The sequence below is a fragment of the Pholcus phalangioides genome, unplaced genomic scaffold (assembly GCF_987345545.1).
Source record: "Pholcus phalangioides strain wild (caught in Gottingen) unplaced genomic scaffold, Ppha-v1.0 ptg000010l_1, whole genome shotgun sequence".
Lineage (NCBI taxonomy): Eukaryota > Metazoa > Arthropoda > Arachnida > Araneae > Pholcidae > Pholcus > Pholcus phalangioides.
In genome coordinates this window covers 15,351,626-15,639,725 of record NW_028301603.1, presented here as the reverse complement: position 1 = coordinate 15,639,725, position 288,100 = coordinate 15,351,626, and the positions used below count along the sequence as shown (strand labels likewise).

Genomic DNA, 288,100 nt, shown 5'->3' with positions numbered 1-288,100 from the left:
CCTCCCAATCAAGGAGCCGGGACCCAATTCGTAGATTTTTATGGAGGCCCACAGACTGAATATAAATTGGGCTTCCGCTATTGAAAATTTTTCAATGTTGAAGCAGCAAGAAAACATTGAGATCTATCCTTGGAAATAAAACCTTTTACTTTCCCCATGAAAGTATATGTGCAATGTCACGGCCTGGGTACTCCGACCTTGCGTGGTGCGAGCACATAACTCTCGGCATGTCCACCACAAGGGCAGGGCTGACAGGGGCCGGAACGATTCTTACAACTTTTTGATTTTTCACGCTATAAATTAACCACAAAGGGGCCCCCGTGAAAAAGCTGGTTTGGGGACCCGCCAACTATCCCAGCCTAGGGGTTCTGCTACAGGATGATGGTGGGTGCAAGCCTCTCGGTACATGCACATAATTTGGTCCCGATAAGCCAAACGGTTCCGATATTGGAACGGTTCCGATGTTGCATAGAAACAAGCCCTTTTCGAGCATGTGATTTCATATTATAGAATACTGGGGGGGGGGGGTAAACCCCCTCCCTCCTCCTTTTTCTTCACAACATGGCTTGTTTATTTCGTCCCACTTCATCAGCGTGCTATGGAAAGGGACATGTGAAAGCACCTTACTAAAGAAGCGAATTTTATAATGATAAAGCAACAAAAACAGATGTGATTAATCAAGTACCCCCAGAAAACTTGCTCATGGGGGTTCCCCACTAAAATTCGCCCAGACTGGTGAAGGCCCAGACTGGATTTACCTCGGGCAAATTTTACAATGTTAAACAACAAAAATCAATGAGATTCATCCAGGGACACCCGAAACCTGTCAACATTTCCATGGGACCCCAACCTGCCGGCTTGTCGGACACCCCTCTCCCCTATAAAGGACCACGAAAAATTTTCATTTTTATCAATTTTACAACGAATAAAATCCAGGGCCCCACATCCAGTAGCGGGGACCCAATACGCAAATTTTTAGTGGGGGACCCAGACTGGATATATCTCGGGCTTCCACTGTTGCAAATTCTACAATGTTCAACAGAAAAGAATGAGATTCATCCAGGGCCACAAACATGAAACCTGTAAACAAAGGACTCCCGACTTGGAAGATTGTTGGTCATCCCCCGCTGCGAGTGCCATGAAAAATTTTCATTTGTATTCATTTTACCAACGAATAAAATCCAGGGTCCCCAACCAATTACCCGGGACAGCAATTCGCAAACTTTAAGTGGGGGCCCCAGATTGGCTTTATTTCAGGCTACCGATGTTGCAAATTTTACAATGTTATAAAATAAAAATCAATGAGATACATCCAGGGGTGCCCGAATTGGAACATCCCAACGTTTCCATGGGGCCCCGACCTGGAGGCTTGTCGGACATCCCCCCTGTTTGGGGCCACGAAAATTTTTCATTTTTATCAATTCTCCAACGAATAAAATCCAGGGCCCCACAAACAGTAGCTTGGACCCAATACGCAGATTTTTAGTGGGGGACCCAGATTGGGTTTATTCGGGCTTCCGCTGTTGCAAATTCTACAATGTTAAACAACAGAAAAGAATGAGATTCATTCAAGGCCCTCAAAATGAAACCTGTAAATATAGGGCCCCCGACTTGGAAGCTTGTCGGTCATCCCCCGCTGCGAGTGCCATGAAAAATTTTCATTTGTATTCATTTTATCAGCAAATAAAATCCAGGGCCCCCAACAAATTACCCGGGACACCAATTCGCATACTTTTAGTGGGGGACCCAGCCTGGATTTATCTCGGGCTTACGCTGTTGCAAATTCTACAATGTTAAACAACATAAAAGAATGAAATTCAGCCAGGGCCCCCAAAATGAAACCTGTAAACATAGGGGCCCCCGACTTGGAAGATTGTTGGTCATCCCCCGCTGCGAGTGCCATGAAAAATTTTCATTTCTATTCATTTCACCAACGAATAAAATCCAGGGCCCCAACCAATTACCGGGGACCCAATACGCAGATTTTTAGTGGGGGACCCAGATTGGCATTATTTCGGGCTACCGATGTTGCAAATTTTATAATGTTAAAAAATGAAAATCAATGAGATACGTCCAGGGGCCCCTGAATTCGAACCTGCCAACATTTCCATGGCGCCCCGACATGGTGGCTTGTCCGACATCCCCTCCCTCCCACCCGTGAGGGACCAGGAAAATTTTTCATTTTTATCAATTTTACAACGAGTAAAATCCAGGGCCCCACATCCAGTAGCGGGCACCCAATACGCAGATTTTTAGTTGGAGACCTAGACTGGATTTATCTCGGGCTTCCGCTGTTGCAAATTCTGCAATGTTCAACAGAAAAGAATGAGATTCATCCAGGGCCACAAACATGAAACCTGTAAACAAAGGACTCCCGACTTGGAAGATTGTTGGTCATCCCCCGCTGCGAGTGCCATGAAAAATTTTCATTTCTATTCATTTCACCAACGAATAAAATCTAGGGTCCCTAACCAATTACCCGGGACAGCAATTCGCAAACTTTAAGTGGGGGCCCCAGATTGGCTTTATTTCAGGCTACCGATGTTGCAAATTTTACAATGTTATAAAATAAAAATCAATGAGATACATCCAGGGGTGCCCGAATTGGAACATCCCAACGTTTCCATGGGGCCCCGACCTGGAGGCTTGTCGGACATCCCCCCTGTTTGGGGCCACGAAAATTTTTCATTTTTATCAATTCTCCAACGAATAAAATCCAGGGCCCCACAAACAGTGGCTTGGACCCAATACGCAGATTTTTAGTGGGGGACCCAGACTGGGTTTATTCGGGCTTCCGCTGTTGCAAATTCTATAATGTTAAACAACAAGAAAACAACGAGATCCATCAAGGACCCCTGGAAATGAAACCTTTTAATTTCTGCATGAAGGTATACGTGCAATCCCATCCGGTTACCTCGATCCTGTGTGCTTCACTTCGATTTTGTACACTTGTCAAGGGGAGCGCTCACCTTCTCTCCTTTCTTACAACACTGTTTTTTACACTATAAATTAACCACAGACGGACCCCTGAAAAGCTGGTTTAGGGGCTCGCCATCTATTCCAGCCTACATTCCGTACTTCCAAGGGCGTAGCGAGCGCGGGGAGACTTGGGGGTCTGGTCCCCCCCTGAAATGTGAGAAAATGACCGAAAAAAGGGAAAAAGATGGCCAAATCCATTGTTCTGTCACTTTGGTCCCCCCCCCCCCCGAACGAAATTTCTGGCTACGCCCCTGCGTACTTCCGTACACAATCGCGGTCTTTTCTGTTTTTCTGGCTGTTCCGACTTTTTTGCGAAAATGTCCCGGCTCTTCACGCATTTTCAGCGAAGACAACTTCACTTTTAATTCTTACTTTTATTCATCAAATCAATAAATAAAAGTACGTTCCAAACTCAGAATTTATATCACGTCTACAAACAAGAAAAATTATTTCACAATTTTTTCATGTCTTTTTTTATTTTAATTCACTACAATTTGAAGCGGACTTCCTTTCCCGAGATTAGCGACTATGATTTTAGCACGAGTTGGCAAATATGTTTACTTCTAGCATCAATTTTGGCGATAATTGGCAATATTCTGAATTTCTGAGCTTAGTTTACCGTATTTTTCTCGAGCAAATATGGTCAGTCTACTAATGATCACACTTCAACACATAAAGACTCAATAGATGTCACTACCAACAGTCTGAAACAAATATAAGTAAACAAATCGTCATTCTACCAATGCCTATAAGGTGGTTAAAGCCCAATACATAGGCTGACCATATTTTCTCGAGAGAAATACGGGACATTGCGTTTCCAAATACGGGAAAATACGGGACATCGCCAATTTTCGCCAAAAACAACGCCAAAACCAAACAAAGTTGCCAAATATTGTTGAAATTACGGAAAAATCACAAAGGCGGGAAGTGATGCAAATTGCAGTGAATTACAATGTATTCCACGAAAGACAAACTTTCAAGGCAAATGTGGGAGATTAATATTCTCATATATAGTTGTAATTATCGTAAAATAATTTATGAGTTGAACAATAATGTCAATCTTTGACTGCAATAAAGAATAAAAATTCAAGTTGGCTTCGTGTAAAATACGGGAAAAACCGGGACACTTTTGCCAAAAAGTCGGGACGGCCAAAAAAACAGAAAATACCGGGACTGTCCCGGGAAATACGGGACGTATGGTCACCCTACCAATACATTTTCCTCAGCTTATGATGATTTTTTAGCATATAAAGGCTCGCTAGATGTCACTGCAAACAGTTAGTTGTCTGTAACAAATATAAGTAAACAAATCGACATTATACAAAGCCTAATAAATTTAATAAAACATTAAAGTATTATAATGTCGAACCCACTGTTTATTATGCTGCATTGCGTATTGTTATGCATTACGTGTTTTAGCACGTCTTGTGCTGTATTGCTTATTGAAATGTCGTGTTTACTGCCTATTATACAAATACAAATACAACGCCACAACAGGCAAATTGCCCAAAGAGGTGGCTGACTAAAGAACATCATGGATCCCCGATTCATTTTTTTTTTGGAGGCCCTACCTATTACTGCTACACTGCACACATGCAGCCCGCCCACTCAATTTCCCGTATTTATCTCAAAGAAATATGGTCAGCCTAGCCATACTAAACAGCTGCGCCTTAAATTATTTGAATTACACAAGATTTTTTTACAATTTATTTTTGTGGTGATCCTGAAGAAATTTTTTGGGGCCCCTCCGATTCACCAGTTAATGTTTTCAAAATACTGTGTTCGCAATTTTTTTAAATTAATCAATATAAAAGTTTTACATTCCGTCCCTGTGTGACGGACGACTGCAGTGTCGTTTAGTCGCACATTCATATATTTCAATATGTAGGAGAAAAAGGATGGCAGAGCTCCGACCAAAAGAAAACATGTGCTTTCAAGCATATATCATAAATCTCCGAATGAGTACAATATACATACACAATGAATTCTTCATTAGAACTTAAAAATTTCTCGTTTCATATTAGTCATTGAAAATATTCAAACATTACTTTGCTTCAAGGAAACAGTTATTTTCCGGATATTATGCTGAGGTGAGCTCGGAAAGAAAAGTCATCACGTCTCCTCCGGGACTCGAACCCAGGCCCTCTTGCATACCGGGCAAGCATGCTGGGCCTGGTTCGAGTATGCAAGAGGGCCTGGGTTCGAATCCCGGCGGAGACGTGAGGACTTTTCTTTCCGAGCTCACCTCAGCATAATATCCGGAAAATTACTGTTTCCTTGATATCTCTGGCTGAGAAAGAAGCCATCTATATTACTTTGCTTGTTAATCAAATTGACATAACCATGCATATCGACGTGGGCATATATACGAGCATTGCGCACACCTATCTATGTGGTACATACATACAGTGTACACTCAACTTGAACATAGTGAATCACTTCACCAGTTTCATATATATATATGAACCCTTATTTAAGATTAGCTGATTAGTAACAATAAGAAATTTCAACCAATACAAATACAAATACAACGCCACAACAGCCAAAATGCCCAACGAGGTGGCTGATAAAAAGATGCCCATAAAAATATGGGCATCTATTATTATCCAATATTATCTTATATTTTGATCAAAGTGAACATGCCTATGCCCCATGCCTGGGTGAGCATACATGTATTGCGTACACCCATCTATATGACACCATATTGTGCACCTCCTGACATTACTAATTTTATATGCAATGTGTACCTTCAATCCGAATTGGCTTATTAAACACTAGGGTTGTATGCTATATCAGGGGTGTTTAGTCAACTTCTTTCCGTTCGCGGGCCAACATGATGGTCAGCTATAGTGTCGCGGGCCACGTCAGTGGTGCAATTTCGGTGAATAAGCCGCTCCATTATTAATTGAATTAATTAGTTAGTTATTAAATTAATTTCGTCTCTAGAAATAAGAAGTTTGTGAGCAGTTTGTTTATCAAGATATCTGCTGTTGAAACCGAAAAATTATTCAAATAATGATCACAAATTTTATTTTCCCCCAAAACTTATACCTTGTCGCGGGCCGCACAAAATCACGTCATGAACCACCGCATGTGGTTCATGAAGTGCGGCTACCCTCTACGCAGCATCTCTCGAAATACGAATGGGGATTTCTGGCAGTACCTGTCAGTTGACACTAGCTGCCCTCATGCCGGCCCGCGGGGGGTCGTTGTGAAGAGTAAGGCAAGGGAGCATTGTGTGTGTATGTGAAAATGCATGTATGTCAGTCTGAAATTGGGAGCACTGTCTAGTGGGGGACCCACGGTTAATTAATGAATTAATTAACCAGGAATTTTGAATCAAACATGTCTGGACGAGCTCTGTTAGTCATATTACTTATTAATATTTCGGAGGAAAAGTGATCGCTCCTTTGACGTCATCATCTTGCGCCATGGTCGCACCTCATTCGTCGGTTGCGTTCATGTACCTAATTGGACGAAAAATGTCACATGATATGCAATTTTGTAAGTAAAATAAATTAGTTTTAAGGTGAAGAGAAAAGAGGAATAGAATTAGTATTTTTAAAAAGCAAGGAAAAAAGGGAAGAAGAAAAAATTTATTTATTTATTTATTTTTTTTTTATAATTATTTTTCGGAGCCATTTCTGAATTGTTTCAGGAATGCCTCGATTTTTAAGTTTTTATATATTTTTGGAGAAAATGTTCTTGGAAAGATGGGTAAGGGAAATGGAGAAAAAGATAGAAAAAATGCCGGTTGATTAATTCCGGCTGTTATGAGCATTTAATTGCTCGTGGGGTGCTTGCTGCTACTCTGCAAGCTGCTCAGGAATTCTCTAGTGGGCGAGATACTGTCCAGCTTCTTTCCTGAATTCCTGGATTAGTTCACGCTTGTCTTTGCGTGATGTTTTTCTTATTATACTTTTCATGTATAATTGCGCTATTTGGAAGATTTCATTTGCGGGGCTATCACTAGCATCCATCGCGTCAGAGTCCGGGTCCTTTGCCACTAGATCACGTTGGCCTAGTCCGGGTTTCTTGTTGATGATTCCTTCCGCGGGTAGTGCGCTCGTTTCGCCTGTCTTGCTTACGGCATGCGATGGGCTCAGGCTAAGCCGTGGGTGGACGTCGTTCGGTCGGGACTGCTTACTCGCCCCGTCTGTCGCCTTGGGATGGGCCTTGCGTTTCACTTCAGTACTGCGTTGGAAGTCCGTAGATCGGGACTTGTATTTTTCAGCTGATGCACGCTGATCTTCAAGTTCCGTTGGGAGGTCCGTAGAGCTGGCTCGGCCAATCGCATTCTTTTCCTTCGTCTTGTTTTCGTCCAGCGAAATTTTCTTTTTTCGCTCATAGAATTTACGTAGAACGCTTCGTGGGAGAAACGAAGTGTTCGTATAGTTTTTTCGTGATCTTCGAAATTCTTTGGGATTAATGAATTCATCATTTTGTTCTACCGTTGGGGGTGACGCTTGCTCCTGGGATTTTGCACAAAATTTTTTGTAGGCTTCGCAGCCACGAAAGTTGCTCGTGTGACCTTTTCCACAGTTTGAGCATGTCGGGGTGTCGACCCCTTTGATGTTACCGCAACATTTCACGTCATGGTTCCCCGAACAACCCATACATTTCTGCGGTAGCTCGCACTCGTCTCCTCTATGACCCCAGATTTGGCATCGATAACAAATATTAATCGATTTTCGATTGGGGTTCCTGCGATATTTCGTAATCGATATATCGATGAGGAGAAGTTTTTTAAGTTCAAGGATTCGCCTTGATTCTGGGTCGTCCTTCAAATCGACCTTCCAGAGGGGTAGCGGTTTCCCTCTTATTCTTTTCCTCTGTGATTTGAGCTGAGTGACGTCTAGGGGTGAGAATCCTTCTCCGCATAGTTCCTTTGAGATATCCTCTGCTGGGATCGCGGCAGTTAACCCTCGTATAAGGACGCTGAGGGTAGGATCATCTGAGGCTGATCGTCTAGTAATTTTCGCATCACTATTTTCTATGTGACTGAGGATTGTCTCGTAGTCCTTAAGACTGCAGAAGTCCATTTTGAATTCATCCCGCACTATTTTTGTTTTCACTGGGGCACAACATTGTTCTTTTATCATTTGGGAGATACTACGCCACTGACGGTCCGCGCGAGCTACGATGGTGTAAGTGACGCCGTTCGACCCGCTTGTTGCTGGCTGTTCGCTGCCTGGCTCGGGTTCACTTGGTACGGGTACATCCATTTCATCGTTGCTAGCACACGACTGATAAGCCGACGCTAACCCATCTTGTGGTGCGTGGTCCTCCTGGGTGCCGATGATAGCGGTGTGGGGTTCTTTATTGCCGTCTTGGGTACGGGGGGGCTCCGGCTGTTCACTACCGGTTTCCCCGTCGATCGATACCAGTGTGGGCGGGGCTTCATCATCGCTCCTTCCACGCGATTTGTCCGCTGCTGCTGGTTCGCTCGTCGGGGCGGGGCTTCCCTTACCGTCGGCGGCGGTGAAGACCTCATCTTTGGTCTGTTCGCCCACGTCATTTTCCAGTTTTTCCTGGATTTCTCCCGGAGTTGCCGGTTCCTGTATTTGCGGTTGGGTGTTTTCATTACTCTGGGCCTTGCTTCCCTCTTCCGGGGGCTCGGCTGGGCCCGAGTTTGGTGGGGTTCCATCGGGATCCGGCTGGGCTTCAGAATCCGGGACGGGTTTCTTCCGCATAAATATCGGGATCTCGTCCCACTTCTTGGCCCGCTTCCAGATATGTTTGTTTATTTCGTTGTAATAGTCCGTCCAGATGCCCTCGTTTTCCTCTTCGTCAAAGAAGCAATCTGTACCGATGATGATAATTTGTTGCAAGTTCCACCGTAGTGATTGCTTGAACAGCGGCACTTCCGGGTCATCTGGACTTCCCATAATTGTTTTGTAGTCTTCCATGGCTTTCCTTAAAAAATCATCGCCCGTGCAGTAGAACACTTCCGTGTCCGGGCGTCTGTTTCTGGGATGTGACTCGTTCCAGCTGTTGAAGTGGTCCCTGATGGTCCCGAGGTATGCGATGGCAGCCTTGTTCAGGTCAGCGTTACGTGCTTTCCTTCTGCTATAGACCGCTAGCAGCTTGGCCCATTCTGCATTCTCGCTGTCCTCATCAAGAATCACTTCGTGTAAGAAACAGACTGGTTGTGGAGCTAAGTTATTTCTTGGTGCCATGTTATTTCTGGGAATTTTCCAAAGTCGTTTGTGGGAATTAGTTATTTAAGTTATGAATCCCTGCCATATTTCTCGTTCAATGATATCCGACTGAGTACGGATAGGTGTCTAGCTTCATGCCGCTAGGTTAGATCAGTTAGTAAACGATCATCAGAGCACAGAGAAACGTGCTTCTCCTCTCGTGTCTAAAAAGGCGCAGCATCTCTCCACATAGCTAGGAAAACACAAACGCGTAGCATGATTACGTAACACGTTTCTGCGGACGCGAAATTGTCCAATTCGGTTCCCGTGGTGCAAAAAACCTAATCCTAGGTCATACCGCTTTACTTATTGGTGAGTGGACGTGAGTTCACGTTGTACGCGGCACAGAAAACCTGGCTTCGGAAATTTATTTTGTCACTAGATGAGTCATTTCTACTTTTGAAACTAGATGGTAGCATGATCACTCTATATCACTGAGCTATAAGTATTGAAAAGAACTTGTATGTGCACATTGTTGTATATATAAAGTGACCATACGTCTCGTATTTCCCGGGACAGTCCCGGTATTTTCTGTTTTTTTTGGCCGTCCCGACTTTTTGGCAAAAGTGTCCCGGTTTTTCCCGTATTTTACACGAAGCCAACTTGAATTTTTATTCTTTATTCAAGTCAAAGATTGACATTATTTTTCAACTCATAAATTATTTTACGATAATTACAACTATATATGAGAATATTAATCTCCCACATTTGCCTTGAACGTTTGTCTTTCGTGGAATACATTGTAATTCACTGCAATTTGCATCATTTCCCGCCATTGTGATTTTTCCGTAATTTCAACAATATTTGGCAATTTTGTTTGAATTTAGCGTTGTTTTTGGTGAAAATTGGCGATGTCCCGTATTTGGAAACGCAATGTCCCGTATTTCTCTCGAGGAAATATGGTCAGCTTATGTATATATAATGTTTGAAAAAAAAAATATTAAACACTTTTTTTTTCTCTCTAATTTTTATTTCATTTCTTGCATTGAAAGTTCTTTTTTTCAGCAGTTAATTCGCGGAAATATTCACTGATACGAATTTTCGAAGTGGGAGCCTTCACCAAAATGAAAAACACAATATTAGAAATGTATGTTGTTTTTTTATAAAAAAATAGTTCCTCTTAAGTTTTGGAAAAGAAAGGGTATTTCGTGTACGAAAGTAAGTATTCATTTTTATACATTTTTTTGAAGATAAAGAATGCATAATTATTGGCCGAGAAGTGAAAAAAAAAACGGAATGCCCATGTCTCGTATTTGGAATTGCCCCATTGCATTAACATGGTCAGGAAATGTTTTGCCCGGTTCGCTCCAAAAGGGTGATGCGGTCGCGTAGGACGACGGCTCGCGCAGTCCTCACTCCACTTTAAGGCCCGTTTACACGACGCAAGCGCTTTAGTTGGTAACTTAATTTTTAGTTGCCAAGTACGATACAATGTATGCAGACGATAAGGGCCGTTTACACGGCTTTAGTTGGCAAGTGCGCAAGTGCATAAGTGATTTAGTTGGTAAGTGAGATAAGAACGGTTCTATTTTTTCCGGTTAAGTTGACCTATGCGCATGCGCCAGTGGGCGTGACCTGCCGCTCTGGAGGGGTCTTTTTGCTCTCTCACGGAGGGGTTTATTTTGATCTCAAGCGTGAACCTGTTCATACTCCGTCGTCTCCTGAAGTTTCGCTAGAATTCCGCCGAAATATTGGACGGTGAGGTGGCCAGAGGACACAATCTTCAAGTTTATTGAAAAATATCTTCGCCATGAATGTTTGTTGAACTATAGAAATGGAAATTACCTTGTTCAAACAAGCTAAAATTATTCGATGTTGGAAAAGGCTATGGAATATTCTGTCGACGTGATGTCAGGAGTTATATATTTTTGAATCTTCAATTTTTTTTATCTGGTGGGGAGGATTTATATATTAAAAACTGGAGAGGGGGGTTTCGAATATTTCTCTCGTCCAGAACGAATTTGCTGCCATCTGTTGTAAAAATACATGATCAAATATTTCACATAAAGATATCATCTCTATGGATCAAATTAAAAAATAATAATGATTTCGAAAATTTGGAAATAATTTTTGTTTAATGAATTTTTATTATTTAATTTTTAACCCTTAGAATTTCCTACGAATGCCAAGAATCTTCTCCCGTATTTTCGGCTTACATAATTCATAATTATCTCCTCTTTAACATCGATTAAAATATAATATAATCGGTATTTACAACTTAGAGGAGAAATAGAGAAATCTTATATTTCTTTTCGATGATTTACTTAAGTTTATAATATGTTGTGTGTTCTTTTTTCCGCTGTGGCGTCATCTCTCGCCCCCTTGCGTGGGTGGCAGAGGCGAAAAAAGGGGACAAGCGAACTGTTTCCCTTGCGTGACCTACTTCTTGCTCAGTGTGTTGCTCTCGCACAAGTGATATAGTTTCTCCTTTTTTATTGAATAAAATAAATTTATATTCTTTAAAAAAAATGTCATATAATGTGGCTGTAATCACAGTATTCGTAAGTTCTACCTGATCATCTTCATCCATCGTTACGAAAGCTATGAGCTTTAAAAAAAGCACCTCTCTGAATGCCAGATAAATAAAAAATTATTACTATTATACTCCCGCACGTTGTGCGTCTGTCTCTCTCCGTGGATTTGAGTAGACTGAAGCGCGCATGCGCTAACTGCGCTCACCTCCGTAAAAATTATCCAATGAGCGCCTACTTATCACTTATCGTGTGGACAGTTTCAAGAAGAATCGGTAAGTTGAAATTAAGTTACCAACTAAAGCGCTTGCCTCGTGTAAACGGGCCTTTACTTATAGCTCAGTGGCTGTAAGTAGCTTTCCTTATAGCTCAGTGCTCTATATAATCTAACACAGAAAAATTCCACTTCAGCTGTCGTCTGCTTTTTTCCGGTGCTTTGTTTCGGACTTTTCCTTGTGCGCTGAGAAGAATAACTGAACTTGCTATTTCAATTTCCAGTTCAGTTTGTTTGTAGACTCTGTTTGTAAGGCACCTAAGTGAACGACTGACCTGAAATTTATCTAGTCACCGTCAGAGTTATTTTTAATTTCAAAGTCAGATGGAGCACCATTACAATATGAATCAGACTGCTACTGCGTTCTTTATTTCCTTAAATATAAGGTTCCTATTTCTCCTCCAAAGCCGGGTTTTCCTAGGAGTATAATTTCTGCGCCTTGTGCAGCGTGAAAACGCTGATTGGTTAAAAACCGGAAATTCAAGTTTTTTCACCAATCAGCGTATTTACGCCGCGCGCTGTAGAAACATGCTCCTAGAAAACCCGGCTTCAGGTCTCATTATGTCGACGATAGTGAATGGCGTGAATCGTTCTGCCTGACACGCTGTCCACTCACCAATAAGAAAAGTGGCATGACTGTTTTCCTACAGAGCATAATACGCCTCACGAAAGCGCTTTACGTGAAGCGTCATTGGCTGACTGCTTTTGGAAGAGTCAAATGCGTCGTTCGCCGCGCGTTCCTCCCCATCTCTTCAATTTTGTTGTGCTTTCTCCCCAACCCCTTACCCTTTTAAGCCGGGTTTTTCCTAGGTATATGCATGTGGCGCTGGGTGATTCACGTTGCACGCGAAACAGAAAACCTTCTTCTAGCCGCGTGAAAAGAACTGTATAATTTCGCGTTGGCAGCAACGTGTTTAATCCCGCTAAGCGTGTTTTCCTAGCAGGGCGCATCCGATCAGGGCGGCTATATTATAGTATATGGCCTTTGCATCAGCTACTCTGTGTCGTCTGCATGCTCCGGTTTGAAGGGCAAGAAAACACACACGAGTGAAAGAACATTGGCAAAACGCACGGTGCACGACACGTTTGACTCCTCCAGAAGCAGTCGGCCAATCACGCCCGACGTAAATCGCTTTCGTGGGGCGTATTATGCTCTGTAGGAAAACAGTCGTATTGCTTTTCTTGTGGGGGAGTGGACGGTCACATTGCGCGCGGCACGGGAAACCTGCTCCTATGAAAACCTGGCTTAAGCGCCCGCCGCGATATATAATGACGTCACATGAAAGTCAAGCTGATTGAGAAGTACAAGTGAGAAAAAACTAGCAACCGCATCATCATCCGACTGGCGATGGTGAGTTGTTTTCACAGGCTTCCCGATCGATAGGCGATGGTACCTCATTTTAATTTGGTGAAATAGTTTTCCTCGTTGAGATCGAGCAGAATATTGAAGACAACCGGTGACGTCGGACCGACTTTCTCTTTTGCCTCTTGCGTACCGAGCCGAAGTCATGGCGGGAATAAAAGGTATACCCCCCACTTTGTTTTAAAACCATTCATAACAAGAAACAATTTTTATTCACGAATTTATTCGTGGCTCGTTTAAAAGTGTTATTTATTGGTTTCATGTATTAATATTTGTGCGGTGTTCGTAAAAAAGTAGTAATGAAGGTGTTTACAAACAAATAAATTCGTGGTTCACTATTGAAGCAGTCAGTTTATTCCCAATATACAGCATACACTTTTTGTCGCCAAGTTCTCGATTACACCAAAAACAGCGATATGTCGTCAACGCCATCCTCTATGGCGCATGTTTTTTAAACTGAGTGGGCTCAACGTTTAAGGAAGTGCCGGACACTTCATTGGTTTGAAAACTTGTTGCTGGCCACTCTGTTGGTTTGAAAACTTGTCGCTGGCCACTCTGTTGGTTTGAAAACTTGTCGCTGGCCACTCTGTTGGTTTGCAAACTGGTTGTGGCCACTCTATTGGTTTGAAAACGTGTCACTGGCTACTTCAGTAGTCATTGAGCTGCAAGTCACATCACTAATCTGTAAATGTGCCTTAGATCACTTATGTTATCTGGAACTGTGATGCGGGAAACTTGATTGCTCGGGAACTATGCTGCAGGTCACTCGAATGAACTGTAAATATGTGGCAGGTGATACATTAGGTACCATTTACACGCTTTAAGTGATTCAGTGGTGAACTAAATTTAAAGTTGTCAAGTACTTTAAAATGTATGCAGGCAATAAAGGCTGTTTACATGCCGTTTAGTTGGTAAGTCTGGGGGCAACACTATTTTTGAAATTTATATCAGTGCGTCAAGTAACATATAAAGGGTCACCAAGTCTCAGAAAAATTATTTCTGATCGTTTTTTGTTGAAGGACATGGGGGGGGGGGGTATTATATAACTGAGAATGTTTTTTCTATTACGTTGATTAAATGATAGTGCATTTATATCATTAATTATATAATATTCAAATAATAGCCTTTTAAGATTTTTTTTCGTACCAGTCATTTGGGATGTCGACAATGGTGTTGGTTAGGTATATTGCCGACTTAGGGTTAGACATTTCGGAAAATAACTGAAGTCTTTTCTGGAGTTTTTTGTCCTGCATTTAAAAAAAAAATAATTCAATTCCCAATTTATCAATGTCAGAAAAACATAAAGAAAAAAAAAGAATAGTGAAACCTTAACACACATTGTGTATTCATTTTTTTTAAATATTTATAAATTATGTTCATGAAATGTGTGCAGTTTTTCTAATGTTATTTTTATCTTTTTCTCTTTTCATGTATTTTGTATCTTCTATGTTCTTATCATCTGCAGCGTGAGTACCAACAAGGTTTTGTTATGATTAAAATTTCACTTGATCACCTTTTTAATTTCATATACATGTTGCTTCTTATGGCATCTAATTTCCCATGCAGTGAACTCAATATCCACAATCTAAGATTCATCGCATTTGCACCACCTGTCTGTCTAATAAGTGTTTAGCATCTGATGCAGGCCTATATATAACAGGTCTCCTTTACACGGTTGATGTGATGCTTTGTTGGGATTGGTATTGCTGGGGCTGTAAGGGACCCCAACTAGAGAGAAAGAGTGCAGCACTGGGGAAGATGCTCAATAATAACGCTTTCCATTCATTCATTATCACAGAGGGTCACATTGAAATTTATGCTTACAAGGTGTCAAATGTCTAGTCGCTGCAATGGTAGCTGCTGGTGATTTGACTCGCCATGGAGGGTGTGGTAGGGCAGGTCAATAAGACACACTCCTACTGTACCAATGTTCAGAGGTATCACAAGTTTGATACCTGTCAGTTCCTTTCACAACACGCAAGTACATAAGCTATACAGGCTCAATAATGGCAACAAGATGACACCAAAAGCAGATTTTGTGTGAAGCCTAACTGACATGAGACGTGGCCAGTCTTCAAGCTTTTGTCTATATATAGAGATATGAGCTGAAACTGCGCCACCATCATCCTGTTTCATGGTCCGCTCATTGTTGTAAACTGAGCATGTGGTGTTAATGTTATGGCTCTTGGGTGTATTAATTACTAGGTTTACTTCTGCAAGAAAATTTTATTGACTTTGAATGATGAGTAACCTATACAAATGCTTCTTTTACAGTTTGGTCAGCTTGGCATTTTCTGGCTCTGTAGGAATGACTCTCCTTGTTTTAGGGTGTGCCCTACCGCAGTACGAGTAAGTGTATGAGTTTTTTCTTTGAATTCAAGCAAATCTTAAATTCCAATTGTTTTATTTTAATAGAAAAAATATGTTCATGAAGGAGAGACTTTTTTCTGAGTGTTATACTGTGGTGAACTCGGAAAGAAAAGTCAACAGCCGTCTGCCAGGACGTGAACCTTGGCCATCTTGTACACGGATAGCATGCTTGCCCAGATTACAAGACGACCAGGGTTCAAGTCCCGGCAGAAAAGCATTGACTTTCAGAGTTCTCCTTGGCATGACATCCAGAAAAGTAAGAAAAATAAAAAATTACTCTGCCAGATACAAAAAACTGCAAACAATTCGTTGAAAACTTTAATACAGATTTTATGAATCGAAACTCAGTGATCTTTCCAATATTGGAGCTTCTCCAAACTGTGACAGCAATGCATCGATATCTTCAAATATCTTCAATGCATAATATCTGAACTAAATGAATACAAAGTAACAGTAAAAATGATAAAAATCATAGTTGATTATCATAATGACTTGTTACTATACCTAATAAATACTTCACTAATCGAAGGAATTTTCTATCCCAAACTCCAAGTATCTATTGTGTATCAAATTTTTAAAAAAGGTAATAAAACCTTCTAGCAAACTATAGACCTGTTTCAGCACTCCCGGTTTTTTCAAAAATAGTTGAGAAAAGTATGAAAACAAAATTGAATAATTATTTCATATGTATGAACTTCGCTAAGAATCAATATGGTTTTCAAATGGGGAAAAGCACTGAAATGGCTATCGTATTTGTAATGTAGATCTAACTCTGTTATTATATAAGATGAGAGTTGGAATCCATGGTGAACTTTTGCGGTGGTTAGAGACGTACTGTTATAGACCAATGCAGGCAGTCCAAATCGAAAATGAAAAAAGTAATTCCCTTGAAATAAAAAAAAGAATACCTCTCAAGGAACAATACTGTCCCACTTTTTTTTCTGATATATATATAAATGAATTATGCCTTTTAAAATTGCATGGTAGAGTAGTATCTTTCGTAGGTGACACTGTATTAAATTTTAAAGATAGAAATATTTCTCATTTGATAACTGAAGATCACCTTTAATGTCATGTTAATAACAGATTAACATGTGGCTAGCAAAAAATAAATTACTTCCAAACGTAGAAAAAACAAAATTTATGTGTCTAAAACTTTAAGGTATGAAATCAGAAACTCCAATATCACTAAGATTGCGTGTTTGTGAATACCCTGCTCAAAGTTGTTCGTGCAGTCACATAGAAAGAGTAAGAGAATATACCTATTTAGTTATACAATATGATAAGAAAACAAATTGCAACTTCATATAGATTAAAAAACAAAAGTCTGGAACCCCTTAAAACAATTTTTCATGCTTGAATCCAATCAAGAGTAACTCCTGCTATTGCAATGTGGGGAGGTGCCTACCACGATAATATCAAGAACTTAATTGATATCTATAATTGCTTAAAATGAGATATTTAATAATCCAAATCTACTAAAATCAGAAATTTTAATAAATGTAAATTTATGTGTATAAAATAATAATTTTCATGACTAAAAACCATAATTTATTTCTCAAAAATAATGATAGAACCTCAGATAGATACAATTTCTTCTATTCAACTCCAAAAACAAATAAATACCTTGTTCGAAAAACTATAAATTACCTAGAATCAACCATTTGTAACAAATTCGGGAAAAACAATTATCAGACCTTAGAATAAACATCTCAAGGGAGTAATTTTTATATTTTTAAACTCTATAATGAATTTTAAAACTTTTATTAAAAATTTAAATAGTTTAACCAAGGCAAAATTTGAAACACTTTTATGAAAGAACAAAAAACAAAATCAAGATCATGTTATTTATTGTATATAGAAAACTTTTTAAGCTGTAGGACGGACCAAGTGGGTACCTAACAGCTGCACAGTGCATGTATTGTTTTGTTATGTTGTCTTGCATTTGTATTGTATTTTTATTTTTGTATTTCATGGTACAATGTCTGTTGTGTTGTTAAATAAAATTAAGTATTTCCTTCATATATTGTGATGAGAAAAATTGTCTCATTTTTGCTCTTCCATTTCAGTCATTAGCACTTTCTATTTTTGAACTCTATGCATAGAAATCTGTATGCAATATGAAAAAATCGAGAACTTGCTCATATTATCTACTTAAAATGTTGTACCATTTTGAATATTCTAAGATGATTTTGACTTTCAGCAACTGGTATCCATTCTTTGTCATCATATTCTACATCCTCTCACCTCTTCCAACTCTACTATCAAGGCGATTTCGAGATGACATGGGCACAAGCAATGCCTGCTATGAAGTTGCCATATTCATAACAACAGGCATAATCATTTCAGCTTTCGGGCTCCCCATTGTCTTGGCACAGGCTCCGAAGGCAGATCCAGTTGTGAGTATACATATTTACTTCTCCATGATTTTTTTTGGTAAATATTTTTTGTTATTTGAGGAAGTTTAGGGCAAAGCGCAGTCGTTGGTACATTTCCCAACACTCGATATTTACATCATTTAAGTTGTATTACTAAATGCTGAATTAGAAGATTTGCTATCTGCGAGTTAATGCTTTTCAATGATTGCAGCATGTATCGCTTTTCAATGCTGCAATCATTGAAAAGCAACTAAAATGCTCAGTTTCATTTTCAAAAAAGTCTCTTTTCATTCTCCTGAACTCATTCTTCCCCCTTTTCCAAGGCTTAAGCTGGGTTTTCCTAGGAGCAGGTTTCCTGTGCCGCGCGCAACGTGATTCGCCCAGCGCGACACGCCTTTGACCTTTGAAAACCAAACACACCCCGCTTCCCATCTCATTGAGATATCAAAGCGTTCCTGGAGGATGGGTGTGTCTGGAAATTTTATTAAATATCTTCAGAATAATAAATAAAATATTACATATAGATTGCACATATAAATTCACTTATAATCAATGTTCGTCAATGGACTTATCATAATATACTGATGAAGGGATTTAAGCGCGACACGCCGTCCACTCACGAGTAAGAAAAGCAGCATGCCTGTTTTCTTACAGAGCACAATACGGCTCACAACAGCGCTGTATGTTGGGCGTTATTGGCTGACTCCTTCTGGAGGAGTCAAATGCGTCGATCGCCGAGGTTTTGCCGATATTCTCTTCACTCTTGTGTGTCTTCTTTCCCTACCCTTCAAACCGGAGCATGCAGACAGAGTAGCTGATGCCAAAGCCATATACTTTATATAGCCGCCCTGATCTGATGCGTCACGCTAAGAAAACATAAACGCGTAGCGTAATCATGTAACACGTTCCTGTCGGCGCGAAAGTCTAATTCAGTTCACGCTGCGCAACAAACCTATTCCTAGGAAAACCCGCTTTAGTTCGTCCTGGAATATGCTGTAAGGTTTTGGAGACCATACCCACTGAGGGATATAGGCTTGGTTAAAGGGATGCGGAGAAGAGCTACGCATGTCCTTGTGTTGGCACACAGGGCTTGTGTTATGAAGAAAGACTTTATTTTTTGAATATGTTTACACTAGAAGAATGCAGGGGAATAGGATATGATCGAAGTGTTCAAAATTTTTATTGGGATGTATAGGACGAACCACGAGCTATTAATACACTGTCGATTGAGTGCTTTTACAAGGGGACATCAGTATCGATTGGTAAGGGACAATCCTAGGTTATGGTGTCGCAGGGAATTTTTCTCTAATAGGGTTTATTAATAAATGGAATAGCTTTTCCTTGGGGGTGATAAATTCTAACACAATTGAGACGTTTAAACATAAATATGATAAACATATTGGGGTAAATCGAGAAGCTCATTTGATCATTATCATTTTTTGTCGCACCACGGTCATTTTCTGGACACTAGGGCTAATTAGACTGGACCTACAATTTATTGCCAATTCCGAACGGCGGGCTTGTTTTTTTTTAATACTCATCGAGAGATTGGTGCGCTAACCCGTCGATGGGGGGCTCCCTGCCGTAGCTATTTTTTTGCTGTGGTCAAGTCGCCGTTTTTTGTTGTACCCCTGTGTCAGGAAAGTTTTCTGACCAGGACGAACCGGGTATCAAACTCGCGACACCTCTAAACACCCTTTGGTACTTTGGGTGAGTATCTTATCGACTGTGCTACCGCGCCTGAAATCGAGAAGCTATCCATATTTAGAATAAGACAACCATAAACATTTTTTATGAGCATTGTATAATATTTTATCATGTATATATAGTTTTCAATTTTTATGATTGCATTTTATAATTGGGTTGCTGTATTTTTTAAATATATGACATCCATATTTGTCATGGGTATTTTTTTCTCAACCACCTCAGGTATTTTGCCTGTTGTGGCCTTGTATTTGTATTTAAAAAAAATCTTCCATCAGAGTGCAAATAATGGCTCCTGAAGCCTAATATGTTTCAATTTTATGTTTCAATTCTACATTTAGAATTTATGCAATTGATCACATTTATTGTCGTAAATTTGACAATAACAATATTTACTAAATTTGTTTTTTCCCCCTCCCCAATATATACAGATTTTATGGGGAGCTTGTGGATTGGTTCTTGCTGGCAACGTCGTTGTATTCCTCACCATTTTGGGCTTCTTTCTCGCTTTTGACAACGACGATGTTGACTATAGCATGTGGTGATGCAGACATGCTCACGAACAGTGATGTTATCTCCAAATACTAGTGTGGTTCTTGCTGCTTTTCAGTTTGCTGGATCAGATCAGGTGTAAAGTAAAGGCAGGCTTACATATGAGTGTGTGTGGGTGTGGTTTGCGATTGTAGTGACAGAAGCCAAGAAATATACGAAAACTCTCAGAAGTTAACAGCAAAATGCTCATGAAAAGTAACATTGGCAAAATGATCTATATATTTTTCTTTTTATTTGTATATTAAATATACAATACAGTATCTGAGATATGAAATTATTTTTCATCATGAGCACACTTGCATCTCCTCTTTAATTTTAGGGACTAAAACTACCATAATTTCACTCTCCGTTGCATTTCAGAAACAAAAACAGTATTAAGAATGTATTTCATAAGCATAGATCTTTGTTTTTGAAAGGAATTTTTTTACCTAACGTATCAATAACATTAAGCCTAATTGTGCTTTTTCTTTTCTGGTATACCATTCTATTTCGAGCATGAAATTAAAGATATTTAAATGTTTTTTTTTCTGCAGTATTGCTAGTAAATGTTTTCAAACATAAATTTAGGGGAAAAAATGCCATGACATGTTTGGGTCAGCTATCGATTGCCAATGGCAACTTCTCAACATGGCATCTAATAGGTAGAGGTATTTTGCTTCTGAAGATCAAATCATCTTTGTTTAGATTCACACGTTAACTTGAGTCACTACTCTTACATGATTCTTTTCCCGCCTGTCGAGCAGCATGCTACAAAGTACTATGCCATTTTATTTTCTGGATATTATGCTGAGATGAACTAGGGAAGAAAAGTCATCTTGTCTCCACCGGGACTCGAACCCAGGCCCTCTTGTATACCGGGCAAGCATGCTACCATCTACACCACAGGAGACACGACCCTACCTTCCTTATTTCAGGCACTGGGGTGTGAGCCCTCTCTGAACCGTCCCACCTGGGGGCGAATTCCTGAAGTTAAGAGAGGCTACTAGTGTCTCTACTTCATTGCCTCATGCCACAGTGCATGAAATAAGGAAGGCAGGGTCGTGTCTCCAGTGGTGTATATGGTAACATGCTTGCCCGGTAAGCAAGAGGGCCTTTGTTCGAGTCCCGGCGGGGACAAGATGACTTTTCTTTCCTAGCTAATCTCAGCATAATATCCACAAAATAAAACGTTTCCTTGGTACCTACCATGCTTTAGATCTACCATTAATATAGCAATGATGACAACGATGAAAACTATTGTGAGCGAGTAGTCTGACGTGGTAGTAAGGTATTACTTAAGCCTTCTGTTGAAACTTTTATATATGCTGCTACCGTTTCTGTGGAGTGATTCAAATGCAAAGATTTTAACAGCTGGCTGATGCGAGATTAATTCAGGAAAGAAAATTCAACAGCCTCTGTTGGGAATCAAACCACCATCCTCTTGCAATCTGGGCGAGTACACTAGACCACTTTGTAACCAGATGTCAACTTATCTGATCTCACTTTCCCCCTATTAAAAGCTAGTAGAGAATGTTCGTAGCATGTCGTTACATGTGTGCTGTTAGCTATGTTAGGTCTGAGTGTCCATGTGTGGTCCCATTCAGCATATATATAAGCTCTATATAAGGAGAGAGGATGGTAGTTTGATTTCCCACAAACGAAGTTGAATTTTCTTTCCCGAATTCACCTTCCCATCAGCCAACTGTTATAAATGTTGCATGAATAGTGGGGAGTGACATCATTTTTAGGTGATTCATATTCAGATAGTAATGTTCCAGGATGAAAGTCTCTTGGAACCCTTGGCAAAGATAGAGATTCTACAACCTTTTTGCATAATAAACTTTCATTTTGCTTTGTTCTGATTTTAAAATGTAACTATATTACTTTGAAATGCTTGTTCACAAGTCCTTTCTTCTGTCAATTATTGTGCATGCGTATGTAGGGGAAAAAGAGGACAAACAGTTTGCTCTATGATGCAAACAACATTGTCTGATTTTGATCCATGATAATGTCACAGCTATTAAAATACCAACCCTTGTATATACATATTTATTTCTCTTTTATAATGGTTCATGTAAAATAAATAATACATTTTGGGTTTATAATTATCAATAGTGTTCTCTTCTATGTTGCTGCTACTTTTGTAAATGTGCTGATATATGATCTCAAAAAAATCAACTGACTTCTTAATTGAATCTCTCCAAACAATAACACATAGTATGTAAATTTTTTAAGCTTACTGGGCAGCAGCGATCCACAATTATGTTAGGTTTTCAATATAATCATATCCTGTACATTTTGGTATTTGTTGATTTGTGGTTACTCTATTTGTTTCTGCCGTCGGCACAGCTAGTCTGCCAGCTTGTTTTTATGTAGAGTACTTGTTTTGTTTTTGCTTGTTTTACTCCGCCTGTCTATAACCGTTGTATTGTCAAATGATTAACAAATTTACACATTTCTTTTTTCTTGCAGCCGTATTTATGTAATACTCCATCGTAATGTAATACACTTTTTTTTCAGTATTCGTTCAAGCGGAAAAAAAAATCTTTAATGTAACATGAGACTGTTCTATTTGTAGTTCCAGTTCCTTTGTATTCGATAACGAAAACATGAAAGTGAAAAAAATAATAAACTGTTGTAATTTTAAACTTTTCTGATTTTAAATTGGATGGTTCTTATAGGTTGTTACTGTGCAAAAAAATCCAAAGATTTACGAATCAAGTGTAATTCTCCAAAAATTAGAAACAGACACGAGCGCTAATGGACAAGATTGCTGGTACCTTGCAGGTTTGTTTCTCGTTTAATGAACCCACTCAGAAATTTTTCCCCTACAATTCATTGTTAGAAAACTCAACAACAGAAATTTGTCGCTAGTCAGTGAGACTTTATGAATGAACAAGTGACTTATGGTTGAATATGAGAGAAAATAAAAGTGGGCGAGTTGCCAAAAAAAAGTATGCATTTTAATGAGTGACCAAGTGAATGACAGTATTTATGACTCAATAGGTGAGTGACTCGCTCACTCATCAATCCTCTCTCACTATATCACAGTTATAGTTGCCAATTCCCCTAGATTTTTTGAGAAATTCTAGAATTTCTACTCCATTTCCTGGACATATATCTTCTAAATTTTGACCATAATTGTAAAAAAAATTCCTTCCAAAGAATTCACCCAGAAAAAAAGACTTGCTATTGTTTTTTGTATCTTAAATGACGTCACAAACATAATGAAAATTGTAACTATTGCAGCAAATCGAAACAATCGTTCCCAACTTCAAGGCGCGGATGCGAGCCGATCTCTCCGTTAAAAAGTCTCGCCACAGAGAGCAACAGGCCTACAACGTTACAAATATTCAATTATTAAACTTACCTCACAATCTGAAATATAGATGGCAGCACTGAAATATCATACACAACGCTAACTACACACTCAGACTGTTAGGTGCACTCACTTTGTTCCAGACTCTGCCATGAAGCTGGGCTGGAAGAGATCTCGGCAATGGGATAAGTCCGCTGGCGGAGACCCTGGCATTCATTCATTCAGCAAATCGTAACAAATATTTCATTTTCGATGGGGGGGATAGACACAAAATTCACCAAACAACCAGCACCAATTCTGGCTTTTGACATCTAAAATTGGAGAGATAAGATCTGCTTTGACCATGGGTCTTGTTTTGGAATCAGTGGTGGATTTGTTGTTCGTGAGGTTTGATTTGAGAGTAGTATGCGCAGTGCTAATCTGCAGTGGCTTGCATGATGCGTTTTTGCAGAGGGAAACATCCCTACAATTTTACTTTTATTTATGAAAATCCCTATATTGTTTTTCAAAAATCTTTTATATTTATTTTTGTACATTATTTGGAGCTTTTCATGGAAAAGCTCTCTAATTGTCATTGTACAAAGTTGCTAGCTATGCTGCTTTGTCAGTGGATTTTTCTGGTGGCGAATTGTTGATGAATTTTCCACACGCACACAAGAAAGAGGTTGCAACCCTGGTTGCTAAGGACTGGATCCTTGATAAATGTGGGCGGGGAGGATGATGGCAATTGAACTTTTATACATCATTTTCTGAAATTCTTGGTATTGAAAATGCTATATACTGCTCCTATGCCATCACTCGTAAGAATACTTTTTTTACTATAAATTTATCCAGAAATCAGTTTAATAGGTAGAAAGGGTTTGGCTTCTAGATGTCACCACTAGGAAAAAAAATGGTTGAAAGTTGAGTAATTGGCTAAATAAAACCACAAAAAGCCTCTATTCTTTTTTCAGCTGCGATCCAAAACCAGCAAGATCAGCTTCGCCACCTACAGGACTATGCGTTTCTGAAATTAGTGATGCAATAAGTGGATTTATATAACTGGATGTTTATGACCCATTTCAGAAGTCCCTATGAATAAAATTTAGGTCGTGACTAATGGCTCGAGAACCTGTGGCAGTTTGTGGAGTTAGCCTTGAATTATATTCAAGGCCAACTCCACAGAGAAGTGTACTAGTCTCTGCTGGGAATCAGACCCAGTCCTTTTGCAATCCAAGCATGCCATCCTTTGCATACAAGCATGCTATGCCACGAGAGACAACCATTTCTTCCTTATTTACGCTTTGTAATTTGTAGTGTGACACACTAAACTGAAGGCATAGTAGTCCCCCTTTCCTAAACTTAAGCAAATGGCCCCCTCTACTTCAGCACCTCTGCTACAAAGGATTGCAAGATGACTGGGTTAAATTCCCAGCCAAGGCTAATAGACTTTTCACTTTTCCTTCTGAGTTCATCTCTACATAATATCCAGATAAGTTGTTCCTTCATACGATTGGGATAAGAAAAAAAAATTCAAAAATCTCCATCTCACTAATGGATAGATCATTTAGTTAGTAACACAAACAATGCAATTGTAACAAACTTTAAAATGTGCACCAGTCTTTATTATGACATCAACAGCGACATGTTTCACATTATCTTTCGCAAGAAAAAAATTCATGCAAAAGCGGGTCATGAACAACATTACATGGTTACATCCATCACCTAACAATCAAAGTATCTGAAAAAAAAACTGGTTTAGATTCAACAGCTAATAAATTGCAGATTGTTACTCCATGCCTCATGAAAACAAATGTTTGTTCAGTCATTATATAAAAAAACTGGAGAAACACAGCATAATGACACCACTCGCATCAATAACCATTCTCGTTAATTCAGCACTTGAATTTCACTATCTGATCATCAGTTAAACCCAGACAACCCCCTTTAAATTTAGCAGAGCTGAAGAGTGACTGGCTGTTCCTCGTGGCGCATGAACTTGGCCCTTTAGCTTCCCCACAACAGCACCATAATATGAGGTTATGAATAGCTTTGCTGTGCCTACACTATGGCAAGCATTTTGGTGAGGGAATGTTTCAATGTTCATTAGTCCCTTTCAGCCCGCCACCGTTTTCCTTGGAATGGGTGTACCGCTATTTTACAAGCTTGCTTACACACACAGCCCTGATTTGAGTCGCTGTAGTAATCGAGTGATCATAGTGACTGACTCACATTATTACAAGGACCCAGGTTTGAATGCCACCTGCACCCCAGTGGCTGGAGTCGGTTTTCTATGGTTCTCAACTTTGAGGCGTGTATGCGAGTCTCTTCCTGTTGCCACAGAGAGCAACAGGCTACAATGGTACAAATACTTAGTTGTTACGGTAGACTAACTTCACTTCTGAAATATAGATGGCAGCACTGAAAAAAGCAGACACACAATAAACATACTTAGACTATCGGGTAGGCACAGGTTCCAGACTCTGCCACAAAGCTGGAAGAGATCTCAGCAACTGGATAGGTCCTGGTTAGCAGAGTTCTGGTGTTCATTCATTCAGACCTGATTTGAACCCTACTGAACATACTTGGGATTTAAAAGGCCTAAATCTGTGTCACAGAACTAATCTATTTCACCAAACACCATACAACCTCTGGCCATATGGTTATATTACAATTTACTGCCATAAATGAGATGGGTTAGAAATGAAGGCACTGTCTATCGGTGATCACCCACAGCTTGTTAGGGAAAATATAACCTCCCTTGGGTTTGAACCTGGGACAGCGACAGCAACCTTCACGGTGGTAGACGAGTATCATGTCACTTGGGCTACACAGAACTAGTCTAGACTTTTCTTGCTGAGTATATGTGGTTGACTAATCTGGCACATATCAGACCAGGGTTATGACGGATCACTGGAAGATAGTTTGTAAAATCAAACGTCAATTGTATACACCACCAATACACGAGATGACACTCTTTTCATCTTCTATGCTTGGAGTAAGGCCGCCCCCTCAAAAAATGTTGGATTGAAGGATGAGGTTCAACTAGCGCTGCATGGCTGGTTGGATTGTAGTGAGTATTACAATGAAATTAAAAATTTTAAACAAAAATTTCAAAATACAACAGATATATCAGTATCTAAAGCTATAAGGGTGTTGATGTGAGCAATATTACTATGAACTTTTATACATGCTAACCAGGATGTAGCTAATCGATTGAAAATTGAGGTGCCAGCAAAACGCCACAGGTGCCAAGTCTGTCCGAAATATTGTAGTCTGACTAGTGTGGGGTCTATTTCCCCTGCTAGCATCTTCAATTCAGCTATCGTACATAAGAAAATATATTAGGTGCAAATTTTTTTAGTTGCCATGCCGAAATAATATTTGTCAAGCCTTTGTCTTCATGAGTAAAGAATGAAAAAAAATATATACAGAAAATATATAATATAGCAATACAAAAAAATTATCGAACATTTCGTAAAAAAAATGTCTTGGAATGTTTATCAATGTATAGTAGTACCTCAAATGACAAGCGCCTTCACTAGCGGGCAAAAATTTGATTTACACAACAATTTGATAGCTTTAAAATAGACTACTATGATAATTATTGAGCGAGTTATTAATACATTCAGATGAATTGACAAGGTTTCCATAATCGTGTATTGGATACTATATGAATTGAGATTACATGGTACGACAAAACAGTTTTGTTGGGGGCAGATGGAAGTAAAGTTGTCACTTGCTTCCTACAAAATTGTCAAAGACAAGTAAAGTTGTAAATTTACAGCCAAAATATTTGTTCCACAATATCATAAAAGTCTCGGAAAATGATGGCCACTTTACTACCAGATGTGCCCTGCTCCATAGCTGATTTAGATACGAGTGTTCCTGAAGAACGAGTATTGCAAGCCGAAATGTAATTCACCAAAAAAAAAAACTATGACAGATATGCAAGATGAATATATTTATATATGACGAAGGTTTATACAATTTATGTCATGGAAATAATCTTAATTCCCGATTTCTAAAATTCAACTAACCCTTGAAAGTAAGAGCAAAAATGGGTCATTTCATAAAAAAATTGGGGCAGCCAAAATTACAAGAATATCCTGTAGAATATGTCATGTATTTTACAGGATATATATTCTACATCAGAAGTTTCTCAACCTTACAGACACGGCAGGCCAAATTGAAACTTTCCATGAAGTCTGCGGGCTACCAACTCAAGTAAATTTGTGACAGCTTAATAGAAGAGGGGGGCGGGGCCATAGGACCCCAAACGAAAAAGGGGGAAAAAATAATTGAAGACTTCTTATATATTCTTTTTCTAAATAAAATCCGAAAATTTCCATTAATTCTAGAATTACTCGTTTTTCAATGTTTTTAGCCATTTTCTGAAAATGATTGGCAGGTTACGCCAAAAAGCTCCAATGGCCAGATGTGGCTTGCGAGCCATGCATCAAATACCCCCTGATCCAGTGTTCACCAATACGCATAGCTAGATGTGTGATTCATACATCTAAACTCAATTTTACTCCGCATTTTGTTGAGGAGTGAAAATACTCTTTCACACACAAAATGTTACATACTTTTTTTTCTATTCAATACTTGGGAAAAAAAAAACTCTTTTTAACAAAATACTCTTTAAAATTTTAGAGGGAAGTGAAATTACTCTTCTAAAAATATACTTTTGGATAACACTGGCCTGCAAGCAGTAGAAATACTGCATATCTGACCTGCGGGTCTGTAAAGGTTGTGTGTACCCCTTACTCTGACCAACATACCTCAATTTTGTCTCCGTTACATCTCAGAGTTAATGTTTATAGATCAGGACTGGACAAATCATAGGTGGCCATGATGATTAAAAATTTAGTATTGGCTTTTGAAATTTTATTTTCTTTGGATAGTTACTGAATTGCGCGCCGAGAGCAGCGCAAAATGTTTGGAATTTATATCGGCACATCTGCCAACATGAAAGAGGGTCACCATGTCCTGAAAAAGTCAAAAGAAGCATTATTTTGGACCATTTTCTCTGCTTAAAGAAATTTTTGGTACCTAGTTTTTATTGAGATTTATCCAGTCCTGGTATATATGTGACCAAGAAATTTGTGAGATCTTCAGAAGAAGATTTGTGAATATATCACTCGTGCTCCTTCGAGAAGTGATGGTAAGAATGGTGAAACTTCTTGTATAGACCACAAAAGACTTTTGAGCGATTTGCCTTTCAAAACCAGTTGAAAAGGTAATTTTCCAGTTCCGCAGGTGTGAGACTGATTATTACCACCATGATAAAAAATGTATTTTCACAATTTATTACTTCACTCTACCATCTGCTGTACATCTTGAACCTTCGAATTAGGAACAGGGTTTTGCTACACCATTGTATATATCAACCTTGAGGTACCACCATTATATTTGTATATATTACGGCCAAAGTCTGAAATTAGCTGGTTTGTGAAGTGGCAGATGTCTGGATTTCAGGCTTTTGCCAGCCAGTTTGCAAAGTGGCTGCAGATCACTGGTGAAAGTCTGAAAAAAAGATATGATTTGGGGGTCAACGGTCCCTAGCTATGGCAACTCATATTGAAATCTTCAGGATGTGGCAACCATTTTTGTTTCAAAATTTCACAGAAAATATATATTATATGGCTTTTTCTATTTTTTCTCTCTCTCTCGTCACATGAAGATACATGTATAGCCATATCACACATTTTTTGGTGATGAAAAAAAAGATTTGGCACCTACCAGACCATTTTACATCAAACTTTGGCCAGGGATCTTCAGACATTTCATGAAGGTTGGCCAAAGCTTGAAAATCAGATTTTAGCCAATTGCCCGCACTTCAGACTTTGGCCATAACATATACATGTTATAAAAACAAATAGCAAAATCATTCCTTTTATTTAAATGCCTTAAACTATGACTAGATCAAATTTCCTTTTAAAAGAGTGAGCAGATAAATAGAAGCGCAAGACACACATTAGTCTGCTTTTAAATTTACAAAACCCATGGTTTCAAAACTTATAAAAAATGAAAATAATTGAACTTTTAATACTATTTTGTCAGAAAATTCCACAGGACTGGTTACTTCCAATCTACGGTATTCAAATGCCAACATTGAAATAGTGTGACATTTCCGCATTAGTTTGAAAAAAAAAAAAAAATTGATATAAATCAATCTGGAGATTCAAAATGTTGGATTTGTTAAGCACAGCCTTTCTTATTGAGGAAGAAAACGGTGCTTGACAAATCAAAAAGAAATTTTTAGGAGCCTGTCAAATTTTCCAAGAAAAAATCTTGAGAACAACACCAAGAAAAATTTACTTACAAATTTTCTGGTGCCCGTGAGAAGGGAGGCAAGTTAAGCCTCTGAGAAAATAATGAAATTCTACCTTCTCCCCTCCCTTTAAGTCAATATTAGAGCTTGAAAAATAGAAAAAAATCTAGGCGGCATTTTCTTTTGTTCAAGCATACATTCACGTATAAAATCTTTTTCGATACCAATATATATATATACAAATTCTTAGTTACAACGGTCACAGGACCTGTTCCTTCCTATACAGTCATCTTGGAGGCATGTGCCCATAAAATATAGATGGCCGCTGATTTGTGGGCCTTTGGTACATACCCTAGGCAAGAAACAGGACCTGGCTATAGCACCTTAGATTTGTCAAGCCCTGATCAATAATTCAGTTGGCACTAAAGAATGCTGTCCCATGGGGACACAAGCATTCCCCCCATTAGTTCCACACATAGTTTCTCTTCTCTCCCCAGCTGAAGAGACTACATTGACAACACATACCTATCAAATTAATTTATAGGAGCCCAACCTCGACACTTTTCTGACAAAGTTTGAATACATGTAAAGAAAATAATGGGTACTTATGTATCATGTCACAGATATTCCTGTTAGTGCAGAACCCACCAAACTTGCAAAGTGTGGTTTAAAGCATATGCGGTATATACTCAATGCTGCCACATAGTCAAGTTTAGGTTCAATCACACTCAAAACCGATAGTTAATGTCTCAACATAGTCAAAAGGATGCAGGGTCTAATGAGCTTGTGGCACGGAGGGGGGGAGAGATCAGTGCCTTGCCGAACCATCATGACAAAATAAAACAGCAGTGCATTACTCATCTATTACCGGCACTAAATCACATTGTTTGACAATTTTAAAAATGGACAACGGGAAAAATACATGATACACAATAAACATGCTCAGAGAATGATAAATTTCAGGCACCAGGTATACAACTAGAAAATCCCCCACCCTGCGATTGCTAAACTGAAAACTACAGATAAAATTTTGACATCTCAACAGTTTGTTTGTAAACATAGGAAAAGGAATATCGTTTGTAGCCTAAATCTTTTTCTTTGATTTGTCAAGCTCTGATTGTGCTTAACAACATACTTGAAAGCAGTTGAGATTCTGTGCAAAAACTATTGAAACTTAGTCTACAAACAATTCAATTCAGCATAACTGTTAGATAGTTTTTTAAAATTATGAATCCATGGAAGAATCTAGCCGCAATACACTCACAACTTTTTCCCTGTACAAAATAATATATCACAATAGTATTGTAAAAAAAATGGTTCATCGGAATATACGAGAACTATACAACTAGAATTTTTTGTTTAATAAACACTGAATATTCATATTTGTTAATATTGTGAAAAGTTCGTTTTTACTCGGAAGAATGTAGCTTAATCTTTCTTATCTTTGTCATCAGCGTTGTCCCCAGCATAATATTCTGTAACTCTTTTTTTGTCAACTGGATAAAGCCAGCGTTGATACAGATAAATGGCAAACACAATATCATCCCTGAAACATGCGATCCGATGAGCAGTCGGCATACTGATGATGAACGCGAAAAGGTCATCCACGATGGTGTTGAAAGCCTTGTACATGAAAACTTTCCAAGGCAAGTGCGCCACAGACTTCAGTTTGTAGTTGATGAACAGCTGCGGCATCATGAATATGAATCCGAATGCGTAGACGCCATTAACGACGCTCTCGAGAAACCAGGAGAACCAACTGACGTGTTTGACAAAAAACAGGGAATATGCGGCGTACATGATGCAGCAAGGACCGATGAGCCACATCAAGTACTTCATGCCCTGAGAGTCGTACTCATCAGATTTTTTCTCTTCCTCGGTCACGGCTCCAAATTCGAATTTGGGGCGCCAACCCAGCCAACAAACCTTTAGCTTCAGAGCCTTTGAAACCTTCCAGATCTCTATGATCACAGACACTCCATGCGGCACTAGAACGAGCAGGCTGGTATGCTGGTCTTTGAGATAGACAAAAACAATGCCCTGACTGATGCAGCGCCAGACCAAACTGCGAAACGACAGACCAACGATAGTCTTGCGGTGCCTCCAGAAGCTTATATCATTCTTGAATGCTAGGGCGTCAAACAGCAAGTGAAACCCAGAGACAACAAACGTCAAAAAGAGGAGATATATATGCGTGTCAAAGAAAATGGATCTGACATCGTCCATCTCCTTGTCTGAGAACCCGACTGCTTGAAACATCTGCAATGAATGCTCCAATATTAGAATCAGTCGCATCTTGCCAAGTGGAACTGGGACGTATGATATCTTGAGTGGCATCACAGGGGTAGATCTATTCACTTCGAGGAAGTCTTTCTCCAGGACACCGAAGTGATCTATGTGCAGTATCGGTAAATAGTTCCCTCTCTTGTTGTACCTGAAATGAGGCGCCATCTCCTGGGGCACTTGATAGAGCCGTATTGATTCGGACATGCAATGGACCAGCATGTGCGGTATCCAGTGGATGACCAGTTTCTCATCGGTTAGTCCTCGAGCCTTCGAACGGCCATCATCTTCACCGCTGGATCCCTTCGCATCCAAGAGGTTTATCGCTTCTGTCTTGGGAACAAGGTGCTTGGTCAGTGGAGCTGAACTCATAGACGTCATTTCCGTTTTGAATTGCACAGGTGAATGGAGATTTCCCCTACCGTCGGTGGGCTTGACGAAAACGTGGAGGTGCAGCGAACCGTTGTTCATGGTAGCCTTCGGTACGGTCACGTTGAGATCTATATCGAAGGGTCGAGATATATCGACGTCATCCGCCGACCAAACATTCGTCAACAAGTGCACGACGTCCTTGGAGCCGCTGGCGACGAACACGGACATCTGGAAACGCGTCGATTCCGACCAAGATGGCTTGATGCATTTCTTCTCCGACAGAGGGCACCGACTGGGATTGTAGATCTTGTAAATGTTCCACACAGAATTTACGATGTACGCTATGAAAACTACGCTCAATGTGGTGCTGAGAGACGGGAGACTCAAAAATGAAGAACGTTTTTTCTTAGGAGGAAGTACTGGCGCCTGATTGCCATCCATGTTCAGAATATCCTATTTACTATGCAGAATTCACTATTACCAACACAACTATCACACCCGAATGTAAACTTAAGTAGTTGTAGTAGTATTTCTATAATGATCGATTTTATGTCTAAAAACTCATGAGGAATTTCTCTTTATATCTCCTTATCTCTCTTGTAATTTGATATTTTGAGCTTTTCCATGTTTTGTAAACTAATTATTTTCTTGAACAAGTGGTTTTTTTTTCCATTTAGTAAGTTCCAGCAGGACATGATTCAACTCCACTTATATATATTTCTATATAGTGTGGTGTTCTTCATGGAGGAATGAATAACAGGAGGTGACATCAGGAACGAAAATTGAAGCCGTTGTGGCAACCCTATGGGCTGACGAGTAAGCCCAAACAAACAGCTCTTTTCCCTATACTTAACATGTGTTTTGCCGGATCGAATTCTCTTAAAATATTAATAACTAAATAAATTTAAGCACCATGACTGTTTAATGCGTCTTCAGGTAATCTACATGATCCCATAAAGGAGAGAGATAAAACTTTATCCTTGTATAAGGGGTATTTATATTTTTAATTTATTTTTGAAAGGGGAAGATCATTTTTCACTCTCAACTCGTCATAAGTTTTTAGTTCAGTGCCTTCAATTCATTTTAAAAATTCGATGTATGACATTAATATCTATGGAAATATGATTAATTAAAATAATATGAAGCTGCAATAAAATGCAATTTCATAATTTTTTTCTTTTAACTGTTTGTTTTGCCTTTTTGTTTCGTTCATCATTATCATAGATCCGGGACATTTCGAAAGTGTTTGAGGCCCGTGGGCGCTCGTCTTAAGGTTTACATGAAGAATTTTGATTTCTGAAGCAATCCTGAGGTGCTCGAGCACCTTCTGACAGGGCCGTAGCTAGGCTTTTTGGCACCCGGGGCAAACAGCATTTTGCCGCCCCCGTGCCTCAAACATGGGCGGAGATACGGGGGGGGGGGGCAAAGGTGGAGTCGACTGATCTAATGTATATATGAGCTGACATCATCATCATCATCGTGCCCCCCCCCCAGCAATAATGACCTTGCCCCCCCCAGACTTTCAAGTCAATCTCCGCCTATGGCCTCAAAGTACTGGAAGTGCTCGAGCGTCCTCCGCCACTGTGTATTTATGGTTTTGCTGCCTGTAGGCTGTACAAATTTCGCCACCCTTCTTCCGTTCCACTCTCATATTCTTGAATACGTATTACTGGAAATATATGCCACCCATCCGAACTTTCCGCTATGTAGATGTATTGAGAAAAAAATATTAAAAAATAAAAAACTTTTTTTTACGAGCGATAAGTCATCTCTCTCTGGCCTATAGTGTTTATAAAAATAATCTGGGCTTTTTTTTTCCCTCTTCATTTTGTACCAATTACTTTGCTTTTAAAGTGGTACGTGTACGAAAATTTGACAAAAAAGTTTCGAATTGAATTCTAAATTGAAATCTAAAATTGTGTCTGTGTTCGTCGAGTTTTTGCCTGGAATGGAGAAATATTTCTACAATATTTTAATATAAACAGCTGAAAAGCGTTATATATGCTAATGTTTTGCATATATAATATGTTTTTCGCAAAAAAAGGCAGATTTTTTTTCAAACACCGCTTGTTCAAGTGTCTTTAAACATTGTATTTCTCTCAGCACTGAGGTATTACATGTTTTGGCATAATTTTTTTAAAATTAAAATGCCAAGAAGAAATTTTGTGGCACAAGATATGGGTAAATTTTGGTTATTTTTGCAAAAGGTTCCATGTTATTGAAGTTAATATTCGAAAACAAGTAACAACTAAAATTGTAAAAGCTCTCGTTCAATTGTATAAATATATCCAAAGAATTTGAGAAAAAAAAATCGAGTTCCTAAAGTGAATAGTAAATTTTTAAATGATTTTTAAAAATGGGGATGTTTCTCATAGGAAAGCATGGGAAGCCACGGTTTGTTTGGGCTTACTTGGTCCCTTTAATAGAGCGATCACTGGCTTCATCTGGCAACCCAGATTCCCCATGCTTTCTCAACGGAGGCGCTGGTCGCGTCACCTCCTGTTATTCATTCCTCCATGGGTGTTCTTGCATAACTTAACAACTTTGTGTACTCAGTGATGCTAGCCAAAAGCTGTATAATTAATATTGTAATCAGTGGTTTTATTTTTTTTTTGGTAAAAAATTTGGAGATGATCTATAGCCAAGGTTTCTAGAATATATAAGGTTAAGTATTAGCAAGCGCGCGCTTCAGAATGAAACTGGTTTTGACGTCACCCGATTCCTCACGTGACCCACTCAAACGGGAGCATAATGTAAAATTGTTGGTTTTTCATGAATTTTTTCGCATAGTCTTTACGCTCAAAACTTCATCAGTTTTTTTGAGCGAATGCCACAAAAACCACTTATTGTCAAGATATTTTTTTTTAATTTTTAAAAAATTTATTTGATTTTTAATGAATTTTTTTCCCAACTCATGCATGCAATGTTAAGTCAATGGAAGCAGCTTCTCTCTTCCACGAGAGGGAAATTCTTGAAACCATGAGAGGGAAATTATCAGGAACGCATTTTTAGGGAGAAAAAAAAACATACAGGGAAAGAAAAATATTAGATACATTTGAAAGTGTTTAATAGTTTTGGTTGAATTAAAAAAAAATTCTTGGTAATAACAGTTATTATTAATTATTAATTACTAGTTATTTATTATTAATTATTATCATTATTTTGAACTCGCCCACACCTGAACTTGTTTAAACAGTTATAATGTAGTGAAATTGATTCCCAAACAGGATGCCACGGAACCGTGGGTAAGGGCCAATAACAAGAGGAAGGGGTTTTCGTTCGTTTTTTAACTGCATCAAAAAAAGTAATCGCGCTCTTTTCTAGTGCAGTCTTAACGCATGGGCCCACCCGGACACGGCCTGGGGGTCTCACGCAGAGGTGGCCCACATGATAATGAGATATCGTTCGAGATTAAGCATGCAAATTGGTAAGCAATCACGGGGCCGCAAGGAGGGGGAAGCAGTGATGTCTGGTGCCCTGGACGCTGAACCAGAAGGGGTGCAAATTTCAACCTTTAACCATAGGGGGAGATTGACTTGGAAGTCTGGGGGGGGGGGGGGGCACGATGATGCCAATTCATATATACATTAGATCAGTCGGCTCTACCTTTGACGCTGGGGGGGGGGGGCATGCCCCCACGCATCCCCCAGTAGCACAACGATATAGTACAATATTTGGACCATATCGTTATATATCGAAATGTCAGAGGAATATCAGATATCATAACTATGATATAGAACGATCTCGTCTTATATGGTGCAAATTATTTATGATGTTAATTGATCAAATGTTTAATTTTTCAGCCGAATATGTATTTGATTCCATGTGAATAATCTCTACTTTGAAGGACAACAACTTGGGACAATAAATTATTTTAATATAGTTTGAAAAACATAGATCTATATCGTGCACCTGACAAAGATCTATATCAGATTCTCGATATAGACCTGATATAGATCTATCAAAGACGACATAGCTCTATATCCTGAGCATGACATACATCTATATCGTGAACCTGACAAAGATATATATCAGATACACAATATGCTGATATATCACCATATTGTGTGCCTATAAATAAAAATATTGCCTTGAAATAAAAATTTGGAGGAAATTTAAAGTCGAGTGTACAATTCTTTGTTTGAATTGAAATTAAAAACGTTTGAATTTTTCATATGAAATTTTGATTTTAATAGGATTAATTATGTTGATATATCAAAATCATTTCGTCAGTTATAATTGAATCCTTACTGTGTATGTTTTACATCGTAGATGTTGGTATTTTAGAAGGAGCGAGAACTTATCCACCAGTGGCTTTAATTGCCACTTTATAATTGCACATATTTTTTAATTTAAAAAAATTGCTTTTGTTTTTGTTGTATGTGTGTTTTTCTTAAAATTATTTATTTTTTTCCTTTGATGTTTTCATTTCTTACCATACTTTGAGAATTTTAACTCTTTTGTGATGCATATTTTTTATTCTGTATTTTTTGTTTCATTAGCATATAAATTAATAGTTTTAAATAAATAATATACTACACAATACATTAATTTGTTTCTTGTGTTTTTTGTATTATATATAATTTCTTCAATTATAATATAATTTTTCTATTATCTGCCTCAAAATGATAAATATGTCTCACAATTTCTATTTTGTAATCTTCTATTTGTAATACATGAAAATGAATGAAGTAAAAAAAAGATTACTTGTAATTTAATGTTATAATAAGAAACTATAACCAGTGCTGTTGTGGTGCGTTGGTAAGATACGGGGTAAGAGATGGGAAGAATTCAGGGTACATGGGTTCAAATCCACCCACCTCCAAGTAATTGCACTCCCCCCCCGAAAGAGCGCCATCTATCGTCCAAAATTTGAAGTACTTGAATATATCACATTCACGATATAGATCTATTTATCTCCGACTATGCCTTTTTTAGCCAGAACGATATCGTGGCCCGATATAGATCTATATTGAAAACTGAAATTTTACGATATAGATCTATATCTTTGTGCTACTTGGGTCTCCTCCCATGCCTTTAACCTCTCATTCAATATTAAAAGGAGGCACTAAAATGCGTGCTTGTCCCGACTGACCAATCATCTAGTTGCGGCACTGTGTAACCATTTCTAGTTAGGTAGGGAGGTCTTAAAAAATCAATTTTTCCGGAGACAGTGAGACGGGGGGGCTGTGATTCCCGAATGGTGAGCCACATCATCTTGAGATGCCATTGCTATTTGTACCGCAAATATTCTGATATTCTGCTGATACTTTTATTGAAAATTGTCTTATTACTACACATAGGCGTACGCAATATTTTCTCAAGGGCTGGGGTCGGGGTTTCATTTTTTTTCTGATGGGGGTGGGAGGCCCGTCATTTCAATATTTTCTGGGGGGGGGGGGGACAAAGAACTTATACTCAATATATGTATACACATATATCTCTTGTAGTGCATTTTTTGAAGAACCCTGCTTTATAATACGTTTGGTTAAACCTAGAGTGCACAACTTCCGGTCCCTCATGGCCGAAATTAGGCAGCTGCAAAACTTGAAATTTTATTGAATCCATTGATGAAAAATATGTCGATTTATTAAAAGACACACACATATGGTAGTGAATCTGCAGCACCCCACATCCTTGGATGGGGACCTTAATTTTTGAAAGGACCCCCAGACTAAGATTTTTATCCGGCTTTCTTGGTTGAAATTCAAGAAAATTTATATTTTTATATATTTATATAAACATAAAGGCCGGTTTACACGCACCGTTTTGTCGTCCGTTTTGGGGGGGACCAAACCGGTCTGAAAATCGTGTCATTTTTTGGGGGTGTCTACACGCAACGATTTTTCAACCGTTTTATCTTGCGATCCAGCTTGTGACTGTTGATGGATGTCCACAATGGAAGACGCGCTCTTGCTATTCACTCTTTACCAATTACATCAGTTGCAGAAGAGCAGGAAGAAAAATAAAAGAAATCGCAGGTCAGAGACATAATTTACTATATTAAAGAATCGATGAAGTGGAGGGAACATAATATAAAATCAAAATACAAAAAAAAAAAAAAAAAGAAACGAACTATTCACAAAAAACGAAAGTTACCCAACAAAAAAATGTTGGCGCACTGCCATGGGTGGAGATACGCCTGGGGGGGATACACCCCCCCCCCAGCCTCAAAATTGAAGTCGACAGATATAATGTATATGCGTATATATGAATTGACATTATCATCATGCCCCTTCCCCCCAGACTTCCAAGTCTATCTCCGCCTATGCGCAGGGCAAGAAAAATACGTACAACTGAGGTCGGTAAAAGGCAAAAAGTGCCCTGAAATATGTCTTCTGATACGTGGATTTTATAGACTCCTTTGAATGAAGTCTATAAAGCCTATAATACCATTTCAACTTTCGGGGGTCACCGAGAGATGTGCAAAAAGTTTGACCGTTTTCTTCGTAATTGTTTACTTAATCCGAGGTGCCCTCGGTCCGATCCTCCTCGAATTATCGAGAGACTGCCGTAACTCTCTACTTGAGTTAAAATACCACTTTCAGAAGTTTCTCGATAAGCAAAATGGATTATGGCGTGCAAAACATTTCGTACTACCCTCAGCCCGAAATTCCGTATCTACATAAAAAAAGTTTTAGGTGCCAATACTGATCAAAAAATGTTTTTGACCAGTTCAGCAATTGCAGATCGCAAAGTTATAATTAAAAAAAGTACTTTATTTATACAGCCAAACACGGTTAAAATGATATCGAAGATTCTGCGAAATTTTTTTGGTGCAAACGATTCGTCCTTAGTAGAGCCCGGAAGTTCAGGCAAAATGCCACATAAATGTTTTTTTTTTACTTATTTTTAAACTTTTCCGGTAAAAATGCCTTTTTTGAAATTGTCGTGCCATAAATGCCTATTTTACCAGTTTTAAGTTTATTAGTGAATTTCAGAGGCATAATCTGTAAAACTTGAATATTACGGGCATTGAAAACTTCAAAAAAAAATCGCTCTTTTTAAAATTTCACAAATCTCAGTATTACTTATCGTCAGAAAGCCGCCTTCCCCAGCCCCATTTAGACGCAACTAAGTGATCTGAGAGATTGGTGTTGGCATGTATTAATTTTGCTTTGACCGGATGATATTAGCCGTGAATGATTTTGTTTCAGATGAACGCAGTCCGTGTTAGAAAAGCGGAGGAAAGTTAGAAATTTGTTTCTCCTCACAGGCTTCATATGTCTCGCTCAGGCATTCGACTGCGTTGTATGAGTATAGTGGCTTGAAGTAGTCTTGTATACGTAGTAATATAAAAATATTTTTTTCTTTTTACAAAAATAGAACACGATAGCCATGTTTCAACTATAGAAATGATAATGATTATTCAAAATGATACGACAAATAAACGAGAATAAACTCGAGATAGCTCCACAGATCATTATCCCTACCGACCCCGCGTCTGGTAATCGTGGCCCTGGAATTAGTAACCTAATCCTGACGGTCTAGTAACATTTTATTTTTGACTTGAAATCCATTTAACTTAAATAATAATGCAGTTATTATACATTGTAATTAAAATAATAGACGGATTAAGTACAATCGATTTTTCAGCTATTTTTTGGGCCCTTAGTTTTTAGTTATTTATAGTTTTTTTTTCCATTAAAATTATGTCTTTTTTTGTGCCTATTTTATTCATTTTTAGTGCCTTTTTGCCTGCCTATTTCGACCATCTTTAGTGCCTAAACTTCCGGGCTTTAGTCATTACAAGCGAGGCTGACGTACTTATTTTTTGGATCAAAAATGTAATCAGATGAAATCAAATATAATGTAAATAAAGTGTTCATTGACCATAATTGATCTAGAACAGTACGGTGAATTGGGATCATAAATACGAGGCATCACCAATTTTTGCTAAAAATATAACCGATTGTAGGTAGAATTATCGAAAATTGGGGAATTTTCTTAAAAAGACATGCCATAAAAACAAAAGAAAGAGTGACAAAAAAATGAATCGTTGTAACCGAGGGCGTTGAATTTCTTCGACGTTGTAAGCAACGTTCATGAAAATTCTTCTGTATGGGAATTAGTCATTCCGCCAAGAATTGTTGTTATAGAAAAATTGTCATTAAAACCGCGATCGTTATAAATAGGTCTGACTGGGAAAAATAAATTCAGAAAATTAAAATAAAATACAGGGGATCCCGCTTATAACGTTTCAAAAAACCGCCATGAGAAAACGTTGTAAGCGGGAAAACGCTTTTAACGGGAAATCTTAATGAGAATCACCTAGACCCCCCCCCCCCAAAATTATTTGCATCAAGCGCGAAAACGTTATAAATGGGGACGTTATGACCGGGATCGACTGTACACGAAAATTCATTCGATAAAAAAAAAGGGTTCGAGGAGGGAAAAACTGACGACAAAATGGAAATGCGTTTACACGCACCCTTTTATCGTAGGATTTCACGGAAACTATTGCTCGGCCACCAGATTTTTTGACGCGACCTTGAACCACTTGACCTTCGATTTTTTCCGTCTACACGACACCATCTTATCGCAGACACTCCCTCTTTTCCCCAAAACGGACGACAAAACGGTGCGTGTAAACCGGCCTTAAGACCGATAACTAAAGCCCCTACAGCCCGGTCTGCCTTTCCCATAAATTGGCCATGCCTTAACACTGTGATGAGCCCTCGGTGCAAGGGACTCACCCTATCAGACTTAAAGCGCCAGTTATCCCGATTCAAAATCTTATTTCACAGTATTAGACATCAGGGTCGCAACTAGATGCTTGGTCAGCCGGGGCAAGCATGCATTTTGACGCCCTCTCATAATGTTGAAGGAGAGATTAAAGAGTGAAATTTGCACCCCCTCTAGCACAGCGCCCGGGGCACAAGACCCACCTGCACCCCCTCCCCCAGTTGCAGCCCTGTTAGACATTATATTGTTTTACATATTTCTCGTGAACGCGAAGCTTTGTAACCACCTGCACTGCCCATACCCAGTCTGCCCATGCGCTAGAACGGCCCTACTTACTGGGGCGTCCTCCTCGGAAATATTTTTTACGGATCCAAATTCGAAGACCCTCCCAAGCCCCTGAAAGAAATTTCGGTGGATTTATAGAGCAAAAATTAGTTAACCTCTGGGCCCAACCCCTATCACCAGGACCGCAAAACTGTTCTTGCCGCTGAATGACTAAATCCGGTCCTGCCCCCGGGCCATAGGCACTGGAACTTGGGGTTGAGGCAGTTCGACCCCTCCCTAATAAATTTTACGAGGGGGCTGAGCACCCTCCCCATAATTAATAAATATACAATGCAACAACCACTGCCCCACCCGCATAAGGGCTAGAGTCCGGTATATGTGGGACTACCAGTCCCCCACCCATAGTGGTGGGATGACAAGAGATTCCATGCGGCTCGCGAAAAAGTGTTGTTAAGAAAGTACCTAGTGCTTACAACACGATAATTGTATCAGAGAGAGTTTGTGGCCAGCAGCTAAAAAGTACACGCCTGGGATCACGTATGCGAAATCGAATTATATTATATAATGCACTAATGATTGTGCTGCAGTAGTAACTATGCAGAAATTATTCGAGCATCAATTAAACATTTTGAAATTAATTTTATCCCTGTTTTCATTGTCATATGGCCCGCAAACCTAAGACTTTGAACATCTATGTCGGGGCCCAAATCAGACATGGGGGTTATCCGTGACTTGGATCAAAGACGTTTTGTTAATCAGTGAACGCATGTTGTTTAAATGTTGGAGCTAGCGGGCAGGGCCGTAAACGGAAGGGGAATGGGTGGGTCTGGTGCTCCGGATCCTGGGCTAAATTTTATCCTCTAACCTTTCTTTCGACATTACAAGGGGACACCAAAATACTTGCTTGCTCCGACTGACCGAGCATCTATTTGCGGTCCTGTCCCAGGGCAAATGCTTCACTTCCCCATGCGGAAATCAGGCCCTGTTTCAACAAGTTCAACAAGTAATGTGGGCAGAGCCGCAACCGATGCTTGGTCAGCCAAGCAAGTACATATTCTGGCGCTCCCTTGTAATCAGGGTCGCGACTAGGGGGGGGGGGGAAAGAAAGCAATTGGGTCTCGTGCCCAGGGCATGCCCCCACAAGGGGTGGGCTGGCAAGGCTCCAGCCCTGGGGAGCCGGGACGATTTTCATTATTTTTTGTATTTCACGCTATAAATCCATCATAAAAGGGCCCGTGAAAGTCTGGTCGGGGGACCCGCAAAAGATTCCAGCCTAGGGGCCCCACTCCAGGATGTGGGGGCCATGGCCCAGGGCGCTGGACCAGAGGGGGAGCAAATTTTATTCCCAAACCTCTCCTTCAATATTACAAGGGGGCGCTAAAATGCTCACTTGCCCTGGGTGACCAAGCATCTAGTTGCGGCCCTGCTTGTAATGTTGATTGAAGGAGAGGTGAAAGGGTGACATTTGCCCCCTCCCCAGACTAAACCAGACGCCAGTTGCGGCTCTGAATGTAAGGCCGAGTTATAAGAAAAAGATGAAAATTTATTCCAATTAATACATTCCCACTGAACGTTGAACATCAAAAGGCCATAATTTATAGGGAAAATGTTTTCCCCCATTCTGATAATTCCCTTTCCGTTTCCCTTTTCGATTTTACAAACGTGCATACTTCCCCTTGATTTAACATTGCATACATGGGTCGAAAAAAAATCTGTCAAAACTATAAAAACTTTCAAAAAAATAAAAAAAATACAATTTGATAATCAGCGGTATTTGTGGCATCTACTCTGAAAAAATGATAGAGTTTTATGAATTAGAACTATGCAAAAAAAATTATCAAAAAACCGTAATTTTATACTCAGTGTTCCAACGGGAGAAGGTCGCGTGAGGAATCGGGTGACGTCACATGATTTTTCGAAAAGAGTAGCTAGAAAACCGGTTTTACAGCACCCCCCACCTGATCTATAGCCACTGAGCTATAAGTAAACTTTACTTGTAGCTCAGTGTCTGTAGCCATGGATATTCTAGTTAAGACGCCTTCATATATATGTATTAAGGAATTCTAGTCACAGAAACACTACTTTTGATCATCAGCACCACGCATGCGCAAATGCAACACCACGACTTGCTTATATTTTTTGCGCATGCGCTTTACTTGATTTATTACTTTTATTACCACGAGCACCACATGGGATTATTATTGCTCTATCGATCCTGTTGATCGACGATTGGCTGTTGATGATGCAACAAAAATGAATAGATTACCCACTGAAAGCAATTTGGTGAAAAAACTGGCAGTGCATGGTTGCGTCAAAATTTCATTTTGTTCATACGCTGATCTTTCCGCCATTTCCTCCCTTTTTGCGCTTTTTTTTTTTTTTATCGAGGATTTAATTTTTTGGTAATTATGTCGTTCTTGCAAGAAGTGAACAGTGAACACTTCAGCAGTGTTCAGAGTGTGCTCAATAATCTAGCACCGAAACAGTAAAAATTTTCTGGTGATGATGTGGTTCTTGTCATTGCAATAGAATTTTTTTCATTCAGTTCAGCCCAAACTGGAGCACACCAAAACTGGAGAGAGATTTTCCATAATTGGTGTTGGTAATGCCATCTACAAATTTATAAGAAACTATTGCGGTGATTATTATCTGTCAGTCAAGAAAGCAGAAATTTCCATTCGGTTCAATTTCGTTCCGTTCAAGTACAGCCCACAAACTGAAAAATGAGTCCAGTCTTTTCTTAATGCCGGGTCTTCCTAGGAGCAGGTTTCCTGTGCCTCGCGCAACGTGATTCGCCCAGCGCGACACGCCGTCCACTCACAAATAAGAAAAGCAGCATGACTGGTTTCACACAGAGCGCAATACGCCTCACGACAGCGTTTTACGTCGAGCGTTATTGGCCGACTGCTTCTGGAGGAGTCAAATGCGTCGTGCGCCGCGGTTTTGCCAATTTTCTCTTCACTTGTGTTTTCTTTCCCTTCCCTTCAAACCGGAGCAATGCGGACGACACAGTAGCTGATGCCAAGGCCTTGTACTATAATATAGCCTCCCTGATCTGATGGAACTCAAGGAAAATACAAACGAGTAGCGGGATTACGTAACACGTTTCTGCCGGCGCACAATGGTCTAATTCGGTTCACGGGGCGCCAAAAATTTATTCCTAGGAAAAAAAAAAAACTCGGCTTTAACACTACCTCAAAAAAAGCAGGTGAGAGCTGAAGACGGAATTTTCTCTCGCATGCTATTGGTGCTGCCATCTAACCCCGAAATTAGAGACTCCTCTTGCAGCACTGAGCTATAAAAGTAAACTTACATAGCTCAGTGTCTTGCAGTGGCGGTAATGTTTCCTCAAGGTCATACAAACAAAGCCCATGAACTGAGCTAGGTATTTTTTTTAAGGCAGCGCTTCCAAAAGAAAGAACTTTGCAAGGAAAATTTTGACCCTCCAACCTTTCCCTGAAAGAAGACATTAACATTATTTGTTTAAACTATGATCATACAAATTATGAAATTGATCAAAAGTTTTGATGGTTGCAGAAAATGACGTCATAATTTGACACAATTTGATCATCATCACCATCACTACAACCTTATTGTAAACAGATCTGGCAACAAGTCTCTCGTGTTGTGTTTACAAATTTTTTTGACCACCCAAATTTTCCCTATGGGTTACGACACCACGTAATAATTTCCATTTATTTTTTAATTATTCAACATTGTTGCTTTGATTTTCATTGATCCAAGACATTTTTCAAAGATTGCGATAATTTACTTAAAATAGATAAAATGTGACACTTAAATCTCCGGACTTGCGCATTGATTGAGATCTAATTTCACAAATGTTGGTTATGTTTCTTTTTTATTTAGGTTATAATTTTATAAGCTATTTAAGTTGAAACTTGGTATCTTGACAGCATCATAGGGGGCCTCGAGTAACCTGAGGTTCCGGGCCCCCCTTTGCTGGCTTAAAGCAGCAGTTTACAAATACAGCCAATTTGAAAATTTACTCTAGAAAAATGGTAGAGCTCATTATTCTGATGCCCCGGGTACTAGAGGCCCACGGGTCGTGAACGGGTAAAATCATGCTTTAATATGGTCTGGGTTTAAAGCATATTGAGATAATTGTGGGTGCATCTATTGTAAATGTAAAAAAGGAACATCAAATAGGGTGCTGGGGGAAAAAAGAAGTTAGGCTAACCACTACAGCTTGAAAACTTGCGCATCAAAGTTTTTGAGTGAAACTACAAGTAAAACTAAGCATTTTCCACATACATAACTTTCATGAGTGCTGCATGTTTTCGAAAATTTTTTTTGAAATTATAGTAAAGGTCAAAAGTTGAAAAAGAACAAGCATGGTTCTTCTGTCGTCCACAGAAAGAAATTAGAATTTTTTCTCGTGTTGGTCTAACAGTTTTTTTGATCAGTCATGCGCTGTGAAATCAATGTCTTTTTCCTGAAAGATTGAAGATGCTAAACACAATATAATTATTGGATATTAAAGTTTGCTCTTAGAAAAAAAAAAAAAGGGGTCTGATCATGAAATATGGCGAGAAGAATCAAAAGATTGAAGACTGTTGGTTACCATTTCATAATTGCGCCAGATAGTCATGGACTGTAAGCTTTTGCACAAAAAGGTCTATTTACATAATCATTCGTTAAGAAAAACATGATTATTTACAGTTTTGACGTGAAAAGAAAAATTCTCTTGCCTTGTGCAAGTCGAACAGTACATAATGTGTTAGAAAAACAATCCGAATGTCCAGTATTCAAAAATAAAGTGCAAACTTTCCCTTATAAAACAGCACAGACAAAAGCGAGTGCAGGTTGTAGAAAAACATGTACCATGTGTACTTGTGTATAAGCTGAGTAATTTTTTTTGAAAAATTTGTACCTTAATTTGGGTGGTCTGCTTATATATACGGGTCAGTTTTTGAGAAGAAAATATCCCAGCATAATTTACCAAATCCTATAGCTACATGGGTTCCGCATGACTAGCTTGAAGATGCCCAACATTATTGGAGAATTTTAGACGTAGCGTTACTAAATCATTAGAGTAATTTTTATAGCTATAGATGTTAGTAATCTTTCTTTCCTTAAACCAGTCATGACTCCAGTCTATCACCATGTGTGGGCATTTGACTACCGATTGAGTTGTGCCATATGTGTAAGTCTTAGCTTACACTTTCAGCCTTTCTTCTTAAAGTCGGCTTATAGTTAACATTCTGAGTGTGTATCTAGTGTTGTGTCTGAGTTTTCAGTGCTGCCATCTACATCTAAAATCAGAGTGAAACATAGTTGTAGGCCTGTTACTTTCTATGGCGAGACTTTTGAACTAAGAGATTGGATCACATTCGTGCCTTGAAGTTGGGAACCACAGAAAACCAACTTCAGCCAACCACCGCTGTAGCGACAGTGAGGTATTGAACCTGTGTCCTCGTTATGCGAGTCTGTCACTCGACCACCACAGCAACTATGCTACTAATCAGTAGAGTGATTTATGTAGCTATGCTCAAATTCCCACATAACCGATGATGTTAAAGCCAAACCAAAAAAAAAAATCAAAAATGTTGTTGGCTTTGATACCTGGTGGATCAATTTAAGAGTCTTTTGAAAGATTATTTAAGGAATTTATGGGCCAAATGGATGAGAATTATTTTACTGGTGCAGCTTACACGCCATAGGGGTGCCAAAACTGTTCCACATGGGTAATAATAATTAACGATAAAATAATTCTTCTGAATTCATCATCGTCCATTCCCATCCCATTCTGAAACTACAGTTGATCCACTAATGACTGACTCATAAAGATTTGTACATTTTCATCTTCATACCCTTATTCTGTAGAACTTGGCTTACTCTTGTTGTGTGGATCTCACCCAGACACAGCCTGAGGACTTCATGACAATTTGATGTCTACAATTTGCAAGAGTTAGCATGTAAATTGGTAGGCAGGTATTTTTAGCTAGGTAGAGGGGCCTCAGAAAAATCAGTTTGCCCAAGGGCCCTATGATGCTGTTAAGAAGGCCCAAGCTTACTTTATGGAAATTGCACGAAACACCTCATCCAAATACTCAGCATTGATGTGATCTATTTTTTGAAATGTATTAATTTTTCTGAATTTGTGCATTCCGTTTGATGAAGGTCTTCAACTATACAATCAATCAAAAATTCTAAAATTTTTCGCCAGACTCTTAGTGATGAAAACAAATTGTGCATAAAAAAAACCATTTCGATAACTTTTTGTGGTGCCCCTTTTTTCCTGGTGTCCCAATCACGTGCTTATTTTGTGTAATGGTTAATCCGGCCCTGTTTGGACCCTTCTCTCGTAAGAAGGGGCTTTTTGAAATTTGACTCCTACAGGGTGGTCATAAGAGGGTTCAAAGGTTATATATAGAGAAATCAGTCTCAGGAGCCAAAACTGCTGAAAAATAAATATGGACTTGGGTCAATACTTTAATTTTATCATGTTAGCACCAAGTAAGAAGGTTTTTTTTTAAAAAATTCGATCCATGAGGGTCATAAAAAGGATTCAAAGGCAATATAGAAAAATCATGCCGAGTCGGAACTGCTGAAGCTGTACTTATGAAATTTAGTCAGTTTTAGTTTGTAATGTAGAGACTCACTAAAAAAGATATCTCAAAATTCAACATCTAAGGGGGTCATATGGGGGGGGGGGGGGCTGGGCTTTCAAAGGTTATATGGCACAATCATCGCTGAGTCCAAACAGCAGAAGCTATAAATATGATATTATTAGTTAGTATTATATTTTATAATATAGAGCAGCGGTTCTCAACATCTGACTCGCGGAGCCCTTTTCAGCATATAATTTGTATGGCGGAGCCCTTTTTTGTACATATTTTTTATGGCAGAACATTGTAGGCCTCTTTTATTTACTTATCTATCAAATTTACTGATTCATTTTATTTTCTTCGAGTCGCTGCGGAGCCCCTGGGAGGTGTACACAGAGCCCTTGGGGCTCTGCCGAGCACTGGTTGAGAACCGCTGATATAGAGAATCACTACGGTAAGATTTCTGAAAATTTAACTCCAACGGGGTTCAAATGTAATATGGAGGAAATCATTGTAGAAAAATTTTCTGATTACCAAATCCACATGAGCGAAGCCAAGGGTTACAGTTAGTGTAAAGAATAAATGAACATTTAACATGGCAATAGCAAACAATAAACATTTAACATTTCTGAATGGCACGCCAGTGAAGGCATCACTTTACAATCACCACTAGCATTACCACGCAACAAAAGAGTTATCCCATCTTTCATAGGCTTATATCCGGGCAATGCCTTTTCCTCTTGTTTAATGAACGTCCTCTTGGCATTTTCTTCCAACAGAGGCCAATATTCATCACAGTAGAAGACTTGTTAGCGGATGAATCCTTCAGCCTCTACGTAATCTATCTGAATTCAGACATAAAAACTCTTCGGTCCCAGACTTTTTTGAACTGGCACTTTTGCAGTGCCCTGTGTATGCCAGTGCACCTCTTGAATTTTTCAAACTAGCCTCTGCTGTACGAAGGTTTTTAACAACTGGCTGATGCAAAAATATGTTTTGGAAAGAGAAAATTCAACTGCCCCTCCAAGGAATCGAACCCATGTCCTTTCACTTTTCAGGGGAATGACATAGATTTCTCTTTTCAAAATATATCTTTGCATCAGCCAGCTGTGAAAAACCTTCGTATGGATAGCGGAGAGTGGGATCATCCTCGGATAGCCTCTTCTGGCCTTAAAATCACAGTACACTAGCACTTGTCTCAGGCATTTTCTTAATGAGATCAGTATACAAGAGTCTGGCCTTTTCACATATGATGGTCTCAGAAACAGATTGATCCAAATTAATAATAACTGTTCGACATCTTCAACTGCTTGCGATCTCGGTTACGTTAACACATTCACATCTTTTGCTGCATTAGCTTCCTTTTTCGCCACAATGAAACTTATCATGGATGGCGTCTTTCCGTACATGCAGCTGATTTTAGTAATCTTAATACCACTCTCATATTTTTCAATGATTCCCTCCTTCAACTCGATTGTGTTACTGCCCGTCTTCAAAGGGCTGTTGGCTCTGGAAACTTTTTTTGATCCCATGAATTGTTTGGCTAGACATGCGGGGGAGATGCTCATACAATGAGAAACAATACCACGTGAGCAGGAGAACAAAACTGAACAACGGGGTCACGTGAGCACGCTGACAAAATTCGAGGCAACCAAACAAAAACAGGGACAAATTTTTCACTGAAAAAATCAATGAAAATCAAATTTGATGATAACTGAAGTCAGTGAAAATCTACTAGAGTATATCACTGTATTTGAATTAAGTAATAGTTTTTTGTACTAGCTATTTTAAGGGGCTTGAGTGACTCAGTAGTACCACCATGAAGGCTACCATCAGGTCCACAGGTTTGATCCCAGGGAAGGGCATAGATGATAAATTCATTTCCTACTAAACCTGAGGTGACTGCCGGTGGATAGCGCTTCACTAATGCTCTTGCCGCTAGTCCCCTTTGTTCAAGACAAGGAGAGAGGTTCAGTCAATGCTAGTTATAGCAATCTCTGCGCCTTCACTTCCAACCCATCTCACTAATGGCAGTAAATTGCAATATAGCGATATGGCCAGAGTTGGTGTTTGGTGAAGTAGTTATAGCAATCCCTTATTGGTCTGTGGAAAATGTATGCTATATCGAGTGGTAGTTACATCAAAACAAAAACATATAGGACAAGCTTTATATGAAAACATTTGTGACTTATCTGACTGGTCATTATAATGGACTGGCAGCTCTAACATGGGAGTCATCATAAAGAGCCTCAACTGTATAACGTGATTTTGTCTAGAGAGAAAGATTTCAGAGCCAACTCTATCATTAGTAAATTTTTGTATAGTGGTATGCCCAGAGTTGATGTGTGGTAAAGTAGTAGTAGCCGTACTTTCATAATTTGTATATTTTTTTTAAATATTGAGGTGAGCCAAAAGTTTTGCAATATATTATTCATTTATTTATTTTATTTAATATGTTGAAATGTGGTGTTGTTTACGGTTTTGAACAGTTTGAAGGTGTCTTTTTTCAGTTCTTAGGCTTATGCCATTTATTGTTCTTCAAAAGTGAAGAACTTCACCTGTTACTTCTATGTTTACTTGGTTGTTAGAGTGTTGTGAGCCATGGATTTGAATAAATAATACGGGGGGGGGGGTGCAAGAGGTCATGACAGAGAACAGGATGTACTATCAGCTATTCTGTCAATTTCTAGCAGCAAACTCAAATTGTGCTATAGGAGGGCACTTTTTCTGTTTAACAATGTTGGTTTTTGCTGTACACCCAAATGTGTTTGCTCTGGTAGCTTTTGGCGAGGTCATGAAGTTAACAAACAACACTGGATTATCCTATGTAGAGTTCACTTGATCATCTCAGATGATTAATCAATGGATTTGCTTCCATTCATGAGTGAGCTCAAGGTCTCAGTACCAACATTTTTGTCGTACTTGACATTGGCTGATTGTAAAAGTTTTTTTTTTGCAAGAGCAAAGTCTTAAACCATATGGTGGCTGTGCTAGGATCAACTGCACCTTCATATTTTATGAGACATATTTCAGGTTGCTTTCTTCTTCACAATTTGGGATCTTGAAGTAAGCATTCATAGGCAGCGATTGTTTTTCATGATATCTCTGGTGTCAAAAGACATTTACAGTTTATTGAATTGTTGCCAAAATCAAGGAGTTCTCATATTCGGTTCTGAAACATCCTTATGACTTTTAGTTTTTAATTCTTGGACTAATCGTAAAATCAGATTCCTATCAGGTACCTACCTCAACCAATCAGAGGAGTAGCACTCAGAAGAAAGAAACAAAAAGTAAAGTCTGTTTTTCCTTTTTTTGGAAGAGAGTGAATACACGCTCACTAAAAAAACATGTACCATTAAAGTGATACTTAAGAGCACTATGGTGATTAAGCAATGCCCAGTCTTTCACTTAGTATCATACTATTCGAGTCCTTATGTAAATTGGATTAAACACCTAGGAAAAGGTGGTGAGTGACCATGTTTATTTATAGATTTCTTTAATGGGGGTGAGCCAAAACAATGATGAAGCGCAAAATGCATTGTTCTGATTTATTATAAGTTAATAGTGAAAGTTCTTTTGTTTCATAATACAATTTTGTTTATTTTTAATTTGATCATTTAATTTAACTATACGACCTCTGCTATATGTTTGTGTCCCGATGGCACGACAAAAAGAACTATTAAAAAATTTCTATAGTGTAATCCTGGCCTTAGTTTTAGCAGTGTTACATGTTCATCTTCGTCTCTTAGATTTCACATGGAACAGTAGACAATCTATAATGATGCAGCATCTGTGTCATTCCTGCCTTTTCTAATGATTAATTTTCCTGTATTGATTTGATCTTGTTGCATGACATTACATGCGTCAAACCATGCTTGTAGATCCCAAACAAGTAATGCAAAACTTCTGTTGTTTTCTACTGAATTTTTATGGTAAATTAAAATTATAACAATTGTGTTTTTCAGGTTTCTATTTTACATTTAGTTCATTGAAAATTATCCATTATTATTATTTTTTTACTTTAGTGAGGACGCCCCTACGCTTTGCTGCTGTGATGTCTAACCATGCCTAGAAATAGCGTCTTCAGGTTTAGGTGGACAGTCCTTAATGTTGCACCAATCATGAATAACAACAATAACAACAACCGAATGCATGTCATGCAGATTAGAGATAGAATGTTTCGGATGATGTTCGTGCGAATTGCAGTCGCATATGCTGCTCATGTCCCTCTGAAAGCAAGAAGGGCAATTGAAAACATCATATTGTTATTTGTGAGATTTTTTGTTATTTTTGTAAATTTATATAAGTTTTTTATATTTCATGTAATAGATGCCACAGCTGCAGTCTCCAGAATTTTTACTCCCTCCACTGGACTCTTGAAAAATTCTTATATTTCCCGAATTTTGACCATAATTGTAAAAGTCCCTCTTACTTTGGGGAAAAAAATTCATCAGGTAAAAAGACTCTCTTTTAATGTCAAAATGTCACAAACGTAATGTAAATTGCTGCGATTTCGTCAAATGAAAAATAAATTCAGTTTTTTTGGGGGGAGACAAAATTTGCCAAACAGCCAGTTTCTGCTCAGCGTTTTGACATTCACAATTAGCTAGTGAGATGACTTGTATCTACCTTGACTATATGGCCCATTTTGAACCCAATATGACATTTTTTTTTTCAAGTCGAACACAACTCAGGTCTATCGCCATAGGCAATTTACTACCTAGCGAGTTGTGCCAAAAGTGTAAGTATGTGTACCCGATATAAAATATTTGTACTGTTTGTAGGACTGCTTCATAACTTGTCGCTAATCGACGATGGCTTGCACAATGTCATGCTTCTGCAAAGAGGACAAATCGTTACAATTTTACTTCAATTATTGAAAAATCACTATTGTTTCTCAAAAAAATCCCTTAGTTTTGTACAGACTTCGGATCAGCGCGAAAAACCTTCCTAATTCTCATTCTGCAAAGTTGGCAAGTATGAGATGTATGAGGTTTGTTCAAAAAGTATCCAACCATAATTTGTCATGCGTAAACCAATGAATCTAGGGAGGTGTGATTTGGCACACGTATGTATGTAGGTTATCCTAATGTGCATGCTGAAATTGTTCTCTGTCCACAAAACTGCCAGTCGTTGGCAGAACGCTGATGAGTGATTAAGTGTAAGTGATCGCAGTGGGATTTTTTTTTGTCAAAATGGCAGAAAACTTGAACAAAACTATTGCATTAAATTATGTGTAAAGCTTGGAGATTCCCGAATGAAAACAATCCGGAAAATTCAGCAGCTCTTTGGGGATGGAACAATGGCCACTACACTGATAAAGGCATAGGCAGTGATAGACTTGAGCGTCTGGGGAAAAGGGCATGATGATGATTATGTGGTACAATCGTTTTGGTTCCTTTTATAACCATCCACACATTTTTTCGACACCAAATTGCCACATTTTGGCGTGATTCTTTCTGCTTGCCTTCGGCTTGTCAATATTTAGTGTTCTTGGCATGATATTCAGCTAGAACATTGCAATATAAATATATATATCTATTCTATAATATAAAATCACAAACAAACTCGAAAAGGGCCTGTTGCTAAGCAACCGAGTGACGGAAGTGGGTGAAATTTTTGAGTGACGGAAACTCTGTTACGGAAGTGGGTTCGATTGATATATCGATATTCACATTCATATATCGATATGATATCATATATCATATATCGATATTGGGTCGATATTCACATATCGGGACCCATTTGACCCATCGGGACCATGTTATGTGCATGTACCAAGAGGCTCCTACATCCTACAGCAGAGCCCTTAGGCTGGAATTTAGATTTCGAGTCCCCAAACCAGCTTTTCAGGGGCCCCTCTGTGATTAATTTATAGTGTGAAAAATCAAAAAGTGATAAGAATCGTTGTGGCCCCTGTCAGCCCTTCCTTTGTGGGGGGGGGGGAGGTCCATGCCGAGAGGTATATATATGTATAATATACACACACAACAGCAGTGCTCCCAACACAGGGTCGGGGTACCCGGGGAAGATTTCACGTATAAGTAAAAAGTTTTCATTTCCAGGGGCCCTTGATGGATCTCATTGTTTTCTTGCTGCTTTAACGTTGAAAAATTTCGATAGCGGAAGCAAAAGATATATCCAGTCTGGGGCCCCACCAAAAGTATGCGAATTGGTGTCCCGGGTAATTGGTTGGGGGCCCTGGATTTTATTCGTTGGTAAAACGAATACAAATGGAAATTTTTCATGGCACTCGCTCCGGGGGATGACCGACAAGCTTCCAAGTCGGGGGCCCCATGTTTACAGGTTTCATTTTGGGGGCCCTAGATTTTATTCGTTGGTAAAACGAATACAAATGAAAATTTTTCATGGCACTCGCTCCGGGGGATGACCGACAAGCTTCCAAGTCGGGGGCCCTATGTTTACAGGTTTCATTTTGGGGCCCTGGACGAATCTCATTCTTTTCTGTAGTAGAATTCGCAACAGCGGAAGACCGAGATAAAGCCAGTCTGGGGCCCCACCAAAAGTATGCGAATTGGTGTCCCGGGTAATTGGTTGGGGGCCCTGGATTTTATTCATTGGTAAAACGAATACAAATGGAAATTTTTCATGGCACTCGCTCCGGGGGATGACCGACAAGCTTCCAAGTCGGGGGCCCCATGTTTACAGGTTTCATTTTGGGGGCCCTGGATTTTATTCGTTGGTAAAACGAATACAAATGAAAATTTTTCATGGCACTCGCTCCGGGGGATGACCGACAAGCTTCCAAGTCGGGGGCCCTATGTTTACAGGTTTCGTTTTGGGGGCCCTGGATGAATCTCATTCTTTTCTGTTGTAGAATTTGCAACAGCCGAAGCCCGAGATAAAGCCAGTCTGGGGCCCCACCAAAAGTATGCGAATTGGTGTCCCGGGTAATTGGTTGGGGGCCCTGGATTTTATTCGTTGGTAAAACGAATACAAATGAAAATTTTTCATGGCACTCGCTCCGGGGGATGACCGACAAGCTTCCAAGCCGGGGGCCCTATGTTTACAGGTTTCGTTTTGGGGGCCCTGGATGAATCTCATTCTTTTCTGTTGTAGAATTTGCAACAGCCGAAGCCCGAGATAAAGCCAGTCTGGGGCCCCACCAAAAGTATGCGAATTGGTGTCCCGGGTAATTGGTTGGGGGCCCTGGATTTTATTCGTTGGTAAAACGAATACAAATGAAAATTTTTCATGGCACTCGCTCCGGGGGATGACCGACAAGCTTCCATGTCGGGGGCCCTATGTTTACAGGTTTCATTTTGGGGGCCCTGGACGAATCTCATTCTTTTCTGTAGTAGAATTCGCAACAGCGGAAGACCGAGATAAAGCCAGTCTGGGGCCCCACCAAAAGTATGCGAATTGGTGTCCCGGGTAATTGGTTGGGGGCCCTGGATTTTATTCGTTGGTAAAACGAATACAAATGGAATTTTTCATGGCACTCGCTCCGGGGTATGACCGACAAGCTTCCAAGTCGGGGGCCCTATGTTTACAGGTTTCATTTTGGGAGCCCTGGATGAATCTCATTCTTTTCTGTTGTAGAATTTGCAACAGCCGAAGCCCGAGATAAAGCCAGTCTGGGGCCCCACCAAAAGTATGCGAATTGGTGTCCCGGGTAATTTGTTGGGGGCCCTGGATTTTATTCGTTGGTAAAACGAATACAAATGAAAATTTTTCATGGCACTCGCTCCGGGGGATGACCGACAAGCTTCCAAGTCGGGGGCCCTATGTTTACAGGTTTCGTTTTGGGGCCCTGGATGAATCTCATTCTTTTCTGTTGTAGAATTTGCAACAGCCGAAGCCCGAGATAAAGCCAGTCTGGGGCCCCACCAAAAGTATACGAATTGGTGTCCCGGGTAATTTGTTGGGGGCCCTGGATTTTATTCGTTGGTAAAACGAATACAAATGAAAATTTTTCATGGCACTCGCACCGGGGGATGACCGACAAGCTTCCAAGTCGGGGGGGCCCCATGTTTACAGGTTTGATTTTGGGGGCCCTGGATGAATCTCATTCTTTTCTGTTGTAGAATTTGCCACAGCCGAAACCCGAGATATAGCCAGTCTGGGGCCCCACTAAAAATCTGCGTATTGTGTCCCCGCTACTGTATGTGGGGCCCTGGATTTTATTCGTTGTAAAATTGATAAAAATGAAAAATTCTCACAGGGGGGTGTCCGACAAGCTTGCAGGTCAGGGCTTCATGGAAATGTTGGCAGGTTGTAATTCGGTGCCCCTGAATGTATCTCATTGATTTTTGTGGTTTAACATTGTAAAATTTGCAACACATCGGTAGCCCAAGATATATCCAGTGTGGGGCCCCACTGAAATTCAGCGAATTGAATCTGGGGACCCCCATGGGGAAGTTTTCTGGGGATACTTGATGAATCTCATTTGTTTTTTGTTGCTTTATTATTATTTTCATTAAAATTCGCTTCTTCAGTAGGCTGGTGCTTTCACACGTCCCTTTCCCCTTTTCCATAGCACGCTGATGAAGTGGGACGAATTAAACAAGATATGTCCGGGAGAGAAGTGAGGGGGGGGGGGGTTGGCCGCCAAAGGCGGCAGGGGGGCAGAGCCCCCCTAGTATATATATAAAAGCACCAATTGGTCAGAGAAGTGATCACCAAAAAAATTCACCAAGTGGATGATTACAACAGAAAAATACCACAGTTTCAAATATGGCTGCACATCAGTGGTGAGACCACAGCCATGCTGAAGTATTGAAGAGAAGCCAGAGCACACCATCAATGTTTGGCAATATCTTATCACAAGTATGCACCACACAGCATAGCCATCAACAAGGAGTACTACCAAGAGATTCTGAGTCACCTTTGGGATGCTGTGAGACACAAACTGCCGGACCTGTGGGCTATGAGCAATTGCAGTCTTATCACGATAACACACCTGCCCATTCTTTACATTTGGTTCAGCATTTCCTGGCCAAACACAACACTTCTGTGCTTCGTCAGGTTCATTCTCCCAACATGGCTTAGTGTGACTTCTGGCTCTTCCCGAAGCTGAAAATGTCCATGAAAGGGACCAGATTTCAGTCAAATGAAAATCTGTTTGCACTCGCTTGCGCTTCTTTACTCATCGGTAATCTGCAGGCAACTGGCAGCTTCTGCAGGAAAAAAAATGTAATCATTAGCATTAGGATTGCCTACACATGCGTGCAATGTTTCAATGAAGCAAAGCAAATCAGAGAAGAGCCATTGTAAACTTCACTATGGGGAATAGTCTCGATGAAGCAGCCACATGGAGAAAGAGTCTGTTGATTATAAAACTCTGCGAAGTTTAGGGGGTCCACATGGGAAGTAAGTCCCCAGACATTAAATTGTCTGTACAATTGTAAATGCCAGTAGGCATAGGAGAAGTCATAGCAGCCTACTGATCACCGTAGGAAAAGAAGAACAAACTAGACATCTGTAGGGAACTCAGGAAAAAATTAATTAACTAATCAAATCTTTTCAGACCACCTGTGATGATTCACTGTCAAGGCACTAAATGTTAAAGTAAAAACTTCACGTTAAATCAGGAAATTAGAGTGGCAGTAAGTGCATGAGAAACTCAACCATGAGTGTATATTAAACAGACTTAAATAAAAAAATCTTCTGACTAGTTGATTGACGGAAGCTAATCCATCTTCAAACGAATAATCCTACCTCACAAGGAAATTTACATAATCAAGCAACACACAAGAATATCACACTTACACAACATCAAAATGGCAACACTCAACAATACACGACAAACTGGCCAGGTCTGCCCAATAGTGCTGAGTAGAAACTATTACATGATGAAAACACCACAAAGAGCAAATCTCCCTAAAGGATGTCTGCAACTATCCGCCAGCGGAACAAGGTGTTTATTGATTAACCAAATTCAACGCAGTAATGATGCCAATTGTGACTGATTCATAGTCCAACATCGAACTTCTACACCAGGAAATAAGTATTGTTACTCAGCACCAAACCACCCTTTCCTAGCTTCATTGGTTTGCGCATGAAAAACTATGGAAGGACACTTTGTGAACAAACCTTGTGTATATGTTTTTCAGATATCAGTGTGTGTGTGTGCGCCATTGCTCCATACATTCAGTATTAAAGAATTTTTATTAAATCAGATTTTGTTTCTTGAAAAAAAAAAATTAAACTTGTTTCTTATTTTATTTTCGTAAAATTGTTTTTCTTTCATTTTCAGTCTCTGCTAAGTTTCCTCAGTCTCACTTACACCCATACAATGTTTATCCATTCGCCTATGAACTGCTTGGAATCTCTTCAAGATGATTGGCCAAAGGACGGTATCTTGCGAGTTGAAGTTATACATAATAACACGGCGAAGTCTTACACTATCGAGGATTCTTATAGGAAAGAAGTTATGATAAGACGCTTGCAAGCGATGGATTCGGCTCATCACAGTTTTATAGATGCTAGTGACTTGAAACTACACCCAGAAAGAGCTAAAATTTCTAAAAATATTAATGCTGATGCAAGTTCATTTCCAGCTCATGCGATAGACGCGAAAGGGAATAGGACTTCTACAGATGTTATTAATGCTTTAAATCAAGAGGATATTGATAGCATAAAACCGTCAGAAGTTGCAAGTGACCTACCCGAAGTGGAACTCCACATCGCTGTTTATCCACCAAACAATACGGATGGACTATATTCTCATAATGTGTCAAACAATTTAACCAAACGCCAAGAAGAAATTTGCCTTGGTAAGATATTGTATTTTCATTTACATTTCATCTGAGTGATAATGGAAAGATCATAATGTTTTTTAAAATGATTGTTATACTTCTTCAAAGGCATATAACAGTAATCATGAAAATCACAGCTTCCACTGTAAGGAGGTGATTTCCACATTATGAGGTGATATTTGATGCAAAAACCGAGGGCAAGTGAGGATCTGTGATGGGGAGGAGGATGAGGAGGGAGGGTGAAACGAGTCATTGTCCTTTCCTCCTCTTCCCTAATGAGCCTAGTGGCATAAACATGATATTGAAAAATTATGGTTTTTTTTCTGCTCCTTGTCAGGAACAGGGACCAGTTGTAAATACATAGTTGCCAGGACGTTACAAATCAGGAAAAAATCTGAGCTTCAACCTAATACTTTAAGAACCAAGGGTAAGGTAGCTTCTACTACCTTGCTGGTTTGTTCCAGAGCCTTCCACATGACAGCTCAGCATTTCAAACACAATTTTTTTAAAAAACGAGATAGAGGCATATAGACTGAAAAAGATACCAAAAGATCAGAAATTGCACGTATATAACACAGGGCTCCCACTCATCCTACTTTTCCTACTTTATGGTAAAATGTCCTACTTTCTAGTTTTTGACCTTTTTTTTTTTTTTTTACCAAATCCCATCAACAAAATTTGTATAATTGGTTTTAATTGAGCAGAGAATCATTGATATATTGACAAATGTTGTAGATTGCAATTAAAGATTCTGCCAAAGCAGAAATTATGTAGTTTTTAAGGTTATTTGGGGGTGTATGTGGATCATTTGGTCTATTAATTTTTTATTTGCTTAGTTTGAGTTTTCAACTAGTAAAGTAGTCATTAAAAACTTCTATCTGGATGAAATAATAATTTGGTATTTACTACTTCATGGTCTTGGACACTAATTAACATTCATCATTCAAAATTAAAGTCAGCATTTTGGGTATAGGTGAAACAACAGTTTGAATTTACAAAGCAGTTGGATCCATAGGCCTATTCTAGGTTTGGTGATTCTGATGCTACCCTATAGCATTCAATTGTCTTCTATATTTTTATGGCACGAGGAGGTATAAACAATACTTGGAATGCTCAGCAAAGAGTGAGAAATGAAAATGCTTCATTTGTCAAAAATTATTACACTGGTATTGAATAGTAAAATGTAAACAAACCCCTCTAAAAAAGGGGGTGGACAACACAGTAAAACCATCCAGTTCACCTTGACTCATTTATATTGGATCTTGTAATTTACACATTTTGCACTGTGCTTTTGAAAGAGTTGTCATTCTTAAAAAAGTTAGGTGTCTTCATAATTTGCTGTGCATTGTTAACGAGAGTTGACAGACACTGCACTTTGGAAGATTCCAAAAAAAAAAAGAAAGAAAAAAAAGAGTAATATATATTGCAAGGACAGACAGGAAAGATTTGTATGAAGTTGATAGTACCCTATCTTCGTCAAAAATTGTTTCTGTAACCAAGTCATTTCTGTCATTCTGCTTTGGCTTGAGTCAATCTTATAGCATACTGAAATAGGGATATGAAAAAAAAATTAATTTCAAAAATTTTTTAAAGTATAATTTTTGTTATGCTATGATTATATTGTATAAGAAGAAGGGGGGGGGGTATCCTTTCCCCCATAATAACTTATATCTAATGTATTCATTTATTTTCTGAGTACTGCAGCAGATATTACCAATGTCATCAATTTATTAAACTCTTTATTTCTCATTTTAGAGTGCTTAGTCGATAGCTACATCGTTGAGTATTCACTGGAATATGGATATTTAAAAATGAGTGCGAAATCTCGCAGGCAGTTGAAAGTGCCCACGAAAATGATCGTTTTAGGTGAGTTAAGATCTAAACAATATTCATGATGTATTGTTATTTATAATATATTGGTATCATTGAGATGCTTATTTTTGCTGAAGAGATTGGGGGGGGGGGGGTCGGGTCACATTCAATAATTCATTGATTCGCTTTTGCTATGTTTGTCATTTTGCATCAGTTTGATTATCCATATGTCATAATGTGATTTAAGTAGTTTAGATTATTCAAAATTCTCTCACATTATACATATGTCATAATGCAATTTGATAATACAATATGTCCAGGTGCTAATGCTTCTGATTTTTTACTCTTATTAAAATCTTCTGGTCAGAAATCAGTTTCTCCGGATTTTTTCATCCCTTTTTAAAAAATACCTAAAAATCCTCAATTGTGCTTAACTTGAATGAAAAATCCCTGAAGAAAATACTCTTTCAGCCCTTGCAATCCCAGGCTGACCATGTTTTCTCAGAAAAATGGGGGAAATCGAGATTTCAAGTGCATGAAATTCACAGTCGTTGCCAAATATGATGCCAAAAATGAGCAAAGTTGCCAATTATTACTAAAATCACTGAAAAATGGTGAATGGCAGAAGCGCTAATACAAATCACATTGGATTAGAATGAATTCTACGGGAAAATATTAATTGTAACAAATATATGTGAGATACAATATTTTTGTTCATAGTCATAATTTTCTTTTATAAGTTGGCAAAATAATTTTAATCCCTAATTTAAACAAAGGGTAAAAATTCAAATAGTCTTCGTTGAAAAAATGTAGAGAAAAAAGGCCATTTTTATTTTAAAAATAAAAATGACAAAAAATATGGGAACATCTAGGAAAACTGATCATGTGATCACCCTATGCAATTCGAAAATCCTCAGTTCTACCTTCTATTTGTATTTTATATTTTCTTCAATGCTAAATATTTCATCACATGATAAGCTACAGATTTCTCAAGTCTGGAATCAGCATCTATGATATTTACATATGTAATGTGATGCTGCTTATATGTCATTAAACATGACTTGTTTTCCAACGCTGGAAATGCATATCAGTTTAATCTGTAATGCCTGGAAATAGAATTTAGGGTAACAAATGAACAACCTATCTCTGACTTATGAACAAGTTCCATTCTGAACATCGTCCATCAGTCCAAATCACATTGATCAAAAGCTTAGAAACAGGGCAATCAACGGAAGCTAAGAAATGAAGGAAAAGGCATAGATTGAGAAAATAGAAGAGAGGGCGTTTAGATTATTTAAAATTTTCTCAGTACTATCTTCAAATTCACTGCATGGTCTACCATCACAGAAAAGTCATGAAATAAGGAAAGGTAATGAAAAAAGAAAGAAGGTCACAGATTTTTTTTATGAATCAATTTTTTGATTTACCCTGGCAAGTTTCAATACTCACTTTTTTCCCTGAAAATCGGGATCCCTTTATCAGGCTTTCACAATGGGAAGCCTGATAGATACCCGTGATTGTGCAGTAATGTTTGGCTAATGATGATTTTCACTGGTTCTTTAACTATGAGTGCAAATATGAGAGTGGGGTTTCTGTTTTAAAAAAAAAGTCACCACTGCACTAGAAACAACCAAGGTTTCTGTTGTCGATTGTCCTTACATCAAATCTCTACAAAATGCTTCATTTTGAGAGTAAAAGAGCTCCCAAAATGTTCTGCCAAATAGCCAGTGTTAAATTTCCAGTTGTCGCTAAATAATGAGTATTAAATATCTGTAGGTGGCAAATAATGAGTTTGAAATTACCAAGTATGTCGGCGAATGATGCTAATGGTGCAATATAAGTCAAGGAAAGTTCACCTAATTTTCTGTAGGGTATGTGGTAGGCTACACTGTCGTTTTCAACACCTTCAAGCTTGTTAACAGATTTTTTGAATACCTATCCCAAACATTTCTCATTCATCAATCAGTCATCTTGTTTTATTATTTATTCAGATGCTATGTTAGCATCCAAATTTTTTTTTTAATGTTTGTGCATCATTTTCTGTCATGCTACAGTCCTTCTGAAAGTTGTAGAAGGATCGTCCTTGTATGTTTTGAAATTCATACATAAATGCTCATAATTTGTAAAATGTACATTTCATTATGACACATAAATGAATTTTACATCTGCTCTACAAACACCCTAAATCTACATTTGAATTTGCAACTAGAGGGGAGTGAGGTAGGTGATGGGTGTTGTTAAACATTTTTTTACCAAATATTGCCACTGTCAATATAGCATTTGTGAAGAGGAGTGCTAAATATTCATAATTTGAGAGCCGGAAAATTGAATGTTTGTAAGTTGGGAAGCATCTGTATATTGTATTATTAAATGAATTTGAATTTTTCTCTTTTGTAATCCATTCCATGATGAGAATTATTTCTCAAAATATATTTCTGCATGATATATTTTTTTTAATGGCAAAAACTGTTTTGTTATATAGGGAAACGCAACTCTGTAATTTAAAAACTTTTTTGACTTAACAATTTAGATTCAGTAGGGAGAATTCTGTAGTCTGGATATGAGATACATACGTTTTTTCAAATTCACCTGCTTCTTACCAATATGAAATGGTATAGATGAGTTTCTAAAGTTGATAATTCATTTTTTTTTCAGATTCATCCACAGACAAGTGTTTTGGAAACTGGTTGACTCGATTTTTTCTTGATTATATTGTTGGTTATGATGAAGTATTACTTTCGAGTGTATCTAGGCTAGCATCAAAAGTAGGGAACAAAGGTAAGTTGTAAATAAATAAAGTTTTTTTGTTTCCTGTTGTGCTGTACCCATAGTCCAGGGGGTATCGATTCTGTTGCACACACGCCACACGGAAGTTCACCACAAAATGTTTAGAATTATTTTTTAATAGAGAAGTTTTTGTATTCCGTTGCATCACTTTCTAGAGAGAAATACTTTTGTTATGTATGAAGATGTATTCTGATCTCAGTGGTAGCTTATACTTTATATTTACACATAGGGTGGAGGAAGAAAATAATAAAGTTTATTTATTTTATTTTTAGATCATAATATGTGCAAACATTAAAAACAGACTGTACAGTCATAAAGAGAAACATTGATCACATTGGCACACCTAACTAGAAAGCAGTTCAGTTCTCTTGATTCAGTAACAGGCAACAGAAAAATCATGTAAATGTTAAAAAAATTATTAGCAAATGCAGTTTTTTGTTGAAGAGACACATATACACTATGTTTATGCATTCTCAATGTTATTTGACTAATATGCAGTTCTAATATTGACAGAGGTTGAGAATACGTTGGTCTTTAGTCAGAGGGTTAAAATATAATGTGATGGATAAATTTAGATTCATGTGTGCATTTTCTTTATCTTGACAAGCAAAATGTTAAGATAACAACTAACAGTTGCTAAAAAAAATCAGAAGAAATAAATTTTCCTTTAGTATTATAAGGTGCAGCTTAAAAAAATTCTCATCATATCAGACAATTTTCTGAAACCCCTCTAGTGTAGGAGCCCCACAAATAAATAAATCACACAGATTTGAGATTTTTATGTACCATATTGTGAAAAATAGCAATGACAATTTAGTTCTTAAACCTTTTACCCTGGGCTTATAATATTCTCTCCCTCTCCTCCTTTGTATACTACACTGACACATATTTATATCTGGGTGTCTATGTCCCAGCTAGAATCAGTGCATAAAAAATTATTTTTTTCTGGATATTATTCCATCCCATGCATTCATAGCTTGAATTTTGAAGGCATAAAATTTCTGCTATCAATTCTTTTTTCAACCTTTCCCCAGATTTGGTGCCCCCTTCTATAGTGGTTTCCATACAGCCTCAGAGTTTACGCAGCCTTAGAACAGAACCTGAGTATTAGCGCATGTTTTGCGCATCCATTCGTGGTGTAACTTGTGGTGAAAAGTCAGCCATGCCTTTGTGTTGGCATTTGTTGTTTATGGCATTTGTGTTTTGCAAAGGTCACTAGAAAATATAGTGTCTGGAGTAAAGTGCATATTTGTCTAAAGAAATATATGTGGACATTCATGAGCATGGGCATGAACAGGATTTCCTCAAGGGGGTGAGAAAGGAATTTTATCTTTTTTTTTTTCTTTCCAAAGAGTTTTTTTTTTTCGTTTTTAACTGTAAAAAGCAACAAATTTTAGCTTAGGCTTGTCTCCACTTGTGTATGCTAGTGTTCATGAGTAGGAACAGGACCATGTTAATAAAAAATATCAAGTAATGAATGCTGTAATGCTCATCTGATCATATCTAAATATTCATAACCTGTTGGAAACTATTACATTATTATAATATAGTATCTTTAACTATATGTATATTTGTACTATTGTATCATAGTCTTATGTGTATAACTTGGAGATTAATGCAGCAATAAAAAATAAGTATTTCTTAAAAAAGAGGATTGATAAGTATTTAGATTCAAGTAGAACCAATGAAAAACCATCTGAGTTGAAACAACATTTTTTTGGAAGAAACGTGACCAGCTATCCCTTTTCCATTTCTTAAAATTTCATTACATTAGCTAGTAAATTAAATTTGCATATGAGGCGTATAGGCAGCTGTGGATTATAGGTTGAAATTTTTTCTCAAAGTACAAAATTTGCATGTGCAAATTAGACCCTACATGGTAATCTAACTCGCATTATGACAATGAGCATCTGTTTATGAGTCAATACTAAACTTGAAGCATGAAACCTACTTGAAAATATCTATTCAATGCATCATGCATTAAACCTCAAGTACTTTAAATGAGTCAAAACCAACAGCCCTGTATTTATCTCGTAAGCAAAATTATTGTCTCTGTAGAATCCTTTGCATTGTACCATTTCCTGGACAGATCATGCTGATCCCTTGGGAATACAAGAGGATAACATTATTGAAAATATGATGGCTTGAAAAAAATTGCTTTTTATACATGTACAGTATTAATATTGTGTTCATGCAGAATGAATTATAGTTCTTCCTGAGAAGAGATTTTCATGATATAAGTAGTGTTTAGTGCAGAATTAATCTCATAAGTCGAGGTACCACTATCGATAAAAACTCATATATCGATGAAACATTTGATATCAAAGAAGTTCAATGATTTCTTATCTTATTTTTTAAATTAAGGTACTTTTGTCTGAAAATGTTTTCTTCACCTTTCTTTTGTAGGTTTTATTCATAATGTGGTGAAGGATCAGTATTTTTACTTTGTTAGTGTAATGTACAGTATTAATACTGTGTTCATGCAGAATGAATTGAAACTCTTTCTGTGAAAAAAGATTTTCATGATATGAGTAGAGTGTTTAGTGCAGAATTAATCTCACAAGTCGAGGTACCACTATCGATAAAAACTTCCTTCTTCATTGAATATCAAGGAAAAGTTGAATTCTTATCTTATCTTATTTTTTAAAGTTAAGATTTTGTTTTGTCTGAAAATGTTGTTTTCTTCATTTTTTTTATAGGTTTTATTCGTAATGTGGTGAAGGATCACTATTTCCGCTTTGTTAGTGTAATGGGTCATGCATCTTACGCTTTTGCTGCTTTCATTATGTTTGTTTTTGTGAGTATGACTTTCATTTTCATGTATTTAAAGTAAATGTTGCACATATACATAGTTGCACTTTCTTTTTTCTTTCTCTTTTGAAGGATAATATCAGTTTTATGTCAGCAGAAATGTATGTGAAGGTGGCTGTAAGAAAAAGAAATGATTGGTTGGAAGCAGTGTGTGTGTGTGTATGTGAATAAAATGCTAAAAATAACAGTTATCTCATCATCACTAACCATTTCAATCCACTGCTGGATGTAAGTCTCTAATTTTTCCATTTTTCTCTGTCTGATGCTTTCCCCCATCCACTTTACTCTAGCCAACTTTCGAATCTCATTGCTCCATCTTGTTTGGGTACCCACTTGGATATTCGGTATTATGGGGGTACCAATTTAGAATATTTGTGACCCATCTGTTGTCCAGTCTTCTTGCAATATGTTGAACCGATTTTATTTTGAAAATTTAATTCTTTCCATGATATCACATATATTTAATTCCTTCCTCATCTAAGTGATTCGTTTTCTGTCTTTACCGCTGTGATACCTAGCATACATCTTTCCATGCTCTTTTTGTTGTCTGTAGTTTCAGTATCATGTTGCTTGTGACTGTCTATGTTTCAGCTCCATAAATTAATGCTGGTAGCACACACACTGAGGCATAATGACATGTTGCTCTTCATGATCACACAGTTTTTGCCAAAATTGCTTCACCCAATCCTGATTCATCTGTTTATTTTATTAATGATATGCTGTGTCCATGGTAATTTCTTGTCCTTCCTCCAAGTATACATACCTTTGTACATCTTCCATCTCTGTGTCATTGAGCAAAATTTTATTTGATGCAAGTGCGTTAAACTTAACTTTACTCTTTTGCAATTCAAACTCCTCCGAATACTAGCCTTTGCCAGTTCTTAATGATTTCTATTCATGTGGATTATTGTATATAATAACAATGTCATCTGAAAAATGTGAAGGGTTGAGGAAATTCTTCACTTATTTCTATCTCTATCTCATACCAATTAACCAATTCAGTTTCCTAGATAATTCTTCTAAAACAGTGATAAATAGCTTTGGTGAAATAGTATCACCCTGGTGGAATTCTTTCCCAAGTTTAACTTTTACTTTTCCTTTATCCAAACGAATGGTTGCAGTTGCTTTGTCATAAATTTTCTTAATGATAACTGTACACATCTTCTCCACTGCAGTTGTGTCTAGAGTAGTGCTTCTCAAAACCTTGGGAAGCCCATGGCGTGGTTTGTTCCTGTTTTGTGAGCGGAAGGCCTGGTCATACACACGGCTAATGAGAAATTTTTTAAATGAGGAAAAATGAAACTGAATCACTTACGGCCCGGTATGACAAATGTCAAGGCCTAGCAGTTCAGAAACACTGGTCTAGAGCAGTTTTCCCAAAGTAGGTAATATCACCCCCCCCCCCCCACACGGGGTGCGATGAAATGGTCAGGGTATGGTAGAAGCTAAGGGGGTATAATACAGGGTCCTATGGGTTGACTTGAGTTCGGGGCGATTAGAAGAAAAAGATGTCTGAAGAGGGGAGGGCAATGGAGCTAAAAGTTTGGGAAACTATGGTGTAGAACAGTTTCCCATACATTTTGATTCATTGCCCCCTATTTCAGAAAATTTTTTCTCTGATCGTCCCCTCAACTCAAGCACACCCATAGGATCCTATGTTATACCTGAAGCTTCTATTGGCCCTTTGGACAATTCTATCGCCCACGATGGGAAACACTGGTCTAGAGCTTTAACAAGTCAAAAGCTTGCTGAAAACCAATAAAGGCTATATGTAATTGTAATTCATATTTATTGTGTGTCTCTATGAGTTGTTGTCCCTGATTATTTGTGTGATCCATTGTACTCAATCCACTTTGAAAACCTGCTTGTTCTTGTGGTTGAGCAGCGTCTAATGTGGATTCAGGCCAATATATCAACACTTTAGTGAAGTTCTTATAAATTATAGATGGGAGACTAATTGGTTGATGATTCTTAATATCCTGTTTTTACCATTTTTTTAAAAGAAGAACTATCATCACGTTATTCCAACCTTCTACTTCACCAAACACAAACTCTGGCCATATCGCTATATTGTAATTTTTACTGCCAGTAGTGAGATGGGTTGGAAATGAAGATGCTGTCTATCGGTGGTCACCTCAACCCAAGTAGTCGCCTGACGTCAAAAATGACGTTTTTTGGAAGTCATGAAATGCCTTATTTCTGACGTCATAAAATAGGTGATTATGTCCATTTTGAAGACGTCATCTGGGCGCCATTTCATGACGTGATTAAATGACGCATTAGTAAATAACGCACCCCCCCCCCCAAATACGTACCGCTTTATAAATTATTCATGTGGAATAGAACTAAAAAGACAAACACAAGTATTTAAAGGAAAAAAAATGTTTTATTCAGTCAAATATGCATATTATATATCTACACAGTGGTTCAATGGACGAAATGGATTATGAACTGTGCAGCAATGGTAAGCTTACAAAACAATCTTTCAAGGGCAGCAGAACACATTTGGAAACAACATCCTCTAAGGATACTTCAGTATATATATTTGCCAAATCTTTCACAATAAAAACATTCAGTTTAGAAGATGGAAGGGGATACGTATAGAAATTTTCCTGTTTACTAAATCGTAGACCTAAAATACTTAATCTGTCAGCTCTCCTCAATACATTGTGAACCTGAATAACTGATTTTTCTTTAGTAAAACAATAACAATTAGCGGGACTTAGAGAGGAAATTGAAATACAGAATTTATTAAGGAATGACAATTTTTTATATTGATGTCCAATAAAATCACAAGGAACTGGCCCCAAATTATGTTCATTTTGCATCTCAAATAAATCAGACTGAATTTGATTAGAAGGTTCACCATGTTCATCATATTCATTTAGTCTCCGACAAATTTGTTCAAATGGCTTATTGCCAGATTTAATGCTTTTTTTTAAACTGCCTAGAAAACTTTCAAATACAAAAGCTGAGAAATTATCTAAAACACCCAATTTTTTCACATCATCTGCAAGGTGAATCAAAACATGAACATTATATACTAAAAATGATTTGCCATATAACTTTTCAGAGTGGCTTACAAATTCCCTAAGAAAGTTATTAGCAGAACTAGAATAATTCACCAAGTGTGGAGAACATAAAATGCTAATACCACAATGCAATAATAAAAAATGCTCGTATATGGAAGAATGAACTAAATTAAGCAAAACCACAGGGCCAGCATAAAGGAGGAAGGTTCGTAGCTCTGTGGCTTTCCACCTGTCAATTTCATTCAGTCCTCTAGGCTTTCTTATGAATTCTGCAGGAAAAAATGTTTTCAAATAAAGCAAACGAGTATTCAATTCTGCAGTTGTTTTGGCATCTAATTTTAATGGAACTTTGCCACAAAGCCAAAAATTTAACAGTTTCCTCATAACTCCTAAACACACACAATGCATATAATCCAAGGGGAAATGTGAAACCATGTCAATATCAAGAGCTAAAAGTGGTGAAGTTCCAATGTGATGATCTTTGTCTCTTTGTGCTCGAAAAGATTTGTCATTGCGATTTGTCGCATTCAAATCTGCTAAAACAACATTTCTACCCTCTGGAACATACGTCCCATTACAGGTGCATTTATCACATGAAGAGTATCCCCCATGACCCTTTACACATTTTAAAAATGCACGTGCAGGAGCATCGCAAATAAAAGAATACAGCTCAATTTCAATGGTCCTGCCCTTGAAATTAAAACCAACATCAAACAAATGCTTTAGTTCTAAAACTAGATGATTTAGAAATTTTTCCAGAGGCTTTGGTTTCGAGATGCCACAAAATATGCCAACTACTACAGGAGTGTTTATTAAACAGTCATTAACCGACATCAAAATAGGCCAAAATTGCACTCTGGAGCTTTTGAAAAGTGGTAAACCATCGATGTTGAATATTAATTGCAAGGTATCACAAGGAACAATAGGATGTTTAGAAAAAAATAAAATCAAACGCTTCTCCACACCAAAATAGCAAAACTCACCATTATCTAATTTTTCTGTGTCTAGGGCACACATTAGGGAGGTACCTAAAAGAGATCGACTTGTTTTAATCAGATTAGGATGATATGGAGAAAGAAGTTTTAGCAAATCGGTTATTGCTACACTAGGAATTTTATATTTGACAACCCACTTCTTAAGGTCACACTGAAGAAGCTCGTCACTGGGCTCTTTTTCTCTCATAATTTCTTCTGCATGTTTTGGTGCTGTGCAAGAACCACTAAAATTACCACTTAAATATTTACCTCGATTTTCAAAATTGTGTTTATCACAACTATGTATCACTGGATTAATTTGACCATCATTGCAAGTCTCTTCTCTAGATTGATCTTGATTATTTTTACATTCATTTTCTTGACTGAATGAATGAACGCCAGGGGCTCTGTCATTTTCTTGACTATGGTTTTTCAAAAATCTATCAATTACTTTGTTGACTCTTCTTTTTGTTTGTCTCTTACTGATAATTCCTTCTTTTGGCATGTTGCAAACGAACTACAGCTATCTCAAAAATTCACAGTTGTTTTTCAACAACTTCGATTGCCGCTGTGGCGCATGTTTTAACCAAATTTTTATATAATTCTTTATTGTTACATCAGATTCACCAGTGGCTTTTTTCACAGCTCCTGCAAAATAGTGGAACAAAAAAAAAATTTACTTAAATATGTAGAATAATAATAAATTTTAAATAAATAGATAACTAAACAAAATTATGATTTCATGAAAAATATATTGTACACGCAGATGGTAAAGATAAGCTCCCAGAATGTCCAGGCTGTTCAATTTGATGCTGAGAGACTTGACTGAAAGGACACCTCCTGCTCTAAAAACATAGGCTCTTTTATTTTTCACTGAATCTTTCATTTCACATGAAACAGTTCAGAAACTTTCATAAAAAAAAATTATGCGGAAAAGGTAGAGAAAATATTGCAATTGATTGTGTTTCCTTAAATAGCAATAACAATGGATAATTATTTAACAAATTTAACTTTGAGGTGACAATGGTACATGTATCTCGTGATAGTGACGTACGCGCTGTGAACTTTTGCACCTGCTTTTCCAGCATCTTTAAAGTTGAATTTTTAACTCAATTTTTTGGCATGAATGTTAGACGTTTAAAATATAATACAGAGTCGGTTCATGTGACAGTCTGGTCTCAAGACAGTTTTGTCTTATTTCGTCTTTTGTTACTTGCTGGATTAGCCAGGTGCAATCAAGAAGCAGGTGTAAAAGTTTACCACACTCAACTTATTCATGAAAAAAGAGGCAAGCATTTTTATTAATCCTGGCTACTTTTTCGAAATATATGTATATAACAGCAGACTCTCGCTAACCCGGCGCATATCAGATCACCAGGGTGTGCCCCGATTACTAGAAGTTAATTGAAGAAGCACATTCAATTAACATAAACTTCCATGCACTGACATGCATTAACATGTTTTCCTCTTCAATGGGGTCAACGAAACCCACCTAAAATTGCTGGATTACTAGATGGCCAGATTACTAAGTCTGCTTAATTGAAAATTATTTTAACTTCACCACGCAGTTTAGTTCAGTCTTCTATTATTTCCGATATATAAGCACACATTTTCAACACACTTTTTTTAGTGTTGCAAAACATGAAAATCTCTCTCCTGGCATTATGTAACAAAATGAAAGGTTTTACCATAAGTTGAAAGGGATAAAAATTTAAGAAAACCCGATTCTATGGCATATACAACATCAAAATATAATGTTTTATATGGAGACAATGCTTTAAGAGCACCTCTCTTGCTTCAGCAAAACTAAACAAATTAAAAATCTGTCGTCCCCATTAAATTGATGGGAAAAAATAAGAAACACCTAAAAATGTGTTTGACAAAAAAAAAAAAAAAAAAAAAAATTGTTTTGAGTATCAGTGCTTGGTCAAATTGAAAATGAGCAATGAAAATAGATTATATTTATGCTTCTCAATCAAAATTTTTAAAGTCAAATGCTGAAACTGACAAAATGCTACATTTTCCACCATGAATTTTAAACAAACATCTTTGCTGAATATGTATCAGCTTTGGTTCACATTCATTTTTCGTTACCTTTTTTTTTCAATTTCATGAGAATGATCCATATGTGAGAACAGTAACTTTTGCTGTAAATACCAATTTTCTTTGCTTAAAAACCTGATACATGATATTAAAAACTTACGTAACAAAACATTGCATAGCGATGTGGATTCAAATGCAATTTTGCTGTTTCTTCCTTTAAAGTTGTATTCACACGCCAACCGATCAGTCAATAAATACCGTAATGAGTCATTCACTGCTCGCACAACCCCTTTGCCCACTCTGGAAGACAGGTACTGGCACTGGAAAGCATATTAATTGAAATTGTAATTAGAAAGGAATAACTCCATGTGACAAACTGGCATTTATAACTTCATTTGAATATTCTGGTTCTAAGCCCATTTCAGTTTCATAAAAATCACAGTAAGCATGCAATGATTAATTATCAAGATATACTTACCAAATTGAAAAAATTGTTATCAACTTGCAGAAACTCTTCCAATAAAAACATCTCATCTTGCGTGGTAAGAGGAAGAGAAATAGGCAAATCTACAGGAATCTGTGACAATTCCACCTTCATGTTTTTGTTCAGTTGTTTCATGCATTGCAGGAGCTGGTTATTCTGTTCTCGGATTTCCACGAGTATACTTAAAATCTTATCATTAGTTCGTGGACTAACAGGAGTAGATGAGGTTTTAGGAGTACTGAGATACTGACTTGCTTCTATCTCCAATTCTACAGATGGAAAAAATAATTCAATTTAAGCTAATTACTAGAGAATTTAGATGAGAAACTTACAATAAAATATGATTAAGCAAACGAAAAGTGCAAAGCTTGGAGGCCTACTCAAGCCCTATAATAATTCAAATATAGCACGGTTATCTTTTTATCCCATTTCCCAGAACTGGAAACTCCACACTCCTCCTAATGTTATCTTCATATCAGAACCTGATCCATGAAAAATACATTAGACTCCAGACTAATGTGGCGAAGGGCAGAGTTGGCAAATTTCTTGTTATGGTGGAAAAAACTGCAGTAAAAACCATGGAAAAAAATTGCTTATTCTACTTGTATATCCTACCTGTTAAGAAACTATTATTCTCATTCAATAATTTCTCTTGCTCAGGCTTCAAATATTCAATAACTGGTCTCGGTTTAGGTAGAGCAATTGTATTTCTCGCATTCTCATCATCACTTTCACTGCTGCTGAGAATTACTGGTTTACGTTTTCGAGGCCTGCGACAATCATCATCCTCTATCTCTGTGCTTGCAACGTCAGTTTCATATTCAGCTTCTTTGGCTCTTTTTCTGGCTTTCAGCAGGTCATCTATTAGAGACAAGACCTACTTGTTGACAAGGTAAAGTATATAAAAGAAATATGCAGCATCATAGAACATTCAACATTACACTTGAATATATTGCCCCCCTCATGCCAGCACAAATGTGCTATGTCCTTGGGAAGAAAAAGAACATGGGAAATGGCGTTAGAATGTTTGCTATACTCATGTATGGTAGACTTATCTATGGAAGTTATTTTCCTAAAATGTTTCATGTATTCCAATAGGAACATATTTACAGTTCAGGGAAACTGTATAGAGCAAAATAAGGTATCGAACCAGCTGATAAAAAAAAGAGAAAATGTTCACATTTGGGCATTGGGGGGGGGGGGGCGCTATATATACCACACAGGGCTGGACAAATCTTTAAAAACACTCTAGCTGCCAGAACAATTTTATCAAAAAAGGTCCAAAATAATGCTTCTTTTGACTTTTTCAGGACATAGTGACCCTCTTACATGTTTGCGGACATGTTGCTATAAATTAAAAATATTTTGGGTCGCCGCTGTGGTGGTCGAGTGGTTATAGTGACGGACTCGCGATGCGAGGATCCGGGTTCGAACCCCACAGTGGTGGTCGGCTGAAGTTGGTTTTCTGTGGTTCCCAACTTCAAGGTGCAAATGCGAGCCGATCTCCCCGTTAAAAAGTCTCGTCACAGAGAGCAACAGTCCTACAATGATAAATCATTCAATCATAACACTTCACTCATAGTTAGAAAAACTGGTGGCAGATGGCAGCACTATACAAAACAAGCATTACAGAGAAACAAAAAATTTCACGTCAGGTTCCACTACACGTACACACACATTCCCGCATGTACTGATTCATTGGGTGTTCTGTGGAGGGGGGTGTAGCAGTAGTAGGTAGGGCCTCCAAAAAATGGCTCGGGGATCCATGATGTTCTTAAGTCAGCCACCTCGTTGGGCAATTTGCCTGTTGTGGCGTTGTAATTGTAATATGGAATTCCATGTTAAAGAGACCGAAATGCAAAAAAAGAATTAAATAATGCCTCTCAGCCTGCAATTTAGTGACTGAATAAAGAATTTTTTAGTCCTCGTGGTTACCCGAGATCTTTCCAGCCTTGATAACACAAAATGTATAACAAGGCTCCAACACTATTTCACTGGACCAAATTCATAACTGTTGATGCTGGAAGATCCATATAAAGGTTTACCGACATTGCCTCTCAAAATTTGACTACAAAATACGTAAATTTCACAAGAATTTTAAAAACCTTTTTAAAGCAAGAACCTAAGGTTTGCCAGCTTCAAAGTTTGGTTTAAAAAAAAATTTTCCCCATTAAAATTGAACTTGATCTTCAGTCATAAATCCCAATGTTACATGAAGTGAAATGGCTACCTGTTTCATAGAGGATTCTGTTTAGTTGTATTATTTTCCAATTTTCATCCGGCTCCTCGCCAGAAATCAGAGCTTTATTGTAATTTTTCACAGTTTTTGATGGCCAAAAACATCTGGTCTTCCGGGGCGTTAACCAATTGCCGTTAAGGATAACAACTGGACCATTCCCAGAATCGATTGCCTCCTCTGCAACGCAAAACATTTTTCTACTGAAAAGCAATCGAAGATAAATACGTAAATAATTTTCGAAAAAAAAACCCAGACAGAATTCTAACAAAAAAGCAGAACATGCATAACATTTTACTTTGATAGAAATTGACTGTCGTGACTCATGAAATGAAAATTCGAAAGGAAATTCACCTCTCAGGAAAAACCTCTTGAAAACAACTTGGTCCTTCGTGCTCAAGCTCAAAATCTTCCCTTTTTTTAAGGCACGCAACTATAAAAGGCCATCGCTAGCATAAATTGAACAAAAACAACAAAAAAAAAGAAAACAATTTGATAAAAGTAACGTTGTAGGATTACAAACAGATCCAGAACATATACATAAGACAAAAATTTTAACACCATGTAAAACAAAGACTATCATCAACATTCACTGCAGCAGAGAAAAAGAGCGCGCATTCTTTGCGGTTGACGGTTTTTCCAATGGGCACGAAACTAGTGATGTTTATGACTTAAATACATTTACGCTATTTACCGACACGTCATTTCATGACCTCGATTGTTCATGAACGTCATGAAATGACGAGTTATTTAAAGAAGGTCATGAAATATCACGTCATTTCATGACCTTCATTGTTCATGGTCATTAAAAGACTTTGAAATGACGTGATTTTTTTTCCTCATTGACGTCATTTACAGAAAATGACCAAATTATCACGTCATATTTGACGTCAGGCGACTACTTGGGAAGTTTGTTAGGGAAAATGTCATCTATATCCTCCCTCGGGTTCGAACCCGGGGACCATGACAGCAACCTTCACGGTGGTAGACGGGCATCTTACCACCACGCCACTCAGGTGTTTTTTAATTCCAACCTTCTGGCACATCCGATTTTGTGAGACAATTTGTATAAAAAGCAGCTAGCATACTGGTGAATTCTGCTTCTTTTACAATGTGAATTTAAATCTGATCTTCCTTTCAAAACAATTTTCTATTTTTTCACACATCTAAAAGCCTTGTAAACTTCTATAAGTTGTACAAATTCTGTTCAATTTTCTCTTCTTCCTGCTTCTTTTCCACTTTCAACCTGTTTGTTTTCACATTTCTACCAAGCATTACAAAATTTATGAAAAACAACAATTTCATTTCTGTTGTTTGTGATGTTTCCTTTTAAATATAAAAATTTCCTTTCTTGATGAGAAATGAATAATTCGGCCGCTGAATATTCAGTATTCGGCCAAGACATTAGCTGAATATTCGGTATTCGGTTAAATCACTATTTGTCCCTAATTTTAGTCCAATCTGCCAATTTTGTATGTTGACCAAATAAGATCGGACTTGATAGGCAACTTTAACAGTAGGCAAGTGTTAAAAAAACTGTCCAATAAATCAATGTATGTAAAATTGATTTTCTGTGTGTATGCATGTTCTCAATACAAATCTAAAATTTTAGTCCAATCTGCCAAATTTGTATATAGACCAAACAAGGTCTGACTTGATGGGCAACTTTAACAGTTTGTTAGGCAAGTGTCAGAAACATTAAAAACTGTCCGATTAATAAATGTATGTAAAATTGATTTTCTGTGTGTGCTTGTCTGTCTGTGTGTATGCATGTTCTCAATACAAATCTAAAATTTTAGTCCAATCTGCCAAATTTGTATACAGACCAAACAAAGTCTGACTTGATGGGCAACTTTAACAGTTTGTTAGGCAAGTGTCAGAAATATTAAAAACTGTCCAATAAATCAATGTATGGAAAATTGATTTTCTGTGTGTGCTTGTCTGTCTGTGTGTATGCATGTTCTCAATACAAATTTAAAATTTTAGTCCAATCTGCCAAATTTGTATATAGACCAAACAAGGTCTGACTTGATTGGCAACTTTAACAGTTTGCTAGGCAAGTGTCAGAAATATTAAAAACTGTCCAATAAATCAATGTATGGAAAATTGATTTTCTGTGTGTATGCATGTTCTCACTACAAATCTAAAATTTTAGTCAATTTATGCCAAATTTGTATATAGACCAAACAAGGTCTGACTTGATGGGCAACTTTAACAGTTTGCTAGGCAAGTGTCAGAAATATTAAAAACTGTCCAATAAATCAATGTATGGAAAATTGATTTTCTGTGTGTGCTTGTCTGTCTGTGTGTGCTTGTCTGTCTGTGTGTATGCATGTTCTCAATACAAATCTAAAATTTTAGTCCAATCTGCCAAATTTGTATATAGACCAAACAAGGTCTGACTTGATGGGCAACTTTAACAGTTTGTTAGACAAATGTAAAAAAAATATTAATTAAACTGACCAATAAATCTATGTACATCAAATTGATTTCCTGTGTATGATTGTCTGTCTTTTTGTGTATGTGTGTTCTCAGCACAAATCTAATGGTTTTAATCTGCCAGAGAGGCTGGTTAAAGGTCTAATCTGCCAAATTTTGTGTATAGATGAAACAGAACCTGACATGAATGATAAGCAACTTTTTAAAAGTTTGTTGGAGCTAGGCAAGTGGCGCAAATAAATATATATATGTTACTACCAAAGCCCGAAGTTGGCCACTTCACCCAGCCAATGTCAGAAATTTGGGCTTTTGTCAGCCCCTATATATCGATCCTTATACATTCCTTGTATATGTATCACTAAGATATCAATTTTCAGATTCCCTTGATCATTATGGTTAGCCATGGCTAATTATAAATATCCATAATTGTCACAAAAAATATGTCAAGGGGACAATGACCCTGAATCATAGGGATCAATATATAGGGGCCGGCTAAAGCTCCGTGAAACCCAAATTTTGGACATTGGTCGGGTCAACTGGACTGGTTCGTTCGCAAAGTGGCCAACTTTTGGCTTTGGCAGTAACATATATGTAAAATGGTTTTTGTGTCACTTTTTCAATGGCCCCAGTAGGATGAAAAAGTCTGGGCAAACCTGATACAATTAAATATGAAATTTTTCTAATTTGATACATGATTAATACAAGATCATGGCTCATATGAGCAACACTTCAACTGGCTTTGTTTGATATTCTGAAACAAAAACAAAAAAATTTCACACTTTATACAAGTGCTTGCATGGGAAGTTCAGTTCATATGAGGAAATTATTTCGGACAAGTTCCCAATGTAATCCAAAATCGGTGAATTTTTCTAAAAAAAAAGGGTTTTTTTTGTCAGCATATGATACAGGGTTCCCAGCAACCTGGAAAGTCACGAAAAAATATGCAACTACTTGATAAAAGTCAGGGGAAAATTCTGTGAAGGGGAAAAACTGAAAACCGAAAAAAAATTATACATATATATATGTGCGTGTTTAGAAGGTTAAGACTTTGAAAAATATGTCTTTCTTCAGGAGTTTTGGTCAGGGAATCATTAAGCAGATTTGGCTGCGAACTCTGTAATAATAATATAAATATGCAGGACTAGTGCTTGTAAAAGTTGGTCTGCTAACCTCTGTGCAGATTATTGCGAAGAGGTTCTAAATAAAATAAATTTGTTAATCTACATTACGCTCAAGCACTTCTATGCATAACGTGAATGTTTTTCTGGTCTCTATTAGATTTTGTGATTAATGTTTTTCTGGTCTCTATTAGATTTTGTGATTAATGTTTTTCTGGTCTCTATTAGATTTTGTGATTAATGTTTTTCTTGACTGAGAAACATTTCTATTCACAAGAGAGTACTTTATTTTGGGAAGAAATGCCTTTTGCATGTAAAATAAACTGTGCAGGGGGGAATAAGGGGGGTATGTCGATTCACTTGGAGTGCAAGTGAGGGGGGTTCTTGATGTAATTGAAGACCACGCGTATACATACTACTACTACTACTTAACCGAACATGTACCTCGTACACATTCCTTTTCGGAATTTCTAACGAATCGTCACATGCCGGAATGCGTACGTATACATACTGCAATATAATTTCATACATGATTTGTAATTGATGTGTTTATCATGATGTTCTGTGGTCTACGCTGAGGTGGTTGAAAACAGCATGATATTATATATATTCATCAATTTTTAAAAAAAAATTCTTTCATTGATGTGACTATTGGTGTTAATGTGTGGAAAGGTTTTTTTACTTTAAAAAAAACAGAATTTATTTGCGTAAGCATTATTAGCTTTAAGGTACTTAGAAACTGAGTGGTTAGCCAGAGCTTGGCATTAAAAGTGGTGGCATTAAGATGGTGAACCTGTGAAATTATCACAAAATTGTTGAGACTTGAATTCCAGTGAATCAAAAAGAGGTGTATTTGGTGATGATGATATCAGTATACCATTGCCTAAAGATCATATGGGGGAATTAATTCACTTAATTTTGTGAGAAAGACTTTTATTGGAAAGAGAGAAGATTTCTTTTCTTCCCTCTCTATCTGGCCTATAAGTAGGTCTATTCTCTGCTGATTCAACTTAAAGAGGAAACATTATTTACACCCAGCATCGAGAGATCATTTAAGGTCTGCTGCCATATTTTTTTTCAGAAACTTTCCCATGAAAATGTTCATGGAGTGATTCTTTTTTCACTCTTCCGTTTTCATGGGTTTGTATGGATAGGCATATTTACGCGTTGATTGTATTAGTTTTTTGTTTTTAATTCTGTGATTTTCAATGATTTTCACTTGATTTGACAATTCTAGAGCCGTTTTGAAATACCATAATCCTAATCCTTGAATACAAATAGGGTGGTGAAGACAAAAATGTTTTGTGATTGATTTCCGTAAGAACAAAATTTGATTAAGGAGTGGGAAGAAGAAAATATAGAACATTGGTTTAGGCGACAATTTTTATTTTCAGTTGTAGCCCCCCCTCCCTCACTTACGTCATTGAATTGGTGAAAATAGTTTTATCTGTTGCATCTCTCATTGCATGGCTACAGTAAACCAGAATAATTTCTCAGAGGAATATTTAGGTGGCACATGTGTTGACTGAGTACAAATGCATACACTGTAATAGGTCCCACTAACAAAATATTTTGATGCAATTCACCTCTTCAACTCCATTCACATGGGAAACAGAAAAGCCGGTATCTTTCACCCAGCAATAGGGAAAAATTGTGAAAGATTAAGGGAAAGTTGGCGTGAAGCTCCATAAATCCACCAAAAAAAGATGGTATTGTATATGTATATCTTTTTCTCTGCCACCTTCCCCCCCCCCACGTAGGAAGAAAACTTGTCTAATATACACTGGATTGTCTCAGTAACAATACTGTAGGTTTGTGAATAGTTTGAAATGGAAAAGGTTGAGTTCATGCGGTGATGTTTGGTGGATGGAAAATGATGGAGTTTAATTAAAAGAATGATTTGTGATGTGACATAATGGTTGCTGATTACATCTAATGCATTGCAAAGACTTACATATGTATCCTTAAAAGATGAATTCAGAGGTTCTTGCAATTTATGTGCCTCTGGTTGTGGAGATGAAGTTTATTTGAGTTTCCTTTACCCCTCTTTAGAAAGCTTCCGTTGTAATGTCTATCACGTGAAAATATGATCGTACAAATTTGCATAAGGACGACTTTGATGTTGTGGGCTCTTTGATCGTAATGTGGTATCCAATGTCATGTATCCTACATCCCACTTTTAACAAAAATTTACTAGAAATACTTTCATTTGCCGATAAGGAAAGTCTTCGCGTAATGGAGTTTTTAAATGGTGACACATAATTTCCTTTTATCGAATTCATTAATGTTATTATTCAAGTTTTCTCACATCTAGTGAATTTGCCAGAAGAACAACCCCCCCCCCCCCGCACGCATCTCACCGACGTTTACTCTCCTCGTAATTGTTTGATCATTTTTGTCATACGTCCAGGGTTTACCCTATTATCCTCGTCAAGGATGGAGAAATAATCTCTTATCAGGCTGGAGGGCATATAATCTGTTTACATTGGGCGGTGATAATCATGGAAGTGTCTGTCAGCACTCATCAGCGTAGATGCGTTATTTGCCCACGAGGTGATTCGAGGAGAAAAGAGTCAAGGCATAGGGGGGTGTATATGCCGAAAGTTAATCAAATATATTCATGTGCGCGGTAATACTTCCAGGTAAAGCAGGAAAAGAGCCTACTCTCGACCTCGACTCAACCCTTCTTCCCAAAGCTTATCTCGAAGCGGTAAGACGTAAGACCTCGCTCACATAAATAAATGGATAGTCTCTGATGTAATAAATTATCTTCAAAATGACGGTTTGCAGGGAAATGGGTAGTCATTCACGTTGTACGAAGTTCACTAAACCCTTGGAATGGTAATTGGATAACGATCCATCTCGTCTAGTTGGACGTCCAGTAGAATCGACATTTGGTGCCATTTTTCCTGATAGAAATTCTGTTCATAAATTTTTTATTACTTCCCACAGATTCCAAATATTCCCTTAGTTTCAGAAATAACAATTTAATAATTTTCTTAGCTGTTGCATTCCTAAGAAATGTTACCATCTGGAAACGGTATTAACATCGCTTACGATAATCTGTGCTCAGATGGCAAAATGTAACAAGCCACTTTTTCAAAATTTCACGAGAGCAAATTTGTAAACAATATTTAGCAAAAATATGATACTGTGGCTTTTTGACTTATTGCAATTTGCCTCCGCTGGTTCCTCATAAACCGAAAGAGATGGACGAAATTTTGTCACCTTCCATAATTTTGACGAACAAAACTCCAGAATGCGAACAACTCAATTTTTTGGAAAAAGTGACTTTGTGACATTTTGCCATGTGACCACAGAAATGATCTGGATGGAGATCTGATTCTGAATGGGTTCAGTGTTCATATTTCTTATAAAAACTATAGATTAGATTCTGATATTGTCCGGAATCTATCAGTGCTCTAAAATTATTCGCGTTGAGAAAATGGGGTCTACTGTACTGAATTCACCTAGGTCTGACTCCGATCCTAGCGCGATTGCGTCGGCTTAAATTCGAAATCGGAAGATGTTGTCCTACATGAATGTGGGGGCTGAGCTGCTGGTTATGAGAATGGGATTCATCCTAGGTGCCTGGGCTGGAGGTTCCGGTTGAGTCATTCGCATCTGCGGTCCGGTCCTGCATAATCGGCGGGCGTAAAAATCGGCCATCACCAGCGTAGGCGTACGCAGAATTTGCTCGGGGGAGGGGGGAATTGCGATTTTTTTTCTGGGGGGGGGGGGAGAATTACGTTTTCCCATAACCCCCCCCCCCCCCCCCCCCGCCGCTCTTTGCGCACGCCAATGATCACCAGCATCGAGGTGAAGAGCAACCCGACTCATCTTCCTATTCCAACAGCGCATAAAATTATAATTAGCGGTTTTTTGACTAATTTTGAATCTTTGATTGGTGACCGCATTTCTTTTAAATTTTCATATTTTTTTTTCAAAATTTCTATTATTTTTTGGTTTGTTTAATATAACTTTCAATATTTCTTATGCAAATTAATTATTTGTTTTAAAATTGTGTTATAAGTAATTCCAGTGATAATATTTTTCGGGCGTATAAAATATCGATTCAGGCATCTGTTTTGTTGAGTTGATTTGTCCAGCTCTGATGGCGACACCATTGTGGTAGATTGTTTCTACTCAATAAGGTAAAATTTACTTCTAATTATGGAACGTATTACATCAGTTTCTCGCTTTCAAACTACTTTAGCTTGGAGATAACTAAAGGGTTCAATGGACTAAAACAAACACTACTTGAAATTTTACTTGCGTCATCAAGTCTCCATACTTCATTAAAGTTAAGTGTCTAAATCCAGAAATCTTCTACGAAACCGTAGGCACACCCCAGTTATTTTAATAAAGGGCGAGACCAATATTTTGCCGAAGATGCGTCACGAAGGTTACCCCCCTGAATAAAAAACCGCACTGGAGGTACACTTTGAAGCTTGAAGCTGAAAGTGTGAAATGAATTGCAGTGGTATTTGGATTGATAAATAATCGAACAGTATCAGAATAATTATTATAATCTGTTTTTTTTTCCTTCAAATATTTGCAGACCTTTTCGATATCGACGTTACTGCGGTACGCCCATCATCAAATTTTTCTGTTCATTGGTGAGTATAATTGTTTGTTTTTGAATCCATTTAATCCAATTCGAATCGTAAATTCGCATTTAATATCACATCGTTAATTGTCTAAGCAGATTTATATTTTGTGGTAACACAGGAAAGTGCGGTGTCGATTGTTGCTTTATCTATATATATAAAATTGATTTTCTGTCTGTCTGTGTGTGTATGTTCTCTATACAAATCTACAATTTTAGATCCATCGTCGCCAAATTTTGCATATAGACCAAATGAGACCCGACTTCAACGATAGGCTACTTTAAAATTTCGTCAGAGCAGGGCAAGTGCCCCAAACGGGCAAAAACACTGTCGGGCAACAATGGTTTTCGGGCCTCAACAATCACTTTCCGAACGTTTACTTTGGTTACCGTGGTTCCCTAGCAATGCGTTTAAGACGTGTATATGCCTTTACAATGGTTTGTCATTTCTTCAACGCTGTGAGTATATGTATAATATTTATGCCTTTATAATGGCTTGCCACTTTTTCAATCCTCCCAGTAATGAGACTTTTTGAATAGATGCTATAATCATTATCAGCATCACTTTGAGGGTCAGGCAAAGGATGATCCCCATAGAAATCAGTGTTAAAATTGTCGATTTTACTGTAGAAATGTGGAAATTTGGTGGGGTTTTCCGCCACATCAATAATTTTAAAAATTTTATTGAATTCTAGATTTTTGAAGTATTGAGTTCGCTTAAAGATATACGAAGCCCAGGAGATTAAATAGGAAGTAATTAGCCCCGGACCTACTTTTGCGTTGGATATCCATGCAATAACATTGATTTCAACTTTTTATTTACATCTCAAGCATGAAAATTAATGTCTCCGTATCTTTTAATATTCAACTGCATAAATTTATATAGTTTAGGGTGTTTTAAAATTAATTATGGACCCATAAAGTGCATCGTGGAAATTCCACAGCTTTAACTAAGCATTTTTGGAAGCTGAAATAGGCAGATGGATAAGATGGATCGAAATACTTAGCGCCCTTAAAAAAGGAAAAAAAATATATTCATTTCTACGTTTCTTTAAATCTAGATTTGTTTCTTTCATGAGTCGCGCTGGAACTCGCCATATTGGTTCACTTAGACACGGTTTGCATGTCCCTCAAAGCAAGAGGAAGATATCGCATGATTCAAAAAGCCTCATTAAAGAAAACCCGGGCAGCGCCGGGTATTATAGCTAGTTTTAGATATTTCTACAGGAAGTAGTTCGGATGTGGTTGATCAAAAGACGCGTTTTAGGCACTCGATGCTATTGTTAGTTATTGTTTAAAAAAGGCAATCCTTTTCGCTTCAAATTTATTTCTATAAGTATTTATGAAATATATAAAGGACACATGCTTTAATCATATCAAATCGTTTGACCGATTCGTTTGACAGAGTTTTAGTTCTAAAAGATGAGAATTGGAAGGGACGACCTCTTGCATCGGATGATGTTATAAACGCTGAAAGTCAGTCTCAAAGTCCCCGATGTCATAAAACACGGTCGAAACTTAGCTTAGATTTGAAACACTCGTACAGGTCTCAAATATTATCTAGTTGACAAGCAAGCTGTTCGGGGAAAAAAATTGTGTGGATTCTCAGTTCGTGGAATGTTTCTGGAAAGCAGCGAAATTCCATGAGATAAAATCAATTTTTCTATCATCATCTCAGACACCGTACCATTTCATGTTTCGTTTGTTTTTGCTCTCTTCAAAATCTTTTATGAGAAAAATGGTTCTCTGATGTGAAACTCTTTTTTCAAAATCCAATTAGATGACAGCACTTGGACTGTCCTCGCCCGAAATGAATGGATCCTCGTGAATACGCAAGCTGGCGGCTCGGAGCGATCAGCCGGAATGAGCTCTCCGTGCTGTACCTAGTACAGCGCGGAAGTCTTTGGGAAAAGAAACATGGTGTATAGTTCTCAGATCACGAGAAGAGTTACGCGAAGTCCCCTCTCTGGAGAGGGTCCATTTCGGCGCGGGGAAAGGATAAAAATGATCCCGGGTTGCCAGTAAAGGCTGTCTTGGCGCAAATCTCTGTTACGAGGGTATTCTTCACGCTTGAGTGAGCTGCGCTTTTTGAGTTGGCGTTTGTTAAAAGATGTACTCGGAAATTGTTGTTTTAAATTTTAGAAGTAAATTAAATTTTTTAATTTTAAAAAATTTGAATTTTTATTAAACTTAATATTTTGAACTAAAATATTTGATACGGAAAAAAATTCGAAGGGAGTAGCGATCATTTAGTACTGAAGGGCGTAAAATTACTTTAAATTAATAATTTAATACAAAAGGAGTATTATTAATTTAATAATAATAATTTATTACTACTGTAAATTATATGGCATTTTCTTCGGTTTAATTTCTATACCGCAACAAGAGAATGCCACCTGCTAGCAATTAGCCATTCTTCTTCTTCTGTTTACCTTCTCTTATAGCCATATCATCGTCTTTTTTCCTTTCTCCACAGAAGCTACTCATATGGGCTTTTCAAATAGGTGACAAATGTAGTAGTGACAAATAAAAAGATTGAGCATGCCTGTTTGTCGTATCTTGTATAAGGAAATTACGGAGTCAACCACACAGAGTCACTGCTTCGTAGTAAACATTTATTACGACGACACAATAATTACCCTGGTTAATAAAAAAGGAAGACAGACAGAGAAATTTTGAACCTCACACTTTCGTGTGTAGTGACTCTCTGCTCTGCTTCTGTTTTGCAGTTTTTGTTATTCAGTCGTCTCCAGTACTCGTGATCACGTGATACACTCGAGGTCGTTGACCCGACTCCTGGGGGTCGTCTGCGTGGAACACCACACACTCCCTCCCCCGTGATCACGAGTAGTAAGAGATGATAGCGTACTGTAGCATCAGTGATCACGAGCACTGTAGACGATCTAGAAAGTGGACAGTACGTCCAGAACGAGTGGTTCTTACTGGTTTCACAGCAGGATCAGTTGTGAGTCTGTCAGTCGGAACTGCAGTTTGACCGTCGGATTCACGAGAAATGCCGGTTTAAGCCGATCGACTGACACTGACACAGTTTTTCCTCTTATGTCCATGTTGAACACTTTGTCGGTTCGGCTGATCACTCTGTATGGTCCTTCAAATGGCTGTTCCAGAGGACGTTTCACCCTATCAGTTCTTACGAAAACGTGGGAAGTAGTTTTCAAACCATGGTGAACAAATGTAGGATGTCCTCCATGCCGTTTGATTGGTCGTGGCTGGAAAGCTCGGATGCGAGCTCTCAGCATTTGCAGAAACTCGGAAGCGTCAGTTGAGTTGGAATTAGCTCGTGCTTGGAAAAACTCACCGGATAATCGTAGTTTCTCCGCATAGTAGTTCTGCCGGTGTGCACCCCAAATCTTGTTTCAGAGAGCACCGAAGACCGAGTAGAACTGTAGGTAATGCTTCAGTTCATTTACGGGTTTGATGGCATTTCAACGCGGCTTTGAGAGGGCGATGCCATTCTTCCAACATACCGTTCGCTTGTGGATGATATTCAGTTGTCCTCACCCGTTTTGCTCCGATGAATTTGGAAAGCTCCCGGAATAGCTGCGATTTGAATTGGCGACCTTGATAAGTTGTTACTGTTAAAGGTGTGCCGTATCGAGAAATCCAGGTGGATAGAAAAGCTGCAGCTACCGTGGGTGCTGTGATGTCACGGAGAGGTACCGCTTTTGGCCATCGTGAAAACCGGTCTATCGTTGTTAGGCAGTAAGAATATTCATCGGAAATGGGCAGTGGGCCAATGATATCCAGATGAATATGTTGAAATCGTAGGGAAGGTTCCACAAACGATTGTAACGGGGACCTTTTGTGCTTGTGTACTTTGGATCTTTGGCATGGTATGCATACTTTTGTCCATTTTAGCTAGACATGGCCAAATGAACCGCTTTCTGACCAAATCGATAGTGCGTCTAATTCCTGGATGTGACAGTTTATGCATATTTCAAAACACATCATATCGAAATTTTTCTGGATTATAAGGTCGAACTGCACCTGTTGATAAATCGCCGTAGAGCGCTTTAGCTGCGTCTGGAAGAAATACTTTCTTCAGTTGCAAAGCTGATTTGTTCTTTAGAAGTTCCTCTAGTTCCTTATCCCCCCTCTTGTTGCTCAGCGATGGCAGTAAAATCGAGAGGTCCAGGAACAGAAATTGCTGTTATGCGTGATAAGATATCAGCGGAAATATTTTGCGATCCAGGAATATGGCAAATGTTCGTTGTGAACTGCGATATATAATCTAAATGCCTTAGCTGTCTAGGTGAGCATTTTTCACTTTTCTGTCGAAACACATAGCACAGTGGTTTATGGTCACTGAAAAGTATAAACATGCTCGAGCTTCGAGCATGTATATGTGGCAAGGAATTCGCGACCGTATGCGCTATACCTGTTTCGGTGGTTGAAAGTTTACGTGAGAAAAAACCAAGCGGTTGAAGACCATTGTCCGTCACCTAGTGCAGTGTACCACCCATAGCATAGACGAAAGTATCTACGTGTAGAGCTAATTGGGTAGACGGGGATGGATGTGCCAGCAATGCGGTATCAGCTAGTAGCTTTTTACAATCTTCAAATGCTTGCAAAGTTGATGACCACACAACTTTTGTTTTGTCTTTTTTTCGTAGAGCCTTCCAATAGATCATGCCGGGGCGCTTGTGTCTCAGTTGCATGCGGTAGGAAACGGCGATAAAAATTTATGAGACCTAAAAATTTACGTAATTGCTCTATTGTTTCCGGTGTTTGAAATCGAGTACAGCTTGTACTTTGTCTGGACGATGAGTGATACCAGATAGTTTGATCACATGTCCCAGAAATTCGAGCTCAGAAACACCAAATATGCATTTTGACACATTTAAAACTAACCCATACTGTTGAAGACGTTGGAATATTTGTTTTAAATGAATTTTGTGTTCTTCGGCATTTTCAGAAAAGCATAGAATGTCATCAAGTTATACATAGCAGAATGGTAAACCTCGTAATACTCCATGCATGAACCGCATAAAAGTGTGAGCGGCATTTACGAAACCAAAGCTCAATCTTGTATACTCGAATAAACCCCCAAGGGGTAGTGATTACGGTTTTTGGTACATCTTTCTTCGGCAATGCTTATTTTATGGCATGCCTTGAAGATGTCTAGTCTAGAAAATCTCTCCCCAGTTCTTGGGAAAAGTCTTGAATATGCGGTATCGGGTAAGAATCAAATTCCGTTACACTATTTAGACGACGATAACCGCCGACAGGACTTACAGTACCATCGGCCTTGGGCACTATATGTAACGGTGAGCTCCAAGGGCTTTTGGAGGGCCGGATAATCCCTTGTTCCAAAAGGAATTCAAACTCTGTTTTCACCTGTTGTTGAATTTTTGGATTGAGACGTCGAGGCTTGGAAGCCACCGGTGGTCCTCGAGTGATGATATGGTGTCGCGTGACGCATTTCACTGTTTTACCGATCTGTGAAGGGTTGAAGACATACGGGAATTCTCGAAATAAAGCACTGCATTCAGAATCCCCCAATGGTAGTGACGGAAGATTGTGTTGTGGGCTTGATAAATCCGATGACGATGTTTGCGAATCCCCCAATGGTAGTGACGGAAGATTGTGTTGTGGGCTTGATAAATCCGATGACGATGTTTGCGAATCGATGAGTCGTCGGTTGCGCACATCAACGATTAGGTTGAAGTTGCTAAGAAAATCAGCTCCAAGTTATTAATGAAGTGGCGTCAGCTACGAGAAATGTTCAGGGAAAAGGTTTCCGGAGACCTAAATCCAGTTTCTTGACCGTGGACCCATAAGCAAGAATCTTGCTGTTGTTTGCGGCGAACAAATGGAAACTTGGATGTAGTGCTGACGAATTTTTCTTAGGCGGTATAACAGAAACTTCACTGCCAGAGTCAACAAGGAAACGTTCACCCGTAACTCTGTCAATCACGAAGAGCCTGTTGGATTTGCTGCCCGATTCTATCATACCAGCGATGATGGAAGGTCGTTTTTTTTCTGGTATTTAAACAGGGCTGATGGCAGTGGCGGGCTTTCTCACCGAATTTGTTGTGATAGAAGCAGATATCCCGTGCTCGACTTGAACGCCTAGCTCGTCGCTGTTGGGAGTTATTACGATATCTCTCTCTTGAGAGTCGATTCACCGTAGCCGTTAGGGGTCGTTCAAGTATTACGTCAGCATCGGGGGGTTTGAAAATTGCTTACGTCATCAACCACCCCTTTTTGAAGATATGAGATATTCTAAGCTGCTGACGAAAATTTGTATTTGCTGACGGAGCGAGGTGGGTCAGTGTTTTGCTGACAAGGGGGGGGGGGTCAAAAATGGCTGAAAATCTGCTTACGTAATACTTGAATGGCCCCTTAGCTCTGCCACTTGTTTGGTGAGCGTTTCGACGGCTGATGACGAATCGTTTCGATCTAGAGTTGACTGCATTTGTGATGACGACGATATCTGGATGCGACACACGTAATTTTGGAGTGTGACTTCAGCCACTTTGTCGGCTAGCACAGCAAGTTGATGTAATGGCTCACTGAAAACCGATAAATGTAGCTGCTGAATATTAATTATACCCACTGCTTGGATATTTTGCGGTAAGCGTTGCACCCACAAGGTGCGCAAGAACTCGTCAGTGACCTTGTTGCCGGAGAGTTCTTTCATCTTCCGCAGCAGTTGACTTGGCTTTTGATCACCCATATGAGGCGATCCGACAAGGCTTGATATCGCTTGATTGCCGGCGGATTTAATATCAGATCCGAGACGAAAGACAAGCATTCTCCGTCCAAGGAAGAGACCAAGGCTGCATACTTTGTGTCATCGTTAGTGATTCCACTCAGCAGAAAAGCACTGTTGCATCCATAGTTGTACATTGGATTTCCAAAAGGGACAGGTAGTCGAAGTCCAATCCTCGAAACTTGAGCATTTTCATCCGCCATCTCTCAGTTCCAACGGGAGAGAGAGAGAGAAAACAAGAGAGGAAGAGGTCACATCAGGAGAGAAGAGCAGGGGATGATGCGTGGGCGAGAGGGGCCCGTTCTTCAGGGGCCTGTTTGAGGGAAGAATTTTTAGTCGTCCTAACCACAGACATGATGGAGGCTCGGAAAGAAGAAAATTTTCAAAAATGCATGAGATGAAATCTTCAATGAAGATGGACTTTCTTTGATGGTTAATGCTCCTTAACGTCGCTGGTCACCACACAGAGTCACTGCTTCGTACGACGACACATAATAATTACCTTGGTTAATAAAAAAGGAAGACAGACATAGAAATTTAGAGCCTCAAGCCGGGTTTTTCCTAAGACGCCTTCATTTCATGTATTAAAGCCGGGTTTTCCTAGGAGTATGTTTCCTGTGCCGCGCGCAACGTGATTCGCCCAGCGCGACACGGCGTCCACTCACCAGTAAGAAAAGCAGCGTGACTGTTTTCCTATAGAGCGCAATACGCCTCACGACAGCGCTTTACGTCGGGCGTGATTGGCCGACTGCTTCTGGAGGAGTCAAATGCGTCGTGCGCCGCGGTTTTGCCGATATTCTCTTCACTCTTGTGTTTTATTTCCCTTCCCTTCAAACCGGAGCATGCAGACGACAGAGTAGCTGATGCCAAAGCCATATACTTTATATAGCCGCCCTGATCTGACGCGCCTCGCTAGGAAAACACAAACGCGTAGCGTGATTATGTAACACGTTTCTGTCGGCGCGAAATAGTCTAATTCGGTTCACGCAGCGTAAAAATGCGGATTGGTCAAAAAAAAAACCTGAATTTCAGGTTTTTAACCAATGAGCGTTTTCACGATGCACACAGCGCAAAAGTTTTAGTCCTATAGCCGGGTTTTCCTAGGAGTAAAATTTCTGCGCATTGTGCAGCGTAAAAACGCTGATTGGTTAAAAACCTGAAATTCAGATTTTTTGACCAATCACAGTTTTTACGCTGCATGCGCAGCAGAAAGCCTGCTCCTAGGAAAACCCGGCTTTCACGTTGTGTGCTGTTTTCCAGACGGTCGTCTCCAGCACCCGTGATCACGTGATAACACTCGAGGTCGTTGACCCGACTCTTGGGGGGTCGTCTGCTTGGGACACCGCAAAATCTTTTTGCCAAAAATGTCGTCCCAAAAATGGGAGAGGGTTTCTTATACATGGATAGCATTATAGATATATCTTTTCAATTTCCCCCCCAAATTTTTAGTCCCAAAAAAATCGGGGGGGGGGGGGGTTCCTTATACACTTTAAAATACTATATTTGACTGTAGAGTCATTGATGCCATAATAACGGGAAACCGACAATAAAGAAAAGAATATATACATCCCGATTATAATTCCTTCAATATTTCGAATTTTACTTGCAATTTTTTCTATTTTTGTAGAAACATTTAAACAACAGTTTTGTATGAATATTTTCAAAAGCACCAGGAAAACCTTCAAGAGGATTTTTTTAACGTTTATTTAACACGTACAACTAACATTTTGTTCCGATACGGGAATTATTACCTCAACCGTGTTTTAAAAAAAAACAACTGAAAGAGACCGTGAATATGAAATCAACGAATACCGAGGGCATACTGTAGACGGTATTTCGTCTTCGAACCAGCTATATTTTAGCGTAGACGATGTGTGTGTGTGTTTTTTTTCCGCTTTATAAAAGCTACATAAAAGAAACGTCATGCGTATTAAATGCGTGTTTTTTGATGTGATAACTTTCGCGTTCCAACTTCCAGGAATTGATAAGAGATTTTCACCGTTGCATCGAAACTCGGAAATGTAACCAATTCCATTTTTGTTTTTCGAGTGTTTTATTTTACCTCTTCGAATTAGTAAGAATTTTATTCTCTCGAGTTTTTGTAAAAAAAAACATGCTTTTCTTCCATTAATGTAAGATTATCGGACTTTTTTTTTCTCCTTTTCCCGGCTAATCATTGTCTGAGCGGAAGGTAAATAAAAGTCGAAAATTCCGTTTCCCGTTTCGGTGACAACGAGAATCCCAGTTGCATCGGGATTCGGAAAACAATAAATAAATCCAAAGCTTTTTTTTTTTTTTCTTTTCCGCCAGGAAAAACGTTTATTCACGATTTTTTTTTATCTGTCAATTTTCTTACTTTCGGGCAATTTTTGTTTTTTCCTTCACTTTTCCTTTGGATAAGAATTTGTCTTCTTCTTATTCTCTATCCATATGTGTAACCATTCGCGAGAAGCCGATCCCTTTTTTTCAAAGTTTCACAAGTGAAAATCCTTCCTTAACGAAGGATGTCGGATTTTTCCCCGAGTTTTTGCGTTTCTTTTTTTTAGTTTTACGGGTGGGGGGGAATTTCTACGTGGTCTTTGATGTACTGTAACCCTTACTTCGTCCCAAGAGGATTTCGGTGCAGAAGCAACAGATCCTTTCCTCGACTCCATATATTTCCCTCTACGCACTTATTTTTCCTTTTTTTAGGACATTTTCAAGGAATCGAATCACACGGTTTAAATCTTCCTTTCATTCACGGAGCATTCAGATATACGAAAAGATACATTTGTTATACGCGTGGAATTCATTTTCGACGTCGTGCGAGGATTTCGAACTGTTTTAAATTTTCCAAGCCCCCCCCACTCTTTTTTTCTCCCTACTCTTATTGAGTAAACGCCACAGTGTATTCTTTACCTTTCTCTCGAAGAAATACCATGTCGCAAATTCCTATCGGTTGCCACTATTGACTTTTTTTTTTCTTTTGCGGAACACACACATACCCATACCTTAAGTTAGCATCAGTTTTTTTTCACCCCCCCCCCCTCCCATTCACCCGTAAATTTATACTACACAGGGTGGTTATAAATAAACCGACACTACTCACACGTACGTATCGCCCATTCTGATGGAGGTATTTTGATGAAACTTGGTGTGTGGAAAATATGGATCATGGGGGGAAAAGAAAGATTCAATAAAAAAGAGTGTTCGATTTTTGACTTCCCAGGTGAAAAAGTGGCGCATCTTTATCGTAGTTAACTTTTCCCCATGGTCCAAATTACGTATATACCAAATTTCAATGGAATACGTTTACCACAACGCACAACGGGCGCTACATAGGTCGGAGGAGTGTCAGTATAATTCAATTGGTACTACTCAGCTTAATTTTGCTGACACTACCAATACCTTCTAAAGCCTTGCTCTAGAAGGTGTTGACACTACTCCGACCTTCGTAGCGCCCGTTGTGGTGGACGTATTTCATTGAAACTTGGTATATACGTTATTTTGACAATGGGAAAAAGGTAATTGCATTAAAGCCCCACCTTTTCACCTGTGTGTGTGGGGGGGGGGGGTGTCAAAATTCGAAATATTTTTTTTGTATTCAATATTTCTTTCCCCTATGGCTCATATATCCTATATGCCGTACCAAGTTTCATCAACATACCTCCATCAGAATGGCTATATACGTCTGAGTAGTGTCAGTTTATTTATAACGTGCCCGAGTGGTAAGATGCTCGTCTTCCACTATGAAGGTTACCATCAAAGTCCATGGGTTCGAATCCGGGCATAGAACGTCTGTAGCAAGTGTTTTACCTACCGAGCCTGGAGCGACCACCGATGGATGGAGCCTTCATTTCCCACCCAACTCCACTAGTTGGAAATTAACGTATGGTGATATATGACCGGAGTTGGTGTGCGGTAAAGTAGTTTATTTATAGCCACTCTGTACGTTGAGGTAGCACTTGACGGTGCCATCTTGACGAATTCCGAGGCTTGGGGTCTCAACTCTTTCAGGGTACTCCTTCACCAACGTTATATGTTTTTGGCATTGCAGTGGTCAACAAACGTACAAAACGTTTTTTAATGCACAGAAATGTTGGAAAAACAAACATGTCACACTGAAAATAAAAAAAGTAAACGAAATTCCTCAATAATCGGGAAGAGATGGGATCCCGTTGGATTAGAGCTCCTTGAAATACCAGACTGACCATGAGCTATCTTTCAGCAAAAGAATGATATCCGTATTGTTGCTAAAGCCAATTGATATTCCCTTTCGTGCCTTTTTTCAACGATTTCCGAGACAGTTTCGAGTCGCTTTGAGCAGCAAACTTGTTATTAGCTCAAAGATGGATGCAAGTCCACTCTTCTTTTCCTTACATTTGAATGCAAAAGACGCACGTGTCAAACATGCCAAAAGAAAGAGCAACTCCTCAAAAGAGTGGATAGGGCACCATACTTTTTTTCTCGGATCCTGCTGATTAGGCGTGACAGCTTAGTCCAGCTGTTCCCCAGCCGGGGACCCTTGGGGGTATTCTAGGGGGTGGGGGCACGGGTGATATTCAAGTATAAGGCGAGCCATACCAGGCACAGACCTGCCAACTCTCCGGATTTAGGCGGGAGACTCCGGATTTTTCATCCTTACTCGCGCTCTCCGGATTTTCGCAGAAAATTAGATTTTAGCGAGCTTTCACGTTGTCGTGACGTCAATGAAACTAGTTGTCATTAGGGAAAACACCCATAGAGGACAGCCGTGGTCATTTACATCGAACAGCCATATAAAAAAGTCTTGGTGACCGCATTTAAGCACCTGGAAAAGACGTGACTGTTTAAGTAGCGTTTATTGGCAATCATTTATCAGGGGCATGACCTTGGTTGCCGAAATTCCTGTATAATCGTTATTGTATTCCATTAACAGCCATGCGGTAAACACAAGTTTTTTCGTCAGCAGCTTTGTATTTTGAAGTTTTTTAATTGTTTCCTCCGATTAAATATGTCTTCAGAAAGAAAATATAAAACTTTAAGCTATATAAAGCTAGATATAAACCTTTTGAGAGTTCATATACTCAAGATTATCAATGTATTATCAATTATAGCATCCACGAAAGGAAACTTATGTTTTATAAAACAGTATACGTAGATGTGATTTCTCTATTCTGCATGGAAAGACTGACATGGAATTATATTCGGGGGGGGGGGGGGGAAGGAATGGAACTTTTTAACCCCCCTTCGGAAGAATCTCCGGATTTCTGAATTCCAAAAGTTGGCACGTCTGCTGGCAACCAAAGGAGCCACAAATACCTTAAAACTCAGATATAGAGCATTAAAGCGAATCCAGTAAAACAACCACAAAAGTTAAGCTGGCTGGTCTCTAGCCCGACATCGCCCAGCCCCCTCATCCATCCGGGGCGATGGCTGAAATTGACAATGGTCGATAGAGCCTGGGCGGTGCACGGAATGAAATGGCATCCAGCCCAAGGGTACAGACATACACCTATCTTATTTATAAAATATAAAAAAAAAACTTCCACGCAATGAATTTACTCGGAAAACAGCTTGATAACCTCTTCACACCTGAGCCAAAACTGACTATTAAATTTTTTTTTTTTGATTTGTGTTTATATCGTGTGTCAAAATGCCCTTTCAAAAAAATAATTAATTAATTAATTTGGGTCGATATCTTTGCTAGGACCATTTTGAATTAGGTACACATAGAAGAACCTCGGGTCTTAATTTGAAAAAAGACTCTTTAAAACCGTTTAAAATGAAGTACACATATGCGTACCTCTTGTGCGAAGAGGATAACGGCAAATGTCTCACTCGTCGATGTTGTGGCCCTGTTTAAGGGGGGGGGGGGGCGAAGAAAGCACAAGGAAAAAAAAAGGTCCGGGGGGGGGGGGAAGGGTCCATGAATGAAAAGAAAAAATGTTGGAAAACATTAAAAAACATTGGCGTAATCGATCGGAATCAGCTTAAAAACTGCAGGTTTGTGTGTACTCGGTACTCGTGTGCGTAGAAATAACCTTTGTGCGACAAAACCTCTAGAGCAGCGGTTCTCAATTGGGGCTCCGTGTGCACTTCCCAGGGGGGGTCCGCGGCGACTTAAGGAAAATAAGTAAATTTGATAGAGATAAATGAAAAGAAGAGGCCTACAGGGTTCCGCCATAAAAATTATATACAAAAAAGGGCTCCTCGAGTCAAACAGGGCTCCGATATAAAAATTATGTACTGAAAAGGGCTCCGCGAGTCAAAAAAGGTTGAGAACCACTGCTCTAGAGTTCAACATTTAAAGATGTGACTAGCCTACTATACCAGCGGCGTATAAATTGGTATCTACCGTGTGGTATACTCATGCTGAACTCCCTCTTTTTTGAATTATTTGAAGCAACGGTGTGTTAATCCTTAGATGCATCAATCAATCATAATCAATAATCAATTATATTCAATTCAATTGACATCAGATTTTTTTTTATACTTCATATAATTTGTTCTAGTTCATATGAACGAACGCCATTTTTTTTGTATTAAAAACACGGTGAAATAAAAAAAAATAAAAAATTATCATTGAACATTTAAAATTTTGAATTTTATAAAATACAAATTGACGCGTTGAAGAGGTTAAAAAAAAAAAAAAATCGATTATATTTTTATCGATTTATTCCGGTTACCAGAAAATTTCTCCATCTAATAAATCCGAGTAATTTAAACTCGGAACATTTATTAAACGGTGGATTCCCATTTAAATTACGTCTTCGGAGGAAGAATCTCTTTTCCCCTATTACATATAAGTAAGAAAGAGACTAATTTTATCGACATTACAAGTCCTTAATGTTCTCGAGTCGGTGAATCGCTTCGTGTAGCAACACCTATTCGGGTGGTTGCATCACCGATTTTTATTCGTTTTCTACGGCTTCTCTACTTTTTAGCGGGTTTCCCTCTTTTATTGCGTTTTTTTTTCTCGTCCTCCTTAGCGGAACTAAATTTTAATTTTGGCGTCTCTCTCTCTCTCTCTTTCTTTCGAACCTTATTGTTCTAAGGCTCCGTCCATCTTTGTTCGAACGACTAACGCCTTTTCTGGCTCTTTAATTGGATTTTTTTTTTTTACTCACTCACTCGCTTTATTCCTCCATTCAGAGCTGCTGACGCCGACACACGTTTCTTCACTTTAGTGGGCTCTTCTCTATCTCTCTCTCTTGTTTCTACGAATCTCTCTCCTTTGATTTTTCTCTCCTCTTTTTCCTCTACATCTTAGGTAATAAAGCTGCCCTCTTTTATTTATTTATTTTTTTTAAATATATTTTCGTTCTTTAAATGAGGTAGGGAAAACCTTGATTGAATTTCATGCGTCGCCGTTCTTCTTTCAATATGTACTTAATATACGAGCTGGAAGAGCGTGTTGTGGTAGAGGTGGGAATGATGTGAAGTATATATGTATTTTTTTTTCTCTTGTGTGTGACTTACATTGGAAGGAAAATCTGTTCGGAGTATAAAGAAGCCTTTTTAGAAAATTAGGACCCTTTTTCTTTAATTTTCATCTTTTTTTTTTTTTCTTTTGTTTTCCTTCCTTATTTTCTCCAGCCAACATTCCTTTGACTTTCGAATTCTTTAGATTTCTATTCAAACTGTTTAACGAGAGCGATTCTCGTTTAGGATATATTTCGTTGTTTTTTTAATACCACTTGTATGTACAGTCCGTGCTGCTTAATGTGATCATATCGTTTCTGGGTTTCTGATAACAATAACCGATTGATGACTATATCCGTAAAAATTCGGGTTGTAAGTGTGATCACCGTATGCCTCGTTTGTCAAGCGGGACAATTTTGTTTTCCCTTCCCACATTTTTTTTTTTTTTTTGATAATTGTTCTAAAACAGATTTTTTCCCCTTTAAGCTAAAATAATTTTTTATAATAATTGAGAGGAGTTAGAATGGAACCCCACAGATGTGTGTTGCGAATTACGATATTTTTTATAATGTACGTTACATAGATTCCATTGTAAAAGTCTTTCAGTGAGTTACTGTTAATGTGATCAGTTGAAAGACTGACCAAGAACTATTGACAGGTTTTTTTTTACCTTACACATTCCTTGATTACAGGAAAGTCATTGCAAAAGCAGCGCTACACGGGCTTATAGCGGCTACTAAGGCCCAATGACCTCAGGGCATTCCGAATTGATTACGGAAGTTTTTGTCAATAAGGGAGCCTTCTGACCACCTACATAGTCTTACAAATTGATTATGGTAACTTATTAGGAGAAAATAAGTCTGGTTCAACCTTAGCTTCAAAGTATGCAAAAGAAAAACTGTCGACGAAAAAAAAAAGTTAAAATCATAGACTGAAGTCCTGATAACAATAACGAATTTTTTTCCCATGTTATGATATTGGTACGTTCCGTACTTGCCGAAAGTGATAACATTACCCGTGATTTCGATCAGCGACGTTGACTGTGTGTGTAAAGCTCCAGCTTGAGATGGATTTCTCGGCTAGTGTGACGAGAATCTCCCTTTTCTCTTGTTTGGGACGTTGGACATTCGTGGTAGGAAGACACAGTTTGTGCAGTGGTTCTCAAAGTGTGCTGCCCTGTTCCTTGGAGCGCAGCCAACCATTGTCTGTGCCCGAGTGTGGCGCCGTGGTAAGATGCTTGTCTACTACCACGACGGTTTCCGTAAGTTCCACAGCTTCGATCCATGGATAACATGGATCAATGGTTTGCTGCTCGAAGTTCTTTCCCGAGTAACCTGAGATTTCCACGATAGACGGCGCCTTCATTTCCGATCTAACTCTAACGGTAGTGAATTGCTGTATGACGATATGACTGGATTTGATGTGCGGTAAAAGCCAAACATCGTCAGGGATGCTGCGGCGAGCTGTCCATATTAATGCTTGCCTATTCAATACTATTATGTGGTTCTTTGTTAGAATATTGTGGTGAGTCGCGGATATATGTTCATTAGAGGGCAGGGGTTCTCAAACTTTTTCCACCCTCGGCTTTCCTTACCCTGGTGCCCCTAATAAAGGTTGTTTGAGAATCCCTGCTCTAGGGGAAGGAAGCTGCGGAAGACAAAAGTTTGATAACCACTGGTTTATTGCGCATATACTGATGAGATAATGCATGGGGATTTCAGAAGGAAAATTATATATTGCGCATAATTTTTGTGCTCACTGTCAATCACATGTTAATACCGCACATCTTGGCGCAGCAATAAAAGTCAAAATTTGGGTTTCGGATCTAACGTGAATACAATGTGAATGATGCTAAATTTTCTCAACTCTCCCAAACGAGGGTGTTGGCTATCAGAGTAGAACTGCACTCCCCCCCCCCTCCCCCATTCAAAGATTTAAGGAATTCTTCTGAAGTCTCTGCATGTGTACAGTCGAATCCCGTTATAACGAACTCCAAGAGACCGTAGAAATCACTTCGTTATAACGAAATTTCGTTATAAAGGAATTCCAGGTTATTTAAAAATGTCCCTACGTTAACTTATCTGGGGGGGGGGGGGATTAGAAAAGTGTTCGTTAAAACGAGATTTTTGCTATAACGGGATTCGACTGTATTTGTAGTCATTCTGACGCCGATTTCACGAATAAAACTACAGTATTGGTTTCATTCGATTTTGCAATCGGGTTTGATTTTATATAAATCGGAAACAGTGAGCATGGCCTGTAAAAGTCCGTTTATTTGGCATCGATGATGCACGAATGCTAATAAATCAATTTTTAATGCCATATCAATTCTATCAACCATGTGTTAATAATAATCCATGTTTCACTAGTATAAGTATCAACTATCTTAGTTATTCCTCTATACTCTGATGTCACATTAGATTCTTTTAACTTATACAATTGTTTGTCCATGAAAAATTATTGTGCTAGTTATTTCTGAAATGTCTATCCGTAAATAAACGTTTTTCTCTTACTGCCGAAAGCCGATTTGTGCAGAAAAAAATTGACGAACGTTGACTGTCCGCATTTTGAATATAGCTCTCTAATAATTTCTTCATCGTGGAAAGTATCCGCTGTTAGCGAAATTATTATCCTGATAGTTCTAATTCTAAGGTGTACGGTATTTAGGGAAATATCATCCCCCCGAAGTTGTATGTTAATGCCAGTTGAGGATGTGCGCCCTCTTTTTATTGTCCAGCATGTTCTTCCCACATTCAGCAGCAGGTGCCCTAGGCCATCGTCCTATTTTCATTGACTTCTTTACACTGTTGTATTTCATAGGTTACTAACAGAAATCATATCGTCGTGTGCCCTAGAGCTGTAGTTCGGCCGTCCAGATGAATATTTTTTGAAAGCCCTTAACAGTTGCTATTCCAGGGTTCTTAATCCATGTTCCGCGACCCAAACTTGGGACACGGTTGCTTCCGAGTTAGGTCATTCAAATCCACGAGAAGTCAGTGATTGTTGAGTTGTGGGTTTTTGCATGTGGGTGACGACCTAAACTTGATCCGCAGCGGCTTCTTAGATGCGTTGTACAAATTCACATACAGTTCTGTTGTAAATGCACTTATTGCACCTCTGGTTTCACTAATTTCGAAAACAAACAGTTCCATGGGTCGCGAAGCTGATTTTATTATTAATTTTGGGTCGCGGCTGAGAAAGATTAAGAAACCCCTCATCTATTGTAACTGAAATAGTTTTTCTCCTTGGATTAATTTTAGCTGCGATCAACAGGGGTGGAATGAAAAAGTCACATGTGCTAAGTCTGATCTGATCTGATCATTAGGATCATGATAAAAGTCTTCGGTTTGACTGATTTGGGTTCGAGTCGTGGTTCGGGTAATAAATCATGCTTAAATTATTTATTAAATCATTAATAAATAATTTTTTCCCATTGTTTTCAATGTTTATATCCATACTTATATTGCATGACAGCTGGTGATTTTTTATTTGCATTACGATGCAGCAATAATTTTATTTTTCCTCTCCTGAAGTTTTGTATTAGTGCATCGATGTTTGAAGAAATAGAGTACAGTAAAAGTCATTATGAGCGAATTTTTCCCTTTTTTTGCTTTGCCAGGTTATAAAATTATAGAAAATTGCCACTTTAACTGCATTAAAACCCCCTTTTAGATCGTATCGTTCTAATATTAACGAATGAACAAAACTCTAGTCGTGAAATCGATTTTTGGTCTCTCGGTAGTTAATTCTGTAAGGCATTTTTGCATAGAATTTCGCATTATACAAATACAAATACAGCTTATACAACGCCACAACAAGAAAAATGCCCAACGAGGTGGCTGATAAAAAGATGCCCATAAAAATATGGATGTCATATATTTAAAAAAAAAAAAACCAGCAACCCAATTAAAAATGCAATTAACACAAATTACAAACAATATATACACATGATAAAATATTATACAATGCCCATAAAGAATACTTATGGTTGTCTTATTCTAAGAATGGATAGCTTCTCGATTTACCCCAACATGTTTATCGTATTTCTTTTTGAACGTGTCAATTGTGTTACAATTTACTACCTCCGGGGGTAAGCTATTCCATTTATTAACAACCCTATTAGAGAAAAATTCCCTGCGACACCATAACCTTGCATTGTCCCTCACCAATCGATACTGGTGTCCCCTTGTAAAAGCAGTCGATTGGCGGTGTACTAAAAGTTCATGCTCCATCCTATCCATCCCATTGAAAATTTTGAACACTTCGATAATATCTCCTCGACACCTGCGTTCATCCAATGTAAACATATTCAAAAAATGAAGTCTCTCTTCATAACTCAAGCCCTGCGTGCCAACAAGGACACGCGTAGCTCTTCTCTGCACCCCTTCAACCAATTCTATGTCCCTCTGTAGGTATGGTCTCCAAAACCTTACAGCATACTCCAGTCCAGGACGAACTAATCCTCGAAAAAGCGGAAGAATGACTTTAGGAGAACGCGAAGAGACCTTTTTGAAAATGAGACCAAGCATTCTATTCGATTTTTTGACCACCGCTGAACAATGTTCAGCAAACCTAAGTCGCTCGTCAATGAGAATTCCCAAATCGGTGACCCTAATTGCATCCGGGATAGTGACACCATTCAACTCGTAAGAGAACCGTGGGTTGTTCGAACCAAAATGAGCGACCATGCACTTATCAACGCTAAACGTCATGCTCCATTCATTTGCCCATGCTGCAATCCTGTTTAAGTTGGTCTGGAGCAACTCCCTATCGCTTTCATTCCCGATTACCCCCATTAGCTTCACATCATCTGCGAATTTGCTAGTAATCCCATCGATACCCTGATCGAGTTTATCGATAAAAAGTGAAAAAAGTATGGGGCCAAGGACACTTCTTTGAGGAACTCCACTTGTGACGTCTGTCCAACCAGAGAATTCCCCGTTCACCATAACTCGTTGAGACCTATCTCTTAACCACGATTCTATCCAATTCAGCAAGTTGCCCCCAATTCCAATCTCGTGTAAACGCTTCAAGAGTTTGCCATGTTGGACCCGATCGAATGCCTTCTGGAAATCAAGGTAAACAACGTCTACATTTTTGCTCTTACCCAAAGCCTTAGTCACGTGATCATAGAAGCAAAGGAGGTTAGTTACACATGACTTCCCCCTTCCTGAACACATGTTGATTATTCGACAATACATTATTCTCGTCTATCCACTTCATAAACTGCCTTTTGATGATAGCTTCCGAAATTTTCGAGAGGGAGCTCGTCAAACTCACTGGACGATAATTTGACACCGTTTATCAAAGCGATTTGGTCGACCAGCTGAATAATTAAAAGTCTGAATTATTATAGCACCGCTCATTTCCATGCTTCATGGACTGACGAAAATTTTCCCACTAATCGGAAAGTTATTTTAGCACGATTTTTTCAGTCATTCGGAAACTGCCTTAAACTGCAAACTCTGGGTCCATGGTCTCTTAATCATCGGAAGAGACAAAAGTCGACTAAAATCGTTGCATTACCCGTGTGTGTAGTGGAGAAACCCAAAAATAGGAAAAGGGTTGAAACAATTTGACTTTTCTGTGTCCATTCTTTGTTCAAAGTACCTCCTGGTAATTTTTTACGAGGAGGCATGTGTGAGTCATGATAAGAGTCATCATGTTCAATTCCTGAAGAGCGAGAAGCAGAGCTCCCACTTGTCCTACTTTTTGATAAAATGCCCTTCTTTCTAGGTTTTGTCCTACTTTTACACCAAATCCTGTCAACACTATTCATGTAACTGTTTTTAAATGAAAAGGGAATCACACATCGAAGTATTGTCAAATAATACAAATGTAGTAGAATTGCTGTTAATGATTTTGTCAAAGCAGAAGTTGTATTGTTTTTCCAGGTTATTTGGGGGGGGGGGGGAGTGTGCGTATGTGGGCCACGTGGTTTATCAATATTTCTTCTGCTTCGTTTGAGGGTTCAAAAACTCATTTTGTGTCGATGTTTTCAGTAGTCATTGAAAACTTCTGTCTGGATGGGAAGAAAATAATTTTGTATTTATTACTTTATGCTTTTTTGTACTTTTCGCTGCACAATAACTAACATTCAAAATGATAGTGCACATTTTGTGTATAGGTGGAACAACAGTTTGCATTAAAAAGCAGTTGGATACATAGGCCTATTCTAGGTTTTATGATTTTGATGCTACACAATAGCATTCAGTTGTCTTCTGTATTTTTAGGCCATGCACAGGCATGAACAATGTTTACAATGCTCAGCAAAGAGCTAGAAACGAAAATTCTACAATTATCAAAAACTATTATACTGGCACTGAACAGTAAAATGTAAACAAACCCCCTTTAAAAAGGACAACGCTGTAAAACCCATCCTGATCTTGTAATTTACGCATTTTGCACTGTGCTTTTGGAAGTGGTCTTGGAGGAGCGTTATTCTTAAAAAAGCTTACATGTCTTCATAATTTGCTGCGCATTGTCGAAGCGGGTGGACATGCTGGAATGTGGAAGACTCCAAGAAAGAATGTAATATAATGTATATTGTGAGGAGAGCGGAAATGAAGTATATGTGATTGTTAGTACGCTGTTTTGGCCCAAAATTGTATTTGTTATCGCCATTTTGCTTTGACTCGAGTCAATCTTATGGGATACTGAAATAGTGTTATGAAAAAAATTATAAATATTTTTAGTGTTTTTTAGGACATTTTTATTGTGCTACAATTGTGCTGTCTGAGGGGTATCCCCCCCTACCTTTTTTTTGAGTGGGAGCCCTGGAGAATAATCATCTTGAAAATTTCTTTTGACGTTATAGCGAATGTTTCCTAATTTTCCACTTGATATATCGGAAAAATTTTCGTATCTTCAAACGTAACAATCACCCGTTATAGCGAGATTCTCGTTATAAGCCGTACTCGTAATAACGGACTTTTACTGTATTTTGCAACACCGTATATCTCGGTGCCCTAAATTCTATTAAAAAAAAAAAAGGGTGGTGCTCTCGGAAACGGATTACTTCATTTTCGGAGAATCGGATCGGATTTTTCTTTTTCTTCCCGTTTTCTTTTTTGCGCAGTGTTTTCCTTAAGCAGCTTTTCTTATTTGCTTTATATCTGGGGCTTAAAGCTTAGGCTAGAAACAGGTGACGTTGACAACTCATCAAACACACGTGGTGCGTTAGGCAATCCCGGACGAGGGTGATGCACTCAAACTAATTATATATCTGTAGGTTTTTGTTTTTTTTTTACATTCTGTGTGTTTTTTAAAACCTCATCACTGATTGCGTGAGAAAAAAAAAGGGGGAATTTTTGGAAAACCAGTGTTTGTTTTTCTTTGGGATTTCTCCCGTTTTTTATTTGCAGGTGGCGCCGAACTCGGTCGCGTTTGTAAATATGTTTCCATGTTTTTTTGTGTTTCTCTTTGAAGGATTACGAAAGCGAAAATATATAAAAATTTATCCTATACCAGAAAGGTTTTGATTATTTCCGTGCCATCTGCCGCCACATTCTTGAATGAATTTATCGCGAGTTTAAATATTAAGCCGATAGATGGCAGTTGACGTTTGTGAATCCTGAGCTGTGAATTCGTGAAATGAGCAAATATTTTGAGAGAGAGGGAGTAAAATTCTCATAAAATTTTTGATTCTAGTTTTCGGGAAAACAACACCGTGATGTTTGGAATCATTGGAAAAAGTTATTCATTATTATTTTACCTTAGTCCAGTGGTTCTCGAAGTGAGAGTCGCAGCTCGAACGAACTCCAAGAGACCGGAGAAATCACTTCCTAATAACGGAATTTAGTTAAATAGGAATTGTAGATTTTACATTGTTCTCATGTAAATTTATCTGGGGGATTAGAAAACTTTCCTTAAAATGATATTTTCGCCATAACGGTATTCGTTAGAACGGGAATCGACTGTAGCAACAGAAGCCAATTTAAAAGCTTCCCTAGCTACCTTACAGTTTTAATAGGCGCTGCTTATCGCATCGAGTTCCGTTGATCGGATGCATTTCTCCGTTATTTGCATACGTTCGTATGCACCAGTTTTTCCTGGCTTCTTGGTGTATTACAGTGAAACTTCGATATAACGAGACTTTGCGGACCAAGAAAAAATGTCGTTGTAGAGGGATTATCGTTATATCGAGAGGTAGCAGTATAACATTTGAGTATAGGCATTTCCAAACACGATTAGAAAAAATAGCGTTGCAAAGGAATTTGTTGTTACATCGAGTATCTCTTTGCAGCAAGGTTTCACTAGTGGACGCGTTGGTCCACAAGGTTAGTCCGTTGCAACGGTTGAAGAACACTGTTCTAGACCAGCGGTTCTCAATCAAATGTCTATGGCGGAACCCCGTAGACATATTTTCTATTTCTCCATCAAAGTTACTGTGATTTACTTTTATTATTCATAAACATTTATAATTTTTTTTAAATTCAAATTTAGTTTTTTTATATTTTTCCCGAGCGGCCGCGGAGCCCCTGGAGAGTTGACATGGAACCCCAAGTGCTCCGCAGAGCACCGGTTGAGAACCGCTGTTCTAGACTATTCTAGTGAGCCTTGGATAAACGATGACAAGGCCAATGGTGCCGCGAATGGAAAAAGTTTGAAAATCACTGCATTAGCCTTTGTATGTGCTGAAATCTGCTGTTAAGAGTTGATTGCGAATTCTAAGGTTTCACCACCGAAATTCATTGATGAATGGTTTTCGGCGGTAAAGGGCCGTCGTAGTTTAAAATGCATTTCGCTATTTGTAAAATAATGGAGAAGCCAGAAAACATCCTCTGAAGTTAGCGAAACTTTAGTAAATACTCATACTCCTTTAGCCTGAGAAACCATTCATCGCTGATAAGTATTGTTATTTCCAGAATATTCCAAGTTATTATTAACTTATACAGACTCAATTAAACCCTAATTTCTCTAAAATTAATGTTTTTAATTTTTGGTGTTATTCAAATGTTTTGCACGTGCAGTCGGCCCCGCTTCAACGGAGTCCTTATCATATCTAGATGTATCGTATCATATACATTATCATATCTACCATATACATATCTTAAATGAATGGAGCATGACGTTTAGCGTTGATAAGTGCATGATCGCTCATTTTGGTTCGAACAACCCACGGTTCTCTTACGAGTTGAATGGTCCGTCCGGATGCAACTAGGGTCTCCGATTTGGGAATTCTCATTGACGAGCGACTTAAGTTTTCTGAACATTGTTCAGCGGTGGTCAAAAAATCGAATAGAATGCTTGTGGTCTCATTTTCAAAAAGGTCTCTTCGCGTTCTCCCAAAGTCATTCTTCCGCTTTTTCGAGGCTTGGTTCGTCCTGGACTGGAGTATGCTGTAAGGTTTTGGAGACCATACCTACAGAGGGACATAGACTTGGTTGAAGGGGTGCAGAGAAGAGCTACGCGTGTCCTTATTGGCACACAGGGCTTGAGTTATGAAGAGAGACTTCATTTTTTGAATATGTTTACATTGGATGAACGTAGGTGTCGAGGAGATATGATCGAAGTGTTCAAAATTTTCAATGGGATGGATAGGATGGACCATGAACTTTTAGTACACCGCCAATCGATTGGTGAGGGACAATGCAAGGTTATGGTGATATATCATATAGCAAAACAAAGGGATAGATTATATTATGTAATGATGTGTATAATAATTGCAGTCAAACTCGGTTTTAACGACATCTCGGATATATTGCCACTAATAGGTCGTAGCGCCGCGATTCCCAAATACTTTTACTCGTTGACCCTACCGGAAATCTTGGTGTCTGCCATGGACTAGAAACAGAAACTACAGTTGTCATCTAACGACGAGAATTTTCTCGAATAATGGAGGACATACTATCCAGTACTTTCTTTCAAACTGGTCACAACTCAGGTCTATCACCATTTATGGGCGATTTACTACCTAGTGAGTTGTGCCGGAGATAGACTTGGAAGTCTGGGGGAGGGCACGATGATGATGTCAATTCATGTATACATATATACATTAGATCAATCGACTCCACATTTGACGCTGGGGGGGGGGGCGGCAATCCCCTCTACGCCCCCCGTATCTCCGCCCATGCAGGGTGTTCTGTTAATGTACCGACAAACTCGGAGGGTTGTTAGCAGACATCAAAAGGAACAAAAATTGCTATGGAATATGGCGTCGCAAACCACGTTGAGAGGGGGGGGGGGAACGTATGCAGGTTTCGACGTCACGCTGGAACGACGAAAAAGTACAATAATGACTACAAAAGGATTTATTTGATTAATTATTACAAGAGTTGTTGGAAGCGGCGGCCGCTGAAGTCATTGCACAGTCTACAACCACGTAAAAAGGATTCCCGGACGCGCTCGAAGATACCAGGCATGCCTTTGATGTCTACCGCAGCGACGAAAATCCGCGCTATGGGATCCTCCGGTGTTTCCATCCACAGGCGTCGCGTAAACGAGTGATTTAAGGTGACCCCCCATAGGAAAAAGTCACACGGATTGAGATCCAGCGAACGTGGAGGCTAAGCAACGGATCCCGCGCGTCCAATCCACCTCTTTGGGAATGTAACCGCAATAGCGCTAATTTACGTCGACCGCAGCGCGTGATTCTACCCCAGCGCATGCGTTTCGCGACGCTGCATACGTCAGATATGGCGAGCGAACACACGAACGCATTCAGCTATCAACTGACATCCACCTTTCGTCTGCTCTGAACTCGGAAGCTGCATGCGTTTTTCGCGATTTTCACCCTCTCAACGTTGTCTGCGACGCCATGTTCCATTGCAATTTTTATTCCTCTTGATGCCTCCTACTAACAACCCTCTGAGTTTGTCGAGAATATGGTACATTCCCGTACTTTTGCCCAACATATTTCATCAAAATTCCGTTTTTCAATGAAAAGCTTACTTTACCAAAGTCAGAATGGAAATAGTTTGCACAATTTATGAATTATATTTTTGCGAACCTGTGACTATATGAATAATGTCATGTTTATCATTTTTAACTTTTAATTCACTGCAGACATGTTTGCTTTAGCACTATATTTTCCTTCAAGGGTTATTATTATTAATAAGCAATAATTGGCGATTTCGCGCTCAATGGATAAAATTTTTGGCCGGAACTGGTACAAACCCGAATCGATAATCCCAATTCCCCGTACTTTTTTGGTCACCTGGTCACCAACTTCTGGTATAGGCATTTCATTGCACCTGTTTACATTTTTCTTACTTTTGGAGATGCCAACATCAGTTATGACGTGGTTATAATAAAAGAAATTCGTGCAATCATCGGTGTCGTTATAACAGAGTTTGGCCGTATATGTCTAACTATTTATAGTGTGATAATATTCAAATTATATAAATATTTATTTATTTTTGCAGTTCAGCTTCTGCGAATGTTCGAACTGCGCTCATCAGTTACCATTCAGGCTGCTCCTCTTCTGACGGTCATATTGTCCCTCGTCGGTATGATCTTAATCTGAATTTTTTCATAAATTGTTATTGTACTTGTTGTTATATAAATTGTTATTTGTATGTGCAAGACAAGTTCTCCCAAATTGTTTGTACAGCGAATGTCTTTTCAACCCTTGACTTTGGAAAAATAATTCTTCCAACAATTTTTTTTTTTCAAATGATGTGTGATTGCTTAAAATGCCTTAAATTTTCCAAAAGTATGGTATACATAAACAGAGTTGCCAATTGCTACGGATTGTCAATAGTTTCTACGGACGGCCGCAATAAACTACGGAGCTACTGGAGACACTGAATTATACGGTAATCGGTTAAAGGGGAAAAAAACTCTTGAGTTGGTCTTTGAGTTTCTTTTGCGGTGTTTTATCTATTTATTATTATTTTTTTAATTGCATCGTTCTACCATAACGATGAATTCGTATACGCATGCGAGAGAGTTCGAGTGAAAACAAACTCGTAGCCAATCTGTTTTGCCTGTGAGCAGAAGGCAATCTGTAAAGCCTCGTCTAAACCCGCCGCTCTACTCGATGCCCAAACGCGCAAAAAACTGTTTTCCGTCAAAAACAGGTTTTAGAGTTGTTTAGAGTGCGGTGCAAAGCTGCATTAAGAACTTACAAGCGGCTTTGGTGCGGTGGGTCCGGACCCGGCTTCATTTGCATAGGGAATGGTCGAGCTCGTGGAACGTATGTCGGATACAATGTTTCTTCATAGGTACTGTAGGAGCTCTGATACGAAGAAAACGGGGAAGGGTGGGTGGGGTTCTAGGGTTGTTAGATGTACGTATATACGACCCACAAGGCCGTATGCAGTTTGGGATTGTATTGAATATTCATGAATTATTAAGGCACTCGGTGACCTCGGAAAGTCGCTTCGGGAGGCCTGAGCCTTCTAGGTTCCAGTCCCAACGAAGTGCGTATTTAATGAACTTTCAATTAAAATTAAAAAATTAAATTTTTTAGTGATTATATTTTATTGTACTATCATTATGTTGTCCTAGGGGTTACCCCCCTTCCCCCCATACCATCATTATGTTGTCCTAGGGGTTACCCCCCCTCGCCCCATGGAAAAGCTGAACATTCATCACTACTGACAAGCTTTAAGTCAATGTTGGCATGTCTGCATAAAACGAAAAGTTTTTATGTAGACCCATTGTGCGCTAAAACTTCCAATTAGTGAAGTATGAATCCTGCTCTCTCTGAGAAGTCATTTGCAAAAATATCTTTAATGCATACATTGTTTATCCAGATATTGTAGGTGAAGAATTAATTTGTTTTTAGGACTTATCGTTTTGTTTGCGAGTTTGAATTGGCTCAAAAATGTTCATTTTTTGGAACGGTACACAAATGGAACTAGTAAAACCCCCTCCTAACTGATACCTCATACATGCGATCACCACTCTTTTACGGCGAAATAATAACTTCCCCTTGTATAATAAATGTATGCATTTCAAACCCCTGATTACCGGTAACCCCCCCTTTTAAGGACGGTTGTTTTTTGTCACTCCGGTGTCCGCAAAAGAGCGGTTTTACTGTAAATCGAATTATTGGTTTTTATTTCATTTAGATGAGATTCACACAACAATACACTACTCAACATATTGAGGACTAAGAAGTGAAATGAATAATAATAATTATAAAAAAAAAAAAAAAACCAATGTGCTGTAAATGTTTCTCCGCCAGAATAAAATTCGAGAATGAATGGTTCCAACCATTGGTCACGTGAGGAAACGCAAATGAAAAGATCGTTTCGTTGTTAAACAACTTGACCGGAAAGTCTTCATTCTTAACATTATTGAAGTGTGGAGCTACAGGGTGATCAGCGAATAAGCCCTTATTTCAAAATTAAATATCTCTACAGCAAAGATCAATAGAATTATGCGGTAAACGGTACTTTTATTAGCAAAACTGTAAGAATGTTGTACAGAAATTTCGAAAATTTAGTTTTTTTTAAAAAATTTTTTAAAATTAAAAAAAAAACAAAACAAAACTGGAGATTTTGGGTTTCCGAAAATCCTCATTTGTGTGAAGAGAAACCACTGCATTCGCCTAAAGTTACTGCATGGGCTGCGGTATGCGCCATGTGTGCTGACAAATTGTTCCAAAATTGTAACGTAACGTTCAGTAGTAATCGTTTCTCGCACGAAGAAGGGGGCCGATAATGCCTCTGGCGCATACCGCAGGCTATGCAGTAACTTTAGGCGAATGCGGTGGTTTCTCTTCACACAAATGAGGATTTTCGGAACCCCAAAATCTCCAGTTTTTTTTTTTTATTTTAAAAAATTAAAAAAAAAACAACTAAATTTTCGAAATTTCTGTACAACATTCTTACAGTTTTGCTAATAAGCGTACCGTTTACCGCATAATTCTATTGATCTTCGTTGTAGAGATATTTAATTTTGAAATAAGGGCTTATTCGCTGATCACCCTGTATATTTAGCTTTTTCAAAATAGTTAATTTTTTTTTTAATTTTAAAAATAAGTCAATTTAAATGATGAATAAGTTTGAGTTAAATTTTAGCAATTTGTGAATCATACCGGCAATCGTAGGCGATAAATGCCGAAAACTTTAAAATCAAGTATCTACGCAAATATTGCATTGAAAAGTATTCAGTTTCCTGTAAATGACTTCTCACAGAGCGGAATTCATAATTTAGTAATTTATTTACAATAATAATAATAATAATAACAATAATTTACAATAACCCCAGAAGGCATGAAATGCACTTATACTGGAAGTATTATTAGTATGAGATTAATTGGAAGGTTTAGCACACAGGGTCTACATAAAGAGGTTTTTTTCGTTCATTTTTATGTATACAATCCCTTGGAAAATTTATAAAATTTCAAGCAACCGCACGTCAAAAAAAGTTTCTAACTGGAAGTATGATTCTAAAGTCAACGGTTGTAGATACATATATCGGCTGTGCAAACAATTCGGCACAGACTGTTATATTTTCATCTCTATTTTGGCCGTAAAAATCGTTTCTTTACAACGATCTGCCACCATGTAGTCTGTTCTAGCGGTACGTACAATATGGGTATAATTGTTTGCCAAATATAGCATGAAACTAATCAATAAAATATTGTTTTAAAATTGTTTCCTATTTTTTGCCATCTTGGAAAGAAGTTTTCATCGTACGAAGCCCTCGCAGTGTTCCAACCATGAAATACGCAACCTTCTCGTTTTTCATTCTCCGGAAATTGATGGGAAGCCTTTCTTGGAGGATATTTTTTTTTCCCCGTTTCTCCATCCGTATACACGGTATTGGGCTTTCGCCATTAGATCCGATCCGAAAAAAAAAAAAAAAGCTTGTTACGACACTTTTCTTTTGTTTTAAATTATTGTTCCTCTCCTATTGTTTTTTTTGTTCTCTCGTTACTTAATTTGATTCTCGCTGCATTTTCTTGACCTCTATTTCCCGCTGTCTGAAGCCGTATCTTGTTACGGAACCATTTTTTTTTTTTTGTCTTTCTTCGGACCGGATACACGGAGTCTGTTTTAAAGGAGTTGATCTCGTGGCCTCTGGTTAATGTATCCCTATCCGATTACCCGGAAAATAGCAGGAACGAATTTCAAGGCACACACACACACATACCAATTTTCCTTTATTTTTGTCGATCCGGTAAATTTCCTGTGTTGTAGGCTTTAAGAAAAGCCTTTCTCCCCCCCACCCCTCATCCTTGTCACATCAGTGAGTGAGAATTTTTTTTTCTACGTGGACACACTGCCTGAAAATCTGTCTTGCTTATGTGTTTATATGTACTTGATTCAGCAACCCCTGTACCTAGATCACCTTGAAATACTAGGTTGACTTACCTGCCATTCTTGAACGAAAGTGTGACGTCAGTAATATCACTATAGACAATCGCTGTTTCCCACTCCTGCTTTTTTCCAACGATTTCCGGAACATTCCTGGGAGCGGGTAACTGTTCTATGCTCAAAGATGGACGACGAGTCCACTCTCATTTATAGACATCCTACGTGTGTTCCTATTCTTATTTATCATAGCATACACAAGTTTTGTACACGGTCTGTACAAAAATTTCTTACTGAATCAGTAAAAAATATCCATTCGAAAAAAAAATCTGATAAATAAGAATAACGATAGTTACTTTTGATGACGTCAGTAACTGTGTGTGCAATGAACTATTACTGATCTTAACCTTCTCAACAATCTGTCTAGTTACTGATGAGGTCAGTTTTTTTAGCCAGCAGCAAAACCTTCTGTGTAATTCTGTAATGCGACTTTCACACCTCCTGATGATTCCGATCATCGCTGTTGGGGTGACGTTGACAAGGAAAGAGAACTGGTACCGAATATAGACCCTATGCCCCTAGAAAATGTTTTTCAGTGTATCTACTGGTCGAGAGCCGATCTTCAGTGAAAATAATGAGCATTTTTACGCGTTATTTTGCAACACTTTCATCCAGAGAAGTCTTCAACTGATCTTCGTCTTTCAGTGACTGGTGACCCTCTTGGCAGTACCAATACCGCTAAAAAAATAGCTGTATAATATACAAAGTCATATCCCAAGATCCGTGGTTTTCGATCCGCGGTCCGTGAAACACTGGTGTTCCGTGAAGCTACTTCAAGTGTTCCGCGAAAAAAAATCAGATATACAATTAAAAATAGTTGCAGAAGATAAACCATTAGAATACAGTATAAAATAATGTTTTTATATGGCATTGTAATCAGCAAAAACAGCGAATGACCATTAAATTTTCAGTTATATATGTAGTATCGTAAACTTAATTCACACCCAATTCCTATAAAAATGAAGGCATTTATCAGACCGAGTGGTATATAAAAATCAAGCAAGTTACTTCACTACGCAGGGCCGTCTTAAGAGCATCATGGGCCCCCGGGCCAATTCATTTTTCTGAGGCCCTACCTGGCAAATTCTCGAATATTTGAACCGGTTCTCATTTTTGTGAGGCGCCCGGGTGAGCCCATTCGTTAAGACGGCACTGTCACTACGGCTGTCACGGAAAGGGTCCATTCGCTGCCGTCCGAGAGGGAAGAGAGGCCCGAAGGTCCCAGCTCCATGATTTGGTGGCCCATGTCTCGGATATTTGTTTATAGGTTGTAAAAATGACCGGTACATTTACAAAATAGAAAAAAAAAAGAAGCCTAGCCCGGTCAGGAGGTCAGTAATTATTCATAAAATATTACGGTAAAAATAACATTCTAGTTCCCTGTTACGTCTCACAGCCGTTATACGGCAATTAGGTTTCTCGGAAGACAGCGTTCATGCCGCGGAATCAAGTGAAAAAAATAATAATGTGGGGGAAAACGACACACACTAAAGATAAAGAAATATGTTCAAATTTAAAAGAAATCGAATTAGTAACAGGAGTGGCCAAATGTGCTCCCAAAATGTGCCCGCGAAAACGAATCCGTTTTTCCCTCCAACAATGAAGTTATTTTTACGAGCAACGTCTTTTTTTTCCATCGTGCCCTTGATTTCGAAAGATTGGCCACCACTGCTTTAAAGCTTGTTGTATTGTAAGTGTTCCGCGTAGAAAAAGTTAGTTTTTAGCACTCGCCGACTTCAAAAAGATCGAGAACCAAGGCCCTAGGCAACTTTCATTGTTTCATAAGTTTTGGCTCTGAACGACGGAGCAAAAACATCTTTAGAGGAACAGAAACCAATACTTCTTCACCGAATGAAAAAAAAAAAACCCCATAATGCCAATAATTTCGGGCATTCATGGTATTTTACACCAAGTTTAACATAAGGTACCTCACAAACGCCCACGAAAGATACACTTCGAGAGCATTTTGTACGGACGAAGTTGTATTTTCTCAGTACCTGTTCTAGTTTATTAAGTTTCGTCGACTCGTTTACCTATACGATGGATTTAACAACTGGCTGTTGCGAAGATATATTTTAGAAAGAGAGAAAATTCAACTGCCCCTGCGGGGAATCGAACCCACTTCCTTTCACTTTCCGAGTGAACGCCCTAGACCACTAGACTACAGAGGCACCGAATCTCTCAATCTTTCCTTGGAGCTCGTGTACACTGAAAGGGACCGTACATGGACGGCCGGACCAGACTCAGGCCAAGCTCACAACTGCTGACGCTGCCACCAGATGGCGACTTAATATATCTTCGCAACAGTCAGTTGTTAAATCCTTCGTGTGGAAGCGGAGAGTGACGTCATCCTTGTATCGTTTACCTATGACTAATCTTTGTGGAAATTAAGAAAAGAACGTGTTTATTTCTTTTCCGACATTTCTATTTATACAGTAGACTCTGGACTGTTCGGCCTATAAATGCGGCGGAAGGGCAGGCCGGATGGCAATCCGGATACGCCGGAATTCTATGTAAATGTTCACTTCCTATCCCCCACCCATTAAAACACCCTTTTTCATACCAGAACCCTCTCTTATTCATATCTTCTGACTTAGTACAGGCCAGTACTTTATAAATGTCCGTTATGTATTGTGTAGTACAGTGGTTCTCAACCTTGACAAGCCCACGGCCCAGTTTCATTCATTTTTGTGAGTGGAAGGCCCAGTCAAACACAAGACCAACGACCAATGAATGAGGAAGAATGAAACGGCTGATCATTCGCGGCCCGGTACTGGGCCGCGGCCCAGCGGTTGAGAAACACTGGTGTAGTAGGGTATGCAAGATTTTCTCCAAGGGGGGGGGGAAGAGTTTCCACCTCTTTTCTTCCTTGAGGAGGTGGGGGGAGGTCGTTTTTTTACTTCAAAAATACACAATCTCGGCTCAAGAGGAGGGGGGGGGGAGAGTGGTGTTGATCCGAAAAATCTCCCCCCCCCCCTTGCGTACGTATATAGTACTGCACGTTTTAAAAATTTATTACAGACAGTGGAAAACCAAGAATAAAAATATTTTATACATTTTAAGATAAATTTTATGACGGCTAACTTAATTGCAGGAAACATAAAATTGCAGAAATTACATATTATAAATTATATATCCAGAAAATTACATGCATACTATACAGTATGCATTTATCATGCATACTGTATAGTATGAACCCGCACACTTTTAAAATAAGCAAGGTATTAATGCAGACTTAATTCTTACAAAAATTATTTAAACATATTTTAATGTTCATTGACGAATGATTAAACTAACTCATTGCACTTTGAACGCATCGGCAAAGTAAATTATTCCTCATTTTATCACGGAGAGTTATTTTTATTATTATTATTTAACTAGGCCGGATAGTACGGAGTCCACCTAGTTCTGTTTAAGAAAACTCAGAAGCTTTATAGATCTTTTTTTCGACCAGTGCTTTTACTGTATCCATTAATAACGATGATGAATATGATTGGAGTTTTTGGATATAATATTTTCTTTACAACAATTATCCGCCATATCAAATTCATGTGGTCATAGATGATATATTTATTGGTCTGGACTCGAGAGATTATAATTTTCTCTGTTTAGGTTAGAATCTGAATAGTAAGTATAAAAAGACCATCATCAATGCCTAGAAGGATTATTTTGCTGAATATCTATGCATTTGGAAATTTTTTTTTTTTTTGATAAATCTGTAGTATTTTGAATATGCTGTGGTATTGTAGTTAAAAACATTTCGACTGGTACCAAACAAATCATCTGAACATTTTAGCCAATCCACTACTACTTCTCAACCGTACATGCACCTCGTACACATTCCTCTACGGAATTTCTAACGAATTGGTACATGCCGGAATGTGCTTGTACGTGCTGTGAACTTAATGTGAAGTTTTTTTTATGCTTGTAATGCGCAGTGCTGCCATCTACCACCAATTTTTTCCAACTATGAGTGAAATGTAATGATTGAATAAGTACCGTTGTAGACCATTTTGCTCTCTGTGGCGAGACTTTTGACCACAAGAGCGGCTGGCCAATCTGCTATTGTAGTCAGTCAGTTCGGAACATAAAGTAGTCAATGGTTGGTTCTTCAGTCCGTGAACTCAAAAGCTGCTCTGAATCGAAATGCCATTGGTTTAAAAGTTCAATGCACGTAATGTCAAAATTTTACTGGAAATTTATCTTACGAAGCTTTTTTTTCCGCGCCTCTTCCTCACATAAGCGAGGAACTAAACCCTACGACGCTACTTTCAGATTTCTGTGACATAATTTTTGAGTGTTAATAAGGGAAAAACCACTTTGCATTTTTTTTTTTTTTGCTTGCTTGCCTCTTTCTTTCTTCTCGAGATTGCCGCATACATGCGTGTACCGCATCTATATATAAAACCTCCCTAATGTGTAGCTAACTCAGTTAAGGAATTTCACGTAGAAAAATGATGATAATACCGAAAAAAAAAAAAGCAGGAAAAAGGGATGTCCAAGGCGTCCATTTATTCCACTTCTTGAGACTTTTCCATTCAATTAGCAATTCGCGGGGCGTTTATTAAAAGCCCTCTTCTTCAGCTGCAGACTTCTCTTAATGCACCTGAAGCACAATCTCCATATTACTTTTCTCCCTTCGTTCTGGTGAACCGTAAAGCTCTTTCGCTATTTTCGAGACGCTTTGAGTTCGAGGAGGGGAAAAATTTTATATATATATATATAGGAAATTTGATTTCAATTTCGAAAAGACGCGCAATTTTCACTCTCCCCCCCCCCCCCCATTAATCTTTTTTCATAAGTTTATGGAAGGGGGGAAAAAATAATAAACCAAGTCAAGAAAAGACGAAATTGTCTCTTCTAAGAGATTCCATTAAGTGACATCTTCTCTCAACAAGCATCATCTTAGGATGTGGAAATGTTGCTGATGATGATGATGATGATGGCACTTTCATCATGGAATGTTTCCGTAGCTGCTTCTGTATTTGGAAAGGTAATTAACGGCAATTTATTGATTGTAGGAACCGTTTCTTTTTTAGAATGGGTAATAAATGCCCTTAAACTGGGCTAACTTTAGTACAATCGTTATTTTCGTATTTAAAATTGTTTGGAGGAGTTTCCGTGCTATCGTCGCGTTCTTGGTCTGGAATCGTTCGCGACAATTAGTAGAATTTTCGCTGAGGTGCTTCGGTGTATTCTGAGAGATTGTTGGTGCTTTGTTTCTTCTATTTTGTGATTATCATAACGTAACTTTGTGATTATCATAACGTAACTTTGTGATTATCATAACGTAACTTTGTGATTATCATAACGTAACTTTGTGATTATCATAACGTATCTTTGTGATTATCATAACGTAGCTTTGTGATTATCATAACGTAACTTTGTGATTATCATAACGTAACTTTGTGATTATCATAACGTAGCTTTGTGATTATCATAACGTAACTTTGTGATTATCATAACGTAACTTTGTGATTATCATAACGTAACTTTGTGATTATCATAACGTAGCTTTGTGATTATCATAACGTAACTTTGTGATTATCATAACGTAACTTTGTGATTATCATAACGTAGCTTTGTGATTATCATAACGTAACTTTGTGATTATCATAACGTATCTTTGTGAAATCTCTTAAAACTTTGATTAGTCAAAATCGTATGTCAAGTGAAAACCAAAAAAAAAAAAAAAGGAAGTAATTATTCAATTCATAATTTTATAGTGCTTAATTTGCTGTTTGAATTATTTCTGTGTATGTTTGAATTACGTATGTTTTTTTATGCTCGCCAACCCCTCGATGAGTATAAAAAAACAAGCCTGCCGTTCGGAATCGGCAGTAAATTGTAGGTCCCGGTTTAGTTAGCCCTCGTGTGCAGGAAATGACCGTGGTGCGACAAAAATAATGATCGAATGAGAGGAATATGAACGAGGTGCGCGTGTGGTTTAGCAGTGGTAGTAGTATTGGGGGTAACAATCAGACAAGACTAATAATAACATGGGTTTCAGAATGAGGGAAGGAAGGAAGGATTGCGCTGAAGTTACCCGGAATGCGGGGTAACTTTAGCACAACAGAATTGTCTCTGTCCCTATTAATTTAAAACAATTTTAAATATTCGGGGTCATGGTAAGCGAGCTGAGAGTTATAGCTATATCCCCACTACCCCCGTGAAATCATGGTAAAAAATTGCAGTACGATATTCAAACTTTTGCAATACTTGCACTAAATTTACCACAGTTTACGGTGATGATTTTGTGATTTAGAATAAGCGATATATATATTTTTTTTGTCTCGATGAATTTATTGCTCACGTTCGTCCAACAGTATAGACAGCGGTCGTCGGTCGTATTCCAGACAATCGTCTCATTCCCCTCCCGAATACATTTAAAGAAAGTGTTAAAACAATATGGCCCATGCTGTCTGGAGATCCCGCTTATTGACGTTTGTAGCTGCTCATCGTCAGTTCCAGCCTCTTGGAATTCTTCTGTGTTTTCCGGCGTTTTCCCCCCTCAATTCAAAAAATGAAAGGATTCCCCCTTCATACACATACACATCTTCACGAGGTATTTACAACCTCAACGATTCTCTCTTTTCAACTCGTTCGAGAACATTACTCACTCGAATCTCTTTCATTAAAGCGTTAATGGGTATGAAATCTCATTGCCAGTTGGTCGCGCTTTTAGCCTGCATTAATTCGATCCTTTTAAAAAGGAATGAGTTGCAAAGTAGGGGGAGAGGGAGGGGGGGGGGAAGCAGAGAAACAGTAAATGGGGTAACGGTATGGTCATATATGAGGAAGAGATTTCTGGTAACACATGTTTCTGAAGGTTGACGCTGGTTCGAAAGAGTGGAGGTGGGGGGAAAAATCGAACTCGTAAAGAACATTATGTACTGAGTAAGAGAGAATTCTAAAAGTAATATGTAGCTGTCTGAGAAGAGTTGGGCGAAGAGGTGAGAGGGAACCCCCTACATAGGAAAAGAATATTCACGGGAAGCCTCTCAAAGGGATGGTTGGGAAGGGCGAGAAGAGAAACTGCTAACGCCAATGAAGACGTCATAAAATATTTCTGGCTTGGAATGATGAGAACGCTGTCATGTCGGGAGGAAGAAGAAGGCGGAGGTGCTCTGGGGGATCCTATTCGGATATTGCGTTAGAAGGGGGGCAAGAGATTCTCAGGATCAAAACGATGAGACAAAGAAAAATACGTGTGTGAGACTAGCACGTTCTTGGGTTTGAAAAGACAAGTTTTTTTTACCTCTTGGATAGAGATCTTCAACCTTTTTTCCTTGTTGCGAGCACTGCCAATACCCATCATCGGAAAAAAAGAGCACCCTTACAGCAAGTTTGACGTACGTATGTCTTAAATGAGAATGATCTTAATCATTGAGTGTAATCTGCACAGGGTGTTCAATGGGGATGTCGATCAAGTGCTCGCAAGCAAGCACGAAATCTGACACGAGCGTCCAGCACTCTGGGTGCTTCAGGGAGCACCGTAGTGCTCGCAAGCAGCAGGTTGAAGATGTACGCTCTAGGAGATACTGTCTTTCATGCTTGCATACTGACTGAGCTTCATTTACCAATTGGCGTTGCAATGATTGGGGTTGAGAGTGAATAAAAAAGAAAAATGTTATGTGGTGGTTCGGGGAGTGATCGTGACCCCCGTATCTTATCCAGGGAATTTCCTACCTTTAGCCCAGATCGGAGACCCTTTCAACATTTAATCAAAACTTAAATTTATTGAGTGAGAATTTTGTAATTAAGATCGGTCTCTGGAACACTGGGCCACGCACGGATCTAGAATGGTCATCTGTCCCAACAGCCGAATTAAATATGAAAATAGGTCTGTTTAAAATATGGGCCAATCCAACGGACCTAAAATCGACCCTCCCGACATATCACCTTCATGAACCAGTGTCATTATATGCTAGTGAGGGACGGAGAAATATATGGCATTGAACATTGAAGGACCGGACGCACCCCGCTTCCCATCTCAAGGAGATATCAAAGCGTTCCCGAAAGATGGGTGCATCCGGCAACAGCACCCTGTTCATTCGTGTGTCAGTCGAGGTTTTTAGTGCACCACGTTCTAGTTCTACGGCTCTGGGTGTGAATTCCTGTAACAGTCATGAATGAAAAGCTATTCCTAATTACGGGGGGGGGGGATCAGTGAGATTCCAAAAAATGTAGGGTTAGTAGATTCCATTTTTCAATAGAGCAGCCAAGCCTTCTTGGATGGATATTCTAGAACTGGATGGACCCGATAACCACAGATATACAAAGTGCCCACATCGTACAGCAAACACAGGAAAAGGAACAGACAATGGGTGTCAAAAGGGTGACAATGAACATGAAACAGTTACAAGAACAATAAGAGATGATTCATTTAGGATGACGTGGAAATGGAAAAAAACTGCGCTACAATCTGATACTGTGTATTCAGGGTTTGTTGCGACCTTGAAAGTGAGGGAAAATATTTGACAAAAGTCTGGGACGTATGCAAATATTTGCTAAAAGTCAGGGGAAGACTCTGTGAAGGGGAAAAGAACTAAAACTCGAAAAACATTTCCAAGGTTAAGATTTCGAATTACAGTCGAGCCCGGATACAACCAAGTCGCATGGGAACGTGAGAAGCATTCGCTATATACGATAGTCGTTATAACCGATGCACGACAAATACTCGAGTTTAATGAGAGGGATCCACTCGAAATGACGTCTCTTAACATTTTAGTTCGCAAAAAATAAGACGGGTGGCCCTCGGACAGACTTTAAATTTTAATTGCAATTAAATTAGAAAATTATTCACGTGTGCGCAAATATTAACGATATTCATATAGATTTGAATAAAATAATATTACCCGCATACTGCGAGTCTGGTTCTCAAAGGGAGCTTCGCAGCTCCTAGGCGCGTCGCCAAACTTTGTCAGAGGTGAGCTGTCGACATTGATGTGCACCTGTTCAGTGGTTTGAAGTGATTCTTAGAATATTTTGGGGGAGCAGCGGTTAAACGTTGGCTGTGGCAAGGGAGCCATGGATGACAAACGTTTAAGAAACGTGGTTCGCCGAATTTTTAGGTCGGGATTACACTGTAAAAGTTTGATAAAATATGTTTTACAGGGCTTGAAAAAACAACCGATAAGACCATTGGCTACATTGGCTCGAATGTAGCAGATCCGCTTATTGGTTGCATTTTTGAAGTTTTATAAAAGAACATTCTTAAAACTTTTATAGTGCAATCCCGACCTTACGGACATTTTAATGGTCGGTGGGGTTTGAAAATACTGAGGAATTCTGACGTAAACGAAAATGTGGTTATGTCGATCCCTCTTTATTCGAGTGGTTCTGGAAGTGAACAAAGGCAGCGTTACCCAGGGCCGTAACTAGATGGGGGCAACTTACCGGGCTGTAAAATTTAGGGATTGGCAGTTTTAGGTGGGAACAAAGAACACCTTTACAAAATTATTGAATTTCAAAGTTCTGGGGGCGGCAAAAATCCTAGTTACGGCCCTGGAGCTACCTATATAGCTAAAGATCGTCATCTAGCTATAGAGCTGACAAAACACATCCGTAGCCCGTTGTCGGAATAGTACGGTAACACTTCACATTTTTTGGAGAACTTTCGAATTTCTGATTCTCATCGAACTGAACCCAAGGGAAAACAATTCAGTTCTTGCCAAAAACTCCGTTATATCCGATATCCATGAATATGACAATTCGTTATGAGCGATATTTTAAATATTTTGGTATTGCATATTCAGTAGAACGGGAAATAATTCTTTATAACCGATATTTCGTAACATCCGATTTCGTTATGAGCGGACACTTCAGGAGTTTTAGTCAAGGAAATGATCGAGCTGATTTTTCTGGGAACCCTGATATTTTTACTTTATTTTTTAACACTGATCCTATCGGAATGGTTAGGTCAAGAGTGCTCAACCTTTAGGAGATTGCGGGCCACTTGAGTGGTCTAGAACTGTGTCGTGGAAATGTGGAACGGTGCCGGTTTACTACAGGTCACTTAAGGGAGTGGTGCTATATTTACAGCTCCCTCTTTGAGTGACCCGTGGCACAGTTCCAGAGCACTTAAGCAGTCCGTGGTGCAGTTACACACCAATCAAGTGACCCGCTTAAGTGATTTGGAAATTTTCCGCGGGCCACTTGAATGAGTGATCTATAACTGCTGTTGTAAGACTGCACAGCGGGGCCGCTTAAGTTCTTTGGAACTCTGCCACACTTCACTTGCGTGATCTGTGAATATGTCGCAGGTCACTTGTTTGATCCATAAGTGTGCAGCGGGTCATTTCAGTGCTCTTGAATTGTGTCGTGGGTCACTAAAGTGATTTGGGAATGTGTTGTGGGTCACTACTCATGCAGAAATGAAGTCCCGTGTGCCAACAAGAACATACGTTAGCTCTTCTCTGCTCCCCTTCAACCAAGTCTATGTCCCACTGTAGGTATAGTCTCCAAAAAATTTACTCCAGGACGAACTAAGCTTCGAAAAAGCGGAAGACACCTTTTCGAGCCTTCAAGAGCTCCAAAATTTCACCAAAGACCGATTAATTGCTCTGGAACTGTGCCACGCGTCACTTACGGGATCTGTAATAAATGTGCCACTTATAGTTCATGCGCCTACAAAATTAGGCTCGAGGTCGTGAGCCACTTCAGGTGGCTTCGAGGGTCACGGGTTGAGCATATATGAACTAGAATTTTTATATGGTGGAACAGAAACAACATTTCATATTGATATAAGCAATCTCGATGCTGTACTGAAATAAGTACAGCGTATTTGATTTAAAAAAATAAAAGGAACAAAAACAAAGAGCACTTTCTTTGTTAAAGAAGAAAAGTTTCATCTCCAACTTGTTTCTGTAGAAGAAAAACATCAAAGTATTTCAGTCTTCATATAGGATTTAATCGCTTTTAAAACGGCCCTTTTTCAGAACTTGGGACTCCGCGTAATTACATTTTTAGGTTGTTCTTCCTTCCCGATTTAATTTTTCTTTTGTTTTACTTCCAAGGGAGGCTGCGAGAGGAAAAGGAAAACTTTCTCAGAAAGAAGCATCGGCTCTAAATGCTTTCAAAAAAACAAAAAAAAATCATCGCAGTTGCCATAAAATAGTTTTGAACAAGAGTAAAACCTTTAACGAATCTTCATAAGTTTATGGAGCTTTTATCAGATCTGGAGTTGCTGCCATGTCGGGGCTTCTTCTTTTGGTTTTGTACGTCTCTCTCTCTCTCTCTATCTGCTGCTCCCCTTTTTGTTCGTTTGTGCTCTTTGAACTTTTTTTCTGCCCCGTCGGTCTTCAGTGACTCGTGCCTATTTTTTTTTAATCTTATGAATTCATTCTATGATCTTCAACGCTTGGCCCGTGGGCCGCATGTGCCCTTCGAATCGTTTCGTCGTGGCCCGCCGATCATTTTCAGGAAGTGGTTGGAAACATTGAAAAACGATTAATTTTATAGAATTAATAAAAGAAATAATTCTAGAATAAATGAGAAATAATTCTAGAATAAATGAGAAATAATTCTAGAATAAGTGAGGAATAATTCTAGAATAAATGAGGAATAATTCTTGAATAAATGAGAAATAATTCTAGAATAAATGAGGAGAATAATTCTAGAATAAATGAGGAAATAATTCTAGAATAAATGAGGAATAATTCTAGAATAAATGAGGAATAATTCCAGAATAAATGAGGAAATAATTCTAGAATAAATGAGGAAATAATTCTAGAATAAATGAGGAAATAATTCTAGAATAAATGAGGAATAATTCTAGAATAAATGAGGAAAAATAATTCTAGAATAAATGAGGAAATAATTCTAGAATAAATGAGGAATAATTCCAGAATAAATGAGGAAATAATTCTAGAATAAATGAGAAATAATTCTATAATAAATGAGGAAAATAATTCTAGAATAAATGAGAAATAATTCTAGAATAAATGAGAATTAATTCTAGAATAAATGAGGAGAATAATTCTAGAATAAATGAGAATAATTTTAGAATAAATGAGAAATAATTCTAGAATGAATGAGAAATAATTCTAGAATAAATGAGGAGAATAATTCTAGAATAAATGAGGAGAATAATTCTAGAATAAATGAGAAATAATTCCAGAATAAATGAGGAAATAATTCTAGAATAAATGAGGAATAATTCTAGAATAAATGAGGAAAAATAATTCTAGAATAAATGAGGAATAATTCCAGAATAAATGAGGAAATAATTCTAGAATAAATGAGGAAATAATTCTAGAATAAATGAGGAATAATTCTAGAATAAATGAGGAAAAATAATTCTAGAATAAATGAGGAATAATTCCAGAATAAATGAGGAAATAATTCTAGAATAAATGAGGAAATAATTCTAGAATAAATGAGGAAATAATTCTAGAATTGATGAAAATTTAGTATTACTGAGAGAAATAATTTTAGAATTTTTGAATCCAATAATTTCAGAATTAGTGAAAGAAATGACTTGTAAATCAATGAGAAATATGAAGAGATGGTATTTTTCCGGCCCGAAATATACTGAGAAATTGCTAGAGTTGAGGGAAGCTGCTATCACTCCACTCAACGTTTCACGCTACTAATGCGTGTTATCAGGAATTGAAAAGTTGTGCCTCTGGTGTATTGGTTAGCGCACTTGCCCGGTATGCAAGAGGATCCGTGTTCGATTCCCGGAGGATTCAAATCACTTTTCTTTCCAAATATCAGTTTCGGCATAACGTCCAGAAAATTCAGTTTCTCAATGAGAGAAATAATTTCGTACTTTCTGATAGGAATTATTTCGACAAAAGAATATTACATGATTATTGAATTAAATGATTTCAAGATTATGGAAATGGAGTTAAAGAATCAGTTAAAGTGATTTCAGATTACAATTAATTTCAGAATTAATTTAATCAGTAATTAATGAGAAAAATTTTCAGAATTATCGAAAAAAAGCATTTCAGAACTAATCAAAACGTACAATTAATGAAAGAAATAATTTTAGAGTAAATAAAATTCTCCAATTACTTTTGTTCCTGTTTAACTCGGGGCTCCTGCTATTAAGATGTCAGTTGGTGACCCGCGGGCTCCGTGGGAAGTTTCAATCTGGCCCGCCGCGTCTGAATGGCTGAAGACCCCTGTTCTAATTTATTTCTCTTATTATAGGCATGGAAGCCATCATGTCGGAATTCTTCAGTGATCCGACGACGTCATTCTACGTCATCATGATCGTGTGGGTTGCAGACCAGTACGACGCTATATGTTGCCGTACTACCATATCCAGGCGGCACTGGTTGAGGTGAGCTAATAATACATATGGTCATTCATTTCCTTGTATGTGTTCTGTTGCGATAACTATTTTTGTTTGTTTTCATGGTGTAACAGGGTAAGAATTTTGTCATGAGTGTGTTTAGTTTGTGCACTCATTTTTTTCCGCTAACGAAGATTATTCGTTCCGGAAACACATTCGTCAGCCTAAACACGATTTCCCATAGATTTCTGTGGAAGATCCTGAAATTCATTCCAGATACGACCTAAAATTTGAGGATGAGTTTTCTGTAAAACACTGAAGAAGTTCTGTAAAAAAGACAAGCTGCAGGAAGGTGGGGGGGGGGGGGGCTCTTCAACATTTGCCCCCCCCCGCAGCTTTTTGTCATGGCCCGCCAATCAAAAAATAATTGTAGAATTAAAGAAATAATTTCGGAATTAACGAGAAGTAATTCTAAAATAAACGAAAGAAATAATTCTAGAATAAATGAAAGAAATAATTCTGGAATAAATAATTTCAGAATTTGTGAAAAAAACTAACAAATCAGTGAGAGAAATAATTTCGTAATTTTCGATAGAAATTATTTCACAATCAAGCAGTGAAGAAGTTATTAATTTTTGATAGAAAAAACAGCTCCCAATTGTCGTACTTTTCCTACTTTTTGGTAAAATGCCCTACTTTCTAGTTTTTGTCCTACTTTTCACATTTTTTTAAACAAATCCTATCAACAAAATTTGTGTAATTGATTTTAATTCAGCAAGGAATCATCGATATATTGCCAAATAGTGCAAATGTTGTGGATTGCATGTAAGTATTCTGCCAAAGCAGAAATTGTATCGTTTTAGGGGGTTATTGGGGAAGGGTGTATGTGGACCATTTGGTCCATTAATTTTTCATTTGCTTATAGGTCATGGTCTTGGACTATTTATTGTACAGTAACTAACATTCATCATTCAAAATTATGAAGCACATTTTGAGTATAGGTAAAACAACAGTTTGCATAGCAAAGCAGTTGTATACATAGTCCTATATTAGATTTGGCGATTCTGATGCCACCCAATATCATTCGATTGTGTTCTTCATTCTTAGGATATGTGCAGAGGCACGAACAATATTTATAATACTCAACAAAGAGCTAGAAATGAAAATGCTTCATTTGTCAAAAATGATTACACTGACATTGAACAGTAAAATGTAAACGTTCTCTAAAAAAAAAAAAAGATGGACAACGCAGTAAAATTATCCGGTTCGCCTTGACTTATTTACATTGGACCTTGTGATTTACACATTTTGCACTGTTCTTTTAAAAGTGGTCTCGAAAGAGCGCCATTCTTAAAGAATATCTTCATAATTTGCTGTGTGCATTTTCGAAGAAAAGAGTAAGTAGAGTGAGACTAGAGTGTGGAAGACTTCAAAAAAGAATGTAATTTACATTGTTAGAGAGAGAGAGACAGAAAATAATTATTTGTGGTTGCTACCGCTGTGTTTCTCCGAAAATAAGACCGCCTTATATTAATTTTTGCTTCAAAAAATGCATTAGGGCATATTTTCGGGTTAGAGCTTATATTCAGAGCATCCTGAAAAATTACGCTAAGGCTTATTTTTTGGTAGAATAATTCTATCTTTTTGAATACTTTTTTGAATGATGGTTACGAAAAGAAAATCGACAAAAATTTCAACTTCATAAACCATTTCTTTTGGCTGTCGTCATATAAAGTAAACAGGAAGTTCAGTTTGCATTTTCAGGACCAAACGAAGCAATGTGTCCTTGCCCACCAGGGATACTCGTCGCTTCATTCGGTCCTCAGCTTCGAACTGTACCAATTGTTTACTTATGGCCAGGATTACACTATAAAAGATAGATAAAACTTCTTTTACGAAACTTCAAGAAAACTACCAATAAGCCTATTGGTTGCCTTCGCTCGAATGTAACTGATACGCTTATTGGTTGCATAGTGAACACGGTAGCATTTTTATCTACCGCGAGAGCGCAATTTACTATAATTTTATAGCCGAGTTAGTGAGTTGCTTCGGTGTATTTCAGTACTAGCCTAGTGTAGTAAGACGTGTGTGTGATTAATATTAGCACATTGTAGATTATATACAGCGAAACGAATCGATACACAGTCCCCGCACATTTTTGGTACAAATGGCATTCAGTATACGGCGGAGAATCCTATGTGTCTTGTTCACTATCATTTGCTATTTAATGAAATGACAAAAATCATTTGTTGCCTACCCTTTCGTATTGTGATTAAGCAATACCGTGTGAATAATCGCGTTTATGATCCTCTGTATTTGACGTATGGGGAAACGACGACTTTTTATAACATTTAAGATGACTAACATTCGTGCCTCAAATTTATGAAACGGGAAAAAACCATGTCAGCTAAATGGTATAACTAAGAACATAATTGATTCGACCTCAATTTTTTTCTTTTGTAACCATTGAATGGCTGGGCATTGCACGCCTGTGTAAAGTGAAATTCTTCTCTCATGTGGATAGTAAAGGTGTTCGAACAGTCATTTGACTACCATGCCTCCATGGAAGGCGAAGGACTGTATATACGATGCAGTGTACGGACTAATAAGTTGTTCAAAAGCAATTCAAATTGGAATGAGGTCTAATTCAGCACATTGTTGCTGTACTTGCGCAATTTGTGCACATTTTAGCCAGCTTGGGCGGTTCTGGAAAGTTCTTTTCTTTCAGTCTGAGCTGATGACAATCACAGGCTGTAAGATCAGGTATTGGGCCGGTATTTCTTCTAAACCTTCTCAATACCTGATTGTTAAACATCTCACTGATGAAGCTGCTCCCATTGACACTCCTTATGACTGGAAGCTCTTGTTAGAATAATTGAATCCAACGCTCACAGCCTGTTAAATCGAATTTTTCTACCAGTGCCAATTCTACGGTCGTTATGAACACCGAACATTTTAGTTTTTTTTCTCTCCCTGTAGCGGCAGCATCGAAATGTAATATCTAATTAGCAGGGGTGGGACCTCTGCGCCAATTGCGCCGTTCTGAGCTAAAATTAACATCTTGCGCCATCCTGCTCCAATAGCGTATTTTCGTATTTTTCTGCTCCAAATAGCCAAAATAGCGAATTTCGCCTCAATATGCCCGAAATTTCGGAAAGGTTGCCAAAATAGTTCTGTTCCTGCTTGCCGCAAAACGATTCCGAGAAGAGTGTTTTATTCCTCGTCTGTACTTTTCAGCACCTCCCATCTTCTATAGCCGTGCTATCTCGTGACCTTGAAAAAATAGGTCGTCTCTGTTGGAAAGTAAATTGACTACACTGTAAAATATAGTCTCGTTGAACGAATTGCTGGAAGTCCAGAAAATTTTGCGAAATTAGCAGGTAGCGGATTTTTTTTTTTCCCGAATCAATTTTCGGATTTTCCTTCCAAGTTCCCGCGCTCAACTTTATCCCCGAAAATCATATTAGGATAACTGCGGCCCCTTATTTAAACTATTGGCCCCTCATCCGGATTTCCATCGCGAAATTCTCGATAATATCCGTGATCGAACCGTTGAAGATGGTTTGCAATTTGCAGCTTTAAGGCGCAAATGTGTCAGTTTCCGTTTTCAAAAAAAGTCGCCATTGCAAGCAGCAGAAACTACTATAGTCGATCGCCATTGCGTCAAATCTCGATGTTTCGTGAAAAACATTTTCATTCCTGGAGTAAAAGAGCCAGTCCGCCGAATTACGGATGCTAATTTAGAAACTTTGCCGAATAACGAGCGTTAAATCGCCAATGTTGCCAAATAACGAGCGTTAAATCGCCAAATAGCGAGTGTCAAATCTCCAGTCTCGCCAAATAACGAGTGCTGAATTGCCAAACATCGTGTTGATTCTTCGAAATTCTCTCCTATGTAGCAACAATTTCTTTCCGAGTATGGAAAAAAAAAAAAAATTGAAAACTTATAGAAAATTTTTAGCTCATTTAAACTGCTGCTGTTCCAGACAGCAAATAGTGCCCTCAGTAGGCAAAAAGTGTGTCACCTCAAATAGACTGGTGTGAAAAATTTTATGACAGCCGCTCTTTCAAACAAGGTGTTAAAAGCCTGAAACACCAAAAAACAAAAAACAAGCTGATGAAAATATGTTTGATAACAAAAGGCAGTGCAGTTGTTTTATGTTGAAAAGGGGTGGGGGTTAACCAAATATTCTTGTTAATTTCGCAGCTCCACTTTATCGTGCTCCAAAACTGCTCAGAATCCTATATTTTGCTGCTCCGAAATGGACTTCGTCACTTCTCACGCCTGAATTAGGCTTGAAACTTCAAAAAAGATGGTTATAGCAAAATTTGTTTCCCACTTATGTAAACGTTTTCATGAACCAACACATATTAACTGGGTATATCAAGATTAAAGAAAAAAAGAGACCAAAACGTATTCGATGTTGAACATCGAAGCATTTTCGAAATTTTTCTTGATCATTTCCATGTACGTCACTTCGAAATTTGAACTAAATTTCTCTAGCAAGAAAACAAAAAAAACAAAAATTCTGCAATGTGTAATAAAGTACGAGGACTTGACTGTTTATATGACAAATGCTTCCTTCCGCGAAAATATATTTTCCCTTCAAAATTCCTTTCCGGAAAAGTTAAAGAGGGGAAAATTTTTGCGAAAAAAGAGAAAACACACTGAGAAGATATTTCCAATTAGATAAATCAGTTTTGGAAGAAGAGCAAGTCGTTTTCTCTATATATACACAAATATATATAATTCACGAGTTGTGTGCTTTTCGGTATATGCATACATGGATTCATACTCGTTGGTGAAACTACTTCTCAGAAATATATATATGAATGCGCATATATACCTCGTTTTCTCATTTGCATATCCTTTATTTGTAGGTGTATATATATCGCTAGCCTTTTCTGTGCTTTTCCATTAAGGAAAGGAGGGAGTCGATTTCGTTTTGAGCGTTTTCCACTGCTGCTAACATATACGCTATTCCTTCTCCACACACACACACAGGCGTGTGCATTTCCACTGCGAATTGGCATTTCCGCCTCTTTCTAAAGCTTTAAACTTCTTTTCCGTACGCCGCCGACACCATCGCCACCGATTGCCGCAGTCTCTTTTCCCATTTGAAGTACCTGGGATTTCCAAGTGGCGAGGGATGAAATGAATCGTCGCAGTCGTCGAGCTTAATTATTCACGCGTCTCACAGTCACTTAAGTTAATTGACGTGCATTTAATCAGTTCCCCCCGTCAGGATTCTCTCTCTCTGTAGAGAGAGAGAGAGAGATCTTGGTAGTCTTTTCTCGGGATTCGGCATCTTTTTCACGCGAGATTTCAAGAGATTCAGTTACGAATACACACATACATATATCGAGAATTCCAGTTGACTTCTCGAGATATCGCTTTTGAATCTCTCTCTCGCAAATACCTTGGTCAGATTTTTGCTTTATGTGTGCGAGTCTGAAGGTATACAGCGCGAGAGCTTTCGTTATCGCGCCTTTCAAAAGTTGCTCTCTCTCTCTCTCTCTGTGTGTGTCTTCTCACTCACAAAAGGAATATTTGTATGTATACGAGTTTTGTGTGTATAAACAAATAGATTTGTGTGCCGCTCGTGTGTTTGCCTTATATCACCCTTAATAGCGTTAAGAAGTGATTTGGATTGAAAGATCACGCTCCTCTCGGAGAAAATTGATTCCTTCTCCGCTTTGTGAAATTGAGTTTTCTCTTTCCCTTCGGCCCAGCTTTCTTGAAATGTCATCTACGAATCAGATCAAATGTTTCCGAAGCTCGAAAATGTTACGGAAGTTCTCCCCTGAAAGATTTCGATAATTCGAATGGAGTTCTGAACTGTTCAATTTCTCAATCGCTTCTTCGGGATGGGTTTTCGCGTTTCGTTCGCACTGGGAAGTTCGTTGGAACTTAATCTGGTTTGTAGCTGTGTGTTTTATCGGGAGGGCATGTGTAAGTATATTATGTTACAAGGCACTTGTGTGAGCTTCCGTCTACCTACTCGTTTGGTTTAGGAGTACGATAGAGAGAATTTTTGCTAATTTTTTTCCGTGTGGTACATCGAGTGTCTCATCTTTTATCCGATTCAGACCAACACCTACTAGAGAACTTTCATTGCTATCTAGAAGGAGGTAGAAGTACGCACCTTGTAGATTTTTGACAAATGAAACTGGGCAGAGATGAAGTCTCAAACATTTTATAAAACTTAGTTTGTTTAAACTTTTTGTTCCGCGGTTGTCAAAAAATCGAAGTAGAATACTGTTTTGTTCTAAAAAAAGGTCTCTTCGTGTTCCTTTAAAGTCATTCTTCCGCTTTTCGGGGCTTAGTTCGTCCTGTCCTGGAGTATACTGTACGATTTTGAATACCATACCTACAAACGGGCATAGAATTGGTAAAAGGCGTGCAGAGAAGAGCTCGCTCTTGTTGGTACGCGGGGCGCGGGGATTGAGCTATGAAATTCTTGATTTTTTGAATATCTTTACATTGGAAGAGCGCAGGTGTTGCGCTCTTCCAGTGTAAAGGGGATTTGTATGATTGAAGTGTTTAAAATTTTCCACGGGGTGGATAAAATGGACCATGAGTTATTAATACACCGTCAACTGACTGCTTCGAGAAGGGGACACCGGTAAAGATTAGTAAGGGACAATTGCAAGTTTTGGTGTTGCAGGGAATTTTTCTCTAACAGGGTTGTGAATAAATGGAATAGCTTACCCTCTGGGGGGTGTCGGGAATTCCAACTCAATTGACACGTTCAAAAAAAGTGCGATAACCACACTGGGATAAATAGCGAAGCTATACATATTATTACCATAAGGCAACCATATTTTTATGGGAGTGTATTTTATTTTATCATGGTCATTTGTTTGTATTAGTTTTATTTTAGTGTGTATTTGTTTTCTCTTGATAATTGTTCTTATTTTGAGTTGTTGTATTTTAGTTATATATTTGACATCCATATTTTTTATGGGCATCTCTTTTCAGTCACTTCGTTGGGCTTTTTTGCCTGTTGTGGCCTTTGTGTTTGTAAATCAAGAATAATTGTGCAAGCATTTGAAGCAATAGCTTCTTAAACAAATGAGTTATAAATTTTCAAAAATAAAAAATAAGAGAATATGCATTCATCATTTATATTTTTAATAAGTAAAAGTACGTCATGTGTGCGGCCAAGAAAGAGTACGCACCCAAAGATTTGACAACACGTAGTTCCAAACGAAATTTTATGAATCCTCGTAACTAGAGCATTCCCCCGCACCCCAATATTTGCATATTTCATACTTGAACTATGTAAAGGAATGGGGGGAAATCTATTTCTATCTTCATTGTGGGATTGTTCACAGGCTGGGCAAAAAGACTTCTCTTCTTTCTATGGTCTAGCTCGGTGATTCCCAACGTGGGGCAATTTGAGTTTTTCTGTGAAGGCTTGTGGAACCCCTTCCGAACTCCCTTAATTTTTTTTTCAGTTAAAATTTTTGATTTTTAAACTATTTCTTGGTGATTTCTTTCTTTTATTTTTCCCGTTCAATGGAGAGGGTTTGCCCAAGGGTTCTTAATGTTTGGTGTTCCATTGAAAATTTGTGCCAGTAAGATAAAGTCCATAGAGCCCTCTGTGCCAATAAAATGAGGGAAAATGAAGGCGGCGAACTTCTTTAAAAAATGGTATTCTGTGTATAGTAATGTAAGACCAAAGAGTTAATTATTTTCTCATCTAAGCTCATGGACCCCCCCACCCCGAAGTTTCTCCGAGGAGGACCCCCGATTAAGAATTCTGCGTTTGACCAAGTAGAAGTAGACAAATGTCTAAAAGATTGTGAAGATTGAAAAATCTTGAAATTTTCTTGAGGACTGGTATAAAAAATATATCAAGGTACTATACTTTATATGCAAAAAAAAACCAAAACAAAAGACAAACATCAAAATCATATCAATAAATATTTATTACATATACATGAACTTCTTTTTGATATGATTTTGACTTTTATCTGATCTTACGACGAACTTCACCATTCCAAGTTTGATAGAGTGATGCAGTGCTCCCACTTGTGCTACTTTTTGGTAAAATGACCTACTTTTGTCCTGCAGTAAAACCTTCTGGTTTTCTTATTTACATTGGGTTTTGCAATTTACATATTTTGCACTGTGCTCTTGAAAGTGGTCAAAGATCGTCATTCTTAAAAAGCTTATATGTCTACATAATTTGCTGTGCATCAAGGAAGAGAATTGGCAGACTGGATATTAAGCAAAAAGTCCATCGTTAACGCGGGAAAATACTTTGAAATTTTAGCAGTTTTGATTTAAAGAAAAACTTTCACAGACGTTGTCTTCATGAAACGGTAATAAAAGTGATAACTGTGACTGGACTTTGGAAGACTCCTCGAAAGAAAGAGATAAAAAAGTAGTAATATATTGTGGGGAGTGACAGAAAAAAAGAAAAAAAAAGAATTATTTGTGGTTGCTAGTACGCTGTTTTGACCCAAAATTATTTTTGTTACAAACCCATTTCTGTCATTTTGCTTTGGCTCGAGACAATCTTATATGACTCTGAAATAGCGCTATGTACAAAAAATTAGTTTAAAATTTTTTTTTTAAATCAAAAATTTTTGAGTGTTTCCCCCATAAGGCTATAATTATGTTGTCTTGGGGTGGGGGGTGGATACCCTCGCCGTTGTTCTACGCTTCTGATTTTTTAGTAGGAGCCCTGACTAATGTTGAAAGCATATTGTGGCCGCTGTCATACATAGCACGCCGCTGTCGGGACGAAATCAGGAGCCTCAAATCATGTTCGAGGAGAAGTAAAAGTAATAATAATAAAAAAGGCAAAATAACCTGTCACTTTGTTGCTTCGAACTCGGCAAACTTCACGTTAGGTACGCAACACGCACATACCGACATGTGCCCATTTGTTATATGTTCCTCAGAAGGAATATTTACGAGGTGCATGTGCGGTTTAGTAGTAGTATTAGATTGTAGGTGCCGAAAAGAAGGGAAAGGATAACTGTATATTCCCTCTTGAATCTTTTTAACATTTATGAATTTAAACTGAATTCGATTTGCACTTTTTGCATTTTTCTGTTTCTTCACGCGTATAATAATTAAACGTGCTGTTCTGAAACAGTTGAAAATTCTGGCTGAAAGAAGTCCCCCCCAGAAAAGTAGGATGCAAAAATTACGTCTCCGTAATGTCAAAAAACCTCCTATATTAATGTGGAGTAAATCAGATAGGAGATCATGCATATTATATTATACAATGGGACAGCTTTAAAACTTCTTTTTTTTTGCGTGTTTCATCACCTTCAGCTGCGGAACGCTGACGGGCGTTTCGTCTTCTTCAAGACCTAGAACCTTCCTTTTCATCAAACTCAAGTTGGTATGCACTATTTTGCATACACGCGTGGGTCCCTTATCACTTTTATTACCGTTTCATGAAGACAACGTCTGTGAAAGTTTTTCTTTAAATCAAAACTGTTAAAATTTCAAAGTATTTTTTCCCGCGTTAACGATGGACTTTTTTGCTTAATATCCTTCAGTTACAATCCTAAGTATGCATTTCGTAGTTACTCATCGCGATTGCGCCGTAGCGGGTTATGAAAGCATACACGGGGCGTTCAGTATATGCAGAATCTACTAAATATTTAACGTGGTCTTCGTCCACGGAGAGTGATCCATCGTTTTGCTAGCCTTGATATCGAAACAGACCCGAAGCTCCATTCTTTTTCGTATGAATGCATGTAACTTATTTATTTACGTAGTTTCATGAATTTCAAACTATTTAAAAATTGAATTTCCAAGTGTATTTTTTCCCGCCTCTGCACATTCACAAACGGTTATTCGGTATTTTCGTCACGGTTTTTGTAAGAAATATTTTTCTTATAAATATGCGCAGTGCACAGGGGTTTAGATTATTTAATTCAAATATTACGCGATGTGAATCTCTTTCGGAATTTAATAGAGAAAATCGCAGTTGTACTCGGTGCAATTTTTTTTCCGATGTGTGTGTAGAAAAAATGAATGAAATTCCATCCTATGAAATTATAGGTCTGATCCATATCCCCCCCCCTCCGCCTTTAGTAAAAATTTAACAATATGTCTCCGCGGATTAACCAAAGATATCTAGATTCTAGAACGAAACGATGAACCTTCCGCTAATTCTACGAAGTACAGATGACTGGATACCAAGCGAAGATAATTGGAAACAAAAGTCACATTCCTCTGTGGGGAAACGAACCACTAACTTCGCACTTTCCGGGCGCGTGTTCTACCATTAAGCTACAGAGGCAGACATTTTCTTTCTAAAGAACACCGTGTTCCTTTTGGGCTGAACGGCACTGGGCAATAGACAGCCTCCTAACTCAGCAGCAGCTCGTAACGAAATTAGCCTCCAGATGGCGGCATAGAACGAAACAATGAACCTCTTCGCTAATTGTACGAAGTACAGATGACTGGATACCAAGTGAAGATAATTGGAATTTCCCCACAGAGGAATGTGCCTTTTCTTTCCAATTATCTTCGTTTGGTATCCGGTCATCTGTACTTCGTGCAAAGTCGTAGGAGCGGAGGCGGATTTAACGGCGGAAGCACTTGGCGCCCCGACTTCTAAAGGGCTCCGAAAAACCCAAACTTCACACTTTTTTTCCAGTTTAAGGGGCCCCAATATTTTCTTTTGTGCCTGCGGCGTCGACCGACTTTCATCCGCCACTGCGTAGAAGCCTCTAAATGTCTGCCTCGCCAAAGATGCCTCCTCCCCTATGTCATAGATGCAACCTGTCTGGACAGTAAAAGTGATCCTTTACAGGATGGGTAATATCGACCACCCAATAATTAAACACGTGATTCCTTGTAAAAGACTAATAATGTTTTCCGTTTTAGGATCTGACTAATATTAAGGGAGATATAACGTTTTGTGAAATTTTGTAACGTGCCAGTTACGCTCCAAACACCTAACGAAAAAAAAAAGTTCTCCCATACAGCGGGTTGCCACTAATTGAAAATGAAATGAAATATATTCAATCCCGTTAGAAGCCAAGTTCAATTATTTTGTTTCGCGATTGGCGTTTTTTCCTCTTCGCGTAGAGTGATGTTAACCCTGTTATTACGTGTCACCTTCGCTCCTTTATATTGGCAAATTTATCACCAGATTTGCATTAACCAAACTAGATCTATTGGGGAAATTAGTTTTCCCAAAATCAACACTTTTGCCTAATTCGGGATAATTTTCTTTCCTTCATTGTGTGTGTGTTAAGTTTTTTGCGGGAAAGAGCAAGGGAAAAAAAATTGTTTTTTTTCCTTGCTGTAGCAAGAAAGCTGTAGCTTTATTGATTATTCTCAGAGTTATAGCATTGCTATCAGCTTAAAAGCTTCAAGGTATACGTTTGGTGCACATTCGGGGAATTTGGCAGTGAAAAAGAAAGTGATGTCATCATTATTAATGCGTTATAACGCCATAATTATTGGTCAAATATAAAGAAAAAATTAACACTTTTCCAGTTTCTCATAAGGAATCACGCCTGTAATTATTGAGCAGTCGATAATATTCACCCTGCATATCAGTAAGCCATATGTTCAGTGGCAGTTACACGAGTTACACGACCCTTTGAATCGCACGGCGAATAGAATATTGTCTCACTCCCCGTCCCTTTCAATGAGGTAAACGTAATAGTAATTATTGGTGATTCATTATGGTGCCGCGACAACATCTTGCATTTATGATGACGATGACGGCGATGAGATATCGTGCTCGCCGTCGAATTTGCAGGGGCGGCTATTCGTCGCGCGGGAGGAACCAACCGATTCGCCATTTTTCCCGGGGATGTGTAACTCGGATAGATGCCGGGGTCATATTAGGGTCCCGGAAATTAACGGATCGTGTGTCAATTCCAATTAACGTTGTCGAGAGCTTATCGATCGAGGAACCGGTGGTTTTGTGGGGAGGGGGGGGGGTGAAGTTAAATCGTTTGGTTCGAGTCAAGAAGGAGGAAAGGGTGGGATGGGATCCAGTTCCCGCCGGAGAAGAAAGATGGGCTTATGTGGCCGGGAGAGGAGGACGAGGAGAAAGAGAAGATGTAATTACGACGTTGTGTGTGTGCTGCACGAAGATCGCCCTTAATTGTGTTTGAGGTTTGGCACTGGCCATCCGTGTATGGTATCGTATCATACTAGGGTTACTCTGCTCCAGCTGTAACACTAAACCTAATAAAGTGCCAGTGGCTTTGTATAAAATGAGTGTCTTGGAAATTTCAAGGAACTTTAAAATGCGGGAAAAATATTCGACGTAAAGGTATAGCAGCTTCATTTAGATCTAGTTTCACTTAGCATGTACACGTACAGATCTCTCTATCAGCCATACACGCACTAAAACAGGATCTATTATTTTGACATTCTTAACCCTTAAATGCTCAATTTTCTTTTTCGAGCTGATGTTTTTTTTCATAGTTGATGACACGTATAGACAACCTGGAAAATCACTAAAACTTTTTTTTATATCTGGAATTGCATTGCTTATGAAGGATCTTCATAATCATGCCTCAAAAATCGCCCATGAAATATATATATATATATTTTTTTTTTGGTTGCCTACGTATGAGGCGACAATGTTTTGTTTTTATAATAAAACTTTCCGGATACACCCACCCTTCGGGAACGCTTCGATATCTCTATGAGATGGGAAGCGGGGTGTGTCCGGTCTTCAAAGGTCAAAGTACTCACGAATAGAAGAAGAACCTTTATTTAATTTGGCGGAGCCAATTTTGAAGGTGCAGGTATACAATTTCATTTTAGCACACAAAATAAAAATTAATTAGTGGGACAGCATTGCGGTGGAAAAGAAACAACAACAAACACTGCAGTTGAAACGCACAACGAATAATTATGCAAAAAAATAATAATAATATTTATATCAATAAAGAAGTAAAAACCACATTTTTTCACATAATAATGGCTAAAAATTGGTTTTGAATTCTCAGATGGATCGGCATAGAGAAGACGATTTCGCAAACAGTAGTTAAGAAAAAAAGTTATTCTCAGTTAGTGCTTGTTTTGAAATTGGAAATGCCATTCCTGAGCAAATAATTATCTCGAAAAATTGGGCATTCGAAAAATACATGCTCCCAAGTTTCACTTCTACGTGGATTACAAAAGCTGCATATTTCGTGAGGTTCAACTATGAAATATTTATCTCTCTCTCGAATAGCTGGCAAACCAAAACGAAGCTGTATTAATACGCGCTTGAGATTTATTTCTGAGTTAATTATTAGGTAGTCTTCCAAACATGAAAGTGTTTTTATTGATCTATAGCACACTGCGGTATAGCAAGTTTGTAAAAACTGAAGCTCTTTTTTGTTGACCCTGAAAAGTCAACCGTTCTACGACGTAGGGTATGTAAATGCTTAATCACGGCAGGATCGAGGTTAAATTAAAAAAAAAATAAACTATATCCACTCTCGTCAAAAAATGTCCCAAATTGTTGCCAGCCGATTGAGTTCGGTATCGTAAGCATTTAGTAACTTGTTGTATAGGTTTTTCGAGCAAATTTTCGGGAATCTATTACAGACCTGCCAACTCTCGGGATTTGGTCCGGCAATACCGGATTTTTTAAACGTTTACAGCATAGTTTCCCAACCTTTTTTGTCTCATCGCCCCCTTCTTCAGAAATTTTTTTCTCCCATCGCCCCCACAAAGCAATCTAACCCATAGGACCCTATGTTGAACCCGTAGCTTCTACCGCCCCCCTGGAACATTCCATCGCCCCCCCCCAGGGGGCGTTAACGCCCACGTTGGGAATCACTGGTTTACAGGGTTTTCGGATTTTAATTACATATTGCCGGGTTTGATGAGAAAAAATGAAATTATTTTTCATTGAGTTTGGAATTGTCTCTTCCATTAATTCTAGAATTTTCTCTTTCATTAATTTTGGAGTTATCTCTTTCCTTAATTCTGGAATTCTCGCTCTCATTAATTTTGGAATTCTCGCTCTCATTAATTTTGGAATTCTCGCTCTCATTAATTTTGGAATTCTCGCTCTCATTAATTTTGGAATTCTCGCTCTCATTAATTTTGGAATTATCTCTTTCCTTAATTCTGGAATTCTCGCTCTCATTAATTTTGGAATTATCTCTTTCCTTAATTCTGGAATTCTCGCTCTCATTAATTTTTGAATTGTCGATTTTTCATTAATTTTGGAATTAACTTTCATTAATGCTGAAGTTATCACTTTCATTAATTTTGAAATTATCTCTTTCTTCATTCTGGAATTATCTCTTGCCTTCATTCTGGAATTAGCTTTCATTAATTTTATTATTATGTCTTTCATCAATGCTGAAATTATCTCACATTTATTGTAGAATATTTGTTTTCATTAATTCTGGAATATTTTCTTTCATTAATTCTGGAATATTTTCTTCCATTAGTTCTGGAATATTTTCTTTCATTAATTCTGGAATATTTTCTTTCATTAATTCCGGAATATTTTCTTTCATTAATTTAGGAATCACCTTTCATTAATACTGAAATATTATCTTTCATAAATACTGAAATTATCTCTCTCATTAATTTTGGAATTATCTCACCGATGCTGAAATTATTTCTTTCGTTTATTGTTTGGAATTCATTTTATTCCACTACAATTTGCAATAATGTTTCATTTCCCGCCATTGTGATTTTTCTGTAATTTCATCAATATTTAGCAACTTTGTTCGGTTTTGGCATCATTTTTGGCAATAATTGGAGATGTCCCGTATTTTCCTGTATGTGAAATACCAATTTCCCGTATTTCTCTCGAGAAAATATGGTCAGTCTAATTATAATATAATCTGGATGGTCGTCTGCTTCTATCAAGGTCGTTTCTTTGCGTCTCCTTATGTACCTAAAAATAACTGAACTGTGAATTGCAACATTCAGTTCAGTTCTTTGGCTTAATCCATAAGGAACCAGACTGAATGAGGTCGTCTGCTTTTTTCTTAAATGAGCTTCACCTTATAAATTGTTATTATTTGTTGTGTAAGATGGCAGCAGCAGTAGTGGAATAGAAAAGAGGAAAACATACTTTTCACGTGTCGTCTGCTTCCACCAAAGCTATTTGTTTATATATATATTTTATTATACGCCTCCTTATGTATCAGCAAAATAACTGAACCGTGTATTAGAATATCCAGTTCAGTTCTTGGGCTTCTACCACAAGGAACTTGACTGAATGAAGTATTCTGCTTTTCTTAAAAATTAAGCTTCACCTGATAAATAGTTACTATTTCCAAGATAAGATGGCAGCAGCAGTAGTAAAATAAAAAAGGTAATTATAAGGTATTTTCGCCTGTCGTTTAAAAATATGTCCCGAAAAAATAGGGGAACCGTAAATTCGAACATCCAAATGGATACTTTAAGGGGGGCCACGGAAGAAAATGGAGAAAGGGGCCACAACAGGTGGTTTGGAGGGCTGCAGATGGCTGAGAAGAAAAATTAATGTGTGAAGAAATAAAGCTTTTATATATATTTGAGTGACTATACATTACAGAATCGGCGTTGAACAAGGCCGTCTTAGGGAATGGCCCCACCCGCCTCACCGCCTACATTTTGCAGCAGGTTCGCTAGGATGGGATTTTTCGAAGGCCCCCGACTACATTTTTCACAGACCCCCTCAACTATATTAATATAGTGTGAAAAACAAAAAAAATGATAAAAACCATATCAGGCCCGGCGCTGCAGCCTTCTAACTCTGCCAATCCCACTCTTGTGAGGGGTCATGCCCGGGGGTCTTATGTCCATAAGTGACCCCCACCTTATGATATTTTGTATAGTACAGTAAATTTTTAAAATAAGTAGGATATATGTAGGCTGTTTATTTCCAGCTTAAGTATTGGGACTACCATAGCATCACTTTGCCTGAGGGGGGGCTCATGATGTTGACACGGCCCTGAATAGAACTTGGACTGCCGGGGAACTCAATAAATTCTAGGCCAGTGGTCTGGAGGCCAATCTTATTTGCAAAATTTTCATTAAGTATAAATTCACTGAAAAAAAAAAAACCAGTTCAATACGTATAAAGGATATCTCGCTTCTAGATGAGGGTGGAAGACTCTGGGTAAGACAGGGGAGCCATGAGAAAAAAAATATGGTTCAAAGGGGGGCCACGAGAAAAAAAAATATGGTTCAAAGGGGGGCCACGAGAAAAAAAAATGGTTCAAAGGGGGTGCCACGAGAAAAAAAAATGGTTCAAAGGGGGGGCCACGAGAAAAAAAAATATGGTTCAAAGGGGGGGCCACGGGCAAAAAAAAAATGATTCAAAGGGGGGCCACGAGAAAAAAAATATGGTTCAAAGGGGGGCCACGAGAAAAAAAAATATGGTTCAAAGGGGGGCCACGAGAAAAAAAATATGGTTCAAAGGGAGGGCCACGGGCAAAAAAAAAATGATTCAAAGGGGGGCCACGAGAAAAAAAAATGGTTCAAAGGGGGTGCCACGAGAAAAAAAAATGGTTCAAAGGGGGGGCCACGAGAAAAAAAAATATGGTTCAAAGGGGGGGCCACGGGCAAAAAAAAAATGATTCAAAGGGGGGCCACGAGAAAAAAAATATGGTTCAAAGGGGGGCCACGAGAAAAAAAAAATATGGTTCAAAGGGGGGCCACGAGAAAAAAAAATATGGTTCAAAGGGGGTGCCACGAGAAAAAAAAATGGTTCAAAGGGGGGGCCACGAGAAAAAAAAATATGGTTCAAAGGGAGGGCCACGGGCAAAAAAATTATGGTTCAAAGGGGGGGGCCACGAGAAAAAAAAATGGTTCACAGGGGGGCCACGAGAAAAAAAAATATGGTTCAAAGGGGGGCCACGGGCAAAAAAAATATGATTCAAAGGGGGGCCACGAGAAAAAAAATATGGTTCAAAGGGGGGCCACGAGAAAAAAAAATATGGTTCAAAGGGGGCCATGGGCAAAAAAATATGGTTCAAAGGGGGGCCACGGGCAAAAAAAAATATGGTTCAAAGGGGGGCCACGAGAAAAAAAATATGGTTCAAAGGGGGGCCACGGGCAAAAAAAAATATGGTTCAAAAGGGGGGGGGCACGAGAAAAAAAAATATGGTTCAAAGGGGGCCACGGGCAAAAAAATATGGTTCAAAGGGTGGCCACGGGCAAAAAAATGTTAAGAAACACTGCTGTAATCTGCATGCGTAAATTTTTATTCCTTCTTAATGAAGTCTTGAGAGATTCGAGGAAAGTATTTGATTTTCAGAGAAAATGTTGCTTCTACTAAATGTCGCATCCATGCACCTTAGGGGCCGTTCAAGTATTACGTAAGCAAATTTTTTGCCCCCATCAGCAAAATTTCGTTATCAGCTCTGCCTATCTGAATCCTAACTCATATTTTCATAAAGGGTGGTTGATGACGTAAGCATTATAAAAACCCCCCTCCCCCCTTGTCATCAAAAGTCAGCAAATCGGAAACCCCCCATCGATGATGACGTAATACTTGAACGGCCCCTTATAAAAATATGCTCATATTTTACATTTAATTCTTCTTTATTTTGACTTTTACTCCACGGATTATACACAGGAAATTGTCGCATAACTGCCAAGTCTTTCCGGGAGTCTCCCGAATTTCTACTCCATTTCCCGGACTCCCGAAAAATTCTTATATGTATCTCCCGAATTCCGACCGTGATGGGTAAAAAAATCCCTAATTTTAGGGAAAAATTATTCCCAAAGAATTTACGAATTTATAAGACATGCTTTCAGTTTTAATCCTCCGAAACGACGTCACAAGCGTAGTGTAAATTGTCACACCACTGCGTGAAATAACAAAAGAAGTACTGTCGAATCCCGTTATAACGAACGCCAAGAGACCGGAGGAATCACTTCGTTAAAACGAAATTTCGTTATAAAGGAATTCTAGGTTACCTAGCATTGTCCCTATGTAAAATTATTTGGGGGATTAGAAAAGTGTTCGTTAAAACGATATTTGCGCTATAACGGTATTCGTTAAAACGGGATTCGATTGTATTTCATTTTCAGGGGAAAGATAAAATTCGCTAAACAGCCAGCGTCAATTGGGCCTTGTAACATCCGAAATTGGCGAGATGACTTGTATTTGCTTTGACCATATTTCCAGTTGCGTCTGTATGGCCCATTTAGAGGCGACGGCAATTGTTTTGTTGGCGTGATTTGATTGGAAAGTAGTAAAATGACAGGTTATTTAACTTACTGGTTGGCAATGATTGGCGACTTGGTGCGATGTCTATGCACGATGTCGCGCTTTTGCAAAAGGAGAAAATTCCTACATTGTTTTCTAAAAAATTTTAGAATTGTATTGATTTTTATACACAGAATTTGGATCTGCGTAAAAACCTCCCGAATTCTAATTCCCCAAAGTTGGAAGCTATGTTATAGTATGCTTGCAGGATTTTCGCAGGGAATTTTGGGATTTTTGCAAGAAATTGCAGGATTTTTGCGCGGAAATTACAGGACTTTTGCTTTTTCAAGGTTGGCAGGTCTGCTATTACTTTTCATGTTTAAAATTCGTAAATAGAACTTGAGCAGGAATTTTTTTCGTTATGACTGACACCTGGGGTTGCCCTAGTTCAATACGGAGGAGATATTTTGTAACATTATGGGAATATGCCCAAGTTTGGATCAGATGTGGTATTGAGATCCATTGGCTGATATTTTATGTGGATAAAACGTTCGAATTTCAAAAATGCAATCTAATCCCTGTAACTGAAGAATTTAAACGTTCAGCTTGTTGGTCTTTGCCCTTTTCCCTCTTCTTTATTTCCGCCTGGATTATTGTCAAACAGATTAAATTGTTCTCAGCAATACGGTTTTTCATGATAAAGAGCTTGTGATCACGATCCTTCGTCGGTACTTCTATTCTATCCCGAGATTCTGCTCTCGGTATTGAATCTCGTATCTCCAGTAGTATCGTGCTTCTGTCCTAAAATCTGAAAAAAATCCCGCTTCTAGAAAAAGGTCAGCAATTAAGGAAAATTGATGGATCTTGATGGCAGGGGTCAGTTTTTTGTTTTTATCCCATTTTATTTCAGACCACGATTGATGACAATGATGTGGGATTTTGTAAATATTTAGCTGGATCTATACATGGCAGAATGAGCTTGCTGTTGCCGCGGCTGCAGGAAAATGCCGCAATACCGTAGCCAATTGAGTAATAATAATAATAATAATAAGAAATTAGCCAGGGTAATTGAAAGTTCCCCCCCCAGCAAATTACTTTCTCGGGAAACGGATCACATTCGCAATCCGAAGGAAATTCTATTTCGATCGGTCAGGGGGAGTGGGAGAGGAGGAAAAAAGGAATTGGTACGGAGCGGACAGCAATCCAATGGACTCGCAAAAAAAAAAAACAAAAAAAAAAAAAAACAGTTGCTAGTCTCATTGGCCATTGGCCGCCAGAATATCCAAATATTTACATTCCGTTCTACTGAGTTATTTCCACTTTACTCGGGTCGGTGGCATGGAAGGAACAGCAGCAGCATCAATGGGGCAAATGCAGTGAAGGGGGGGGGGGAAAGCACCAAGTTTCTTAAATGCAGACGAAATGAGTCGATAGGGAGTGGGGGGGGGGGGAGAGATAGAGCAACCAAGCCCTTCTCATGCCAAACTCCAATGTCCACTAATCCTTCTTGACATGCCGCCGGAATGTAATTGACAGCGGGACAAACGAGGGCAAGTGCGGAGAAGGCATCAGGTCACTGTTCCGACCCGCGTGGTCAATCCCGATTAAGCTTGCCTTCCCCCCCCCCCCAACTCGGGCCCCGTTCTTGTAACCAGATACAGCAACCAGCCTTGGGAGAGCAGAAGAGGAAAACTAAAATAAACAAGAGCCCAAACGTGGGTGGTAAGGAAGTAATGGCTAATGGGTTAACGGACATGTCGATGTCCTGGATCAGAGACGATTAATTGCCTTCCCGCTAGAATAACGTCCGACGAGGCAATTATGCCAATGCTCCCCTTTATTTTTTTTTTAACGTACAGGAAGGAAAGTTCGTTCTACAGTGGTATTTTATTATGATGAGGAACGGGAAATAAACAAATGCACGCGCTGTGAAGGACACCGTTGATATTGCTTAACCCTTTAAGCCAGTGTTTCTCAACCTATGGTCTGCGACGATGGTATGAGTGGTCCGCAAGCCGCCTTGGTAAAATTAATTTGAATAAAACTCAATTCGAACTGGATGAAAAATTATTCAAATTTTGTGATTGATCTTAGTAATATCCATATCGGCTCAAATAAGAATTATACCTTCATACTTGGGTTCAACACACACATCACCGTGGGAAATGTTAGAAATTACGATCATTCGGGCTGCGATAAATACTGGGTATCACTAAATTTAGTCAAGAAATGCAATTTATTGACTTAAATGCTATTTGCTAATTACTGTTGAAATTACCGGACATCGCCAATTGTCATCAAAAACAAAACGTTGCCAGAAGTAGGCACACAGAAACCCGAGTGAAGTGTGGTTTAAGATGCTCGTCTTCCACTATGAAGGTTGCCGTCAAGGTCCATGGGTTCGAATCCAGGCAAAAGAACATCAGGAAAAGTTCTTTACCTAACGAGCCTGGGGCGACCACCGATAGATGGCGCCTTCATTTCCGACCCAACTCGAATAGTTGAAAATTGCCATTTGGCGAACTGGAGTTGATGTGCGTTAATGTAGAAGGAGGCGCAATATTAAAATTGCTGAAAAATTTCGAAAAAAGCAGTTGAACCTGAGGAACACGTGCTAATGATTATTCACTGTCATAATATAATTTATATTATGAAAACGTTGTGTATTAATAACAATTTATTTCTCTCCCAGTCATTCAGATACAAGTTAAATTTGAACCTCATTCCCCATCTCAAGGAGATATCAAAGCGTTCCCGAAAGATGGGTGCATCCGGAATTTTATTAAATATGTATATATATCTATATAAATTTGTATAACAGAATAACAAGTCCAATTACAGGAGTATAAATCAACGAAATAATTATGATAAATCATGATTAAGAATCGAAATCTAAATCGATATTATAGCGTCCTTGGGACTCGATAATCAAATTCCGTTGGTGGCGGTCCGGCAGCGTTCGTTGGATGTCACTAGTCGTGTAGGCCGTACAACGACGAATCGATGCCATGTTTGCGTCACATGTCCTTGTCCAAGTCAGCCAATGTTCGGACACCCAGATGTTTTAGCTCATTCTAGGTACACATTCCTGTTCCATAGGTACACATTCCTGTTGCCGCTGTGGTGGTCGAGTGGTTATAGTGCCGGACTCGTGATGCGAGGATCCGGGTTCGAACCCCACAGTGGTGGTCGGCTGAAGTTGGTTTTCTGTGGTTCCCATCTTCAAGGCGCAAATGCGAGCCGATCTCCCCGTTAAAAAGTCTCGCCACAGAGAGCAACAGTCCTACAACGGTAAATCGTTCAACCATAACACCTCACTCATAGTTAGTAAAACGGGGGGCAGATGACAGCACTACACATAACAAGCATTACACAGAAACAAACTATACGTCAGGTTGCACTACACGTACACGCACATTCCCGCATTTGGGGGGTTCCGCGGGGGGGGGGTGCATGTGTGGTGTAGCAGTAGTAGGTAGGGGCTCGGGGATCCATGATGTTCTTAAGTCAGCCAACTCGTTGGGCGGTTTGCCTGTTGTGGCGTTGTATTTGTATTTGTATTTGTATAAGCATCCTGCGTCTTAATTCTCCTGGGCAATTAGGAGATTTTCATCATTCCCGAAGCTACATCGGCTGGCTAGCTTGATTATGGTTGGCATTGATTCACCATGTTAACATGTTAAGTGTTTATAGTTTCTCCAATAAAGAGAGTTGGCCGTTCAACGACGTATCAGTTTCGTGAATTTCCGGTACCCCTACGTGGCCGCAAGTTGTAGACTCTCCCTGGTATCAGCTTTACTGGTCTGGAAGGCTGAAATTCATCCTGCTTCTTCCGTAGTCCACCCTTCTTGTCGTGCAGCAAATATAGGTTACGGTCTAAAAATTGAATCAAATTTTGAATGCGTGAGAAGTTCATCGGACTTTTTAGTATTCTTCTTTTGAATGCCGTCATCTGACTTTGTGACATCTGACCAAAATGAAACGCTGATGTGTGTGGACATTAGCAGACGTAATGCCATAGCGAGCCCGTAGCACCACACTTACAAGCATTGTGAGATGATCGTCCAAAGCGCTGCAAGTATGTCGGAAATGGACCATGAACTATAAGGGTATAGGGAGGAGTTATTCCCATTGAGAAATCAAGTTAAAATATCTGCTAAATTTTTCTCTTAGCGTAACCTTTAGAGGAGCCATGCACACTTCTATTTTATGGGGTCTCAAACTCCTTAGCCTGGACCGGAGGATATTTTGGAGAATTTTGTATGGAGCTGTATATGGAATTCTTCATCGGGAGAAATCGCCATTGATGGAAGATTCCGTAAATTTCTCTTCGCAGCTGATCCACTTTCATCCCCCATTAATTCGATCTCCCGAAGGGCTTTGTTGTTACAGTTTATAATCAGTGATTAATAATCAGTATAATAGTAATCACGACTTCGTACGAGTTTGTTAAATATGTCCTGGTTTGACTCCCCCCCCTGAAACATCATTTAAATTCGTGCTCAACTTTCAATCTGGAATTTCTTAACAATGTTGTTAAGAATATCTCTCGGTGGTCATTTATCAAAAAATATACACACATAAACTGATTCATTAATTCGTGCAGAAACAACATTTACTTTTAGGAGAATAAAAATTAAACCAAATAAAATGATTAAAAGGAATCCGCTTATTAAATTGGAAATAATTCAGTATTGTTATATACTACATATATCATTATGTATAATATATTTTGTATCGAAAAGAGCGTAGGCAGTTAAAAATACATAATGAATATGTTATTTCTGTATTTTAAAATTACTAATTAAAATACAATAAGCTGTGTGTATCTGAACAACAAGGAAATACAATGAGAAACAAAATACGTATACAGTACTAATTGTCCAGAAAAAAAAAAATAAATCTACGATACTAAAAATAACCAAGTTTGGTGAAATTTTTAATGATGGGACTATTTTTCCGTGGAAAATTCGTGGAATTTATGGATTCGATTCGAAAGAAAAATACGGAATCGAAATACGAAAGAAAAATTTCGTCTTAAAATTTCTTTATTAAATTATTTCATTGGTTCCGGTTTCAGTTTCTTTTACAAATTTTTCATTTCCGAAGACCACTTTAAATGAAGAAGAATATTCATTTCCTTGAGAAGAAGAAAAAAAATCCCACCAAAGTAATACCTAGAAAAGTAGCAAGTAAGCATCTTTATGAAATTCAAAACCGTAGCAAAACTTCTAATTATAATTCTTAGAGAAGATTAATAATTTCTCTTTTTAAGTTCTTTTTTTGACTATCGAATTCCCACAGCACTTTGGTTACGCTTGCATTTGTGAATATATGGTGCGTATAAAAATTGTACGTAAGTTTTCTTACTGCTTCGTATATTTGTAGGCTTAGTTGATAATGAGTTAATTCAGTTTTATTATTATATAAAAAAAAAATATCTATGTTTTAAATTTTTTATTTGGCGTACGGAATGCGCTGTGTTAGAGATTCCCCCACGGGAACCTAACAAAGAGAAGTTAATCATTAAAATAAGCAGAAAAAAAATTATATTAGTCGGGAAGTTTTGGAAAATGTAAGTTTTTTCCCTCCTCTTTTCCGAACTTCACAGTGAATTTCCATAACAAATACAGTAGAGGTTTTTTCCCTTTAGTTTCACGCCCATTTAGCAATGTTATATACTTTAAGAACCGCGGAACCACGATAATCGTATTTATTCATTATAATATATTTTTTTTTTAAATTGTGGTAAAGCGTGAAAAAAAAAAAAAATTTTTTTTTTTTAGAGCTTTTGGTATAGTTGGAAATGTCTGTTAATTTTTTTTTGAAAATCTAATTTTCTTCGAATATTAGGAGGAGGATGAGCAGAGAGAGAGAGAGAGAGAGAGAGAGAGAGAAAATAAATTAAGCAGTATATTGCTCGTGATATGAATGAGGCGTTATAGATTCGAATGGGAAGTGCTGCCACACACCCGAAAGAAAACTTCATTACAACAAACAAACTACAACCTTGCTTATGTAATGAATGGATAATGAATGCAGGAGAGGAAAAATATTCCAAAAAAAAAGGAAAAAAATTGGGGGGAAAAAAAGTGAAATTAATAGGAGAAGAAATATCCATATAGAGTTTTGAAAATAAAAATGCGATTAAATCGTGGAATTTTGTTTCTTACTGGTTATAAAATGCTTGAAATCATTGAGCATTTAATAGATTTTCATGTTCCAATAATCACGCCACTATATTATTCACTGAGATACAAAAGGGTAAAATTGTAGTTTTTAGGTTATAAGCACTGCATAAAATTGCAAACGTTCATTCTCCCCGAAAATTAAGTGCTTTTAGCGAACTCCAATCTCAGCACTTTGCATGCGTCTGTTAGAGACGGTCAGTACAGCCTTCAATTTTGAATACATCACATGCAAACTTTTCAGTATCATATTGTGGGCATTTCTACTGGTACAAGAAAGAACCAAATCGCTCAAAATTCTCTTTGAAGACTTTTTTTTCATTGACATCTCGATTAATTGCTATTCTCCTCTGCCAATCTGTTGAAGAAGACGGCCTAACCGTACCTTTTACTCAGAATAACATTCGCTGTTCTTAAATACAAATACAACGCCACAACAGGCAAAATGCCCAACGAGGTGGCTGAGAACCAGTGCTTTAGATTTGCCTGTGCTATGAAGCACTGGAGAACGATTGTTAACCAGTGCTTTAGACCGGGATTATACTATAAAAGTTTGATAAAAGGTCTTTCACAAAACTTGGAAAAAGAAACCAAGCCTATTGGCTAAGTTTGCTCGAATGTAACCAATGCGCTCATTGATTTTATTTTTAAAGTTTTATAAATTAACTTTTGTAAAACTTTTATGGTGTAATCCCAACCCTAGACATACACTTTATCAAGAAATTTATCCATTTTTCTAAAGTGAGCGCATCTTACTTTACTCTATACTTGTTGGCTTCTATACTTATATGACATCCATATTTGTTATGGGCATCTTTTTCTCAGCCACCTCGTTGGGCATTTTGCCTGTTGTGGCGTTGTATTTGTATTTTTGTTTCGTCCAATCTTCGTGCATCGAGATTCGCGGGAAACAAGCTCGTCGCATTATTTGAGAAGCTCCTGAGATTATGTCTTGCCATAAACATATGCAAATAATGTACGTAACACGAGAAAAGTGGCGTGACCTTATAGCTTTATTCCAAATATAATAAATACACCAATAACTGAAAACAAAAACAACTGTTTACTGGGAAAATTATTGCGAATTTTCGACCAAGTTTTTTCGATAATATTTCTCGTCATATTCATCGTTTCTGAAAAATTCTGACCTTTCGTTGTATGAGAGGTCGTTGCATTTTTATTGACGTTATAAAGCGAAGTTCATTAATATTATTCTCGATGGAAACCAGCTCGGATTATCAGTTTATTGACGTTATAGCCGAGTTTGACTGTTTTAATAAATGTCCCTCGTCCCCCATTCGGCAAAATCTTACCATTGTTGGTAACAAACCTTGCAACATTTAAATTTTATTCGTAAAAAATTATAATCAAACTACTAGTTTCTTCTTTCGCTCACTGAGAAGTCTTCTCGCCTGTCGTAGGAAAACGTTTCTTGAATCGAGTCGGGGTTTTAGCTTCATAAAGGTATTTCAACTGGAAAGGAACGAGGCTAACATTTCAATGAAATCCATATGAATATTCGTTCAATACATCAGTGTTCATCGAACCCAATGCCGATTGTAGTGACTTCTTGGTAAACATCATATTCTTAGGCCTATCCGCCGAAGCATTCAAGTTTTGTAAAACATAATTTCCAAGGTCTACGGTGCTTACACTTATGAGGCACCTACATTGGTTTTTTGTCTCAAAAACACAATCTACGAGAAATTGACAATGAATATTATCATATCGTATCGAACATTCAAATATACAAGATATACGGAAGACTGGATGTTGTGAAGATATTTATTGTTTGAGATGTTAATTTTTTTAAGGAAGGAAAAAACTCATCTCTGCCTCTACCGGGAGTCGAACCCGGGTCCCTCGATTGCCTCGACCACTAAGGGTGGTATATCTTGTATTAACAAGTGGAGAGCGACATTCATGTCATATTCAAATATACATTAATTGAATCGCATTTCAACTATTCCGAATGAATTATGACCATTTAGTATTAAAATTTTCTGACAAAAATATTTTCATAGACAGAAACGGTAAGTGAATAAAAAGATTAAATTTTATCCAACAAAAGTTACACCGATGAGCCGTTTGTTCTAAGAAATATGGTGCCTTATTTTAACACTAGAAAGAGACGGGAACTTCTAACCACATAGAACGACGGTAGCGATCGGTAGGCAAAAATTATTTTTCTTTACCGAAAGTTTTTAAAACTGTATTTGCTCAGTCTCTTTGGCTTATTTCTACAACCTGTGACAATAAAGTTCGGTGAATGAAGTCAGAACGGCCGATCTGGCAACACTGGCGAAGCAAAACGCTGCACATGCGTAGCGGCAGGTGTTGACCATCTGCCGCCACCGTTGTTCAGTTGAGCGTCGTTTGTGTTCCGTGAAAGACTTGTTTTACAAAGTGCTTGTTTAGTCCGTTGGTTCTTAACTGAGAACAGGAAAATGAACGAACAAAAGATCAATTTAAAGTTTTGTTTTGTCCCAGGTACGACCCTGAAACGAAACGGCAAAGCATGGAATGGCGTTCTCCTGCATCACCCCGTCGGAAAAAGGTCAGAACAGAAAAATCACGCATCAAAACGATGCTAATCATCTTTTTTGATAGTCAAAGCATTATCCACAAGGAATTTCTACCTGAGGGAACGACGATGAATGCTGCAAGGTACATTGAAATTTTGACCCGTTTCATGAAACGTCTACGCAGGGTACGACCTCAGTACGCACAACAAGGTTCATGGTTTCTTGTTCACGGCAATGCTCGCCCTCACACAGCCAATATCGTCAAACAGTTACTGGCAAAAAAGGGGGGTGGTGCAAATTGAAATCCACCATACTCCCCAGATCTCAATCCTCCAGACTTCTTCCTATTCCCACGACTCAAACTCGCTTTGAAAGGAAAGAGATTTGACGATATTCCTGACATCCAACGAAACGTGACGAGGCTTTTGAACTCCATCCCAAAAGAAGACTTGTTTCCAGGACATGTATAGGAGATCTCAGCGGTGCATAGTAATGGGAGGTGACTATTTCGAAGGACAGTAAGGTAACTTTCGTTAACATTTCATCTACGTTAATGTTACAGGACTATTCACCGAACTTTATTGTCAGAGGTTGTACAATAAACTCTTGTTCGTGTACTTTTTTTTCCGGAATTTTGGACAAAACGGCTTGTTATGACAAAGACCAATCGCGTATTTTGTTACTTTGAAAAGAGATTTGACTATGATTTTTCAGCTCTCTTAATTCGTGGCCTCATTTTCACTTGGAAGTTCTTTGACAAGGTTTGAAATATAATACGCTTTAAAAATTTGCGAAGAGATTGTATGCGCGGAATGAAAAAAAACGTGAATAGCCGCCAAATCCTGAGAAATGTAAAATACATACGCAAGGCAGCTTTTCTATGCCGATCGCATTGTGCCCTGAATGAGTTCATTTTGTCGAAAAAGCATCAACGGCACTCCTTAGTGGAGCTATAATTTTTGGCAGAAATTAATTTTGTCCGCGATTTCAATTTCGTGCGTGCATGGTACTCAACATCTAGATTTTCTCCGCTTACCAACTAGAGAATTATTATTTTTTGCTCAGCCAAAAGCATGATATATATTGTAAAATAATGGATCCCCATGTCATTCCAGCAGGATCTCTTAGGTGGGAATCCTTGGTGAGGCCCCCCCCCCGCCTATATTCAATTTACAGCGTAAAGAAACAAAAAATGATAAGAATCGTCTCGTCCGGGCTGTCTATGCCTAAACTCTTGAAAAATGAAGATTCCTTACGTCGTGCGACATTATACCAGCGAATGCAATGCAATTAAAGCGCAAAGATCCATAGAAACACTAAATGAATGGAGCAACGTACGGCGACAAGCTTTTTCAAATGTGTACCTTTGAATGATACAAAATGGGTACTGGGGAAAAGCAAACACCATGATATAGAACATCTGTTCTCCCAATATTAATTTTTGTATAAGACTATCAATTTCAGCATGTTTTGCAATAAATTACTTAAATATTTTTATAGCTGTCAAAAAATGACAGCTACCGTCATTCTACATCGAACTTCATTTTACCACTTAACTAAGAAACCTGCAATGTTCATACTCTAGGAATTTAAGAGCCTCAACAAAATGAGATAAGAAAAATGAAATTTCGAGATAAAGCGTTCGGGTTCAATCGCATGTCGAAGTAGGCTTGCGGTCAAAATGACCGCTTCCGTCGTTGTAGTGTTGAAAGAGTAATAAAACTGCAGGAAATTACCCAACTTTCAATTGTAATAAATTGTTGGCCATAAGATTTGTTAAAAATCACATCCCACAGCCGATAAACACCAATTTCAAAGCAGATTTAATCTTAACCGATCGTAATATCTAATTTCAACCAAATGAATTTCACGTTCGTCGCAAACTTTAAAAAAAGAAGAAAGAAAGAAAGAAAAAGACGGAGGTATGGGAATCCCCCCAAGGTGTTTTTCTTTCCTTCTTTTTTGTGCCAACCGAGAACCCAATATCTGACGGCTACAACAGCCATCTCCGAAGCAATTGATCGACGCCGAGAAGACGATCCCTGACTCTTATTTTCAGCTTCCGCAAACGTAATAACAGTTCCCATCTGTCGCATCTTGGAATGTGCTGAATGTCACTGAAAAAGAAAACAAAAATATCCCGAAGGGCTTCGGTTTCGCTGACAGCTTCATCCCCGCGTCTCGGTTCTTCATCTTCCGACGGTTATATTTCCAGTTGCCACACAACAGTCATCATGTGTACTCCAACAATTGATTTTCTCAAACAATGGTTTCCAATAACACTTTTTTTAAACAATTATTTCCAACAATATTTTCTCCAACAATATTTTCTCAAACAATGATTTTCAACAATATTTTCCTCAAACAATGATTTCCAACAATATTTTCTCAAACAATGATTTCCAACAATATTTTCTCAAACAATGATTTTCAACAATATTTTCTCACAAAATGATTTGCAACAATATTTCTTCAAACAATTATTTGCAAAAATGTTTTCAAAAAATGTCATCTAACAATGATTTCGAAAAATGTCTTCTCAAACAATGTTTCAAAAAATGTCTTCTCAAAAAATGATTTCATACAATGTATTCTCCAACAATGATTTCGAAAAATGTCTTCTCAAACAATGTTTCAAAAAATGTCTTCTCAAAAAATGATTTCATACAATGTATTCTCCAACAATGATTTTATACAATGTCTTCTCAAACAATGATTTCATACAATGTCTTCTCAAACAATGATTTCATACAATGTCTTCTCAAACAATGATTTCATACAATGTCTTCTCAAACAATGATTTCATACAATGTCTTCTCAAACAATGATTTCATACAATGTCTTCTCAAACAATGATTTCATACAATGTCTTCTCAAACAATGATTTCATACAATGTCTCTTTCTTGTCAAGAAACATTTCAAACACGATTACACACACACTGTTTCCTCAAACAATCGTTTCACAGATTTTTTTTTTGCCTCGCCCAATCTCATCTCCCTCCTCGATTTCAAGCATATATTTTTTTTTAATTTCAAGTCTTTTAAACAATTAAGTCAAACATTGTCTCTCCTGACTCAATATTTCTCCTCCTAAAATTTCAAATATTCTTTTTGAAACTTTGATTTCAAAAGCTGCGTTATAACTCATCTCCCCCCGCCCTTTTTTCTTTCAAGTATTCTCCACAAAATATTAACAAACAATATCCTCTCAAGCCAATGCTTTGCATGGGCGGTATATTCTTAGATACAAAAAGGCACAGCGGGAAAAACGAACACACCTACACGTTTTCGAACTTTTCCTAAAAAAACATTCTCACTTTTCCTCGAAATATCTAACTATCACGTAATTTGGATTTGAAATATATATATATATACACACACACATAATACATTAACTACATAAATCAGAAAACGAGTTAAAGACATTCCACAACGCCTAAAACAAAATAGGAAAAACGTCCATTAAAGAAAAAATACAACAAAATTTTTACTGTATGCAAATCAGTGCGATTCATTCGTATCGACTAAGCCACTGTAAACATTCAAACTGCTGTTTCTCTTCCCCTCACCTTAAAAAAAAAAAAACTCAAAAAAAAAGTTTTTTTCCCCCAATTTTCAAAAATCCCTTTTTCTTTGCTCTTTCGACAAATCATACACTTTTTCTTTTACTTATTTATTCCGGAGGGTACCGGGTACACATATCGGAAAAAAAAGGAGAAGTATTTCTCATCCCGTGCAGTATTCGTTAAAGGTACATCTTTTCACACACACACACGACGATAAATCTCCATTTCAATGCTTAGCACGAAATTTTTCCTCACTTCCACCCGCCGCCGCACTACTTTACGTGCCGATTCTTCATTCCTTACACTCCATTTACAAATCAATTGAGAGGTAAAAAACATTTCTCTCTCTCTCTCTCTCTCTCTTCCCAAGAAAAGGTATTACCCATGCAAAATTCTTAAAGAAATGGGGGTTGGGGGAAAAAAGCTCTAAAACGGTAATTTTATTCTTTTTTCGGAAAAAAAAAAATGTCGGAAGAAGGGAAAGGAAATATATATTAAGAAAGCAAAAAAAAAAAAAGATTTAAAAGGGTATCACTGCGAATGCTAACAATCAAAGGATTATCGCGCTTTCTTGCAAAGTTTTCTTCATCCAATTTTCTACGGCAAAAAAAATTGGAGAAAGAGAGGGCGGAGGGATATAAGCATGATGGCGGCAGGGTCGTTTTCCGTATAAGAAAATAGAACAGACGGAGAAGCAAATCCTGTTTACTTCTTTTTTTTATCTCCCTGTACTTACTGCAGATTTTTTTTTTTTGTCTCTCTCCTAACTGTCTTTGTGTAAAGAGGCCTCGCCATTGTGTCCAATTTCGAGCGAATTTTCTCTTGTTCTCATAATACTGTATCACGAAATCCTATTTTGCGGACATCGCGAGGAGTAGCAAAAGAACGAAGTGTTGCCAGCGTCGACTATTATACTTAGGGACTTGTTAAAATTTTCCTTTATTTTATTTTTGGCACACGGTGATCGAAGTAATGATGCATTGGAGTATGTACGCATGCATATATGCAAGATAAAATTAGCGGTGATAGGCCAAGAAAAGCCGGATAGGCGGGAGTTCTGCGAATGCCTACTTCTTTCTCCAACCATTTACAATTAAAAACAGACATGAAAACCCGCTCTTATTCCTAATTTCTGACCTTTCGGTACGGGCTAGTACTTTATATGGATGGGGTTAAAGTGTTACATTGGTGAAGTCGCATTTTCAACAATTCTAACCAGATTTCGACGTCCAGAAATGTGATCTAGACGTGCTAAACTGTTGAAAGGGAAAATGAACTAATATCTAGAAGAAATGACCAAAAAAATGAAATGAGTCTCTGCTTTAATAGTTCGCCACTAGAAAGTGAAATCACCATACTTTACACTTGAAACTCTGTGACAATTCTAGTAAAACCTCCTTTTTCTTAAAATGAGGATTTGATTAGTTGTTGGCTTATTATTTAAATATTGTACAAATTTTAAGATAAATTTTATATAATGCCACTTATAAATTATAAATTTTACTGTAGGAAACAAGAAATCGTGTATACTGTACTCAGAGGTCCTCAAACTTTTTCTAGTCGCGAGCACTGCCTGAGCCCATCATCAAAAGAGCACCCTCCCAGCAAGTTTGGAAATACAAATGCATGAAATCAGGATGATTTCAATCCTTGTTTAATTGGGACGTTTATCAAGTGCTCGCGAGCACGAAATTGCACACGAGCCTCGAGCACTCTGAGGGCTTCAGGGAGCACTGCAGTACTCACGAGCGACTGGTTGAAGATGCCTGTTGTGTTCCTCTGTATTGGACGGTTAGTGGAGCACACACACGTAGTACTAGAGCGTGCAGTCTCTTCATGTGGAGCCTTAGGCGCACAGTACTAACACATATTGTCTTATCAAGTGATATTGCAACCAGTTGTGGAAGTCGCTCTTCGATTCCGCTTGGCTACTATAGCCAATATATCGATCATCTGAGGGGATCGTAACTCACAGGGGCGGCTCGAGAAAAAAAACAACCGATATTCGTGTGAGACCTATTTTTGGTTTGCCAAAGCTTTTTTCGGCTCCTCTTCTAGAGCTGAGCCGCCGAAGAGCCACTTCTGGCTGACCAGGCACAGGTCTCCGGACAGAGGTTTGACTTAATTCGAATTATTTCCATAATTTGTATATTGCTTAATAGTTGCCACGCGGAATCGACGAGTGACTTACACAACTGTTGCATCCATGATTGCAGCGCCACTCAGCAACACAATATCTGTCAGTACTGTGCTCGGAAGGCTCCACGTGAACTGGACTCTACGAGATCGTGTACCACATACGTTTTTGTTCCACTAACCTATTCAGAAGAATACGATTAAAGTGATGTCGTTGTGTCACGTGCTTAACTTTTGGAAGCCCGTGTATGTTGTAAGTTTACTCTACGCATAAAGTTACTGAGTTGCGACCGAATGATGCGATGCGTCTGTTACGGTAAATGTGGTAAATCCGGTTATTATGCATAATCACCGAGAATTTTCGTTAGGTTTGATAAATTTCCCTACTTTTACCGGCGATCCGGATAGTACCCAAGCGTCTTTGGTAAATTTGATGAGTACTAAAAAAATCATCACTTTTACCGGTGAATATGCATAATACTCAAGCGTCGCGTCGTTGGTGAACATGGTAAATCATACTATATGATATACTATACATGATAATATAATTCGTGCATACATTTTATCATTATATCGGGGTACGACTATATTTTACACATACTCATTTGGATTTTTTTTTCATATCAAATTGAACAATTACACTAGGGCTCCGCTGCCGCTCGAGGAAGAAAAAACAAAAAAAAACAGTAAATTTTTGAAAATAAAATAAATATTTTAAATAATATAAATATGTCGGTAACTTTGATGAACAAATAAAAAATAGGCTTACGGGGCTCCGCCATAGAAATTATAGACCAGAAAGCGAGGGGAAAAAGGTTAAAAACCGCTGCACTACGGCATTTCGGTATTATGCATAATCACAGATTAAGGCGATAAATTTCAAGTGTTTATCAAATTCACCAATGACACCTGTTTATTATGCATAATCTCCGGCAAAGGTGATATTTTTTTTTTTTAGTATTTATCAAATTTACCAACGGCGTTTGGGCATTATACATATCCGCCGGTAAAAGCGATAAATTTTATCAAACTTAACAAGACGATTGGTAAGTGTGCGTAATAACCGGCTGTTATGCACAATAACCGATTTATCACATCTTCCGTAACACCTCCAATGAACATCACTCCAACAAAACGTGATGTGCTGGTGTGTGAAAGTTTTTGTTTTACGTAAACTCCCCAGTATAAGACGGGTGTTAATGTTGAAATGTTTTAGTGGCAAAAAATCCTCCCTGGAAGTGGCCGACTAAGATTCCTACCAACTTCCAAACACCTACTATGAAACAGACCTATCTGAAAATTTTCCGCCCTCGCGAGACATTTTCCTTAATAAAACATTGATTCACTTTCCGGAGCCATAGAAAAGGACAATAATAAGTAAGAATTTAAAAAAAAAGAGAATGATTCTCTTTTTTTGTTCAATTTGGCGAATGCATGCGCATGATGTTCCCAATGAATCGGCCGAGTAATTCCAGAATCAGTTCCCCCCCCCCCCCCCTTGTCGAATCTCTTCTCGCCCCACGTCCACCAACCAACGAACACATTCAACTATATATTATTGAGATTTCGCATCCGAATGAAATGTAATTTGACTCCACTTCGCCCTAAAATTGAATTTAACGTCAGGGAGAAAAATTTCCTCCCCCCCCCCTTCCCTATTCTTCCTTACTATACGTATATATACGTTTTAAATATCGGCCTTTTTTTTTTTTTTTTTTTTGCGGGTAATCTCTTCTTTTTTGGATTTCAGAGAGTCGTATACTGCTGGTTCTAGCTCTCGTGTGATGATCGGCTGTACCCATACCGAGCGGTATCCTTCCCATCCAACCAGCCCCAGTCCTATCTTTCCGCCGTGTATTCATTCTCCTCGTGATGCAGAATGCAATATGCTCTTAGGATTAAATTTCGGTTCCCATGCAGGAAATTCATCCCGAATAGGTTTTTTTCTGAATGAAAGGGGAAAAAGTATTAAAGGGGGGGAAAAACAAAATTCCCAATGATTTTCTTTTCTGTGTTTTCTCCATTTTTTTTATTTTATGATCATGATGTGACTTTATTAACCGTTATACCTAAAAAAAAAAACCCGATTTTTATTCATTCCCCCGAAAATTTTTCTGACGAAAAAAAAATTCTTTCCCACTGATATTTAATTTGAATTTTTTTTTTCCCTCCCTTCACCTTGGAAACCGTCTTTTTCCCTATTTTTTCCCCCCCCCCAAAGGGAAGAAGAACGGATTTTTTTATTTTTTAAAAATAATTTTCACGCTGAAGAACCAATTATTTCCCTGTAAGTAAATTCCATTCTCTTTTAAGAACCCGAATATTTGAGGTGTCACGTACGTACGGAGTAGGAGTAGGCCGTGAATTCTCCAACGAGTTAATTTTCCTATTCTCGACTATGTAATTCCAAAGAAGAAAGGAATCCTTGTTTTTTTAGTGAATGGGATTTTATATACGAATTTTTTAAGAGGAAAAAATAATATTTTAAGGGTTTTTTTTGCCAATGATTTTGTATCAAAATTTATGATTTTCTTCCCCTTTCTTTGAGTAAATTATTACTAAATATGTACTGAGAAATGTGTCCTTAAAAATTAAATTCACCAATTAAAAAACACTGTTTACCCGAATATTAATATGGCACAGGAATGACACGTTGAATTGGAAGCGCACATTTAACACGCACTGTCACCGAGATAAAAAGAAGCGGAATATGCTAAATTGCACTCGAGCTTTTGAAGGACGTTTGTTTTGAATTACGTATGAAGGAGATGATTCTACGACGTCCAGATTATAAAGGTGGTGTGGATCCAGCATGGTATGGCGGAACGGGGATGGTGGATTGACCATACATCCCATGTTTTATGCGACAGGATTTCATTTTTTTGACGTGAATAAGTCTTTTAAAAATCATCTGACAATACATTCGCAAAAGGCAACGAAATCCTTTTTAAACCATAGTTTCCCGAACTTTTTGTTCGTTCCATCGCTCTCTTCTTCAGAAATGTTTATTCTCTCATCGCCCCACAACTCAAGCGTACCCATAGGATCCTATGATATACCCGTAGCTTCTATTTCCCCCCCCCCCCGGACAATTCCATCGCCCACCAGGGGGTGATATTGCCCACTTTGTGAAACACTCATTTAAACCATATGTGCTCAACTTATCGCTCGCGGGCCAAATCTGCCCTTCAGAGCCATCTCATGTGGCCCACGACCTTAAATCTACATTTGTAAAAATAAACTAAGCTGCACTTTTTCCCAGATCACTCGAGTGACCCCAGCACATTTATAGACCGCTTTAGTGACCTGGAGTGTTGTTCTAGATCACTTAAAATGTCCTGCGGCACAATTTACAGAAGCAAATTTACAAATCATTCAAGCGATCCGCTGCACATTTCGAGCTTAATTAAGTAGCCCGCAATACAGATCGCTCAAGTAACCTGGGGTGCTGAACAATTTCACTTCAGTTAAGTGGTCCGTGGCACGCATCCAGGTCACTTAAGTAGCTGCGGCACACTTCCAGTTTAATTAATTGGCCCGTGACATCTTTTCAAACCAATGCAGTGGCCCACACTCTTCAAAAGGTTGAACACACAGCCTTGCTTTTAACGCTCATATCTTATGAATGAATTTAGAATCTATCAGTGTTTTTGATGTCTGTAGATGTTGTTAAGACAAATTAAATGATATCACCGAGGTTTTAATAGCTCTTCAGGTCTGGATATCAGGCCCACGGCCCGCGTTCGTAACGCAATTGTTTTATGCTATATCTCGTAAGGTGCGCAACGCAAATGGAAGCCAGTGGTGTCGTTTGAGACATATTCTTAAGCCAAATACAGTGGTGGTAGGTACTACTCAGGTTTTAATACTTCTTTCGGTCTGGGTACCAGGCCTACTGCCCGCATTCGTATCGAAATGGGTTTTTGTTCCCTGTATTTCGAGTAATTCACAACGCAAATAGACAACAATGATATCGTCTGTTAGATATTCAAAAGACAAATCCGATGATTTCCATTTCGTTAAGTCAGTGCCTACCTACCCAACTCTATCAGTTGTAAATTGCTGTATGGCTATATGACTAGAGTTGGTGTGCAGTAAAGTTGTAGTAGTAGTACTTACCTAACCACGGGATTTAAGGCACTAGGTAAGCAGTGTTCATCAATGCGCATCTAGACGCGTGATTCATGCATTCAAAATTAAATTTCATTCCTCCAAATTTCGCTGAGGAGTGAAAATACTCCATCAAATTTTAAGTATCTTTTTTTTTTTTAAATAGGGCTATTTCTCACTGGTGAAAAAAAAAAAAATCCTCTTTTTACAAAAATATCCCTTAAAATTTTGTAGAGGAGTGAAATTATACTCCTCGAAATTATATTTTCGGATAATGAAAGAAAGTATTCACGTTAAAGCTTGCGGCCGTGACTATGACACACACTGCCTACGCCATTTTCTTTTTCTAATATTATTAAGCTGTCCTGTCGTTTTGGTGAAAGTGCGCATTTTGCCAATTTGTTTGACTGAATTAATTTTTTTTTTGAGGACGCTAATTGATATTTATTAATCCTGTTTTGAGGAGTAGGGGAAAAGAAGCCAGTGATAATCTCTTTGATATTGGGTTAGGCATATGTGAGGGGAGGGGGGGGGGGGCTTGCGTAAAAGACCCAAATAACTGGCCTGCAAATAAGAAGCGTTCATTACGCGTACTTGATGAAAAAACGACGTACAGCGATGCCGTTTTCTCACATTCAAAGTTGCATAGGAAAATAGATCTCTGATGAGATGGGGGGGGGGGGGGACAAGTGAAACCACAGCATTGGTCGCTAATGAAGAGAAGGTCCAGACCCATTAATAGAATACCGGGTTACATGTGATTGAGATAACCTTCTTTGATGTTTTCAAGATTCATTTGAATCACTCGTGCGTATGTTCAAACATTAATAAAGAGTTGGGGGGGGGGGGCGAGGAATCCAGTCTGAAATAAGTAATATATTTGAAAAACTGAATATTCACAAACCACGGGAAGTTGTGAGTTTCCGAATATTAATACAAGGTTGCGTACATTGTACGTTCACAAGGCGAAGCGCAGAGTTCGATTCCGCTCCCTGTCCCCTTTTCATTAGAGACTTTTTGAATATTCAAGCGCGTAATTTTAAAAGCAAAGTTGTGTACTTATTATCTTTTAGAGAGCTTTTCTCTTTATATTCCTCTTAAGAGTGGATTATGTTCGAAAAATTTTGGTTAATTATGAAAAAAGTAAAAAGTTAGCGGAGAGCATTGGCTTCGCTTCCGCTTAATTTTAATGTCATTAATGTATCGACTTTTATTTTTTTGTAATTCTCCCTGTTTAATATCTCCAGATTCAGGGAAAGAGAAGCTTTTTTCGATGAGGGTTTTCTTAGGTTTTGAAATACTTTTGATTAAGGGGAGGGGAATGTATCAAGAAAAGCATTAAAGCATTGCGAATAATGCGGGAATAATACTGCTCATGATCATTTCACACTTATGAATAACTTTATACGAACATTACTGCTAAGTGGTTGATGATTGGATTTATGGTTCGGGGAAATGCATGTTACTGTGATAATTGATTTATTTCGTGATCGCTGGCAATCGAAATAATGGGGGGTGAGATTAGGTGTATTCGAGAACGGGGCGATTTTCTAAATCATTAATTGAGTTTTCTTGTTTTCTTATCGCCCATAAAGACCATCTTACGTAGTCAGGCATCTTCAACCCGTTGCTTGCAAGCAGCGTCCCCCCCCCTCCTCCCACAGAAACGCACTAAAATTGTTCGATGGTTTGTCCGATTTCGTACTTAATTCGCGAGTTAATTCAAGTTGAATTGAAGGATTTTCATCCTGCGAATTTCAGTTTGTTCTCGTCAGAGTTTCCGTGTGGGGGTGCTCTTCTTCTGATGCTCTTCATCTCATTAATGGCACTAAATTGCAATATAGCGATATGGCCGGAGTTGGTGTTTGGTGAATGTTTGGTGAAGTAGTGTTCGCGACTCAGTTCTGAAACATTCGCACTAGGTTTTCGAGAACTTTTCACTTCCGAACGTGTCGTGGCACTTCGGTGGAAACCCTGAAGTTCCGTTACACTCTGGTTGGGCATCACAAACCCCTATTAATATATTCAGTATATTAAATTTAGGGAAGAGAGAAGCTTCTTTCGAGACGCCCCAAAAGTATCTTGGGGTACTGCGGCACATCGTCGGGATCACTAATTTGCACCGTAAAAAGGCAGCAGCTATGAATATACGTGTTACGGTAAGTGTGACAAATCGCATTATGTGTAATCTCTGGTTATTATGCATAATCACCAATCGTCTCGGTAAGTGTGACAGATTTCATTGCACTTATCACTTTTACGGGTAATTACGCATAATTCCCAAATGGATTTGGGAATCATGATGAATATGTGAAAAATTATAGGGAAATATCACTTTAATTCAACCACGTATTCCCTTGAGTTCCAGACTTTATTTCGCAGGTGTGCGGCTATATACCAGTGTGTGTATGGGAGAAATGTGTACGCCCTGGGAGTCAAGTGGTTAACACGTTTGTCAGTCCGTACGTGATGCACGCACTACATGCATTTTGTCATGAAAATTTAAAATAACTGTTGTAAATAGGGCTCGGGTTTCTGCTTCTTGGCATATATTTTTATTTTTCTGCATATTTCGCTATTTTTATGCGATAGAGCTTATTTCAAAAATTTTAAGGCATATTTTGATTATTTCATAATTTTCGTAAAAAAGGAAATCCCCCCCCCCCCCGCCCGCTACTGCAATCCCGCTTCGTTCTGATTTTGGTTCATGCCTCTGTCGAGAGATCTTAGGTCTAAGGGCTAGGATTTTTATGCACTAAAAATGGTACGTCGTTGCTAATTGGTAAAAAATCCTGAAATTCAGGTTCTTCAACCAATCAGCAATGACATTGGAATTTCATAGCATGAAAATACTATCCCTTCAACGACACTGGTGAGTGACTGTACATAGATTAATCATCTGATGATGGTAACTCGTGAGAAAAATTGGCTAAATTTAGTAAATGGGGGAAATGTTTTAGCGTTTGTGGGAAATTTTTTGAGAATCCTATCAAATAAAAAGAATTTTTAAAAAATTAAAAAAAATTTTTTTTTTATAAATTTTGTGCAGCGCTTTTCTACAGCTAAATACAGTACTTAGCTAGGTATTTTTACCTATAGGTGGCAGCACATTAATTCTGAATTTGGGGGGGGGGAAACCTACTCAAAAGGGAAATTTTTGATGGAAACTGTGGCTCGATAACATTAGTTAATAAAACGAAGAATTTATGGTCATACAATAAGTAATGGTTCAAAATAGTTTAGACTGCATCAACACTTCATTATCATATACTTATGTTATTTGAGATAGGAATGAACAATTTTTTGGGACACATTTTGCATTTTATAGGGCATATTTACAGTTTTTAAGAGCATAAATCTATTTTTTAGAAGATTCTAGAGCATAAAAATCCTGTGGCCCTAGTTATAAGGATAAAAACGTATAAAATTTTTTAATTATGTGTTGTAAAATTGGTAGCTTTCTTCTAATTTATCGACGTGTTGCAAACATAACCAATATTACCGATCAAATTCAACAACCTGGACTGAAGTTCATGCATAATGGCCGGAAAATTTATATAATTGGTTGGCATATTTATACGGTTGGCTTTATATCGAATCACTGGTAAATGTGATAAATCCACGATATTTATCAAACTCATCGAAATGATCGGTGATTATGCGTAATAATCGGATTTATCACATTTTCCTTAACATGCGCGTAAGTAAAGCTCGAGCATTTTTTTTTATGTTTCTTAAAACGCCTAAATCTTAAATCCATATAATGAATCATAGACGTCGCATAATTTGGTATTTTAAGGACAAACCCCTAACACGAGATTGTTTATAAAAAGGAATTTATATTCTGAATTTGTGTATGTAATTTTTTCTCAATCATATTTTGGCTTCCGTATAATGCAGGTGGGACCAATATTTTTAATGGCTTCCATGTTTTCCTTAGTTCTATTTTTCTCCCATGTTTTACTTTTTTTTTTCACATGTGTTTGTGAATGTTTTGAAAGAGTTTTCACTCCTTTAAATTAAATGCTTGGAAAAATACGAAAAGAGATGGAGAAGCATTGCAAGTGTCACAACCCATTTTCCGAAAATTGGAGCAGTTGTATGGTCTCTGTTATTTACGCTATAGATTCGTAAAGGGTGTTCGTTCTGGGTCAACATCTCCTGTGTCCTCACGAACGCAAACGTGCTTTTATTTGCTTATTTTCTTAAACTTCGCTTCGAATATGACAAAATAAATATGCAACAAAGTAACAAAAAAAATATCTCAAATCAGTATTTAAATTGGAGATGAAGTTTTTCTTCCTTTTTGCAGCGGAGTTCTTGCACCTAAAAATTCGAGTTTTTTAAAATAAAGTTATCAAGTATTTTGCTCACGATGTGTTTTAGAGCGTTATTTTATGCATGAATTTATTTTAAATTTGGTACGCAAGATATTTTGTCGTGCTTAGAGAAATGAAATACAATCAAACGTTATAATCTGTTAACGTTATAACGTCTATAATCTGCGGTCCGGGATGATGATGATCTTAGATCAGTGATTCCCAAGGTGTGGGTCGTGACTCCCTGGGGCGGCGGGGAGTCTTGTTATTTAACTAAGGAGATCGCGAAAGAATTTTCACAAAAGAAGTCTTAATGAGAAATTCAATTTCGTCTTCCGCAACGTAACTAAAAATATATCAACCCAATATAATGCTTTAACTTTCAAATGAGAAATTTAACATATGTTCAACATATCGTCCCCCCTCATGCCAGAAACACGAATGTGCAATGTCGTTGGAACAAAAAGCACGTGGAAAACGACGTTTGAATGTTCACCCTACCCATGTTACTCAGTTATTTTCCTAAAATGTTTTGCAACATGTGCTTGTGTAGGGATAGGCATTCGTGTTTCAGGCAAAATTTAGCAAAATACGAGGTATCCATCCAACTGATGAAAAAAGAGAGGAAAATTTGCATATTCGTACTTCTTGCATGCGAGGTACGACATAATATATTAAAATTACACGTCTACGAAATAATCAATGTATATTAGAATTAATCGATGCACCGAAACTCCTGTATAACGATACTAAAAGGGACCGGTTAAACGTAAGGAGTTATCGTTGAAAAAGATTTTTGATGTGCATTAAGAAGTTATTTAACAACAAATTGATTGGACAGACTCAAAGTTTTATTTTGAGTGAAGTTGATTACCACAGAACGTAGAGCAGAAAGGGAGAAGGGATGCATGGCTGTGTCCACAATGGTATATGGCTGACAGGGCTGCTTCATGCTGAAGGGCTTGGAAATTTCAGCAATAAATGAAAATGATCGCATACGTAATTCATTTAATAAATGACACCGACAAGGAATCAGCTCTTTCTAGATAAAAAGTATTGCTCTTTTATAGCTGTATTTTGCACTGAAATAACACTAAAAGAGAAAGAAATTGGTATAAGGATTTTTTTTTTTGACTACGTATTTGCCATGTTTAATGATATATACACCGGGCCATCGAGGGTTATTAGGCCTAATTAATATAATAATAATTTTAGCTTCGCGAAATTTCGTTTCAGAGACCTGTCACCGAAAGTAAGAGTTATTATTTTCCATTTTATAAATGACTTCAAATATGATGACCATTGAGCGTGACAAAATTTATTGAACCCTTTACGCATTGCCGATCCATCTTCAAATGAAACAAAAAGAAAAAAAGGAAGACACATATACCTATGTATGTCTTATGTGGTGTTGATCAGAAAATAAGCGTGAGAGTATAACATGGAGTGATTCTCTGATCGGGACCCCCTGTAATTTCGGAAACGACTCAAACTCATTCTGTTTCTACATGTTTGGAATTTACTTCTATGTCTCACAAAAACGTTCTTAAAACATGTTCCAACATTTTACACACGCGCGTTCTCGCAAAACGTTCTGAACATTTTTCAGCGTTGGTCGAAAAATCGAATAGAAAGCGAATGTAAAAAGGTCTGTCACGTGTTCCTCTAAAGTCATTTTTCCGCGGCTTAGTTCGTCCTAGACTTTAGTGTGCCGTAAGGTTTTGGAGACCTTACCCACAGAGGGACTTGGTTGGCGGTTGGTGCAGAGAAGAGCCACTATTGGCACACAATGCTGGAGCTATGAAGAGGGACTTGATTTCTTGAATATGTTTACATTGGAAGAATGTAGGTGTCAGGGGTGGGGGGGGGGGTGGGTTGATAAAAGTGTTTAGAATTTCCAACGAGATGGATATGATGGACCATGGGTTTATTAAAATATCGTTATTCGATTGCTTCGATAAGTGGACACTATTATCGTTTAGTAAGAGGCAAGTCCAGGTTGTGTGATGCCACAGGTGCTTTATCCCTCTAATAGTATCCACTCAATAAATGGAATAGCTGACCTCCGGGGGTCGCGAATTCCAACACAATTGACACGTTTTAAACGAAGTACCATAAACATATTGGGATAAATCGAGAAGTTTTCCGTACTTAGATAAGACAACCATAATCGTTTTTATGGGGAGTTCATTGTATTTTCCAGATATACGAGTATGCTTTTAGATTGGGTTGCTGTATTTTAGTCACTTTTGACACCCATATTTTTTGCGGGCATCTTTATTCAGCCACCTCGTTGGGCAATTTGTCTGTTGCGGCCTTTGTATTTGTATATATATATGTATTTTTTTTTTTTGTTACGCAGCATATCTCATAAGCTGTATCACGGTCACGAAATACGATCCTCCGGTGATGCGATCAGGCAAATGCTGGAATTCCACTCCTAAAATTGGCCAAGAACACATGTAATCAGATCTCGAAAAAAAAGGGGAAAGAAATGGTTATCCTATTGTACCCGAGACCTTTTTAGTTTTAAAGGAAAATGTTATTTTTTTAACTTTTATTTATTTTTTCATCCGTCCTGATTTCACCTAATCTTGTTATCTTCGCTCTTCCCTCACGTTGCGAAATTCTCCTCCCCCCCCCATCGGAGTTTATACTGAAGGCTCTGTACAGGAAAACACTGGAGACCAGGAGGCGACAGTTCAAAAGAAAGTGCAGTGTATAAGAGAGGAAAAAAAAAAAACAACAACAGAAAATAGTGGAATTGCTTGCCGGTTAAAAAGAGAAAGTGAACACTATATCCATATAGCTAGCCAGCCCCAGCCGACTCTTCTCTCTGTTACTGTCTCTCTCTTCAGCAGTAGCCGTAGTACAGTGTCGGCGAGAGCGGAAAATGAATAAATTCTGGAATTTCTGGGGCAAAGCACCGAGGCGGGAAAGTGGAACCGGGACGCAGTTGGGACGAGAGGAAGTCATCAAGTTGGCAATCCTCGTATCCTTCCGTGTCTTGTGGGAAGTGCAGTTTTATAAGCTGCAAATAGCCAATTACGGAGGGGGGTTACGATATATATATCTGCACACATGCACATCTATCTGCTCCGGAACAGACATACCCACACCAAAGAAGAAAGCTGGCGCCGGGTTTATTGCTCAACTGTGTGTATGTGTGTGGAAACTGCCCGCGCCTATGTTGTTCAGTTGATACTGTGCGCTGACAGTGACGTCTTGATATTTTGAGGAAGCCCCACATCCTTCTCTGTTATTGTTATTATCGACTCTCCACTTTCCCCCCCCCCCCCGCCTAATATATATCGTACTGTAGATGTGTACTTCGTTGTTGGGACTATTTTCTTGAGGTTCAATATTGACGCGAGTTTTCTGAAAATGAAGATTGCTAGGACTGTGTGTGTGTGTGTGACTGGGTGAATTTCTGTGTGATTATTGTTTCCTGGGGGGTCTAAATCAGTGGTTTTCAACCTGGGGCCACATGGTCCTCCCTTGTGGTCCTGGGATATTCTAAGAGGGGTGTCGGGTGAAAATGTAGTGGAGTGATAGGCGAGCCATGACTGGTGGCTAGGGGGGGGGGAACCACGGAGAGAAATGAATAATGATTTGAAAAAAAATCAGATGTAAAGAAATACAGCTTCCAAGTGGGCAGAATCCAGCGCAACTTCTCATACACATATCAGGGCCCTGAAAAGGTGTGGTACCATGCGGGCATAGACCGGGGAGCATACATGATTAGATCTGGCACTATAATTTTCGGGAGTAAGTATGTAAATATGCAAGCTGTTACTTTCAGCTAAGTAGACCCCCCCCCCCCTCCGAATAACCAGTCCTCCACCAGGAGGGCTATGATTAATTTTATGGCGTGATTGAGGATCAATTAAATGCGGTACTGCATTGAAGCCATCGTTGGTGTCATAGAATAAGGATGATGACGATTTAAGAGTCACACCATCTCTGAGAGTGAAAATTTAGAAAAAAAAATATGGGTGGAAGAGTACATCAGTGTACCACGGGAGTTACCAGACTCACCTCCACAGGAATCTAATGGATAACACATGTTGATGATAATGTATGCTAACTAGTATTATGTGATAATGTGATGAATGATGACAAAGTTACCATATGATGAGTAAGATGTTGAAGATGTAACGTGATAACAATGATGCGATTAACCGTTTTTAAGTGGTTTTTAAAATTTTCGTGATCAGCGTTATAACTGCTACATTGAAAATAAAAGCGTATTAAGAACCAGAGATATTGCGGGGGTGACCGAAATAAAGCAGATCAAGTTTGACGAGATAGCTCGGGATTGCCGCTGTAAGGGTTAATGCAGGGCTCCCACTCGTCCTACTTTCCCGGTTTTGTACTACTTTTCCTACCAAACCCTATATACAAAATTCGTGTAATTGGTTTTAATTGAGCAGGGAATCATCGATATATTGCCAAATTTTACAAATGTAGTAGATTGCAATTTATGATTCTGTCAAAGCAGAAATTTTATCGTTTTCAGGGTTATTAGAGGGGGGGGGGGCGTATGTAGACCATTTGGTTTATTAATTTTTCATTTTCTTAGTTTGAGGGTTCAACAAGTCATTAAAAACTTCTGTCTGGATGGAAGAAATAATTTTGTATCAATTATTCTGAAACAATGAAAGTGCTTCATGGTCTTGGCACTCTTCATTAGAAAAATTATGGTGCACATTTTGTGTATAGTTGAAACAAAACAGTTTGCATAACAAAGCAGTTGGGTACACAGTCCTATTCTAGGTCTAGTGATTCTGATGCTACCCAATAGCATTCCATTGTCTTCTGTATTTTAGGGCATGCAGAGGCATAAACAATGTATACGATACTCAGCAAAGAGCTAGAAATGAAAGCGCTTAATTTTTCAGAAACGATTATACAAATAAATACAAATACAAATACACCGCCACAACAGGCAAATTGCCCAACGAGGTGGCTGACTTAAGAACATCATGGATCCCCAAGCCATTTTTTGGAGGCCCTACCTACTACACCAGGCTAGGATTTCTACGACACAGCATATTTTTTATGATTTTACATATTTCGTTATTTTTATGCGATAGAGAATTTTATCATGATTTTTAGCCATTTTGAGGCATATTTTCAGTTTTTAGCATGTTTTTTTTTTTTGCATATTTTAACATTTTCAATGAAAATGATTTTTTCATAGCCATCAAAGACTTTATACAAGATGAGATAAAATGATGGAATCTCTTGGCTATTCAGGACATCTGTACATTCATCCTGTTGACATTACCAATTCCTTCATCCCTAGAGATAAAATGTTCAGGTGGAGACTTGTTGCAAGATTACCTTGTCCTCAAGGTCCTTTCCCACTGTCCTCTTTCCCCTCGAAAATACCGTGTGTGTATTTTGATTCATCATCCGATTGATTCTAGGCAGTCACTTACTTAACTAGGCCTCAATATTTTCGCACCCACATTAGTCGGACAACGCAATAGTCGGTGGCGGGACTTGGAGGTCCACCCCTAAGATATCTCCTTTGTTAAGTCTGCTTGTGTTACTTACTGATTCGGTGGTATACATGTGAAATGAAGAATTTCAGTCTGGGCAACTATCAGTGTTTTAAAACACAGTGAAAACTCACTACAGCGATACTCGATATAACGATAAATTCCTTCTACAATGATATTTTTCAGATCTTGTTTAGAATTGGCTATAGTCCAATGTTAAATTGTTCTCGATGCAACGATACCCTTCGCTACGATAAATCCCTATATAACGCTACTTTTTTAGGAGATTTCGAAACTGCTACAGTGATATTTTTTTTATATTCCGCCCGCAAAATTACCTCCAATATATTTTTAAATTTCCCATCAAATTTTCGTACTTTCGAGAGTGTTTAACGACGTCGGTATTTTGCCCTATCTGCCCTTCGAAAATTGTTAATGAGGTTGCAGTAAAGCTACTTTTTGCGTAGTGCACAAAAGTACCGTGCGGTAAACTACTTTGCAGGTTGAAACAACTAACTGCATTTTATTTATCACCTAATCCAGTGATGGGCCAACTTTTTTAGGAGGAGCCAAAAAACAGAAAGAAAAACATTGATTCATAATTGGAAGTTTTATGCTTAGAAATGAAGTGGCGGGATGTGTTGTATACTTGGAAGGCTGCCACAGTTTCATTGCAAATGAGACACAATGGTTTATTCTTCAAAGCTGTGAAAAAAAAAGTATATTTTAATAACTTTACGCATATTTATTGCATATGTGCTCCATTTTTTGCGTATTCAAAATTTTTTAGGAGGTCTACCTTTTTTAACATGGTAACACATATTATTTATATCCATTGATTTAATTTAAAATTTTTACACATATATTTGATTGCGTATGCTATCCTATGCCAATATTAAACTCTGAATATCTCTAATGCTTAATTTATTTGAAAATTTCAAAAATATGCATTAAAAACAACTTTCGTGAATGATAAACTTGTTTTTTTTTTTAAATTTCTGAAAAATTAAGTATTGAAGATATGTAAAATTTTGTACTGGCATAGGAAAGCGTACACAATCATATATATTTCGTCAAAATTTGAAATAAATCGATGGATGAATAATATTTCTACATAAAGTTTTCCTACCATGTCAAAAGGTAGAAGATCCCTTGAATCGATTTCTATTTAAATTCTCACAACTATTTGTCATATGCAAGAAAAAAGTAACACCTCTCTCCTTATAATTTTTTTTTATAAAAATTACACTGAAATTGAAAAATTTTATACTATTATTTTGAAATCGACGGGGTCCCGGATAGAACCTCTAAGCGGGCCGCATCTGACCTATCACTAACCGAATCAGAATTTTTCGCTGTGAATAAATATTTATAAATGCATTTTATAGGGGTACTAACGACTCCAATTCGGAGAGATGCCGGCAACAGAATGAACTTGGGGGGTGCCTGATGATAATATTGCCTCTCGATATAACGATAACCCTCCACAACTAAATTTTTTCTTGGTCCACAGAGTATTTTTGTATCGAGGTTTCACTGTAGTATCAGTTGCATTAATATTCCTCATTCTCACGTTATTTAGTTAAAATTAATGTTACTGCAAATAAAAAATTTCCCATTTTGAACTTCAAATTTCCCATTTTGAACTTCAAATTTCCGGATTTTTTGGGCATATTTTCAGTTTTTAAAGCCATGTTTTTACTTTTCTGACGTCATAAATGCAAATATTGTAAGTGTAATCATAAAAATCGCAGCCCTAATGACGAGTAATATTTTACTTGAAGGGAAACAGGAAATAAAAATATTTCTAGTCATGAAGTACAGTCGAATCCCGTTTTAACGAATACCGTCCTTGCGAAAATCTCGTTTTAACGAACGCTTTTCTATAATCCCCCAAATACGTTTGCATAGGAACAACGCTAGGTAAACTGGAATTCCTTTGTAACGAAGTAATTCCTCCGGTCTCTTGGCGTTCGTTGTAACGGGATTCGACTGTATTTGCAATGAAACAGGCCATCGATCCCGGCAGTACCAGAATGAAGAGAAAAAAAAAATCTCTCATACCATTTTCCACCAATTTATTGTAAGGATTATTACTATATGATTATTGATTTTTAGAAATGTGATTATCAATCAAAGGTTAATTTTTACCAAAAAATCATTAAAAATTAAAATTGACTAAAAGATGCAAGCTTTGAAAAGCCATTTATTTTTGGGTCTCTCTTTCAATTGCCGAACCCCGTATTCCTCATTTATGTTTTCATTGGAATTCGACAGAGGGCGCTGTGCCCATCCCGAGCCCCCAACTGATCATTTTGAGGCGTTTTATAACACGGGCGGGAAAAATGACGGTCGTTAAAAGAGGCGAGAAAGTTATAAGAAGTTTTATATGCTTCTTACTGAGAGGGCTTCTCTTATGATCGCGGTGCGGAAAGAAATAGCCAGACACAATTAAGAAAAGAAAAAAAAAGATCAATGGAGAGTTTTCCTTCCATCTAATAGAAAGGCCCATGCTGTGCGACCTCCATTTAGACGCGGGGATTTCGGCTTTAACCCCCCGATTTAAGTATTTTCAGCGTTCTCCCCACCTCTCCCTTATATGCCGCACTTTTATTACATGTGCTTAAGGCTGCGATGATAACTTTTCGCCGTCGTGCGTGCGATGATACGATGTTTAGTATAAGACTGTGTGGATTGGGATGAATCATAATACTCACGCGCATGTCTGCGAAAGATGGGGAGGAAGCCCGGAATATCATGAGATAAATGCATGTTGTGATGTGAAATCCGGATTGATTTAGGGCGGTATTCACCGACATGGTTTAAACCAGTGGTTCTCAACATGGCCCCCCCCTCCCCCCTAGTGGTACTGGGATACTTCAGGGCGGCCACGGAAGAAAATTTAGAAAGGGGCAAGGGGATTAGAAATTAGAAAGGTGGTGGTGGCCGCTGTGGTGGTCGAGTGGTTATAGTGACGGACTCGCGATGCGAGGATCCGGGTTCGAACCCCACAGTGGTGGTCGGCTGAAGTTGGTTTTCTGTGGTTCCCAACTTCAAGGCGCAAATGCGAGCCGATCTCCCCGTTAGAAAGTCTCGCCACAGAGAGCAACAGTCCTACAACGATAAATCATTCAATCATAACACTTCACTCATAGTTAGAAAAACTGGTGGCAGATGGCAGCGCTACACATAACAAGCATTACAGAGAAACAAAAAACTTCACGTCAGGTTTCACTACACGTACACGAGATATTTTGGGATTACCGCTCAAAGGGTTAACCGCTCAGTTCTTTTTTCTGATAAGGAACATTTTTTCAAACACCACTTGTTCAAATGTCTTTAAATTTTGTGTGTTTCTTAACACTGAGGTGTTACGTACTTTATCGTGAAGATTTTGTATTAAAATGATTTAAATCTCGAAAATTTTGGAAATTATTATCAAAAGGCAGTTGGTGAAGCGGATAGACGAGAATAACGTATTGTCGGGTAGTCAGAAAGGGCAAGTCATGCGTAACTAACCTCCTCTGCTTATATGATCACGTGACTAAGGCTTTGGGTAAGAGCCAAAATGTAGATGTTGTTTACCTTGATTTCCAGAAAGCATTCGATCGGGTCCAACATTGCAAACTCTTGAGGTGTTTACACAAGATTGGGATTGAGGGCAACTTGCTGAATTGGATAGAATCGTGTTCTTGGTCCCATACTTTTTTCACTTTTTATCGATAAACTCGACCAGGGTATCGATGGGATTGCTAGCAAATTTGCACATGACGTGAAGCTAATGAGGATAGTCGAGAATCAAAGCGACAGGGAGTTGCTCCTGACTCACTTGAACAGGATTGGAACATGGGCAAATGAATGGAGCATGAAGTTTAGCGTTGACAACTGCATGGTCGCTCATTTTGGTTCGAACAACCCACGTTTCTCTTACGAGTTGAATGGTGTCACTATTCCGGATGCAACTAGGGTCACCGATTTGGGAATTCTCATTGACGAGCGGCTTAGGTTTTCTGAACATTGTTCAGCGGTGGTCAAAAAATCGAATAGAATGCTTGGTTTTATTTTCAAAAATGCATCTTCGCGTTCTCCGAAAGCCATTCTTCCGCTTTTCCGAGGCTTGGTTCGTCCTGGACTGGGTTATGCTGTAAGGTTTTGGAGACCATACCTACAGAGGGACGTAGACTTGGTTGAAGGGGTGCAGAGAAGAGCCACGCGTGTCCTTATTGGCACACGGGGCTTGAGTTATGCGAACACCAAACATGGCCACCGCTCTGTCCCTTGTGGAATGTAAAGCAGGATACCTTGCGGCTGGGCCATGCTAGAACAAAAGAGCCCCGCCAGCCGCCACGTCCGCTACTACCAAACCAGACATGCACCTCGTCCATATTCCTCTGCGGAACCTCTAACGAATTGGTATATGTAGGAATGTGTGTGTATGTATAGTGAACCTTCCGTGAAGTTTGTTTCCGTGTAAAGCTTGTTATGTGTAGTGCTGTCATCTGCAATCAATTTTTTAAACTATGAGTTTTTTTCAACTCACAGTGCGTGAAGTGTAATGAATGAATGATTATACCGTTGTAGGCCTGTTGCTCTCTGCGGCGAGACTTTTTAACGGGGAGATCGGCTCGCATTTGCGCCTCGAAGTTGAGAACCGCTGAAAACCAACTTCAACCGACCGATCACCACTAGCCACCAAGACCACAGGTCGAACGCCGGCCGGCATTGCGCCACCGGATCTCCTACCCACGCAAAGCACCACAGCCACAGACACTGACACCAAACATAGCCCCCGCTCTGAAGCAGATTGCTTAGCGGCTGGGCCATGCTGGAAAAACTCTCTTGATGTCCGGGCCCGGCAAGCATCCCATCCCGTAAGCCACAGGACCCAAACTCGCAGGGGGGCCTCCCATCGCCTCCGACTCGAGGCAATCACACTCCCCGGAAACCCCCGCCAAGGAGCACGGGTGGATCGACCTCAATCCAATGAACTATAAAGGTGTAAGTGGGAATTATCGATATTGACCAGTTACTGGTATCAATAATATCGCAAGACTGAAGGAGCTGGGGGACTTCGTTGCCAGTTAGAGACATATTTAGATGGGGATATTATAGTCCTAATGATGATCAAGTCCGGAGAAATTTCAAAGTTCGCTTGAATATATTGGGCTTGTTGCATTTTTATTAGGGTTGCTGTCATTTTGAAGTACATATATGACATTCGTATTTGTTATGGGCAACTTTTTCTCAACCACCTCGCTGGGCATCTTGCCTGTTGTGGCGTTGTATCTGTATTTATAATCATTAATGTTAAAAAAAGATAAAATCGAAACACGGAAGGGGGGGGGGGGAATCGATTTACATATCAATTTCAAATAAGAGTAAACAGACATTTTTGAAAAAATTGTGTATACCTTATATAAAATTTCTATTTGGTGAGTAGAAATTTTCATTTAATAATTGTGAAAATCCATTTTCATTATAATTAATAAATTTACAGTGTGGCAAAATATACCCGTTATTGATCGAAATTATTTTCCACCAGAAAATGTTTCGTTCCACTCGCAATTTCCGCTGTGAAGTTTTCATATATTTGCATGCATCCATAAGTTTTCGAGATATGACAATTCTTCGGTTGTCATAAAACTTTTTTCCCCACCACCTTAGTGTGTCGATATAATTAATCGATGATGACGAAGCCTCAACTTTCTCTTTTTGTTGATCATCCACCATTTAAGGGATCCGACTACGTTGAAAACGTCATTTTGGAAGAAAATATGGGTTTTCATTTTTTTACTTTTTATAAAAGCCCTATTTGTTGTGATTCCAAAAACGGGCCTCGTTTTGTTTATATGATGCTTAGAATCAAAGTTACGTTCACTTTAGTGTTGCGTTTTTACGTACATGCAAGTAATACGCGAATAAAGACTTTAAACGTGTTTTACGAAGAATATTGTCTATTTTTGACATTTTACTTGACTTTGCGACATGATTTGTAAAAATCGATGCATTGCATCCTTACGAAATTTTAATGTGATATTTTGCATTTATATACATTGTTGAGGTTGTCAACCAAAATCATTGGTGTATCAAATCAATAAGGTATATCACATATATTTTTTGAATTACAGTGTTTTATAGACAAAATGCAGGATGAAATTTCAAAAAAATTAACGCGTACTTGAACATATTTTGGTGCAACTTATGAACATGTCATGCAATCCTTTAAATTTTGGTTCATAACCTGCAACATTACTGGCTAAATGCACTGTGAAAATAACAAAGCATTTCATTGATAAATTTTTTTGCAATCGTGTTTCGAATATCACATGAATTTTGCCTAAAATTTGACATAAAAACTACTTTTTCATAGAAAATATAATAGATACACCAAAATTTGTCACCATTCCGAGACACTTTCTATCAAAAAATGTATTTAAAATTCACTCCAGAACCATTTTAAAGAAAAGTGACAAGAAAGATAGTCGGATACCTTAAGGAAATTCAAACTGGTGCCATTGGACCCCATTATTCCCCCACCTGCTAAATGTGCCTTTAAGCACTTTGTATGCATCAAATTAATCAGTGTACCGATGGATATGAAACAGGTTGACACTTCTTTACGGAATCATTTTCTCAGGACGACACAAATGAACTCGATACACGTAATGTACCGTACCGGGACTGAAGACTAATATTCTATCTGTTGATACCGCCACCTGTGACACGTCGACATCACGTTTTCATCTGTCGTTGGAGAGCCATTCTCGGTGGCGTATCACGTTACATCGGCCTGATGGAGAAAGGCGGAGGGGGGGGGGGTGAAGAAGAGAAGCTCTTCAATTTCTCTCTCTCGCTCACCTCCAATGCCATTTGGTGTCTTTTGTATTTGTTCACTTTCTCGTGTAGAGGAATAGGTCGTCACCCTCTTCAGTACCTCTCTCCGACATTGTTACAGTTTTTACTCGCTGCGCCATCTACCGCCCTCCGACTTCCGCCTGTGATGGTCCCGGAATATGTATAAAAAAAATACACAGGAAAAATACATTTCCTACTATTCCTGTCTTTCAATGTTTCAGGCAGTGGTAGTGAGTGTGGGCTTAAAAGATTGAGAGAGAGAGAGAGGAGGGAGCAGGTATGTGCGGTGACCCGGGCAATACGATATTACGTTACATTGCATTACCAAAAGCGGGAATTAGATCTTGGAACACTCCTAGAACTCTCTCTCCCTCCCTCCGTTCCCACAATCGCTATCCTCTCTCTCTATACATATATATCCCGTTGCGTCTTCCTCTACCCCGGGTCCGGTGGGTCCCGGAGTAATTCTATTCAGCTCTTCCCGACCGACTACCTTTCTGTCTCTCTCTCCGCTCTCGAAGTTTCCAGGGCTGTGGTTTAACGCTGGAAATGCGTAGGGAGGAGGGGGGAATCGAATAGCATTGGGTGCCCTGGATCGGGAAAAAAATAGGGGGCCCCCAGAGAGGAGGAGGCGGGAGAAAAAAAAATACTGTCAGTGTACTGCGCAGTACCTTATACTCCCCCCACCATCATTTCACTCTCTTTCCGGTCCTTGTGCTCTGGACGGTTTTTTTTTTTTTTTTAAATATCCAATCCAGGACGTTCGACGTCGTTGCGGGAGTCGATTCGTATTCCAATTCCGGATGCGGTATCTATTAGAATTCGGATATTAAGATGGAGCGGTGAAGGAGCCGGGGTATAAGGAGCAGTACGTAGAAAACGGTCGGGTTATATTACTTTATATACATGTGCATGTGTGTTCTGATCCCGGTGCTCCCTTGAACTAAATTGTCCCCCTCGCCCCCCCCCCTCCCCGTCCTTATATTATTATTATTATTATTTTGATGATATTTCGTTATTCATTTCCTCTTAGAAACTGAGGTAGGAGTAAGAGAAATAAAATAAATCCAATTGAATGCGTCGGTCGGCTCCGCGAGCGAGAATGTACTTGTGCCTATAGGCGCGTGCCGACCGGCAAGGGGGGTTTCGAGTTACACACCATGTGCTCGAGCCTTATTCGAATGATATGTACCCGCCTAACCTACCTTTGCTTACCTGTGTATCATCATCATCATCGTCATCCTGATGATTTCCGGGATTCGTGGGGGGAATCGTGTTTCTTATGATGTTATTCATGGGAAGTCTTTAATCGAAAATCGAGTATCGATGACATGGAGGTTTCTCGGATATTTCTGGTTATTTTTTTCCCCCCATGTGGAGGATGTTGCGCATTAAAATATGTATATATTATACTTCCTCCGTGTATAGGAATATGCCCGCACATAGTTGAGAAATTGATCGCCATGTCTTTATTATAAGAGAGAAAAAAATAATGTCTCAAATAGATCCGATTTTGATTAAATTCATTACATCTGTTACAATAAACGTGATAAGTGCGGTTATTATGCATACTTACCAAGCATTTTGGTAGAGTTGATAAATTTCACTAAATTTATCACTTTTACCGGTGATTATGCATAGTATCCAAGCGTCGTTGTTAAACTTAAGTACTAAAAAATTTATCACTTTTATGGTGATTATGTATAATACCCGAGCGTCGCGTCGTTGGTAAACATGATAAATCGTACATATATGATATACTATACACATGATAATTCATACATGGATTGTATCATATAGGGGCCGATCATTTTTTTTAAAATTTTTATCAGGCCCTACACATACCAGACTCATTTGGAATTTTTTTCATATTTATATCAAGTTCACCAATTACTCTTGGGTATTATGCATAATCACAAATGAAGGCGATAAATTTCAAGTATTTATCAAATTCACCAGCGACACTTGGTTATTATGCCTCGGGGGAAGGTGACAATTTTTTTAGTATTTATCAAATTTACCAACGACGCTTGGGTATCATGCATGTTCACCGGTAAAAAGTGATAAATTTATCAAACTTACCGAGACGATTGGTTAGTATGCGTAATAACCAGTTATTACGCATACTAACTTATAATATCCAGTTTTTATCAACAATAACCGATTTATCATATTTACCGTAACATATCGATGCATATCAAAGGGAATTATTTGAAATTAGGAAATTATTTGAATTATTTAATTTTTTTTATAACGTATGCATTATTATTATTACTAAACCGTGCAGGTGATCAGGTAACGTACGTGTTGAAATATCTGTCGTAAAGCTTATGTTCATCAAAGAAGTCTCAGTTAACCAGTTTGCGTCCGTAAGTAAAATAATCTACGAAAAGGGTGAGAGTCCTTTCATCAGCACAGGGTGCGGAATAATCCGTTCGTGCAGTCCGTAAAAATCCGTTTCCTCACCGACGCGTGTTGCATGAGTAGCGGATTTAGAAGAAGGGGGTGAAAATGATGGGTCGGGACTTGAGAAGTCAATCATCCCATTCGTATTAAAGGTGGCTACACGCGTAACTGGAAGCTTGACAAGCATGCGTGTTTGCATTCTTGTTCAAGTATGCTCGAGAGTCTGTAGGCGAAGCCGCCTTTAGGGTAGTGCGACAGGTGCGGTCCCAGCGGGCTCCGCGGTTGTTTGGAGGGTGGGCGCACTTAGAAAGCTAATGGAAGTGCAAAAATATGCATCTGTCAAATACGTTTGTTTTTCCCCCCCCCGTAGTAAACAAGGTGCCTGAGCGCCTGAGCTTCAACTGATTAAATTGTGGAATTATTTCTTTCATGAATTCTGGAATTTTTTCTTTCATGAATTCTGGAATTTTTTCTTTCATGAATTCTGGAATTTTTTCTTTCATGAATTCTGGAATTTTTTCTTTCATGAATTCTGGAATTTTTTCTTTCATTAATTCTGGAATTTTTTCTCTCTTTAATTCTGAATTCCAATCAATTATAAATTTGTTTTATTTTATTAATTCATCAATTCATCGTGGGTAATTTCATCAATTCTGGGATTTTTTCCTCTCATTAGTTATGAATTTCCATCAATTCAGGGATTTTCCCCCCCTTGCATTAGTTCTGGATTTCTATCAATTTTGAGATTTTTTCCTTTCATTAATTCTGGGATTTTTCTTTCATTAATTCTGGGATTTTTCTTTCATTAATTCTGGGATTTTTCTTTCATTAATTCTGGGATTTTTCTTTCATTAATTCTGGGATTTTTCTTTCATTAATTCTGGGATTTTTCTTTCATTAATTCTGGGATTTTTCTTTCATTAATTCTGGGATTTTTCTTTCATTAATTCTGGGATTTTTCTTTCATTAATTCTGAATTTTCATTGATGTGCAGATATGTTTCAGCATTCCTGCATATACTGCGGATATTCATGAATCTATGGATGCTTGATTCTTCCCCCTCCCTCCCCCACAACAGATGAAAAATCGGGGCTAATTAGCTCTGAACTTATTTTCGCATAAGGCCCCGGGTCTGATAAGGGCTGCCCTGTTTGGAAGATAATTATCATTTTGATTGTACAAACAACGGCTTGAAGATTGAATGAATTTTGATTACCCAGTCTTGCACAAGCCATGCATGTGCAAGCGAAATAGAAGGTGCTACGCTACCATGGAGGTGTCGTCTTGTACAAGCTCGTGTCAGTCTTCACTCTTCAGTCAGTTAGCTCCGTTTGGAGTTGGTATTTCTTTGCGTTTTTCTTCTATACAAAACGGTCAAAGGCAGCCGAAGCAAGCGAATGATCTCCGCGTTCAGCATATTCCAAGTACTAACTAATTCTGGTGAATCACACTTGTACCGTGTGGTGTCGAAAGGATGTTATTAGGTATTATTATTAGTATTGAATATGCATGCTGGTCAAGCTTGCAATTGCGTAGTAGCCGCCTTTTTAGCAGTTACTCGTTAAATCCGTGAAGTGATGCCATGAGCAAATTGCATTCGGTCAGGTCAGTGATCAGAATTGCGCTTGTTTCGTGTTCTGCTGGTGCCGCCATCTGTCTTTCATGTTTTGAAATAAAGATGGCAAATGCTTGAGGAAATTTTCATGTTATGGATGTATCGTGTTGTAGGTCTGCCTGCTCTTTGCATTTCTTCCTACCAAAGAATGGACACTCTCTTCTCGTGATGAAGATCATACAAGGTCAAATGCCATCTTTCCGTGGTCACACGTTTTCATGAATGGAAGACCACTTGGAAATCACAGAAAACCAATTTCTGCCGACCACCATTGCATTATGCCCCCCTCCCATGCAGGGATCCAACTTCCTTGAGCTTCGAATTGATCACGACGCTCACTCGACCGCATAGGCGGCTTTTGCACAATTACTGCAATAGGGTTTGAGCTATATTTTCCATCAAGTACTCTGAATCACAAAACACCCATTTACTCTGCAGGGGTGGGAACTCTGCGCGATCCTGCTCCAATAGTGTATTTTCGTATTTTTCTGCGCCAAATAGCCAAAATAGCGAATTTTGCTTTAGTATTCACGGAATTTCGGAAAGGACGCCAAAAATCTTTTGTTCCTGCTTGCCGCGAAACGATTCCTTCCGAAAAGAGTGTGTTTTATTCTTCTGTACTTGAACTATCGCCTTAACTATCGGCCCCTCCATCGCATAACCCCTATAATATCCGTGATCGTGCAACTGAAGATTGTTTGCAATGGTCTTTCAGCTTTAAAGCGCAAATGCGAGTCAGTTTCCATTTTCGAAAGAAAAAAAAAATCGCCACTGGAAGCAGCAGAAATTACTGTGGTCGATCGTCATTTTGTCAAATCCCGATGTTTCGTGAAAAGAAAATGTTCATTCCGGGAGTAAAACAGCATGCCCCCGAAGTACGAATTCTAATTCAGGAACTAATAAAGAACCGAATAACTAGCGTTAAATCGCCAATGTTGCCAAATAACGTGTGTCAAGTCGTCAATTTCGCCAAATAACGAATGCTGAATCGCCAAACATCGTGTTGTTTCTTCCGAAATTCATTCTCCCATTTTGCAACAACTTCTGAGTACAAAAAAATTTTGAACTTACAGAAAATTTTTTAACCCATTCGAACTACTGCTGTTCCAGACAGCAAAAAGTGCCCTCAGTAAGCAAAAATCATCTTAAATAGACTGGTGTGAAAAATTTTATGACAGCCGCTCTTTCAAACAAGGTGTCAAATGCCTGAACCACCAAAAACCAAGCTGATAAAATTGTGTTTGATAACAAAAGACAGTGCAGTTGTTTTATTTTGGAAAGAGGTGCGGTTAACGAAAATATTCTTGTGACATGCTCTCGGTGAATATAAAGAAGGCTGCCGTTCGGAATCGACAATAAATTGTAGGTCCCGGTCTAATTTGTAGGGGTGGGAACTCTGCGCCAATTGCGCCGCACTGCGACAAAATTAACATCTTGCGCCATCCTGCTCCAATAGTGTAATTTCGTACTTTTCTGCGCCAAATAGCGAATTTTGCTTCAGTATACTCGGAATTTCGAAAAGGACTCCAAAAATTTTTTGGTTCTGCTTGCCGCGAAACGATTCTTTCAGAGAAGAGCGTGTTTTATTCCACTGTACTTGAACACTATCAGCCCCTGCATCGGGCTTTCCATCGCGAAATCCCGATATTACCCGTGATCGTGCAACTGAAGATGGTTTGCAATGGTCTTTCAGCTTTAAAGCGCAAATGGGAGTCAGTTTCCGTTTTCAAAAAAAAAAGAAAAGTCGCCACTTGAAGCAGTAGAAATTACTGTAGTCGATTGTCATTGCGTCAAATCCCGATGTTTCGTGAAAAAAAAATTCATTCCGGGAGTGAAAGCGCATGTCCGCCGATTCCTAATTTTGAAACTTTGCCGAATAATGAGTGTTAAATCGCCAATGTTGCCAAATAACGAGCGTTAAATCGCCAATGTTGCCAAATAACGAGTGTTAAATCGCCAATGTTGCCAAATAACGAGTGCTGAATTGCCAAATAATGAGTGTCAGATCGCCAATCTCGCCAAATAATGAGTGCTGAATCGCCAAACATCGTGTTGATTTTTCCGTAATTCTCTCCCATTTTGCAACAATTTCTTTCCGCGTATAAAAAAATTGAAAACTTATATAGAAAATGTTTAGCCCATTTGTAGGGCGGCTGTTCCAGACAACAAATAGTGTCCTAAGTCCCTAAGTAAGCAAAATTCATCTTAAATAGACTGGTGCGAAAAATTTTATGACAGCCGCTCTTTCAAACAAGGTGCCAAAAGCCTGAACCACCAAAAACCAAGCTGATGAAAAGATGTTTGATAACAAAAGACAGTGCAGTTGTTTTATTTTGAAAAGGGGTGAGAGTTAACGAAAATATTGTTAATTTCGCTGCTCTAATTTATAAATATCTGCTCCGAATCCTATGTTTTGCTGCTCCAAAACTGCTCCGAATCCTCAATTTGCGGCTCCAAAGCTGCTCCAAAATAGACTTTGCCACTTCCCACCCCTGAATTTGCCCTCGTGTGCAGAAAATGACCGCTGTGCGATAAAAATGATCAAATGAAATCATATTTCAAGACGGTCCCAAAAATATCTGGGCCCCAGGATGCCGAAATCATTAAGACAGTCCATGAAAATATTGGTGGAACAAATGAATTTATAACCGGATCTTAAATGGATTCATACGGCCCATCTCAGGAGCCCTTGCAACCTAAGTTTGTGTCGCGACCCATAGGTTAAGAACCATGGTCCGGATGTTACGTGTCCGGAAAATTCACCGACAACAGTCAGTTCCACATGAGTGAATGAACGATCGCTCACCTGTTGCGATCAAGTGTGTGATCGACATATAGTGACCTTTCTCACTAACTAGGTCGGTCGCTCTCTCTCTCGCTTACTCACTAACTAGGTTGCTCACTCTCACTCGCTTACTCGGTAACTAGGTTGCTCACTCTCATTCGCTTACTCATTAACTCACTCTGTTACTTTGCTCTGATTTGGTCGCTCATGCTATCACTAACTCACCAGGTTTCTCACTCTGTCACTCATTTCTAGATCACTCATTTCATCACAACCCACTATAGGTCGCTTACTTTGTCCCACACATTTAATCACCAGGCCATTCACAGACTCAATCACCAGGTCACGCACTTACTCACTAGATCACTCATTCTGTCACGCGCTCACTCACTAAATCACTCAGTCTACCACTGAGTCACTCACTATTACGCTCGCTCACTAGCTTTCCCACTCACTCGCTAGGTCACTTACTCTATGTCTAGGTCGCTCACTCACCAACACTCACCAACTATTGTATCATTTACTGACTCCCTCGGTCATCCCTCGCTCCATAGGCGGAGAATAGGCTTGGAAGTCTAAGGGGGCATGACGACGATGATGATGATGATGATGTCAATTCATACATACATTAGATCAGTCGACTCCACTTTTGACACTGGGAGGGCATTGCGCCCCTACGCCTCCCCCCCCCCCGTATCTCCGCCCATGCCTCGCTCACTTACTGGTGTCGAACTGTTGTTGGTGAATTGTTAGTCGATGAATTATTGGTTGGTAAATTTTCCCAGCGGTGAGTTTTCCTGACGGTGAATTGTTTTCGGTGAATTTTCCGTAAACCCGTCTATCACTTGTCGATAATCGTCGCAGTGGTTTCTGGTTGTATTTCCTCTTCCCCGGTTAATTCATCACCGAAGTCGGTCTCCATCTTGGGGAGGGGGGGGGGAAGGAAGGCCGAGATGTCACAGTGAATTTGGCTTTCTTTTGTTCATCGGTGGCATTATCCAGGACAAGGCCGGGATGACATCTTGCCGACGACTCTTTACACCAGGGCGAACGAAGTGCATTAACGAGAGCTCGTCACGAGGTTTTCCTCGTGTCTAATGAGTACGGACTACGTCCTCCGTCGCGTGGTGTTTCCAGGTCTTCGGTTTGCTGATGCGCTAAATGGGAATCCTTGGATCCGCCGACTCTTCCTCCCCCAACTCCATGCTGCTGCTGTATATTTATGTACCGTGTATGTTGTGCGTGTATCTCATATCTTTCATCTTCATTCGTGGCGACCGCCATTTCCTTTCGAACTAAACCATCATCTGCCGCCCCCCCTGCGCGGAACTCTTTTCCATTTTCGCCCGAGGAAAGGCTCGCCGAGAACTTCTAATCATATTAGCCTCACCCCATCGCGGGAAATAATTCCGCCATTCTTCTTTTCCATTTGTTTCAATTAAATAAAGCTTATGACCTTAAACCTCTTCCTTTTTCCATATTCTCCTGCTCCGCGCCCGTCGTAAGCTTCGCCTGTCGCTGGTGTGCCGCCGCCGCGTTTTCGCCGTTGTCGACGATTTATGCCTACATTTGTCGCCTTGCCTTTTAAACCGCATCATCACCACCACCAGCAACAGCGACTACGCCGCTGTCAGTGATTAGACGACGGACGTCTTCCGACGACGGTAGAGGGCAACAACATTGAATCACCTCCGCTTCTCTCTCTCTGTGCCCACACTTTAGGGTATAGTCGCCTCCACCCCTTAATTTGTTTCCTTAGTTTTGGGCACCGGGAATCGTTATGGGCTTCACCCTTCTTCCCTCTCTCTATTTTATCCGGAAAGGAAGAGATGGATATCGTCTTTGCCACTTAAGCTGATGAAGGGAAATGGAAAAATATCCCCTTGCCCGGGACGATTCATCTACCCTTACTCGTTTGAGATTATGACAAACTCTTCCCGGAACTTTTCAAGCGATGAGTTTATGCACTGTCGAATGTGGTTAACCCTATTCTGGATCTATTCTGCATCGTACGAGAAGGTACGATTAACGACTCGAGAATGAAAGTTTTATTCGGACGAGAACTTCAGTTTTCTATAATTGAGGGATGGGAAAGAGGTTCTGAAGCACAAATGGATGCAAGTGATCAAAATTGAGTTTCGAGAAAATCAACTTCAAAGTTATTGTAGCGTTAGTCTTATGTAGTAGTCAAACTAGTATCCACTGGAAAGCACCCTAGTATATAGGATGGTCCTGTCCGTCTGCAAATTGTCAGATGTTGGGTAAAGGGGACATAAAAGATGACTACGGGGAGGGGGGGTCAATGTTTTGCTGACTTTTGCTGGGGAGGGGTCAAAATGGCTGAAAATCTGCTTGCGTAATACCATGGCTTTTTTGCTACCCGGATTTATTTTGGATGTAGTTATCAATTGGTTATTGTTATCAGAAACTCCCCGAGTCCCGATGTGATCACATTAAGCGACGTACACTGTATAAGGTCGATCCTTGGGAGACAAGTGTAGAACCGGGGAGGGGGGGGGGGTGATCGTCTTTCCCATGAACCGAATAGTATAGGGAGTCTGCCTATTCTGTAGAGAATACGGGATGATCCAATGCACCTACACATTAAGTCACTTCATCGACACATCGCCCAGGGTCCACCTGGCTCCGCACCATTCGCAGTTGAAAATGTCTGCCTTGGTGTCATTCGCTGCCGAAGATGCTTGCCTCCCCTCCATTCGCAGCTGAAGATGTCTTCCTCCGCTTCTTTCGCAGTTGAAGATACTTGCTTTCGCTCCACCACTCACAGCTGAAGATGTCTGCCTTCGGTCCATTCACAGCGGAAGACGTCAGATGTGGATCCGGGGGGGGGAAGGAACAACCGCCCCTCATAAGAGCCGAATAATATGGGAAAATTCGTCCGTCCTGTAAGATACGGAATGATAAAACGTACTTTTTTTTTTCAAGCCGAGCACAACTCAGGTCTATCGCCATGGGCAATTTACTACCTAGTGCTGGAAGTGTAAGTATGTGTACCTAACAGTCTGAGTGCGTATCTAGTGTTGTGTATGATTTTTTTAGTGCTGCCATCTATATCTCAGAAGTGAAGTGACTGAAGTGTAATGACTAAATATTTGTACTGTTTGTATGACTGTTGCTCTCTGTGGCGAGACTTTTTAACGGGGAGATCGGCTCGCATTTGCGCCTTGAAGTTGGGAACCACAGAAAACCAACTTCAGCCGACCACCACTGTGGTGACGGTGGGGCTCGAACCCTTGTCTCCGCGATGCGAGTCCGTCACTATGACCACTCGACCACCACAGCGGCTATAAAGCACCACAGGATAAAACGAACTTACACAGTTCACCCCCCTTCCGTCACATCGGCCTTGATCCGCACCCGCTGGGAGAGGCCCGGTAAGCTTCTAATATTGATGGCCGGTGGCTACCACCACACTATCATAACATGGCAGTTTTTCCGAACCACAAATTGCACATCTCAGTTCCTGATGAAGATTAAAGAACGCCGTGTGTACTTGAATCTATTTCAGTTTATGGGCACTTTGTTAGAATTTTTCAACATGTCTAAATCGACATGCATTTTTATTCCTGCCCGTGATTTTCCCTCAGAAACATCCCCCCTCCCCGCCCCTCCGTGTTATGGGCTCAGAGGGAGGGCTTTTCCAGACGCATAAAGGTTGGTGATACATCTTCGAAATGTCATTCGCAATGTCTTTGCTCCGGCGCTCTTCTTTTCCTCATCTTTCAATGTTGTTTTATTCGCCCCCTCCTGTACGAATGTCTCATGGTGTATATATATATATATATATATATATATTTTTTTTTTTTTTTGATATTTCAAATCCCTCCGACTCGTCGCCGTCTCCTGTTGCCAATTCGTTCTAATTAAACTCAGTTTGTGGTGACAGTTTGTTCCGGCGGGTGTGCCTGGTGGTGTTTCTTGTGAGAATGTGACATATAGTACATGCACCAAGCGGGGATCGTTGTATTACTTCCCCTTCTCTTTCCTCTCTACGGGACCAAGATATTTTTCACGGTAAATCCTCAAGAATTCAAATTGAAGTTTTGTGGGGAGGTTTTTGTTTCAGCCGAATCAATGTTACGCATGTACATGGCGAAACATTACGGCCGATGCGTTCGCTCTCGTATGCACGAGGGACCCTTCAACTGACACGAAATAATCCGGGACAAGCTAAATGTTCCAATCGACGGAGGAATCCGCTCTGATTTCGCTAGTTCGCGAGAAAACACGCTACATATCTTTTCTCGGGAGTTGTGACGCCGCTGCCACCGTCACTGTCGTTTCGTACTCTTTGAATGGTTCCGCTAACTTGCAATTTACCTTACACCGCCTTGGAAGAGACTAACACAGCGGAAAGAGGGTTGAAAAAAAAAAAATTAAAAGGGGAAGGGTAATACAAGAACTCCATGAATGGGTTCCTAATGACTCCACATTTGTGTGGTTTCTCACACAAGTGTCCCTGGGGAGAAAACATCATCTTCTACTCCATTGAAGAAACTCCCACACTAACCTCCTTTTTTTGTTTTCTCCTCTCGGGTTGTTTCTTGTTATTGCCAAGTGATGCACAGTCTTCGTTGAGTCACGTGCTTTCACTTCTAGACTTCTCAAATCACACTAATTGTAAAAAGCAAATTTTGTCTATTCTGACCAGACTGACAAAAAAAAAAAAAAAAAATGCTATATGGATATTCAAGCATTTTGCAACTCGTCATGAGAGCGATATTCTTCAACATTTTTTAGATGTTGTAGGTTTTACGGGACGGAAATGTATTCATTATAATTGGTACTTTGTCACATATCGGATTTTATTGTAATTGTGGACCTGACTGAATGATTTCTTCCTAAAAAAACAATGTGTGCTTTTGGATATTTATGTTTAATACTATACAGGCTGTTTCAAATTGTTTGTACTGCAAATATCGCTGCAATCTTTGATACTAGAAAACATACTTTCAATTAGAAAAAAAAAAATTCAAATGGCGTGCAGTTACTTAAAATCTCAAAATTTGTTTGAGGAGTCGTATACATAATATATGGAATGAAGAAATTAAATTTTTATGCAGTACCTGTGTGCTAAACCTTCCAATTAATGGAATGGATTCGCTCTGAAAAGCCACTTGCATAAAACCCCCCAAAAAATCACGTTTTTAAATTCAGTTAAAAACTTGAATATTAACGTGAAAACATAGTGATTATATATATTTTTATTATTGAGAAATTAAAAAATATATATAATCACTATGTTTTCGAAACTTATCACCGTGTTGGCAAATTTTCATTGACTCAAAAGTTGCTATTTTTAGGGACTACGCAAGTGAAGTTAACTCAGCCATTTTTTTTTAAATTTACTAATAAAAATTAAATTTTTCGACAGTCATTTTGACAAGGACAGAATTTTTATAGCTTTGAATGTAATTTACGTTTCGCAATTTGTAAACCACACCCTTAATCATTGGCGATGAATGCTTAAAACTTCAAAGTCCTCTTGTGACCTCTTGAAAAATTTGAGACATTTTGAGTAACTGCACGTCATTAGAAAACTTTGTATAATTGAAAGTTTTTCCAAAGTCAACTGTATCAGAGATATCTGCTATGCAAGCAATTTGGGACAGCCTGAATAAAATAACTGTCGACGGTGAAACTTTCAATACAATATTTTTTGGCAATAAATGCCAAGAGATTCGATAGTTTTTCTTGTCAGTTTTCGTGATTAAAAAAAAAACTTTAGAAGCATTATACGTGCATGAGTGGTGTAGCAGTAGTAGGTAGGGCCTCCAAATAATGGCTCGGGGATCCACGATGTTCTTAAGTCAGCCACCTCGTTGGGCAATTTGCCTGTTGTGGCGTTGGATTTGTATATTCATATTGGTTGCAATGAACTCTTTTCTTTCAAGTATTAGGTACAATTAAAATTTAGTTCTTGTGGAATTTAGTTATTTTTGGCCAGACAAGATGTACCACTAGTTTACTCGACATAACACGTAATAATGCGATACTTGTAAATGCCTTCTCATACGCGCGTTTACATTTCACTAATTGGAAGTTTTAGCACACAGCGTCTATATACAAGTTTATTTTTCTATTTTTTTTTATGTAGTTTGGGAAACAGACATTTTTAGAGTAAGCGCATGTGATTTGAAAAAAATTGTATGAATGAAAGTATATTTTTTGAAGTCAACTATTGCAGAGATATCCGCTGGGCAAAGAATTTGGGCCAGCCTGTACTAAAGAACAATCGACGTTCATAGGTGAAGCTTTCCATAACAATGTTTTTGGACAATAAATACCGAAAGCTTCAATCGTTCTTTTTGTCAGTTTTTGACGTTTAAAAGAAGCTTGAAAGGAATGATTCCTCCCCTCCCCCCTTTCATGATTTAGGTATTTTCAAAATTTAGTTATTTTAGAATTTAGCTTGTTTGGACGGTAAAACGCCAGATTAGATACATCACTATACCAACATCCACTTGTTGCTACAAAGTATTTATTCACAACGTGATAAAAATACACAACGGCAGAGCCGCAACTCGCGCCAACAAAATACGCTTCCGGGACGTTGTTTGTAGCCGATCACAACATGAATAATTCCGGTACTAATAAGAAACTCGTGAACCGCGTTAAGCTTAATCAATTAAAATTTAAACGCGAACGTTATCCTGCAACCAATCCGAGGGAAAATATTTTAAATTGGGAAACAGCCACGTGAAATTGAAACAAAAAGATGAAAATTGCCTGCGCGTGTTTGCTCACAGTGAACGCAATATCAGAATTCCTACGAATCTACGGACGGGATCACGGAAACTTTATGAAAGTATGTACAACTGAGAAAAAAAAAAAAGCACAAAAATTTGGTATCTTTCATTTACGTGATTAAAGGCAGAGCGAGTAAGTGATGCGCCTTCATCTATTTTTCAACTTTGTTTCTCGTATATTTCGCGTGTATTTGAAGGGGGAAAAAAAAAAAGACAAGAAGTTGTTTCCCAGCGAATGTTCGAGATCGTTTAGAAATTCCGTTTTCTCCGAACCGGAAAACTCCTGTCTCTCCTCCCTCTCCTGTACGTTATAGTATGCATTTCTCAGTGTTGAAGTCACCTTCTCCCGCTGCTACATGTGCACTTTGCAAAACCGGCTTTTACCGATAATTACTTTTAATTTCAGCGAGACGATTTGATCCGCTAAAACGTCTCCTTTCTCTCTCTCTCTCCATCTTTCTCTCGCTAATGAAATGAACATCGCGGATGGGGGTGTTGGAGAATGGAGAGAGATAGACCCCGTGGAAGATGGCTTGGTTGGGTAACAAACGCCCTCCAGAGAAAGATCTCACGGCCTCTTTTATGAGCTGCCGCTACGGGGCCGCCAGCAACTTGCTTCACAAAAGCGAGGGCGAGTTTTAAAACATTGGTTGTTGGGGGCTCGGAAAAATTGAGCGAGAGTTTGTTATTGGTCGATTGTAGTGGAATATATATATTTTTTTTTTTTGGGAGAGACTTATACTCTTGCTTTCCGTTTCGAACAATTATGGAGGCGCGTTTTTAATGTCTCCCGGAAAACGACGTTTTTTGTTTTGTTTAAACGGCGTCGTTCGAGAACAATTTCATTAGCATTTTCTTCGGAGAAAATATTTGTCATAGTCGGAGAGACAACCCCCCCTCCCCCTCCATGGTAGGATTGTAAGCCGTGATTGTTGAGAACGTAATATTGTACATTGCTCTCTAGAAAAATTGTGCACGGTTCACAAAGCTACGAATAGTGAGGATGTTCGCGAATTTAATTGCGACTTGGATGTAAAAGGGGGATGGCAACATGCAAATATCAAATCATACAGTGAACGCCGCTTGATGCGATAATCGTATCGGGAGTCTGGGGGTGGGAGAAGGAGGGCCAATGATAATAACTAATTGCGTGTGTATGTAAGTGTAGTCAAAAGATTTTCAGGAGGGAATGTAATGACCATAAGTCCCGTTCCTAGGGAAAACGAAACTTCCCCCCCCCCCCCACACACAGAAATGTCCATTCGTGCCACTGCATTGCACACATCCATTTCTTACCATACTGTTGTAAAACGGGATTTCTTTTCCCTTTAACCTTTTCGCTACTACATTAAGAAAATAATTATTAGGTCATTTTAATTCTGAATAAAGCCTATAATAAATTATTTAGTAGACAACGAATACGACCCGGTACTTGAAAGCTTCGTCAGCATGCAGTAAAGAAAAGCATACAAAAATCATACTCTTACAAGAAAAATACCAGTTGGAATATGTTGAACAATACAGTTGCATCAATATTTATTTCACCACAAAGAAAGCCATAATTTGTTTTATATATATTTGTTATGGAACATTTTGTAAAAGGCATGTTTTACTGCATCGCAGTGAAATGTAAATAAGTAAACACTTTTACAGGCGTGAAACATTTAACAGAATTTTAATAATTAACATGTTAAAAAAAAACCTAGTTGGTTGTCCCATACTTGTGCTATCATTTTTAAATTAGGAAATTGTTGCCCTGTCTGTTCTGAGTGCAACAAAAAAAATTCCATGTTCTTAAAGCTTCCATAATCGTAAAGTAGTTATACAGCTTTTATACTTCAAAATTCCAACAATGTATGTAAGGTATGTTATACGGAGATTTAAAAGAAAGGTGTACTTTAAAGTTATGCTCGTCAGTAGTGAAAATGTTAAGCGGTGTGAGATCCTGGTTCTTTGCTTTTTCTTTTTGTTTGTCTCTAGATACATGCGTTCAGATGGAACAATTAAAAATTTAATGTCGTATCTTAGTACATATACCACCCTATTAAAAGACACTGTGAATCTAAAATGGTAAAGATTAGTAAAAAAAAATAAAAGTTGTGCTGAAACGGTCTCAAGTTTAGATCCTGTATATACGGGGTGATTATAAAAAAACTATCCCGACATATGGGCCCCTAACTATCATACCATTCACAGAAACTGAATGAAATTTTGGCATAAGGTATTTCGAGGTATGCGCTCAAGAATGATATGGAAAACAACAGTGTCACTCTAACAGTTACGGTTACAGTGAGAAAATTTCGAAAATATCAAATGGCAACACCAAGTTTTTTGTATTGGAATGCGATCTCCATACTGAAAACCACTAAATAGCGTTGGAATGGCACCTGTAGCACGAAAATCCCCGGAGCTAGGCAAGGAAAAAGTAAAAAAGGCTTTGCCGTGCACCAGAGCATTAATGTTCGTTTCATTCGTCACACCGTTTCTTCGATCCCAGCCTGATTAGTCATGCACAAGGTCATGTGGAAAATTTGTGAAACACAATAAAATGCTTTATTTTATGCTGCTTCTCTGTCCTTATTGGTTGTCCTCACTTTTAGCCTATCTACCGCCGGTGATTTTCATGCTACAGTTGCCGTTCGAACGCTATTTAGGGTTTTTCACAATGGAGATCACATTCCAATACAAAAAACTTGGTGTTGCCATTTGATATTTTCGAAATTTTCTCACTGTAACCGTAACTGTTAGAGTGACACTGTTGTTTTCCATATCATTCTTGAGCGCATACATCAAAATTTCATTCAGTTTCTGTGAATGGTATGATAGTTAGGGGCCCATGTGTCGGGATAGTTTTTTTTATAATCACCCTGGATGTGCTGATTGTCGGTTCCCACCACAAGTAACCAGTCACAAACGCACACCAAAATCTGCAAGTTCCTAAAAAAAAGCGTGATGGTCAGTTATACGGATGGCGATATATATTACGCAACCTTGAGTAACAGTTGTGTTGTTACATCTTTCTTCCGGAAGGTGGCGTTTTACGGGTGGGGGGTTGGTGCAGTAAGTCTGTCAAGGAAAAGTTAGACTTGGGTAAAACAAAAAAAAAAAGAAGCAAATCCCCGCGAAAAAGTGTTTCATCGAAGTAATGCATTCTGCTCGGGGGGAAGTTTCTATCTCGTCAAGTATTTATGGCTTTTCTGTGCTGCTTCTGTATTCGACCTGCCAGTTTATGCTCCGAAATCGCTGTTGCGGCCTTGTGTGTGGGGTGTCACTTTTTTTCTTTTTTGCCTTGTCGGGTGTTAACTTCCCTCCTTTTATACATACTCACACACACACACACACACACACACACACACACACACACACACACACACACACACACACACACACACACACACACACAATGTGAGCGCACTAACGAGAATGAAGTGTTACCTGTAACCTTTCCATCTCCGAGGTTGTAGCAGTTCTACTGTCGGCTGAGGAAGAAGGGCTGGTGAAGTTTATAGGGTAGATGTTACTGGATTAACGGAGCTATATATATATATATAGATACATACCCGTGTAGCATCTGACTGGGATGTGATTGTGTTTGTTCCTGTTCAAAGTTGCCTTTCAATTAATAAATGAACAGATGCAGCGTCGTTTGGTGTATATGTGTGTGTGTGGGGGGGGGGGGGAGGGTGTACAACTAGCTGATAAAAGATAGAGCTCGTGCCAAGTGGCACTCACACCAAGAAAAAGTGCACCCAGTCTTGATGCGGTGACGCCATCAGAATGAAATCACTTGCCGCCTTCTAATGTGAGAATTAAAAGGTATCAGAGAAGAAAAAAAGGTTGATTTTTATAATATGTTTGTGAACTTGAAAATCATATTGGAGTCGGTTTGAGCCTTTCATTTCCCATAGGATTTCGTGTATTTTCGGAACAGCCGTGGCGTCACAGTAACATGAAGGAGCCCCCGGTCGAAGTTGTAATTAGAACGTGAGTTAAAGATGTTTGGGGTTTGCCTGGGGGGGGGGGTGGGGGAGGGTCTGTACCCTGGCCCGTGAGCCATATGTGGCTCTTGGAGCTTTTTTTCGCAGTGACCCGCCGACGAAAAGACTTGCACAATTACAGAACTTATGGAAATGCTGGGGGAAAAAAACCGAACCCGAATTGAAAAAGGTACTCCTGGATTAGTGAAAGAAAAGTAACTTTAGTTTTAAAATGTTTTCTAATAAGTAAATTTAATGAGAGAAAGGATTTCAGAGTTGATGAGAAATAATTTCGGAACATTATTGAAAGATATAATTTTAGAATTGGTGGGAAAAAGTTATTTTCAATGAAAAACATTGCAAATGCTTCTCTTGCCCATGTAAAAATCAGGGGACGGATCCTGATCCTCACTAGTTTGAGCCCAGAGCAAACATGAAATTTCGGTCCTCTCTCAGCGTTCTTGAGGAATCGTTGCGGAGCATTATTATGTAACAAATGCGTATAAATGTCACAAATGTAGACTCTGCGCATAGTGGCCGGTGTGCTTCAGCCATAGCATAAATACTTTAATTTTTTTAAATATGCTATGAAATTTCAGTTAATTTACATTAATTTCATCAATATTACAAACGCCTTTCGAATTTCGAAAAAATTAGAACGTGATAACTTGAGTAATTTTCGTGGGGCCCTGGGTACGCTGCTCTTTTGCTCTTATTCGGTTACTAGACGCGAGTAGGGTATTGCCATCTTTTTCTGTCACGTGGTGTATTTTAGACTTCGGGAAATTTTATGCTATCCTATAGCTAATGAATTAGTGAGTCATTCGAGGCCAAAAGTGTTATCCATAGATAGGTGGACCCGTTCCTACGACAACCGGTGTCGTCCTTCACCATCAACTAATTGTTGGCATTTTCTGCCTCATCTAAGCCACGACCAATTAGCCTATTCAGAAAATATTCGAAACCGTAGTCCTCCTCCACTGTATAGAGAGGGGAGGGTCCCTTCTCCTCTGAAGTTTGAGCCCTAAGGAAAAACATGAATTTTCGGTCCCAACTTAGAGCTTTGTGACCAACAAACGCTCTTCACAATGTGGCCAGTAAGTGTTCGGCCAATGACAAGTGGCCAACGGACTTCAGCCGTAGCGCAAATACCTTCGGAATAGTTTCTGAAATATTCTATGGTACATTCCCGACGACATTTTTATTATCAGCAGAAATCCAGATGAACCGGAAGAAACGGTACAAGAACTGGTGAAGGCCAGTATTCGGGTGGGTTTGGAAATGGATCTGCAATAGAAAGTTATCTTTAACTCGTACGCTTTGAAGAAAAGATTTTGTTCAGCAACGCAGAGATAGAAGAAATAAAAAGCTATGTATCAAGAAATTACCGTGGACAACATCATCCTCAATGAAATAAACAGAAGAATCGGGATTTAGTGGTGCACTTTTGGCCAAAACTGTGCGATTTTGAAGAGCAATATGCCATTATGTCGGGAAAGAAAAGTATTCAACCAGTGTGTGTTACCAGCACTGATTTATGGAGCTGAAACATGGACACTCACTAGCAAAATAATACAAAGACTACAGACTGCACAAAGGAACACGGAAAGATGTATGCTGGGCAGCACAAGGACAGGCAGGAAACGAATCACACGGGTGAGGATATATCAAACAAATGATATCACGGAAAGAAATAAACTTCTAAAATGGAAGTTGGTTGGACATATTGCAAGAAAACAGGACAACAGAATATACCACAAATATTCTAGATTGGTACCCCCGTGATGTTAAACACGGTGTTATCCATCTTGCGTGGGGACGCAAGACGAGTTCAGAAAAGTGGCTGGAGTGTCAACTCAGGTTCTCCTAGGAAAGCAGGTTTCTACAGTGCGTGCAGCGTGAAAACTCTGATTGGGGGAAAAAAAAAACAAACCTGAATTTCAAGTTTTTAACCAATCAGCGTTTTCACGCTGCACCCGGCGCAGAAATTCTACTCTTAGGAAAACCCGGCTTAAAGCGTCAGACCGAGTAAAATGGAAAAAATTTAGAGGAGACCTTCCTCCAGCAGTGGATTGAAAATGGTTGCATATGATGGTGATGATTTCTACATTTTAGTAATAGGCTACTACAGACACCTTTCGAAGATGCAACAAAATGCGAAAGTTACTATTTTTGGATATAATTTTTTGTTTTGTCCCTTTCTACACTGCCCGTTTGCTCTCGAAGTATATTCGGCCACTTGACGCTTGTAACATATTGTATCTTTTGCGGACCCGTCGTTTATTTTGGGCAGGACATTTTATGCCATCTTGTCACTAATGAATTAGTGAGTCATTCGACGCCATGCAAATATATGTGCCCCCGTTCCTGCCAAAACCGTCACCACCATCATCATCAACTCATTGCTTGACCCCTCCCTCATTTTCTGCCTCATCTAAGACACAACCAATTTCCCAAACTGCCTATTCAGAACCTATTCGAAACCGTGGTCCTCTCCGTTTCGTCGATTGTATAGAAAGAGAGGGAATGACGAGCAGGGAGAGCAGTTAAAAACCGAAACATTATCCCGCGAGAGCCTTGTACAGTTTTCGCTGAGAAACACACGTTTCTCTGTGTGTGTGTGTCGCTCTCTATACCTTTCCAATGAGCTACCGACACACACACACACGCTCACTCAGAGACACATGATAACTTCGAGGCTCGGAAACCAAACACCGTGGCGTAAGCAGGCTTTCTCAGGTTTCTTCCTGATTCTGCAGGATTTTACCCTAGGATTTCTCCCCGGAGGCGTTTCCCAAACTCAGGGGCAACTAGAGATGTGTATGGGGGGGGGGGGGTAGTTCGTCGTAGTCAAGAGAGTGGTGGGGGGGGGGGTAGTTCGTCGTAGTCAAGAGAGTGGTGGGGGGGGGGAGGTTCTTAAATGGGCTTTCCTAGTTTTCTCCTGTGAAGTAATTAAATTAATGCTTCCGAGTGCGTTTGGCGTACGAGTCGGTGGGAAAGGGTAAGCCCCGTGGCTGCTCCTTTTGCCGGTTCCTGTATCTCTCTCTCTCTCTCTCATGTGCAGGTGTGTAACCCTTAGGAAAACTGGGAAATCCTCTCTCTGTTTCTGGCTCTGGAGATTCTCTCTCTCTCTCACGCCTTTACCCATTTAAAAGTTCCTCCTTCGCTGTGATGTGCCGTGTCAACGTTGAGGACTTTCCTCGACTAAGTTCGTCTCTTTGTCACTTTGTTTCCCCCCAACTTTTGCCCATTTCCAAACCCCATTTCTAAGGTTTATGGAACTCTCCGTCTCTGTGGGAGACACACAGAGAAAATCATCATAAAATGGAAGTTTTGGGGACTCGTGTTTGTGTGTCGGTACGGGGGTGGCCGAGAGAGTCTTGTTCCGTGCGTAATGGAGTCCTCATATTTTCCGCGTTAATGGCTACGGAAGAGGGGGCATTAGATCTTATTGGTGCGTATCTTGCGATATGGGTGACTTTTCGTCTGAATTATAAACAAATACCACACATATATGGCTAGTTATGTACGTATGTTATGGTAAATCGGGCAGGCATTATGCATAATCGCCAATCCCGTCTCGGTAAGTTTTGATAGATTTATCACTTATATTGGGAAACCCGAGTGGCAAAATTAATGTTAGCCAGGCTGAGGATAATATATACAATCATCACTTATACCGGTGACTATTCATAATCCCCAAGCGTCGTTGGTGAATTTTGATGTGCTAAAAAATTTATCACTTTTACCGATCATTATACTTAATGCCCAAGCGTCGTTGGTTATGGTCAAATAATGATTAAAGTTGTTAAATGAGAGTTCAGACACACAGTATTTAGAGTTACAATCGTAAAACTTGTTAAATAAGGTGTTCGTTATATCGATGTTCGATTTCAGAATTCGGCAAATAGGGAATTGATTACGGGGATTTTTCTTCTTGGTAGTGATAAAAATAGTCAAAGGTTCTTCTATCAATAGGGGGATGCCTCACGCAAATCAATCTTAAAATCCCGTAGTGAAAAGTGTATTATTGTATTTAGGTAAATATTTACTTGTAAATGCGTTTTATTTTGTCTGTCAGAACAAGAAATTGCATTTTTGCCAGCTTGTGAGAATAACGCCAAGTGAGAAACATGTAGTCAGAGGCAGATTTATGGTTTCGCTGCCTGTGGGTTACACGAATTTCGCCGTCCTCCTCCCATTTCTTTTTCATGACCATTTATTCCTCAAATCTGCCATTCTAGCACATAGCCCGCTTCGCCCCTCTTCTGCACATACTCGATAAGAGTATGTCTCTGAGTCGCTCTTTTTGTCACTCACGTGTTTGCACACTTTCGTGGTTATTCTTCGTCGCTCTCTCCCTCGCTCTCAAGGTCACTCTTTCGGGCGCTCACTGACCCGTTGATCCCTCGTTCTCAAGTCATCCTTTTGGACACTCACTCTCTAGGTCACACTCTTTTGGCCATTTACATTCTTTCACACTGTTTCTGTCTCTCACGTGAACGCTCACGCTCTCGGTCACTCTTCTAGCCTTTCACGGACCCTTTGGCCCCCTTGTTCTCTAGGTAACTCGTTCAGTCACTCACATGCTTGCACACTATCTTGTATCTTGGTCGCTATTCTAGTCGTTCACTGGTCCCTCGCTCTCTAGGCAGAGGCGAAGTCTTAGTTTTACTGCCTGTGGGCTGTGAAAATTTTGTCCCTTTTCTCTATAGTGGTCTTTGTCGTAGGCAGATCGTGCACACAGCAGGTCATGCAAAAGTCCTAGTTTACTGATCAAAACATCGAAGTTCTCGACTAGGGCAGCATGTCCCCCCCCCCCCCCCCACTGATGAAAATAATCGATAGTATTCGTCTGTAAAAGATTTTCCTAGATTTTAGATAATTTTTATTTTGCTGGAAATTCGACTTGGTCTAAACTTTTGCGTCGATTGTTTATGTGTTATTTTTGTTTATTTTGCCACTATGCCTGTAAAGTGTATAGACTGACTTTTTATTACTTTGGAAACCAAGTGCATGTTCAACCTTATAAGCGGTAGTTAATTTGTGATTTTGCAATCATAGTAGTTTTCAGAGACTGCGTGATGTCAACTAGTGTTGCGGTGCACTGTATCTTTCAAGGAAGACGTGATACTGAGAAGCTGGGACTTTACTTGGTCTTACAGCTAAAAATTAACCGGTGTTAAGTCCACTGAACCAGGAGACCGAAAAATACGGTATACAGAATAGAGTATTCTTAGTGTGTTGATTATTACAGTAGCAGCTGAGTAGCCATTCTTCACCAAATAGTGTGTGTGTGTGTCAGAATTTTCTTCACTATAGACACGATATTAGTTCAATATTTACTGCGTTACGTTCATTCAATTAACCACAGTGGTGGAATTCGGCGGATTTTGTAGAACCGGCTGCTAAAATGGTGCCTGTAATCAGGGTACTTTTCGATATGGGTGGGTAAGCCATGTTTGTAGGTACAACCAATTTACGTAACAACTGGTTTTTTAAATTACTGCTTAAATTCCATCACTGGTCAATAGCGCTTCGCTCGTTTGCAAATTGTATTTTCTTTTTTTCCAGCCAGAGGGTGCGAAGAATCTATCTCCTCTGAAAGCGTTGTGAGTAAATACAGCTATATTTAAAATACTTTATCCAGGTGTCTCACTAGTTAGCATTCGCCTGAATACAAAAAAAAAGTATTTTTCTACAAAATTGCCTGATTTGATTGTTCAAGCGCCGCACAGCGGTGCGTTTTGCGAAAAACGTGGTCAAAACTCTTTACTCGACTTGAAATTTGTTGCATATTCTTGAAAACTGTTTGAAACAATAAATATTATGCTTTTTTAACGGCAGGGCGCAGATTATAATATGATTAAAGGGATTTTAAGGATATGAAATGGAGAAAATATGATATGTTTGCATTATGGCTATTGATTAATTCCGATAAAAGACAGCATGGATTTGTTCATGATATCTCATCATCATATATATGACATTTGAATTGCAATAACATGTAAGAATATTGCTGAGATACATTAAAAAACTTATAATAACAAAAATGCTGCATAAATGGCAACGAAATGCTGCATAATGCTGCATATTCGTTGGTGTCTTCTCAATATTCTTGGGCAAAGTGGACCAACTCTTCTAAAGAAATAACTGCCTAAAATTCCCCGGAGAGCCACGAAATTTCTGAACGAGAGCAGCTTTGTAAAAGGTTTAGATTGACGTGTGCGGTATACTGCTACTTGAATCACCACATTGGAGCTCCTTCTGGGCGAAAACTAAGAGGGTGATGAACGAAAAAAAACGTACGTCGAGAAGCCGGGGGTTATTCACTCTTCATCTGTGAAAAAATCACTCGTTTTCAAATCACCTGCAGACTTGTAGGACACACTGTATATGATCGTGCACAATTTTCGTATTGTATCGAAATTTCTTGGGAGATGAGTCATTTGTCCAATGCGCTCATTAAGTTTCATAGCTATTCCATTGTACTTGATTTATGGTAGAAGTATACATGTTTTTATTTCATACCGATTCTTTGCAGGTTCTTCTACTTGTACCACTTCGCCTTCTATGCCTACGAGTACCGTTTCAGTGGCCAGTACAGCAACCTCGCCCTATTTACCAGCTGTTGCTTTATTTTCGTACGTATAAATCCTTTTGCTTAAAAATTGTTATTGTCTTTATTTCCCGTTATCAGTTATGGGAAGCGTTAGTGACTATCAGTTATCATGGAAATACCGAATACCTTAATATTTGGCTCTACGATAGTGTTTGGGAAATGTTTTTGCTGTGAGGGGGGGCGTTGTAGTTTATTATTATTGTTTTTTTCTACTAGGACAGTGATCACATCGTTCCCTATATATCAGTTTTCCTCAACCATCGGTCCGCAAATATTTTTCCCCACTTCATATAGCCGCTGTGTGGTTATTCTTGCCCTATCCGCAAATTATTTCTCTTATTTAAGGTATTATTTTTTCACAGTCCGCAAATTATTGCTGGAATTTATTTTTTTATTTATCTTTAAATTATTTCTCCCATTTATTCATATTTTTTTTTTGCTGGCTCGCAAATTACGAGGTACTTGTTTTTTTGCCAGTCCGCAAATTATTTTTCATATTTGAGGTATTTATTTTTTGCTGGTCTGTAACTAATTTTTTAATTTATTTTTTGCTGGCCCGCAAATAATTTCTGCCATTTTTTTTTGCTGGTCCGCAAATTATTATTATTATTTTTCGCTCTTTAAATAATTTCTTTCCTGGCCCTTTCTTTGCTCTCAGTCGTGAAGGTGAAGGGACAGGGATGAATTCCAAATACGAGGCAAAACCAATTGACTTTCCTTAACAATTTTTTTTTACATCATGAAAGCCTATACCTTAATCTACTTTTCAACATGATTTCCACCATTGTTTTTGATTGCACAACTTTCGATAATTTAAGCGTTCGGTCACAATTTCATAGAGAACACTTCTGGAAATTTTTGAGGAAACTCATTAGATAATGACGAAATCTTAAAGCGCCTGCTCTCGCTCAATTTTTCGGCAATTTTCTGCACCAAATCTTCAGTAATGGCAGAAGGTCGCTCACTTCGTTCCTCATCATGAACATTTGTGCGGCTATCTTTAAAAGCTCTAACCCATTTTTCCATACCATTCCATCGCTCATATAATGTTTCCTCCATACACTTCACTGTACAGTGATGAAGGCGGATGGCTCGGGATGTTTTCGTTGACCTCTTGCGGGTCGATCCGCCCGGGCTCCTTGTGCGGGGGTTTCAGGGGACTTTGGGGGTGTTATTGCCGTGAGTCGGAGGCGATGGTGGCCTCGGCGGGGTTGGGTCCTGTGGCTTACGGGCCGGGGATGCCTGCCGGACATCAAGAGAGTTTTTCCAGCATGGCCCAGCCACTAGGTAATCTGCTTCAGAGCTGGGCCATGTTTGCATGGGCGGAGATACGGGGGGGGGATGGAGGGGGAGCATTGCCCCCCCCCCAGCATCAAAGGTGGAGTCGACTGATCTAATGTATATATGTATATGTGAATTGACATCATCATCGTGCCCCCCCCCCCCCCAGACTTCCAAGTCTATCTCCGCCTATGCATGTTTGGTGTTAGTGTCTGTAGTCCTTTGCGTGGGTCGGCCCGTGGTCTTGGTGGCTAGCGGGGCTTTTTCTTTTTTCCAGCATGGCCCAGCCGCAAGGTAGCCTGCTTATATCTCACAAGGGACAGAGCGGGGTCCATGTTTGGTGTGTTTGCATACACTTCACTGATCTCACGATCAATTTCAGCCACACGCCTTTAGCACTAAGAAAACGAATCACATCGCGTATTTCACAGTCGGAGGCATTTTAAATACTCACAAACAAACATGGTCGAATGTTTCCGTAATGGCGTCTGTGGTTTGCCAACAGATGTAGGTACACAGCGCGCGTGTGCGAAATGCCGACCGCAGAGCTGCAGCGGCAGAATTTCAAAACGGTACTTACTTAAAAAAACATGCCTGGTATTAATATGTATATATTTGACAAACATGCGTAAGACGAATATAAATATGGCTGCAATTAATTACGACAGATTCATAATTATCGTATATAATAAATAAGTCATGAAAATAATCTTGATTCTTGATTTCAAAAATTCAGCTATTCCTTGTTGAAAATAAAATAAAAAACGGGACAAAACGTATAAAATAGTTGGGACCGCCAAAATTACGGGAATGCCCCCCCCCCTAAAATAAGGGTTACATGGTTTCCCCCCTAAAATACAGTATGCAAGCTTCTGACCCGTGAGTAGTAGAAATACCGCATGTCTGGCTCGCGAACTGAAAAGGTTGTTAACCCCCAACCCTGTTTTGCATATTCATTGCTTTCAGAAACGGCCATGGGCGATGTGGGAATTGGCCAGTCATATTTAAGCTTCGTTCAACCATCACTGGTGATTAAGAAAAATGTTCGAATTCCAAAAATGTTTTTTCTACTTCATTGCAATAACTGCCATCTTGCACAAAAGTCATTTGTCCAGGGGTTTTCGGATTGAGTCCGAGTTCAAAATCATTCTTGAACTTCGTAAGCATTTTTTATGCGGAATTTCCAACTGATTGGTTCGTGCCGGAGAATGTGTATGCGTATATTTGCGTGGTGGTAATTTCTTATATATAGTATTATCGCGTACAATTCAACATACGGGGTGCTTCTATCTTATCTGTCAGTGTACACCGACGAAAAGTTAATCCTTGACAACGAGGAGACGCAACTTGTTCATTTCTCCTACATGCACCGCGTTTTATATTCCAATGCCTGAATTAAGTTGGGCGCGTAGCCTTTGTCTCAATCATAATCCTACATGAGTAGGGTCCCCGGCGAAAAAGATACGGGACTTGTCCTGATGCTTTGCGCGATACGAGTTTCCAAGTTGCACCACTATTTCGCCAGACACCAACTCCGTCCATGTCACTGTACTGCGATTTACTGCGGTTATAGAGTTGGGTAGGACATGAAGGCGCCATCTTGCGGTGGTCGCCTCTTGTTCGTAAACGATAATTCTGTAAACCCTTCTAGCTACAGTCGGTCAAATTTACAAAAAAAAAAAAAAGCCTACGACAAACCATTATCGGTGTTTTAGTTCAGAAGAAATTAGGCGTTTTGTTTGCGATACATCACTGAAATCAGCGTTTGATTCAGAGTTCGACTTCGCCGATCTCTCAGCGCTCTCTCTGAGCAAGTGAGTGATTGGACATGTGAGTCAAAGACTTAGTGAGTGAGCAAATAAGCGAGTGAGTGAGCAGGTAATAAAATGGGAAAGTGAGTGAGCAGGTGAGAAAATGAGCGAGTTAGTGAGCAGGTGATAAAACGGGCAAGTGAGTGAGCAGGTGAGAAAATGATTGAGTGAGTGATAAGGGGTCGTTCAAGTATTACGTCATCATCGATGGGGGGAAGGGGGGGGTTTGGATAATGCTTACGTCATCAACCACCCTTTATGAAAATATGAGTTAGGATTCAGAGGGGCAGAGCTGATGACGAAATTTTGCTGACAAGGGGGGGGGGATCAAAAATGGCTAAAAATTTGCTTACGTAATACTTGAACAGCCCCTAAAATTAGTGAGTGAGTAGGTGATAAAATGATCGAGTAACTCATACGGTTACTCACTTGCTCAATCACTCACTCACTCGCTCACTGGTGACGAACTGTTGTCTGTGAATTGCTTGCCAGTGAGTTTTTTCCCCCATCGGGTGATTTTTCCCTAGTTGGCAGCAAATTCTCCGTGAATCGTCTGTACAAGGTCATGACCACGGTAGCCAAGAAAACTCCAGTGACGGCATGTAATTACAAATCACTCTTCTTTTCTCTTTTTTTTAATATTTTTTCGGTTGAAAAAAAAAGCGAAAATCCGTAAAATAGGGGAAATTAATACTTGTAAAGCGGGTTAAAAAAAAAAAAAGTAGGAGAGAGAAAGAGAAGGAAATCCCTCTTCATCAAGAGACACTACTTAAGAGTCTCCCTCTCACGGTATCTGCTACTTAATCTACTCCCGGAGTGGTTCATTAAGTTTCGTCGAATGAAAATTTTTGGTCATTTGAATCATAATTACCTTATCTAGATTGTCAGACCCTTTTTTGGCGCATAATGAAAAAAAAATAAATGGATGGAATTAGCGCCTACATATTCTCCATTTTTTCCCCCATCCGTGCCTTTTTTTTCCCCCCTCCATGTTGAAAGGCAAGTCGAGAGGATTCTTTTCTTGGCGATATTCCTGATTTTTATTTATTTAATTTTTTTGCTCCCGTTTTGCAATTTATTTAAATTATCTCTTCAGAAAGTGAAGTGTATAATTTTTCTTGATTATATCTATGTTAATACGTTGTTTCAAGTTTCGGGATTGGAGGGAGGGAGGAAAGGGGGAAAAAATTGTATTTTTAGGGATTTTTTTGATTCCCCTTTTTACTCTCGATTTTGTTTCTTTGTTTCCCCCCCTTGATTTATGAATTTGCATAATACGATGTCGATTTTTACGCCGCCGTGACCTCTGATTCACCCTCTGTTTTTTTGGTTTAGGCTTTCTTTGATCGTGAATTTGTTTTTTGTAGGGTAGCTGTGTGTAAGTTGTTATGGCGTTGGGGCAATTTATCTGAATTCTGTGATTTTTTTGTTTTTAAACAATTGAAATTTATAGGGTGGATTGTGTCTTAGTAATCATTTCGACTTCCAGAGGTCGCACACACAATAGCACGGCGGTGTTTTCCGCTGGTTCCGGGAGCCTTATGTTTCAGGCTCCAAAAATACACTCATTGTCATAAAAATTTGCGCACCCAGAAGAAGTCGTCAAAATGCAACGAAATTTTACACACGTAAGTACTACGTTGATGTAAGTAAGTGATTAGAAAATCCAAGAAAAAGGATCATTTATTGCAGAAAAAAAGTACAGATGAACAGAAGTTTTAGTACTCTGTTGGACCCCGTCTAGCACGAATGCACGATGCGATACGAGCGGGCATTGAGGCATACAAGTTCCGTATGATGTCCTGAGACATCTCGTTCCACAGTTGCTGTAAATGCGCCTCCAGCTCAACCAACCTCGTAGGGTGTCCAACTTGCCGTCCCAAATGATCCCAGATATGCTCGATTGGTGACAAATCTGGGGATAGAGCAGGCCAGGGAAGGGTGGTAATGTGGCGGAGGCAGTCTTGTGACATCCTTGCTGTGTGTGGCCTAGCATTGCCTTGTTGAAAAATGGCTCCTGGGAGCCCTGCCATGAGTGGCAACACATGTGGCTGAAGGATGTTATGGACGTACCGCTGGGCTGTCATTGTGCCATGGATCAATATTAGGGGTGACCGTGTATCGTAAGCAATGGCACCCCATACCATGACACCAGCTGTGGGAGCGGTGTGTCGCTGTAAAGCGAAGGCAGGATTGAAGCGTTCACCACGGGGCCTCCACACACGAACACGATTGTCATCACTACTCAAGTTGAATCTCGATTCGTCGCTGAAGACGACCTGGTTCCATTCCGTTGCAGTCCAATCCCGTCGTGCTCGACACCACTCCAAACGGAGGCGTTGGCGAGTGGGTGTCATTGGCAGCACACGTAATGCGAGCCGCGATACCAGATGTCCTTCAGCCAGGCGCCTTGCGATGTTTCGGGAAGACAGAGGGGGCCCGTAGTGAAGCTACTGCGTGTGTCTGGATAGCGGCCAATGAGGCAGTTGGCTCTACGCGTGCGTTTCGGATGATGTGACGGTCTTCTCGACGACTGGTCTGTCGAGGGCGTCCTGAACCTGGTCGCCGTGTAAATGACGTCTCTTCTGTCCACTGGTCCCAACACCTCCTCACAGTAAAATCAGAACGGCCCAGTTGACGAGCTACTCGCCGAGCTGACCACCCAGCTTCCATCATCCCGATGATTTTTCCCCTATCGAACTCTGACAACTTCTCATATGGTCTTGACGGTCTATGGTCTGCTCTATGACGGCGGCGTAACGGCATGTCTACCTCAACATTTCCTTTGCAAACGATTAAATACACTCCAGCAAGCTCTGCTTACCTGTTTTATACTCCAAGGAGAACGAAGTTCAACGCCCTCTAGTGGCACTACGCAATGCGCAATCACGCTGTATTTCTAATCATTTGCATATCTGCCCGACATGTACCTTCAGGCCAACTTTCGTTTCGATCCCACAATTATTTCTTGGTGCGCAAATTTTTATGGCAATGAGTGTATATATCCGAATGTATTCGATCTTACTATATGCACTTGTAATATTTACGTGCTGTTTTATTGATTTTACAGCGAGTAAACTCACTGTTAACTGTCCGCCAACGAGTGAGCGAGCGACCATGCTGGTTGAGTGGGAAATCAGAAAGTGGGTCAGCAGGCGGGTGACTGGGTCTAACAAGTGAGCGGTAAGTAAAGTTAGAGAGAAATGGGGCAATTCGCCGCTCTATCAGTCACTCACTTATGACCTCTGATGCGCCCGCTATTTTTTTTTTTTAGGGTTTTGATCATGTATCTGTCTTCTGTTTTTTTGTAGGAGATATGTGTAAGTTAGCGCTGGAGAAATTTATCTGAATTCTTTGATTTGTTTTTCCCATGTTCTGCTTTTTTGTTTGTTAACAACTGAAATCACTTAGAACCACCTGAAAAGCACCACGTTGCTATCATACAGGGCGTCCCATGGGTGGGGTGACTGAGTCTGAGAACAACATTGCCACAAATTTAACAAGTGAATAGTAAAGTAGTTCGAGAAAAATTGAGTGGTTCACTTACTCACTCACTTGCTTGTTCACCGACTCAATCACCCGCCTACTGAATTTCTCACATATTCGCTCACTTGCTCATCCAAACGCTCGAATATTCACTCACTTGCTCATCCACTCTCTCGCACATATTCGCTCACTTGCTCACACATTTGCTCACTCGATTGTAACTGACTCGGTAACTTCCTCCCCGAATCACTCGCTCGTTTGCTTAACTGTCACCACCGTCTCTGTAACTTGCTCCCACTCGCTCACTTGCTACTGACTGACTCACTTCTCCACTCACACATTCCCTTAATTCCTCACTGAATCTCCTCACTCGCTCATTTAGTCGTTCGCTCAATTTTCACCGACTCACTCACTTGCTGATTAACCCAGTCGATCTTTCTCGCAGTTTCTCGACCACTTGCTCTCTGCTGTGTCGATCATTCGCCCACTCGGTGGCGAACTGTTATCGGTGGATTTTACCTTCGATCGATTCTCTTTTCTATGAATTTTCCGCACACGGTTTTTATCACAATTTTTAAGGTCATTTATGTGTATGTGAGATGCAGGGTGTTCCAGAACTGTACCGAAAAATAAAAAACAGGAGGGTGGGTGGTGGTTACACACGTCAAAAGAAACCGTTTTTCCAAAGGAACCCTAGATCGCAATCCACTTAGTCGGAGGATTACATGACATTATACCTTCACTTTGGATTTCGCCAAAATATGGCAGCCTTTCTCGCATCATTAGGGGCAACAGGGAAATTTCTTCCAGGCAGCCAATTAGGAGGGAAATGATATTTTCCTCTCTGACGGTTTTATGTGGGTGCGTGGGGAAAATATTTTTCCCTCTCCTAGGGTTATTTTAGGACTTTTACTTTCTCACCATTTTGTCGGTGCCAATGACTCGAATTCCATGTTAGCAGGCGCTAATCAAAAAAGTCATTTGCGACACTTGGTTCCATTGCGGAAAATGTTTGTCTTGACGTGTGCTCTCTCATTTTGGCGAATTCTTGGACTTCCTATGTATGCCCTGGTTATTGCTAAAAGCATATATTGTTATGCGAGTAAAATAACCGATGACACATTTTTAACAATGCAGCGCATGCGCTCTTTGTTCCAGATCACAACATTTTTCTGATGAAATGGTTGTTAATTTTGTCTTTTTTTCTTCTCTATACTTTTCAGCATTCCATGGTGTATTTTTTCCACCACTACGAGCTCCCCGTCATCATGCGGTTCGTGAGTCGCGTGGGCGGCCACCGCGGACAGCGCATGCGAGCCGCTCCTCCGCCCGACCCGGATCCTCCCGACGTCGACTCGAACGCCGAGGCCCCCACGGAAGAGTCGTCGTCGTCGTCGTCTTCGTCCACGTCGGGCGTCGCCAACTTGAACGAAGCCCGACTCGATTCGATGGACGTTTCTGATTCGACTTCCGAAGAGTCTTCGTCCCGGAACCAGGACGACGACTACGACGAGTACACGCCTGGATCAACCAGCGATTCCAGTGCTGGTGGTCTGTTCGCGGGGCGCTCGTCTCGCGGCAACGCGACTTCGGGAACCGATACGGATAGCGGCCACTACAGCGGAGGAGGATCCACGGCCTCGTCATCGTCCAACACGACGAATGGGACGACTCAAGAGCGTCGCACCAACGTTCCGTCCGGCGGTGATGGCAGCGGCGGCGTTGCCAGCAACTCGCTCCCAGCGGGACCGAGTTCGGTTCACCTGACGACCTGGCGGACTATCTGTTCCCACGGATTCAGCATCAGAGTCAGGGTGCAGTTCGAGGGCGTGGACAGACAATCGCCGGGTGATGTCGATGCGTCGTCGTCATCATCATCACGGCAAGGTGCGGTCAATCCCTCAGGGACAGCCGACCAAGATCAGTCATCGCAGCCCGTGGTCGCTGTCAATAACCACTGCTGCTGTCGGTCCGCTGCGTGTCGGAAGCGACCCATCAACGCCACATCTACGTCGGACTGTCCCGGAGACACCGTAGTTACTAGATAGAATATGTATTTTTTAAAGGGAAACATTTTTATTTAGACCGATCACGTGACTTTAATTGCGCGCATCGCATTCTCGAAGTTTTTACTCTCTGCCCCTCCCGCCCCCATCCATTCTTAAATGTAAGTTGTGATGATTTTGAATATTTTGAGTATAGTGTTTTGATTTCTCTCTTTCTCTCTCTCTCTTTTTGTGATTTAAACTGTGATTAAGTTATCGGAAATAAAGTTTAAATAACGTGTTTCTATCATGTCATCATTTCATGTCGGTGCTTTGCAATCAATCGGGTCATGATCCCTTCGCCTGGGACCGCAGACAGTAATACAGGCGATCGAGTATCGTGAGTCCCCGGAGCTGAACTTAACAAACCGAGCACGCGACCAGACTCTGTTGCGCTAGCGATGTATGCTCAGTTACTCTATCCTATACATAGGATTTTAACACAGGGTTACACTCATTGACCAAGATTACTATTGCGTCACTAAAAGACGAGGCAAGGGATTCACAAAATGCTTATTGTATGATAGTATATGTGCTATGGGGTAAATGTGATATATCGATTATTATGCATAATCGCCAATCGTTTCAATAAGTTGGATACATTTACCACTTTTAGCGGTGATTTATGCATAATACGCAAGAATCGTTGGTAAATTTTATTAAATACTAAAAAAAAAATTTAACTGGTGATTATACATAATATCCAAGCGTAAGTAGCTAATTCCATAAATATTTGAAATTTAGCTCTCTTACCGGCGATTATGCATAATCGACTTCAAGGGGTCGTGACACTCCTTCAAATGTGGGTAGGTCGAGTATTGTTTGGGAATTTTTCATATTTATCAAATTTATCAATTACAACATCAGGGTATTATGTATAATCACTTGTAAAAATTATAATTCTTTTAGTATTTGTATCAAATTTACTGCCGATGCGTGGGTGTTACGCATAATCGCCGGCGAAAGTGACAAATTTATAAAACTTCCAAAGACTATTCGCGATTATGCAAAAAAAAAACCGATTTATCACATTTACTTTTGCGCCTCTTTAGCCCCCCCGTCTTGTCTTTTTAACGTAATAGTAATCTTGGCCAATTAGCGCAACCCCGCGTTAAAATCCTATGTATAGAATGGGAGAACGCGTCCCGGAGGGTGTGGTCGTGCCGGAAGAAACCCCAGCCCGTTGTCCGGCCGGGTAAGCAAGGGAAAAAATGACAACAATAATAACTTGTAACGGAAATGAAAGTAATACGAAAGTAGCCCAATTGGGTTTCAAACGCGGTACCAGACGAGGGGCTGTGGTTGAATCAAAGAGAAGAAACAAACCATATATACATAACCTGCGAGGCTTGGTCCAAAATGATATCAGCAACGAGGAATCGAAGGGGCCCGCAATGTGGGAGGGAGAAAAAAGCTTTAGCAGAGTCTATATATCACCCGGGATATTGCCCAAATTTTGCCAAAGGCTAGTAGTTAGTAAAGTTGTTATTTTACAATCGAAAAAAAAGTTTTCAATTGCAAGTAAAGTTATTTTACGACCGAAAAAAAAAATTGTCATAGGCAAGTAAAGTTGCCAGTTGCAGCCAAAATAATTGTCAAAGAAAGGCAAGAAAAGTGTTGGCAATCACAGCCAAAAAAAAAAAAAAAATTGTCAAAGGAAAGAGAAGTAAACAATTAGAGCTAGTCTGAAGCAAGTTCGGTTGCCAGTTACAGCCAAAAAGAATTGCCAAAGGCAAGTGAATTTACCAATTTCAGTCAAACGAATTGTCATCAAAGACAGTACGATTTATGTCATGAAAATAATCCCGATTATTGATTTCAAAAATTCAACTCAGCCTCGTTGAAAATAAGGGGGAAAAAAACGGGTTTTTTTAAAATATAAAAATGTCCCGTAAAATACGGGTCATATGGTCACTCTTTATATACAAGATACAAGTTGCTGGACCGCGAGCAGTATAAATATCGGATATGTGGCCCACGGACTGAAAAGGCTGTGGACCCCACCCCCTCCGATGGAACCATCAGCAGGGAGACGTTGCTCGACTCTGTGTACACTTGTTACAATCACAAGAGCGTCATACATACATAACCATTAGGGCAAGGACCTTCACGAGAGTGCGGCCCACTTCATTGGTTTGAAATCACTTCGCGGACCATTTTATTTCGACAGCGTCGTTGGTCATTTAAGTTGTCTGTAAATAAGACGCGGACCGCTTGAGTGATGTACAGGGTCACTCAAGTGTCGTGGAACTGCACCAAGGGTCATTTAACAGGATCCGGAAACGTTCCGCCTCAGTTTATTTTTACAAATTAGGTTTGACGTTGCAGGCCACATCAAATGACTTGGACAGCCACATAAGGTTCGCGGGTCATGGTTCAGAAACACTCTCCATTAAAAGGCCTCTCCGCAGAGAGCAACCGGCCTACAACGTAACAATTATTCATACATTACATTTCACTCACTGAGTTGAGAAAAAACTCATAGTTTAAAATATTAATTGCAGATGGCAGCACTACACATGGCAAGCATTACACAGAAACAAACTTCACGGAAGGTCACTATCATAGGCGTACGCAGATTTTTCTCGAGGGGCGGGGTTTAGTTTTTTCCTTCTGAGGGGGAGGTTTACGTTTTTCCTGCAAAATAACACTATAAACTTGGCTCGGGAGAAGGGGGTTAGAACCCCAAATCCCCCCCTTGCGTACGCCAATGGTCACTATACATACACACACATTACAACATGTACCAATTCGTTAGAAGTTCCACAGAGGAATATGGACGAGGTGCATGTCTGTTCAGAAACACTGATTTATAGGCATTGATTGACGATTTCGCCAAAAATTGACCACATTTTGATTGACCACCACCGAGATTTGGCGATGTCCCGTGTTGATGTTTCCAAATTGTCTAATTTCCAATTATTCCAACTGTCCCAATGTCCCGTTTTTTTTATTGAAACAATATGATCAGCCCTAATCATTGTGAAATTACTTCATTTTTTGTATTCGATTGCATTTGAGTATATTTTTCATATTTGAGATGTATTGGAAATCGTCAACCTCGGTTATAACGAAGATATAAATTTGAGTTCTTCAATCTTCGACATATCTTCAATGTCGTTATAACCGAGGTTTGACTGCAGTAAAATAAACCATTTGTGAAAAACAAAAGCCATTTATTGACTTCAGATACCAAAATTCTACGTTTTAATGAAAATGGCAGCCATCAGGGGGGAGGAACGAAAATGGCTGCCGTGCCTCCACGAATGGCCGGAAAATGGCGCTCCTGTTTCACCTAGACGGCTTTCTGTTCTGCTTTTTGATGTTTGCGGTGTCCGCGGGATGCCTCTGTTTTTCGGGGCTCCTGGCCTTGATTTGCTTTTCTGATTGGTCCGACCCGTCGGAGTTTGGCTCGGACGACGTCGACGAAGCGAAGCTCCCTTTCACCTGGAACTTCGTCGAATTGCTCGCCATCGTCAGGCCGTTGCTGTCTTTACTTCCTTGCCAGGCCGGGACATTCGTTGCCGGAGCCGTTCCCGGAAGCACCGCGTTCAAGACACTGGTAGGTGGTGTCGCCGCCGCCGCCGCCCTATTCGATGCCTGGGCCATGTACTGAGCTGGCTCGAGTGGACGTGAGATGGGTTGCCTGGAACCAAAGAATATCTGAGTTATTCATCGATAATATGCAAAGATTAAGCCAACGCACGCCCACACTCACTTTCAACCTGACCAACAACCCCCCCCCCCCCCCCACAAAGAAGAAGGGGCATCTTAAAAGGGTATCTTAGTGTTCTTCTTTGGGAGGAAGGTGACCGAAAATTCATCGACAAACAATTCACCGACAATTCACCGCTACGCAATTCACTGAACTGGGATTGCGTGCGCCCACTCCCTATACATGTCACATCTGGGAGAGCGTGCCCCCCCCCCCCCCAATATTGCTAACTTTGGGAAAAACTGAATTAGAGCTTTCAAATAAGGACCCAGAGTGCGAGTCACCCAGAGAATGTGTAAGCATGGGAGCGACCAAAAGAGCAGCATGTGAATGACCAAAAAAAGTGACCTAGAGAGTGAGGGGACCAGGTCAGTAAGTGATCTAGAGCAGTGGTTCTCAACCAATTCAATTCAATTCGCCGACAATAGCCCCGGCAAATCGTCTAGGGACAATTTACTGCGGAATCCCTTTCGGGGGGGGGGGGGGGGGCTATTGCGGGTTTTTTATTGTTTATCAAAAATATTTACAAAGCAAGACAGAAAATATGTATTATATACATAAAGATCTCATGCCGAGCTTCCCCGCCTACATTTTGAAGCCGGTTTCCTAGGATGGGGTTTTTCGCAGGCACCCCATTTCTACATTTTTCATAGACCCACCTCCTCTATATTAAATTTATAGTGTGGAAAACAAGAAATGATGAAAACCATATCAGGCCCCGGGCTGCAGCTCTATCAGTCCCACTCTTGTGAGGAGTCATGCCCGGGGTTCTCATGTCCATAAGTGACCCCCCCCCCTTATGATATTTTGTATAGTACAATAAATTTTCAAATTAAGTAGGAAATATGTAGGCTGTTTATTTCCAGCTAAGTATGGGACTACCATAGCATCACTTTGCCTAGGGGGCCCATGATGTTGAGACGGTCCTGAATAGAACTCGAACTAGTGGGGAGCTCAATAAATTCTAGGCCAGTGGTCTGGAGGCCAATGTTATTTGCAAAATTTTCGTTCAGTATAAATCCACTGAAAAAATCAATTCGATACGTATAAAGGATCTTGCTTCTAGATGAGGGTCGAAAACTCTGGGTAAGACAGGGGAGCCACGAGAAAAAAAAATGTTCTTCAAAGGGGTCCACGGGCAAAAAACGCTGATCTAGAGAATGTGTGAGCATGGGAGAGACCATGTGAATGGCCAAGAAAGTGACCTAGAGAGTGAGGGACCAGGTCAGTGAGTGACCTAGAGAATGAGGGACTGGGTCTGTGAGTGACCTAGAGAGTGCCAGAACATGTGAAGCATGTGAGTGTCCAAAGCAGTGACCAAGCATGTGAGTGTCCAAAGTAGTGAACAAGCATGTGAATGGCCAAACTAGGGATTTAGAGACCGTGTGACCATGAGAGTGACCAAAAGATTTGCGCAATCATGTAGGTGACCAAAAGAGTTCGCAAGCATGTAGGTGGCTTGTAGACAGAGGCATATTTACTGGGGGCCGAGTGGGTGTGGCGACAGGTAGCCGCAGGGAGGAGAATTCGAGTAATGATTGGTCACGAAAATCAGACTGGAAGGGGGGGGGAGAGCAGAAGGGCGAGCCGGCGCAAAACAGTAAAATACGCCACTGACTATATTTGTTGTTTTCGAGGCTGCGGATTGCAAAAAAATTCAGTGGCGTAAGTGCTCTTAAATACGAGCCTAGGAACAACAAGTCTCAGAATAAATATCTCGAGGCATAATAAATACGAAAATCTAAAATGCAATCTACGTTTCCATCGCTATATCTCATTATCCAAATACTTATAATCAGCTTACTCTCAAAGAGGAACTTCTATGGGATATATATATAGTATAATTCGATACCAAAAAGTTCTTAGACTCGTCGCCCACACGCACACGCGCAACCTTCAACATGACCTTTCCTTACACGTCGTTCCATTGCACATCGCCGACGAAAAATAATGCTATTAATAATTAATTATCGGATAATTAGTAAATCGCATTCCGTCGCGAAAGGATTAGTTCGGTTAGTGCAGTGCAGTGCTGGGGGGGGGGGGGGGAGGAGACTGCTAGGACAATTCAGAGCCCGAAATGGCCCATCACTTCCACCATTTTCCATTAGTTGGCGACGGAAAGTGCAACATGGCTAATGGATAAGGTCTGTACGTTACTTTTCTTTGTTATTGTTGGACACGCATGTCCATATCCTTAAAATGCAAATTAATTTACTTCTTCGTAAAGTTTCCCTCCTTTAATTGCAGTTATTTCTGGAGCCTTTCTAGAGGGAGGATTAGGGACAAAACGCCATCTTGGATTAGAGCTTAGGCGACGGCTGAACGTGAATGCGATGTTTGACGACGACGACTATATAATCCTTTTAGAAAGGATGACATCGATGATTTTCCCCGGAAACCGAATTATCCTAAGAGGGTGCACCAATCTTAGAAAGAAAAACTGGCCCGAAGGTAGGATTTGGCGAGCTGAATTCTCTGTCCTTAATTAAGGACTAAGCTGAAGCACTAGATCGGTGGCTGGTGCAAAGGGAGGCATGGCTCCCCCGCAAGGGTGGGGATGACATGGCTTCAGCTCTGGGGCCCGAGATGATTTTCATCATTTTTTTTGTTTTTCACGCTATAAATTCATCATAAAGGGGCTTCTTGAAAGTCTGCCCTTGGGGCCCGCAAAAAAATAAAAAAATAAAAAAAAACAGCCTAGGAGCCCTGTTCCAGGATGGGGGGGGGGCATGAAGGGAGGTTACGCACTAATTGAAATACGCTGACCACCACACTCTCCAAAAATAGTCGAGATGCAACGTTATTTGGCGGTATTTCATAAAAACCAGCCATATTGGAAGCAAAAAGTAGACGTTGGCTAAACTGGTCATGTTCAGCAACGATTGTTAATAACTGACGATATTTGGCGATAATTGTTGTAGATAATTGTAGCGATATTCAACGAAAAGTATCCTCATTTAGTGATAAAGGGGGGGGGGGGTTTAAACGTAATGTTAAATATATGAGTGCTATACCCCCTCCCTTTTGCCTCCCCCTCCTGATATACGAGGGGGCGGGGGATGCGCAAGCTTTTAACTAATTTCTAGCGGTAAACTGAACATAACCTCCAACGCGTTATCTTATTGAACATCATCGATATTTCATATAAAAAAACTAGCCATGTTGAGGCTAGCCGCTGTGGTGGTCGAGTGGTTATAGTGCCGGACTCGTGATGCGAGGATCCGGATTCGAACCCCACAGTGGTGGTGCAGGTACACATTCCCGCAGGTACCGATTCGTTGGGGGGTTCCGCGGGGGGGGGGTGTGCATGTGTGGTGTAGCATTCATTCATTCATTCAAACCGGAGCACAACTCCGGTCTATCGCCATGTGTGGTGTAGCAGTAGTAGGTAGGGCCTCCAAAAAATGGCTCGGGGATCCATGATGTTCTTAAGTCAGCCACCTCGTTGGGCGGTTTGCCTGTTGTGGCGTTGTATTTGTATTTGTATAATACACCACTACATGAAGAAAAAATTTATGTTATTTGGCGATATTTTCCTGAACTGGTCATATTCAACGAAGGTTGGTAATAACTGTTGATATTTGGCGAAAATTTGGTTCGTAGAGTTGAATTCAACGAAAAGTTTCAGAAAATTGTTGCTGTTTGGCAGAAATTTAATATTTAGCGTTATATGGCGACATTTAGCGTAACTGGCCATATATGTGGCGCACTGGCGGAAATTGGTGGTATAGCTTGTTCCAGCTATGTTCGAGGAAAGGTTGCCTCATTCCGGAAAATACATTATCTCCACCGCCAAAATCAGAGGAATGATTTGGCGGTGGAAATCACAAAACACGCAAGACAAATAATTTTTCCGATTAAAACCCGGGGTTCCAACCAACTTATTCTGGGGGGGGGGGGGAGATACGTTCATCTCCTCAATGCAGAAGTCGCCAAAATATGGCAATCTTATATATAAATGTGAAAGTATGTATGTATGTATGTATGTATGTATGTATGCTCTTTATACAAATCTACAGTTTTAGACCGATCGTCGCCAGATTTTGCATATATACCAAACAGGTGCGGGATTGAACCGTAGGCTACTTTAAAAGTTCGTCAGAGCTGGGCAAATGCCCGAAATGGGCAAAAAACTGTCGGGCAACAATGGTTTTGGGGCCTCAACAATCACTTTCGGAACGTTTACTTTGGTTACCGTGGTTTCCAACAATGCGTTTCAGACATGAATATATGCCTTTACAATGGTTTGTCACATCTTTAACGCTGCCATCATTACAGTTTATTCCTTTATAATGGTTTGGCTCTTTTCCAATACTTCCAGTAATTAAAAAAAACCCGGGAAGCGCCAGATATTTTTGCTTGCATGTATACAGGGTGTCCTGTAAGTACTAATGTGGCCTTTATCTCATCAACCACCCATCGTCGAGGTATAGTTTCAATTTAAAAAGTGCTTAAAAGGAGTTTGAATAATATTCCCTGCAGAAGCTGGACATATCGCGTCACTAACAACAGAGAACAACAACTACGGCGATAAAACAGGGAATAAAAATGTTCAACGCCAGCTGATGAACTCAATGCTTGCCTCAAATCATCAGCACTCTACTTCACCAAACACCAACTCTGGCCATATCGCTACATTGCAATTTACTGCCATTAGTGAGATGGGTTGGAAGTGAAGGTTCTGTCTATCGGTGGTCGCCTCGAGTTTGTTAAGACATCAACACTCTGGCACGAAGCTAAAAAATTATCATTATCCACCAACATGCGAGTTCAACTGCAAAATGACTCAGCACTGCCATCATTTTCACATCAGTTGATCAAACTTGGCAATGGAAGAATTCCCGTAGACCCAAGCACTGGACTGATAACGTTCCCAAATGGATTTTGCCAGTTATTATGTATATAAACTCAGTTCAAGAACTTGCAGACAAAGTCTTCCCAAACATTCAACAAAATCACCGAAACCATGAGTGGCTTTGTGAGAGTGCGATTCTGGCACCGAAAAATGAGTGTGAACAAGATCAACGGAAAAATCCTAAAAATTATTCCGGGAGACTCCACATCTTACAAATCGGTTGACACTGTCACAGACACAGCGCAGACAATTGTGTATCCTGCAGAATGTCTGAACTCTTTTTGGATATTCCGGGTGTGCCACCACACAATTTGACCCTCAAAGTCGGAGCACCTGTAATGCTTTTAAGAAATTTGGAGACACCGATACTCTGCTATGGCAACAGACTCTGCGTGAAGAAATTGCGCAATTGCATCATTGAAGCAACGATTCTAACTGGATGTTACAAAGAAAAAGAAGTCTTCATTCCATGTATCTCAATCATCACCGAAGAAATGCCATTCACTTTCAAGCGATTAGAAGTTCCCGATTCGTTTAGCTTTTGCCATGACAATCAACAAAGTGCAAGGCCAGTTGTTAGCAGTGTCAGGTATCAACTTACTTGAGCCCTGTTTTTCACACCTTTCGTCCCCTGTTCGCGTGTTGGTAATAGCAAAAATTTGTACATTTACACACCAGATGGAAAAAGAAAACATATTGTGTATCCACAAGCAATTGCCTGAAGATTTTAATTTAAATATTTAAATATAAAAGTAGTTTTTTCTTACTTGATGCAGAAATTTTTTTGATTAAGAAGTAATTAATAAGCTATACATATATAAATTTTTTACGGGGCGGGCAACGTCGCCGGGTATCAGCTAGTATATAATAAATGCCGATGAAATAAGTGCGAGCTCGTGGCTTAGATTACAGGTTAACATGCGCTGAACATTAATGTGGTCTATGACCCTAGGTTCCCTTTGTGTTTAAAAATTGTTTGTCTTGGCGTGTACGCTTGTCATTGGGGTTAGAGCTTTCTTCCCCCCCCCCCCCCGCATATATGTATCAGCAGTCAATCCATCCCATCTCCTGGGTAAAAGCCCACAACGGCCAGTGGGGAAACGAGCTAGCGGATGCGGCAGCTAAAGAAGCGACCAATACGGGAGACTTTTGCGAGGAACTCTTATATCCAGCTTCGTACGCCAAGTCTCTCCTCTGAAGGGACATGATAGCAAAGTGGCAACTGGATTGGGATATACCGGAGGCATCAGGAAGATCAACTTATGAAGTTATAAAGAAAGTAGATACTAGGAGCAGGGGCTGGTCACGCGAGCTCATCTTATTTGTCACCGGTCATGGACCTTTCCTGGCAAACTTACATCGCTTTAAAGTGATTGCCAGTGACAAATGTTCTTGTCTTGAGCCTGGCACGCCCCTGCACTACGCCACATGCTGTCCAGAAACGACACCCTATCACTTCCGTTCGCCGGCTGCCCATCTACACAGACCATGGATGCTTGTCATACTACGTCGAGAGGAATCAAGAGAAAAGATAAGAAAAATGGTGAAATTCCTTGAGGAACATCCTGGGAAGATAAGGGATCCGTCTCCCCCAGTTCCTGCAACTCCGGTACCAGCACCTCCGTTAAGGAGATCGCCGCGTCTTACATAATTTTTAATTTCCTTTAACTATATGTAATATTTGACGTATCAATAAATAATGGTTTTGCCGGAGAGGCCCTGGACCTCCCCCCCTTCTGGGGGGGGGGGGGGGGTGAAGAGCTTACGTTGCTTCTTGCGACAGAGCCTGGGTGTCTCGCGGTTTCTCAAGTTCTCCAGTCAATCCATCTCGTGAAATGTAATTAACCTCAAGCTAACATTTGTCCCAATGACTTGAGAAAACCCACTGGCCATCTATCTCTTGGTGAGAGGGATTCGGCTGAACTTTTCGTTCTTTAGCGAAAGCAGGAGCCAATTGGCGAGAATTTACAACGAGAATTATCACGCTAAGTTTGCCACGTTTGGCGGAAATTGGTGACAATTAATTGGTGAATTAATTAAAGACCCCTACCTCTCGATCAGAGAGATTTAGCTGAGCTGGTCGTATTTTGGTGAAAGCAGGTTGTGTGATTGGCGAGAATTTACTGCAATATTTGACTAAACGTACGAGTCCGCAAAAATTGTGATAATTAGTTGGTGAATGAATTTAATTCAAGACTCTGGCTATTCAGACTATTTTGGCGAAAGCAGCACTAATTTTCCACCAAAACTTATAGCTAAAGTAGACAAATCATAGACTTCCCACTTTTGGTGAAAATCGGTGACAATTAGTTGATGAATAAATTTGAGACTTGGTCTCTCGATCAGAGAGATTTGGCTGAACATGTCGTATTTTGGCGAAAGAACGTCGTAATTGGCGAGAATTTACCACTTTTATATTTATAGCTGACTTCACCACATTTGGTGACAAAAATGAATTCGTTACTTACTCGGATATGATCTGGAAGTCGGGTCTTTTCTTCTTCTTGGTGGCCTCTTCGTAGCAAACCGAGACAAAGCAGGCGAAAGTGGTGTAGAGCACCTTCAGGAGCAGCAGGGCCGCCACCTCCGCCGCGATGAAGAGGATCGAGCTCACCATCTTGTTAGGACTGTGCAGCGCGAACATCAGTGCGAATGACTGCAGGCGAAAAAAAAAAAAGATCACGTCTATCTACAGGCACCGGAGCCTTGATGCTTACTCACTTCCCAATAACTCATGCATAATGCAATCTTATTGAATCCCGTATATACGGGACGTCTTGGAACCCTAGCCACCCTGTTGATGTTCTCTCGTTCAATGCCGATTAATTTTTCCCCTAATGCGAATAATGGATGGTTTCATTACTGCAGGTGTCCTCAATCTAATCGGTGCTCATTGAAGCGGGTGTTCGATGCTTGTACTCGATTTGGTCTTCATCGATCCCCCCTCCCATCAAACATCATTAAGTTCCGTGAATATTCCCATTAAATTATTCATAACTGCCGTTTTGGGTGCTCTATTGCTAATTTCTGGTGCTCGCGACAGGGCTTGTCTCTCGCGTGGGCAAACGAGGCACGTGCCCAGGGCCAACCAATTTTCAAGGCCACCCAAAATCTAACTGTCTTTTTGTTTTAGGCACCCCCCCCCGCGCATACGCCTCAGCCTCAAAGAACTTACACATAGGGCTCCAAAAATTAATATTTGCCCCGGGGCCTCCCGAGTTTATGAGGACCAGGCCCTCGTTTGCGATTCAAGATCCTCCGTTGCCCCTGATTTAGGACAATGGCTGATGGGCATTCGTTATTTGGTGAATTTTATCTTTCACTCATTAAAGCAGGGGGTTCTTAACCTTTCTTTTTCCATGGATCATTAGATGGAACCCGGGACCTCCTGTCTCAATACGATGAAGGCAGAACCCCATGTGCCAATAAGTTGAAGGTCGCATCGCATCCCCTGTTAAATAAGATGCAAGTCCGAATTCTTATGCCCCTTGTTATGGGCCCCCCGTCTGGGCCAATAAGATCAATGCCGCTGACTTCCCTTCACGGAATTATATTTATATTGTATAATAATAATAATAATAATAATAGGTTAATTTTTTCCCTTGTCCTAGCTCATTGACCCCCCCCCCCATTTCTGAGGTATTTTCAAGGACCCTCGTTTAAGAACCCCATCACCTTGGGGGGGGGGGAAGGGGAATTATGTCCCCATTCGGCGTAACAGCGATATTTATCTTCAGCGGGGGTTCGCTGTAGCACTTTCGGTAATAGGTGGTAAGACCTATGTGCATGCCCCCATTTCCCAACATGGGTGAAGCGAAAAATGCTTCGGGAGCTTAGGGAGTTGATGTTGATTGTTGTGACAGAAGATCATCACATTCATCGCAAGGCCTCTGTCTGGCTTAAGAAAGTTTAATAAGGCGGCCTATAAGCGGGTACAGGCTTTTCAAATGGGAATTGGGGGGAAGGGCGAATATCCACCTCCGCACTCTCAAATATGCCAATAATACAAATTATTGTATTATTTGTGGAGGAATCACCTCACCCTGTGTATCCACCTATGAGACGGTCATTCCCATTCTTGAAGGACCATCCGCTATCAGTCCTACATGTACGAACAAGACTTAGAATCACTTCAGGGCAGACCGGGCCACAGTTGGAAATAAGAATTTACACTCTCACTTGGGGGGGGGGGGGCAAGTATTTGTTTTGGTTTCTCCCCCCCCCCAACCCGTAATTTTAGCACCAAACTCTACTTCCTTCTTGGTCCATCCCCTTGCTTAGTTACGCCCCCCCCCTCATATCTTACAGCGGAGCCCTGAGGCTATCACTATTTTCATCAACTCCATACAGCAATTTACTACCGTTCAAGATGGGTTGGAAATGAAGGTATCGTCTATTGGTAGTCGTCCCAGCTTCTGTAGTGAAAGATCTCTTGCTATCTATGTTATCCCTTCCCTGTATTGAAACCGCGGACACCTGACAGCAGCCTTTATGGTTGCGATACCGTAGGGCTAGGACACCTAGGACCTAGTCTCACCTGTCAAACCGTCTTTACGAAGTTGAGGTCCATGCCCTGAGGGACAGATGATCAAGCAGGGGGGCGATGCATACTCACCCCGACGAGGAGCTCAGAAAGCCAGATGCAGGAGTCCGAGAACCTGGACACGATCTGCACGGACAGGGCGGCCTCGGCGACCAGGATCAGCAGCGACCTGCCCATCGCGGTCGCGATCAGATTGCAGTCGGAGTCCCTTTTGCTACTGTCGCACCAGTCGAGGACCCGCTGGTCCTCGTCGCTGAAGTCCGCGAAGCAGGTCAGTATCCAGACGAAGATGACGCTGTACGAGCGGATGTACCACAGGAGGTTCACGGGTCGGTAGGTCGTCGCCGCCATAATCTCTTCTCTCGCGAATCGTAATAATTATCCTTACAGCGCTTTTTTTTTTCTTTTCGATTAATGATAATTACGAGATAATTCTTCGGGAATTTTGGGGCGGAAAATGCGGGGGCCGAAAGAGTCGAGAAAACCTCTATCTACTACCAGAGTTTGACGAGAATGGTCCGCGGTCATTCATTCAGACTCATCAGGTAGCCCTGGCAACAATGACATCAACATCATCACAACCCAATTATTGTCAATAATAGAGAGAAGAAGAAAATTCTCATAGGGCATTATTGCTCAAACGCACGCCAAAAATTTCTGAAGAGTCCCGATTGGATGAAAAAAAAAACACAGTTAAACCTCGATATAACGAAAGCTGCGGACCAAGAAAAAAAAAATTATTGTAGAGAGTTAGGTTATCGTTATATATCGAGAGATAGCATAGATTATCATCGATTTACGACAGTTTGTCAACAGTGAGTGAGTGACCGAGTGATGAATGGATGTTTGAGCGATTGAGTGACTGAACGTGCTGGTTAATAAGCCGGGGCGAATAAACTAGTGAATGAGTGAGATACCGTACGAGTAACCGTGTGAGTAAGCGATCAAGTGACCAAGTGAGTTACAAACTCAGTAAGAGACCGTTTGAGTGACTCACTGATTCGCACTTTCTCACTCTGTTCGTTTTCTCACCTACTCACTCAATCGTTTGTTCAACTGCTCACACACCCTCTCATTTTCTCAATCACTTGCTCATTCATCTACTTACTCGCTCAGTTGTTCACTTGCTTACCGAATCGCTCAATTGTACACTTTCTTACCGAATCGCTCAGTTGTACACTTGCTTACCGAATCGCTCAACTGTACACTTCCTCACTCATTCTTTCATTTTCTCACCCACTCTCTCACTCGCTCATTTGCTCACCTGCTCACTCACTCACACTCTCTCATTCACCTGCTCACTCGCTAGTTCCCTGACTCACTTGATCGGTCACTCAACTCACTCATTATATCAATCTGTCGATGAATTGTTATATTGGTGAAATGCATGGACGTGTGAATTCTTGGCGATGAATTGTTGTCGGTGAATTTTCCTCACACGATTATTATCAGACGTAACCAAATTTATGCTGTTGTTGGCAACTCTTCTCTATTGCCATTGTTAGTACCAAAACAAAATGCACATTTGTGAGTGTTTATTCCCAGCAAAAAAAAATTAATAGTAATAATAATAATTGATTTTTTGATGAATAAAATTCAATTAATTGCTCCACCCTGTAACGGAGTTTCTCGTGCAACACTTTTGCTTACAACACAGAAGGAAGCTTCACGGTGACGTCATCAACACTTTCGGAGGGTTACATAGTGCAAAATAACGATGTTGCTAAACACCCTGTTGTCGTTATAGCGAGATCTCACTTGTAATTGCAATCAATACTCTCTAAATTAGGGGAGGGGGTCGTTCTTAAACTTTTTCTCAGCTACGACCCAAAACCTTACATCACGATCACCTTCGCGACCCTCAAGGGACTGAAAAGTACTCCACGATAAGATCTGGCAAAATCAGTTATGACAATTCCGTGGAATTTCGGTTAACGAGCTTGATTCGTTCCTCCTTCCAACGTGCTCGTTATCCGAATCAAACTTCCGGGAGAGAGGAACTGTGGAAAGAGAAACCGGGATAAAAAAAAATTCGTCGCACAATCATTCATTCATTTTTCGGAAATAGAAAAGTGCATTGTCGTTGGACAGATTCATCGCTCGCTTTGCCACAGCTTTGCAAACTTGATTGGCCCTTTTCGGCAAAATTTTGCACAGATTGCCACATTCTATGTACCTATCTAATCTCATTTGAAAAATGCGGGACTTTATCTAGCTTTCTCAGACGAGATACCATCAACTTTTGCTGTTGCGTGCAAAGGAGATCCATCAGTTCATCTACGGTCAACACTCCTAGCCACGTTCCACCATTATTTCTTGAATGGCATCCTCGTGCTCTTCCCCAAGGGCATAATCTCTTCGAAAATGTTGGCTCCTGTTCATGAGCTAGTCACTCAAAGTCACGTTCAATTAGCCAATCAGCCCACAGTTTTCTCTAACCAGAATTAAAAAAAAGCACAGACGCACGCACGCGCGCGTGGTTGCAATGTTACATCTGGTTTCATGTCGTAAAGAGTCACGCTCGCATGTGTGTTCATTTTTTCAAGTGAGGCGCGCTGACCGGAGACTGTAGAGGAGAATATTACCCACAATTTCCCACAGTAAATGTGTGAACAAAAGCGAAAAGACGTCGGCTCAGTTGTGATAAAGTGGAAATAAAGAAACAAATCGCAAATATTTTGCTAGTAATGAGAACGAATAATCGCTCGTTATAAGCGGGACAAAATTTGTTCAAAATCTTTGCTCGTTATATGAATTGCTTGTTAACCGAATCACTCGTTAACCGAAGTTCCACTGTACATACAAGAGACTTACTTGTGACAATGGATACGTGTAATTTAAGAGGTGATGCCTAAGCTCTTCCGTCATTCGTCCTTGGGGCTAGGGTAGTGAAGGGACATAAATATTCAAAATTTGTTCTACTTCCGTGGTACAGCTTCATTATCATCAAGGGTCCTGCGGAACAGTCTTATAACTATCAAGGGGAAGTTTTACGTTGGAAACCCCTGTGCTTCAGAGCAACGTCGGCTCTGATGCCACCGCAAGAAGGCGTACTAACAAAAATTCTTGACGTCATGAAATAATCTCCCGCAAGATTACGTTCAATATTAACACTTTCCGCTTGTTATTCAATGAATTATTCAAATTTTAGCGCCCGAGTGACGTGGTGGTATGATGCTCGTTCGTCTACTACCGTGAAAGTTGCCGTCAGGACCCATATTCGAACCGGGGGAAGAATACAGATTACTAGATATTTTCCCCCTAACGAGCTTGAGGTGACCACCGACAGATGACGCCTTCATTTCCAACCCGAATATGGCCGGAGTTGGCGTGTGGTGAAGGAGCCAAGTAGTTATTCTTCAAAGTAGAGAGTTATCGTCGAAACAGTAAAAATCACAAAAAATCGTCAGCCCATTCCAGGACACCCTATACAATCATCTCATCTTGTTCCTCTTCTTTCTTCTCGATGACCAATCTCTAAAATGTAAAAAGACCATTGCCACGCCAATCAAGAGCGAAAATGGTCAAGATTTTTGATCGTTAATGGAATCGGTGGAGGGAAGTTAAGTTCGATGGTGTCCACGAGATCGTCCGTGATCTGGAAACCAATACAGCTTTTCTCTCCTCTTCTTATTTTTCTCCTACCCTCAAAGAAGAGGACAGGATGGTCAATGGTAGTCACTACTAACCAGTGGAATGAATTAGAAGTGTGTGTGGGGGGGGGCACCTTATCATGAAATTGAGAGGATGATGGAGGCATTGGGGGAGTGGGGCTTTATAACATCCAATCTTCAGAGCACTATTCCCGTCCCCACTTGGAAACCGAACAGCAGCAGTGGCGCTATAACCGGGTATCGCTCCGGAGCACTTCGCTTTAGATCATCAACACCGCCACCTTCCATTCCCCCCCTCCTACACGGCAGAATCACGACACTGTCCGAAAAGAAACCGTCGTCGTCGGCCTTAATTAGAAGATCGTCCGACCAGAAGACGGTTTACGTGCTCGCAATGTATAAACGATTATTGCGTCGCTCGGTAGTAAGTGTGGCAAGAGAGAGAGAGAGAGGCGATTCCGGTTGAAGGGACCGGAGGATAGGGTCACGGACCCCAGGCGCCGATGCATCTAATAATACGAAGTTTGCTGGACCTATCAGACGAAACGAGTCGAGCAATTAATGTTAAGTAAGTGAGAGCCTAGTTTTTGCGATGGAGTGTCTGGTTCGATACGTCTCCGTCATGGCGGAAGAAGGACCGATGAATGGAGACAGCAATGCCTTCCGCGATGTTTGTTGTCTTCTTCTCATGACCTGTTTCGGTTATTCACACTCATTACTAGGACTCGGATTTTCTATGTCTTTGCATATACGGTATATATATATATATATTTCGCTATTTTTCAAAATGGAGCATATTTTCAAAATTTTAAGATATATTTTGCATATTTCAGGAGATTTTCGATAAAAAGTAAAATTTTTTCCCCCGGGCATATTCCAATCCCGTTCCAGACTGGTTTTTCCAGTTCCCGCCTCTGACGAGAGCTCTTAGGGCTAGGATTTTTTATGTGCTAAAAATGGACCATCGTTGCTGATTGGTACAAAAAAAAAAAAAAAAACCCTGAAATTCAGGTTTTTTCAACCAATGGCATTGAATTGTTAGAGCATAAAAATACTAGCCCTTCAACGACACTGGCATGTGGCCGTAAATAGATTAATCATCTTGAATCGGTGATGGTAACTCGTGGGGGAAAAATCGGCTAAAAAATTGGTAAATGGGGGCAGGGGCAGCGGAATTTTTTAGCGTTTGTGGGAAATTTTGAGAGCTTTTATCAAATGGTAAGAGTTATTTATTTATTTTAATTTTATGCTTTTTTAAAGCTAAATATATACGGGGTGATTACAAAAAAACTATCCCGACATATGGGCCCCCTAACTATCATACCATTCACAGAAACTGAATGAAATTTTGGCATAAGGTATTTTGAGGTATGCGCTCAAGAATGATATGGAAAACAACAGTGTCACTCTAACAGTTACGGTTAAAGTGAGAAAATTTCAAAAATATCAAATGGCAACACCAAGTTTTTTGTATTGGAATGCGATCTCCATACTGAAAAACACTAAATAGCGTTGGAATGGCACCTGTAGCACGAAAATGCCCGGAGCTAGGCAAGTAAAAAAAGGACTTTGCCGTGACTTTACCAGAGCATTAATGTTCGTTTCATTCGTCACACCGTTTCTTCGATCCCAGCCTGATTAGTCCTCCACAAGGTCATGTGGAAAATTTGTGAAACACAATAAAATGCTTTATTTTATGCTGCTTCCCTGTCCTTATTGGTTGTCCTCACTTTTAGCCTATCTACCGCCGGTGATTTTCATGCTACAGTTGCCGTTCGAACGCTATTTACGGTTTTTCACAATGGAGATCACATTCCAATACAAAAAACTTGGTGTTGCCATTTGATATTTTCGAAATTTTCTCACTGTAACCGTAACTGTTAGAGTGACACTGTTGTTTTCCATATCATTCTTGAGCGCATACATCAAAATACCTTATGCCGAAATTTCATTCAGTTTCTGTGAATGGTATGATAGTTGGGGGCCCATATGTCGGGATAGTTTTTTTTATAATCACCCTGTATATATACGCATACACTACTTGGCTAGCTAGATATTTTTACCTATAGATGGCAGCACGTTAATTCTGAATTTGTGGGGGGGGGGGGGAAACTTGCTCAAAAGGGAAATTTTGGCTCAATGAGTTTAGTTAGTAAAACGAAGAATTTTTGTCCATGCAAAAATGAGTGATGGGTCAAAATAATTTAGACTGTATCAACACTTTTCATTACCATATTAGAATGGTACTTTTTATAGTAATGAAAAAATTTTAGAACATATTTTTCATTTTATATAAGGACATATATTTACAGTTTTTTAAGAGCATAAATGCATACTTTATAGAGCATTTTTTAGAAGTTTTTGCAGCGTAAAAATCCTAGCACTACTCATTACATTATTTATTTATCTTTTTCACGTATGCACCATATTCCAACTTCTTAAAATTCATTTTCATTGCTTACAACGCGAGATGTGGTTAGTAAATTCTCTTACTGCCCTAAGAAAAAAATGAAATAGGATCGAAATACTGAGACATGTCATCATGAACTAATTTGCATGTCCTACGAAGTACTCTCGAAATGATATACATGTTCTAGGGCAATGAATATTCATTTTGTAGTCCGTGGACTCCCGGAGGTCCGTGGGTACTTCGTAAGGGGTTCCGCAGGATCACATTTTCATTTACTACCATTGGATGAATGCCGTGAAATTGGAATTTATTCAATTTTTTATTGTGTGTGTGATTATGTTAATTTATAAAAAAAATGCATTTTTGTGGATATTATGAGTGGACGACATCGGAATTGTCGGCACCGAAAGTTTGGAAACATTGTACTTTGGGAACTCTTGAAACAATACCATGTTCTATAAACACTTGAAGTTAAATTTAGGTTGTGTAAATGTTATAGGGAATATTTAATTTAGCAAATATATATTGTCTAATTGTCTCGGGCAGTGTTTGCAAACATCTGAACACGAAAGCCCTCGGGTACGTCGAGGTTCATTCAAAAATACCTGAAAAATAATCAACAATTTTGGAGGAAAAAGATTGAAGTAGGAATAAAAAGTACAGAACGTAAGTATACAGCGAGTTATGCAAGTTTTCTGTAAATTTTTGGGGATGTGCATCCCTCATCTCTAAGGATACTACGCAATGCAGTAATCCAATGGGTAGCTCTAACCTCAACACCAGAAACGCTCTCAGACTGTTAGGTACGGGTGTGGGTCATAATCCCGACAGACGAAATCCCGACAAGTCACAATCCCGACAGACGAAATCCCGACAGGTCAAAATCCCGACAGGGTCGAAATCCCGACAAGTCAAAATCCCGACACGGTCAGAATCCCGACAGGGTCGAAATCCCGACAGGTCAAAATCCCGAAAAGTCGAAATCCCGACAGGGTCAAAATCCCGACACGGTCGAATTTAAAAATTCAATTTCGCCGTATAATCGCCGCACTTCGCGATTTCTGTCGGGATTTGAATTTCTTACGGCAAGGGGCGTTGGGGCGCCGATGAGAATGATAAATTGCGATCAAATAAATTTTTTAAATTTTAATTTCGCCGTATAAGCCGCACTTCGCGATTTCTGTCGGGATTTGAATTTCTTACGGCAAGGGGCGTTGGGGTGACGATGAGAATGATAAATTGCGATGAAATAAATTTTTCAAATTTTAATTTCGCCGTATAAGCCGCACTTCGCGATTTCTGTCGGGATTTGAATTTCTTGCGGCAAGGGGCGTTGGGGTGACGATGAGAATGATAAATTGCGATGAAATAAATTTTTCAAATTTTAATTTCGCCGTATAAGCCGCACTTCGCGATTTCTGTCGGGATTTGAATTTCTTGCGGCAAGGGGCGTTGGGGTGACGATGAGAATGATAAATTGCGATGAAATAAATTTTTCAAATTTTAATTTCGCCGTATAAGCCGCACTTCGCGATTTCTGTCGGGATTTGAATTTCTTGCGGCAAGGGGCCTTGGGGTGACGATGAGAATGATAAATTGCGATGAAATAAATTTTTCAAATTTTAATTTCGCCGTATAAGCCGCACTTCGCGATTTCTGTCGGGATTTGAATTTCTTGCGGCAAGGGGCCTTGGGGTGACGATGAGAATGATAAATTGCAATCAAATAAATTTTTTAAATTTTAATTTCGCCGTATAAGCCGCACTTCGCGATTTCTGTCGGGATTTGAATTTCTTACGGCAAGGGGCGTTGGGGTGACGATGAGAATGATAAATTGCAATCAAATAAATTTTTTAAATTTTAATTTCGCCGTATAAGCCGCACTTCGCGATTTCTGTCGGGATTTGAATTTCTTGCGGCAAGGGGCGTTGGGGTGACGATGAGAATGATAAATTGCTATCAAATAAATTTTAAAATTTCAATTTCGCCGTATAAGCCGCACTTCGCGATTTTTGTCGGGATTTGAATTTCTCGCGATGAAGGGCGTTGGGGTGACGATGAGAATGATAAATTGCTATCAAATAAATTTTCAAATTTTAATTTCGCCGTATAAGCCGCACTTCGCGATTTCTGTCGGGATTTGACTTTCTCGCGATTAAGGGCGTTGGGGCGACGATGAGAATGATGAATTGCGATCAAATAAAATTTTCAAATTTTAATTTTGTCGCATAAGCCGCACGTCGTGATTTCTGTCGGGATTTGAATTTCTCTCGGCGAGGGGCGTTGGGGCGACGATGAGAATAGTGAATTGCGATCAAATAAAATTTTCAAATTTTAATTTCGCCGTATAAGCCGCACTTCGTGATTTCTGTCGGGATTTGACTTTCTCGCGATTAAGGGCGTTGGGGCGACGATGAGAATGATGAATTGCTATCAAATAAATTTTCTAACTTTAATTTCGCCGTATAAGCCGCACTTCGCGATTTCTGTCGGGATTTCCGTTTGTCGCTGCAAGTGGTTTGTGGCGCATACCATGATCAATGGAGATCAATAATTTGGAAATTCATTTACTTTTCCAACTTGGCGAAAAGCAAAGGATTCAGGGTTGCCTTTTTCTGGCATTTATCGATTTTTCTATCCTCCACAAACAAATACAAATACAACGCCACAACAGGCAAAATGCCCAACGAGGTGGCTGATAAAAAGATGCCCATAAAAATATGGTTGTCATATGTTTCAAAAATACAGCAACCCAATTAAAAATGCAATTAACACAAATTACAAACAATATATACACATGATAAAATATTATACAATGCCCATAAAGAATACTTATGGTTGTCTTATTCTAAGAATGGATAGCTTCTCGATTTACCCCAACATGTTTATCGTATTTCTTTTTAAACGTGTCAATTGTGTTACAATTTACTACCTCCGGGGGTAAGCTATTCCATTTATTAACAACCCTATTGGAGAAAAATTCCCTGCGACACCATAACCTTGCATTGTCCCTCACCAATCGATACTGGTGTCCCCTTGTAAAAGCAGTCGATTGGCGGTGTACTAAAAGTTCATGGTCCATCCTATCCATCCCATTGAAAATTTTGAACACTTCGATCATATCTCCTCGACACCTGCGTTCATCCAATGTAAACATATTCAAAAAATGAAGTCTTTCTTCATAACTCAAGCCCTGTGTGCCAATAAGGACACGCGTAGCTCTTCTCTGCACCCCTTCAACCAAGTCTATGTCCCTCTGTAGGTATGGTCTCCAAAACCTTACAGCATACTCCAGTCCAGGACGAACTAAGCCTCGAAAAAGCGGAAGAATGACTTTAGGAGAACGCGAAGAGACCTTTTTGAAAATGAGACCAAGCATTCTATTCGCTTTTTTGACAACCGCTGAACAATGTTCAGAAAACTTAAGTCGCTCGTCAATGAGAATTCCCAAATCGGTGACTCTAGTTGCATCCGGGATAGTGACACCATTGAACTCGTAAGAGAACCGTGGGTTGTTCGAACCAAAATGAGCGACCATGCACTTATCTACGCTAAACGTCATGCTCCATTCATTTGCCCATGCTGCAATCTTGTTTAAGTTGGTCTGGAGCAACTCCCTATCGCTTTCATTCCCGATTACCCCCATTAGCTTCACATCATCTGCGAATTTGCTAGTAATTCCATCGATACCCTGATCGAGTTTATCGATAAAAAGTGAAAAAAGTATGGGGCCAAGGACACTTCCCTGAGGAACTCCACTTGTGACGTCTGTCCAACCAGAGAATTCCCCGTTCACCATAACTCGTTGCGACCTATCTCTTAACCACGATTCTATCCAATTCAGCAAGTTGCCCCCTATTCCAATCTCGTGTAAACGCTTCAAGAGTTTGCCATGTTGGACCCGATCGAATGCCTTCTGGAAATCAAGGTAAACAACGTCGACATTTTTGCTCTTACCCAAAGCCTTAGTCACGTAATCATAGAACTACTAGTAACGTAATCATAGAACTCTACATAGAACTACACAGATCATCACTGCTGTTCCTTATTATTTTCTTTGAGAATTTTTCGAAATTCTTTCTCGCTCAAGTTTCAAATAGACTTAAAATGTCAAATGATATTGCACAAAGTTAGACCGTTTCATGAAGATCTTAATTTAAAATTTTCAAGGTTTTCGAAAGCAATGTAATAGTAGAGAAATATTTTTATTCATATGTATAAAATTACATGTCTTGACAGCTTAATTCACTGATTCATCGCCGAGCCGCAACCACTGAAGGTCAGGCCCGTATCTAGAAATTCCATGCGGGGGGGGGGGGGGACAAGGTGGTCAAATAATATATTTGGCCATGTTTTACCTTATTTCAATCATTTTCTCTCATTTCGAAGGGACCGGATCCCCAATTCCCCCCTTCTCACTACGAAGCTATAAACATAAAATTCTGTCAATAGTTTTATTTTATACTGTTGAGACTCCCAAAAAAATTTCTTAAAATTCTATCTCTAAGTTGGTCTTAAGGCTTTGAAGAGAGTATGCAAATTGTGTGGTAGTGTAGTTGCATACAGGGTGTCCTTTAAGAGTTAGTACGGCCATTGTCTTCTCAACCATCCGTGGTAGAGATGATTTCAGTTTGAAAAAATACTCAAAAGGCGTTCAAAAATTACCCTGTACCAGTTTTGAGAGTGAAAACACGGTGTGTAACAAAATAAAAAAATATAAATTTTTAAAACTTCTAATTATAAAGTGACTGCACCGTATCTCCTGAGACCAACAAAAAAAATCTAAGTTGACAAGTACAATGTTCGCCGAGATATTTGAATTCAAAATTCGAAGGAAAGGTGGAAAGGACAGCATAAATTTGGGGAAGGAGCGTTGTCGATTAGTTTTTGCTGTCTTTTCATAACTTTTCTCCAGTTTTCGAATTCAAATATCTTAGCGAATATTGCACTGAGAAACATGCAATTTTTCTGTTGGCATCAGGAGAGACAATGCAACAACTTTCAAATTGGAAGTTAAAGGACGGGAAATCAAAGAAAAATTTAGATTTTTTTGTTTTGAGCCACACACACTGTATTTTCCGAGGATGATATCACTTTCCGCTATCTATACGAAGGTTTCAACGGTTGGCTGATGCGAGATGAAGTTAGGAAGGAAAAATTCACCTGTGCTCTTGCTAGGAATCAAACCCACGTTCTCGAGCTTTCTGGGTGAGCCCACTAGACTACAAAAGCAAAGAATATCAATTTTTCCTTGGAACTTGTATGCGATGAACGGTCGGACCTAACTCAGGCCTCTGGAATCACGAAGTGCGGCTTATACGGCGAAATTAAAATTTGAAAATTTATTTGATCACAATTTATCATTCTCATCGGCGCCCCCACGCCCCTCACCGCAAGAAATTCAAATCCCGAACCGCGGCTTATACGGCAAAATTAAAATTTGAAAAATTTATTTCATCGCAATTTATCATTCTCATCGGCGCCCCAACGCCCCTCGTCGCGAGAAATTCAAATCCCGACAGAAATCGCGAAGTGCGGCTTATACGGCGAAATTAAAATTTGAAAAATTTATTTCATCGCAATTTATCATTCTCATCGTCACCCCAACGCCCCTTGCCGCAAGAAATTCAAATCCCGACAGAAATCGCGAAGTGCGGTTTATACGGCAAAATTAAAATTTGAAAAATTTATTTCATCGCAATTTATCATTCTCATCGTCACCCCAACGCCCCTTGCCGCAAGAAATTCAAATCCCGACAGAAATCGCGAAGTGCGGCTTATACGGCGAAATTAAAATTTGAAAAATTTATTTCATCGCAATTTATCATTCTCATCGTCACCCCAACGCCCCTTGCCACAAGAAATTCAAATCCCGACAGAAATCGCGAAGTGCGGCTTATACGGCGAAATTAAAATTTTAAAAATGTATTTCATCGCAATTCATCATTCTCATCGTCACCCCAACGCCCCTTGCCACAAGAAATTCAAATCCCGACAGAAATCGCGAAGTGCGGCTTATACGGCGAAATTGAAATTTGAAAATTTATTTGATAGCAATTTATCATTCTCATCGTCACCCCAACGCCCCTTGCCGCAAGAAATTCAAATCCCGACAGAAATCGCGAAGTGCGGCTTATACGGCGAAATTAAAATTTGAAAATTTATTTGATAGCAATTTATCATTCTCATCGTCACCCCAACGGCCTTCATCGCGAGAAATTCAAATCCCGACAGAAATCGCGAAGTGCGGCTTATACGGCGAAATTGAAATTTTAAAATTTATTTGATAGCAATTTATTATTCTCATCGTCACCCCAACGCCCTTCATCGCGAGAAATTCAAATCCCGACAGAAATCGCGAAGTGCGGCTTATACGGCGAAATTAAAATTTGAAAAATTTATTTGATCGCAATTTATCATTCTCATCGGCGCCCGCACGCCCCTCACCGCGAGAAATTCAAATCCCGACAGAAATCACGAAGTGCGGCTTATACGGCGAAATTGAAATTTGAAAATTTATTTGATAGCAATTTATCATTCTCATCGTCACCCCAACGCCCCTTGCCGCAAGAAATTCAAATCCCGACAGAAATCGCGAAGTGCGGCTTATACGGCGAAATTAAAATTTGAAAATTTATTTGATAGCAATTTATCATTCTCATCGTCACCCCAACGGCCTTCATCGCGAGAAATTCAAATCCCGACAGAAATCGCGAAGTGCGGCTTATACGGCGAAATTGAAATTTTAAAATTTATTTGATAGCAATTTATTATTCTCATCGTCACCCCAACGCCCTTCATCGCGAGAAATTCAAATCCCGACAGAAATCGCGAAGTGCGGCTTATACGGCGAAATTAAAATTTGAAAAATTTATTTGATCGCAATTTATCATTCTCATCGGCGCCCGCACGCCCCTCACCGCGAGAAATTCAAATCCCGACAGAAATCACGAAGTGCGGCTTATACGGCGAAATTGAATTTTTAAATTGGACAGTGTCGGGATTTCGACCGTGTCGGGATTTTGACTTGTCGGGATTTCGACCCTGTCGGGATTTTGACCTGTCGGGATTTCGACCCTGTCGGGATTTTGACCTGTCGGGATTTCGACCCTGTCGGGATTTTGACCTGTCGGGATTTCGTCTGTCGGGATTGTGACTTGTCGGGATTTCGTCTGTCGGGATTGTGAACGGAACCCGTTAGGTACATACGCACACTCCCGACATGACTAATTTGGTAGAAAATTGCCTATGGCGCTAGACCAGAGTTGGGCACGGTTTCAAAGACAGAAAGCTCTATTCTCACGTATTTCTATGGTTCAACAGGTCTACTGCGCATTTTCAGAGATTGAGCAAGTGTCTAGTGTATTTCTAGGAAGACAACCGACGAGTTAAGCACTTCTTCTGTGCATTTCTAGAAGGTAAGCTAGTCCATTGCCATCAGTAACAGGCCTACAACGGTAAAATAATCAAAAATTACATTTCACTCACAGTTCGAGAAATATGTGATAGATGGCAGCACTATAACAAGCATTACACAGAAACAAGCTTCACGTTAAATTTAGGTTCACAACACGGACACGCACATTCCAGCATGTACCAATTCGTTAGAAGTTCCGCAGAGGAATATAGACAAGGTACATGTGTGGTTTAGTAGTAATAGTCCATTGCCATCTTCTTCGACAGCTGTGTAATTTCAATCAGCAGCGGTCCTTGGACATTTTCGATTACGAAGGAACTCGATTGGTAGCTGTTCTTGGCCATCTTATTCGACGACAGTGGATTTGCCTCTGACGGTCCTTCGTCCACTTTCTTCGACGACTGAAGAATCATCTCTGACGGTGATTAGTCATCTTCTCCGACAACTGACGGATAGCCTCGTGCGCTTAGTCACTTTCTTTGACAACTGATGGATCGCCTCGAACGCTTAGTCATCTTCTTAGACGAATGAGGGATAGCCTCGGACGGTGCTTAGTCATCTTTTTCGACAACTGATGGATCGCCTCGGACGCTTAGTGATCTTCTACAACTGATGGATCGCCTCGGATGTTAGTCATCTTCTTCCGCAACTGATGGATCATATCGGACGCTTACTCATCTTTTACGACGACTCAGGTATTACCTCTAACGGTCCTTGGCAATATTCTTCGGCGACCGATGGGCTCTCCTATAACGGTCCTTGACTATATTATTTGATGAGTGAAGGGTTGTCTGTGACAGTACCTGGCCGTCTTCTTCGACGACTGAGGAACTCGATCAGTTGCTGAACATAGCAGTAGTAGGTAGTAGTATCATCTTCGATGGATGGTGACTCAGCAGTTATTTTCGTGTAATTTCTTCGATGGCACGAGGCTTTCACGACACGAAGCCTCGACGGTACTAACGTGACCGAAGAAATAATGAACCACTGCCCGATTGAGTTCCTCAGTTATTTCAAGCTGAAACTATGACGGCCATCATACTCGTGCTTACCCAAAGACTCTTAACTCCGTATGCGTAAAAAAAACATTCTGACATAATTCAAATGTAACATCGCCCATTTCGAGCGAGTTCATCCTTTGCAAAATGTGCCGCTAATATTTTCTAGAGCCCCCGCTCCTTCAGGCGCGGATCTAAGACAACGTTCCGGGAGAGGCAAATCGTGTGAGTTTCTTGGATCATCTCGAATTTTACGGGACGGACAAATTTTCCCCCATATTATCCGGCTCTTGGGAGAGGGTGTCGTTCTTTTCACCCTCCCTGTGGATCCGCGCCTGAGTGAAGGCAGATATAGTCCTCAGATGACGAGAAGAGTTACGCGAACCCCCCCTCTCTGGAGAGGGTCCATTTCGGCGCGGGGAAAGGATAAAAATTACCCCGGGTTGCCACAAGTAAAGGCTGTCTTGGCGTAAATCTCTGTTACGAGGGTATTCTTCACGCTTCAGTCAACTCCGTCAGTCTTCATGCTGGAGTGAGCTGCGCTTTTTGTGTTGGCGTTTGTCAAAAGATGTACTCGAAAATTGTTATAAATTTTGGAAGTAAATTAAATTTTTTAATTTAAAAAATTTGAATTTTTATTAAATTTAATATTTTGAACTAAAATATTTTATACAGAAAAAAATTTGAATGGAGTAGCGATCATTTAGTAATGAAGGGAGTAAAATTAGTTCAAATTAATAATTAAATTCCTAAAATAACAAAATAAATTAATTGTTAAATTACTTTAAATTAATAATTTAATACAAAAGGAGTATTATTAATTTAATAATAATAATTTACTGCTACTGTAAATTATATTGCATTTTCTTCGGTTTAATTTCTATACCGCAACAAGAGAATGCCACCTGCTAGCAATTAGTCTTCTGTTTACCTTCTCTTATAGCCATACCATCGTCTTTTTTACTTTCTCCACAGAAGCTACTCATATGGGCTTTTTAAATAGGTGACAAATAAAAAGATTGAGCATGCCTGCTTGTCAAGTTTGCAGTTACGTCTATAGCCACCTTAAGGGCATGCCCCCACAAGAGCAGGGATCCAGCCCTGGGGCCCTGGATGATTCTAATCAATTTTTACAACTATAAATTCATTTTAGAGTGACCCGTCGAAGATTCAAATCTGATAGCCCGGCTGCAGGATGTGGGGGCAATGCTTAAGGGCATCGGAAGAATGGTTCTCTCATGCTGCCAAGGGATCCTGGCTGGGATCTCTCACCGGACATCCATTTTGAATTTACAGTGTGGAAAAAAAAAGAGAAAATTTTAAGAATTCTTCTATAGGCTGGATTTTGTCATCCCATCCTGCGTCTTCAGCTCGTCTGCCTCTACGTACGCGTCTACGAAGGTTACCATCAAGGTCCATGGGTTCGCATCCGGGCATAGAACATTCGAAGCAAGTTCTTTACCTACGGAACCTAGGGCGACCACCGATGGATGGAGCCTTCATTTCCCACTCAACTCCACTGGTTGGAAATTGCCGTATGGCGATATATGACCGAAGTTGGTGTGCGGTGTAGTAGTCCATCCTTCTGGGGGCCATGGTCGAAAATGTTTTATACGAGCAGTGTTCAGCTTCAGCTTGATGCATGGAACTGATTATTAAAAAAAGGCTGGAGTTTTCGATCTCTTCTGCGGAATAAAAAATATATTTTTTGTATTAAAATAATGTGCCGTAAGTGCTCGAGCAGCCGGGCCGTCTTAAGAGCATCACGGGCTTTCCCGGGCCAATTGATTTTTCTGAGGCCCCTACCACGTAAATTCTGGAAAATTTCAACCAGATCTTATTTTTGTGAATCTAATGCGACAATCTCTTAAGACGACACTGTCGAACAGCCGGTGTTTACGCAAGAAAAGCCCTGCGATGACGACGTTATCGAGAGCACTGCCGTGGCGCTTTTAGTGAAATTTCTAGGAGGCCAAATAGCGCCAAACGGGAAAGCGCCGTTGCTAATGCGCTATTCTCGATGGGCATTTGCTTTGCCTAAAAGTAAATAATAGAATCGTCCCACGTGACGTAATGTGACGTAGCCAGTGTTCTTCTTGTGATCGGTGAACTATACCTATAGCTGCGAATGAAGCAAATGCAGATATCTTTAGCGCTGAAATGAGTAGAGGGCAAGCACCTTCAGCTAGACAAGATCATTGTGCGATTATCTACATAAAGACAATGGTGCGATTACGGACTGATTGACTGTGATGATCACAATTTTTATTCTAGATTCCTTATTGTATATATGTTTGTATGAAATTTTATTGTTTGTTATTTTCACAAAATTAATAAACTTCCGGATACACTCATCCTCCGGAAAGGCTTCGATACCTCTCTGACATGGGAAGCGGGGTCGAGTCCTTCAATGTTCAGCTGCAAAGGAGTGGAGGCAGATATCTTCACCAGTGCATGGAGTAGAGGTAGACATCTTCAGTTGCGAATGGGGCTGAGCCAGATATCTGCAGATGTGAATGGAATGGAGGCAGGCATCTCCAGCTGCGGATGGAGTGGAGGCAGGCATATTCAGCTGCTAGCTGCTAATGGAGTAGAGGTAGACATCTTCAGTTGCGAATGGAGCTTAGCCAGACACCTGCATATGTTAACGGAATGGAGGCAGACGTCTTCCGTTGCGGGTGCAGTGGAGACAGACATCTTCAGCTGCGAGTGAAGGCAGTCATTTTCAGCTGAAAATGGAGTGGAGGCAGATATCTTCACCTGCGAATGGAGTAGAGGTATATATCTTCAGTTGCGAATGGAGCTGAGCGAGACACCTGCAGATGTGAATGGAATAGAGGCAGGCATCTTCAGCTGAGAATGACGGGAGAGGCAAATCGCGTGAGCTTCTTGGATCATCTCGGATTTTACGGGACGGACAAATTTCCCCCATATTATCCGGCTCTTGGGAGAGGGGGTCGTTCTTATCGCCCTCCCTCTGGATCCGCGCCTGAGTGAAGGCACATACCTTTAGCTGCGAATGAAGCGAATGCAGATATCTTTAGCGGTGAAATGAGTAGGTTCAAGCACCTTCAGCAAGACAAGATCAGACATCGTCAGCTGCGAATGGAGTGGAAGCAGGCAACTTCAGCTGCGAATGAGCCGAGGCAGATATCTTCAGCTGCTAAAGGAGCGGAGGCATGTCATAGGTTCATTGTATCTTCCGTACGGGACGTGCAAATTTCCCCATATTATTCGCCTGTTGGGAGGGGCGATCGCCCCATTAAACCCCTCTCCCCCCCCCCGTGAATCCACCCTGTGACCTTGTACTTTGACCACAAGTTCCTGTGATTTATTTTTTTAACATGACACGAATCCCAGAGTAGAACAGAATATTGACGGCAAGTAACCAGGAGGCCATCTCGAGATACATACGTGGTATGGAATATGTTACCCAGAACCTTTCCCCGATAATAAAGGCCTAAAGGAGGGAAGCAAAAGAAATATATATATATACATTAAAGGGAGTCCCTACAGGTTGCCCTGGTGAACGCATTTTCATCCCTCGTCGACTTATTACCAACGACGATTATCGATTCGGTTCCGAACCCTCGTCCTCTTCATTCTTTTTTTCCCATCTGATGTAAGAGAGAGTATCATCTCTCTCTCTCTCTCTTCCCATAAGATGATCTCATCATGAACGGGGGGTTTTGGGGGCGGAATGGGTGGGTGCCCTTGTTAATAACGCTTTACTTGTTCGTGGTAAGAGCCCCCTCAGATTCGAAAGCGATTTTGCGCCCTCCTCTAACTCTACTTCTGGCAGCTTTTCGGATGAATGGATGATGTCGAAGTCCGGACCGGAGCCGCCCCCTTTTTTCAAGTGTCTCTCGGATCAACACGTGCGAAAAAACGGCCAGGCTTCGACGGTTTTTCATTCGCTTGAAGACGTGCCACGTGTTTTTTTTAGTTTTTCATTTTACCCAATAAATGGGTCGTTATATTAATTTGAAGATAAAGGATTACATATTCATGATCCATTGATTAGATGGATCGCGGATGGGACTATTAAAAAGTTTGGGAGAATATGTGTGTGTATGTGTGCAGTGGTGCATTTACGGGGTGGGGGGGGGGAGCTTTTTTTAGCGGGGCTATAGCCCGGAGCTGCAAGTTCAGAGGGATGGCAGATTTAAGGATTGAGTGCAGAAGAATGTTTTTAGAATGGGAGAATTGCGGCAAAATTTGTATGAATCTCAATAAATCCATCTCTGCCCAGACAGCAAAGGGACTAGGTTAGTGAGTGACCAAGAGCCTAGCCTAGAGAGTTTGCAAACGTAACAATAGATCATCAACATTACCTCTCTAGATCATAGTTTCCCAACCTTTTTTGTCCCATCGCCACCTTCTTCAGAATTTTTTTTCTCCCATCGGCCCCCAACGCAATCTAACCCATAGGATCCTATATTAAACCCGTAGCTTCTACCGTCCCCTTGGAACATTCCATCGCCCCCCAGGGGGCGTTAACGCCCAGGTTGGGAATCACTGCTCTAGATCATCTTTTTGATGATCTAGAGAGCGTGAAAACTTGTGAATGACCAAACCAGTGACCTAGAGAGCATGCAAGCATGTGAATGTCCAAAAGAATGACCTAGAGCATGAGTAATAATATACTATCATTACTCATGCGTAAACATAGTAAATGATAGAAAGAGTGACCACATGTCAGTGAGCGATCAGAAGACTGACCTAGAGCGTGTGCAAGTATGTAAGTGACCAAAAAGATGTGCAAGCATGCGCGTAACCAAAACATTGTGCAAGCATGTGAGTGACGGCTGTGCAAGCAAGTGAATGACTAAAAGAGTGACGTAGGGAGCGTGCGAGAGCATGAGAGTGACCAAAAAATTGACTTAGAAACACAGGTGTACTTGCAGGAGTTGGGCAAGCGGGTTATAGCACAGGGTGGCGAATTCGAGGAAAGAGTAGTCAAGAAAATTAGGCTAGAAAATGGAAGAAGGTAGTTAAATTCGTGCTGCCCACAGGCAGCAGAACCTTAAATGCGCCTCTGTGTGTACGTGTGAGCATCGTGGATGAAGTATGGCAGGTCTTTGAACGATGTTACATAGTTAAGTGTTATACAGTCATATTGTGCACTTCCCCACAGGCCAACTAATTTTGAAGAAAAAATATACGTAAAGGGGTGTCCACTAAAATAATATATACATAACAAACAACCATATAAGAAAACGGGGGCGATATTCAAACAGAAATGGACTGAAACGGTTGGAGAGAAACGCATGATGATGGTGGAAGTAAATACACATATAGTATTATGCATTATAAATATACAGGGTGCTCTGTAAGTCCTAATGCGGCCTTTAACTCACCAACCGTTCGTAGTAGAGGTGTGGTTCTAATTTAAAAGATTCTCTAAATGTGTTCGGAAATTTCTCTGTACCATTTTCGAGAGGTGAAAATACAGTGTGAGCCACAAATTAAAAAAATCTAAATTTTTATACTGTCTCCCTGTTTTCTTCGAATTAGAATGTTGTTGACTTCCTGAAAGCTCCTATAATTAGAAGGTTATTGCCCTGTCTCTCACGAGACCAACAAAAAAAAAGTTTCATGTTTCCAATTGCAATATTCACTGAGATATTCGAATAGGAAAATCGGAGAAAAGTTGACAAAGAACATTATAAAAATGAGGGAAAGAGACATTAATCCCTTTCCTTTATGTTGTTCTTTCCCAACTTTTTTTACCAATTTTCGGAATTCAAATATCTCAGTGAATATTTCACTCGGAAACGCGGAATTTATATTTTCTGGTCTCAGAAGAGACAGGGCCAACAACTTTCTAATTGGGAATAAGAGAACAGTGGGACAGGAAATATTTTGTGACACACTGTATTTTCACTCTGGAAACTGGTACAGAGTAATTTCTAAAAAAATTTTGAGAATTTTTTCTAACTTGAACCATATCTCTACGACGAAAGGTTGATGAAATAAACGCCATATTAGGACTTGTAAGACACCCTGTTTACAGTTTATTAGATCAGGCATCACCTTCATTGAGGCTGGAGAGCATTGCATGACACCTACTCTCCCCCCCCCCCCTTCCTTCTCGTAGCTCTGCGCATGCATTAAAAGAGGTGCTGTCTTGTAAGGCAGGAGTTTTGTAAACTTTTTTGTGCTCGTAGTATACCAGAAAGTGCCATTAGGGGTTCTTCTGCCATCGAAGGAGATGAGTAAAGACCCGATCGAATTCATCATCCAACGGAGAATATTGCAAAGGACCTCTAATGATCGAGTTCCTCAGCCATCGAAGAAGATGACAAAAAGTCTGTTACTGATCGAGCACTTATCCAACGGAAAAGATGGTGAAATCCTGACTGCTGTCAATCGTCAGACATCGAAGATGGGACAAAGACTTCTGATGATTGAACCCCCTCAGCCATTGAAGAAGATGGCCAAGGACCTCTGATGATTGAACCCCCTCAGCCATTGAAGAAGATGAGCCAAGGACTTCTGATGATTGAACCCTATCAGCCATTGAAGATGAGGCAAGGACCTCTGATGATTGAATCCCCTCAGTCATTGAAGAAGATGAGTCAAGGACCTCTGATGATTGAATCCCCTCAGCCATTGAAGAAGATGGCCAAGGACCTCTGATGATTGAATCCCCTCAGCCATTGAAGAAGATGGCCAAGGACCTCTGATGATTGAACCCCCTCAGCCATTGAAGAAGATGGCAAAGGGCCTCTGATGATTGAATCCCCTCAGCCATTGAAGAAGATGAGACAAGGACTTCTGATGATTGAACCCTATCAGCCATTGAAGGAGATGGCAAAGGACCTCTGATTATCGGACCCCCTCAGCCATTGAAGAAGATGGCCAAGGACCTCTGATGATTGAACCCCCTCAGCCATTGAAGAAGATGAGCCAAGGACTTCTGATGATTGAACCCTATCAGCCATTGAAGATGAGGCAAGGACCTCTGATGATTGAATCCCCTCAGCCATTGAAGAAGATGAGTCAAGGACCTCTGATGATTGAATCCCCTCAGCCATTGAAGAAGATGGCCAAGGACCTCTGATGATTGAATCCCCTCAGCCATTGAAGAAGATGGCCAAGGACCTCTGATGATTGAACCCCCTCAGCCATTGAAGAAGATGGCAAAGGGCCTCTGATGATTGAATCCCCTCAGCCATTGAAGAAGATGAGACAAGGACTTCTGATGATTGAACCCTATCAGCCATTGAAGGAGATGGCAAAGGACCTCTGATTATCGGACCCCCTCAGCCATTGAAGAAGATGGCAAAGGACCTCTGATTATCGGACCCCCTCAGCCATTGAAGAAGATGGCAAAGGACCTCTGATTATCGGACCCCCTCAGCCATTGAAGAAGATGGCAAAGGACCTCTGATGATTGAATTCCCTCAGCCATTGAAGAAGATGAGCCAAGGACTTCTGATGATTGAACCCTCTCAGCCATTGAAGATGAACCCAGGACCTCTGATGATTGAACCCCCTTCATGCATTGAAGAAGATGGCCAAGGATCCTTAATGATCGAACTTCTCAGCCATCGAAAAAAACCGATTAACAATGAATACAGCCAAGGTTAGCAGTCAGTTGAGTTCGTCACATTCAACAAAGAAGATGACAAGTACTTCTGACGATCGAGCTCCCCCACCGTCGAAGAAGATGACCAGAGTAGGCAGCTGATAGAGTTCTTCATCCAACAGAAAAGATGGTGAAGGACATCTACCAAACTATACGTGAACCTCGTCCATATTCCTCTGTGGATCATCCATATTCTTCCAAAGAACGAATTGGTGCATGTTGAATGTGCTTGTACGTGTAGTGAACCTAACGTGAAGATTGTCTCTGTATAATGCTCGTTATGTGTAGTGCCGTCATCTGTCAATAATTTTTCTAACTATGAGTGAAGCGTAATGACTGAATAATATTGTACCGTTGTAGGCCTGTTGCTCTCTGTGGCGAGACCTTTTAATGGGGAGATCGGCTCTCTCATTTGCGACTCGAAGTTAGGAACCATAGAAAACCAACTACAGCCGACCATCACCGTGGCGACGGTGGGGGTTCAAACCAGGATTCTCGCGATGCGAGTCCGTCACGATGACCACAGCGGCTGGTAAATGACCGAACTCCTTAGCCATCGAAGAAGATGTACAAAGATCGCTCCTCATCGAGTTCTAGCAACAACGGAGAAGATGGCCAAGGTTCGTTGTCAGTTGAGTTCGAAATTCAACAAAGTCGATTGTAAGTAGATTGGGAATTTGAAATTCGCAATTTCCAGTTCCGAATAAGAGCGTATGCAGAATCGACTTTTGAAGGGGGCTTAGAATATTTCAGGGAATTTTATTTTAGACAAATTTCAAGTTATAAATCTTCAAAAAAAGTATTGATATTGTGAAAAATTGATTAAAATAGCATAGAAGATTAATAGAAGATTCTTTCGATATTTTAATTTTTTCACAATAAAACTCAAAAAAAAAAACTTTTTATATAATTTTTACAATACTTTTTTGTTATATTAAGTGGGGAACAAAGTTCTTGCCAGAAATGATAGGTAGCGCCAGATGAGCTGCGGTATACGTGTTTACAGTCGAATTTGCATAATCGCCGTCGTTTTGGGAACGTTAAAGCGTGTTCTGGTAGTACGCAAAATTTTGCAACTTTTAGGTGTAATACGGGACGTGTAAAATGTCTGTAATCTAATTCTGAGCCGGATCATTTCTTTTCTTCACAAATGTAGAATTTATTTGATTTGTAGCAAATTCTTTTTAATTTAAGTTGATTGACGTTAAAACATGCTTGCGAACTTACAATTTATTTAAAATAATAATCAACAAAATTTGCTAAATCTTGAAATAAACTCAAAATTAAATTCCAATATAATGCAAATTTCTTCCAGAAAAAAATTGAGAAATAGTTACGACGCATCCCGACAGATAACGCTGGATTGCGTCTTTGAAACGAAAGGAGAATCTATTGAGCTAGGAAATATAAGAAACGGATGTGTGGTGGATACGAACTTTTTTTTGGGCGTTGTCGGGTATATGCTAAACACTCTCATCGACTTTATATACTTTTTTAGTATGGGGGGGGGGGAAGAAGCCCCCCCCCTTTTTTTATTGATATTAGTGACACGCTGTGCATCTGCTGACGCCCCGGAGTGGTAATTTAACCCGTTCGTGAGCAAATGTTGACATGCGGCTGGCGCTGCATGATTCTATCACTCTTCGGGCAGAGTGTGGAAATCCACACGCGAGTGGTGGAAGGAGTAATGGAGATACGCCTTCTATTGCCTCATCTCTCAAGTATCTTTCGCCATACCTAGGGTGACTGTACGTCCCGCATTTCCCCGGACAGTCCCGGTTTTTTTTCTGTCTTTCCAGTTGTCCCGAATTTTTTTGACGATTTTTCACGTATTTTCAGCGAAGCTAACTTGCTTTTTTCCCCCCTTCATTTTATTATTTTTCAAACCAGCTATTAAAGTTATCTTCCCAACTCAGAAATTACAGTACGGTAATCACGACTACAAATAAGAATATTCATCTCACATACGAGTGTCGTTTTGGAATTTTTCAGTAGAGCTTCATTTCACGCGATTGGCAACGTTTCTGCGATTTTAGCATGAGTTGGCAACTCCTGTTACCGTATTTTCCTCGGACAAACATGGCCAGACTAGCCATATCATTCTGTCTATAATTATTTCAAAATGCCTATAATGATATTTCATTACGTTATCAGATTTTATGGGTGCGTGTACTGTATACAGGACATAGGCGGAGATAGACTTGGAAGTCTGAGGGGGCGCGGTCATTATTACTGGTGGGCACGATGATGATGATGCCAATTCATATATACACATATTCATTAGATCTGTCTACTCCACCTGACGGTGAGGGTAATGCCCCCCTCCCGTATCACCGCCCATGATACAAGATTTTGTAAGTGCTGATGCGGCCTTTATCTCATGAACCGTCCGTAGTAGAGGTATGATTCAAATGTTAAAAATGCTCAAAATACATTCAAAAATTACCCTGTACCAGTTATTGAGAGTGAAAATAAAGTGTGACACGTAATATAAAATATACATATTTATACCAACCCCCCCCTCCTCCAACTTGCAATTAAAAAGTTGTTGTCCTGGCTTTTCTGAGCCGAACAAAAAGAAACACCATTGTTTTAAACTGAGACATCTGAATTCAAAACACCGGAGGAGAAGTCGTGAAATAACAACAAAAAAGCTAACGAACAACGCTTCCCTTCCCCCATTTATGTTGTTATTTCCCAACTTTACTCTTATTTTTGAATTCGAATATGTCAGTGAATATTGCACATAAAAAACATAGGATTTTTGTTGTTTGACTCAGTAGAGACAGGACCACAGCTTTCTAATTGGAAGTTAGAGGACGGTGGGGAACGGACTGAATAAAAATTAAGGTTTTTACCACACTGTATTTCCACTGTCAAAACCGGTACCAAGGTGGTTTTTGAACACATTTTGATAATTTTTTTAAATTGAAACCACACCGCTACGGTGAACGGTAATGAATGAGATAATTCCATAATGAATGAGATAATTCCATAATGAATAAAAATTCAGAACTAATGAAATAAATAATATATGATTTGACAGATGAGAAAGCTTTAAACGATTTGGGAGTTTGGGGGGGGAGGCTGTTTGATTCGGGTCTGAGTCTCTTCGGCCCGGAATAGAAACAAAAATAAATAAAATAGGCATTTAGTCACCAGAAGTTAACTTTTTCAGCCCCCTCTATTATTATTGATGGAAAAAAAGGGTTAATACTCGACGATTTCTCCAAAAATTTTCACTTCTATTACCGTGAGTTCGTCCCGCCTCAAAGAACGCTGCCCGGTGCGACCGCACCCGTCGGCTATGAGCATAATAATAAGAAAACTCATCGTTTCCAGCAAAGGACTCATCGACGCATCGACGAATTCCAATTTTCCACATGAAACATTTATCATATCCCGATTATTATTTTGTATCAACATTACTGTTACTCTCTTCCGGACGTCGATACAATCGTAATTTCGTCGATATTTTCCAAAGACAAAATTAAATGTTCCCCCCCCCTCACCCCCTTGGTTATTACCGTGATGAAAAGAGTCGCATGTGTGTCCATTGTATCGAATGAATCCTCCTCCCTCGGTAAATTGCCCAACGGCAAATCCGTAGAAAGGATGGAAACGGCAAACAATGAGACATATAAGGAATCCTCTTCCATCATGTCGGACTTGAGTAAACATTGGCGTCTAGATGAATTTCTACCTAATATAATGATGGTATCTTTTCTTGACGTGGTTCGGGCTTGACTTTTCAAGCATAAAAGCCAAAGGAAGTGAGTCGCAAATGACCGTCATTCCGAGATAATGAGACACCACGGATTTCAATGGAGATTTTGACTTCGCGGTTTGTCCGCCCTCGGGGTTTGATGTCGAGAGTGTGACACCTTGTGCACAGTCGTAACACATATGCCGTGCCTTTATGTTTTGTGGAATGAATGTATGACTCTAATGACGGATTCAATTAGTCGATAATCTTTCGAATACCAGAAGTCTGCTGTTGTTTTTTCGAGTCTCAAGTGCTATTGATGCTTTCCCTGAATTTGTAATCAGAGACTCGCTCTTTTCTGAATTTATGCTATCCTTGTCGATTTCTGAATTAATGAACGCCCTTGTACTTTTCTATATTTTTGGTCACACTTGCCTTTTCTGAATTTATGCCGTCGTTGGTGGCTGCGGTATTCACCCTGTTCTTGTTGGTTGCGATATTTATGCACCCCCCCCCCTGTCTTTTTCTGAATTTGTGCTATCCTTGTCGGTTTCAGAATTTATGCTGTTCTTGGCAGTTCCTGAGTTTATGCTGTTCTTGGCAGTTCCTGAGTTTATGCTGTTCTTGGCAGTTCCTGAGTTTATGCTGTTCTTGGCAGTTCCTGAGTTTATGCTGTTCTTGGCAGTTCCTGAGTTTATGCTGTTCTTGGCAGTTCCTGAGTTTATGCTGTTCTTGGCAGTTCCTGAGTTTATGCTGTTCTTGGCAGTTCCTGAGTTTATGCTGTTCTTGGCAGTTCCTCAATTTGTGTTATCCTTGTCGGTTTCAGAATTTATGCTGTTCTTGGCGGTTCCCGAATTTATGCTATCCTTGTCGGTTTCAGAATTTATACTGTTCTTGGCGGTTCCTGAGTTTATGCTGTTCTTGGCGGTTCCTGAGTTTATGCTTTTCTTGGCGGTTCCTGAGTTTATGCTGTTCTTGGCGGTTCCTGAATTTGTGCTATCCCTGTCAGTTTCAGAATTTATGCTGTTCTCGGCGATTCCTGAATTTGTGCTATCCTTGTCGGTTTCCGAATTTATGCTGTTCTTGGCGGTTCCTGAATTTGTGCTGTCCTTGTCGGTTTCAGAATTTATGGTGTTCTTGGTGGTTCCTGAATTTGTGGTATTCTTGTCGGTTTCAGAATTTATGCTGTTCTTGGCGGTTCCTGAATTTGTGTTATCCTTGTCGGTTTCAGAATTTATGCTGTTCTTGGCGGTTCCTGAGTTTGCGCTGTCCTTGTCGGTTTCAGAATTTATGCTGTTCTTGGTGGTTTCTGAATTTATGCACCTCTGATTTCTGTATTACTGAATGCTCTTGCTATTCCTGAAGTTATGCTGCCTTTGTCGGTCTCGAGTCCGGGACGGACCGACTTGGTATTCCTTCTATATTTATGAACGTCCTTGGATTTTCTGAATTTATGCTGTCCTTAACGGTCTCAAAATTTGATCTATCCTCGCTCTCTTTGAAATTTATATTGTCCTACCGATTTCTGAATTTACGCTTTTCTGGTCTCCTTTTTGAATTTTTGTACCCCCCATGCCATTTTTTGTATTTATGCTGTCCTTGCTACTTTCAGAATTTTTCTCCACGCTCTTGCTTTTTTTTTTGGAATTTATGTTGTACTTGTTGATTTCTGAATTTATGCATCCGACAGACCTTTTCTGTATTTCTGCACACCCTTGTCTTTTCTGCATTTCTGATCACTAGGGCTAAGATTTTTATGCTGTAGAAACTTCAAAAAAAAAAATGCTCTATAGAAAATGCATTTATGCTGTTAAAAAAACTGTAAATATGCGCTATAAAACGAAAAAATGTGATAAAAAATTCTTATCTCAAATAATATTAGTTTTCGCAAAATAATATGATAATGAGAATTGTTGATTCAGTCTAAACTATGTTGAGCCATTACCCATTGTATGAACAAAAATTCTTCGTTTTACTAACTAATCATCTCATCGAATCAAAATTTCCCTTTTGAGTGTTCTTCCCCCCCCCCCCTCCCACTAATTCAGAATAAATGTGCTGCCATCTATAAGTTAAGATAACTAGTCAAGTACTGTATTTAGCTTTAGAAAAGCATTGCACAAAATCTAAAAAATAAAATAATAATAATAATAATAGTGTATTGAAAAAGAAAAGAAAAAAACTACAATATATATATATATATATATATATATATACAATATTTTACTCAACGAATGTTTAATCCGTTAAGAGTATACCAACATAAATATTTCTGTGGTTAAAAATTATTATCATAATGCAATCATATCTAAATACACAAATATTACTATCGTCCTTGGTGTGACAACACTGTATACTGGAGGGTGAGGTATTAATATGAAATCTATAGTCTGATTTATATTTAGCAGATGGTGTAGGGTTGCCAGAGAAAATAATTATCGTTTCTTTTTTCAGAGCACTTATATTAAAACGTTCAAGTTGGACTTATAATCACCCTAAACACATAGTATACTGAATACGTGAGTAGACCCAAGCAAAAATAAGGTGTATGAATAAATTGAGGACATATAATATTCATGAATGTTTAAATAATTCTTTTTATTCGATAAAAGCTCAATTTCCCGCAATCGCTGAAAAATCTCCCACCTCCCCATTTACCAATTTTTTAGCCGATTTTTCCTCACGAGTTACCATCATCACATGATTAATCTACTTACAGCCACACCCCAGCGTTGTTGAAGGGCTAGTATTTGCACGCTCTAAACCATAGTTTCCCAACCTTTTTTGTCCCATCGCCCCCTTCTTCAGGATTTTTTTTTTCTCCCATCGCCCCCTAACGCAATCTAACCCATAGGATCCTATGTTATAGCCGTACTTTCTACCGCCCTCCCCCCCCATGGAACTTTCCGTCACCCCCAAGGGGGCGTTAACACCCACGTTGGGAATCACTGCTCTAAACATTCAATGTCATTGCTGATTGGTTGGAAGAACCTGAATTTCGGGTTTTTTTCACCAATCAGAAACGATGTTCCATTTTTAGTGCATAAAAATCCTAGCCCTAAGAGCTCTCGTCAGAGACGGGAAACTGGGAAAAACCAGTCTGAAACGGGATTGGAATAGCGGGGGAAAAATTTACTTTTTATATCGGAAATCATGAAATATGCAAAATATGCCTTAAAATTTTGAAAATACGCTCTATCACGTAAAAATAGCGAAGCATGCAAAAAAATAAATTAATAAATAAAATTTAAAAAAAATGCAAAGACAGAAATCTGAGCTCTACTGATCACATTTGCCTTCCCTGAATTCATGCTGTCCTTGTCGGTATCTGAATTTATGCAACCTCTTGCCTTTTGTGAATTTATGCTGTCCTTAACGGTTTCTGAATTTATGCAACGTTTGACTCTTTTCCGAATTAATGCTGTCCTTGCCATTCTCTAAATTTAATCGCTCCCTCGTTCTTTTTGCCAATTTACATTCCCTCATTCTTGCTGGTTTACGAATTTGCTGTCGACCTTGCCAGTTTCTAAATTTATGCAATCATTAGCCTATTTTTGAACGAACGTGACTATCCTGAGTCATTGCTATCCTTAACCGTATCTAAATTTGATCTTTTCTCGCTCTTTTAAAAATTTATATTGCCCTTGCCGATTTCTGAATCTAGATTTTAGAATTTATTCCACGCCCCCCCACCATTGTTTGAATTTTTACTCCTCCTTGCCCATTTCTAAATTTATGATACCCTTGCCTATTTCTGTTGTTATGCATTCCCTTCTATAATTTCGCAAGCCCTTGCGTTCTCTGAATCCCTCTTTTCGGTTTCAAAATTTAATCTTTCCTTGCTTTTTTCGAATTGTTGCTCTTCATTTAGGCTGTCGGTTTTTGAATTTATGTTTTTTTTGCAAATTTCTGAATTTGTTTTTTTTTTGCAAATTTCTGAATTTGTTTTTTTTTTTGCAAATTTCTGAATTTGTTTTTTTTTTGCAAATTTCTGAATTTGTTTTTTTTTGCAAATTTCTGAATTTATGCTTTTTTGCAAATTTCTGAATTTATGCTTTTTTGCAAATTTCTGAATTTATGGTTTTTTGCAAATTTCTGAATTTTTTTTTTTTTTTTGCAAATTTCTGAATATATGTTCTTCTTGGGAAATTTATGAATTGATGCTTCCTCATAATTTTCTGAATTTATTGTTCCTCCTGCTTTTTTTTTGCACGCGTTTTTTAAATTTTTGCCCTACGCCAGTTTATTAAATTTACGTCCCTTTGTTTTTATTTTGAATTGCCCTTCTTCCGTAATGCTGCTTTTTTCGCATTTCTGAATTTCCCTCGTCCTTGTTCATTTCTAAATTTAGGCTCCACAATTTTTTTCTGATTTAATGAGCTCTTTCCCAGGTTTATGCTCCCCCCTATCTGCTGTTTTCCGGATTTGTGGCCTCTGGTCCTATTTTGAATTAAAGCCCCCTTGCCTTTTTTTGAATTTATGCCTTTCCCCCCCCCCCTTCTCTTACAGATTTTTCAATTCATGCTTGCTCTTATTAGTTTCTGAATTCTTGCTCCTTGTCGTTCTTCTCAGAATTTATGGGTTTACGGAAATTTCAATCCCGATGTTTCACCAGCTTTGCGCATATGGTTGACAGAGTGGGTGAGTGACTGTATGAGTGACCAAATGGGCAGGTGAATGAACGCAAGACTGACCTAGTGAGAGGATGAGTGAAAGTATAAGTGACCAAGTGAGTGACAATATGTGTAACAAAGTGAATATGTCAGTGACCATACGAGTAACCAGTTGAAGGAGTGACTGACCGTATGTATGAGTGAACAAGAGGATGGAGTGAGTGATCTTGATACGTCATACGGTTACTTTTATACGGTAATTATCTCAACCCCTTACAGACACTTACACTCACTCATAAGGTTACTCATTTGGTCATTCATTCGGTCAGGGCAGGTGAGATGTCAGGGGCGAATATTCTGGGTGCGGAACGTCGGAGGAGAAATTTTTGGATCCCGAATTCATGCTCCTCTGCCTTCACTCGCAGCTGAGGATGTCTGTTTCATTCGCCGCTGAGGATGTCTGCCTTCGCTTCATTCGAATCTTCATTCGCCTGCCTCCCCTCGCAGCTGAACATGTCTACCTTGGCTTCGGCTTCTCTCGCAGCGGACCATATCTGCCTCGGCTCAATGGCAGCTGAAAATAACTGCTTCCCCCCCCCCTTCATTCGCAGCTTAAGATGCCTGTGTCCACTCCATTCACAGCTGAAGATGTCTACCTCGGTTTCATTCGCAGCTCAAAATACCTGCCTCAGGCACGGATCGGGGGGGGGGGGGTAGGATCATAAGTACGATCACCCCTCCCAAAAGCTGAATAATATGGGAAATATTGTATGTCCCGTAAAATGCGGGACGATTCAATGAACTTACTTACACAATTCGCTTCTCCCGACACACTATCCTGCATCCGTGCCTGCAATCCTCACACCAGAGCCACCTGGCGAGATTAAAATAAATCCAATATAATTACATATATGAGTGAAAAAAAAAATGTTTCGTCAAAGGCAACTTCCAAGATATGATTGAGACATTCGAGCCACAAAATGAAGATAATGAAGCGATATCGGGTGTCGATCTCTTTTGAGGATGGGCACGTGTAGGTTCGTCTTTTTATTTCCGGGGTCTTAATGGCAGGGTAAATAATGGCGACCACGCGAAAAAAGAAAAGGCGAGCCAAAGACTAATTGCGGCGTAATGTGATATGTCGTATATACTCGTTTGGGGACTATTCACGTTGGAGGACTTGGATCACCTCCCTCCGTCCGAAATGCGCCTTCAGTGAATTAAAATCGTTAGGTCATTTTTGGAGGCTTATGAACCACAGAATAGAAGAACCACATTTGTGACGTCTTTAAAGCTGAGAGAACATTCAAAGATAGGGTGACCATAAGTCCCATATTTCCCGGGACAGTCCCGGTATTTTTGGCCGTCCCGACTTTTTGGCAAATGTGTCCCGGTTTTTCCCGTATTTTACACGAAGCCCAACTTGAATTTTTATTCTTTTTGAAGTCAAAGATTGAAATTATTTTTCAACTCAGAAGTTATATTATGATAATTACAACTATAAATAAGAATATTAATCTCCCACATTTGTCTTGGTGAACGTTTTTTTTTTTTTCGTGGAATTCATTTTAATCCACTGCAATTTGCAGTAATGCTTCATTTCCAGCCATTGTGATTTTTCCGTAATTTCAACAATATTTGACAACTTTGTTCGGTTTTGGGTGGCATTTTTGGCGATGTCCCGTATTTGGAATCTCGATTTCCCGTATTCCTCTCGAGAAAATATGGTCAGCCTACTCATAGACATATTTACAGGGGGGAAGGGGGGGGGGGTATGAGCAGGCAATAGCCCATTTTAAAATGCCTTGAAATCTGCAAAAGATGTAAGGTGGGATGTTTATGGTTTTATGGAGCAGTAACCCATTGAGGCAGTTTCTAAGGCAGAAGGTCTCCTCGCGAAGCTCGTGGCGTCCCTGATGAAGGTCATCTCTTCTATAGTCATTGGATGTAGCAGACCGAGCATGCGTCATCTTTACCCAATGGCTATAGGCGAGATTATAGCCACTGGAATAAGGGTTAGTCCAGATAATCCTTATCAAGTCGCCTTAGGTGAGATTACCTTTTTCAGTGACGTCACGAGCTTTGTGTGGGGGCCTGCTATAGATGGGGTGTTGGCTCAACCCTTTCACAAGTGCGGGCCACTGTAGTGATCTGGAAATATGGCGCGGGTCACTGAATTTATTTGAAAACGTGCCGCGGGCTCGTTAAATGACGTGTAAACTTATAGCGGACTTTTCACGTGATCTAAAACTGTGACGCGGACCACTTAGGTGGTCGGGAAATGTTCCACGGGCCACTTAATTAACCTGAAAACTTGCCGCGGGCTCGTTAAATGTTCTGTAAATTTGTTGGGCACATTTTACGGGATCTGAAATTGTGACGCGAACCACTTAATTGAAGTGAAAATGTGGCAATTACACACACAAGTCATATGGAAATATTCCGCGGGTCACTGAATTGATCTGAAAACATGCCGCGGGGTCGTTAAATGATCCGTAAATTCAACCAATTTTTACGAAATTTACAGCATACATGACGCAATACACAAGAGACATACAGCATAGGAAATTAAAATATGTTTAAAAATCATTATTTAATGAAATATGCGTATTTTTGGTAAATTATTATAAACTGCGCATGCGCGAAATTACAGGAAGATGTACGCGATATTGTGAGCTTTAATTTTGAAGTGGCCCGTGGAAACAACAAATAACCGTATACCAACCAATGCTTGGAAAATCTCTTAGTAATCAGCTACTTTCAGCAAGTTTCGAAATTACAGCTCACAACATCACGCATATCTTTCGGAATTACCGAAATTTCACGCATGCGCAATTAATAATCATTCACCAAAAACTCGTATCCGATTGCGAATAATGATTTGCCATATTTTAAATTTCTACACTTATATGTCTCATGCACAGCGTCGTCATGTTTTCTGCAAATTTCGTAACCATTGGTTGAAAACTCGACATGCTGTAAGCAAAAATCATGCGATGAAAATTGGAATTTTTATGTAAAACATTTATACTTTCCTGAATATGTTCTCACTAAAATGCGCAGAAGGGTTGCACGAAGTTGGTATATAATATTTTGCTAGAGTTACGAGTCATTTGTAGCTTTTTTCTCATACAGGGGGTTGATGAAAAACATTTTGTTTTCTTATTTAGTGATTTGTCCTAAATGCACTCGTGACTAAATTTTCACTGGAAATAGGGAGTACCAATGTATAGGGTATATATGAGCAAATTTCAGAAAGATTCGCCCAGTAATTTTCTAGAAATTCGAGAAAAAATGTCTGAACTCCAAAAAGACACAGACTTATGGTAGCATAGTGTATGCATGAAAAAATGAGGATGATTTCAATCCTTAAATGTAATTTGAGGCCGTTGTGTGGGGGATTATGTGCTCGCAAGCACGAGCATCGAACTCTCTGGGAGCAGCACCCTGGTTCTTGAGAGCAACAGGTTGGTGATGCCTGTTTTATATCATAAAGGGTTTACGGAAAATTCACCGGCCAATTCATCGACGGGAAATTCACCGTGGGGTAAATTCGCTGACTAATAATTCACCGATAACACTTCGAGACGAATCAGTGAGCCAGTAAGTGAGGGAGGAATGACCGAGTCAGTCAGTAAATGATACAGGAGTGAGTGAGTGACGGGGTTGTTAGTGTAGGTGAGTGAGCGAGAAAGAGATAGGGTAAAGTGACTTAAGTGAGTGAGTGGGCAATCTAGTGAGTGAGTTTCATGGTGGGCGACCCAGTTGTGGACTGAGTGATCTAGTGAGTGAGTGATAGAATGAGTGACTTATGAGTAAGTGCGTGATCTTATGATTGAGTGTGTGACAGAGCGAGTGACATTATCTGTAAGTGAACGACTTGGTTATTTAGTGCTTGTGACAGAATGAGCGACCTATACAGGGAGTAACAGAGTGAGCGACCTAGACAGGGAGTAACAGAGTGAGCGACCTAGTTAGGGAACGGATGAGTGAGGGACAGAGTGAGCGACATTAAGAGTGAGTGACCTAAGGAGTAAGTGAATGAGTGACCTAAGGAGTAAGTGAATGAGTGACCTAACGAGTAAGTGAATGAGTGACCTAAGGAGTAAGTAAATGAGTGACCTAAGTAGTAAGTTATATAGTGAGCGGCCTGGTGAGGGAGTGACGGGGGAGCGACCCAGTGAGTGATAGAATGAACTACCTATTGATTGACCGAGTGACCTGGTGAGTGGGTGAGTGAGAGCTAGCTAGCTGTAGTGTAGAGACATATCGGTTTCGCTCATTCATTTACTCATTCGTTAACTCATTTGCTCACTTGCTCGTTAACTCATTTGCTCACTTACTCGTTAACTCATTTACTCATTCGTTAACTCATTTGCTCACTTGCTCGTTAACTCATTTGCTCGTTAACTCATTTGCTCACTTACTCGTTAACTCATTTGCTCACTTACTCGTTAACTCATTTGCTCATTTGCTCGTTAACCCATTTGCTCACTTACTCGTTAACTCATTTGCTCACTTACTCGTTAACTCATTTACTCATTCGTTAACTCATTTACTCATTCGTTAACTCATTTGCTCACTTACTCGTTAACTCATTTGCTCACTTACTCGTTAACTCATTTGCTCACTTACTCGTTAACTCATTTACACATTCGTTAACTCATTTACTCATTCGTTAACTCATTTGCTCACTTGCTCGTTAACTCATTTGCTCACTTACTCGTTAACTCATTTGCTCATTTGCTCGTTAACTCATTTGCTCACTTACTCGTTAACTCATTTGCTCATTTGCTCGTTAACTCATTTGCTCATTTGCTCGTTAACTCATTTGCTCACTTACTCGTTAACTCATTTGCTCACTTACTCGTTAACTCATTTGCTCATTTGCTCGTTAACTCATTTGCTCACTTACTCGTTAACTCATTTGCTCACTTACTCGTTAACTCATTTGCTCGTTAACTCATTTGCTCACTTACTCGTTAACTCATTTGCTCACTTACTCGTTAACTCATTTGCTCACTTACTCGTTAACTCATTTACTCATTCGTTAACTCATTTGCTCACTCACTCGATAATTCACTCATGTCGAACTGACGTCGGCGAATTTCCCGAAAATGATCATAAAAACTTTTAATCTCTGTCTATAATATACACGCATTTATTTTCCCACCAAATATTAAACATGCATTTATTTTAGTCCCACCTTGTATATTTTCTTGTATCCAACATTATTTAAAAAAACCAGTTTTATTCATCAAAAAAGTTTTGACGGTTTTGGTTATAAAATGTTTCAGTCAAAAAAAAAAAAAATCTAAAAAAAAAAACATTTTAAGACATTTTAAACGTCCCTCGTTATCTCTGAATCAATTTTTTTTTCCTTTGCCATTTCTCCCGTTTTTTCCGCCCGTGAAAAATAAACTCCAGCTAATGGTTAGCAACGTCTCCCGTATATATATATATTTTTTATTCCCTTCTAGAAAATTCTGTTTGTCTCTCAGATTTAGTCATATCCCAACGAACACTCATGGGACACACAGACAGAGACGCTTTCTCCTCATTCCAAAAAAAAAAACAAAAAAAAAACGGGAAAATAGTCCCGGAAAAAAAAACCCAACCCTGACTCCTTACCTGTTCAATTTTTCATACGTGTTGCTCGCCTTTTTTTTTCTCTCCAGTTTGTCCGCTACCCTATTTCTTGTTCCCTCTCATATCCAGACTTAATCTCCCATAAAAAAAAAAACGGGACGAATCCCTTGTAAAGGTGTAGCTTTGCATTATTAAAAGGCCCTTTAGTAGAGATGTCTAGCTTTAAAAAGGAGGAGGAACGAAGGGGAAAAAAAACGGGATAAAGGATCTGGATACAATCTTGGATCTGTCAGGACATGCTCTCAAGAAACATCAGATTTATTTTGGGAGAATACCGGAGAAGCGAAAAAAAAAACCGTGTTTTTTTGGTGTAAATACGTTTCGACAGGGAAAAATAAAGGGAAAAATCTGTAGTATTTACAGAATTCATCGAATATTCTAGAATGTTTTTTGTTTTTTTCGACTGGACGTTTGCTTTTTTCACGAGTGTTAAATGTTAACCGTTAAAGGTCGAGAAAGGGATAAAGCCGCCATTTTTGATTTTGGTGACTTTTGTTTTGAAGCCAATACCGCCAATGAGGTTATCATAAATATGGGATTCCAGATGTGAAACTGGCTAAAGGAAGAGATGGTGAATTTTTGGAAAGGAAACTTCCACGGGGATTCGAACCCATGCCCGTGTACCGGACGAGTGCGCTACCACTACGCTATAGAATTAGGTGCAATATTTCTTTCTTTCCAAAAGAATCACCATCTTTACATATGGCCAGTTTTCTGAAAATCCTGTATTTACATCAGAACGATGGGGGGGGGGGAAACCTCGTTCTGGACCCCTTTTTTTTCAAACCAATCGGACCTCGAGTTAAACAGGGACAAAAATAGTTGAAGACTTTCATTTATTCCGAAATTATTTCCGTAGTTGATCATTAATTTTGATTAGTTCTGAAATATCTCTTCTTGCTGTATCTTTTGTATTTTTTGTTTTAGTAAAAATGCCTTGCATTTTTCTTATTCATTAGCTCCGTTATCTTCCCAATAAAAATGTCTCACATTTTCACAATATTTTAATGAAAATGTTCCGTGCTTTTCCTGATTTTTCATTCGTCTCATCCCCCAATCTCCCTTTCGATAAAAAACGTGCCAGATTTTTTGGCTCGTTACAGTAAAAACAACCTCTAATTTTGGATCGTTACAAAAAAAACGTCCCGTATTTTTTGGATCGTTACAGTAAAAACAACCTCTAATTTTGGATCGTTACAGTAGAAACAACCTCTAATTTTGGATCGTTATAGTAAAAACAACCTCTAATTTTAAATCGTTACAGTAAAAACAACCTCTAATTTTGAATCGTTACAAAAAAAACGTCCCGTATTTTTGGGATCGTTACAGTAAAAACAACCTCTAATGTTGGATCGTTACAGTAAAAACAACCTCTAATGTTGGATCGTTATAGTAAAAACAACGTCTAATTTTAAATCGTTACAGTAAAAACAACCTCTAATTTTGGATCGTTACAAAAAAAACGTCCCGTATTTTTTGGATCGTTACAGTAAAAACAACCTCTAATTTTGGATCGTTACAGTAGAAACAACCTCTAATTTTGGATCGTTATAGTAAAAACAACCTCTAATTTTAAATCGTTACAGTAAAAACAAACTCTAATTTTGAATCGTTACAAAAAAAAACGTCCCGTATTTTTGGGATCGTTACAGTAAAAACAACCTCTAATGTTGGATCGTTACAGTAAAAACAACCTCTAATGTTGGATCGTTATAGTAAAAACAACGTCTAATTTTAAATCGTTACAGTAAAAACAACCTCTAATTTTGGATCGTTACAAAAAAAACGTCCCGTATTTTTTGGATCGTTACAGTAAAAACAACCTCTAATTTTGGATCGTTACAGTAGAAACAACCTCTAATTTTGGATCGTTATAGTAAAAACAACCTCTAATTTTTAAACGTTACAGTAAAAACAACCTCTAATTTTGAATCGTTACAAAAAAAAACGTCCCGTATTTTTGGGATCGTTACAGTAAAAACAACCTCTAATGTTGGATCGTTACAGTAAAAACAACCTCTAATTTTGGATCGTTACAGTAGAAACAATCTCTAATTTTGGATCGTTATAGTAAAAACAATCTCTAATTTTGGATCGTTATATTAAAAACCTCTAATTTTGGATCGTTACAGTAGAAACAACCTCTAATTTTAAATCGTTACAGTAGAAACAACCTCTAATTTTGGATCGTTACAGTAAAAACGTCCCGTATTTTTTGGACCGATACAGTAAAAACAACTTCTAATTTTTTTTTATCGTTATACTGTTGTAAAAACAACTTCTAATTTCAGATCGTTACAGTAGAAATACTTCGATAAAATTGTCCCGTATTTTCACATTTTTCGCCCCTCCATTTGTCATTTTGACAAAAAAATTCGATTGCCAGATTTGAGTAACCCAATAAATATTCAGTTTATATCTGCCTCTCGTCACGTTGGCGATCTATTTTAGAGAATAACTAGCATATTTTAGTAATTTTGGCGATCACACTTGGCGGCTGTAACTGCGGACCTTAAAAAAAAATAAATAATAATAATATCGATATTAACTCAGTTTTAATTAATTAATTGAAAAGAAACACCCGATTAAGCAGTTTTTTTTTTTTTAAATTCCTTCGAAGACGCCGGTGTGGGTTCATGGGTGGCAAAAGGTGCAGATTCTTGATCCTGGAAATTCTTGGCATCGAATGACTGAGGAAATTTTTTTTTTGGTCGTTGAAATCCGAGAAAATATCCCCAAAACGGGAAAAATTTCTCAAGAATTTCTTTAATGAGCGACGGAATTTCTTTCTCCTCGATCTTTTTTTTTTTTTTGATTTCAGTCCCGTATTTTTCTCCCGGCTTTTAACATGGGAACATTCGCGCTCTTGTTTTCTTAGAAAGCACGGAAGATTGTGTCAACCATGTTAAGCTTGAAATGCCCCTGCGTCAGCTTGAAGTTATTTATTATATTTTTGTGTGTAACATACACTGGTGAAATAAATTAAGAGAATTCGCATATTTTATCAAATTTCATGAAAAGAACTGAACTGAATGTAAAACCACTGCTTCTCGACGAAAATGCAAATCTTGTACGTCAAATACGTAATCATACACGTGTGTGTGTAGGCGGAGCCAGTAGAGAAGCAGGCTTTATAAGCGCGCGTAAGTTAAGACGCATTTCGTTCGCTGGCACACCTCGGCGAATTTCTTGGTGTTATTTTGCAGCAATCGGTTAATTTCAAATTGTAACAGTAAAAATGAGTAACCACCAACGTTTAGATGATGGAATGAGGTGGCGAATTGTGGGGAGGCTAGAAGCAGGCCAATCTCAAGTCCAGATTTGTAGAGAGTTCAATTTAACGCCCAGCGTCGTGTGTAACTTATGGAAACAGTTCCAGGATACCGGATCCATCGAGAGAAAGCCTGGGCAAGGTCGTCCAAGAGCCACGACGGTCAGAGGAGATCGCCATTTGTCGATTATAGCGAGTCGTAACAGGAGTGCTACAGCTTCTCAGCTCTCTCGTGACTTGTATGCAGCCACAGGAACCCGTGTATCAAGGGTGACTGTTTCCAAAAGACTTCATGAGAGAGAGTTGTTTGCAAAAAGAACTGCGGTTTGCGTCCCGCTCACTTCTACGGACAGGAGAATCGTTTATCATGGTGCAGAGAGCATAGAGATTGGAGTATGGATCAATGGGTGACCGTTCTCTTCACTGATGAGTCCCAGTTCAGCCTAAGCACCGATTCTCGCCGTACGTTCATATGGAGAGAACCAGGGACCCGCTACCTACCCTCCAATGTCCACGAAATCGACCATTATGGCGGAGGAGGTTTAATGGTCTGGGCAGGCATCATGTTGGATGGCCGCACACCTCTCCATGTCTTTGAAAGATGCACTGTGATTGGTGTGAGGTATAGGGATGAGGTCTTGGAGCCCTATTCAGGGGTGCAGTTGGCCCTGCGTTCATTATAATGGACGATAACGCGAGACCACATAGAGCTCTTCTGCTCGACGATTTTCTAGAGAGTGAGGATATTCGCCGGATGGATTGGCCAGCCGGATCTCCAGACCTTAACCCTATAGAGCATGTCTGGGACGCTCTGGGGAGGGCAATTGGAACTCGCAACCCCCCTCCGGGAACCATCCAGGGAATGAAAACAGCGTTGCTGAACGAGTGGGACCAATTGCCACAGGAAATGATAAACTGCCTTATTTCAAGTATGAAATCACGCTGCGAGACCTGTATATCTGTAAGATGAGACCATACCCCCTATTAACCCATCTATTAACCCATTTTTTTGTTTATTCTGCAACCGCTGTTTCATACCTTTCGACTCCAACGAGTGTTACGCACGATCATGCGTGTGTATTACAATTATTGAATGGTTATTTGTTTTGTATTGTATCAATGTATGTACATATCAAATTTCATTAAAATCGGTACAGTAGTTCTAGAGATAATCGACCAAGTCTGCAAATTCTCTTAATTTCTTACACCAGTGTATTATATTACACGCAAAAATATACATTCAAACATGCATAGTGCAGTAAGTACAGGGTGTCCCCATAAATTCGTAAATTGGTTAAATTAAATTCATAGAAATTGATGGAAGTGGTATGTTGTGGTAAATGTGATGAATCGGTTGTTATGCATTATAACCGGTCATTATGGTTACTAATCGTCAAGTCAATCGGTAAGTTTGATAAATTTATCACTTTTACCGGTGAATATGCATAATACCCAAGCGTCGTTGGTAAATTTGACGAATACTAAAAAATGAATACTTTTACTAAAGATTATGCATAATCACCAAGGCCGTTGGTAAATTTGATAAATATTAAAAAAAGATCAAAATGAGTCCATTATGTGTTATGATGATGAAAAAATTTTATGATTGTACGAAAGCAAATCACACAGTTATGAACATTTCTTCAATCTCTTCTGTGGCTGAAACGTTCGTAAAGCTCCAGCTGGTGATCCGTGGCTGAGGTTAAAACAACTTCATCGATATTGCTTCACCCACCAACCATCACAGTGAAAGCCTTATGTAAGCGTGCATTACGGGAAAATTCAGAAATGAGCCGTTTTAATCGTATACCCTGTGCATTTTATAGGACTCTGATTTTCATATTGGCTTTCATGCAGCGTCCTCTGTGGCAGAAAATTTAATTTAATTTTTTTATGTGCTAAAACAGGGGATTACTTTACGCAAACCGCATTCAAATATACCAATTACTTCGATTTTTATGAATTTTTAAACAATTTATGAATTTATGGGACACCCTGTAGACCACACATGCTCAACCCATGGCCCGCGGGCCAAATGTGGCCACTCGAAGTCGTCTAATACGGCCTCCGATCTCAAACTATACTTTCGCAAAAATATATTTAGTGCCACATTTCTAACCTCCACATTTCTTAGGTAATCTAGTGATCACTAAAGTGACTCGCGTCATATTTACAGATCATCCGAGTGATCTGCGGCACAGTTGATCCGGAGCACGTAAATGGCCCACGTCATATTTACAGATCGGATGAGTGAACAGCGGCACAGCTCCGGATAAGTGCTCATCTCCTCTCAGTGTAGTAATAGATCACTTGAGTCAACCGCAACACATGTAAAGATCACATTGAGTGACTCGAGGCACAGTTCTAGAACACTTAAGCATCAGATCGAGTGGCCCACAGCACATTCCCAAATCACTTTAGTGACTGCGGCATATTTACATTTCATTTGAATGACCCGTTGCAAATGTGCAGCGGGTCACTCAAACCACTGAAATGGCCCGCACTCTCTTAAAGGTTGAGCACCCTTGCTGTAGAGCAGAGGTTCTGAACTTCTAACTCGCGGAGCCCTTTTCAGTTTATAATTGCTATGGCGGAGCCCTGTCTAACTCGAGGAGCCCTTTTTAATTATATTATTTACATGGCGGTACCCTTTAGGTCTCTTTTTTTGTTTGTTCATCAAATTTATTGATTCATTTTATTATCCTCGAGTGGCCACGGAGCCCCTGGGAAGTGCACACGGAACCCCAAGGGCTCCTCGGAGCACCGGTTGAGAACCGCTTCTGTAGAGTATAGATCGTCCATCGATTTTGTGGGTTCGGCGGTTTTTTGGAGGTTTTTGTAACTTGTACGAGGCTCTCAAAGACGCAATTCAGCTTAACATTCGATTGTCCAGCCTTTACTGCTCTGGAATAAGTGACTCAGCTCTGACATGGCCATTCAAGAAGTTATTCAGATTTTATACAGCCCTAGAGAGGAAAGGCGGACCTCGAAGAAAGAAATTATTCCGCTTTTATGTAGGCGCGTTGATGGAATTATTCAAGTTTTTATAATGCGTTTGAAAATGTTAAGTTTTCACACAGTTTACGGAAAATTCACCGACAACAGTTCGACACGAACCAGTGAGCCAGTGAGTGAGCGAAGAATGACCAAGAGAGTGAGTCAGTAAGTGATACAGTAGTTATTAGTGAGTGAAAGACAAAGTGATTAGTATTTTTTGTGAGCAAAATAATGAGTGAGCGAGTGAGTGAATTAGTGGACGACCTAGTGAGTGAGTGTCATAGTGAGCGACCCAGTTTGAGACTGAGTGATCTAGTGTGTGACAGAATGAGTGACGTAGTGCGTAAGTGCCTGGTAATTGAGAGAGTGACAGAGTTAACAGCCTAGTCAGTTACTGAACAACCTGGTATTTGAGTGTGTGCGCTAGAGTGAGCTACCTAGTTAGTTAGTGAGTGTCATAGTGAGCGACCTGGTGAGTTAGTGATAGAATGAGCGACTTAATCAGGGAGTACCAGAGTGAGTGACTGGGTGAGCTAGAGATAGAATGAGCGACTTAGAGTGTAAGCGAGTGAGAGACCTAGTTAGTAAGTGTGCGAGTGAGTGTCTAATAGAGTGAACCTAGTGAGTTGAACACATAACACTGTTATAGAGCTCACTCACGGACTCATTTTTTCAGTCAGTGACTCATTTTCTCCCTCACTCGTTTACACACACTCACTCGTTCACTCACTCACTCGCTCATTCATTCACTTGTTCATTCACTCATGTGGAACTGTTGTCGGCGAATTGTTTGTCAGTGAATTTTCCTAGCGGTGAACTGCATGGCGGTGAATTGCTGTCGGTGAATTTTCCTAGCGGGGAACTGCATGGCGGTGAATTGCTGTCGGTGAATTTTCCTAGCGGGGAACTGCATGGCGGTGAATTGCTGTCGGTGAATTTTCCTAGCGGTGAACTGCATGGCGGTGAATTGCTGTCGGTGAATTGCTGTCGGTGAATTGCTGTCGGTGAATTTTCCTAGCGGGGAACTGCATGGCGGTGAATTGCTGTCGGTGAATTTTCCTAGCGGGGAACTGCATGGCGGTGAATTGCTGTCGGTGAATTTTCCTAGCGGTGAACTGCATGGCGGTGAATTGCTGTCGGTGAATTGCTGTCGGTGAATTGCTGTCGGTGAATTTTCCTAGCGGGGAACTGCATGGCGGTGAATTGCTGTCGGTGAATTTTCCTAGCGGGGAACTGCATGGCGGTGAATTGCTGTCGGTGAATTTTCCTAGCGGTGAACTGCATGGCGGTGAATTGCTGTCGGTGAATTTTCCTAGCGGGGAACTGCATGGCGGTGAATTGCTATCGGTGAATTTTCCTAGCGGGGAACTGCATGGCGGTGAATTGCTGTCGGTGAATTTTCCGGGTACGTTTTCACGAAGAAGGTATCAATCTTTCCAGGCCCATGAACAAGTTATTAAGCTTCCACACGGCCCTTAAAGAAGTTATTAAGCTTTCACACGGCCCTTAAAGAAGTTATTAAGCTTTCACACGGCCCTTAAAGAAGTTATTAAGCTTTCACACACTACCATTGAAGAAGGTATAATTCATATTACACGGTTCTCGGTGAAGATATTCGGATTTTATACGGCCGTTGTGTGAGATATTATTAAGTGTTCAACGAACCTAAATAAAGTTATTAACCTTTCACGTGTCCTGCGAGTGAGTTATATCGATTATATACTGTCCTTGAAGAAGTTATTGTTTTCACAAATTCTCTTAAAAATGGTTTTATGCTTTCATTCTGCCCTCACAGGAACTATTTACATTTTACACGGCCCTCGAGAAAATTTACATTTTATACGGTCCTTGAAGATGTTTATTAAGCTTTCAAACAGCCTCGAAGGTTTTTTTTTGTAATTTTACGCTGTGATTGCGGCAAGATCTCATGTCGCCCATATGTAATTTGCGACACATGAACTCCGTTACGAGAACTGGGTGGCTGCTGCAGCTGAAAAGGTAAATTTATTAATGCATAAAAAATTTATATGTAAAATATTAACTTCACAATAAACCAACCTATGAATAATTTCACAAAATATTTTTGCATTTAAATTTCCCTTGACACTGGGAATAAAGTGCTACAGCAAGTATGCAAGGAATTCAAAATTATTTTATGGCAACACAAAAATTCTACATGACAAAGATGCGAAAATTTTTGCATTTATAATCATATTCCTGTAACATAATTATTAGTAACACATAATTTATATATCATGCAAATTATTATTACATTTTTATACTTCATCCCTGATTTTACTACTGAAATTAAAGCAATATTCTCGTCGTAAGAACGAGACATTTGGGAATTTTCTAGGTATATCTTGGGAAATGGAATTAACGTAAAAAAAAAAATGTGTCGTTATATGCGATGCCATAACGTTTTCATTGACGTTATTAGCAAGGTTGACTAATATTATTCTCCATAGGAATCAGCCGGGGGGGTTGCCGAATATTCACGTTATAATACGACGACCAGGGTGTCGTTGCAACCGAGGTCATTGAGTTTCACTGTTGTATCTGTTAATACTTACAGTCAACTTACCCCGTACTTCCTAGAAGCTTGTGCACCTTATGGCCACCTCAGCAGTCACGGCATCGCGGATACCAGTCAAATAAGCACACAATTGCTACGAGCGACAACATTTGGGTAGGCGTATTGATCACAAATGATGAGAAACCATGCCAATTTCCCGATCCAGTCTGTAGCGGTGAATACAAGAAGTTCTGGATATCGAACGATAGCGTATAATATAGACAATAGATGGCAGTCATTATGAATGACTTCCGCTTGGCCATCGTTCCCCCACTTGCTCAACCATCACCTGGTTGGGATCGGACAACAACTCATGCGTACTATGCTTAAAGAAATTGTAAAGATTTCACATGGCCGCGAGGAGAGGAATTAAGGAATTAATTCATACTTTATGCGGCTCTCAAAGAAACTATTCCGATTGTAATGGCCCTTGAAGAAGTTATTAAGCTTCCACACGACCCTCGATTAAGTTATTAATCTTTCAATGATCCTTGAAGAAGTTATTAAGTTATCACACGGCCCTTGAATAAATCATTAAGCTATCACACGGCACGTAATTAAGTTATTTTTTTTTTTAACCGAGCACACCTCAGGTCTATCGCCATAGGAAATCTTCTATCTAGTGAATTGTGCCTGAAGTGTATGTACCTAACAGTATGAGTGCGTATCTAGTGTTGTGTATGATTCTTCAGTGCTGCCATCTATATCTCAGAAGTGAAGTGAGTGATGTGTAGTGACTGAATATTTGTACTGTTTGTAGGTCTGTTGCTCTCTGTGGCGAGACTTTCTAACGGGGAGATCGGCTCGCATTTGCGCCTCGAAGTTGGGAACCACAGAAAACCAACTTCAGCCGACCACCACTGTGGTGACGGTGGGGCTCGAACCCGGGTCCCCCGGAGATGTTAAGCTTTTGTACGGCCCGCGAAGAAATAACTTACATTTTATACGGCTTTCGAATTGATTATTCAGATTTTATATGGCTCTGAGAGAAAAAGCTGAACTCGCATCGTGAGGATCCAGGTTGGAACCTCGTTATCGGCACAGTAGTGGCCGGCTCTGAATTTGGTTTTCCGCGATTTTCCTAATTCGAGGCACGAATGCGACCGGTCTCCCATTAAAAAAAAAAAATCTCTCCGCAGAGAGCAGGCAGTCCTACAACACGATACTGACATAACATGAAAATTCAATCCCTTAACTATCTTTGCCTCAAAATATACGACACAGATGGCAGCACTAGCAAGTACGTGAAACAAGCAAAAGTCGGACAACATACATTTGTTAGGGCCTCGCATATACATACACTCACACAACTTGTTCCGACATGAACCGATTCGTTGGAAATTCTGCAGGGGAAGGTGTAAGAAGTACATGTTCGGTTCAGTAGTAATAGTAGCAGTGGCTCTCGGAGAAAATATTCGAACTTTATACGGCTTTCGAAGAAATTGTTTTAACTTTATAGGCTACGGCTCTTGAAAATTCTTAGAACTCGTTCAGCTCTCACACTACCCGCCAATTCAGGGCCGGAAATTAGAGACGAAACAAGGGTAGCCCAAGCACCCATGGCCCGTATGTACTAATGGATACATTTCGTTAATGAAGTTGCCAAGGCGAGGTTTGGACTGAGATTAGGAATAGAAACGGACTGTTAGATTTAGGACCCCGAAGCGTGGATCTCAATACCTCTATATATAGTCATCTTACCTTGCACCCCTTTCAGAAGCTCGGACATTGATGACCCCCACTCAACACTCACGGTACCTATTGGACACCACGCATATTAATCAAAGTACTCACACAATTGCTACGAGCTACATTCGGTACACGTATTGATTCAAAATGATGAAAAACCCACCCAATTTCCTGATCCAGTCTGCGGCGAATACAAGAAGTCCCGGATATCGAACGCTAGCATCTAATATAGACAATAGATGGCATATGAATGGCTTTCGCTTGGCCATCGTTCCCCCCCAACCAACACCTGGTTTGGTGATATGCACAAATGAACCGCAGCAATTACGCTCTTCCAGAGCCCGAGTATGGATTCGTCTATTGTGAATGCTTCGAGAGTAACATATCCTCTCCCGGACCGTAATACAGTACTACGCACATTTGAATGGAGACCTGTGTGCGCGTGTGTATTTGGCTCCCGGTTCTCGCCATTATCCTTAACGGCCACTTGTGTATAAGGGCCGACGGCTCCTCGTTTGTTGAGGGGTTCCACGTAGTGTCATGGGGGGGGGGGAAGAGGGGTCCCGATTCGCTTTAAATACGGCTTCCTGATCAAATAAACGTGTTCTCTTGGTTGGTAACTTATACCATAGTGATGGTAGATCCTCTGCGCCGCTGCTGTTTCATAATAATGGCCGTGTATGGGTTTAGAGTTGAAATTGGTGCCCTAAAAAGGACCGAATTGGCCATTTTGTGGCTATTTTCGTCTCCTCTCTGTCAAATTGATCATCTATTGCGGTGTTTTTTTAGAACTTTTTCACAACTTCAGAACGGTGAAAGTAGGTGAATAGTTTCGCGGAATTTGGTGGGAAAAACGGGAGAAATAATTTTGGACACCGGCAAAAAATAGGAGATGTGATTTGAGATCCGACGAAATCAAATCAGGGACATAATCTATGAACTTGGCAATAAATAAATAAATAGGAGAATAATTTGGTGCAATAACTTTAACTAAATCGAAATAATAACTTTCATATCTTTCGAGAAGCAAAATTCGGCATCCGAAAGGTATATTTACACAGGGTGTCCTGTAAGCGCTAATGCGGCCTTTATCTCATCAATCGGCCGTCGTAGAGGTATGATTCAAATTTAGAAAATGCTCAAAAATCGTTCAAAAATCACCTTGTTCCAGTTTTGGGAGTGAAAACACAGCGTGTCACAAAATCAAAAATTTTGGTTTTTGTATCGTCCCCAACTTTTCTTCAATTTTTTAATTCAAATATCTGAGCAAATACTGCATTTTAAATTTAAAAAAAAAAAAATCTTGTTGGCCTGAGGAGAGACAGGGCAACAACTTTCTAGTTGGAAGTTAAAGGAGAGTACGAAAATTTTAGATTGTTTTTATTTTATTACACGCTGTTGAAACTGGTGCAGGGTAATTTTTGAAGACTTTTAGAGCATTTTTCCAAATTGGAACCATACATTTACCACGGACTGTTGATATGATAAAGGCCGCATTAGAACTTACAGTACACCCCGTATAATCAAAGAATTAACAGAAATGCTGTAAAATACCTTAATGAAAGAAATAATTTTAGAATTATTGAAAAAAAAATTGCGTAAATGATTAAAATTGATAATTAATGAAAACAGCTGAGCTACAGAACTACCGAAAGAAAAAATTGCAGAACTACTGATAGGAAAAATTTCAGAATTATTGAGAGAAATTTAAAAACTGTTGAAAGTTCATGAAAAAAAATTAAGAATTTGTAAAAGAAGTCATTTCATAATTAATGAATATTTTACAATTAGTGAAAAAATAATCCTAGAATAGTAGGCACAAGTTTCGGAATTGATGAAAAAAATTACAGGCCCGGATAAATTTCACAACTGATAAAATCAAATTATTTCATTAAATTTCCATTACTTTCTCGTAGATCCCTTGAACAGGATTACATTGACAGAATCTATCTTAACAACCAGAATTTATAAACTTTAATATTAGAAAAAAATTCATATAAATTATTAACTTTACAATACATTAACTTATAAATAGTTTTATAAAACTACAGTTCTTTTTACTATTAATAGCTATTAAAAATCCAAATTTGATAGGATTATTCAACTTTTGTAATGTTTTTTTTGTTTACAAATTTGTTTTAATACTTTTATTTCAACAGATGGCAGCACATTAAAACAGATAATCTCTACAGTACAAGTGCGTACATATAGGCTTAACATTTTTGACCTCTATCTCATCCAGTGAAACGTCTCTTCTAGACATGGCTTCGGGGCCCCTCACGAGAAACCCCAAAATTTTCAGATTAGTATACATTCCCCCTGAGGAATTTCGAACGAATCGGTACGTGCCGGAATGTGTGTATGTGTATATGAATTGTATACGTTTAGTCTCTAACATATTACAGTAATTCTGATATTATTTTTTTTTCCTCCAATATATCTTGAAATTATTTCTATCATCAATTTGATCATAACTTCGTTGAATTTCTTTCAATCATTCTGGAATTATTCATCCATTAATTAGAAATTATTATGAATTATGAAATAATTTCAATAATTCCGAAACAATTTCCATTCTGAAATTACTGCTGGCCTTAATTTCGAAATTCGGCGTGACAGCCGAGGTCAATAAGGTGCTCGCCTAAAGTACCAAAGGATGTTTAGAGATGTCGTGAGTTCGATACACGGTTCGTCCTTGTCAGAAAAATTTCCTGACACAGGGGTACAGGAGGGAGCCCCCCACATATTGAGGGGGTTAAACCTCTCGGTCAGTATAAACAAGGCTGGATGATTGGATAATCGGCAACAAATTGCAGGTCCGGTCTAATTAGCCTTCGTGTGCAGAAAATGATCAAATTTCGAAATTTATTTCACTTAAAAATTCTTTTATGAACGTATTTTTCAGCGTTTCTGTCAATTCTGTAATTAGGTAGGCATGGCTTTTTCGATATTCACTTTTCCGTTCAAAATATGTAAAATACAGGGCCCTAAAATCTTTTAGGGGATCGTGCTCCGGGTCGTCTTAAGAGCATCATTAGCTTTCGTGTGAAGTGATGATTTTTTTAAGGCCCCTGACCGGCTAGAAGTACTTGCCTACAATTTTATATGCTTGCTCTCGAAAATTTTTACTGGATCTCATTTTCATGAAGCCCCTCGGCACTAGAGCCCCCTCCCCCCCGGGCATATGCGTTAAGACGGCACTGATCGTACTCCGTATCTCACTGGCTTTCCGGGTATGATAATTTTTTCCCCCTAATCGTCTTTTAATGTTTCTTCCCCCCCCCCATTTTCTAAAAACCGGCGGCGGGCCACGGCAAAAAGATCTGAGAAGTAAATGTGGCCCACGGACTGTGCGCTGAAAATCCCGGTTTTAGGGCATCTCTTAAACAGGTTTCAGGTTTGAAAATTATCGATCTTACGTCATAGTATCCATAAAGAGAGAGGGGAGCAGGCCCGTTTTTGCTGAAGTGGAGTTATGGACAGATATATATCATATATTAGATGGGGAGCCCACTAATATAATTTCATATATTAGAGGGTTCCCCCAAACTGAGGTCAATGATGTTTTTTTCGTTAGCAAACATATATCAGTAAAATTCGGGTCTAAAATTGTGTGGGCCCACTCGGGAAATGCTCCTCTTGAGCATGCAGAAATCGGGTGGAGAAGCTGACTAAATTTGCCTCGGATCCGAAGTGGACCTTTATTTTCTGAATTATTGCATTTTAACATTTAGAACAGAAAGAGAAAGTCCGTAAAAATTCTGTGCTTTGGTGGGCCCCGCTTGAGGATTTTGGGGCCTCCATGCTGAACAAATGTATCAAATTTAGTTCTATTTTTCCTTCTGCAGTATTGACGGGCTCCTTGACAGATCCATGTCAGTGTAAAAAGTTCAATGTACACGGGGAAAGAAATGGCGGACGTGATGAAAGGACTGTCCGGGAAAAGTCCCCCCCTCCGCTCATGCATCTTCATCAATAATGTTTAAGCATTGGATAGGTGTACAATGAGATGTACATGCACGTGACCAAAAGCACACAGGAAAAACAGGAGAGGAAAGGAAAATCAATTCGTGCAGGATTTGTCCAGGACATTTTTTAAAAATGAAAAATCCAGGACAGAAAAATAAAATCTTCTTGGATAAGTCTTCCCGACAACTAACAAAGATTTATATTCGGCCGCTGCTGACATTTTTGTCCTCGTCCTGGAAACGTTTCTGTCCTGAATATTCTTTTATTTTTTCATAAAATTCAATTTTCATTCATTCAAATTACATTATGATGGGAAAAGAAATATATTCTATGAATTTCCTTTCAGTCCGGGAATTTGAATTTTTCCATTATTCTCTTTCTCTCTCTCTTTGAACATCAATTAAATTACATTATTTGGGCATTATGATCATGATGATGACAAGGATGATTTAATCATTGTTTGTGATTATTGATGATTATTTAATCAAATACAGAGTACGCAAATAATGAATCTTCCATCATTTATGTTAAGACAGCTCTTTCTCGTCTCTACATTAAGACTCTCCGTTCATATATCAAGACGTAAATTTCTTATTCTCATATTAACATGTCCCTTTTCCATCCCTATATTTAGATGTTCCTTTACTGTCCCTGTGTATGGAGACATTCATTTCTCGTTCTTATATTAAGTTGTCCTTTTCCCGTCCTCCCTAAAGACAGCCCATTCTTGTCCCTATATCAGGACGTTCCTATCCCATTCTTATATCAAGCCGCCCTTTTCCTATATTAAGACGCACTTTTTCCTACTCTATACGAAGACGTTTCTTTTCCGTTCTTATATTAACACGTTATTTTTCAGTTCTTATCCAAGAGGTTCCTTTACCGTCTCTGTATAAAGATGTCTCTTGCTTATTCCATATTAAGATTCCTTTTTTTCTCATCCCGATATTAAGACGTCCCTTTCCTATATTATCACGTTACTCCAAGACGTCCCTTTCCTATATTATCACGTTACTCCAAGACGTCCCTTTTCCCGTCCTTAAACTAAACTCTATCCAAAACTTACTTTACCGTCCTTATATTTAAACGTCCCTTTCTTATCCCTATATTGAGACGTTCCTTTCCCGTTCTTATATTGCGATGTTCCTTTCCCGTCCCTATATTAAGATGCCCTTTTCCCGTTCTTATATTATTACGTTACGTTCCCGTCTTAATATCAAGACGTCCCTTTTCTCGTTCTTACCAAGACATCCCACTCCCGTCCTCCAGTTGTATTAAGAAGTTTTAAAACTTGCATTCCTTTCAGATTAATAGTTACGGCAGCGGACATTGACATGAACTAGCACTAAGGTTCCTATTGCTGCAGACAGCTCAGAGCAGGAAGACTTTAATTATAGACACCCTGTACATATTTATATCTTGAGGACAATACGTGCGCAGGACAACTGTTTGTGTATATTTTCAATAGCTTTCTTTTAATATATATATATTTTAAATCATGTCAGGACTTCTGGACCACCCTGTATATTTTAGTTTAGGGAACCATATTAAAAAATTTTTCAGTGCACATATGTAAGGTTTTTTGCTGTCTGATGCATGCATGCGCCCCCCCCCCCCACCAAATAAATATCACCTGGGTTGTGAGTGATTGCAAAAAAAGTCTTATCTGTGCTTCCAAACTCATTGAGACGTCTCCTTCAGTAATATTTTACCCACAGTATTCCCAGTGACTAGGATTTTTGAATGTTATTCGACTGGTTCAGACACAAAAACAAAGGAAGTCACGGTAGACATGAAAGCCCAAAGAACTGTATTCACTAAATATTTGCTTAGTTTATAGAATTCTTTGTGTATAAAATCCAAAGCTGGAGGTTATCACACCCTCCATTATCTTATCACGCTACAGGGTGTGGTCCAGATAATAATTTATAAGCCTACTGTGTAATGAATTTTTCATTAATGACCCTTTTCTGTTGCGTCACATTTCCGGAAAAAGATACCTAATTATCCCATGAAAATTATTAGGCTAATGCTATTGTAATTTAACACATTCAGGCATTTCAGGGTCATCAATGGTACTGATGCTTCAAAACCGAAATTTAGTACATTTTTTAGAAAAGCTCCTATTGGGTGGCTTCTTTACATCAGAGGTGCTATTGCAGTGGAAACAATAATTGCGGGTTTGTTACAGTCCCAAGTCCGGACACCACGCGAAGTGACCACTCAATCGCTGACAACTACAACTACTAAACCACGCATGTACCTCGTCCATATTCCTCTACAAAACTTCTAATAAATTGGTACATGTTGGAAAGTGCATGTACGTTTTATGAACTTGACGCGTGAACTTTGTTTCTGTGTAATGCTGGTGATGTGCAGTGCCGCCATCTGCCATCAGTTTTTCTAACTATGCGTGGAGTATAATGATTGAATAATTGTGTCGTTGTAGGCCTGCTGCCCAACTGCTGACAACCGAACTCGAGCATTTTGGGTATTTTTTAAATTTTTGACGATTCTCTACATCAAGGGGGGGGGGGTCTTCCAAGCAGGGCCTGTGTGGCCCTCGAATCTTGTGGCCAAACAACGACTTGGCTTACCTAGTTACCAAATCCACAGAAATACTGAAAAAAAACCAATTAATACCGAAAAAACATTAAAGAATTGGTGTATAAGAAGTAATTTTTCAAATTTACTTCTAGAAAACATTTCGTAACTAAAAAGAGAAACAACCTCAGAACTGATGAAAAATAATAAATGATGTCACGATTGATAAAAAATAATTTCTGAATTTTTAAGAGAAATTATTTCATAATTATTGAATGAAATTCTTCCGGAATTAATGAAGATTCACATTTTATGGGAAAAGAAATTTCATATTAATTGATGAAAGTTCATATTTGATAAAAATGACGGAATTAATGGAAATTAATGGAATTATCTTTTCGATGAAAAGTAATTTCGGGATCAATTTTTATTCAATTGCATTGATGTAATGCTATTTTATCACCACGAAAAGTTGTATTTTTTTAAGAAGGTTGGTGCACGATTTTGGCTTTCCGTAGTTTCCGATGGGAAAAATCTTCTTCCTTTAAGTAACGTCTAAAAATTTTCGATTCACTTTAGGCACTCGATTTTCTCATAGTATTTTCTCAAATACTATGAATACTTTTATACAGTTTAACAAGAGCATTTAGGTTTTAATTGTTGGTTATTTTTCCCCCCCGGATTTACCTTCATCAACATGCAGCTTTTACGGAAATCACAGGAATTTCCTCTTACTTTGTGCTATAAAATGTTTTAAAAAACCATTTTAATGAGAAATTCTCTCGTTAAAATATGTAACACCTTAGTGTCGAGAGGGAGGCACACAAAGTTTCAAAACATTTGAACAAGTGCTGTTTGTGAAAAAAGAAATTTCCTTATCAGACAAAGGAAGAAAAAAAAAATCGGTTTTGAGAAAAAGCGGATTTTAATAGAAAACATATTAGCATACACATTATGCATGTGAGCAGTTTACATTAAAATATGTTAAAAATATTTCTAGTGCTAGTAAAGCAAAAACGCGAACGTGGGTAGACGAAGAAAGCTTTATAGTAGCCTATTTAAAAATGGAAAAATTCGAGAAAATGTGTTTTTTAGAAAATTTGCGTTCACCCCCACCCCCTTTAATTCGCAAAAAATGAATATTGAAGATATATGCAAAACATTTCATTGTGTAGGATGATATGTACAATCAAATATATGTACGATAAATTTGAAATAAATCAATCGTAAAATAGTGTTTTGAATGATATCTCTACTAGAACATAGTTTTTCACCATTTTGAAAAGTAAGAGACCACTTGAATTATTTTACTTTCAATAATTCCTCAAAATATTTCTTTTACCAAAGTGTTTTACTTTGTTACTTCCGTAACATTGTATGCTCGTCGGTGGGTAACAAAAAAAGTTAGGAAGGCATATGTGGTCCACGACTCATGCGTTGAAGACCCCTGCTTTGTTATATCTGAGAACCCCAAGGAAGCCTTATGTCCTCAGGTTGAGAAATACTGGCTTAGATCATATTCAATCACTCTTTCATGATCTTTGAAAGGACATAATGTAATTAAAATACAACTAACAAGTAACATAACCATTATTGTTGCACCAGATCCAAGAATCCCCGTGATAACACTTTAATAGCAAGTTATAAACCTGCCAATGTGTGTGTCAGCTTCATTCAGAGCCAGGGTCATAATATATCTATATTTATTTATTAGATTAACTTGAAGAATTTAAATGAAATATGACGAGAAATTCACGTGGTGTGCTGCGTTAAAAACATCCAAACATCCAAAACAGCCGAACTTGTGTACCCGGATTGTGTGGTGCATTACGGCTTGTCTATCTAGGAGACTTTACACGAACTCTCGACCATTGTCTTCCTTCCACGTATGTACAAATACGAATACAAACACAAAGGCCACAACAGGTAAATTGCCCAACGAGGTGGCTGAAAAAGATGCCCATAAAAAATATGGTTGTCAAATATACCAAAATAGAGAAACCCAATGTAAAAAGCATATATCACGAAAGTAAAAGTGTCTTTATGTGTGGCATCTCATCTTCTCTGTACACTCTCTCTCGTCACATTCAGCGCTGCAGGTTGGAAAATACTTTCTTAGATCACGTCTGATAGTTCTTACAAGAGTAACATAACCGTTATTCGCCCACCAGAATTCAAAAATCCACGTGATAACACTTTAATGACAAGCTATAAACCGGCCAATGTCAGCTTCGTACTTTCAAGTGACAAAAATACTCCAGGTAAAAAGAAAGAGGGCCCCTTTCATTTCCGTGTCTCCAGGTTCGTATGCTCGAGGGATACTTTACTTCTCCTTACAATAATACACATATTAAAAATAATCGTCAACGAATAAGGCAAATACCTGGAAATACTCAAAAAGTTTTAATATGTTAGGAATTCTTGCTTACATTAGGAATTTTTGAGTTTCTACCTTATTCGTTGACGAATTTTTGAGTATTTTTAAGCAAAGTCATCTACTCTTTTGTAACACGCACGCATGTGTAAATCCAACCTTCGACCATTCTTTTCTTTCTACACATGTGCCACATTATTTGTGGCATCATTTCTCTCGACGCACTATCTCCCGTCACATTCAGAGCTGCAGGTTGAGAAATACTGTCCTAGATCATATATGATAATTCTTACACATGTTTTAAAATTCTATAATTTAATTAAATGCAACAACTAACAAGTAACGTAACAATTATTCCTTCTGTCAGATCCAAGAGAATCCACGTGATAATACTTTAATAACAAGCTATAAACCGACCAATGTCAGCATTGTACATTTCAAGTGACATAAACACTCCGGGTAGGAGAAAAAAAAAGGGTCCCTTTTATTTCCGTGTCCCCGGGTCCACATGTTCCAGTCATACTTTACCTCTCCTTACAATGATATACACATATGTAACGCCAACCCTCTACCATTCTTTTCTTTCTCCACATGCGTCACATTATGTGTGGCATCATCTTCTCTACACTCTCTCTCTTTCTCTCTCTCTCTCGTCACATTCAGAGCTGCTAAAGCGTGAGTAATAAGAGATGAATAGGAGAATAAGAAAGGAGAACAAAAAAATGGCAGAATTTTATTATTTTCATTTCTTTCTTCAGCGTACGTATCACGTGGATATCGATCACGTAACCCCACTGCCATTTTTTTCTTTACCATTTATTTTATTATTATTATTATTTTTTGGTCATACACTAACAAACCGCTGTGACGTTGTCCGGGCTATGAGGTAACAATAGCCCTCGAATAAAAAAGAAATGGACATGGTTCTCCTATTTTCTGTCTGGTTCTTTTTTATGCTTTGTCACCTGCACGTGCGCTGGAAGAAACCGGGGGGAAAAAAACGGGACAAGGAGAGAAAGATAAAGATGTAGGTTGGATATAAGCTACTAAAAAGATTGGGTAAAAGGAATTTATTTCTTGTTATCTTTTAGTCCTATTTTTCTCATGAGATGACCATTGGGCAGTCAGTCGGTAATAAATATTTTTATTACTGTGTTATTATTTGTATTATTTTATAGAGTGGTATGATATCTCGATCTTATAATCTTCATTTGTTGGATGCAATTCATACCGGGCGTGATTTCCACACCTGCTTTCCATCCGCATGAAATCAGGATCAGACATAATTTCTATCAGCCTCCGATTATTTTCTGTCAACATGGGATATAGTTTATATTAACATCAGATATAGTTTCTATTAACATCAGATATAGTTTCTATTAACATCAGATATAGTTTCTATTAACATCAGATATAGTTTCTATTAACATCAGATATAGTTTCTATTAACATCAGATATAGTTTCTATTAACATCAGATATAGTTTCTATTAACATCAGATATAGTTTCTATTAACATCAGATATAGTTTCTATTAACATCAGATATAGTTTCTATTAACATCAGATATAGTTTCTATTAACATCAGATATAGTTTCTATTAACATCAGATATAGTTTCTATTAACATCAGATATAGTTTCTATTAACATCAGATATAGTTTCTATTAACATCAGATATAGTTTCTATTAACATCAGATATAGTTTCTATTAACATCAGATATAGTTTCTATCAACATGTTAATAATTGAACACAATTTCTATCAGGAGTTGTGGAATGCAATTCATACCGGACCTGATTCCCAGATTTGATTCTTATCTACATATCAAGTTTTCATGGAATCAGGATCAGATATAATGTCTGTCAGCATCGGACATAATTTTTGTCAACATCAGACATAATTTCTTTCTGTGTCAGGCATAATTTCTTTGTGTCAGGTATAATTTCTTTCTGTGTCAGGCATAATTTCTTTCTGTGTCAGGCATAATTTCTTTCTGTGTCAGGCATAATTTCATTCTATCGACATCAGACATAATTTCATTCTATCGACATCAGACATAGATTCTATCGACATCAGACATAGATTCTATCGACATCAGACATAGATTCTATCGACATCAGACATAGATTCTATCGACATCAGACATAGATTCTATCGACAGACATAGATTCTATCGACGTCAGACATAAATTCTATCGACATCAGACATAGATTCTATCGACGTCAGACATAAATTCTATCGACATCAGACATAATTTCTATCAAAAAATTGAACGTAATTTCTGCCAGCGTCAGATATAGTTTCTATTAACATGACAAATTCTATAAAAAAAAATATCCGACACCATTTCTACGTATGGTGATGGAAATTTCCACTTGCGATACATACACAGTGTTACGAAAAAAATTCAGATTCAATCGTAGTAGATTATAACACAAAAAACAATGTTACATGCGTGAACACATTAACATTTATACAATTCCAAAAACAGTGTTTTTTTCTTTTTAATTTTTTTCAAAATACTGTATATCGATAAAAAATGTACATGTATTTCTGTATTTTTCTATCTGGTTGTTTCTTATGCTTTGTCACCTACAAGTGCGTTGGAAGAACTGTAGGGGAAAAAACGGGACAAAAGGCGAAAGATAAAGATGTAGGTTGAATATGTTATAAGCTATTAAAAAGATTTGGGTAAAAGTTATTTCTTTCTTGTTAACTTTTAGTCCCATTCCTCTCGTACGATGGATATTGGGCAGTTGGTTATAAATACTGCTATCATCATTATTGATAATGATGTCTTGCCGACAAGGTTGGTTTCAGGATAATTAAATTTTATTTAGTATCTATTTTGAAGTAACTTGTATTGGTAGTTCGTATTGTAGAGCCGAATGATTTCGCGCGGTCCTATAATTATGACTGTTGGAATGATTCGAATGAATGGACGCGATTCCCAGACGTGATTCAAAAATACATATAAATTCTGCAAACAGTCAGAATCGTACATAATTTCTACCAGTGACAGACATAACTTCTATCAACGTCATAATAACTAAACGCAATTTCTATCGGAGACAGACGTAATTTCTATCAGAGTCAGACGTAAATTCTATCGCAGACAGACGTAAATTCTATCGCAGACAGACGTAAATTCTATCGCAGACAGACGTAATTTCTATCAGAGTCAGACGTAAATTCTGTCGCAGACAGACGTAATTTCTATCAGAGTCAGACGTAAATTCTATCGCAGACAGACGTAATTTCTATCAGAGTCAGACGTAAATTCTATCGCAGACAGACGTAATTTCTATCAGAGTCAGACGTAAATTCTATCAGAGTCAGTCGTAAACTCTATCAACATCAGACATACTTTCTATATCAGTTTAGCTTATAGTTTCTATCAGTTTCAGGAAATAGTTTATATATCAGTGTTAGAAATAGTTTCTATCAGTGTTAGAAATAGTTTCTATCAGTGTTAGAAATAGTTTCTATCAGTGTTAGAAATAATGCCTATATATATCAGCGTCAGAAATAATGCCTATATATATCAGCGTCAGAAATTTTTTCTATCAACATCAAACGTAATTTATTTTCTTGCGTCAGACATATATTCTATGAACGTTATAATGATCTGAAAAATAATTTCTATCAACATCAAAATAATTTCATAAAATTTCTATCAGCGCCCCCCCCCCCCGGCGTGATTTCTACCAACATTAGTTTTGATTACTCTCCCAAAGTGACCGAAATCGCACTTGTGTGATACATGCACAGTGTTACGAAAATATAGACTACTGCACTACTATGATTTAAAGTTTAGATCATAGTAGTGCAGTAGTCTATATTTTCGTAACAGAGGGCGTTTTTTGCTGCGAAATTTCCTTATCAATTCATTTGCTAAAATTACACGGAACTGTGATTTGACGTATGGGTTTCTTGTGATTAGGGGGGGGGGGTTTACAAATGTACTGGTTTTCTGTTTGACCTTCTCTTCATGGAGCTTAATTTTCCTATTACTGGCAGGAAGATGTCTTTCGAGGAGCTGGAATCTACGCATGAAATGATAAAGGAAATTACTACTTCTACTACTATTTAACCGAACATGTGCCTCGTACACATTCCTCTTCGGAATTTCTAACGAATCGGCACATGCCGGAATGTGTGTTCTGAGTGTATGCTTGGCCCTAACGTATTTATGTTGTCGAGTTGCGCTTGTTTCGTGTTCATGCTGCCATCATGCTAAAGGAAATTACTGCCTATAACATATTTTCCGAGGATGATGTCACTCACTCTACGCTTTCCATACGAAGGTTTTTAATAGCTGGCTTATGGGAAGATATATTTTGGAAAGAGAGAAAATTCAATTGGTCTTGCGAGGAATCAAACCCACGCCCTAGACCACTAGACCACTACAGAGGCAACGAATCTCTCAATCTTTCCTTGGAGCTCGTGTGCACTGAACGGGACCGTACATGGACGGTCGGACCAACTCCCATTTTTTTTCCCCTCTTTCCAAAATATATCTTCACATCAACCAGCTATTAAAAACCTTCGTGCGGATAGCGGAGAGTGACATCATCCTCGGATAGTCGCCATCTGGTGGCACTGTCAGCAAATTGTGACCCCGAGTTGGGTCCGACCGTCCATGTACGGTTCCGTTCATTGCACCCGAGCTCCAAGGAAAGATTGAGACATTGGTTGCCTCTGTAGTCTAGGCCGTTCACCCGGAAAGTGGAAGGACGTGGGTTCGATTCCCCTCAGGTGGCAGTTGAATTTTCTCTCTTTCCAAATTATACCTTGACATTAGCCAGCAGTTGAAAACCTTCGCTTAACATCTTTGCCATAACATTTGAACAGAATTAAAAGTCATATTTTTTTCATAAGGCTTGTTATACATTGTTAAGCTACATTGTTAATACCAAGTTATACATTGAATTACAATTAAATTGGTTAACATATCTTTCAAATAAGTCACTGCTTTTTTTAATAAGGAAAATTCGGACGCGAACTCCGCAGAACAATGACATCCAGCTTCGCAGCGGTAACGAGCGAACCACTGGGATATGCAGTCGATCCCGCTTATAACGTTTCTCGAAAACCGCAACTAAAAAACGTTATAAGCAGGAAAACGTCTATGAGAATTATAATGCATAGTTTTTCATCGACCGTAGCTTTTTTATGTAGTTTTTTTTTTTTTTTTTTGCAATTTATTAACAAGCATTACGGTACATATAGGGATTTAAAAGAAAGAAATTATGTATTTGTTATTCCAATGAATATTTGCGTGTATTGTACGGATGTATATACAGGGTGATTATAAACAAACTATCCCGACATATGGGCCCCTAACTATCATACCATTCACAGAAACTGAATGAAATTTCGGCATAAGGTATTTTGAGGTATGCGCTCAAGAATGATATGGAAAACAACAGTGTCACTCTAACAGTTACGGTTACAGTGAGAAAATTTCGAAAATATCAAATGGCAACACCAAGTTTTTTGTATTGGAATGTGATCTCAATTGTGAAAAACCATAAATAGCGTTCGAACGGCAACTGTATCATGAAAATCACCGGCGGTAGATAGGCTAAAAGTGAAAACAACCAATAAGGACAGAGAAGCAGCATAAAATAAAGCATTTTATTGTGTTTTCCACATGACCTTGTGCAGGACTAATCAGGCTGGGAAACGGTGTGACGAATGAAACGAACATTAATGCTCTGGTGCACGGCAAAGTCCTTTTTATTTTTCCTTGCCTAGCTCCGGGGATTTTCGTGCTACAGGTGCCATTCCAACGCTATTTAGTGTTTTTCAGTATGGAGATCGCATTCCAATACAAAAAACTTGGTGTTGCCATTTGATATTTTCGAAATTTTCTCACTGTAACCGTAACTGTTAGAGTGACACTGTTGTTTTCCATATCATTCTTGAGCGCATACCTCGAAATACCTTATGCCAAAATTTCATTCAGTTTCTGTTAATGGTATGATAGTTAGGGGCCCATATGTCGGGATAGTTTTTTTATAATCACCCCGTATATATAAATAGAAAAAAAATCGTAAATTTTTTTGATTTATGTACAATGATCTTTGAACCTAGAATAGTGTTTAACGTACTGGGAGGCAAACTGGATGTTCTGCTGTTGCAACTCTAGAACGCAAAGGAATATCATCTACAAATTTTTAAGAATTTTCACTTTTTTCCTCTATACTTAAAGCTTCTTTTTTTTTAACATGCTCTAAGGCAGTCTGACTCTAACTGTGCTAACGCTTTTACTACTTCATTACAGAAGCGCGGTAGCCCCAGGTCGATAAGATACTCGCCTAAAGTACCAAATGATGTTTAGAGGTGCCGCGAGTTCGATACCCGGCTCGTCCTTGTCAGAAAACTTTCCTGACACAGGGGTACAACAGAAATGACGACATGACCGCAGAGAAAAAATTGCTACCGCAGGGAGTCCCCATCGAGGGGTTAGCGCACCAACCTCTCGATGAGTATAAAAGACAAGCCTGCCAATCGGCAATAAATTGTAGGTCCCGGTCTAATTAGCCCTCGTGTGCAGAAAATGACCGCGGTGTGGCCAAAATGATCAAATACTTCATTTACCGAAATTTCAAAGCATCGTATATTGGATATTCTATGAAGAATTAAATTCCAAGAAGTACAGTTGAGAAATCCGATTTCTCTTATCTGAAGAAAAGCCCCATTCAAATGTTACTTGATGCCGGCGTCTGAAAATCTGTCAAGTTTGTTTTGTGTCCATGTCACTCTTTTGCTGCTTGATAAATAGATTCAGAGGTGTATGAGAAGGCCCACCGTTTTATTCCTTTGCTACACGTCGACCACTATAAGAAGATTCGTTTTTTGTGGAAGAAGTAATTTTTTGGAATCGATCTAACGCGGCAAATTTGAATGACGACAAGGAGGAAAAATTAACCCTTTCCGTGTGAGAACTTTTCCTTGTTCTTACCTGTGCTGTAGTCTCCCTTATTCAGTGACATGACTTCGATCACCCCCGGTGTATATGAACAGTGGTAAGGGTAGTTTATGCTCTGCACACTAATGTTGAACAATGTGAGAGAAAAAGGAAAAAAATGTTCAAATTACTTACTTTTCAAAAACGTACTTTTTAGTTGATTTTTTATGCCGAACAAAAAAATAACCGGCTTCTAAAAGAGCCATAAAAGAAAAGCTCCAGCTCTAGTTTTCACATAATGTAATACTTAATCGCTAGCACAAATGGCCACCATTTTCGTTTCTTCAGCTGTGAAAACAGGCCGAAAAAATACGCTGTTTTCAAGGGAGGGGAAATGCCTGATGTGGCTTTTTCGAACGTTGTAAGCGGGAATAGCAATAAATTCAAACGTTGCATCCGGGAAAAGCCTACATTATAAATATGGGGGGAAAAAAACTTAAATTCGCAAAAATTAGTCGTACTAAGCGGGAAAACGTTATAAGTATGATCGGCTGTATATATTTCCCACTTTCATGAAAGAATTTCATTATAGACGGGGAAATGCGTCTCATATCAATAAAAATATGCTTCCATCTATGAACAAAATTCCCAACTTCACAAGAAAAAAAAGAATAAATTTCACACAGAATAATTACTTTAATTTTTCGACGGTGGAAAATTATTATCCCAGAGACCTATAAAAGGTTAATTTTATGCAAGAATGGCACTCGTCCGGCAATCGAGGGACCCGGGTTC

General features: G+C 39.3%; 5 protein-coding genes and 1 pseudogene across 6 annotated transcripts; 2 read left to right on the top strand and 4 right to left on the bottom strand.

The window, feature by feature from the left end:
- Window positions 1-2,947: 2,947 nt before the first annotated feature.
- LOC149080989 (U6atac minor spliceosomal RNA) lies at window positions 2,948-2,991 on the bottom strand (annotated as a pseudogene).
- Window positions 2,992-14,750: 11,759 nt separating this feature from the next.
- On the top strand, window positions 14,751-22,918 carry LOC149080988 (leptin receptor gene-related protein). Its single transcript, XM_089237710.1, has 4 exons — window positions 14,751-14,768; window positions 15,562-15,636; window positions 17,861-18,056; window positions 20,171-22,918. Exons 2-4 carry the CDS (start codon window positions 15,596-15,598, stop codon window positions 20,282-20,284), a joined length of 351 nt encoding a protein of 116 aa, XP_089093836.1. The 5' UTR covers window positions 14,751-14,768; window positions 15,562-15,595; the 3' UTR covers window positions 20,285-22,918.
- Window positions 22,919-25,168: 2,250 nt separating this feature from the next.
- Window positions 25,169-33,226, bottom strand: LOC149080987 (lipid scramblase CLPTM1L-like). The gene has a single exon (XM_089237709.1). It carries the CDS (start codon window positions 32,939-32,941, stop codon window positions 31,274-31,276), a length of 1,668 nt encoding a protein of 555 aa, XP_089093835.1. The 5' UTR covers window positions 32,942-33,226; the 3' UTR covers window positions 25,169-31,273.
- An 11,836-nt stretch (window positions 33,227-45,062) lies between these two features.
- Window positions 45,063-212,094, top strand: LOC149080984 (membralin-like). Of its 2 annotated transcripts, none has more exons than XM_089237707.1 (11): window positions 45,063-45,151; window positions 52,065-52,310; window positions 58,259-58,778; window positions 60,516-60,626; window positions 63,228-63,350; window positions 66,059-66,156; window positions 83,058-83,115; window positions 108,591-108,674; window positions 125,658-125,790; window positions 203,151-203,250; window positions 211,030-212,094. In XM_089237707.1, the coding sequence occupies exons 2-11, from the start codon at window positions 52,104-52,106 to the stop codon at window positions 211,852-211,854; spliced, it is 2,259 nt and encodes a 752-aa protein (XP_089093833.1). In that variant the 5' UTR covers window positions 45,063-45,151; window positions 52,065-52,103; the 3' UTR covers window positions 211,855-212,094. The 2 variants fall into 2 exon arrangements, with proteins under 2 accessions (XP_089093833.1, XP_089093834.1); XM_089237708.1 differs by having other exon boundaries at window positions 45,093-45,311.
- Window positions 68,615-70,681, bottom strand: LOC149080986 (uncharacterized). The gene has a single exon (XM_089237706.1). It carries the CDS (start codon window positions 70,679-70,681, stop codon window positions 68,615-68,617), a length of 2,067 nt encoding a protein of 688 aa, XP_089093832.1.
- On the bottom strand, window positions 70,700-81,400 carry LOC149080985 (uncharacterized). Its single transcript, XM_089237333.1, has 7 exons — window positions 81,314-81,400; window positions 75,294-75,372; window positions 74,934-75,119; window positions 73,319-73,564; window positions 72,698-72,972; window positions 72,380-72,539; window positions 70,700-70,824 (listed from the first exon to the last, which is right to left on the bottom strand). Exons 1-7 carry the CDS (start codon window positions 81,398-81,400, stop codon window positions 70,700-70,702), a joined length of 1,158 nt encoding a protein of 385 aa, XP_089093459.1.
- Window positions 212,095-288,100: the final 76,006 nt, after the last annotated feature.

Bases quoted from the DNA above. Each gene is read 5' to 3' on its own strand.
- LOC149080988 (XM_089237710.1), top strand. From the start codon at position 15,596: ATGACTCTCCTTGTTTTAGGGTGTGCCCTACCGCAGTACGA. The intron at 15,637-17,860 runs GTAAGTGTATGA...TTTGACTTTCAG, and splicing joins TGTGCCCTACCGCAGTACGA to CAACTGGTATCCATTCTTTG. The intron at 18,057-20,170 runs GTGAGTATACAT...CAATATATACAG, and splicing joins CTCCGAAGGCAGATCCAGTT to ATTTTATGGGGAGCTTGTGG.
- LOC149080987 (XM_089237709.1), bottom strand. From the start codon at position 32,941: ATGGATGGCAATCAGGCGCCAGTACTTCCTCCTAAGAAAAAACGTTCT.
- LOC149080984 (XM_089237707.1), top strand. From the start codon at position 52,104: ATGCCTAGAAATAGCGTCTTCAGGTTTAGGTGGACAGTCCTTAATGTT. The intron at 83,116-108,590 runs GTGAGTATAATT...TTATTTTTGCAG, and splicing joins TCAAATTTTTCTGTTCATTG to TTCAGCTTCTGCGAATGTTC. The intron at 125,791-203,150 runs GTGAGCTAATAA...GATTCTTTGCAG, and splicing joins TCCAGGCGGCACTGGTTGAG to GTTCTTCTACTTGTACCACT.
- LOC149080986 (XM_089237706.1), bottom strand. From the start codon at position 70,681: ATGCCAAAAGAAGGAATTATCAGTAAGAGACAAACAAAAAGAAGAGTC.
- LOC149080985 (XM_089237333.1), bottom strand. From the start codon at position 81,400: ATGGCACCAAATGTCGATTCTACTGGACGTCCAACTAGACGAGATGGA. The intron at 75,120-75,293 runs GTGAATTTCCTT...TTTGCGTTGCAG, and splicing joins CAAGAGGTTTTTCCTGAGAG to AGGAGGCAATCGATTCTGGG. The intron at 72,973-73,318 runs GTAGGATATACA...TTCCATCTGTAG, and splicing joins GAATAATAGTTTCTTAACAG to AATTGGAGATAGAAGCAAGT.